This window comes from Triturus cristatus, chromosome 12, assembly GCF_964204655.1.
Source record: "Triturus cristatus chromosome 12, aTriCri1.1, whole genome shotgun sequence".
In the NCBI taxonomy this organism is placed as follows: Eukaryota; Metazoa; Chordata; class Amphibia; order Caudata; family Salamandridae; genus Triturus; species Triturus cristatus.
In genome coordinates, this window is record NC_140595.1 from 857,428,014 (window position 1) to 857,716,371 (window position 288,358).

Sequence of the window (288,358 nt, forward strand, 5' to 3'; positions counted from 1 at the left end):
ATCTGGTGTGTGTGCAGATCCCACACACTGCAGCCTAAAACACACACAGCCTATATGGTATGTGTGCAGATTCCACACCCTGCAGCCTACAACACACACAGCAGATCCCGTGTATGTGCAGTTCCCACACCCTGCAGCCTACAACACACACAGCTGATCCAGTGTGTGTGCAGATTCCATACCCTGCAGCCTACAACACACAAAGTGGATCCCGTCTGTGTGCAGATCCCACACCCTGATGCCTATAATACACAGTGGATCTGGTGGGCGTGCAGATTCCACACCCTGCAGCCTACAACACACACAGCAGATCGGGTCTGCATGCAGATCCCACACCCTGCAGCCTACAATACACTGCAGATCTGGTGTGCATTTTGATCCCACACCCTGCAGCCTACAACCCACACTGCGATTGCGGGGGTGTGTGTAGATTCCACACCCTGTGGCCTACAACACACACAGCAGATCTGGTGTGCATGCAGATCCCACACCCTGCAGCCTACAATACACAGCGGATCTGGTCTGTGTGCAGATTCCACACCCTGCAGCCTACAACACAAACAGCAGATTTGGTGTGCATTTAGATCCCACACCCTGCAGCCTACAACCCACACAACAGATGTGAGTGTGGGTGTAGAGTCCACACCTTGCACCCTACAACACACACAGCAGATCCGGTGTGCATGCAGATTCCATACCCTGCAGCCTACAACACACACAGAGGATCCAGTGTGTGTGCAGATTCCACACCCTGCAGCCTACAACACACACCATGGATATGGTGTGTGTGCAGATTTCACACCCTTTAGCCTACAAAGCAGAGCAAATCTGGTGTGTGTGAAGATTCCACATCCTACAGTCCACAACACACACAGCGGATCCGGTGTGTGTGCAGATTCCACACGCTGCAGCCTACAACACACACAATGGATTTGGTGTGTGTGCAGATCCCACACCCTGCAGCCTACAATACATAGCAAATCTGGTGTGTGTGCAGATCCCACTCACTGCAGCCTACAACACACACAGCCTATATGGTATGTGTGCAGATTCCACACCCTGCAGCCTACAACACACACAGAGGATCTGGTGTGTGTGCAGATTCCACACCCTGCAGCCTAAAATACACACATCGGATCTGGTCTGCATGCAGATCCAACACCCTGCAGCCTACAATACACAGCAGATCCAATGTGTGTAAAGAACCCACACACTGCAGCTTACAACACAATCAGCAGAACCGGTGTGCATGCAGAATCCACACCCTGCAGCCTACAGCACACACAGGGGATCTGGTGTGTGTGCAGATTCCACACCCTGCAGTCTACAAAGCACAGTGTTTCCGGTGTGTGTGCAGATCCCACACCCTGCAGCCTACTCACACACAGCAGATCTGGTGTGTGTGCAGATCCCACACCCTGCAGCCTACAACACACACAGTGGATACGATTTGTGTGCAGATCCCACACCCTTCAGCCTACAAAGCACAGTGGATCTGGAATCTGTGTGCAGATTCCACACCCTGCAGCCAAGAAAGCACAGTGTATCCAGTGTGTGTGCAGATTCCACATCCTGCAGTCTACAACACACACACCGGATACGATTTGTGTGCAGATCCCACACCCTGCAGCCTACAACACACACAGAGGATATGATATGTGTGCAGATCCCACATCCTGCAGCCTACAATACACAGCGAACACAGTGTGTGTGCAGATCCTACACCCTGCAGCATACAACACACACAGCGTATCTGGTGTGTGTGCAGATTCCACACCCTGCAGCCTACAACACACACAGTGGATTGTGCAGATTCTACACTCTGCATTCTACAAAGCACAGTGGATCAGGTGTGTGCAGATCCCAGACCCTGCAGCCTACAACACACACAGCAGATCCGGTCTGCATGCAGATCCCACACCCTGCTGCCTTCCATACAAAGCGCATCTGGAGTGCATGCAGATTACAAACCGTGCATCCTATAACAAACACAGAGGGTCCGGTCTGCATGCAAATCCCACACCCTGCAGCCTACAACACACACACACCGGATTGGGCATGCATGCAGATCCCACACCCTGCAGCCTACAACACACACAGTGCATCTGATGTGTGTGCAGATTCCACAGCCTGCAGCCTAAAATACACACAGCGGATCCGATCTGTGTGGAGAACCAACACCCTGCAGCCTACTGTACACAGTGGATCCGATGTGTGCAGATCCCACACCCTGCAACCTACAACACACATCAGATCTGGTGTGTGTGCAGATCCCACACCCTGCAGCTTACAACAAACTCCAAATCTGGTGTGTGTGCAGTTTCCACACCCTGCAGTCTACAACACACACAGTGGATCTGAAATGTGTGTGCAGATTCCACACCCTGCAGCCTACAAAGCACAGTGGATCCAGTATGTGTGCAGACTCCACATCCTGCAGTCTACAACACACACAGCAGATCCGATATGTGTGCAGATCCCACACCCTGCAGCCTACAACACACACAGAGGATCCAGTGTGTGTGCAGAGCCCACACCCTGTAGCCTACAATACACAGCAAATTGGTGTGTGTGCAGAACCTATACCCTGCATCCTACAACACACACAGTGGATCCAGTGTGGGGGCAGATTCCACACCCTGTAGTCTACAAAACACACAGCGGATCTGGTCTGCATGTAAATCCCACACCCTGCAGCCTACAATACACAGCAGATACGATGTGTGTGCAGATCCCACACCTTGCAGCATACAACACACACAGTGGATCCTGTGAGTGTGCAGATTCCACACCCTGCAGTCTACAAAACACAGTGGATCTGGTGTGTGTGTATCCCACACCCTGCAGCATACAGCACACACAGCGGATCCGGTGTGTGTGCAGATCCTACACCCTGCAGCCTACAACACAAACAGCAGATCTGGTGTGCATGCAGATTCCACACCCTGCAGCCTACAACACACACAGTGGATCCGGTGTGTGTGCAGATCCGGTCTGTACACAGATCCCACACCCTGCTGCCTTCCATACGCAGCGGATCTGGAGTGCGTGCAGATTACAAACCGTGCATCCTACAAGAAACACAGAGGATCTGGTCTGCATGCAAATCCCACACCCTGCAGCCTACAACACACACAGCGGATCCGGCATGCATGCAGATCCCACACCCTGCAGCCTACAACACACAGCAGATCTGGGTGTGTGTGCAGATCCCACACCCTGCAGCCTAAAACACACACAGTGCATCTGGTGTGTGTGCAGATTCCACAGCCTGCAGCCTACTATACACAGTGGATCCCATGTGTGTGCAGATCCCACACACTTCAACCTACATCACACACAGCAGATCTTGTGTGTGTGCAGATTCCACACACTGTATCTGCTCGAGTGGCTCTGATGCCACCCAAGGACATGCTGCAAAATCTGATTGGGAGCCCCCTCCCCTGACTGCCAATCCCAAAGTCCACATAGTTGGGGGAGGTGGCACCCCCACTGAAGATACATCTATGCCTGTGGAGCCCTTCACCAGTCCTTCTCTCTCACATGCAGGTTCCTGTGTTCTGCGTGAGTCAGCTCTTGATGATCCCGCACCCAAGTTAGGCAACTAGTTAGGCGACTAGTAAAGCCAACTAAGATGAAGCGCCTTGAAGCAGCCGCCCAGTATAGAGGAAACAAAAGGTTCTCATTGCCCAGTCCTGCATCTCTACAATCACCAACAACAAGAATTGAAGAATGGTTCTGTGTCAGGTGCAGAGGTGTGATGCCCCTTTGATGCCAGATGTTGTCCGCACCCATGAAATAAGTCCCACATGGGCAGATGTTTTATCCCTCAAGTCACCACCTGTTGTTTACCACAAGACTTGCATCGTTTCATCATTCACGGCCTCAGTGGTTGTCCCTCAACATGACATGACTTTGCCCTGTATTCATATTTTTGGGACTAGCATTATTTGTTTGTGGCATTTCTCCTGAAGAAGAACCCCAAAAGAAAAGGGGTTGAAACGATCATTGACCTATTGTAATTTTATTCAAGTGTCTTCATTAGATAGAGCAGTGAACACAATATGCTCTGTTTATCCGTTCTCTGAAGAAGTTTGATCAATTGTGATGTTTTGAATCACTTACACCCGCATGCTACATCTGTAGTCTTTGTCACCACATAATATCTCTGTAAATGGTAGTCTTATGCTTAGCTTTGGTTGGCTCCCTAAATACTCAGCAATTCTCATTTAGCAAAGAAAAAATGTTGAAACAAATTATTAAAAACCACCTGCTTAAATATGTTCTATCTACTTAAGAGCTGCCTCTGGGACCCCTAGTATACTGACTTGGCACAAGGGCAGCTTAACAACGGTGGCAGTGCAATATTGGTGAAAGGGCACATGCAACAATAACAGGGCAATGCTATATTAGCAGGAAAAAGGCAGAGAGAGTGAGCTTGGATCAGTCTACATATAAAAAATACACATTATATCTCACACTTACTACAATGAACAGCTTCAGCCCTGCTGCCAGTGCACACTTGATGAACCAAGGGAGGAAGAGGCTATAAGGTATCTTTAGCGTCCCCTTGAGGCCAAAGGCTGCTGAATGTCTAGTTAATCAATTCACAAAAGCAACGTTCCCCTTGTCCCCAGAAGACCACAAGGTCTCTCTGGTGCACACACCCAGGTGTGCCTCTGGCCCTCAAATTAAGCAGCCTGATGTTATGCCATTTCTGTCAAGGTAAAAAAAATACAAATAAAAACATAAGTGTGTCTGGTTTAATAATCCAAAGTTAAATAAAACTAGGGAAATGCAAAGCAGGGATGAAAAAGCTAAGATAAAGTATAAAATAAACAAAAAAAGATCAAACGAAACAAAATGTGTTCCACATGTTTAACACATAGCTACACTAAAAAAGGAAAAATAGGCCAATTTAGCAAGTAAATGTAAACAAGATACATATAATAAATTAGAAAATAGAAACCAAAAGGAGCAATAATGTATCTACGAGCAAGCAGCATTAAGGCAGGAAGCTAGCTGAGGCACACTTTCCCTTGACTGGTGTCTGGTGCCCAGAGGGGCAATGCCACTGTGAGACCCACCACAAACGCCACCACTGAACAGGCGCATTCTGCAAAGACAGACTCATGCAGGGATTTCCACCAGCGGGTGGATGAGGGATGTGCTCATTCCCCTATCGACTAAAGCCTGCGAGGCCCAACTCTAAAGAGCAGAGTGAGGTTTGCCAACCATCTTCTCATTTGGAGATCATGGCGAGCTGCTTTTTGGTTATCATGACCTTCGTTTCATGTGCTGAGGTCATAACCTCATTTTTGGGATTGATTTTAGATGCTGCCTCAAGACAGCTTTAGTTGTCTATTGTCAAAGACCAATTGTCTGCAACACTTACATGGTAGGTCATGTTCCTCTGAAACCCACTGCTGTGGTGTCTTTGGGGCAGGACTATTGCTGCTTCTGGGGGGACCCTAAAGACCATTGCATGTGTTGTTTGAGAGCTTAAGGGGTTCCACCTGTGTGCCTGCCTTTTCATCCTATAAATGTCTGGAATTTATAAGGATTGATGAAACTTAAGGTCAATATATTCCCATACACTTCAGAACCTAAAAGTCCTGACATTATATTTTCCCGACCTTCTGACAAAATCATCTTTATACTTATTATGAAAAACACAACTTGGGAACTGGCTTAAGTTCTTAGTTTGACAATGAAGCTTGTTTCATTGTTCAGGGTCCAGTTTTTCTGTTGGCTTCACCACTGCTGCCGTCTGATTTTTCAAAGTATTGGATTTACTTATGCAATCTTTGACAAAAATGTCCTCTCTTTTCACCATACAAACACAAACCGTGTGCACGCCTTCTGTCTCTCTGATGCCTCCCAACTGCAGTGACTTCGAAGAATCTACTGCTCTAATCCCTTCTGTCTTAGCCACACTCCTAATATTTATGTCTTATCTCATTTTGGTTCAGACGAACAATACTGGACCCCTAACACTGCAAACTCATCACAGTTGTTAAGACGATTAACCATCTGGACTAAGACATCCTTCAATTCACTACAAAGGTCTTGAAAAAGAGTAAGACACTCTTTTCACTTCTGCCCCTTAATAAGAGAGCTCATTCTTTTCTACAAGTCATGGTTGCTATATTTAGAGGGTCATTAACAGCGTATGCCTTAGCAGGCTCAGCCAAATCTGGATGTGTATGGACAATGAGTTGCAGGACAAAGTTGATCTGCCTACTCAAGCTAAAACTGTGAAAGAAGACATTCTTGGAATAGATGGCACTGCTTTGACCTCTGGAGCAATGAAGAAGGAGAGTGATGGTCATTCAAACTCTCCACTTGGAGAATTTTTGTTTTTGATTAGTTAGATGCACTCTGCTTTCCAAATTTTCTCAGTACCACTTAACTGAGACTTTATCATCCAGAAAATGATTGGGATTGGGACAAACAAGAAATTCCTTTTGCATCATTTTTTTTTTAAAAACTGCACATCTGAAGACCCAGCCACTGACCTGTTGTGCTCAGCAACAACCCTTATCAGCTGACACCAAAAGGACATAGCTGGAGGGAAATACTATTCCAGCAACTTATAAAGAATTCACAGATGAATTCAGCAAAACAAAAACCTGATTCTCTTCCTCCTCACAGGAAGTGCAACTGTTGAATCAATGTTATTGCTAGAAAAACAACTTCATTTGGTCAAATATATCTCTTACTGAGTGAAGAAGATGAGATTTTGAGACAATACCTGCAAGACAATATTGATAACTGAATCATTTAGCACTCCACTTCACTAGCAGGAGCACCAATCTATGTTGTCTCGGGGGCCAATGGAGAATACAGACCTTGTATCGATTACAGGGAATTCAACGCAACCACAAATCATAACCAATAATTTCTTCTGCTCATCTCTGTAGTCTTTATTAGATGTAATCAGTCCAGATCTTTACCAAACTGGATCTAAGAGGTGTTTACAACCCACTATGAACACAAAGGGGATAAGTGGAAGACTGCCTTTAACACTCACTGTGGCAAATTTGAGTACCTCGTGATGCCCTTCGGTCTTTGCAGTGCCTGTGCTGCTTTCCAAGACTTCATAAATTATATATTCGGAGATCTTCTAGACATATTTAGGGTTGTCGACCGGCATAATAACTTAATATACTCCAAACCATTAGAAGAACGCAGAAAGCAGGTTAGGTAGGTACTCATCTTGTTTTATGTGAAGGTGGGAATATTTTCAATTGAGGTACCTCACATCACATTTCTAGACTTTGCAGTATTAGGATAAGACATCAGTATGGACCCTATAAAGATAAAGCATTTTTGGGGTGGCCCTCTTCACAAATAGTGGCATAAGTTCAGAGATTAATTTCCCTTGTTAATTTCTACAGGCAGTTTTTTCAGAATGTTTCCATCTTCATGTAGGTTGTTGCAGGGATTCTGCACTTACACAGAACTATGCGCAGGAAAATGGGACCTCTCTATATAGGGGATAAGCCTACCCACCACCTTAGTGCCCATGAACCCAGGACCGACTAGATATAGTGTTTCAATCGCTCTCTTACTCACAAATGGAGAAACCAATGATTAGAAACCCCAGAACACAACACTCCCAGGTCTATCATGAATCGCCGTAACAAGACAAACCTTTTCGCTCACACTCTCATACTTGTCTACGATAAGATCTGACAGAAATACGAAAATAGCCACCACCAGCATCAACATGCATAATATCAATACAGTTAGCATTGCAGCAAGGCCATATATCATAAAGGCGGAGGTGATTTTATAAAGACAGTGAATAAAGAACTATAAGGCCTAACCACCCTCCCCTTGGCAACATTTTAAGAATGTTTCCATCTTCATGTAGGCCATAGTTCAGTTGACGTGGTAAGGTAGGAAATTTGTTTCTTAAGAGAAACTAGAGCAGGTGTTCACTTGAATCAAGACCGCTGTCACTTATTCTTCCATTCCAAGACGCCCTGGTAACAGACTTCCTTTTATCATTGAAACTGGTGCCTCACACTTTGCCGTAGGGGCAGTTCTTTCACCACATGCACCAGACACTAATAAACTACACCTGGTCACTTATTACGCTTGAACTCTGACAGACACTGAAAAGAAATATATGATCTACAACTGAGAACTCCTAGCTATTAAGGAAGCCTTCTCTCACTGGAGCCATCACTTAAAGGGTGCACGTCACAAGATAACAGTATAGACTGATTGTAAAACCCTATTATATCTAAGAAGCATGAAGTACACAAATGTGAGAGATGCATGTGGGGAACACTTTATCTTTCAATTTGATTACCATAGAACCTACTGATCAGGAAACGGGCACAGAAAAGCTATCGCATTATTGATAAGACATCCACCCTGTGGTGTTTCACTGCAGATGTGTAGGTGCAGCTTCCAGATTCTAATCCGTCCACCTTCTAAGTCCACATTACTGGAATTCACTACCTCCTTAGATCGGAGTTTGGCATAGAGTCACCTCATAGTGCCACCTGCTATCCTTTCACCAAGGAAAGTCAATCTCTAGGTCAATCCTCAGGGGGTTACATAGGTTTGTGCCCCACACCATTCAGGGTGTGCCTATGATGCCACATTAGTTATTGGTTTACTGACCCAAGGCAGGTGTAGTTCACTTTTGGGTTACAGATCACCACAGAGGGAGGAATCCCCCTACCATAGTGATGGGAGAGAGGTAAAGAACAGTGTCTGTCTTGTGGTATACATACTCTAAGTTGTGTATACTAGAGTGAAGCTGGTAGAGTGTGTTTATTTTCACCAGTGCTCTAAATGCCACAGAATGCCCTCAGTTCAGAGAGTTGTTGCCCTGCTGTGACTGAAGCATGTGTTCATAAACGCCTGGAGTACAGCACCCAGTTTGAGGGGCATGTCTTGCTCTTGAGACAGCAGCACATTCTCTACAAGGGTTTCCTAGACCATAGTGACAAGGTGGAGACTCTAACCCATAGTAATCAGGTAGGGACTCTAGACCACGGTAACCAGGTGGAGAGCCAAGACAATCGTGACCAGTCGGAGACCCTTGATCACAGTAAACAGGTGAAGACCCTAGACCATGGTGACCAGGTGGAGACCCTAGACCATGGTTACTAGGTGGAGACCCTTGACCACAGTGACCAGGTGAGACCCTGGACCACAGTGACCGGGTGGAGACTCTAGACTACAGTGAATAGGTGGAGACCCTAGACCACAGTGACCAGGTGGGGATTCTAGACCACAGTGACCAGGTGGAGACCTCAGACCACAGCGACCAGGTGGAAAATCCAGACCACAGTGACATGGTGAAACCCTAGACTAAAGTAAACAGATGCAGACACTACACCAGTTCAACCAGGTGGAAACCCTAGACCACAGTAGCCAGGTGGAGACTCAAGACCACAGTAACCAGATGGAGACCTTAGACCACAGTGACCAGGTGAGACCCTGGACCACAGTAACAAGGTGGAGACCCAAGACCACGGTAACCAGATGGAAACAAGGTGATTAACTGGTGATCCTAGGCCATGGTCACAAGGTGGAGATCCTAGACAACAGTGACCAGGTGGAGACTCCAGACCATAGTGACCAGTTGGAGACCCTGGACCACAGTAACAAGGTGGAGACCCAAGACCACAGTAACCAGATGGAGACCTTAGACCACAGTGACCAGGTGAGACCCTGGACCACAGTAACAAGGTGGAGACCCAAGACCACGGTAACCAGATGGAAACAAGGTGATTAACTGGTGATCCTAGGCCATGGTCACAAGGTGGAGATCCTAGACAACAGTGACCAGGTGGAGACTCCAGACCATAGTGACCAGGTGGAGACCCTAGACCACAGTGACCCAGTGGAGACCATGGTAACCAGGTGGAGACCCCAGACCAGAATGACCAGGTGGGGATCCTAGACCACAGTGTCTAGGTGGAAACAAGGTGACACAGTGAAGACCCTAGACCACAGTGACCAGGTGGAGACCCTAGAATACTGTGACCAGATGAAGACCCTAGACTGCAATTACCAGGTGGAGACCATGGTAACCAGGTGGATACCCTGGACCGCAGTGACCAGGTGGAGACCATGGTAATCAGGTGGAGACCCTGGACCACAGTGATCAGGTGGAGACCCTAGACCACGGTAACCAGGTGGCGACCCCAGACCATAGTGAGCAGGTGGAGACCATGGTAACCAGGTGGAGACCCTAGACCATAGTGACAGGTGGAGATCATGGTAACCAGGTGGAGACCCTAGACCATGGTGACCAGGTGGAGTCCCTAGACCACAGTGACCAGGTGGAGACCAGGGTAACCAGGTGGAGACCCTGGACCACAGAGAACAGGTGGTGACCCTACACCATGTTAACCAGGAGGAGACCCAAGGCCACAGTGACCAGGTGGAGACCCTGGTAACCAGGTAGATACCCTAGACCACGATGACTAAGTGGAAACAAGGTGACAGTGAAGACCCTAGACCACACTGACCAGGTGGAGACCCTAGACCACAGGGACCAGGTGGAGACCCTAGACCAGGGTGACCAAGTGGAGAACCTAGACCTCGATGACAAGGTCAAGACTTTGGACCACGGTGGCATGGTGGAGATCCTTGATCACGGTCACATGGTGGAGATCCTAGACCACAGTGACCAGGTGGAGACCTCAGACCACAGCGACCAGGTGGAAAATCCAGACCACAGTGACATGGTGAAACCCTAGACCAAAGTAAGCAGATGCAGACACTACACCAGTTCAACCAGATGGAGACCTTAGACCACAGTGACCAGGTGAGACCCTGGATCACAGTAATAAGGTGCAGACCCAAGACAACGGTAACCAGATGGAAACAAGGTGATGAAGTGGTGATCCTAGGCCATGCTCACAAGGTGGAGATCCTAGACAACGGTGACCAGGTGGAGACTCTGGGGATCACGGTTTGATCCCCGGCGCCGGAGGCAGATTAGCCCAGCACCATGTGACTCTGGGCAATAGCTTGCTTAATCTTCCTGACGGCCCCCAGTGCCTAGAGATCCTTACGGGTGATTTTTCGCGCTTTACAAATGTGGATTATTATTATTATTATTATTATTAGACCACAGTGACCCAGTGGAGATCATGGTAACCAGGTGGAGACCCCAGACCAGAATGACCAGGTGGGGATCCTAGACCACAGTGTCTAGGTGGAAACAAGGTGACACAGTGGAGACCCTAGACCACGGTGACCAGGTGGAGACCCTAGACCACTGTGACCAGATGAAGACCCTAGACTGCAGTCACCAGGTGGAGACCATGGTAACCAGGTGGAGACCCTGGACCACAGTGACCAGGTGGAGACCATGGTAATCAGGTGGAGACCCTGGACCACAGTGATCAGGCGGAGACCCTAGACCACGGTAACCAGGTGGAGACCCAAGACCACAGTGACCAGGTGGAGATCATGGTAACCAGGTGGAGACCCTAGACCACAGTGACCAGGTGGAGACCAGGGTAACCAGGTGGAGACCCTGGACCACAGTGAACAGGTGGAGACCCTAGACCATGGTAACCAGGTGGAGACCCAAGACCACAGTGACCAGGTGGAGGCCATGGTAATCAGGTGGAGACCCTAGACCACAGTGTCCAAGTGGAGACCCTGGTAACCAGGAGACCCTGGACCACAGTGACCAGGTGGAGACCCTAGACCACAGTGACCAGGTGGAGACCTTAGACCACGGTGACCAGGTGGAGACCCTAGAACACAGTGACCAGGTGGGACCATGGACCACAGAGACCAGGTGGGGACTCTAGACCACAGTGACCAGGTGGAGACCTCAGACCACAGTGACCAGGTGGAAAATCCAGACCACAGTGACATGGTGAAACCCTAGACCAAAGTAAACAGATTCAGACACTACACCAGTTCAACCAGGCGGAAACCCTAGACCACAGTAGCCAGGTGGAGACTCAAGACCACAGTAACCAGATGGAGACCTTAGACCACGGTGACCAGGTGAGACCCTGGGCCATGGTAACCAGGTGGAGACCCAAGACCACGGTAACCAGATGGAAACAATGTGATGAAGTGGTGATCCTAGGCCATGGTCACAAGGTGGAGATCCTAGACAACGGTGACCAGGTGGAGACTCCAGACCACAGTGACTAGGTGGAGACCCTAGACCACAGTGACCCAGTGGAGACCATGGTAACCAGGTGGAGATCCTAGGCCAGAATGACCAAGTGGGGATCCTAGACCATGATGTCTCGGTGGAAACAAGGTGACACAGTGGAGACCCTAGACCACGGTGACCAGTTGGAAACCCTAGACCACTGTGACCAGATGAAGACCCTAGACTGCAGTGACCAGGTGGAGACCATGGTAACCAGGTGGAGACCCTGAACCACAGTGACCCGGTGGAGACCATGGTAATCAGGTGGAGACCCTAGACCACAATGGCAGGTGGAGATCATGGTAACCAGGTGGAGACCTTAGAACATGGTGACCAGGTGGAGACCCTAGACCACAGTGACCAGGTGGAGACCATGGTAACCAGGTGGAGACCCTGGACCACAGTGAACAGGTGGAGACCCTACACCATGGTAACCAGGAGGATACCCAAGGCCACAGTGACCAGGTGGAGACCATGGTAATCAGGTGGAGACCCTAGACCACAGTGACAGGTGGAGATCCTAGACCACAGTGTCCAAGTGGAGATCCTGGTAGCCAGGTGGAGACCCTGGACCAAGGTGACCAGGTGGAGACCCTAGACCAAGGTGACCAGGGGGAGACCCTGGTAACCAGGTGTTGACCCTAGACCATGATGACCAGGTGGATATCCTAGACCCACGGTGACTAAGTGGAAACAAGGTGACACAGTGGATACCCTAGACCACGGTGACCAGGTGGAGACCCTAGACCACAGTGACCAGGTGAAGACCCTGGACCACAGTGACCAGGTGGAGACTCTAGGCCACAGTGACCAGGTGGAGAACATGGTACCCAGGTGGAGACACTAGACCACAGTGACCAGGTGGAGACAGTAGACCATGATGACCAGGTGGAGATCCTAAACTAACAGTGACTTAGTGGAAATAAGGGGACTCAGTGGAAACCCTAGAGCACGGTGACCAGATGGAGACCCAAGACCATGATGACCAGGTGGAGACCCTAGACCATGGTGACTAAGTGGAAACAAGGTGACAGTGAAGACCCTAGACCACAGTGACCAGGTGGAGACCCTAGTCCAGTGTGACCAGGTGGATACCCTAGACCACGGTGACCAGGTGGAGACCCTAGACCTCGATGACCAAGTAGAGACCCTAGACCACGGTGACTAAGTGGAGACCCTAGACCATGGCGACCAAGTGGAGACCCTAGACCTCGGTGACAAGGTCAAGACCTTGGACCACGGTGGCGTGGTGGAGATCCTTGATCAAGGTCACAAGGTAGAGGTCCTAGGCCACAGTGACTCTGTGGAGACCCAACATTGTAGATATTTGATAATCGTTCATTTTCCCTGAAGAGACTGGCATACTGCATGAGGCCAAACTGATACATGCTTCCCGAGGGAGCAGAGCTCAACAGCAAATAATGTCTTTAAGTTCTTTAACTAACAAATCAAAACACTATTCCCTAAACAAAAAAAAAGGCTTCAGTTCCAGACCTTTCAACCAAACACTCCTGACTGACAATATTTAGCAAAATGATTCACCGGGAATGGTGGGTTTTTAATGGGACATGTAAGATGTGATGTTGCTGTATTTTTCAAGGGGTTCATTGTGAACATTCTCAATTTGCTAAATTAATTCCAGTGAACTGCAAATGATGGAGAATGCAGGCGCCAGTAGCAACCCAGGATTTAGGGGAATTATCATCTATGTTTCTCCAAAGCAGCCTCATGTATCGGCCGAAACTCCTGTTTATATCTTTTATTGGGAGCCCTGACTCTTGCTCTTTACTTCAGACTTGAGTGGAGCAGCACAGACACAATGGAGCATGAAAGGGGGTCAATTAGCCGGCTTTGTTGTAAGAAGCATTGGGGAGTCTGTCATCACACTCAACCAGTGTAGAGGCCAATTCAGTACACAGGGAGCTGAGCAGTGCCAGATCTGGAGGGTTCGATGCTGAAGAGGCTTTTCAAGGAATCACAAGCTGACGAGGGCCAAGAAGCAGGTGTCACAATCGCCACATCACTGAGTCAATATCTTTTCTGTTTAACTTTTTCTCTTCATCCCATTAAATGTTCCTTAGTGTTCAGTTCTGGTCTTAGTAAAATGATGTACATTTTGGGTAAAAAGATGCAGCTCAGAATCCCAGCACTGGAAGCCAAAATGGCAAAGACCTCGACTGCCACCATATGCTTTCCCCTTGTGCTCAGGTACGCTGGGATGAAGGAGAACCACACAGTCACAAACACCAGCATGCTGAAGGTGATCAACTTGGCCTCATTGAAACTGTCCGGCAGTGTACGGGCCAGAAAAGCCACAATCAGGGTGACCGTGGCCAGAAATCCCATGTATCCAAGCATCAACCAGAAGGCCAATGTGGAGCCCTCATTACATTCACTGATGATTCGCCGCGATGAGCTCCTGAAATTGAGTTCATGGAACGGTGGTGCAAGAATGAGCCAGGCAAGGCACAGCACAAGCTGCAGAGAAGAACAGACGATGGTGATGCAAAAGGGAACTTTCAATCCCGTCCACTGCTTCAGCCTTCTACTTGGTCTTGTGGCACCAAACGCAAGCAATACTGTAATAGTCTTTGCTAGAATGCAAGAAACACATAGAGCAAAGACAGTGCCGAATGCGGCCTGGCGCAGCAGACATGTCCACCAGAGCGGTTGTCCAATGAACATGTAAGGACATAGAAAGCAGAGTATGAGAGCGCAGAGAAGCAGGTAGCTCAGGGGTAAGTTGTTCGCCTTCACCACTGGGGTTTGGTTATATTGGATGAAGATGAGGAAAACCAATAATGAAAAAAGGCAGTAGAAGACCGAGATACCAGCCAAGACGGCTCCTAGTGGTTCCTGATAAGAGAGATACTCAACAGGTTTCGACACACATCTGTCCTGTCTCTGATTCGGCATCTGGTCATCTGGGCACTTAAAGCATTCGATGGAATCTTAAAGGAAGCAGAGAATTGATCAATAACAGTCAATAGATGTTCTAAATACTTAATCCCCAAGTTAAGAAATGTGTGTCAAAGTAAAGAACACCATAATGAGACAAGAAACGTACGGTGCATTGTTCATTGAACAATATATTTACTGTAATAAAATACAGATGCAGAACTATACAATGACGAAAACAGCTGTGGCTGTGCTAACCCTAAACTAACCTTAACCTTCATACATAGGGGCATATGTACAACAGAAGTGGCGGAGTGAGGCATTATCCGTCATGACTTAACGCCTCTTTCCCCTACTCCAGAAACGCAAGGCTGCACCATATTTACAACAATATGCTACAGCTTTGCATTTCCCCCTGCGCTGGCGCTACACTTAGTAGTGTACCACCAATGCAGCCGCCCTTGCACCAGAGTGCAAGGGTGTCTGTGTGCAGGGGAAGGATCGTTTAGGTACCCCTTCCTGTACATAAACAATCTTGAAAGGCCATGTTGCCACTTCTATGTGTGCTGCTTAATGCAGCACACATAAAAGTCACAAAATGGAATTTTTTTAAAGATTGTTTATGTACAGGAAGGTCCCCCTAAACAATAAAAGGCATTTTGCTTTTTCCATGTGTGCTTAACAAGGCAGCACACATGGAAAAAGCAAAAATAAGGAGAAATATATAATTTCTCCTCGTTTCGTCAACTTAAGATCAGGTTTTCCCTGGTCTTAATTTTGGCACTGCCTCCTATTTATACTGCCCTTGTAAATAGGGGGCAACACCCACCACAACACCCATTGCCCAGCCCTTTGACGCTAAGCATAGTGTGAAAGGGGGCCACATGCGCAACGCTGCTTAGTAAATAAGGCGAAGCCCGTATCACCACAGAAACGTCACAAAATGTGATGTTCACGTGGGGATAGGGGCTGGTACATATGCCCCATAGTGTCTGAGGGGGACTGCCAAAACCTCATTTTAAGGGTTTAACTTTCAGGAGAAAAGAGGTGAAATAAGCAATGCTTGACCATAGATGTTGATGAGGGGTAGAATAATTATTTAAGACAGCACTTTTATTCCTGACAACAAATAGAATGTCCAAGCAGTGGTATGCTTTTAAAAATCGAGATACAGCGTCTTTCATGTTAAGTTCAACAGGTTAGCAATGGCTAGTGGATAGTCTGGGCAAATTTATTAAGAAATCATGCAACACAGCAAGTCACGTTTCTAGAATGTCCTCTGAGATAGGGAAAGGGCAGGAACGCATTGTATCTAACATTATATGGTGCATTCTTGTTTTGTTACTCTGCACCATGTGCCTTACTCTGTCTCCCCTGTCCATCCTCCACTCTATGCGTGCCAGCTCCATGTGCCTCACTCTGACTCCCCTGTCCATCCTCCGCTCCATGCATGCCCGCTCCATGTGCCTCACTCTGTGCTCATGCCCATCCTCCGCTCCATGCGTGCCCGCTCCATGTGCCTCATTCTGTGCCCATGTCCATCCTCCGCTCCAGGCGTGCCAGCTCCATGTGCCTCACTCTGTGCCCATGTCCATCCTTCGTTGCATGCGTGCCCGCTCCATGTGCCTCACTCTCTGCCCATGTCCATCCTCCGTTGCATGCGTGCCCACTCCATGTGCCTCACTCTGTGCCCATGTCCTTACTCCATTCCATGTGTGCCAGCTCCATGTGCCTCACTCTCTGCCCATGTCCATCCTCCGTTGCATGCGTGCCCGCTCCATGTGCCTCACTCTCTGCCCATGTCCATCCTCCGCTCCATGCGTGCCAGCTCCATGTGCCTCACTCTGTGCCCATGTCCTTACTCCATTCCATGTGTGCCAGCTCCATGTGCCTCACTCTCTGCCCATGTTCATCCTCCATTGCATGCGTGCCCGCTCCATGTGCCTCACTCTGTGCCCATGTCCTTACTCCATTCCATGTGTGCCAGCTCCATGTGCCTCACTCTGTGCCCATGTCCATCCTCCGTTGCATGCGTGCCAGCTCCATGTGCCTCACTCTGTGCCCATGTCCTTACCCCATTCCATGTGTGCCAGCTCCATGTGCCTCACTCTGTCTCCCCTGTCCATCCTCCGCTCCATGCGTGCCAGCTCCATGTGCCTCACTCTGTGCCCATGTCCATCCTCCGTTGGATGCGTGCCCGCTCCATGTGCCTCACTCTGTGCCCATGTCCTTACTCCATTCCATGCGTGCCAGCTCCATGTGCCCATGTCCATCCTCCGTTGCATGCGTGCCCGCTCCATGTGCCTCACTCTGTGCCCATGTCCTTACTCCATTCCATGTGTGCCAGCTCCATGTGCCTCACACTCTGCCCATGTCCATCCTCCGTTGCATGCGTGCCCGCTCCATGTGCCTCACTCTGTGCCCATGTCCTTACTCTATTCCATGTGTGGCAGCTCCATGTGCCTCACTCTGTGCCCATGTCCATCCTCCGTTGCATGCGTGCCCGCTCCATGTGCCTCACTCTGTGCCCATGTCATTACTCCATTCCATGTGTGCCAGCTCCATGTGCCTCACTCTGTCTCCCCTGTCCATCCTCTGCTCCATGCATGCCAGCTCCATGTGCCTCACTCTGTGCCCATGTCCATCCTCTGTTGGATGCGTGCCCGCTCCATGTGCCTCAGTCTGTGCCCATGTCCATCCTCCATTGCATGTGTGCCCTCTCCATGTGCCTCACTCTGTACCCATGTCCATCCTCCGTTACATGAATGCCAGCTCCATGTGCCTCACTCTGTGCCCCTGACCATCCTCCGTTCCATGTGTGCCAGTTCCATGTGCCTCACTCTGTGCCCTCACCCATCCTCCGTTCCATGTGTGCCAGCATGTGCCTCTCTCTATGTCCTCACCTGTCCTCTGTTCCATGCATGCCAGCTCCATGTGCCTCACTCTGTGCCCTCGCCCGTCCTCCATTCCATGTGTGCGAGCTCCATGTGCCTTTGTCTGTGCCCTCACCCAGCCTCTGTTCCATGCGTACCCACTCCATGTGCCTCACTCTGTGCCCTTGTCCATTCTCCGTTCCATGCGTGTCAGCTCCGTGTGCCTCACTCAGTGCCCTCACCCGTCCTCCATTCCATGCGTGCCAGCTCCATGTGCCTCACTCTGTCCCCTCGCTCCTCCACTGTTCCATGCATGCCAGCTCCATGTGCCTCACTCTGTGCCCATGACCATCCTCCATTTCATGATGCCAGCTCCATGTGCCTCCCTCTGGGCCCCGTCCATCCTCCGTTCCATGAATGCCAGCTCCGTGTGCCTCACTCTGTGGCCTCACCCGTCCTCTGTTCCCTATGTGCCAGCTCCGTGTGCCTCACTCCGTGCTCCTGTCCATCCTCCTTTCCTTGAATGCCAGCTCCATGTGCCTCCCTCTGTGCCCCTGTCCATCCTCCATTCCATGCGTGCCAACTCCGTGTGCCTCACTCTGTTCCCCTGTCCATCCTCCGTTCCATGAATGCCAGCTCCATGTGCCTCACTCTGTGCCCTCGTCAATCCTCAGTTTCATGTGTGCCCACTCTATGTGCCTCCCTCTGTGTCCTACCTCATCCTCCGTTCAATGCGTGCCAGCTTCATGTGCCTCACTCTGTGCCCGTCCATCCTCCGTTCCATGAATGCCAGCTCCATGTGCCTCACTCTGTGCCCGTCCATCCTCCATTCCATGAATGCCAGCTCCATGTGCCTCACACTGTGCCCTTGTCCATTCTCTGTTCCATGCGTGCCAGCACCATGTGTCTCACTCTGTGCCCCGTCCATCCTCCGTTCCATGAATGCCAGCTCCATGTGCCTCACTCTGTGCCCTTGTCCATTCTCCGTTCCATGCGTGCTGGCTCCATGTGTCTCACTCTGTGCCCCGTCCATCCTCCGTTCCATGAATGCCAGCTCCATATGCCTCCCTCTGTGCCCGTCCATCCTCCGTTCCATGAATGCCAGCTCCATGTGCCTCCCTCTGTGCCCCTGCCTGCCCTCCATTCCATGCATGCCCGCTCCATGTGCCTCACTCTGTGCCCTCGCCCTTTGTCTGTTCCATGTGTGCCAGCATGTGCCTCTCTCTATGTCCTCACCTGTCCTCTGTTCCATGCATGCCAGCTCCATGTGCCTCACTCTGACCATGGCCATCCTCCGTTCCATGCGTGCCAGTTCCATGCGCCTCACTCTGTGCCCCTGTCCATCCTCCTGACAGTGTCAGCAACAAGCCCCAGAAGTCTAGAAAACACGTGTCCACGATTATGCCCTATGTTATGTCTGGCTGAGCCCTAGTACAGTTCCCTAGGTAGAATAGACTGATGCTTACTGCTCTGAGATGGGTGAGCTAGAGAAGCTTCAGAGCACCACAGGAGGAATTGCATGATTTGGGGAACTTTGCATGCCAGTCCCAATGGGAAATTCCCAAAGCGCACAAAATACGCAGGGATAAATGTACTTTACTGGTGCCTAATTCTTCCCCCTTGCATCCTGGCTGTAATAGGCTATCTTTTTTTAAAACAAATAAACAGAAAAAAATGCATTGGCATAAACTACATATGCATATGCGCATCATGGCCCTCTTGAGGCTTCGCCTCTCGCGAGTCGCGGTCCCTTCCCACCCTCAAGAATGGACATAAATAGATTGATTTGTTTGTCCTGGCTTACAAAACTATACAACAAAGGCCACCACCAGATGCACAATATGCAGATTCAAACAAGAACACATTTCTTTCCTGTCCTCTGAGAAAAGATGCGTGAACTAGTGATTTTGATGAAATCTCGTTTGCGCAGCTGTCTTGCAAAATGTCAACGCATTACTAACTTTTTTACTCATATTTAATCAGCCATCACAGAAAGTGTCTTCTCGAAGAATCTCAGATCATTCTTAATGTGCACTAGAAGACGACCTACCCCACGAGGCATTGTAAATCGCCCAAATATCTAAAGAATCCTGCATCTGTACAGAATAGTGCTTTGATATGGACACTTTCAACAAAATGTAGAGCACAGGCGGTGCAACAGTCATTTCTGTTCTTGGTTTTATTTTTATTTTTATTTAATTGGAAGTTTAATAAACATTAAATAGAAATATGAAGTCATGCTAACTGACTTGCTCACCTCTCTCTCAGCCTCACTGCGCAACAGCATGAATAGTCACTGAGAGATGCAGCCAGGCTTTATGCCAATAGTTGTTGGAGGCATTTCTGCCCCTGTTCCCTGCCACATCAACCTCCTTCAGCCGCCCATACAACAAAAAACAAAAGGTTGCTGGAGCTGCAGCCGAGGTCCTGGGGTGTTTCACACCTCTTAATGGACATGGGCTGCTTGTACTGCTCCAGCAATTATCCCGTGCCTAACAAAAAATGAAGGTGTGTCCTCATATAACATAACTGGTGCTATGTAAAGCGCTCTGATACCTGATTGGATGTGGGTCAAGTTCGCGCTATATAAAACTCTGCAAAAAAATTTAAAAAACCTTGCGTGAACTACCGCTGTGAGGGGTCTCTGCCGGCACAGCGCTCCCGGTTCCCCGTCTCTGGAGCAGTTTCCCGTTTCTTTTGGCTGCCCCTGTGCATCTCTGACTCAGATTTTACAGAGGAGCACAGAGGCAGGAGGAGCATTTGTTTTGTAAGTATTTCCCCGTTTTTATTTATAAATACAGACAAAAAGCAAAAAGTTTTCCGTCTGTATTTATATGTAAGAAATGTGTCTAACCGGAAAACCGTGAGCCTTATTTATAATGTACCATGTGTGTATGATGATTTTGCAGGCCATGGACTGGAAGAATTATTGGATGGGCAATGATTGATTCACTAAGACCAGTTTAACCCCTTCGACGCGCTTGACGGAACGGTTCCGTCATGCACGTCGGTTGGGCTGTGCTTATGACGGAACCGTTCCGTCATGGCCCCGCCCGCGCACGGAATCTTCAGCGTGGCGCGGAAATCCGCGCCGCGCTGAAGGGGTTAAGGGGGTGTTCTGTTTTTGGGACAGTCCAGTAAGGGTTTCAGTAACATAATCCTCAGCTCAACGCCTGGTAGTTATAGCACAGAGCAGGCAGCATGTAGCTAAAGAAAATGTGTGAAGAATATAGCAGCTAAAGAGTTAAAGTATCAAAAACATAACACAATAAAAATCCCACTCCAATTTATAAAAATAGAGATCAATTTAATGAAGAAAATGACATAAAAATGACAAAATTCCAAAAGGGGGACCAAAGATATGATTTTTTTAAACTTCAAAATAAAATTAGCTTCAAAAAGCACTAACAACCAATGCAGTCATCTGGTGAGGTAACTTGGTATGATCTATGGCTTACCACGATGGAGCATGGGTTGGATGCAGAGATCAGGTTCAATCCGGTTTGAAGTTTTACCTTCTGACTTAATCTCTGAAATGGAAGTCAAAATACTCAACAGCTCAAGGTGGCAGGTTGTGGCTGGGAAGGGTTCCACGAGGCAGAACAGTCAGCAGACGAGCAGGCGAGGTTCCAGGGAAGCCTTTGAGTTTTAGTGAGAAAGTGCAGAGCAAGAGATATCCAAAATGTGCTTCCTCACCAGCCGTATACTTTAGGAGCCTTCACCTGATGAAGGTTTCTAAATTCAGATTTAGTCCCATTTTTGATGCTCAGATTCCTCCAGCAGACGAGGCTGCAAGTCGAAGCAGGACGGGCTTCACGAGGCCAGATACTCTCACTGAGATGTTCTGCTAAAAAGGATTTGCTGCTGGGGAGAAACTTCAAGCTGGAGCAACCTGATTCTTTGGTCTATCTGCAAAGCACATTGGTTAGATTGACTTGGCAAGTCCAAGGTTTCTCAGTATATTAGAAGGAGGACACTTTGACACAGCCACGGGTTCCAGAACCTCAGGAATGGCATTTGGAGTTCAAGACTCACTCCAACAGAAGCCACCAGCAGGGTCCAGGTTGGGTCCAGGTCGGGTCCAGGTCGGGTCCAGTCGGAACTAGTGATCTGGGCTCATCAGGAACATGGCTTCTAGCAGCTTAGTGTGGGACTGTGTCTTCACAGGAGGTCAGCGAACTGACCCTTGGAGTTCACCTCTTTCTCTGGGGTACAGGTAGGAACAAGTCTAACCTTTCAGGTCACCTCACATATCTCAACAGAAGGTGCAGTTCTTCTGTCTTCCTCTGGTCTAGTAGTGTTCTGAAGTGGTGCTCAGGGGTGCCACATTTTGCCTGGCACTACCCTGCAAGTGGGGGTGTCTTCTGGCCACTCCCTGTCCACTAACGAAAAGTTACCAGGTATAACCCTGTCTACTTTTGCAGCATTTCCTGCGTGGCCAATTGCAATAAATCTCACTTTGCCCATCGCTAACTAAAATGAAGATGGCAGAATCTTTCTTCCCCTAAACAGAGCTCATATGCCCACCCCAGAGATGAGGCAAGGGAAATGAACACATACCTCCTCAGTGGTCACTTTTAGAAGTTCTGGGGCCAGATCCTCTACCATGCCTGTCTGGCTAGCTGCACAACAGAGCCTAGGTGTCAGCTTATATTTGCTGTGACATGGTAGACCTGTTTGAAGTTAATTAAATGTTCCTGGGTCCAGCTCAAGTTGTCTTCCTGCCAAAGGAACGGAACACCTCACTACGCTCAACCTTTTTCTCAGCTCTGCGAGTAAGTTCATACCTCATCACGGGGCTATCTAGCTCCTAGGTAATAGCTGGAATCTCATGCAAATTGACTTTTAGAGGCGTTAGGCAAGGAAAAGGTAACTTTCTCAAAGTAGCTTTTTCTAAAATATGTATTGCAAACACAATATTAGCAGTGAATTGGGTTAGTAATAGATATTTTTTAAAGTCAGAGAATTAACTTTTTAGCCGTTTCCTACATGAAGATAACTTTATTATATCTAATATTGTATCCCAATGCTTTCCTATGGGAAAGGTAACCATGCACCAGCGAAAGTAGCTTTTGGGGCCTTGTCACTGTAAGGACATGTTTAACATTAAACTTTTACATGTCCTACTTATAAATACCATGGATGGGTAGAAAGACGTTCCTAAGGGTGAGATACTAGTATTTAAAAGGATGATTTAGGCTTGTCAAAAGGGCTTATTTTGGCAGGTTGAATTTGAAATTGCAAAACTGCATAGGCAGGCTACAGTGGTGGAACATTGGCTGCTGCAGGCCAAGAGTGATATTTATAAAAAAGGGCCTGGGTACACTCTGAATCATATACTAGTGACTTACAGGTAAGTTAAATATGCTAATTAAAAGAATAGCAGGTTTCAATATGTTTTAAGGGTTTGAGCGCATGTATTGGGGCTGCTCAGAGGAGTCCCAATGTACAGAGCTAAAAAAAACACCAGCATCAGTCCAAATAAACTGAGGCGATCATGCAAACGAGGCATTTTACGAGCTTCCGCAATAATCTGTTTATAAGTAAAAACACTTTTGCAACTCCCAAAATGTGGTTTTATACTAGTAAAAAGATTTACTCTCTCAGAGGTATTTTTGTAGGTGAATCTACTTCCACAGCCCCAGTATTGCTGGAAGTGCAGTCAGTGGGGGGAACAACCTTTACAACGCAACTTTTACAACGCACTACCTTTACAACGCATTTTTTACAACGCATAATCCATTACAACGCATGACATTACAACGCATACCATTACAACGCATTTTTAAAAACTACCTTTACAACGCATTCCATTACAACGCATACTACCATTACAACGCATACCATTACAACGCATAATATTACACTACACTATCCAACACTTACCCTACTGATGCACCCCCTGGAGTTAGAATAGTAATTTTTACCCCTATACTATCCAACACTTACCCTACTGATGCACCCCCTGGAGTTAGAATAGTAATTTTTACCCCTATACTATCCAACACTTACCCTACTGATGCACCCCCTGGAGTTAGAATAGTAATTTTTACCCCTATACTATCCAACACTTACCCTACTGATGCACCCCCTGGAGTTAGAATAGTAATTTTTACCCCTATACTATCCAACACTTACCCTACTGATGCACCCCCTGGAGTTAGAATAGTAATTTTTACCCCTATACTATCCAACACTTACCCTACTGATGCACCCCCTGGAGTTAGAATAGTAATTTTTACCCCTATACTATCCAACACTTACCCTACTGATGCACCCCCTGGAGTTAGAATAGTAATTTTTACCCCTATTCTATCCAACACTTACCCTACTGATGCACCCCCTGGAGTTAGAATAGTAATTTTTACCCCTATACTATCCAACACTTACCCTACTGATGCACCCCCTGGAGTTAGAATAGTAATTTTTACCCCTATACTATCCAACACTTACCCTACTGATGCACCCCCTGGAGTTAGAATAGTAATTTTTACCCCTATACTATCCAACACTTACCCTACTGTTGCACCCCCTGGAGTTAGAATAGTAATTTTTACCCCTACACTATCCAACACTTACCCTAATGTTGCACCCCCTGGAGTTAGAATAGTAATTTTTACCCCTATACTATCTAATACTTACCTTAAATGTAATTTAATATAATGCGTTGTAATGGTATGCGTTGTAAAGGTAGTATGCGTTGTAATGGCAATGCGTTGTAAAGGTATTTTTTAAAAATGCGTTGTAGTGTCATGCGTTGTAATGTCATGCGTTGTAATGGATTATGCGTTGTAAAAAATGCGTTGTAAGTGCATGCGTTGTAAAAGTGTGCGTTGTAACGTCATACATCCAGTCAGTGGAAGAGGTCGCCCTGAGGGCAAATAATCTCTGAAGAGAGAAAAGTGCCTTGTCCCATGTACAGTTGCACACATCATATGATTAGAAAGGTGGAGGAGAATTCATGTGCTCGTATACCACAAGGCGTGCACAAAGGTTTCTAAAGCCATGCCTGGAAACCTACAACAGTCACCTCTTTCAAGGGGCATCTTGCCAACCTTGGTAAGTTCAAAACATGACAATCAGCACAGATGCAAGGTCTTAAAACTGAAGCTGCAGATTTCAGAATGTGCCTCTGAAGTGGGGCTTCAGCAGGTCAAATGGCACCAAGATCAGATATCAACATCTAAGACTAAACTCCTTCACCATCCACAGCTAATCAACAAAATAGAAACACTGTGCTTGATGCTGCAAATGAAATGAAGCAGAAGTGCACACTCCCTGTGCATACTTAATGCAGCCGTTGATTGCAAGGTTTGGTGCCTGCCAAGCAGGGGAGTCACTCCTTGACTCCAAGGGAGATTCTTCAGTCTTCCAGAGGTAGTGGAACGTCGAAGGTCCAGGATTCTTCTTCAGAGCATCGTCCAGGGATATCTAGTTTGCAATGGCAAGGGTTCCCTAACTTATACTGAAAGGAAGGGAAGGACTAGCTCTATGACCCCACCTATGGGAGGGTCAGGGGAGTGGGTGGCTACACCCACTTCCCTTTGTCCAGTTTCACGCCAGAGCAGGGGCAGGTAGCCCCTGAGCCAGTTTGAACTGGTGTATGCACAGAGGAGCCTACTGCTCCCGCAGTGCAGGACTTCAAAGCACTCTAGGGGTGCACCCACCCAGCCCCAATACACTAAACCCTGTCTGGGAGGTGGTCACACCTCCCTGTGACAGGATGCCTATTGTTGGGCCTCCTCCACTGCGAGTTTCGGTCATCAGCAGGAGGGCGGGCAGCCCAGTGTCTGTGATTGGTGGCATCCATTTTGTGGTGCCAGGGCTCTTCAGGATTCTACCTTGTTTCCACAGTATGTACATGTCTATCCCTCTAGAAGGGTGGGATCATACTCCCACACCAGTTACTGATGTGGGGGTAAGATTCCAAAGCGTTTGACACCAAACACGACATGTTTTGATGCAGCCATCCCAAAGTTATCATTTACCGCGAGGTTATAATGCACTTAGGAGTATATGGTTTGACCGCATTCACAAACAGCCTCAGAGAATAGACTCTGAGAGCTGCAGAGGGGCCCTGCTCAGGCAGAGGCACCCCCTCACATGTAAACCAAGCACCCTGCCCTCAGGATTGATAGGGCCTGCCGTAGGGGTGACTGATAGGTTTAAATGTGTGTGCAGGGAGAGATATAGTGAACATATATCTCAGTGAGGAGTGCTAACACTACCTCACCCAGGCTGCAGTAGCAGGCCTGTGGTGTCAGATTTAGTTCGCTTCCCAGGGGTGGCATAATACATGCTTCAGCCCCTGGTAGGCCTGTGAAGTACCTATGCCCTTGGTACCTAAGGTACCATATACTAGGGGCTCATAAGGTACCATAGTATCCAATCACTAGTGCACATAATATGCACTCCAAGTTGTTTAGAGAGAACAGAGAGGCTGGGGCCCTGATTAGCAGGGTCCCAGCCAGACTATAGCCAGAAACCAGTGTAAACATCAGAAAGAAAGTGGGGGCAACATAAGAGGCAGATCCTACTCTCCTACAGATATCACATATAGCATTTAAATACAGTGCTAATGTTCATAATAACCTATTTTTAAAGCAGTGCTTCTGTCACTGACTGTCCACTCATGCACTGGTAATAGCAGGTGCACAACCCACCACACTTACTCTCCTGAGCCGTGGACAAAGGACGCAGTCCCTTGAAGACTGCACACTTCACTGGCTCTTCCCTACTCCTCTGCTAGGGCCCTTCTGCTTCTTGTTTGTTGCAATAAGGCATCTGGCATGTGTGTATATAATCAGTCCTTTCAACTGTGCTGTTTAAGGGTGGATGTGCGTCACTCCAAGCCTCGGCTTGCTTCTCTTATTGTGTGTGTTTTCTTCTCCTCTTTCTCCTTAGCTTGTCTTTAAGTGCCTCTTTTTTTTCTGGTCACTCATTCTGTCTTCTCTGAGTTTCTCAGTCTTTATATTATTCCATCACCTCCTGCACCCCTCCTTGTGACGGGTGTGCTATTCCATGACCTGCACCCCTCCTTGTGACACATGTGCAATTCCATGACCTCCTGCACCCCTCCATGTGACTTTTGTGCTATTCCATGACTTCCTGCATCGCTCCTGGTGACAGGTGTGTTATTCCATGACCTCCTGCACCCCTCCTTGTGACTTGTGTGCTATTCCATGACTTCCTGCACCCCTCCTTGTGAATTGTGTGGTATTCCATGACACCCTGCACCCCTCCGTGTGACTTTTGTGCTATTCCATGACTTCCTGCATCGATCCTGGTGACATGTGTGGTATTCCATGACATCCAGCACCCCTCCATGTGACTTGTGTGCTATTCCATGACTCCCTGCATCGCTCCTGGTGACATGTGTGTTATTCCATGACCTCCTGCACCCCTCCTTGTGACTTGTGCGGTATTCCATGACATCCTGCACCCCTCCGTGTGACTTGTGTGCTATTCCATGGCTTCCTGCATCACTCCTTGTGACAGGTGTGCTATTCCATGACCTCCTGCACCCCTCCTTGTAACTCCTGTGCTATTCCATGACCTTCTGCACCCCTCCTTGTGACAGGTGTGCTATTCCATGACCTGCACTCCTCCTTGTGACACATGTGCAATTCCATGACCTCCTGCACCCCTCCTTGTGATGGGTGTACTATTCCATGACCTCTTGCACCCCTCTGTGTGACTTGTGTGCTATTCCATGACTTCCTGCATCGCTCCTGGTGACAGGTGTGGTATTCCATGACATCCTTCACCCCTCCGTGTAACTTGTGTGCTATTCCATGACTTCCTGCATCGCTCCTGGTGACAGGTGTGGTATTCCATGACATCCTGCACCCCTCCGAGTGACTTGTGTGCTATTTCGTGACTTCCTGCATCGCTCCTTGTGACAGGTGTGTTATTCCATGACCACCTGCACCCCTCCTTGTGACTTGTGTGGTATTCCATGACATCCTGCACCCCTCCATGTGACTTGTGTGCTATTCCATGACTTCCTGCATCGCTCCTAGTGACAGGTGTGTTATTCCATGACCTTCTGCACCCCTCCTTGTGACTTGTGTGCTATTCCATGACTTCCTGCACCCCTCCTTGTGACTTGTGTGGTATTCCATGACACCCTGCAGCCCTCCGTGTGACTTGTGTGCTATTCCATGGCTTCCTGGATCGATCCTGGTGACAGGTGTGGTATTCCATGACATCCTGCACCCCTCCGTGTGACTTGTGTGCTATTCCATGACTCCCTGCATCGCTCCTGGTGACATGTGTGTTATTCCATGACCTCCTGCCCCCCTCCTTGTGACTTGAATGGTATTCCATGACATCCTGCACCCCTCCGTGTGACTTGTGTGCTATTCCATGACTTCCTGCATCACTCCTTGTGACAGGTGAGCTATTCCATGACTTCCTGCATCGCTCCTTGGGACAGGTGTGCTATTCCATGACCTCCTGCACCCCTCCTTGTAACTCCTGTGCTATTCCATGACCTCCTGCACCCCTCCTTGTGATGGGTGTGCTATTCCATGACCTGCACCCCTCCTTGTGACACATGTGCAATTCCATGACCTCCTGCACCCCTCCTTCTGAGAGGTGTGCTAGTCCATGACCTCCTGCACCCCTCCTTGTGATGGGTGTACTATTCCATGACCTCCTGCACCCCTCTGTGTGACTTGTGTGCTATTCCATGACTGCCTGCATCGCTCCTGGTGACAGGTGTGGTAATCCATGACATCCTTCACCCCTCCGTGTGACTTGTGTGCTATTCCATGACTTCCTGCATCGCTCCTGGTGACAGGTGTGGTATTCCATGACATCCTGCACCCCTCCGTGTGACTTGTGTGCTATTTCGTGACTTCCTGCATCGCACCTTGTGACAGGTGTGTTATTCCATGACCTCCTGCACCCCTCCTTGTGACTTGTGTGGTATTCCATGACATCCTGCACCCCTCCGTGTGACTTGTGTGCTATTCCATGACTTCCTGCATCGCTCCTTGTGACAAGTGTGCTATTCCATGACCTCCTGCACCCCTCCTTGTAACTCCTGTGCTATTCCATGACCTCCTACACCCCTCCTTGTGACGGGTGTGCTATTCCATGACCTGCACCCCTCCTTGTGACACATGTGCAATTCCATGACCTCCTGCAGCCCTCCTTCTGACAGGTGTGCTAGTCCATGACCTCCTGCACCCCTCCTTGTGAAAGGTGTGTTATTCCATGACCTCCTGCACCCCTCCTTATGATGGATGTGATATTCCATGACCTCCTGCACTGCTCCTTGTGACAGGTGTGTTATTCCATGACCTCCTGCACCCCTCCTTATGATGGATGTGCTATTCCATGAACTCCTGCACCCCTCCTTGTGACAGGTGTGCTATTCTATGACCTCCTGCACCCCTCCTTGTGACGGGTGTGCTAGTCCATGACCTCCTGCACCCCTCACTGTGACAGGTGTGCTAGTTCATGACCTCCTGCACCCCTCTTTGTGACAGATGTGTTATTCCATGACCTCCTACACCCCTCCTTGTGACAGGTGTGCTAGTTTATGACCTTGTGCACCCCTCCTGTGACTAATGTGTTATTCCATGACCTCCTGCACTGCTCCTTGTGATGGGTGTGCTATTCCATGAACTCCCTCACCCCTCCTTGTGACGGGTGTGTTATTCCATGACTTCCTGCACCCCTCCTTGTGACAGGTGTGTTATTCCATGACCTCCTGCACCACTCCTTGTGACAGGTGTGTTATTCCATGGTTTCCTGCACCCCTCCTTATGATGGGTGTGTTATTCCATGACCTTCTGCACCCCTCCTTGTTACAGGTGTGTTAGTCCATGACCTCCTGCACCCCTACTTGTGACGGGTGTGTTATTCCATGACTTCCTGCACCCCTCCTTGTGACAGGCATGTTATTTTATGATCTCCTGCAACCCTCCTTGTGACGGGTTGTTATTCAATGACCTCCTGCACCACTCCCTGTGACGGGTGTGTTATTCCATCACTTCCTGCACCCCTCCTTGTGACACGTGTGTTGTTCCATGACCTCCTGCACCGCTCCTTGTGACAGGTGTGTTATTCCATGGCTTCCTGCACCCCTCCTTATGATGGGTGTGTTATTCCATGACCTCCTGCACCCCTCCTTGTTACAGGTGTGTTAGTCCATGACCTCCTGCACCCCTCCTTGTGACGGGTGTGTTATTCCATGACTTCCTGCACCCCTCCTTGTGACAGGCGTGTTATTTCATGATCTCCTGCACCCCTCCTTGTGACGGGTTGTTATTCAGTGACCTCCTGCACCACTCCTTGTGACAGGTGTGATGGTCCATGACCTCTTGCACCCCTCCTTGTAACAGATGTGTTATACCATGACCTCCTGCACCCCTTCTTGTTACGGGTGTGCTAGTCCATGACCTCCTGCACCCCTCCTTGTAATGGGTGTGCTATTCCATGACCTCCAGCACCCCTCGCTGTAGCTCGTGTGCTTTCCATGACATCCTGCACCCATCCTTGTGATTCGTGCGCTATTCCATGATCTCCTGCACCCCTCCTTGTGACTCGTGTGCTATTCCATGACCCCCTGCACTCCCTCCTTGTGACACATGTGCAATTCCTTGAACTCCTGCACCCCTCCTTGTGACAGGGTGTCATTTCATGACCTCCTATACCCCTCCTTGTGACGGGTGTGCTAGTCCATGACCTACTGCACCGCTCCTTGTGACAGGTGTGTTATTCCATGACCTCCTGCACTCCTCCTTGTGACGGTTGTGTTATTCCATCACCTCCTGCACCTCTCCTTGTGACAGGTGTGCTAGTCCATGAACTCCTGCACCCTTCCTTGTGACTTGTGTGCTATTCCATGACCTCCTGCACCCCTTGTTGTGACTCGTGTGCTATTCCATGACCTTCTGCACCCATCCTTATGACTCATGTGCTATTCCATGATGTCCTGCACCCCTCCTTGTGACCCGTGTGCTATTCCATGACCTCCTGCACTCCCTCCCTGTGACACACATGCAAATCCTTTACCTCCTGCACCCCTCCTTGTGACAGGTGTGTTATTCCTTGACCTCCTGCACCCCTCCTTGTAACAGGTGTGCTATTCCATGACATCCTGCACCCCTCCTTCTGACTTGTGTGGTATTCCATGACATCCTGCACCCCTCCTTGTGACAAGTATACTTCTTCATGGCATTCTGCACCCCTCCTTGTGACCCATGTGCAATTTCATGACCTCCTGCACTCCCTTCTTGTTACACATGTACAATTCCATGACCTCCTGCACCCCTCCTTGTGACAGTTGTGTAATTCCATTGACTCCTGCACCCCTCCTTGTGATAGGTGTGCTAATCCATGACCTCCTGCACCCCTCCTTGTGGCAGGTGTGCTAGTCCATGACCTCCTACACCCCTCCTTGAGACTCAAGTGCTACTCCATGACATCCTGCACCCCTCCTTCTTACTTGTGTGCTATTCCATGACATCCTGCATCCCTCCTTGTGACAGGTGTACTTCTCCATCACATTCTGCACCCCTTCTTTTTTGCAGGTATACATACACATTGCACACCTGTGTGGTTGGAGATTTCCTCTTCTGAGCAGGGCACACAGTCATAGCAGCAACTGGCCTGGCCCTCGCGGGCAGCTTTCCTGTACCCCTCCAAGCAGCTTGCACTGCACAGTGAGACTGGGACCTGAGGGAAAGAGTAGAAAGACAAGCTTGGTGAGACAGAGTCATGAGGTAAGCAGTAAGTGAAGGACTGAGCCTGAGTGTGAGAGGAGAGACATTTGCCTACTAGGAAGAAGACATAAGGTGAACAGTGGGAGAAGTGTTGGGTCTCTGCCTAATGCGCCACAAGATTAATTTAAAGCAGTCACTTGCCGGTCAACTTTCCCTCTTGTTACGCCGTTATGTTATTTGAAATTATTTCGTTCAGTGATCTATGACTGGGAGGTCTCTTGGCTCTTCGGTTAAGGAACAGAAAGAGGTCAGTAGCGTGGGCAAAAATATTCAGTTAAAAGGAACGTTTCAGCTTTTCCCGGAATCCAAAGTGTGAATGGATGGATTTGAGATCAAGTGGTGAGCGTTCCAGAGTATCGATGCCAGATGGGAGAAGACGTGACCTCCTTAAATAGATGTACTGGCATGAAGTCCATGAACCTTGTCCTTTTCTGATTAAGACATGAAGAGAGTGTCTCAGTATGAGGTCTATCTATAGATTCATCTCTCAAAAATACATGCAGTTTTAAACCTAATTCTGGCTAGAGTAGGTCATTCTGGGCAGTGATGGCTTTTATCAATTATGAAAATCAAGAGCGCAAGTCCAGCCTCCTGATCTGGAAGCATCACAGCTGAAAAGGAAGTGATTTATTGACACCAAAGGAAAGGGTGATGAAGTAGTCCAGGCACAAGCCAAAGGTGGCTGATGTTACTGCTTGATAACAATTAGAGGCAAGAAGAGGAAAGATGGCTTCCAGGTTGTCCCTGTAGAAGGTATATAACGTAGCCATGGTTGAAACCTGGGCATCCATCTTAAGTTTCCAATATAGCTTTAGAGCCTGACCTAGCAGGCTCTACCGGCCATTAAAGGCCCACTCTAGCATTAAAGACCCGAGCCGAACATGTCAAGAGCATGAGAGAGGCTCAGGTCTATCCTGAGGGCCCAAGACATGGGACCAGAGGTTGGTGTTTCCACGTGAGATGAGCACCCCTGATATGTTCTTATTAATCTTCACATCCAGTCCCTGACCTACAAGATGCAGCCCTCAATTAGAAAGGGTTATTCATGCCGCCCAGACCCCGGGAGTGTAAGTGGCTGATTGAAGTGAGAGATGGCATTCAATGCTGGTCAATTACCTTAATTTAATTTGAAAAGAGCTCATAAAACCTACATAAAAACATTGTAGAAAATAAATCCACACCTTCAGCAATCATTTAACACATATGTGCAGCTGAAACGCAAATGCAGGGAAATTATGAAAATACAATGACACTAGTTGAAAATATTTACCATCAAATATCTCCCTGCACAAGACAAACTGTGATCAAAATGAATGAAAACATTTGATAATCTAATGTCATCCATTCCTCATCAGTCCTCCGTGAGTTCAATAACTATCGGGCTACCACAAACACCAGATGGACAACTTTTGACTTTCTTTCCAGGTCTGCTTTCCCAGAACCACAGTCCTAATGCTCTTTGCCCAACATTTGGGAAATAACCATCAAATCTCAAAGAACTTTAATAGTGGCACAAAAGAAAAAACATATGATTTTCCCCGTAACCGTCACAGAGGGGCAGCATGGGGGGCTGAAATACTCACAATGAGCTGCCCAATGGTAGACTCAATATCCGAAACGTAGAAAACTGAGGGCCTTATTTATGACACTTTTATGCCACTGTTGCGTCATTTTTTGTAACGCACCAGCCGAGTAAAAAATACGTCATGTTGCAACTTATTTACAAAGTGATGCACCCAAGCAGGTGCGTTACTTTGTAAAGCCCTGACACAGGTATACTGTATGCAGGGTGGGCGTCCCCCGTAAAATGCCTCATAGAAGTGGTGCAGTGAAATCTATCAGTTTTAACTGTGCCTATTCTATGATGCCACTGCGTCAAAATCTTAAGCCTGCTTCACAGCATGCGTAAGACTGACGGTGGCACATTTAACATGAGACTTGCCCATATGTAATGACCCATTGTTGGAGTTGCGTCACTTTTGTGACACACACCAGCAATGCGTCATTACTGAACCTACAGATACATCAGAAATACTGACTTATCTGTAACTCCTTGCGACAAGGAGCACAGTACATTAAATACGACGGTGAGGGTTTCCCAGACAAATTTAAACAAAACAAAATGTGTCATTCCAGGTTCCCTGTAGGCACCCAAAGGATCCTCTTTCTATGCCTCAGGGGCCAAATATGGCCAATCTTTAGAGCCAGAAAGAAGGAGCCATGGTAACAACATCATCCCGTGCTCACTACGCCACTGGAGCCTAGCTATTCTGGCTGAAGAGGGGTGAAACCCCGAAACTGGTCCTAGGATGCTTGATTCCGGTCCAGGGAAGACATGGCTTGGCAGTTTGGGCTGGACTGTTCCCATGAGGCACAGGGTCAAGACTGATTTGCATATGGCCATGTCTGAACTGGGGTGGTGTGGTGAGCAAAATAACGATGGATTAAACCCAGATCTGTGACTGGGGGTGAATGTTTTGCCAATGTGCAACATTCCGTCCATCATCTTGTGTGTTTTGCTGTTCGCCCTCTGTGGAAAGGGTATGCCCAGACTTGGGTCCCGTGCTCACTACGCCACTGGAGTCAAGCTATCCTGGCTGAAGAGGGGTGAAACCCCGAAACCGGTCCTCGGATGCTTGATTCCGGTCCAGGGAAGACATGGCTTGGCAGTTCGGGCTGGACTGTTCCCATGAGGCACAGGGTCAACACTGATTTGCATATGGCCATGTCTGAACTGGGGTGCGTGGTGAGCAAAATAACGATGGATTAAACTCAGATCTCTGACTGGGGGTGAATGTTTTGCCAATGTGCAACATTCCGTCCATCATCTTGTGTGTTTTGCTGTTCGCCCTATGTGGGAAGGGTATACCCAGACGTGGGTCCCGTGCCCACTACGCCACTGGAGTCAAGCTATCCTGGCTGAAGAGGGGTGAAACCCCGAAACCGGTCCTAGGAGGCTTGATTCCGGTCCAGGGAAGACATGGCTTGGCAGTTCGGGCTGGACTGTTCCCATGAGGCACAGGGTCAAGACTGATTTGCATATGGCCATGTCTGAGCTGGGCTTGCCGTGGTGAGCAAAATAACGATGGATTAAACCCAGATCTGTGACTGGGGGTGAATGTTTTGCCAATGTGCAACATTCCGTCCATCATCTTGTGTGTTTTGCTGTTCGCCCTATGTGGGAAGGGTATGCCCAGACGTGGGTCCCGTGCTCACTACGCCACTGGAGTCAAGCTATCCTGGCTGAAGAAGGGTGAAACCCCAAAACCAGTCCTAGGATGCTTGATTCCGGTCCAGGGAAGACATGGCTTGGCAGTTCGGGCTGGACTGTTCCCATGAGGCACAGGGTCAAGACTGATTTGCATATGGCCATGTCTGAACTGGGGTGGTGTGGTGAGCAAAATAACGATGGATTAAACCCAGATCTGTGACTGGGGGTGAATGTTTTGCCAATGTGCAACATTCCGTTCATCATCTTGTGCGTTTTGCTGTTCGCCCTATGTGGGAAGGGTATGCCCAGACGTGGGTCCCGTGCTCACTACGCCATTGGAGTCAAGCTATCCTGGCTGAAGAGGGGTGAAACCCCAAAACCGGTCCTAGGATGCTTGATTCCGGACCAGGGAAGACATCTGTGACTGGGGGTGAAAGTTTTGCCAATGTGCAACATTCCGTCCATCATCTTGTGTGTTTTAACAAAATCATCCTGCCCTAGTTCAGCTAGGGCAGGATGATGGACCTGTATGGAGATCTGCTCTGCTTGATCACAGCTGAATCCAGTCTTCCTGGGTGAGGGAATACCGGACCCGAGTTCATCTCTGGCCAGTAAAAGCGCATGAGGCTTTGGCTGCTACAGCGGCGAAGCCTCATCCCACTCCATCCTGGCAAGGGGGAAGCATTCCATGCTCCTCCACCAGAACTAATCTCCCCCTTCCCTCCTTCTCCCTCATCCCACTCCATCCGGGCCAGGGGGAAGCATTCCATGCTCCTCCACCGGAACTAATCTTCCCCTTCCCTCCCCTCCTTCTCCCTCATCCCACCCCATACGGGCAAGGGGGAAGCGTTCCATGCTCCTCCACCGGAACTAATCTTCCCCTTCCCTCCCCTCCTTCTCCCTCATCCCACTCCATCCTGGTAAGAGGGAAGCATTCAATGCTTCTCCACTGGAACTAATCTTCCCCTTCCCTCCCCTCCTTCTTCCTAATCCCACTCCATCCGGGCAAGGGGGAAGCAGTCAATGCTCCTCCACCGGAACTAATCTTCCCCTTCCCTCCCCTCCTTCTCCCTCATCCCACTCCATCCTGGCAAGGGGGAAGCATTCCATGCTCCTCCACCGGAACGAATCTTCCCCTTCCCTCCCCTCCTTCTCGCTCATCCCACTCCATCCTGGCAAGGGGGAAGCATTCCATGCTCCTCCACCGGAACTAATCTTCCCCTTCCCTCCCCTCCTTCTCCCTCATCCCACTCCATCCTGGCAAGGGGGAAGCATTCCATGCTCCTCCACCAGAACGAAACTTCACCTTCCCTCCCCTCCTTCTCCCTCATCCCACTCCCTCCTGGCAAGGGGCAAGCATTCAATGCTCCTTCACCGGAACAAATCTTCCCCTTCCCTCCCTTCCTTTTCCCGCATCCCTCTCCATCCTGGCAAGGGGGAAGCATTCCATGCTCCTCCACCGGAACAAATCTTCCCTTTCCCTCCCCTCCTTCTCCTGCATCCCTCTCCATCCTGGCAAGGGGGAAGCATTCCATGCTCATCCACGGGAACTAATCTTCCCCTTCCCTCCCCTCCTTCTCCCTCATCCCACTCCATCCGGGCAAGGGGGAAGCATTCCATGCTCCTCCACCGGAACTAATCTCCCCCTTCCCTCCCCTCCTTCTCCCTCATCCCACTCCATCCGGGCAAGGGGGAAGCATTCCATGCTCCTCCACCAGAACTAATCTTCCCCTTCCCTCCCCTCCTTCTCCCGCATTGCACGCAGAAGCACCAGCACACATTTACCATCTACTCGGAGCATGCAGTAAATACGCGTGTTACCCTTCCCCCAAAGGCAATAGCACACTGTAATTCCATGTCTGCACACTTACGGACAGATTTATCATAGTGTTGCGTTGCCCTTACATCATGCAAGGCAGCGCAAGAGCAGCGCAACACTCAAGTCAGATTTACCAAGCAACGTAAGGCCACCTTTGTGTATCTGGAGTAACGTAAGGCTTCGCAAATCTCTGCCTTGTGTTTCTGTGTCCCAGGCAGGCGTTCCATGGGTGGAGCGTTGGTGTCTCATGTATCCACCCACAGATTTTGCTGCACCCCCAGATTTATCATAAGTGGTAGACCTGGGAATGCGTAAAAAAGCTACGCCTTCCCAGTGGAGGTGTAACGGGCAGAAATATCTTGATTTCTCCTTGATTTTTCATTCTGCAGCACACATAGGAAAATGAAAATGCCCTTCAGGAATATTTTTGTGCTAGAAGGTTACCCTTCCTGCAAAAAAACAATCCTGCTTATGCAAGCACCCTTGAACATGGCACAAGGGTGCCTGCGTTGGCGGAAAACATCACAAATGTAAGCCAGTGCAAGGAGAGGACAGGAATGTGCTGTTTAATGTTAGATGCGGTGCCTCCCTGCCCAAGGAGTCTTGCTGCGTTGCTTGAAAGTTTGATAAGTCTGGGCCTTAACCCCAACTCTTAATAGAAGTCTGTGAAGTACCAGTTGGAAATGGTAATTCCAGACACCTGGAATCCCAGCACGTGTACTCCTAACCTACAACCAGACCCGAAAAGGGCACTCCACAGGATCTGGTCTATACAACACATTGAGTACATTTTCATTTTTGGCAAGTTAGTTTCATGGTATGGACAGAATGCCCTGGCTCGTAGACTCTGAAGAAAGAAGGAGACTTAATCTGGTCACGTTATTCGGTAGCAAAGCCTTTTATGGCAGCAGTTGAATTGGCCACTGGTAAAACACTTTGCTGGCCCTGAGATTTACATTTTCAATCATCCCAAGATAAGTAAAGGGCATGCACCATGTACGTCATATTTGCAACGAAGCCACAATCTGTACAAAAGTCAGCAAAGCTCACAAGAATGCTGGTCAAGCCATTGCTAAAAAAGTAAAAGAGGGTGGAGGCCGGAGACTGTCCCTGGTGAACCCCAATCATGGCTGGAAAGTGTTCAGTGGCTTCTCCTCCAGAACCCCATCGTACTTCCGCATGGATAGATTCTGCTGACAGCTAGTAGAGCACAATCTTCAAAGTCCCAAAACCCTTTTAGAGGTTTGCTCTTTGGATGCTGTCAAACAGAGATCTTGTACATAGATGAAGGCAAGGTACCTCAAGACCTTCCTCAGATGAACCAGCTTAGTGTCCTACTAGGCAGCATCAGTATAAAGTGGCTGAGATCTATGGCCGTGGTGGCAGCAGCCTTGTGCTTGGGTTGCGGTGTCTCCTGCTATGTGCTCTAGTTCCTTCACCAGCCTTGCATTTTCTCACCTTTCTTCTGTTTGTTCCTTCCACAGCCCCTCACAGCTCCCATTTTTCCCCAGCACCTTCCTGTTCCTTCTCACCTAGTATACTGGCTGGTTGGTTTGTGCAGTCTTTATACAACTCGCTGCTGGTGTCCATCAGCAGTGACTGCAATCCAGGGGGTCTCCAGGAACTCCATGGGGTTTATCATAGTTTGTGTTCAAGAGCACACTGGTAAGATAATCTTTATCCATTTTTTAATTCTTCTGTCTAACCATCTACCCTCACTCGTCTAATCCATGTACCAGACAAGACACAGTTAAGGTCCGCCTCAGACAACTTGACGTCACCCAATACAAAGTCTGATCTCGCCCTCTTCCCTTATTGTGTTACCTCCTTTCTTGTGGACCCTGCACCAGTGAGCCTGACAAACTCTGGGGCATATGTACAAGGAGTTAACGCCGCATTAGCGGCACTTTTCCGACGTTTTGTCAGCAATATTTTTATCGCTATATGTACAAGCTGTCGCTAACCTCTATTAGCAGCAGTTTTCTGGCGAAAATGCCAATAGAAAAGATCGCCACTTCTGTTAGTGATAATGACATGCAAGGGAGGCATTCCCGTAAAAAAAAATGCCCCCTAACCCCACTTTGCGAAATTTACAAGGGAATTCTTGAAGGTAGGAGGACCCAAAAGACTGCCTCTAACTGCAGTTAGAGGCAGTTTTTAAGACCAGAAAATAGCTGGTCTTAAAAATAGAGATGACACTTGGGGCCTCATTTCAGCAGGTTTTGGTGCTAGACAGCGCTGCAAGCAATGTCGCTGCGCTGCCCTGCAACACAACTACAGGGCAGGAATGCGCACCATCAATAAGATAGTGAGCATTCCTGGGCCTCAGTCATGAAAAGTGTTGCAGCGCTGTGACAAGACAGCGTTGCAACACTTTTCACTGCGCCCTTCTTGCGACACCATGGATGCGCTGTATTCACTTGGAGAGCGCTCCATGATGCAAGTAATGACAAATACGTCTGGAACCCTGACGTATCTGTCTGCACTAAAGTCACGCATTGCAGCAGTTGTGTCACAAGCATGATGCAACTCCAGCAATGCATGGGGCCAGCCTATCCATGTGGCACTGCGTCACCCTTACGTCTGCCATCAGGCAGGCGTAAGGTACTGATGCAGTGCCGCCATGCAATTGTTGCAGTGAAATCTGATGGATTTCACTGCGCCACTCCTTGTAGCGTAGGAACGCACACCCTGCATACATCATACCTGATGCAGGTATGATGTGGCACAGACCTTCACAAGGTCATGCATATGCCTACATGCGTCATTTTGCAAATACGGCGCAACGTGGTGCTAGGATTTGCCTGTTTTTTTCTTGAGGAGTCACCAAAAAAGGGGAGAGGGGTCCTCCGATACCAAAGGGACAGGACACCAAAAATGACTTCAAGTCAGAACAACAATTTCCCTTTGGAATGTTTTAAAGAACACACTATCATGCGTTCATATCACTTCCATAAACAAACATACAATATGCCACAGTAAGTATTGCAAAATCACCAACGCTAAATAAAAATGTTTTATTAAATGAATCCCAAGTTCATTAGTAATTATAAAACCTTCCATGGCAGAAGTGCGTTAAAAACATTAAAATCCAAGAAACAATTGTTATACCAGGAATCAATAATCACATCTAACAGGTTACATATACAGCATAATACTCCTAAATTACAAATTGGGAGATTAAACTAGACATGAAGAGCGTTTTCTGTCTTTAGGCGCACTAATCAAACAGTAATGTCATGGTCAACACGTCATTATATACAGTACATATCTTGGTGACCAAACCAGTTCAATTTAGTGCTTTGAAATGCAGCGCAAAAACAACAGATGATGGACGGAATGCTGACCCAATCAATCATTCACCCCCAGTCACAGATCTGGGCTAAATCCATTGTTTTTTTGCACACCACACCATTCCAGTTTAGACCCAGCCATATGCAAATCAGTCTTGACCCTGCTCCCTATGGGAACAGTCCAGCCTGAACTGCCAGGGCAGGTCCTCCCTGGACCAGAAACAAGCATCCTAGGACCGGTTTCGGGGTTACACCCCTCTTCAGCCAGGATAGCCTGAATCTGGTGGTGTGGTGAGCGACGACCCATGTCTGGGTATACCCTTCACACTTGGGGCGACAAATGCAAAAACAACAGATGATGGACGGAATGCTGAGTCAATCAAACATTCACCCCCAGTCAGATCTGAGCTAAATCCATTGTTTTTTTGCACACCACACCTTTCCAGTTTAGACTCAACCATATGCAAATCAGTCTTGACCCTGCTCCCTATGGGAACAGCCCAGCCTGAAATGCCAGGGCAGGTCCTCTCTTGACCAAGATCAAGCATCCTAGGACCGGTTTCGGGATTTCACCCCTCTTCAGCCAGGAGAGCTTGAATCTGGTGGTGTGGTGAGCACGGGACCCATGTCTGGGCATACCCTTCCCACTTGGGGCGACAAAAGCAAAAACAACAGATGATGGACGGAATGCTGAGTCAATCAAACATTCACCCCTAGTCACAGATCTGGGTAAAATCCATCGTTTTTTTGCACACCACACCATTCCAGTTTAGACCCAGCCATATGCAAATCAATTTTGACCCTGCTCCGTATGGGAACAGTCCAGCCCGAACTGCCAGGCCAGGTCCTCCCTGGACCAGAAACAAGTATCCTAGGACCGGTTTAGCCAGGTTAGCTTGAATCTGGTGGTGAATCTGGTGGTGTGGTGAGCACGGGACCCACGTCTGGGCATGAAATGCAGCACAACGCGTTTTTGTTGGTATCAACTGTTCCAATCATCTTCTTCAGGCAAAAATACTTGGGGGCATATTATCAAGGGCAGTATCGCCGCTTTAGTGGCACTTTTTGCCACTAAAGCGGCGATATTCCTATCGCCCTATTAACAAGGCGGCGCTAACATGTATTAGCGCATGTTAGCTGTCGTTTTTGTAACGCTTCTCATGTCAGCGATATACATCGCTAATGAGATGCAAAATAGGCATTCCTACGAAAAACAACATGTAAAAAGTCACAAACAAGACATCGCTGTATCAACAACGCTCCCCCTGAACAGCGAAGCGATAACAAAATGCGCGCTAAGCCCCCATTATCGCATGATTCTAACGCCTGAAAAAAACCTGACTTAGCAGTATTGCCTATGGGAGGTGGATTGTGTGGTTAGGTACACACTACCCTATTAACACGCATTTCATTAGAGCTGGGAACTCATCGCAGGATTTCACACGCTAATGATGATTATCACACTCTATCACTGGGTTGTACAACGCCTGTTAGCAAAGCGTTGCTAATACGCCGCTAACATGGCGATGTAATTCAGCGATAGAGGGCGATAATGAAAAATGCGCTAAGCGTGAGTTGCGATATTTATCGCGTGTTCTTGATAATATGCCCCTTGATGTCTCCCAAGACCTCATCAAAGATGGTGATGAAACGATCAAATCTTCTAAGGGGTTTAGCTTTGCCCCATTTAAAAACATATTATGAGGCCGCATTTATGGATATAGTGGCAGGCCTCATAGGATCTAAATGTAATCGAGATAGCTTCTTTCTGGACAAAATGTTTCAAGAAATTCATTTTCAGAGTCGAGTGTTTTTAAAAACCTCCAAACTTCCTAAAAAAACAAGATAGAAGACTTTAAAGGAATATTCTTTTAGACTTCAGTCCTTTTTTTTAAAAAAACGGGCTCCTCGGGTCTGCAATACTTGAGATTAAGAGAATGTACTAGTCTTGGTCTCCAATTTCCAGAAAGTCATTAAAAAAATTGGGAAGATTGTGGGCTACAGGAACTAAGACATTTCGGCATTCAGAATAGGATGATCACCTGGGAAGAGGTAATGGCAAGGGTAGAAAACCCTAGGAAACCTGTCTTTTTTGAATATTTGCAAATAGTTTATTTAAAAAAATATATAAATAGCATTTTTGATGTGCCCAATGATCTTGTGGTGGCACTCTATGGGGCCAAAATAAAAGGTGTAGGGAACTGGTACCGACTGCTACATCGCCAGGGGCAAGTACCTCTGATAGAGGCCCATTTGGCTAAAATAGGTCTTGAGACACAATGTACTTTTTTTTGTAAGGATTGGGAAGCTATATCCCATCTAGGAAGCAAATCCTTGCACGCGGCCAATTTTAAAAGGATGGCCTTTTTATCACGCTGGCTCTCCTATATGGCCCCGGCAGCTTTGCAAAAAAGGTATCCGGAAGTTGAAAACAAATGCTTCCGCTGTCAGGCCCATGGTTAGAGCCCTTCTGGGTAGCTATATTTGCCGACATAGAATTAGCAATAGGGAAGAGAGTTCAGCCTGAGGCTGAGGCCGTTTTGTTTGGACTATATAAGGGTAGAACAATGTTAATGAAGGCGGAAGAAGTTTTCTTATTTATCTCTTGTACTGTAGCCCGATCCTTAATTCTGCAGAATTGAAAATCCAGTGATGTTCCCTCTCATTTAAAATGGTTTAGTAAAATAAAAAGGACACAGAATTTTGAAGAAGCTTATGCCAGACGGGTGGGAGCTATAACATTTTTTGCAAAGAATTGTACGTTTTTTGATAATCTTGAAAAACTGAAGGAGGGACATTAACACTCGATATGGATGATATGACTTATGTGATTATCGTGGTTAGGTAGACCCGCATTTATTGTTTTTTTATTTTAGAAGCACTAGCACTTTCCTCTGGTTGTTGCACTATAGATGCATAAGCACTTTTTTGTATCGCACTTTATTGGAGGTTTTTGCACATTGTCATTTTGATGGAATGCTACTAGCTGCTATAGTCACATTCTTCTAAAAAAAAACTTACAAAAAAACTTTTGTCATGAAATGTAGAAGTTAATGGATTAATGGTTTTATGTATAATTTTTATGTTTATTATGTACTCAATGCTCTGCTCAATACAAACAGAAATAATTTTTTTTTTTTCTAAGGGGGTCTTGGTCCTCCACAATGTTGTGCCAATCCGCATGTATGTCCCATAATGCTTGGTTTATCAATATGGGCATGCAAACGTATGAAACAAGCAGACTAGTCTGTGATTGTAGGAACGAAACAGTCTTCAGAATGTGGGATTTCCTGATCACACCCACTTCGCCTTGCAATTGAAATCAGGAGCTGGGACTAAAAAGCCTCCTGGCGCACGCCCGTCGTCCTCTGGTTTAATTGCAAGACGAAGTGGGTGTGATAAGGAGAGTGCTTCTGTAGGGGATGGGAATGCCTCGCCCTGGACGGTCGGGGTGGTCCTTGCAGGTGATTTAGTAGCGATGCGATAACGATGTCCGGAGCAGAGGCTGGTCCTGGCAGGCAATGTGGCTTCCAGGGTTGATGGCGAGGAGGGTACTGGCGTCGTAGCTGTGGAGTGTCCAAGAGGAAGCTGCCTTGGTGCTGAGCACGGTCCAGGGGCAGATGGACGCAGATGGGCTTGCCTATGACTTGCCTTTGGCATGGGAGAAGTGCATTACATCGTAATGCTTTTACAACGCAGGTGCCATTACATTGCATTCCATTTCAACGCATTGTGATTTTCAAGTTTTAGGGTGGGCATGGGTTTCGGGGGTCACAGATGAAATTTGGGGTGTTTTTTGTGGTCAAATATGAATTTGAGGGTGTGTTTTGTGTGGTAAAATATGAACTTTAGGGTTCAGTGTGGGTTTTGGGGTGCAAGGGTTAGTTTTAGGGTTGCAGTCACTGCAGTAAGAATAGTAATATTTTAATCTCCACTATCCAGCACTTTCCCTACTGTTGCAATATGCGTAGTATTATAATGCATTGTAATGGAATGCGATATAATGTTATGCGTTGTAACGTCATATATACCTTTGGCACACCAGTGGTACGGCTGCTGCACATGGGGGCACAGCGCCCGCCATATAGAGAAATGCTGCTGAGGGGACTGGACAGCTGGGAGGTGGGTCTGAGCGGGTATTGTAAATATTTAAATGAAAGACATCTTACATCGAGGCTGGGTCCTATGTCTTCGTTGCTCCTGCTCTCCTGGGTCTGCTTGGAAGCAGTGGGGTGATGCGCTTCCGTCATGGCAGATGAGCCGCCACTTGGGGTGCATCACACCAGGTGCTAGACCTCGGCGACTCGACCCCCGGTCCTCCACGTCGCACCTTCTCCTTACCTGGACATTAACACTGTGGTGCAATCAGCTGCACTCTCTCCAAATCTCTGACTCAGCCAGCAGGAGCCTCAGCCAGGTGGAGTTTCAGTAGCCTGGGTACAGCAGTCGACGCCAAGTCCCCTGGTGAAACTCCCGATGCAGGTGATGCAGCAGGGCCCTCTTAGGCGTGAAGTAGCTGCGCTCCCGCCACAAAAGTTCAGCGCAGCTCAGGGGCCTCACCCTCCATGGCATCCGGCCAGCGCAAATGTATCCTGCCTGTGATGCAGAAAGGCGACGCCCACCGTTTGCAATCCCCTCCATGCACCCCTGTGTAGTGGTGGATCGTAGTATGCGATGCAGACCTCCCTACTACGTTGGTGCACATGAGCGCTTCTACCATTCACAGCTCCAAGGGGCTCAAGGCGGTCTTCTCACACAGGTCAACAACATGTCTCCGTGTGCCCTGTCACACTTCACCACCAGCTAAGGGCAATCACTGCACCTCAATGTTCAAAGACATGGCGCATCGACTCCACAGCACCTCCACATCCCACTCCAGGTTCCAGACGCAGGTCCAGCGAGGCATCCATGCTCCAGACGCAGGACCAGCGAGGCATCCAGGCTCCAGACATAGGACCAGCGAGGCATCCAGGCTGCAGACGCAGGACCAGCGAGGTCTCCAGGCTCCAGGGACTGTGCCCGCTTTCAAGGTTTTGGATGCTATGGTGTTGCGAAGAGTGCGCAATGAGAAGTGATGCATCACTGGTGTTGCACCGTGATGCGCCTCTTTTCAGGGATGTAGCCCTGCATTTCCTCTTCCCCTGAGACTCTGGCTGGTTATCCTGGATGTTGGGGACTTGAGGGCGTTGTTGATCTGTGCTGCACTTGGCCATCGCTGCTCCATTCTGCATTCCATTATTTTTGCCTATTTTTCATTGGAGGTCGACTGATAGGCTATTTTTGGCTATAAAGGCAAAAAAACTCACGTTGGGGTGACTAACGTGCATTTTTTTTACCATTAATGGGCCTTTCTTCAATTTACTCCCGCTAACGCTGGAATTCCTATCGCCATAACGCTAAAGATACCGGTAGTTTTCACCGCTGATCCCTGAAGCTATCGCCATGTAGCGACGTCTTGTAAATACGATGCTAACAAGGAGATAGTTTTCAGCGATACATGGCGGTAGTTGACGCCGGTCCTTGTACATATGCCCCTCTGTTTAAACTGACTGTCAGTCGCCTCTCACCTATCCACTGCGCTTGAGAGTCCTGCAGTTGGAAGGACAGGGGAGCTGCCATGAAGCCTTGCAGACGATGCAGCTGGCTTAGAAGGGAGAGAAATGAGATTGCTAAAGTTTACTTGGAAAAAACGTTCTAATCAGGAGTTAAAATCAAAAGATCCGTAGGTCACTGCTTGTCATAAGGGTCTACCATCCTGGCATATGATTTGTTTAGCAGTGGCTCCCAATTTTTCATTTTAAAGTTGTTTTCTCATCACTGGTCACATTTATGAAATATCTTCATCCTAAAGGGTTCCTAAAGAATCTGCATCTGGCCCTTTGATGTTAAACAAGAGATCTGACTTAGCCTTGCGACAAACTTTGTCAAAGTAAGTGAGCACTTCTTTAATCTAGTCATGTTTTGGAGACCAGCTCAGTTAAGGGAGGTTACACAATCTTTATAATTTGAGCAGATCTGGTAACAAAGATGCTTTCTCTAGAAAAGACAACAATGAAATGCTCAAAAAAGGCAGTAGTTGGTTCAACAATGCTGGGGGCATGGTAGTAAGATCAATATATTCAATGCATCTTCTCTTACTGAAGATATACTAATGAGCAATAATTGATGGATAAATGTTATTATTAGTGATTCAAGATGGCTGCCCGAGAAGACAACCTAGATCTAGCTCCTCTGCAACACCAGGCTTATGGCATCCTTGTGACCACCTTCCAGGGAACTTCTCAGCATAACGCAACCAGCTATGCTTAATGTTGCCCATATATAGAACCTATGCTTCTGTTCCTCTCCCAAAAGAAAAAAATGAATGAAACTGAGTGGTAATTTCTACAGGCCGACCCAGGGTGATCTTGAGGCACAAAAGGTGACAGTAGCTGTTCTGAGACCAGTTTTCTGGTCACATGTCAACCTTAAGACCTCCCAAATCAATCATCAAGCACTTAAGAGGAGAAGAACCATATTTAATCCATCGGTGTCACCTCGCTTCACTCTCTGGATCCTCATGAAGAAGCCTCTTCCCAGCTCTCCAGCCTAGCTGATGATGCTTTGATGGACCTCTGCGGGAGTCAAACCGAAGCAGAAGGGACTTCTTTACTCCCACACTTTGCAGCATTGAAGGGCATCCTGTGCCTCTCATGCCGGTCATCAGCAGGTGGTGAAACTTCTATACAATCATTTGTTGTGGGGTAGTATTTTGTTTTTAGTCCTCTTAGCACAGTCTCATGTTTTGCAGAACTTCAGGCATGAGATAGGATACCAGAGATGCCATCCCCAGGTTCCTATTAAGGGTTTCTCTGCATCTTTAAATCTAGCCTTCTTTATTGCTGCTTCGCTCATCGCTGGCTTCTCATCCTTTCACTTCTCATTTTGTTGTTTCTTCTCAGTTCCTGTCCTTGTACAAAAACATGCAGCCATTTAACTTTCCAGCTCCATTGATAAGGCTGACGTCTAACCCTGCTTCAATCGGGCTTTGCAAGAGGTTCAGCACTGAATGTGAAAGACCTAACATCGCTGACGACATTCGTCGTATGATGGATAATGGGGCTTTTAGTGTCGCCATCCTTATGGATCTGTCTGCGGCCACCAGAGGTTCTAGAGTCATGCGTGGGGATGAAAGATGAGGACTCAGCTGGACTTTGTCCTCCCTTACAAACTGCAGCTAGCTGGTCAGGTTAGGCAGTTTCACCCCGAAACCAGCTCTGACAAGTGTTGCGCCCTCAGGCTTCATGCGTGCTCCTTTACTGGTCAACCTACCTGCAGGTTCAGGGCCTTAATAGAAGATGCTGGTGTGACCATCTATCCATACGGGAAAAAGAGGGTCCAGAAAAGCAAGCTGCTGCTGGACTCAGGTGCGCACAACTACAAAAATAATTTTAAAAACTAATTTACTTGTAACCATAAATTCAATCTTTTACAAACAAAGACTAAATGTTGCTGATTATACACATTTTAAGCAACAATTGATCATAAGGCTGAAAAATACTTATAAATGCTGTAAAATTTTTAACAGTCTCTTATTGTAATTTAGCAATGCTAAATCAACATGAATGCGATAACACACAAAGTTTCAAGACATAAGCCCAATGCATTTCAGGACTACTGTTGTCCCTTCTTCAGGGGATGCTCTGTAAAAACAAAATCACATATTCCTGTTGTAAATGTACATTCTAGCCGATCTAAACAACCAACATACTTCATACTATAATATAGTAAAAGCAACCGTGACCTAAAGTGAGAACCAGTCTGTGTTCAAATTCTATATCCCTTACATCCAAATTGTGAGTATGTGCAAAATAATGTGTGTTTAGGAAATCAACACCATAGATACAGACATGACGAGAACAGAAGAAAGAATAATAGTAAAAGAAGAGCAAAACTCAAGCGAAGAGTAAAATAAACCTAAGATCCCTAACGTGATAAAAATATTATTATAAATGTTCTGACAAAATGAAATCAACAACCCCTGATTTCGACAAACCTCTGTCCCGTCCCTCGAAATGTCACATTTTTTTGACCAATGTACCAAAAATGTCACCGAGTTTAATCAAGGAAGACGAGCCTTCCCTGAGTAATAAATGTACCCAGTGGTTGAGACATGTGCGTAAGTGTAGATCAGGGAGGATATATGCTCCGCTGTAAGACACCCATTTAATGGCAATAATACTGATTATGTGTGTCTCACTCTGGCCTCTTCATAACTGCTAGAAAATCTGGTGGCTTTTGATCTAAGAACATCTCACATGATACACACTGACATCAGGCTGAAACTTAACCCCCCCAACTTCGATTCTACCCAAAAGTCCATCGCCCCAGAGCCAAGTCTAAATGGGGGTTCGTCCCTTCAAAACATCGATTGACATTTAATAGATCCATGTCCCACATCCGCTCTTCAGAAGTCACTCAATCTCGAGCGGTCGCAAGCCACTGTCTAGGACTTCTTCCTGGCACTGGCCATGTAGGGACGAGTACTGTAATAGAATTACCCAGGGCTTCAACACCTCTATTGATAGATCTCCCGAGCCCAACAGACAACCATGTCATAGTCCCAGTTATTCCCAACATGGGTAAAGCTGGGGAGGCTAGCCCGGGTAACATATCAGGTAATCAAGAAACATCTCTAATGACAATAGCTTCCTGGAACATAGCAGGTCTGTCTTCCAAGATCTCATCATTGGACTGGTCAGACTACACAGATAAACAGGATATTATTGCTTTTCAAGAGACCTGGGCGCTTACTCCAGTTTACCACCCTGGCTATCTAAATTTATATAAACCAGCAATCGTTGGCCGGAAAGGCAGACCTTCAGGAGGGTTAACAATATGGGTAAGACAGAGTTCCCTTTATAAGATAGTAGAAAAGGAGACTGACAACATCGATATGATGGCTCTACCACCAATTAAAAAATAGACCGAGGCAGTGCTCCAACTTAAAGCACTCAGTCTAGAAAGGGGAGTTAGGGCAGTAAACAGCGCACGCCCTCTGACCGCTTAGGAACCCACACAGACAATAATGGCCTGAGAAGCAGTCGTATCAACTACATTTTTATTAACACTGAAAACTGCCCATCCTTAGTGGACATGGAGGTTTGTGCAAGGAACGAAAGTGACCACAATCCATTACTGTTAAAAATCAAGGTAACAGGCCAAACACCTTTGCCCACGGTTGCTGCGATTGAGACAGCGGATGCCATATTAAGTAATGACAAGGGGAGGGTCAAGTGGTCCCAGATTGTTGAGAATAAAAGCTCTTTCAGTAAAATGAAAGAAGAGGTGTCAAGCACATTAGATAGACTAAAAAAATGTAACAACCATGGAGAAACCAATCTTAATATTACCCGACTCCACAAGATCGTGTTCGAAAATATTAGGCACTTCTTTGTCAAACCCTTTAAGATCCCAAAGAAACCCTTACCAAAGCTTGATCATTGGTATAATAAGGCCTGCAAGGAAGCATACGAGCATCTGTCCCGGGCAATCAAAAACAAAGATATAGACAAGATTAGAATAGCACGTAAAAAGTATAAAACCACGCAAACATTAGCAAAAAAGGAATGGGATGAGCAACGGTGGACGGAACTTTTACAAGCCAGCAAAATGCAATCATTTTGGCAGTTGGTAAAGAAGGGTAGAGGAGGTCAAGATAATATTCCCACAAATTATATTGCGCCCGATCAGTGGGTATCTTTCTTTGAGAACCAATTTGCAGTTGGAGAGAATCTATCCCCCTTTTTAGTTCCAAGCACAGATGTAACTATAACATTTCCATTAAGCAAAGTGGAAAACGCTCTGAATTCAGTACCAAAGGCCTGGGCCCTCGGCCCTGATTGTATCCCGACGGACCTATTCTTATCCAACAAGGATAATTGGCTCCAATATATCGTAATCCTTGCCAATGCGATAGCTAGAGGAGCCCCCATTCCCAACTCCTGGCGAGGAGCCGGAATCTTACCTATTTATAAGAAGGGGGACCGTTCTAGTCCCAGTAACTACAGGCCAATCAACCTAATCGATTTCACTCAAAAGATTATGGCTAGATTGGTCCTGAACAGAATTCAGACGTGGATAGCAGAAAATAATATACTATCCCCTTTTCAAGCAGGTTTTAGGACCCTTGTAAGCACAATTGATCAAGTCTTTTATTTTGTTTTAACTTACTGGCATGTTGTACTACTAGCGGGCGGAACTATCTATGCCGCCTTCATAGATCTTAAAGCAGCATTCGATACGGTCCCGAGAAATAAGCTCTGGGCTCTATTGAAAGATCTAGGGTTACCCCCTGAGTGTTTATAGCTAGTAGACAAGCTGCACGAATCCAACTATGCACAGGTTCACTGGGGATCAGAAGGAAACACCACCCCAGATTTTCCAATTCTAAAAGGGGTGCGACAAGGGTGCATTTTGGCCCCCACATTGTTTTCACTGTTTATAAATGGTGTGGTCAATTACTTTGCAGAGTTTCCTACCGTTGCAGGCAAAAAGGTCCCAATACTTATGTTCGCTGACGACACCCTAATACTATCTAAAACACAAGCTGGGCTGCAGCGAGCACTAACTCACTTCGAGTCATTCTGTAAGGCACTCGAGTTGGTGGTAAATGTGGACAAAACCAAATTCATGGTGTTGCATAAACACAAAGTAATCAAGGCAAGGGTTGTTATGAATAAGGAGCCATTGGAACAAACGGACATATTTACCTACCTAGGAATAACCATAGGCCGTAAATTAGACTGGAAACCCCGGATAGAAATCTTGATGCTTAGGCTTTCCCAACTGGCAGCAGCACTTTTGAAAGAACACAGGCTCTCACAGGCTAAGCCTGTAGGTTCCGCACTTAAGATATATAATACCAAGATTATGGCTTCTATTCTCTATGGTGCGGAACTTTGGGGTTTTGAAAATCCGCACCCGTTAGCCCAAGCCCAAAATAGATTTGTGAGAAGGCTAACCGGCCTCCCCCAAAGCACTCCACTCACACCCTTATACCTGGATCTGGGGTGTAACTTCCTGGCAGAGGTTGCTAGATTTAGACCGCTGACCTATTGGAGAGGACTCTGGTCCACCCCGGAGCTCGCCCACTACGCCCTAGCACTCAAAGCCATCAGAGATGCTGACTCCTCTTACAAGATCAGCTGGTTGCAGCGTGTGAAAAGCTCCCTGGTGAATATGGGCATGAGGCATTTATGGGAAGACCCGGTGAATAACATGTTTCCTCCAAAAAAAGCTTATAATGAAGCATACTGGGCCTCGATCAGAGCTGGCAATCTGTGTTCCCCCAAATCATCATCTTTGACCAGCATTTTCCTGGAACACAAGCTGGATCCTTTGTATGAATACTTTTGGGACTTTATAACAAAACCCGTTGACAGGAAACGTTTTTTCCAGTTCCGGATAGGTACACTACCGACAAAAGCTTTCACCAACACCTTTCCCAAGACTGCGAATGCTCATCTTGTCAGACTGTGGATGAAACGATAACCCACATTCTTTTTGTTTGCCAAGCACATAGCTCTCCACGAAGCAAATGGCTCAAACCAATCTGCATGAATATGGGCACCAGGTCGAGTGCCACTGCGCTGCGAATATTAAAGACTAGCACCCAGGAGGCAATTGTGATCGCCCTAGCGAAGTTTTTAGGATGGGTGTGGAGAATCCGACATAAGATTGAAAGCAAGTAGACTGCGACAGTGATTATATTAAGCACAGTCTTCTACTTAGCATTTCCGCACGGTTATGTATTGTATCTCTCAGTCAGTATTGGGACACATGGGTTTAGATTTTCACATGAATTGTCATTGATTTTTACCAATTTTTAAACTTTTTACACATTTGTGTCGGATGATCCGTCCGCTGGATTACAAGTACATTATAGCCTATGGTAAGCACACGCGTTCTTTAATCGAACTCTGCGCCATATTCATAGTTTGACAGATTGGATAATAAATCACATTTGCGTCGGATGTCCCGTCCGCTGGAGTATAAGTGCATTATATACTAAGGTTAGCGCACTATTTTTTTAATTGAACTCTTATCCCAACTCATAGTTTGGCATATTGGATACTCCGTAACTATCGTGTCAGATGTCCCATTCGCTGAATTACGCTTGTTCTTTAATTGAACTCTTAGCCCTATTTATAGTTTGGCAGATTAGATGTTCAATCACATGTGTCTCGCATGTCCCGTTCACTGGATTACAGGTGCATTATATACTAAGGTTAGCGCACTATTTCTTTAATTGAATTCTTAGCCCAATTTATAGTTTGTCAGATTGGGTACTCCATCACACCTGTGTCAGATGTCCCATCCGCTGTATTACAAGTGCATTATAACCTAAGGTCAGCGCGCTCGTTCTTTATTAGAATGCGGTGATCTTGACCAGCAGCTCGTAAGGAAGGACGCCTGGGTGTGGCTTGTGACTGTAATGATGCTTGCCTCAGTTCCTTGCTAAGAATCATTTCCCAAGTAGATATCAATGGATTAGAAGCTGATCAACATGCAGCATTTGTGGCATTCCACAATAGTTGTATTTACAATATGTATGGATTTGTAAGGCGTTAATCCAATCAAAGGATGTTTCAGAGCACTTGCGGAAAAACCAGGGAGGTGAAAACAGGAACAACAGACAAAACACCTAATCAGACTCAGGTCCAAACGTCCTCAGAAACACTGGACCTTCAGCAGTTTGCTGAATTTTCAGAAGTTCAGAGAACTTTACAGGGACAATGGCAGGGGATTTGAAAGGGATGTTATATGATATGTTACATTTTTTGTTGTCTTATGTTATATGTTATGTGATTTATGTTATGTTATCTCATGTTATGTAATGTTATGTTGTGTCGTGTTATGTTATGTTGAATTGTGTTGTGTTATGTTATGTTATCTCATGTTATGTTATGTTGTGTTGTGTTGTATGCTATGTTATGTTAATGTTATGTTGCGTTGTGTTAATGTTGTTTTGTGTTAATGTTGTGTTGTGTTAATGTTGCGTTGTGTTAATGTTGTGTCATGTCATGTCGTGTCATGTTGTGTTGTGTTATGTTGTGTCATGTTATGTTAATGTTATGTTGTGTTGTCTTGTGTTGTGTTATGTTATGTTATGATATGGTATGTCATGGTATGTTATGCTTTGCTATGCTATGTTATGTTATGCTATTTTATATGCTGTTATGTTGTGCTATGCTATGTTATACTATGCTATGTTATGTTATGTTATGCTAGGCTATATTATGGTATGTTATGGTATGCTATGTTATGTTATGTTCTGTTATGCTAGGCTATATTATGGTATGTCATGCTATGCTATGTTATGTTATGTTCTGTTATGCTAGGCTATATTATGGTATGTTATGCTATGCTATGCTATGTTATGTTATGTTCTGTTATGCTAGGCTATATTATGGTATGTTATGCTATGCTATGTTATGTTATGTTCTGTTATGCTATGCTATATTATGGTATGTTATGCCATGCAATGCTATTTTATCTTATCTTATCCTCTGACAATGCCTACGTGATTTTGTTTTAAGCAACTCACAACTTCACTTGAATTACATTTATTTAGTTTTTGTTTAGTGTATCTTTTTTGTTTTTAATAAGGAGTAGAAAACATAAAAAATGGGAGCTGTGAAGCTGTGTGTGCACCCTTATGCACTGTCCAAACAACAACCATCTGGCAATTTATAGTACATGATTCAGTAGGTGCATTTCATGACCTCCCTGTGCTATGGAGTATCTCATGTACCATTTCCAGCAGGTGAGAGCTGAAACCTATTTTGCTTACCTCTAGTAATGACGTCATGTCATATCATGCTATGTGATCTCTGATGTAATGGCCATGTGTTCTCCTGGGTCTACATTTGGTCTGCACGGGCTGTGGATACACGTGTGTCTAGAGCCCATCTCACCTGCTCTCCCTCTTCATTCCACACGATGGCGCTCTCATTGAAAATAAATAGGGCCCCTTGTGGGGCGCTGTGGTCGAAGGTGCCCACTTTCACATGCTGGATGGACCCGTCTTCTTGGCGCTGCCAGTTCAAGATGTCAAACTTCGGAGGAGGGTCTCCGTTCTCATTGAAGTAGACCTCCTCTCCTTCCGGGTTCTGGAAGCGCACCTTCTTCAGGTAGTGCAGGAGCTGGAGAGGAAAGACAGGATTTCAGAACCTGGCCAGGTGTGTTCTTAATGACACAGCCACGCCTACCTCACACTGACGTCAGTGGAATACCCAATGCTTGTCTCTCAGCCATCAACAAAACATCTCAATCATTTGTGGACAGCGGTGGGGTAACACCAGTGGCTTTGTTAGTTCTCATTAGAAAGTAGTGAAGGGAAATTTCACCCCAACATAAATCTGCTTAAGGAAGGTAATAATGGTCGTGTTTGCATTCCATTGTTATGTCCCCTCTCGCCACCTGTCCCCCCTCCCCACCCTCCGTCATCAGCCGAGCGTTCTGGAATGTTGACAGACGCTCCTCCTGGCCCCTCCCTCTCAGCTCATGCTGTGTTGGAATTCCACTCAATAAACCTGATGAACTGCCATTCGTCCCCCCTCCTTTCTTTACAATAATAGTGATTAGTTCAACTATCTATCCTGCAAGAACAATTATTCCAATCAAATGGAATGAAACAACATTTTACATAAAATGAATTCTCTGAAATAATTATTCAGAGCGATATAAGAATGAACTAAGGGTCTAAAACGCAGCAAATCTCCCACTCGTCTTAACACAGAAGTGAAACACAACAATACAGCAGAATAGAAACCATTAGCAGGGCCACCCTGTCACATGATTTCAGCTCCCTTCACACGGCCACCCGGTCACATCAGCTCCCTTCACACGGCCACCCTGTCACATCAGCTCCCTTCACAGGGCCACCCTGTCACATCAGCTCCCTTCACAGGGCCACCCTGTCACATCAGCTCCCTTCACACGGCCACCCTGTCACATCAGCTCCCTTCACAGGGCCACCCTGTCACATCAGCTCCCTTCACAGGGCCACCCTGTCACATCAGCTCCCTTCACACGGCCACCCTGTCACATCAGCTCCCTTCACAGGGCCACCCTGTCACATCAGCTCCCTTCACAGGGCCACCCTGTCACATCAGCTCCCTTCACACGGCCACCCTGTCACATCAGCTCCCTTCACAGGGCAACCCTGTCACATCAGCTCCCTTCACACGGCCACCCTGTCACATCAGCTCCCTTCACAGGGCCACCCTGTCACATCAGCTCCCTTCACACGGCCACCCTGTCACATCAGCTCCCTTCACAGGGCCACCCTGTCACATGATTTCAGCTCCCTTCACACGGCCACCCGGTGAGGAGCTGATATCACACGGTGGCAGGAAAATGTGCTGAAACCCACTGTAAATACTGGTTTTCCATCTCGTCTCCAGAGGTGAGAACTGCCAACATCCATTAAGGGGTGTGATAACACCCCAGGACATCAGCACCAGCCTCAGCAAGATTTTTTTGTGGAGGAGGAGGTAGGGGGGTCTGGAGGGGGCAAAAGTGCCTCTAAGGTACTTCTGGGCAGAAGGCCCCGCCCCCTCCTCACACAGTTTTAGCTTAGTTAGCAGGTCTGCATTAGGGAAGTTTATTGATGTTTAATCGGAGCTAGGGGTGGACGATAAAGTCCGCTCCGCCGGGGGAGTTTGCAGAGTTTTGCCCTCTCTGTGTTGCACTTACATGACAAAGTTTTGGCCAAACTCCATCCGTGGAGGAGTTTTTTCTCGTGCACGGCTCACCAATGGTAAGTTGGCATGTCAATTACGCTGGCTCGCCGAACTCTGGTGAATTCTTCAAACTGAAACTCTGCTAGTTCTGCCCAACCCTGATCAGAACCAGGAGGTGGGTGAACTTTCTGGGCGCGCAGCTGCAGGTCTTGTTGAGCTGAAGCCAACTCTGGCTCCGGAGGACGGAGATGAGACCCAGGGATACGCGGCGCCTCAGTGGCACTAGCTCTCGCATCGGGCAGGTCCAAAGCTCTGATAAGCAACATTTAATTGTCCTAACATAACTAGGTCTCTTGAAGCTTTGGAGATGTTGAAACCATAGGGTATTAAGTGCTATACAGATGTAATAAGCTGAAGTATTTTTAGTACTAGGAGTGAATGACAGGCTAGGTGGCAATATTTGCCATTCAAGGGGGGTCTCTACATTTTTGAACAGGTGCAGCACCAAACCCTGGATTGCACAGTGCCTGGTGAGAGCACACATTCCAAACCTCTTCGAAGAGGGTGCTGCCTGTGTGCCTGACTAGAGCATAGCTAATCAGGCAGTGGCTGGGCTGCTCCAAATAACACTAACCCACGATCTAACAGCTTCCTCTCAATACCGGAGCACCAGAGAACCAACACAGACAACAGGTCTCCACCTGACAGCAGCAGCTCTGTCGGGATGCTGTCTTTGAATAGCACCTAAGCAGGAACGACACTCACATATTCACTAATTCATCCACCTATGCATTCATCCTAGTGACTTATGCATCCTCACTGGACTGGAAACAAGCATCCTAGGACCGGTTTCGGGCTTTCACCCCTCTTCAGCCAGCATAGCTTGACTCCCGTGGCATGGAGAGCACGGGACTCACGTCTGAGCATACCCGTCCCACTCGGGGTGACAAATGCAAAAAGAACTACTGATGGACAAAATGCAGAACAACGTCATACATTCACCCCAGTACAGAGATCTGGGCCTAAATCCATCGACAACTGACATGCCTCTTGAGTCAAAATGTTGTGGTTCACTATTTCTAATAAAGGCCACCCAGTGCACTCATAGAATCTAAGGTGCTAAAGTGAAACAATCTAAAGTAAACTTTTTTTTATGTAAACATTCAATCTTCAGCTATAACTATGGCGGCCGTCTGTGGTACTTGCAGTAGGTGACGCAGACCAGGTTGAGCTAAGAGCTTCTTTTCTCAGTCCCCACTGCGATGAGTTTCCAGACAGAATGCAACACAGACAGGGCTGCTCCTAATTATTGAACCCGGCCGTCAGCCTCATCACTACTCCCCTAGCAGTACAGATAGCAAGGCAGGAGATGCTTTGGTGTTGGACATGTGGTCCACGGTCTCAAGGGCTATGTACTCCCACTTCCCACACAGAGTCACTTGGGAGTGTGGTTTGGCAGCGTGGGCCTGGCCTGCCTCATACTACAGGCTACAATTAGCTCTCAATGAGCATACCATCCCGAATAGTACAGGTCCAGGCAGGTATTTTTCTTTTCTTTTCTCCACTCAAAGACATAAAGGTCTTCCTTTTCCCATTCACTGATTCAAAGGATTAGAGATCTGGACTTCTTGTGAAGGAACAATATGGCTGATTCAGGATGTGTCAGAGGTCCTGTGTGCCCTCCTTTGCTTGGATGCTGTTTTATATAGGGGAGTGGAGGCACCTACCTCCATTGAACCTATCTCTCAGTGCTGTGATTGGTTGGTGGCAGAATTGGTCCCTTCCCTTTTCTCATCTGCAGTGTATCATTGGTTGTTGAGTTGTCTCTCTGCGGGCCTGTGCCCCTTAATAACCAGAACTCTCCCAGTTTAACAGCAGTCTGTCTCTTCCCATGCTTCTTGAGAGCGCTCATTTATCCCTTTGCCTTTCCTGTAAATCCAGGGAGTTTAGCAGGTGTTCTGCTGCTGTAGATTATCATTTGGAGAAATCACATACCTCACTAAGGGAATCTTGCTGCCTTCTGTCTAGATCCATTCTTCAAGGGCATTGTCTAGAATAGTTGTGGGTTTTTGCCCAAAGTTCAGCTCAAATGAAAGAAAACCAATGGATGCCCAAGGCACTACTCAAAGAGTGAGCAAAACTAGTGGTAAAGCTTTGTCCCAGACTATTACATGTATTTATTTATGTATTTATGTTTATATATAAAGTTTTGTATAGCGCGAACATGACCCCGAAGGGTAACAGAGCGCTTCACATTTTGGAAGGGAAGGACATAGTAAAAGGAACATGGCAAAGGGGGTAACAGAGAAAATAATATTTAGCTAATACCATAATGTACTAGGAGGAGAACAAAGATTACATAATAGGGTATATCAGACAACACAGAGCTTTACAGTTGTTAGACCAAAAGGAATGTAGTTAGAGGGTCATTGAGAAAGCAGCCGAGCCATGACAGATTTAAGGCAAGAACGTGTTAATTAGGATTATTTTTACTTCATGTTTGAAGGGAACCGTGGAGAAGATTCTGCAGAATTCCGGTGGGAGAGAGTTTCAGATCTTCGGGGCCGAGCCAGAGAAAGCGCTATACCTTGTTCTCTTTTTGCGAAAAGTCTGCTGTTTCAAGATGAGCGAATTTGCACTTCTTGATGGTCTCCCCCCCTCCAGATAGTTCTAGCTTTTGAACCAGGGGTTTATTAAACGGAGGGCTTTATGCGTCAAACAGGCAATATTTAGCTCTATTCTTACCCCGTAGAGTAACCAGTCTAGAGATCTTCAGGCTGGAGATATGTGAGCATTTCTTTTTGTACCCGTAATCAATCTGGCAGCGGTATTCAAGAAAGCCCTAAGTGCGGCCAAGGTATATTTGAGGAGGCCACAGAGAGTTGCACTGCCATAATCTAGCCTTGGCAGGACAAGCACTTGAACCAACTGCTTGAAGTCATCTTGTGGAAGGAATGGTTTGAGATTTCTAAAAATCCTCATCTCGTGGTTAGCACCCTTGCACGTTACTAATATGATTCTTCATGTTCAAGTGCGTGCCCAGGGTGATTCCGAGAGATTTAGCTGAGTCAATGATCTGAGAAGAGCAGTTAAAGGCAGTGAGGTCAATCTTAGGGGTGTGATTAGGAGGAGATATGAGAAGGAATTCTGTTTTGGCGGTGTTGAGCATGAGGTGGTTCTCAGTTAGCCAGTTTTGGGTATTCATCAGGGTAGAGTTGAGTGAGGTGAAGTCTTCAGAGGAGGTGATTTTCAGGTAAAGTTGTGTGTCATCCGCATACATATGGAAAAAAATGTTCATAGAGTTTAGTGCATTTGCTAACGGTTCCAAGGAAATATTAAAGAGTATGGAAGAAAGAGCAGACCCTTGTGGGACTCCCATGGAGACTATAGAGGGCTGGGACAGGGATTGATTCACCTTGGATCTTTGGGATCCATTGTGAAGGAAGGACTGCAAATCCAGAACAGAAAGGCCCATCTTGTGTTCCAGAATGGCTAAGAGGTTGTCGTGATTAACCGTATCGAATGCAGAAGAAAGGTCAAGGAGGATTAGGAGGAATAATTTGTTTTGGTCTAGCATTTTTAAAATGTCATCCATATTGTGAGTGAGCACTGATTTGGTGCTGTGGCCACTCCGAAAATCAAAATGATGTTAACCCAAGAGTTGGAAATTCTCAATGTGAGTGCAAAGTTGCAATTGCGAGCATTTTTCTAGGAGCTTAGCCAGAGTGGGGATGTTGGGGATGGGACGAAAGTTATTGAGATCAGTTCTGTCTGCATTAGGTTTTTTAAGAATGGGTGATACCTGAGCTGCATTTAGACATTTGGGGATCTTGCCTTGTGATAATGAAGTGTTGACAATCTTTATCCAAAGAGGGATGAAGGCATCCTTGATTTCTTTGAAAAAGATCGGTGGCAACGGGTCGCTGAAGTGATTAGAAGGGGTGATACTAAGAGGGGTTTCAAGTCCGACAGCTCTTCATAACATCAGTTTTATGGTTGTATTAAAGCATTCAACTGGGCTGTCATTCTGTGGATGGTAGACAGAAGTCTTAATATGATGAATCTTTAACCTTTTACACACTTGATTCATATGATCTAACATAAATTCATACCCAAGCAAAACATGGGACAGGAACATTACATAAATGAGTGGCAGAAAATCCTAATAGACGAAAGGTTTCAGGGTATCACATGGCATAGTTTACTTTCATTAATATATGCTATTGGCCTCTTCTAGATGGTTCGATAGATCAAGAAGGTCAATTTCTATTCTCTGGGTATTTTCTGTGATGGATTATTTATGTGATAACTATCACAGAAATAATTCAGAGGAGAGACATGGACCGCATTAATCTTTAGGAGACTTTGGTGTGAACCCATGATTAACTTAAAGGGAATCAGGATATTGTTTTTAATGTCTAGCTGTTTCAGCATAGACTTGATGCCAAAATCTTCTTATTATGCTGTGCTGAGTCTTATCAGTGCCCAGATGTCTCCTGTGTAATAAGGCTATGAGGTAGTTTGATAACAGCTCCCCTATAATTGGGAACTAAAACCTACCTAATGGTTGGTCCAGTCTGTTGAGGAAACCATCCTATACACCTGATCCTCTTCCAACTGAAAATAGGGACCGTTAAGAAATTTGATGGTATCTACTACTTTCTTTGTTCATTTTGGAGCTAGATCCTGACCTTGTTCCTCTAATATGAATTTGGGATCCTAGATTCCAGTCAACTAAGGGATCAGATTTTCTGTTACATATACACACTTGCCATTTTCTCATTTTTTACGGTTTCTACTTTCTGTCTCTTTGGGGTTACCAATCTCTATGTCTATATGGGTAAACGAAGGCTTCTTGTGACCATATTTTGTTAATGAATTCTGGCAAAAACAAGATTATACATTTTATAAATTGGGACTGTCCATTCTACACACTACTCTTCTAGAGGTTTAGGTAATAGTGCAACCTTAAGGCGCATATGAAGGTTGTCAATTTCAAGAAGCACTTTGGTTTAATATTTTGGTATCCCTAGCTATACAGGTAATAGGCATTTCATCTGTTTGATGTGTTAACTAGGACTTGGCTTGTAACAGTTTAGTGGCTATTGCTATTTATCAAACCCCTCACAGCTTTCCCAATAATACTTACATTCCTACTGTAAGTCCAGCCTCTGGGTATGGAATCCACATAGTTACCTCCAATGCTTAATTTGTAAAAAGAGATAAGTGCCAGGGACAAAGCACAGATGCCCACGTCACCTGAAACTGTAAACATGGCCTGGATATATTAGCTTTATAATTTTTTTTAAATTGTATTAAACAGTTAAACTCTCCACTGATGTGCTCCTCTAAATATATAGAAGCACAGTGCCACCATGTGGCACACTATGAAAAATACCTGCAGGAGATTAGAAATAAATGCTGGTGCTGAGCATTGGAAAACCCCGGCACACATTATGCACTGGGTAACACCCACAAGGCCTAATATCAATGGGTTTGAATACTGTCTTTTTAGGTCGCATACAAGCAATGTGCCCCCCGTCTTTACATTCACAACACTGCGGCTGTGCTTGAAATATGGTACCCCACTCTATTGATTCGGTATGACAGAAGGTGGGACATTGGGGTGTACTCGCGCAGCGCCATATCTGGCCATATAACCAGTTGATTGAGCCATGGGCATGTGTCTGTCTCCTTGGACTTGGACATGGACAGTGTCTCGCATGGTCTGATTCTTGAGTATTTGTTGCTTACTGTTCATGGGCTGGAGAGAAGAACGAGGTGGTTCTGAGGGCGCAATCCTTTGATGAAGTGAGTTGTTATACGATGTGCTCTGCCTTGTGTATACCTTATGAAGCCTGGCAGAGTTTCCCTCTTGGATTATTTATTTTACAGAGTGTGACTACAAAGCGCGCCCCTCTCCGGGACCCTGACGGACAAACAAGCGATCCCGATCATGTATGAACACTAAGCCTGCCTGTGTCTGGGTGGTTGTACTGTGCCCGGGTCTCCCCTACTCTATGGACCATAAATGTTTGACGTCATGGGGCAATAGTAGAGGGAGACCCACTTATTATGAGGACCTAAAATGTTCGTGGAAAGTGTAAAGGATTGAAGGTGGACTAGGGGTCTATTTTGGGTGCCCACCATAGAGATGCATCATCACATAGCCCTGGAGATGTTGCCCAAAATTATGAAAGTCCCAATTAGCACAATTGATGAACATGGATCACATGCAGAGAAGATAAGAATAACAATGATATGGTCCCCAAAGAGAATGTTTTCTTCCTTTATTTCTTCCTACAGAATATGGGGAAGTCCTGCAGGATCAGTTTGTATGAAGGCTTTCAAGTGCTTTTAACTGAAGAAAGTTTTCGTGTTAAAGACAAAGCGGCATATCATCAATAAACGGATTTACAATTATCGCCGCTTTAACGATAATTGTAACGCCGTTTCTTGATAATATGCCCCAAAGTTACTTAAGGATTTGGGAAATGCAGGGACCTGTTTAAGTCCCGATGAAAGGCGCATGACCAGAAACAGGTGGGAAAAGGAGGCTGAAACATGTAAACTGCAATAGATGCGCAAGTAATAAATCCTCGAAGGCATCACCTCTGGTTTTTAAAGTTTTTAATCTTGTCTTGACCTATATTAAATTACAATTCTAAGGTTCCATGTAGACTATTTTATTCTTTCAAGGTCACTTCCAATATACTCAGAGCTCGAGGGTCGATTCACCCCTTATCATGGAGAACTCTACGATGAAGCAGCCACTGTACCGATCAGTGGGTGAGAGTTCTTTTATAAAACAAATAATATCTCCATGTAGGTAGATTTTGGGAGTTCCAGGGGGTTCACTCTCTTCTGATGATTGTGATGTTATTGGAATGCTGGATCAACCCATAGCTTTTTAAGCTAGAGGTTTGAATGATTACAGATTGCAACAGGTGAAACTTGTGTGAATCTGAATTTTGAGAACTATGGGGGTGTAAGATCTATCCTTGGTCTAATGATAATTCAACCAGACCCGGAACATTGTCTCATATTATGGTTTTCTTCATCTGTTCATGCATGTAAGTCTCTGTACCCTCGAAATATGTTAGGGATCCTCTTCTGTGTGCACTTTTCTACAGTTATCGCTCAGTTTGATGCTTGTGGGCCTGCACTTTGCTGCCAACGTAATGACATCTATTACCACTGAACTGTTCATAGACTCTGTGGGGCAGATTTACAAGCCCCATGCACCGCCGGTGCATCACGTTGCGTGACGCACCGCTGGCGCAGCCTGCTGAGTGATATTTACAAGCACAGGTAAAGTCACCCTGCATGACTTAACCTGTGCTTGGAAATATCGCCCCTGTTCACGCAACACTTTGAGTGTTAGGGGCGGGACATGGGTGTTGCTGTGGGTGTTCCCACGCAACACCCATGTCCACTGATGCATTTCCAGATTTACGAGAAATCGTAAACCTGGAAATGTGTAAGAATGCTAAACCACCCTAGGGGTGGCTTAGCGAGGCGCAACGAGGAGAAATGTTTTAATTTCTCCTCGTTTTTTCCTCTTTCAATGCGTGCTGCGTTCTACAGCACGCATTGAAAGAGGAAAATGCCTGCAGTGATTGCTATTGTGCAGGAAGGTGCCCCTTCCTTCACAAAAACAATCTACCCATGACGCAGGCATCCTTGCACCATGGTGCAAGGGTGCCTGCGCCGGCTCATGGCAGCTGTTTCTGCGCCAGCGCAGGGGAGAGCACAGGAATGCGATATATCATTGTAGATATGTCGCATTCCTGTGCTCTGAAAGTGCCACAGCGTGGCGCAGCCAAAGGGCTTGCGGTGCCGCGCTGCGGCACTTTCTTGTAGATCTGCCCCTAAAATGTGCTCTTTCAGCCTCGCACCTTGTAGATTATGAATTAAATAAATGCATTAATAAATAAACCTCGGTGCAGGGTCAGTGTTTGGGTAGTGTTGTTTTTGGTAGAGGACAGGGCCAGGTGGAAGATTTGAGTCAGGCTCAGTGTGAGGGATATGTTTAGTATATTATGGTTATGCTTGAGATCAAGTCATGTTTAGGATGGGGCCGGGCTCAGTCTTTGGGATATGTTTAGGATCAAATGTAATAAGTGGTGTCATGAACAATGGATTCCTTGTGGTTATTCAGGCAGCATCGCACCATTCTTTGGATCTTGGGCAAAATATAAGTGAGCTGCAGTTTGCTGAAGGTCTGGGTAACCCTACAGTTACTGGGCACCTTAATAGCTTCTTTGCTGTATGTACTATGCTCCTAAAAATTAAACTTTCCCATCAGGTGGATCAGTGGCATAACAGACACCCCCACAGCCCCCGCAGTGCGGGCGGGCCCCCACTCTTCAATTTATGAGGGGGCCTCCTTTTACCAGCATGTGTGGCTCTTCTAAAGCAGATGCAGTTTGCAGCCTACTTAGAGCTGCTCTGAGCAGACACAGGCTGGCTCAGAAGTGAAGAGAAACACAATCTTTGCTTCTATTTACTTCAAGCCTGCCAGACCCCTTACAAGAGCAGATAACTCACCCTCCCCAAGGGCCGCTCCTCCATATGGGTGGAGGAGCATTGCCCCTCTGCTTTCTCTCAGTATGAGAAGTAGAAACATAAAATGGTATTACAAATACAATTTTTTGTTTCTGCTTCTCGCACTGTGAGAAAACAGAAGGGTTTGGTTGGGGGTGAGTGGGCGGGTCTGCTTGTGGGCTTGTGTGCATGCAGCCTACATGGAGAAAGTGGCCTCCCCATAGAACCCTGTGTGGTCGGCGTCCCAACCAATCACAATGCTGCCATTGCAGCGTTGTGATTGGCTTAGGAGAGGGGACGGAGGCTGCTTGCTTCCTGTTCCTGGGGAGGCAGGAGAGCAGGATCAGACCGAGCGGTGAAGACACGGGACCCAGGAAAGGTACGTTTTTTAAAAATTATTATTATTTGTAACCCGCCTCCACATGTGACCCCCCTTCCCACACAACCCCTCAACCCGTCCCTCGTGACCACTCACCCCACGCAACCCCAAACCAGCCCCCACCACTTGTGAACCATGCCGGCCGCGACTGCCACCCCCTTCACCCCACCCTCACAGAACGTGTCTTTCATTGAGAACTGCTTGTCTAAGAGGGGACAGAGGGGGAGAGGTAAGGCTGCTATCTTTCATTCCAAGAGAAAAATATAGCCATCTGTTCACAATTTAACATTCTGTAACGGCCCCAACAACTCTGCAATAGAACTTTATAAGAAATTATCGTTATTCACGGCCTATCTGTCTTTCTCAATCAAGGGTCACCAGGGCAGCTCTGGAAAATACTTAAAGTGTTTTCTTCTTACATTACCTGTTTAAAGTATGAACTAATAAGTGGTAAAAATACCATTCAGATTTTTCTAATTGTTGTACTGGCCAAACATTAAAATACAGCTCATGCCCATATAAAACCAGTCTGGTGGCAACCATAGGAGGAGGATGTGTGCACCTCCAGAAACATGACCAGGGCTCTGGTTAGGGGCACTGGAGGGACACAATATGGCTAGAATGTTGAGTGAGTTGTGAAGGATGTGAAAGGGGGATTGCATATGAGTGATTGTGGTAGGTGAGTGCTAAGGGAGTGGACTCCCTCCCCCAAAAGACTCTCCTACAACACCAGTCTTTTTTCAGTTGTGCCTTGCACAGGGATCTTGCTTTATTAATGGTCTGCTGTAAGTTGACAGGGTAAGCATTTTTTTAAATAGTTAAATGCAGGAATGGTGTCCTCTGCATATTCAATAAACCAAGGCGAGGTGTTGTGAGCAGTGCTCAATTTGTAAAATTATTAGTGCCAGGGCCCTGACCAGGAGGCCACTGCAGCTCGCACCACCTATCGTCCCTGTCATCGCTGTCAAAACAACTACTAGCCATGTCTCTCACCAGCAAGTGCCACAGTTCAGATTATTCGGGGTCCTCAAAACTAAAGGAATGACTGTGGGGGCAGATATTAGCAATTTTTAATGTATATTGTATTCATAAACAACCGTTGTTCTGCTCATCTCGAAACTAGATGACCAGTGACACTATGTGGCAGACTACACATTGTCAACACCAGAAGTGCGGTGTTGATAACTAAGTGCTGGTGCCCAGCACTGGAAACCTATTTAGTCTTGGTGCTGAGCACAAGAAACCACTTGCTCAAATTAAGCACTGGTTGTGTAGGGGCGTATTATATTTCAATCCATGCAGGTAAATTGAAAAGGTAATTAAATTAAAAGTATTTTAAATGTATTACCCAAATCAGCAATTGGCCATGCCTGCGTGGACTATAACAGACATCTGCACTATTTTTTATTGAATACATTGTCTAGAATATCACTATGGGAACTATCTGTAGCGTCCTTAGAAGCTAATTGTAGGGGGCATACATTAGGCCATAGTTAAACTGGTGGGGGTACTTAATGGGATAAAGTAGCCCGTGCCATACATTATATGGATATTGCGAGTCACTGAGGAGTTCCATGACCTTATAGCGGAATGAGGCTGAAGGTGGCTTAAAATATCCTTATCATCTCTGTCAGCGGGTACTTTATTCCTTGAAATACAGGGTCCTACCATCACCTTTCCAGCAAACCACTTAAATCCTTTGTGTTTAGCCAGTGGTGTAACAATAGCCCCCGTAGCGCCCGTGGTATGTAGGGCCCGCAAGCTCCAGGGCGCCCCCTTCGGCACTGTGCACAGGCGGTGGAGTCCCTCTCCTTAAAGCTCCTGACTGGGTCCAGAGCATGGGGGGCCCCCCTATGGGAACTTTGCAGGGGTGCCCCCTCAAGTTTCATTAGGCCACTGAGGAGGATCTTTTCCCGTCGGGATTTTGTGAATTCCATCAGGAATCAGATCTGTTAAAGCAGTAAATCAGAGAGCGGGTGAAGGATGGTGGTGGACGAGTCAAGATTTGTTTTAGGATGTAAGTTGCAGTATGTAAAATGCATTTGTGAGTAATTACAAACCAAATCAAATTTTCTATCAATCCTTATCACCAATAGGAATTCCATATTCCTGGCCATATGATACAAAAACTAAAATACCTAATTCAGGACACATATATGGTAAAACACAATTATCAATGGTTTGAAAAGAGCTGTTTACAGCAATTCCCCTTGAAGCAGAAAAGATAATCTTTTAACCCTGGCTGGAAAAATGTGACCACCCTTAACGATAAACAGGGAATATGAATAAGAAAACACAAGTGCGCTGCTTCTATTAAAGACGTGCTTCAAATTCTTAAAACATTGGTCTTAGACAATATCTTCTCTCAGCATGTAGACATGTGCAAAGGGAGTATATATGTGCTACAGTTTGTGCCAACCTGAGCGGAATGTACTTAGTTCATGCTTATTGGCTGCTCTACTTCAGTCTTCCCTCCATTCCCCCAAAGGCAGGATTCTTTCTGTCTCACCTGGGGACAAATTGATGCATCAAAGTAATCCTGCTTCATCCTAGCTTTCATAGGAGGATCTAATGTTGGCATTGATGCATCTAATAATCTTGCTTCATCCTAGCTTTCATAGGAGGATCTAATGTTGGCATTGATGCATCTAATAATCTTGCTTCATCCTAGCTTTCATAGGAGGATCTAATGTTGGCATTGATGCATCAAAGTAATCCTGCTTCATCCTAGTTTTCATAGGAGGATCTAATGTTGGCATTGATGCATCTAATAATCTTGCTTCATCGTAGCTTTCATAGGAGGATCTAATGTTGGCAAGTGGTGTGGCGCCATGGCCAGGGCGACTGGCTCCGGAATCTAGGGATCACGGTTTGATCTCCGGTGCTGGCGGCAGATTAGCCCTGCAGCATGTGACTCTGGGCAGTAGCTTGCTTAATCTTCCCGACGGCCCCCAGTGCCTTGAGACTCTTACGGGTGATTGTTCACGCTTTACAAATGTGGATTATTATCTACGTTATCTTGCTTCATCCTAGTTTTCATTGGAAGATCTAATGTTGGCAAGAATTTCCAGTTACCCAAGTCTCTTGCAGAGTGAATGTCTGTGCCTAGATTCCTGCACCTTCTGGATCTTCAAGGAGTTGTGGAGAAGCAGTGATCACACTGATTGAAATGGAGTTTGACATTGACTGTGCTCGGCTTTGAGACGGTGGTGGCCATGGAATGACACTGCACACGCATCTTTGGATATTGCACAGCGACAGGTTAACACTCCTTCCAGAGCTGCTAACATGGCTGTGCACTTGGGGTTTAGGTGAAGTAAGAATGTGCAGTGTGTCACTATTGGTGCATCCCTTGGATAGATGCAGGCTGAGTGATTGGCTCCTGCTCCTTTGGTTGGGGATTCTGTGTGCTGGGAAGGGAGGCTTAGAATGTTGTATCCTGGGTAGCTGTGTTCAGAGGTCTGTCTCCTGGTGAGAGAAACATGAGGGCTGACTCTTGTGAGATCTGTACTTTTGCAGCACAGTATGCCAAGGGGACAGAGGGTACTTCTGGGCAGAAGCTCGACCCTAAAGGTTGGACCAGAATCAGACTGTTTGTTAGAAAGTGGTTTATTAGTAGGCATAGATAGGGATCTAATCTTCCACTAGTAACAAGGCCGCGATTACATGATAAGGTCCAGTCAAGGTCACAATAAATTATTCCCTTGCTCAACCCTTGGTAACTCTTAACGAGCAGGCAGGCTTAACTTAGCAGATAGGTGTGCAAATTATTTAAAAACACCAATACATTAAATAGGTAAGGAACAAAACACCGTAAAAATCCAATTTTTTAAACAGAGGAAATCATTTTATGATTAAAATGACATCAAAACGACAAAAATAAAAATCAGGGAACCAGAGATATGAATTATTAAAGAATAAACACTTTCTAGTGCCTGAAAACCAAAGGCGCCAGCTTGGGACATCTGGTCATTCTTGACCGGGACAAAGTCAAAGTTTGAGGCAGTTGGAGCGTGGGTCAGAGGCACTGAGCAGGAATCCTGGACTAAGTTTTTACCTTCACACTTCGGGGCTTATTTCTGAGTCCCTTGCTCCAGTTTTGCGCCGCTGTTGCGTCAGTTTAAGTGACACAGCGGTGGCGTAAATAATGCACCAAGTGGTGCCATATATATGAAGTGCCGCATCTAGGCAGATGCGTCACTTCGTAAGCCCCTGCGCTACATTATACCTGCGTCAGGTATAATGTATGCAGGGTGGGTGTTCCCCGCAAGAAAGGGTCGTAGGAGTGGAGCAGCGAAATCCATGAGCTTTTCGCTGCGCCACTTCTAGGACGCCAATGAGTCACAACCTTACGTCTGCCTCATGGCAGGCGTAAGGGTGACGCAGGCCCTTTTACATGGAACATTGCTGGAGTTGCATCAGGCTTCCGACACAACTCCAGCAATGTGCCACTTTTTGCGCTGACAGATATACGTCAGTTATACTGACGTATCTGTCCTTCCTTGCGACATGATGCATCATATTGTAAATATGACGCATCATTGGTGTCGCAAGGAGGGCGCACTGAGAAGTGGGGCATCGCTGCTGTCACTCATCGATGCGCCACTACTCGTAAATGAGGCCTTAAGTAATTAATATGGTGCTTTTTCCCTCGACTTCGAGCGAGGCTCCTTGTCAGGCCCGGTTTTTGAGTCGACAATGGTGGCTTGGCTCAGCACAATGCCTCGCTCAACTCATGGAAGTTTCGTTAATGATGAAACGATCCGGCGCTCCACCGAAGAAAACCTCTTGTCGGTTGAAAGTGTCCAAAACACCAGTACATGGGTCTAGAAGCTCTGAGATGGTCCATGGGATGTTCAGACTATGTTTACCTCAATGCACCTGGCCAAATCCTTAAAAGTCCACTGGAGGCTGTCCATCTGGGTTCTTCTTGGTGGAGATAATGCAGGTGGAGCCCTTTAACCTGTTGATTTCAGGGAGTCTATTCCTTTACTTTTAGAAGTCAGTCAAAATCCTTAGGGCTGTAGTTCCACAGTGTGCAGCAGGTGCAGTCATCCAGAGTGTAATGCTTTGGGGTGCAAGCCAGGACTCAAGCAGGGCAGTCTTTCTTTTTCTCCTTGATCAGGCAGGGAGTGGGACCTCAGTTGCTGGGCAACGCTCCCATATTTATCCACAGTTCCTGGGTGATAAGCAGGGGGCCACCCCTGACTAATGGGGGCAGGTGCCACTCTTGGGTATGACGACTTCCTCCAAAGTGTGGCATATTCTTGACCCAGAAAGCACTATTCTTCCACAATACAAAATGGAGAAACTTTCTCCTCGGAGTTAAGATCTGGCTAAGCCAACCCGCTGGCGTGGCTAGTTCCCCTAACACTCTCCTGTCAGACCCTCTGCTAATGTAATTACAGGGGTGCATGTCTGGATGGGGGCTGCAGGATGTGGGGGTGAACCTGTGCTGCCTAAACTGTCTTGCTTTTTTTCAGGACAAGTTTGGCTACTCCACCCCATCCTGCCTTGTGCTTCTGCAGCTGTCAGTTCTCCTCCCACTGGGTGTCTTTTGTCTCTTCAGGACATTTCACATCTCATCAAGGCAGTTTGGCTGAGCCTGGCAGCGGTTGGCCAATCAGAGAAGGGCTCCTGGAAGGCTGGATTTTGGCTAATTCGAAAAGCAAGTTCTATAACTTAATTTCAGTGAAAGTTATAATAAATCTAACAGTGGTAAGTTGTTGAATTTATTTCAACTAGCCTTTTGATTCTTTGAAGTTACTTTTTAGCTCACTTCTATCAATAGTTATGCTTTAATAAAATATTCCACTGTTAGCCTATGGAGCCATTAGGCTACATTCGGGAGAAACAAAATTGGCAGTTTTTCCCTCACCAGGGCCCAAGAAACATCTTTTATAATGTCTCTGCTTATAGTTAGAGGGCGCTCTCCTCCTCTAGGGGAGACCTTAGGGGTGGCTTATAAGTAAACATAAGGTTGTTTGAGACTTCAGAAGTGCACTCAATTCCAAAGTCGAATTTGCATATAATTTAAGTTTAAAAGCAGCCTGCAAGGCAGGGCTGACTTTTAAAATGACAGCAGGGAACATGTGGTTCACACTTAAATGCATTCAATCTACTGGGCATCCAGACCACATACCCTACTATATATTAGGGGTTACATGTTTTTTCATGCCAATTGTGATTACACCTAATTACCATATGCCTTTTACACAGAGCACTGGCCCTGGGCCTGGTTAGCAAAGCCCAGGGCACAATCCGAGTCAGAAACCACCAGTATCAGTCAAACATTGGATGACTTTCTTACATGGTTCAAAAGGAAACAGTCTTGGAATAATGAAATCACAATACAATACATAACCCACACCAACGCTAATACCATAACATTCAGCAGTCAGACAGTCGATTGTAGTTCCTACAGACCTCCTAATAATTCCCATGACTGCTCGACTCTTACACTCACATAAGACAAATCTGCTAAGGGGCATGTCCATCACACACTCGTGTACTAGTCCACAGCAATCAACCACCCATTACCGTCCGATCGGGTATGGAATAACTAAAGAGATCTTCTGAATGCCGCCGGCCAACAGAGGACTCTAATTTAGTCCACCACTGCAGGCCCCGACTAGCCACTCGTGGGCCTCTCACAATGACAATCAGATTTGGGATGGTATTAAGAAAGTCCAGCCCATCTATCCACCAATGTTCCCTTTTGCCCACGCCTGCTAAGGACTGTACACATTTAAAAAAATCTCAGAATGGTCAACACCGTGCAGTAACCAGCTAAGTGGACCATGAACATGAGAATTACCAATGTGACCTGTAGAGCAGCTCAAAGCTGAAAACCATAAACTGCGCGCCTGTCTTTAACTCTTCTTCATTCATCACACTGCTAAGAACTGTGTTCCATGTCATGTTAACCACCACCTTGGTGGTCCTCACACACAACATGGAAACACATCCCACACAGGATCAAAACAGGGAGAGCACACTTCCGACCAAACACTACCTATGGAAGCAACCGTTTCAACGCCTCACATAGGCGTATTTTGCACTGAATAATTGTTGCAATACATTACCTGCCAAGGTCTGAAGTGGTTTATGTGTGCACATGTCCCATTAAGAAATGGTCCTTTGCCCAGCCGACAAGAAAGAAGATTGTGCAAAGCATGAGCCGTAGCATAGATGGCATTGTACATGTTATTTGTCAGCCTAAAATTGTTGGCGTCTAGGACATGGGGCTTCAGGCCCAGAAGGTCCTCAGACCCCGTACAGTGTGGTTTTCTCTGATGGTCTTCAGACATGGAACTGCTGCTGTTAGTGAAACCCTCTGGCCAGGTGCAGCCGAAGGCTACTTCCCAAAACTCTTTGGTGAAGAGATCCTCTGGATTCCAAAGTGGGTGCAAATTATAAAGAAATTCTTTCAGTCCTGAGATGACTCCCCTGCGGATAGCAAAGCCAATTGTTCCACTGAGCACTATGGAGAAGTCAACAACAGAGAGAAGAGAAGAGCTGGCCCACACGTGAGTAGCAATCCAAATTATTCCTGTCAGATTCTGTCTGGCAACTTCCTCCAGGAAAGGAAGTAGATAAGGCTCTGGGCAGATGGTGACCACAGCTTTAGCAGAAGACGTTCTTATGACCTCCACCAGGTGAAGCAGCTTTGTGGTAGAGTACAGTGTGGGTATCTCTTCCCAAAAAGCAATGCATGCCCCAGTCTTCACAATTTCCTGCTTGACAAGAAGCATTGTTGACTGGGTGGAATCTTTGTCCAATGAAAGAAGTCCAATCCAAGTCCACCCAAAGTGCTTCACTAGCATGGAAACCCCAACACTCACGGTATCTGCGTTGGGCATTGTTCGCATGAAGGAAGGGAATTGTATCTTATCACTCAGCACTTGAAGGTGAGCACCATGGCTGATCTGTGAAAATAGATCATATGTTAATAAGAACACATGCTAAATGTAAACATTGCAGTTTTGTGCTTTATGTAAAGATGTGTTCTATTGAAATACTTAGGGGAATATTTACTCATCTTTCACACAATGCTACGCATCAAGGCAAGAGAACTGAATTGTGTCATATTTACAAACAAATGGAGCTGTTTAGCTCTCTTGTGGCTGCCAAGTGCAAACACAGGCACTCTTGCCCCATGGTGTAAGGGTTCCTTTGTTGTGAGTGTGTTGGGCTCTGATGCAAAATGTTAGTAAATCTGAGCCTGAGTTTCAACCTGCACTTATATTGACTCCACAATATCAAGATTCTAATAGTGATCTTCACGTATATCGATTTCACAGAATTGAGATTGTAATATCAATCTGCACACTTTAAACTCCCAATTTTATGTTGATCTAGATGCGTTTCGATGTACTGTGAAGCTATATTGACTGCACAAAATTGACATTACAAAATCAACCAGCACTTGAATTGACTCCTCAATATCAACTTCCAATATGTTGTCAAAGTAAGAAGATGTGGAGGTAAGAATTATACGTATAAACTTCCCTATGTTTGGGTTCCTTGATGATTTGTAGGTAGTCGAGACGGAGGAGTCTGCATATGTGCAGCCACTATTACTGACCTCAATATTCTGACAAATGACGACTATAAAGTTTGTGAATAGATTGTTGCTTTCAATCTAGCTTCCACATACACGGATTGCAGCATAGGACATCTGAGAAATGTTTCTCACCAACATATCTCCTTTTCCTGTTAATTTTCAGCTTTGATTTTACACTGACTTGGTTAGTGCTATTTCTGTGACTGAGCTGCTGCAGTGCTAGTTTTCATATACCATAGGCAATCAAACCTTATCTGCCATTCAGTTTAAAGGCAGCAGCCAATGTACAATGATGCTCTTTGTGGCATCTCTTTTCCCTGCTCTACCTAAATTGTGTCTTTTTGGAGGTGATTAATGTTGCCCGGATTCACCCACAACACAGTAAACCTTGCATTGGCAAACAAAATCGTCTCACAGCACAGTGGCAAGACTGGTTCTTCATTCCCAAAACTTAGACTTCCTAAATGAAGGATAAGGGAATCCCTAAACTGCAACTGGAGAGCACACTCAGTGAGAGGACAGACTTCAGGGACCATGTGCAGAGTGCCAAAAGAAACATAAACCCTCTTCTTTAGAAACTGCACAATCTGGTAGAACTGGGATTATTGTCAATAGCTTAACTTCACACAGAAAAGCCTCTGATGAGCAGGTGTACATGTCCTTTCAGGATCTGCTTCAGTGCCTCGAGGCTCCCACCTTGCTCCTCTCCTGATCTCTCTCTCTCTCACTCTCTATGGGGCATATCAGCAACTAAAGGCGATAATTATCGCTAAGCGCACTTAGCGCTCGGATAATTATCGCTAGCTAGCGTGGATTTTTATCGCAGAGATAGCGTGCTATTAGCAACGCTTATCTCAAAAGCGATAAAAATCCTAGCGCTAACTGCCATACGTGCGATTATTCCAGCGATAATCCCACGAAGTTTGGTGATAGCTTGCCGATAGGGCCTCACATACTTAGCCATGATATCCACCTTACATAGTGTTAGAAATGAGGGGGCTCTGGTTGGCGCAGGTAAGTACCAGTGACAAGCAGGGATCCCTTACTTCTAGTCAGGGCGAAGGATGGCTCTTTAGAATAACCCCTGCTCACCCTTTAGGTGCGTGGCGCGAGCAGTCAAGGCTAAACCTCAGGGCGTACACGGTTAAGCACTTGCAATTATACACACAGTAGATTCCTTGCATGCACCACAAAAGGACACCAAGCAGGGTGTATACAAAAATAAGACTTTTATATATTTTCAGCAGACTTAGTACAAGACCCAGTAACAGTGAAACGGTGGGGCCACGATCTTTATGAATACGGAAAGTTCTTTTATACGGAAAGTCTTCTTATGCGGGCAACAAGGTGAACTGTGGGCCTTAGCGCACTTCACTCTGAGACGGTAACCGGGAGGCACGCGTCAGATGGCAGGGAAAACAGAACGTTGCGGACCCTGGATCCGATGCGAGCTCGCGGTCGAGTTTGTAAGCACAGTACCTTGTTTCTTTTCATGAAGGCGGGTGCGGGACACTCAGCGGCTCTTTCAGAAGGGCAAGGCGGCGTCCGGGGCTCCCACGCTTTACGAGGGAGGTCTGGTCCTTCAGGCTCACAGCAAGAGCAGGGTGTTTCAGGGTGTGTGTGTGTGAGGTGTGTGTATAAATATGTTTTATACACGCATGCACATTTGTAGATGTATATATACATATATATATTCACTGAAAAAACCATAGGTTTCACACACGTTATAGTTAGGAATTAGCATTTAAAAAACCTTGCAAATTCAGTGAAAAAACCATAGGTTTCACACATGTTATAGTTAGCTGGACATTTTACTGATAAAAAACCAATGAAATTCCCCCGTTATAGTTAGTGCAGGCAACTATAACTCACGCGACCGCAATCCTCTGCTGATGCTAATACTGTATTTAGACACTTATTTGCCCATGTCTTCTTCCATTAAATTTTAGCTATACATATATTACAAATATTTTTTTTTCATAAAGACACATATGTCATCAGCAGAGGATTGCGGTCGCGTGAGTTATAGTTGCCTGCACTAACTATAACGGGGGAATTTCATTGGTTTTTTATCAGTAAAATGTCCAGCTAACTATAACATGTGTGAAACCTATGGTTTTTTCACTGAATTTGCAAGGTTTTTTAAATGCTAATTCCTAACTATAACGTGTGTGAAACCTATGGCTTTTCAGTGAATTTGTACGTTTTTTTAAATGCTAAGTTACTTTACGCCATTCGTGGCGTGCGCGCCCACTTAACGCAGTTCGTTCCGTGCGCGCACGGTGCGCTTCGCGCACCGTGCGCGCACAGTGAGCACGCGGTGCGCTTCGCGCACCGCGCGCCCACTTTACACAGTTAGTGCCGTGCACGCACGGTGGGCACGCGGTGCGCTACGCGCACCGCGTGCCCACGTTACGCTAGATGGGCCATGTACGTGATAGAGATCAGGGTGTGTATAATATAACCACTACCACGAATAGAGTAATCTCACAGTTACACGCACATGCATACATCATACGCTAGGGCCCATTTCACTACACTAACATACGCTCAAATACTCTACCAGCATTAAACCTGTGGAAAGAAAACTCCTAATCACCCTGCATCTATATCGAGGTCGATAAGACCTGGTTTTTGTGACTGTCCTTAAACATAATCTATACAACATATACAGCAATGATCAAAAATGTAAACCCAATAATTGACAAGAAAGAATATCCAACACCATGTTTAAAATTATATTGCTTTATCTAAAATTAGTCAAAGGAAATCAATCAGAGTAAATCATTTTCTCATAGTTACCTATTCTAGCTAAACGTCAGAACGGGTCAGGACAAGTCTCTCGGTAAATGTCTCTCAAGACGAAGTCCCTTCAGCATCAATTCTCAGCAACGTAGATTCGGTACGCGGCAAAGGCAAAATGGCAAGTGGCAAAAAACCCTCTCTAGGCTAACATTTCTTATAGTTTCTAAAACAATGGAAAGATACATTGGAAACATAGAAAAAAGTTGTAATGTCCGCCGGACCTGCTGAGCAGAGCGAGAAGGAAAGGATGTAACATCGCTACATTTGAAAATCTCCGCTCAGGAAAAGTTCACATAATAAAGACTACGGAACAGGAACCAAGAAATAAAAAATGTATCTTGTTAGTTTTACTTCTCCTCGGCAATCGAGCCACAGTTCAGAGTTTCTCTCTAAGGCTCCTTTGTTTCCCAAGGCTGCCAAGGACATTTTCATTTCACTTGGAGATCTCCCAAAACTGCTGCTGTCCTCATGGAAAGTTTTCAAACAAGCAAGCAAGGACCATGGTCAGTTAGCTTCAGGACCATTTCCAGCAGGGGTCTCCCTCGTCACAGTTTTCATATTATAAATCACAGCCAGGCTTACAAATCGGCCATCTTTTCTAGGCCATCATAGGCCTCAATAGACCATCTTAATTAAAGAGACAAAAACAATCGTTACTACAGCATAGTGATTAAACAGTGTTAACCCCACTAATACCCTTATGTGTATGTATTTATCTAGCTCCTGCAACATAGAAAAGCATTAATTCGAAAAGCATTTTGTGCTCAAAAATAAACAGCACATAGCAACGTTTAAACATGAAAACACGCACATTATAATTAATCAGCACGTTTATGCGTACCCTCGTGTAACTCTCTCTCTTGTTAAGACAAACGGATTGATTAATATAAACACACTTGCACAAGACAAATAATTAATTATTAATTATTAATAAATTAGTACAACGAATAGACATGCCAGAGCTTCAAAAGCCACTGAATTTTCAAACTGAAAACTCCGCTCCAGCAATCCCCCCTTTGGTGATTTTATCACCAAATAAACCCCCAAAAAAAACAACATTTAGTGAAAATTTAGTCCCATTTTAGGAGAAATCGGAAATGTCTTTTTCCCCTTACACAACATTACACACCAGTCACTCTTTCATCATCCCTTTTTGTCTCTAAGTAAACACTCTCCCTCAATTCTTCTAATTCAATTTCTTGAGGTTCTCTTTTCAACCTCTTATTTTTCTTTTCTTTATTCAATTTCTTCCTCCCTCCCCTGTTTTTACAACACACACACACCAATCTTATTATCAATAAAGCAACAATTATACAAGTTAAAGGAAACAATATTCTACCTATAATAGTACTACCTATTTTTGCAATAAAATCCTTAACAGCTATCATTTTATTAGCTATTTTAGTCCATAAACTCTCAGCTTCAAGTGGTACTAATTCTTCATGCAAATCAGTAATATTTTTGATATAGACCTTCAGGTCTTTGCTTTCGTCTGGAATGTAAGTGCAACAATGTTGAACTTTCAGCATTCCACAGACTCCACCCTCCTTGGCCAATAGAATATCAAGGGCAAGTCAATTTTGCATAGACATGGCACGTACGGCACTTAATTCCGTATTCACCAAAAGAAACCCTCCAGCGGTATTTGTCGATAAGCGATCAACCACTGTGGACAGTTTCCGAATTCCATAAGCATTCAAAGAAATTCCCACTGCTGGAATCAAAACCCCAAAAATGTCACCCACTATTTCAGACCAAGTTTCTCTCTTAAAACGCATTAGTAAATTAATATGTTCTACATCTGTTATTTTATCTATATGAAAAATCTTTGGAAAAACCAGGCCCACATAACACGTGCCATACCAATGGTCAGGCAACTTGTAATAAGCCTTGTTCCCACAAACATAATATACTCCTGGAAAAATTGTATCTTCTCCACCTCTGAAACCCCAACCTGTTGCAATGAAGTATGTATCATGGCACTCACTAGTCCCAACAAAATATGTATCATATTGGGATTTCCTTCTTGTAATACAATTTACCCTTTTGCGACGCATCTAGAGCTAAAGTTGGACTAGCCCCATTCTTCAACTCTTTTCCCATCTCAATGTCCCAAATTGTCTCACTCACTTTATATTTTCCTGCTTTTTCCTGCATGTTCAATCTCCTTTCTTCTACCATATCCAGGAAAGCTTTCTCCTCTCCTTTCAAACTGCAAGTTAAATTATTCTTAAAAATGTAATCTAATGTTAATCCTTTTTCTTCAATAAAAATCTCACCAAAAGTGTTAGCTTCTTTAGCTGGATTCAGCTCTTTGTTCATTGGCAAGTGCCCAAAAATACTATCTCTGTTAGACATCTTATAATCTACTTTCCCTAACAAATAAAAAACACTACTTAAAATACTACAGGAAATACCATATGTAGCTGGTAAATGATGATAAGTAACACCCTCTGAAACGGATGCAGGTAATTGCATACAGACGTAGCAATCCCTTACTTCCATTGTTTTCACATATTCGTATAACAATTTTGAAAAAACATTACTAGAAAAGTTATTAATTGACCTATCTTTGTGTATGTAAGTATTACTAATTCTAATTGGAACTACTTTTTGCGAATTCTTCTCTACATTTGTCACATTCTCTGTATGCATCTCAAACTCTACTTTAAAAGTAACTAATAAAACTAAAACACCCCATAGAAGCATTAATAATCCAGTACAGCAGCAGCACATTCTACACCACCTTTTAAAGAAGGCACATCTATTTCTATTATCCTCTATGTTAGCCATTTTACTACTTTAGTTTAGCCTCTACTACTCCACTACTGTTGGAACTTCTTCAATTCCTCAGCAATTCTTCAGCTTTCAGTTTTTCCAAATGATCTTTTCGTTCACTTAATCCAAGTGAATCCTTCCTTTATTCAGTTTGGATACTTGTCATTCTTCACTTCAATTTCTTCAACATCAAATTGTATTAGATCTCCGACATCAAAATCCTCAGTACTCGACTCTTCTCCAATGTCAGTCAAGAGTACTTTCAGAATTTCACCAGTATCTTCCTCAACCACTTCTCTCAAGATCTCTTCCGGATTATCTCGAGTCACTGTTTCTTCTTTTCCTCCTTCAGACAGTGCCACATAAGACCATTCCGGTGATCTGTACTTTTGGTTGGGTCTTCTTACTCTTTTTATTTCCACTGGTTCTTTTGACTCCTTTGATTCTTCTCCTTCAGCTTTGGAACTTTGACTCGATACTTCATTCACTTGTTCAGCTTTCGATGTACTTGTTCTTATTATTTTGTATCTCAGCCTCTTAACTCTGTTGTTAGGCCAACGATCTCCTCTCAACACCTTTTTCGGCTTTATTTCTTTATTACTTCTTTCTCCAATCCAAGTTCTCTTTCTCAGAACTCGACCCTCTGTTTGTTCATTCTCATCATCTGTTTCAAGTGCCTCTTGTTTCCGTTTTCCAGCAGCTTTCTTCTTTTCCACAGATTTTTTCACCACTGTTTGAGACTTCCCTACTCCTGTCCCTCCTCGGGTCTCCGACACGCAATCTTCTTGCTGTCTACTTGTCCCTTCACCTGGCTCATCAAGAATGTTCCCTACACCTCCTCGGGGGTCTTCCGCAATCTGTCCCTCTCTATCTTCTTCTGACCCTACTTCTTCAAGTATAATCTCAAGTGGTTCTTCAATTTCCTCCTCTTCTGATTCAGGAGTAGTCTCTGTGTGATTTCTCTTTTCTTTTCTTTTTCCTTCACTGCTGTTTGAAACTTCAGGCTCTCTTACAGAATTTGATCTCTTCTCTGATACTCGCAGTGGTTCATTCAAAGCTTTTCCTACTTCTTTCCCCACTGATTCTGAATCTTCCTCATCACTGGAATCTGACTCTTCAAAATACTCTTTACCAGTCCCTTCTTTTGGGTTTGGAACTCTCAGAGTATGACTTGCATGTACCCAGTGTCTCACTCCAGCACACTTTACTGCAGTCGTCGTAGTCAGAATAACTTGTCTTGGCCTTCCCCACCTTGGAATCAAGCAATTTCTTCTTCTGTGAACTTTTATCCTCACCCAGTCTCCTGGACTCAGATCATGGGCTTGCTTCTTCTCAAGTGTGGAAGCTTCTTCTCCAACCTGGTGAAACACAGAATGAACTGCGTCAGCCAGGCCTTTACAGTAATCCAAAATCATGTCATCAGTTATTGTCACCAATTTATTGACAGGCACGAATGCATGGCGCATTGCACGTCCCATGATTATTTCGTGCGGACTCAAACCAGTAGTTCTATCTGGAGTAGATCTCATAGTCATCAGAACTAGAGGTAAAACGTCTGGCCATTTTTATGCCAGTGGCTAAGCACATTTTTCCAATCCTATTCTTGATTGTGCCATTAATCTGCTCAACCACACCAGAAGCCTCTGGTCGGTATGCACAATGTAGCTTCTGCTGTATTTTCAATGCTTCACAAATCAAACCCATAAGCTCATTTTGAAAGTGTCCACCTCTATCAGACTCAACTGTTACTGGAAACCCGTACCTAGGAATCAACTCCCTTAACAGTAACTTTGCCACTGTTAATCCATCATTTCTTCTAGTCGGGTAAGCTTCCACCCACCTTGAAAACAAACAGACTACCACTAAAACATACCTTAGTCTGTTTACTTGGGGCATTTCAATGAAATCAATCTGCATTCTTGTAAAAGGACCTCCTTCTCTGCCTATTGTCCCCAGACTCACCACTGTTTTTTTTCCAGTGTTAAATTGCTGACAAACTAAACACCTTTGACAGATGCTTTCTGCAATTGTCCTGAACTTTGCATTGTACCAGGTCTGCTTGAACGACCTAACCATCGCATCCCTCCCCAAATGTCCCTGGCCATGATACATCCTTGCCATTGACGACAAGATGGAGTTGGGCATTACTGGTCTGCCATCTCTGTAGACCCAAACATGGTCTGTTTCTCTTGGAGCACATCCTGCCTTAATCCAATCTTTTTTCTCTTCCTCTCCTGCCTCATCTTGCAACTGTTTCACTTCATCCCAGGTTTCTAAGACATTAGTAAACATCACAGAGAGTAAAGACATTTCCCCCTCTCTGTCCCGATTGATGGACTGATTTGTCTTGGCACAGTATTGCGCAACATCGTTGGCATAACGGTTTCCGACCGTTATAAAATCCTCCCCTTGTCCATGGGCAGCACATTTTACAACTGCTAACTCCTTAGGCAGCTGTATCGCCTCAAGCAATTTACCAATCATTTCAGCATTCTTTATCGGAGTTCCACCCGATGTCAAGAAACCTCTTTGTAGCCAAAGCTGGCCAAAATCATGCACCACTCCAAATCCATACTGACTATCAGTCATTACAGTTGTCCTCAAATCTTTCCCAATTTCGCAAGCTTTTGTCAATGCCACCAATTCAGCAACTTGCGCAGATTTCACTCCTTTCAATGGTGATGCTTCCATGACCTCTGAAACTTTGCATACCGCATATGCTGCGCATAGCACACCATTATCATTTCTCAGGCATGAACCATCCACAAACAACACATGATCACTCTCATGCAAGGGTAGATCCCTTATGTCTGGTCTCGGTTTTGTACAGTACTCAAGCACATCCAAACAATCATGATCATCTTCTGTTTTCACACCCACATTTTCAATATCTGGCAAAAGTGTCGCTGGATTCACATTTACACATCTCTCAAGAGTCACATTTGATGCTCCCAGAATCACTTTTTCATATTTAGTCAACCGACTATGTGACATGTACTGAGTTCTGCTTCTTGTCAAAAGAATTGCCACATTGTGAGGTACGAATACCCTTACAGGATATCCCATTATGATTCCCTCACTCTGTTCCAGGCTTCTGCATGTTGCTGCCACAGATTTCAGACAACCTGGTAAACCCACAGCTACAGGGTCAAGTGTCGATGAGAAGTACGCAATAGGCCTTCTTAGTAATCCATGTTTCTGAATTAACACTGAAAGTGCACATCCATTTCTTTCACTGCAGTACAGCTCAAATTCCTTTTCGTAGTCAGGCATACCCAAAGCTGGAGCCTCACACATTTTACTTTTGAGCTCTTCAAATGCTGCCATTTGTTCTGCATCTAGATCCAATGGATCTGTCATCTCACTTTTTGTCAGTTTAATCAGTGGCTTTGCTATCAAGGAAAAATTAATTATCCACTGACGACAATAACCCACCATACCCAGGAACATTCTCACTTCTCTCTGGGTTTTTGGAGCTTTCATTTCTCTGATTATTCTGATCCTGTCATCAGTCACTTTTCTCAGACCCTTTTCAATATTGTGTCCAAGATAATGCACCTCTTTCTTGCAAACTTGCAATTTGGCTGGAGATACCTTTAACCCTTCATCTGCCAGATGATTCAGTAAAGCTATGGTATCTACTTCACAAGCTTCACGTGTCTTTGATGCCACCAGTAGGTCATCAATATACTGCACTAGCACTGAACTCTCGGGCATGATCAAACTTTCCAACGATTTCTTCAATAACTGATTGAATATCGAAGGACTCTCCGTATACCCCTGTGGGATACGACACCATGCTAAGATACGCTGGCCAAACCTAAATGCAAAAATCGGCTGGCTATCATGATGCAATGGAATTGAAAAGAACGCATGACACAAATCAATCACTGTATACCACTCAGCATCATGTGGAATTTGATACAGGATCACTGATGGATTTGGCACAATAGGACAACATGCCACCACAATTTGATTAACTTTTCTCAAATCCTGTACAATCCTAAATTTCCCATTGGGCTTTTTTAGTCCCATTATCGGTGAATTACACGGACTACTCAGTAGTTCTCTCAGGACTCCTTGCTGAATCATTTTCTCAATTATAGGAGTTATTCCTTCAATTATTTCTGGTGTCATTTTGTATTGAGGAATGTTAGGATATGTAATTCCCTCTTTTACTGCAATTTTCACTGGATCTACATTATTCATCAATCCCACATCCTCTCCAGTAAAATCCCAAACTGTCCTTTTCACTGTGTCTCTCAGCTCTCGAGGCAAATCCTCCGGATTAAACACAGCAAATGCACCAATTAACTCACTTTCTCTATTCTCTAGAGTCACTCGGTACAAAACATCTTCATCTGGTGTCTCAAAGGCTATTCCATCCGGTGTACAAAAAATTGTGCAGTTCATCTTGCACAACAAGTCCCTACCTAACAGGTTCACTGGACTAGTGTCACAGACAATGAATCTGTGCATGTCTGAAAATTTCCCTATCTGTACTCTCACTGGTTCAGTAAGACGTGTTCTAATTTGCGTATTGGCTACACCAACTACTTGGATTGCTTCATCCGAGAGAGGAAGATTTCTAACATCTGTTGACCTGACAGTTGATCTTGTCGCACCTGTGTCTACCAAAAAAGTAACACTCTCCTCATTTATTTTCCCATCCACGAATGGTCCTGCCTGGTCTATTTCTAGAGTTGCACCAAGTATGCACTCTTCTTCCTCTCCTCGGCACCGTCAATAATCACCCTCAGATTCACTCCCTTCACTCTTTAAAGTCAAAGTCAAATGGTCTTTATTGGGATAAAAATATCCATAAAAGTACAATTCATCAACACCAAAAGGATATAAATACAGCTTAAAAACAGTGATAAAAACAAGAGCAATTTCAAAATTCTAAGTGCAGGTATGGGCAGAAGTACAGGAGGAGCAAATAAAGTGCAAGTATATTCAATGCATGTAGCATGTAAACATCAACAGTTATATCGTTTTTGGCAAGCAACAGTCAAAAACATGTTCTAAATATATTAGTGCAAGTTGTCCACCCAAATTCGAATAAATCAAAATTATCCAGACATATAATCAGGGTCATGAAAAGATGTACAGACTAACAATATCAATAGGTGTGCCAGGCATGTGGTAATCTAACAATGGCCATAGATGAACAAGGACAGCTGATGGATGCAGTCTTATGTAGTAACCATCGTATTCCGCGAACGTATCGCCGACTGCAAAAATGAGCTTGCTCTGAAAATCATCTCATCGCTTCCTAACTGTAATATTTCAGTATATGCCAGTTTATGGTCAGTGATAGCTTGTGACCTGAAATAGGGGATAAAATACTGTTTTGTGTATCGAATGTAAAAATTACAAAAAAGCAGAAAATGTAAAGTTGTTTGTTTTAAACCATGACCACAGGGACAGGGCAGGTATTCAAGATTTTTATTAAAACCAAGTGGAAAGCAGAGTGAGTATTTTATGCTCCCATCCCTAAGGCGAAAGAGAATGCTCCTGTTCCTTCTACCAATATTCCTTTTCAAATATTCCTGTGGGGAGGTTAAGTTATATCCCGGACAGGACAAAATGGAGATATATCTAATTATTGATGGTTTAAGAAACTCTGAGCGTTCTCGATCCCTTCGCAATGAGTCATATAGTAGCTCTCTCACTGTCTTGATATTCATGCTCTCTGCGTTATGGTGATGGTAGAAGATGTGTTCCAAGTCCACACTAGATAAGCTTTCTTTTACAGCATTCAACCATGGTATAAACCTGCCCCTATCGCACTTAAGGCAATCACTGATTATTTTCTGTGTTAAGGTTGCTGCCGGGTTTTGCCAAATCTTCAGCTAGAAAAGAGCTGGCCGGGATTTGATGAAATCCTCAATATAGTGCAGGTTTAGCTCTTTGTGGCAGATGTAAGTGGGTGAAGATATTTGGGCCCCCAGAACCTTCCTGCAAAATCTGTTTTCTTCAGTTTGGATGCCACTGCTATTGGCGTACCCCCACACTTCGGCACCATAGGTTGCGGTTGGTAAGCATTGAGATTTGTAAATTTGTATTAGGGGCAGCATAACCTCAGCCCTCTTTGGCTGTTGTAGGCTAATAATTGAATTGACTGCCTTGGCAAGTTTGTTTCTGCCATGTGCTGCGTGTGCCAACCAAGAGCCCGTTTCTGAAAAAATCAAGCCCAAATACGGAAAAGTGCTTGTGCTTTTTAAGATGTTATCACCAGAAACTATGTGATTAATACGGTATTTATTAGGCCCGCAAGACATAATATATGACTTCTTAAAGTTGGTACACAAATCCAAACCAGCCATAAAAGAGACAAATCCCGTAATTAAAGTGCGTAGTGCTTTGGGTGTGCGGCCCATCAAGACCGCATCGTCAGCGTATAAAAGTACTGGGAGTAAGTTGCCATTGATATTCGGCACATCACATGAAAGATTGGACAGGGATTTATTTAATTCGTTTATATACAGAATAAAAAGTAGAGGGGCCAAGACACAACCTTGTCTGACCCCTCTGCCAATTAAAATATCCCCGGAGACCTCTCCCTCCTTATTTATCCTAACTCGTGCTTTTAGGTCTCTGTGCAAGTGTGCCAGAAAATGAACTAGTGACTCATCTAATCCATAATTTAAAAGAATATCCCAGAGTTTCGAACGGTTTACGAAATCAAACGCTGACGATAAGTCCATAAAACCCAAATACAGGGGGACTTTTTTAGCAACGGTGTACTTACTTAAGATGAGGTTTAAATTCAGGCATTGTTCAACTGTTCCCACATTGCTTCTAAATCCCAGCTGGCAGGGATGGAGAATGTAATTTTCCTCTGCCCAAAGTCTAATTCTATTAAAAATCACCCTGCCCAAAATCTTCAATGTGTTATCTATTAAAGATATGGGGCGATAACAACTAGGATTTAATCTGTCGTCTTTTTTAAAGATGGGTACAATGACAATTCTTGACCAAGTATCAGGAATTTTGGTATTGGACAAATTGTTGAAGACATTACACAGCAAAGGGGACCAAAAATCTGGATCAGATTTAATCAAATCAATTGATAGTCCATCAGGACCAGGGGCTTTATTCCCTGCGCTTTGATTAATGGCATCTTCCACTTCGGAGATGGAAATAGCAACCTTGATATCTGTACAGAAAGGATCTGTAGTTGTTACTGGGGCTGTGTATATTTTAGCAAAATGCTCCTCCCATGACTTAGTTGGTATATTACAGTTGATGGGGGTTAAGTTGGATCCCATGGACCTCAGAGCTTTTACTTCGCCCCAGAACCTAGTCACATCTTTCAGTGCTGCTGTACGTGCCAGTGAATCCCACCTCTCCTTTAAAATCTGATCTGAACGTGATTTTGTGGCTTGTTTATAGCTTTTTCTCAAGGCCTTAACCAGTGTCATGTTCCGGGGTTTATCGGCAAGTGCCTTACGCAGATCCCGGTTGGCCCGTGAGCAAGCCCCATCAAACCATCTATAGCTCTTATTGTGTTGTCTAATGGGCTTAGAAATTTCCTGCTTGATGGCAGAACATAGGCCAACAAAAGCCTCAACAATCTCTGTGTCCTGGCAATCGCTGGACAAGCATGTTTCCACAGTTGTAGGGTGAGATTTTATAATTCGTTCAAGTAAGATTTTATTGTTAATGCCTTTCCAAATTACTCTGCATTTGTCGGTGGATACGGCCAAATCCCTTGCCCCAATTTCTTTCCTTTTAGTAAATTTATTGACAAATTTAATCGTTGTCAAAATGGGGTTATGGTCACTGTAACAAGTTGATAGGACCTCAGCTTTAACAAGACAATTCTCAAGGGCCGATGATATAAAAACATAATCAATGGTGGAAGAACAGCCACGACCTGTATAGGTGGGCAACTGGTCGGTATCGGAAGATCCACCGGCTTTTACCATTACATCGGTTAGATCCCTGGAGGATAAATAGTTGAACAGTTCTTCCCCTCTTTTACATGAAATAGTCGCGTGGGATGAGGCTGTGGTATTCTCCATTCTATTATATAGGTGTGCATTAAAGTCTCCCCCTAAGCAGATGCCGTCCAATTTCCCAAACTTATTGCCTGCTAGCAAATCATCGATAAAATCAAATAAAATGATAAAATTCTTATTCGGGAGTGATTTAAAATCATTATTATAAAAATGTATAAAACATAACGTAATCCCGTTTGAATATATTGTGTCCTGGAGATGACTATCGTTTGTCCATAAGGATTTAGTGGTGCATCCTGCAGTAATCTTTATCCACGTGGATAAGCCCCCGCTAGGTCGACCAGCTTCAGGGATTGGGGCAGTGCTATTAAGACAAACAAAACCCTCAAGTAGCAAGCTGCTGGTGCACCAGGTCTCCTGGAACATTAGAACGTCAAAATTGCTGACCATATTAGTCCACTCTACTATGTTCATTTTTGATTTTAGGCCAGCAATGTTCCAACTTAATATTTTTAGATGTTGGGCAAAGGGCATGTGAGTACAATTGGAAGTACTTGAGGTGATACGCTCTACCAAGCTAGCCATTTGAGGGTTCTCGGTGGGACTGGGATTGGACATAGCCCGATTAACTGTTGATACCTCCCGAGGCAGTGATGCAGTGTTTAAAAATTTGCACGAGAGTCAATCCTGACCCTCCAAGTCGGTCAGAACATCGAACCGATTATGTACGGGATAAGTTGGTAAAATGAGGTGATGATTACTTTGAGGTGGTCTGTAGAAGAAGCCCAGTGGTAAGGCAGTTATAGCCGTTGCAATATTAGGGAGGATAGTGTTACATTTTAGAATCTTTTTTACCAAGGGGGGGTACCTGAAATTTATGACAATACAGTCACCCACAATATTTTTTATCAGGGGACCAACCCATCCCACCCGTCTCACCATCAAGATTGCATCAGCAGACTCCATGCCCACCCCCTTGAACCTACATAGCCAATCAATACACTTATTCTTGAGTTGATCCCAAAACTCACTTTGGTTCTCTTTTAGAGGTGGTACTCCGGCTAAGATTAAAGCGTAAGGACATGCCTCTGGCGGTAGATTAAGTACCGGGGTGGCATGTTTTATAGGCCGGGTAGGGATGATTGACTCATGGTTAGTAAGTGTAGTTAGATTGGGTGGTACTACCTCGGGGGCGGCTGCTATTGGATGTGGGGGGAGACGGGGGGGATTGGTATTCACAGACATTGATGACAAAGATGGTGTGCTAACCAAATTGCTTGATGCAGAATTGCTGGGCAAGCACGCCCTACTGCCATCACATTTATCACATATATTATCTACTGCAGTTAAGGTGCGTTTGCCACTTCCATCTTGAGTCCCCTTATTGGTGGCCTCCATGTCTTTCAGTAACCGTTCCCCCCTGCATTGATCGATGATAAAAGTTCCTTTCCTTTTTGCATCTTCCTTCTTAACTAGGCTTTCCAGTCTATCCAGACGTTTAAAAATAAGATTAAATTGTTTATCCATTAGACTTTTCAGTTGATTAAAAGTTGAGTCCACAATAGTATCAATTAAATTTTCAATTGGCCGTCCCGGCATGCCATGTACAAGTGTTGGCTCAGTTTGTGTTTGTATACACGATGAGTTAGTGGCTGCGGTAATGGTCGATGAGGCATCAGTACTATTGATTGGGCCCTGTAAGTGTGTGCTTACGTTAACCGATCCCGCATTTGCTATAGATTTCCCACGTGTCCACAAACTCAAAGGGGTGGGTTGGGTTTTATTGTTGCGTGGGGGTTGTTTCCTTTTGGCAATAGGTGCTTTAGTAATGCCACTCTTCCTTTTTCCCCCAGTGGTCTTGGAAGCTGAGGCTGATTTAGCGGTGATGGGAACCGCATCCATTTCCTGCTGTGAGTCAGCTATTTCAATGATGGGGGTAGCAAACTGATTGACCTCTATAAGTCCAGATGAACTTTTATGTTGAGTGGGGTTTGCAACTATTATGTTAGGTGTGAGCGGCACAGGAATCAGAGAGTCAATATTAACCGCACCACGGGACATAGGTAGATCGATTGTTTCGTTAATAAGGGTATTTTGACCCAGTGAGAGTCTCCGTTCGGTGGCCTCAATTTCCGACGTGACCAACAGAAAAGCATCTTCTATCATGCTTTCCAGGGCCGACGTGATGATGGGAGGACTCCTAGGGCCCGGACCAGAGGGGTTTGCAGATGCTTTCCCCATGGAGAATAAATGCACACACTAACCTTTGTTCCAGATGAGGAGAGTGCTTGTCCGAACAGCAAATCAAGGGAGGTGGCCCGGCCCTGCCACTGTCTGCCCCTGACGGCCACAGACGGCCCGCCCTCTGCCCGGGCTCAGCCCGGCAACGCGCGCGCGCGTCCCGCGACGCGGGGGGAACCTCGGCTGAAGTAGCGCCTCCGGGCGCGCTTTCCGGCGGATGTGGGCGGGTCACTGGAGGGCTGCTGGGGGCTGTAGTCCTCCTCCACAGCGGCCTCGGTGCAGTGGGAGGCGGCGAGGGAGACTACCAGCGGCTCTGTCCCCCAGCCCTGGAGCCAGGAAATAACTTCTGCGTGGCGCTGCGTTGGCTGCTCAAGGTACGATCCCCTTCACTCTTTAACAAGTACTGTTGTACTTTGTTAGAACGTCTTGGTTTATTTACCTGCTCATCATTGTAGAATCCTGAATCCTGATTATACTTTTGTAACCCTCTATTCTGCGGCAAGGGCGGTTTTGGCTCTTGACTTTGCTGTCTCACAACTTTCTGTTGTTGCTGCTGTTGATTATTTCCTTCGTTCTGCACCTGTTGATTTAAGGGTTTATTTTCATTACTTACTAATGGTGGATTAGGACATTCCGATCTCCAATGCCCCAATTGGCCACAGTTGTGACAAGGAAACTTTTTTTTCGCTTCCTCAAGACTTCCCTTTCCTTTCCCTGCATATCTAGGTCTATTCCCTGCATTGTTTCCTGGATTATTCGCTTGTTCCACTAACTGTGCTTCCTGTCTTTCCGCAACTTTCACTTGTGCCCACATTGCTTTCTCTTTCAGCTTTCTTTGTTTTGCTTCAATTTCATCACTGAAGTATTTTGCATGCCTCAGGATCTCATCTACTTTCTTACTCTGCCAGTCCACTGTGTGCTCACGAATTCTCTCACCAATTTCAGGTCTAAGGCCATATACAAATCTGTATACAAAATGACTCAAATCTTTGTCACCCAGGTGTTCATCTCCACTGAATTGTTTAAATGCCAGTATCAGCCTCTCGCAAAAAGCATGAACTGATTCTTTCGCCTCCTGTTGTGTTCGATCTATCTTTACCCAGTCTGTCTCTTTTGCAGGAACTTTACTCTTCAGGTATACCATCACCTGATCATACTTTCTCATTACCTCTGGATCTGGTGCCCCTGTTCTTGGGTCTCTTGGATATTCCTCAGTAGGCCAACTCACAACTATTTTACACTCAGTCCACAAGTCTGCTGGAACAATTATATCAAACAGACTATTCAGGTCAACCCACAGCACTTTTGACAATTTCACAAACCTATCTACCTGCCTATACCACTCGACGGGCTTTTCTCTCAATCGAGGGAAATCATTCGTGAATGATAAAATATCCTGTCTGGTCCATGGAACATGTACATATCCTCCTCCAGGTATTTCTCTCATAGGATAATTATCCACTGGTTTCTCCTTTTCTCTCACTGGAAATGCTGAATAAATTGTTCTATCTTCAGCCTCATCTCTTTTCTTGTACCACCTATCCTTCCACTTTTCTACATCACCCCATCTTCGCAATAATGCTACCATTTCCTTAATCTGTCCTGTTCTACCAGTAGCATTCAAATTCTCAATATCCTTCTCTGTAAAATCCATCCTGTAAGTTCTTTGTAAAGCTTTCACTTTATCAATGTCAACTCCCTGCTCATTCGCTATTGCTCTTAGCCTGTCAAGTGTATTTCTTGCTCTCCAGGTAATATTTTTGCACATGAACATTAGTTCACCATCATGATGACTCTTCAGAATCTCTGTTGGAACTGTTCCTGTAACAAGCTCTTCTAGTTCTACACGTAACCTAGCTACATCAATTACTTGTGAATCTTTATCCTTTTTCTGTAGAACCTTCATCCAATCATTCAAATCTTCCACTGTTATTTCAGCAGTTTTTCTCACTGGAACCACTCTCTTTTGCGGTTCTAAAATTGGCATCCCTGAACAACTAGCTTCACTAGCATCCAATATTTCACTACATGTGTCATGTCTTGATTGTCTCAGGTCACTTCTTTCTGCTCTTTTGCCTGAATCTCCTGAAGGACCAACTGAATTTGTCAGATTATTCCCAACATATGGAATCACCAGTCCATTCTCACCTGTCCTCTGTTTGTCAAACACAGGCATAACCGGACCTATTGTTACAGGCACCGTAACAGCTTCTAGATTCTTCGTTAACTCCCTAATTTTCTCAGTCAGCTCTGTTGTAGTTCTGGCTAATTGTCTGGCATTCTCATCAAGGTAATGATCACTTCTTACCTCAGGTGTCTCATTTTCTGTCTCACTAACACAAACTGTATCTCTTATCGGAGAAACAACTGGTGTACTTTTATCCGGTTCTGGTCTATATGGAGGTGGTCTCTTGTAAATCATGTCATTCAAGACCTCATCCTCATACTCATTAACTCCATATTTTCTCATTTCTGACTCAGGAACCCTTTCTGCTCCTCCTTCAACTGTTCTCATCGGATATAATCCCTCCGACATACTAACATCTCGCCACCTTTTCATTCGATCATGATGAGTCTCATGATCATGTCTCCTCCCAAACATGTACCTGTAGTACCCTCCAGATCTCTGTTTTTCTCTCTCATGTACTTCCTCTTCCCATTCCACTAAAGCCTCGAACTGTGTAGGTCTCGGTTTCGGGTCTAGACATAGCATCTTTTCCCGTAAATTTCTCAACACGGCTAAATTAAATGAACCATGTTCTGGAAATGCTAGAACACCATCTTCTTCAGTATACCTAACCCAATTCTCCAACCATATACAGGTATGAAACCCATATTTCGCAGCCATGAAGGATGCAGGTGTTTTCGGTGGAGGTAACAACTCACCCTCTCTTGTTTTAACATCTTTATCCTTGCTAAACCACTTTTTAATTTTACCAAAAAATGTTTTCTTCTTTTTCTCTTCTTGGTAATACATTTTAGCGTTTACCAAAAAAAAAACTCTACTCTTTCCGTATTATAAATATACAATACGAATTTTTCAACCAATTGCAGCGCGATTCACACTAACGCACCAATCCTGGAACGTCTACGTCACTAAATAGCCCTTCCAATCCTTGCGCGGCTCACACTAACGCACCAATCCTAGCGCGAGCACTATTCTGATCTACCATCCAATCAGAGCGCGGTCTTTCTGACGTCAACAGTTGCTGCAGTCGCTTGTCTCCTGTCTTCTGTCACTCGTCTACCCCTCCTTTACAAAATCTCTCAGTAGACTTCGTGTCAAAATTTCTACAAAATCTATTAGTTACAACATAAAAACATCTCCATTGTCTGCTTCGCTAACCACAGAATAGTAAAAAAGAGTCTATTTCATAAGAGACCTTTCATTGACACAGTAGCACTTCCTCTACTCTGCCCTACTAACATACATTCATTAACTGTTTCCTCTAGGACTTGTCCAAAGAGTCTTACAATCAACTAAATGTACAAACATTCACGCACATTCATACAAGAAAATATAGTACATACGCACAGAATCCTGCTTCCCGAGAACAGACAATCTGTCCCACTACAGAATTATAACATACATCAACTAAGCAAGCTTTCTTTGCCCAGTTCTTCAAACAAGCTCAGAGAATACCTATTACTCCTCCCGCGATAAGCTTTAACGGAAATCCTTACGGATCCCTGGGACTTAAGACCAGAGTTTCACAGATAACCTTCACTATCATACACACTCCTTATATACTAGAAATATCTAATAGTAACATACGAGGATGTCACTGATTCCGAACCCAGACAATGTGAATTTTCCTGCATACATACAGGACCAACAATCCCGTCTTTCCCGAGAGCAGCATATACTTCCCTCTGCCCTACTACGGAACTGCTACCAGCTTCCAAGTTCCAGAAGCACTACATATAACTCAACATTACGACTCCAACATATAGTATTAGTACATATACCAACATGAGCCAATAATCAATAATCAATAAACTAATGTACAAGCAATCTTATCAGATCAAGACAATCATCAAAAACCATCAAACTCTGCTACCAGGAAATTGATAGAGATCAGGTTGTGTATAATATACCCACTACCACGAATAGAGTAATCTCACAGTTACACGCACATGCATACATCATACGCTAGGGCCCATTTCACTACACTAACATACGCTCAAATACTCTACCAGCATTAAACCTGTGGAAAGAAAACTCCTAATCACCCTGCATCTATATCGAGGTCGATAAGACCTGGTTTTTGTGACTGTCCTTAAACATAATCTATACAACATATACAGCAATGATCAAAAATGTAAACCCAATAATTGACAAGAAAGAATATCCAACACCATGTTTAAAATTATATTGCTTTATCTAAAATTAGTCAAAGGAAATCAATCAGAGTAAATCATTTTCTCATAGTTACCTATTCTAGCTAAACGTCAGAACGGGTCAGGACAAGTCTCTCGGTAAATGTCTCTCAAGACGAAGTCCCTTCAGCATCAATTCTCAGCAACGTAGATTCGGTACGCGGCAAAGGCAAAATGGCAAGTGGCAAGGTACCCTCTCTAGGCTAACATTTCTTATAGTTTCTAAAACAATGGAAAGATACATTGGAAACATAGAAAAAAGTTGTAATGTCCGCCGGACCTGCTGAGCAGAGCGAGAAGGAAAGGATGTAACATCGCTACATTTGAAAATCTCCGCTCAGGAAAAGTTCACATAATAAAGACTACGGAACAGGAACCAAGAAATAAAAAATGTATCTTGTTAGTTTTACTTCTCCTCGGCAATCGAGCCACAGTTCAGAGTTTCTCTCTAAGGCTCCTTTGTTTCCCAAGGCTGCCAAGGACATTTTCATTTCACTTGGAGATCTCCCAAAACTGCTGCTGTCCTCATGGAAAGTTTTCAAACAAGCAAGCAAGGACCATGGTCAGTTAGCTTCAGGACCATTTCCAGCAGGGGTCTCCCTCGTCACAGTTTTCATATTATAAATCACAGCCAGGCTTACAAATCGGCCATCTTTTCTAGGCCATCATAGGCCTCAATAGACCATCTTAATTAAAGAGACAAAAACAATCGTTACTACAGCATAGTGATTAAACAGTGTTAACCCCACTAATACCCTTATGTGTATGTATTTATCTAGCTCCTGCAACATAGAAAAGCATTAATTCGAAAAGCATTTTGTGCTCAAAAATAAACAGCACATAGCAACGTTTAAACATGAAAACACGCACATTATAATTAATCAGCACGTTTATGCGTACCCTCGTGTAACTCTCTCTCTTGTTAAGACAAATGGATTGATTAATATAAACACACTTGCACAAGACAAATAATTAATTATTAATTATTAATAAATTAGTACAACGAATAGACATGCCAGAGCTTCAAAAGCCACTGAATTTTCAAACTGAAAACTCCGCTCCAGCATACGCACGATGCGCTTCGCGCACCGTGCGCACATGGAGGACATATGATGCGCTTCGTTGTGAAAGGTAATATTTTAATTTTTCACATGTGTCATATGCCTTCCACAAATGGGGAGAGTATGGATATATTTTTTTTTTAAAAAAATTTTACCGTACGCGTACGGTAAGCGTAATCGGCAAAATTATCGAAAAAATTATAATTCCGTTTTTGGCCTTGGGGGATCTTTGGGGACTCCCTCAACATGGCTAGGTGCTTAGGAGCTGTCTAAACAGCCCCTTTACATGTTTTTGGCCTTTGTTTTTTAACCCCCTATCGGAGTGCGAGAGAGATAATGGCGGCCGCCACTTCCTGGTTTCGACCGATTCGAATGTTTACTAAGATCTAACAGCCAATCAGATTCGCGCTCGCGCACGGCACCGTACGGTTACGGTAAGCTTACCGTAAGCGCACCGTAAGCTGCCACAGATATATATATTAATTTAAATGCTATTTTCTCAGGAACTACTGAACAGATTTACACCAGACCTGCAAAAGGCACTTCCTTGACCTGAGGACTACCTCTCTGCCAAATTTCAAGTAACTCTGTTCAGCCGTTCGGGCTGTAGCTGTGTCTAAAGGTCCTATGGAAAAATGCATGGGAAAAACGCATTTTGGGACCCCCCTTTTTTCTCAGCCCCCGCTTGACGAAACACCCCGAGACTTTTAGGGTAGGAGCGGAGCGTAGCGCCCCACATATTTTGAAAATTTCGCGAGGATTCGTTGACCGGCGCCAAAGTTATTCCAAATAGAATGTTGCGGTTTTCCTATGGAAACAGGGTCCTAACTATAACTACCTACTGGCGACCGCCAGTAGGTAATATATATATATATATATATATATTAATTTTAATTTTTTTAACCCCATACCACCTTAACCCTAAAATTGCTCTACCCAGCCAAAAACACAAGGACTTTGATAAACTCCTGGGAAGGCCAATAATTTTGGCCGCAACAGCCTAATAGAGAACGCTTCCCGTTATGTTGACTACTTTCTCCAGGAACACGTTAAAAAACTACCATCGTTCATTCAGGATACAAGTGATTTTTTTAGGAAAGTCAGTGATGTTGTATGGGATTCTGAATGTGTGCTAATCACCTTAGACGTTACTTCCCTATATACTAGCATCCACCATCAGGATGGTATTAAGACAGTAGACTATTATTTGACCACCAAACCTATTTACATGTACAATCATAACAAAATGCTATTCACCATGACATGTTCGGACAACAACATATTTTTGTTCCAGAAACAGATATTCCATTGTAAGACCTGGTACCATTGGTGTGAGTCACCCTTCCATTTTTTCTGATTGCCTCCTCTGTTTTTTATATGTTTTGCTGGTTTTAGATGCTTTGGGCACTGTGCCACTGCTATTCAGTGCCACAGTGCAAGTGCTCCCTATGTTAAATTGATGTATTGATTAGTGACTCCATGATTGGGTAATTTGATTTACTTGTCAGACCCCAGTAGAGTGCACCATGTGTGCCCAGGGCCTGTAAATCAAATGCTGCTAGTGGGCTTGCAGCACTGGTTGTGCCACCCACATAATCAGCTTGTAAAATGTGTCTCAGACCTGCCATTGCAGATCCTGTGTGCAGTCTGACTGCCAGGTCGACTTGGCAAGTGGACCCACTTGCCAGTTCCTAAACATTCCCTTATCTTCATATCAGACACCCCTAAGGTAGGCCCAAGGGTGCATTGTAAGTATAAGGGAGGACATTAGATTGGTCGCACACTGCTACACCTACCAGTCGTGTTCCCCCAATGAAAATGGTCCCTGAAGGTCAGCGTCAGCGGATACACCTATGCTCAAGAGTGCGTGCAAGTATGCGTGGCGTGTGCCATCCCTGGACACGTGTTTCGAGGTAGTTGCCTCTCGTCAGCAGGGAGTAGGAAAATGAGAGTGGGGTTGCTGTGTAAGCTGCTAAAAACATAATCAGGTCTAGTACCTCTCTTAGCGCGCAGGTGCGTAACCATGAGTCCGTCGACTCCACCGGCTCAAGGGAGCCTGAATATAAAGTTACATCAGATTGGTCGCACACTGCTACACCTACCAGTCGTGTTCCCCCAATGAAAATGGTCCCTGAAGGTCAGCGTCGGCGGATACACCTATGCTCAAGAGTGCGTGCAAGTATGCGTGGCGTGTGCCATCCCTGGACACGTGTTTCGAGGTAGTTGCCTCTCGTCAGCAGGGAGTAGGAAAATGAGAGTGGGGTTGCTGTGTAAGCTGCTAAAAACATAATCAGGTCTAGTACCTCTCTTAGCGCGCAGGTGCGTAACCATGAGTCCGTCGACTCCACCGGCTCAAGGGAGCCTGAATATAAAGTTACATCAGATTGGTCGCACACTGCTACACCTACCAGTCGTGTTCCCCCAATGAAAATGGTCCCTGAAGGTCAGCGTCGGCGGATACACCTATGCTCAAGAGTGCGTGCAAGTATGCGTGGCGTGTGCCATCCCTGGACACGTGTTTCGAGGTAGTTGCCTCTCGTCAGCAGGGAGTAGGAAAATGAGAGTGGGGTTGCTGTGTAAGCTGCTAAAAACATAATCAGGTCTAGTACCTCTCTTAGCGCGCAGGTGCGTAACCATGAGTCCGTCGACTCCACCGGCTCAAGGGAGCCTGAATATAAAGTTACATCAGATTGGTCGCACACTGCTACACCTACCAGTCGTGTTCCCCCAATGAAAATGGTCCCTGAAGGTCAGCGTCGGCGGATACACCTATGCTCAAGAGTGCGTGCAAGTATGCGTGGCGTGTGCCATCCCTGGACACGTGTTTCGAGGTAGTTGCCTCTCGTCAGCAGGGAGTAGGAAAATGAGAGTGGGGTTGCTGTGTAAGCTGCTAAAAACATAATCACTGCCACTACAGTATCCAGAGTTCTATGGGGCTATTTGCTGGTATGACGAGCAGTGTGCGACCTACTCTGTTTTTGTATTTAAGCTCCTTTGAGCGCGTTGGGCTGACGAGCCTTGGTACCGCACCTGCGCGCCGTGAGAGGTATTTTACCTTTAATATTTTGGCAGTCTATTGGCACCCCTCACACCTACCTGCTCCCTGCTGACGAGAGGCAATTACCTCGAAACACGTGTCCAGGGATGGCATTATTTTTTACACTCGTGGCATAGGCGTACTCTCCGCTGCCACTACAGTATCCAGAGTTCTATGGGGCTATTTGCTGGTATGACGAGCAGTGTGCGACCTACTCTGTTTTTGTATTTAAGCTCCTTTGAGCGCGTTGGGCTGACGAGCCTTGGTACCGCACCTGCGCGCCGTGAGAGGTATTTTACCTTTAATATTTTGGCAGTCTATTGGCACCCCTCACACCTACCTGCTCCCTGCTGACGAGAGGCAATTACCTCGAAACACGTGTCCAGGGATGGCATTATTTTTTACACTCGTGGCATAGGCGTACTCTCCGCTGCCACTACAGTATCCAGAGTTCTATGGGGCTATTTGCTGGTATGACGAGCAGTGTGCGACCTACTCTGTTTTTGTATTTAAGCTCCTTTGAGCGCGTTGGGCTGACGAGCCTTGGTACCGCACCTGCGCGCCGTGAGAGGTATTTTACCTTTAATATTTTGGCAGTCTATTGGCACCCCTCACACCTACCTGCTCCCTGCTGACGAGAGGCAATTACCTCGAAACACGTGTCCAGGGATGGCATTATTTTTTACACTCGTGGCATAGGCGTACTCTCCGCTGCCACTACAGTATCCAGAGTTCTATGGGGCTATTTGCTGGTATGACGAGCAGTGTGCGACCTACTCTGTTTTTGTATTTAAGCTCCTTTGAGCGCGTTGGGCTGACGAGCCTTGGTACCGCACCTGCGCGCCGTGAGAGGTATTTTACCTTTAATATTTTGGCAGTCTATTGGCACCCCTCACACCTACCTGCTCCCTGCTGACGAGAGGCAATTACCTCGAAACACGTGTCCAGGGATGGCATTATTTTTTACACTCGTGGCATAGGCGTACTCTCCGCTGCCACTACAGTATCCAGAGTTCTATGGGGCTATTTGCTGGTATGACGAGCAGTGTGCGACCTACTCTGTTTTTATAAGGGAGGACATTCCCTGGTGTGTGTGGCATGTCCTAATTGTGAAATATGGCCATTTTCGTGTTTCACTATTGCAAGGCTACCTGTTCCCCATAGGCCAGACTGGGCAGTTTGATTATAACATCCCATAATCCTAACTGCCCAGGGAACATGGTATAAATTCAAGTTTAGTATGCCTGAACTCAGAATGATAAAATACATCTTTTAATGAAGTTGGTTTTAACATTCTCTGTTTGAAAATGCCACTTTTAGAAAGTAGGTATTTTCTTGCCTAACTGTCCGAGCCTCCCTCTGCTAGGTTGTGTATTGTGTGTCTGGTTTTGTGAGTGACAGGTGTGAGAAGTTGGTCTGGTATATGCTGTCCACTAATTATAGGGGGCACCTTGTACCAATCCAAACAACCCCTTATTGATGATAGGTTAAAGACAACCTTTATTGAAAACTATCCTAGTGGTAGCTATGGAGAGCAGCCTTCAGGCTAAGTCTTGAAGGAATGTAAAACAGCTTGTTTTATATATGACCACTAGAGATCTCAGGTAAAGGCCTGAGGAAGGAACCAGAGGCAGTAGGGCACTAGAAGACGGCCAGCCTCCAAACTAACATGAATAACACAGTGAAGACCGCTTCTAGAGTATGACCGAGTAAATGTGTCAGAGCCCTAGAACTGATAACAGTTTAACTGCACAGGAACAGAAGGCGATAGGTCCCAATGCCTCTCTCAGAACCCCACCTGTTAGGTTCTTTGGTCTGTCACAGGTAAGTTCCAAGGGGGGAAAGGGGAAGGGACAGAGAAGAGACTGCTCCAAGATCTGCCTGATAACTTCGTTAACTTCTCTTTTTCTTCTTACAGGTCTGCCAATTAATTACATCAAGGTTAGAACTTACTTTAAACTTGTCTACAGTTCTTTTCTTCTTTTATTACATAAATTCCTTATCTTACCAGAATGTCTTGGGAGCTCGCTACTCTTCTTACTTCTCTAATTCCATCTATGCCAGAATGAGAAGTCTTCACTCTACGCTCTTCCCTTCGTTTTCTGGGTGGTGCTGTTCTGGACCATTCTTAACCCCTTACATGAGAAAGAGAATACAGTAAGCTCTTAACATGCCTAGGGTTATTACAGTGCAAGAGTGTGTCTTCCCCTTATCCCTGTTACGTACTGGGTCGAGGCGTGAGTGAGGAATTATACAGGGGGTTCTGGTTGTGCCTTTATAAGGCCAGGAATCCTCCTCCTAGGAGATGTCGTGGCCACCGTGATTTTCGTTGGTTCTACTGAAACGTGCTGCTTGACTTCTCCTGCTTGCTTCTATGTTTTATCTGGAATCATTTATCTGCATATTGGGTATTTAATCGATTTTACAGAGTCTTTTTTTATTCTTAGCTTCTTGGGGTTTCAGTATGCTTTTAAACTTGTGAAGAAATAGATTTACTCTCTCGCGCGCAGCCCTTCTAATACTGTCAAGAGGAATGCTCGTTTCTTGACTAGACACGAAGGAACATCCAGCGCTCTAAGGTGGGCCACATTGTATTTCAAGAGAAAACTCTGTCTGACCTCTTAACACCTCACGGAAAGAGTTGGAAGCGTTAGTCTCTGTTCGCTTCTATCCGTGCCTCGGAAGGTAATATTTAGTCTCGGATGGAAGGCGCGGCGCTAGAGCGAACGCGCTCGCGTCAGCCCAAAACTCCGGAGTTTACGAGGCTCGAGGGTATGTCTCGTATTGTTATTTTAACCACGCGGCGCTGGGATGACGCGCCCGCGTTAACCGTGAATTCAGAATTTATTTTAACTCTGGGGAATGTTCAGTTTGTATTTTACTGACGTGGCGCTTGAGTGAATGCGCCCGCTTCGGAATTCCCACTTAAATTCTGTCAAGTTGAATTGAACATTTCCTACAGCTCACTCTGATTTATATTAATTTGTTCTGTCACAGATTTATTCCTGTCAGTTCTATTTATAGAAAGGTAAGACAAGATATTGAAACCCTGACTGACTTTTAACACACTATGAAAATTTATACTTAAAAGTCTTAAATTTCACCAACCTGGATCTGAAGGAGTACTTTAGTATACCGGCGAAACTAACCCCGCATTTTCCGCAAACTACCCTGACTGACTAACTCGACGCAGGAAATTCAGATGCTCTTCTCTCAGCACCTTTGGTGAAGTGCGCAGTAGAATGTTGGTGCACACCTCACCAGGTGTCAGAAGCCTAAAAGACTGGACTGCTAACAGCAGAGTGCTGTGGCAGCATGTGCATGTTGGCAGCCATCTTGGAATTCCATCGATGCCAACATGCACCCCAGCTTAATGGATTAGATGACTTTTGATAGTCTTGTGAAAGGGAGATAGTAGCCAGAAATGCGTTACAGGGAGGAAACCTCTTGTGGGTCCTGACAATATGTGACGTGAAACGTGCTAAAGTGGGCACATTACAAAAAGTGATGGACTGGCATCACACACCACCTGGTGTCATGCTTCATCATCTGCCAGTCCTCGCCCTCCAAAAACCGTGTTTGGTGGAGGGCGGGCATACATCTAAAGATAGGGATGCACTTCTAAACGAAGTGGGGGCCCGGAGGGTAATGTGAGTTTAAAAAGCCATAATAGTGCACCTGACAACTTTTTATTCTAATGTGGTGACTAGATGGAAATAAAAACGTAAGTGCGGTGAATAGGGACCTTAATTATCCCATCGCCTCTGTGTTAGAGGTCGACATGTTTCTGCCAGTTGTCCAAAAAGGTACGTGGCATTCATCAGGACCAAATAGAAAAAGGGAGGGCTCCTAGTCTGATCAAAGACTATACACTGGGTGTGGTGACCTATGGTCACTCAACACTAAGGGGGTACATTAACCTGTGAAGAGAGAAAAACACACAAACAAACAATAATGAAAATGTGTAGATTTTACAAAAAACATAAACTCGGTCAAAACAATCATGAGCCATACGCATACGTAAAACTGTAGTGTGTGGTTATAAGGTGAGCTATACAGTGTCAGACATCTGTGTTCATTCTGACAAAGATAGCATAATAAGACATTATCTATGGTCTTACCCTGCTCTTTCAACCTACTTGCCCCATGGGAGTTGGAATAAGGAGAGCCCCTGTAGTCAAACTCTAGGGGATACAACTTGTGTTTGCCTCCTGCTGAAGTCTCAGGGACAAAAGACTTCACCACCAGCTCTCCTGTGAATTTCCTTGCTGGGAATTCTGTCTGCAGAAGCCTGTGTGTCGCTGGGAGCTGGAAGCGTGACTCAACGAGAAGAAGCGTGTCGCAGCTGTTGCCGTCGCATCGCCAGAGAAGTGTGTCGCCGCCACAGAGGTCGCCTCCGCATCACCAGAGAAGTGTGCCTTTGTCAAAGCTGTTACCCGACGCATCACCGGAGAAGCGTATCGCCACCGCAAGGGTCACAGTCGCATCACCGGAGAAGCGTGTCGCAGGGCCTGTCACGGCTCCAAAGTTACAGAGATCGCCGCATGGCCGCCGGGCGTGCACGCATTGTCTACACGTCGTCGCATCAAGGGCGCCATCTTATCGCATCGCACCGGATTAGCGCATTGCTTCGAGGGGCCATCTTGCCACATCCCAACTGGGCCGCAGTACGAGAATCTACACATCACCTCCTCTCCGGTAAGGATCAAGATGCATCCCCTACTCTATGCAAGCATTGAGGCGCGATGCATCGTCTCGCCCGAAGCAAGGAACCAACGCATCTCCAACGCTGCAAGCCTTTCATTTATTTTGCGTTACGCATCCAGGTACTTTTGTGAGAACTGTGTTGCATTTACCATCAACTTGAACTAAGTTACTTCTACCATCTTTAAGTCAATTTTGAGTACAGTATTGTGGGTTTTTGTTGTTTGTGGTCTTGTGTTAAGTCTATATAAAGAAGTCTTATTTTTATAAAACCTGTGTGGTGTCCATCATGTAGTGTTTTCACGGTATTACTGTATGTGTTCACAAATGCTTAACACACTGCCCCTGAGATAAGCATGTCTGCTCGTGCTAAGCTACCAAGCGGGTGAGCAGGGGTTATCCAGTACTGTAATTCCCTTTCCCTGACTTAGAAGTAAGGGTCCCTATTTGGTCAAAGGTACCTACCTCTGCCAACTAGAGACCCCCAGTTCTAACATCCATCAAGTCAGAAGCCTGCTTCTCCCCCAGCTATGCCTGTCTCCAAATAGGACTGTGGGAGGAGCAGGTCCTCAGGGTACATTTTGCTGATGTCTTGTTTAATCATGTGTCACACTGGTATCAATACATTGATGGTCTGTTCTTGATCTGGAGAGACACGGAACAACAGGTACTCAATTTCATTGAACAGATCAATAGCAATAGTCTTAACCTACACTTAACAGCCCACATGAGTAAGGAAGCTGTGTGTTTCTTGGATGTAGAGGTGTTTATCAACAATGGCAGACTTGAGATTAGGCTACACAGGAAGCCCACGGCGGGCTAACACAGTGCTCCACGTGACCAGTCACCACCCAGGACACCTTATTCGCAGCATTCCCTTTGGGGAAATGCTGCAGATCAGGTGTATTTGTAGTATGGACGAAGATTGCACAATGGCACAGAATGACAGTGGGGTCATATTCCTGGCTAGGGGTTACTCTACTAACATGATTGACAAAGCTATCAAGAAGACTGACCTGATCTCAAGATCCAATGCTCTGACTAGTAAAACTAGAGACATTGACTCTACCCTTGTACAGTCTGTCGAACCGGCCAGACTGATTATGACTTATAATCAACAGCATCAGTCATTGCACAAGATAATGAACCAAAACTGGGTCCTGGTCCGCAATGATCCAGTAATCGGGATTCACCTGCCAAAAACTCCAAATATAACCTTCAGAAAAGCACTTTCTATGTGCAATGCCTTGGTTAAGTGTAGCCCAGAATTAACCACGACTAAAACCTGTCTAAATTCCAGAAAGGGTTTTGTTAGGTGTACCTCTTGCAAAGCATGCAAATATGGTACTAGCAAAACTTCTTTTAAAAATGATCCTGTGCCCATCACTAAGATGCTCACGTGCAAAACCGAGTATGCTGTGTATGTGCTGGAGTGTTCATGTGGCATGCAATATGTAGGCAGTACTAAGTTGCAGGTTCACAAGAGGATACTCCAGCACATCAGGGCGATGAGCAATAGGGATGAATCCTACCCGGTTGCCAGGCACTTCAAGGACGTTCACTGCAATGGTCTGGAACATCTTAGCTACTTTGTAGTGGACACTGTCCTACCTCTTAGACGGGGTGGCAATCGGGAAGCTTCTCCTTCGCAACTTGGAAACTAGTTGCATCCTGGATTTAGATATCAAGATGCCCCAGGGCCTTGACTCCAGTGAGGACTTTTTTACCTGTCTTTAACTTTCCATACTTTTTGTGCACTGAAATTCTATTATATATTTTACTGCTCTGCCCCTGAAACTTTTTTTAGTTTTATTAGCACTTTGTACTTTTTTAGAACCTTCATTGGTGCATTATGGTGGAACCCTTTATGCACTCGCACTTTGTCAATCAAACATAGGGGGACGTTCAATGGCCCACTTGGGCAGGACAGCTTTGCACCAGCACTTTATATAAAGCCAAATCCATGTGTCAAGGAAATGCCTTGATCTAATAGGGATGTACAGAAAGGTAGTGACTGACATAGTACATGACAAATCATCAATGTGTAAATGTTTAGGAAACAACTATCAATTGTTTACATCATTTCACAGTTGTCACGTACTATTCCTACTTTGCACTGCAAATTTGAATAGAGACTTTTAATGTATGGTTAATTTATGGTTTTTATTTGTAATTTTTTTTGGGACTGCTTTCTTTTAAATATTTATGAATTAATGAATATGTAATTACTTATTTGCTTCTATCCATTGAAAAGCAGCTAAAATCATTCTTTTGTGATGCAATTCTCGATATTTGAACCCACTTGGGCTGAATTATGTTTTTTATTCTTAAATTTTCTATTGTATTGCTGTTTTTAATGCAATCATTCTAAATATTAATGAATTAATGAATATTTAAGAATTTATGTGCTTTTACATATTTGTATTCAATTCAATTCAATATTTTATTAAAGATTTGGAACTCCTAAGAAGTCTACATAAAAGTACATGCATATTATTACAAGTAATAAAAACATAACTGAACTCAATCCACGGGCCATAATAAAACTTTCAGACACCTGCGTTAGCAAGGCTAAAATTCCTTTAAATAACATCAGTCAATATTTTCAGTTATCTGAGTACGCAAAATACATAAGATGTTCAACAATAAAGCCATTTATCACATAAGGATTGAAGTAATAGAGCATATCCTAGGATGTACAGAGGACGTTTAGTGGCTGCCAGTTCATATACAAAATAGGGCTCAAAATTTAGCTTCAGCTGAAAGATCAATTTAGAATTGGCAGCAAGAAGAAAGGAATAACAGAGAGTATCTTAAAAATGTGCAAAGGGCAGTAAGTAGAAGCCAGTTCATATGCAAAAAGAAGGCCAGAATTCAATTTCGGCTAAAAAGATCAATTTGGAATTAGCAACAAGAAAAAGGAACAACAAAACATATCCAAACCTGTGCAAAAAAAGCAAATTAGTAGCAGCTAGTTCATGTGGAAAATAGATCCAAAATCCCACTTCAAGTAAGTACACGGTGGGTAACGAACGCAACATATCCCTATTGTGCAACATAGCAGTAAATGGCATTCGATCGATGTGCAAAATAAAATTTGACTAAGGACGAAATACTAGTACTTCGTAAGAAGATGACAAACAGGGGGGTTAACCACCCAATTAAAAGAATATGTAAAAGATTTAAAATATAAGCATAAACTCATTAAAATAATTAAGAGGTTTTACACACACTGCTTCATTTTTTGGACATAGAGATAGTCTCGGGCTGATGCTACATTTTTTACACAGTATTGTAAAAACATTGGCCTAAGCCAACGATAAGTGCAGGACAGACAAACAAGACATGGTCCAAGGTCTGAATGCCCAGCTTACCAAATTACAAGTTTTTCCATTTTTCAAATTCTGGAACCAGTTCGCTGTTAAGTCGTTTAGAGGTAAAAGATTCATACGACATAAAGTGATCAAACGTCGAGTTCCGTGTTCTAAATTCTAAAATAAGTATTTTTGAGCAATTCTCGGTGAGTTTGTCCTGGCTATTAGTTTTAATCTCTCTTTAGAATTGCAAAATTTAGTATCTCTATCAAAGCTGATTTTGCCACTTAAGGTCTTGAAGAGAGATTTAAATCCTGATGGTGGGAGTGTGGACACTGATTCTTCTTGTTTACCAAAGATTTTGCCAATGAGAAATCACGATAAAAAGAGTAATTACCTCCCCTAACATTGAAGATTTCATAACACATGAGACCTGTGAATGAATCTGGCTCGCTATTTTTTAGCTGATATCCCCAGTGTAAAACCCTGGATAAACCTTGGACAGAGGAGCTTATCAAGCCAAATTCCAGTCTAATTGCTGCCGTTGGGACTAACGTGTTAAAATGACATATTTCACGAAGTATCTGACCTTCAATCCTATCCAAAAAACTCCAGTCCTTAACAGGGATTGATTCAATCGCACAGAGCAGGATTGGAAGAATCTTTGCCTTAAAAACCATCAGTAGATGTAAAAAATGTCTTCTGCCCATAGCACTGTAAAAAATACGCGAACCATTGGTGTGAGATGTAGCTTTTCAAGTGCTGTGTTCAATATGAGGTTTGTTCTTCGTACTACCTGTTAAAAGTTTCCCTAAATAAAGGTATGAGTCTACCACCTCCAGCTTTTTAAGACCAATTTGCCACTTAAAGTTACATGATTTTCTACTTTTGTTACTTTTCATAATTAAGATTTTACTTTTAGAGACATTTATTTTCAAAAAGTGGCCAACTGTATATTTTTGTAGTGATACCAGCTTTCTATTCAACCCAATAGGGGTTAGGTCCATTACTACTATGTAATCTGCATACAAAAGGCATGCAAAAGGCCGGCCACTTATCTTTGGTGCATCTCCATCAGCTTGAGCAAAGCAATGGGGTAAATGTGCTATATATAAAGAAAATAGAAATGGTGCTAACAAGTTTCAAATCATTTTCTGTAGAGATTACATCTGATAAACCTTGATTTCCACCCATTAGTATCTGGCACCAAGTTTGTGAATGTAGTGCAATAATTAAGGATAGCAAGGGTGAGGTCAGTCTAATTTTTTGCAATTTTCTCCATAATAGAGATCGATCTACTTTATCGAAGGCTGTTGAAAAGTCTATGGAAAGCCATGTATACATTTGTGTTTGTGTTACGAGAAATTTGTGTATTTCTCTTCAATTAGTTTCAGCATAGAGTGGAATGATTTTTTCTATAACCTGCTTGTTCTCTGGGGAGGACTTTCTTATTCGTCACCCATTCCGTAAGGTGATCGAGGATACTACGTGCAAATATTTTCCCCGTCACGTCCAATAAGGCTATTTGCCGATAATTACCTGGGTGTGTTCTAGGGCCCTTTTTGTATAGAGGGATTAAAATACTTCCAGATCAAGATGGTGGTGTCTTCCCCTGGGAGTAGCAGAGATTAAACAGTTGAGCTAGATAAGTATCCCACAAAAGTGACTCCTTCTTAATTACCGTCATGGGAATTTCATCAGGACCCATTGCTCCTGAGGATCTCATTTGTGTAATAGCTCGGGCCACTTCATTGACTGAATGTACATAATTGGATACTGAAGTTTTAGACTGATCGGGTGCCGCAGTAGTTAATCTAAAGGAATTAAAATTTGCAGAATACAGTTCTAGCAAGTGAAGTTTCCATTCCCCTTCTTTTATGGGTTTTGGGAGGGATTTCACTGTAGTGCCACAGCAGTCGGCAATTATTTCCCAATACCTTTTGGAATTATTTTTTGAGGCTGCCTCTTTTAGCTGTATCCATGCACCGTCTTCCTTTATTTGTCTTAGGGAGCGTTTTTTCCTCTGTCTTTTGCTCTTTAAAAGGTTTATTAAAGAACTTCACTCGCTCGAAAAGTTCAAGAACTGGGCCTTCACTAATTTATTTATTTCCCTATTTATAGTAAGCAATGGGTTAAAATATGATCTCCGTTTACCAGGAGCTTGCGTTAATTTACAGGATTTAGCCAGGAGACCTATATTATGGGAAAAGGCTTCGAGTAAATCTGGTTGGGTAGAATCACACTCGACCGTTAATAAATACTGCTGATCTCTTATTAGAGTCGATAAGTACACTTTTAATTTAGCGGTCGCTTGAGTGTTCCAGTGAATTCTACCATTTGTTACATTGAACCCTGCTGTGTCAGCTTTGAAGTTCCAGGGGCCTACCTTAGCGCAAGCAAAATCCAATTTAAAAGAGATAAGCATATGGTCACTGAAAACATTTCCTAGGACTTCCATATTTGTAAGTTTACTGAAAAAATCTACAGAAGCAATAAAATAATCTATAATAGATCTCCCAGTTGGCGCCTTATGAGTGTAATTTGCTGGAATATCTTTTTCTAGCCTCCCATTAGCAATTATGAGATCAAAAGTTCTCCAACCTTTGAGTATGAGACACCTCTTTTGTCTGTCCTGCAGTTATTCGGAAATTGGGCAATGTGAATGTTTAGGGCTTTGTTTTTTTCGGTGTTAGAAAATACCCTTATACAATGAGATGAGACTTTAGAGTTCAAATCTCCAACTAATAATAGGGACCTGCAGTCTTCACTTTCCAGGGTAGATGAGATAAAAAGTAATAGATCTTTTAATAGATAAGAATAAGATGTGTCGGGTGGTAAATATGCATTTATGATCAACAAGGAGTCTAAGATGACCTGGCAATCCTTGTGATCTAACTTAATTGCCTGAATTAGAATAGAGGCTTGAAAAATGTCTTTATATGACCAACTAAGGCTTGTGTTTAACAAAATAGCAATACCTCCTTTAGCGTGACCTCTATTCACAGGGAGCGCAGGCCGGCTCAGCACAATATAATCTTCGGTGGACGAGTTCTGTGTGATCCAAGTCTCTTGTAGACAAATTATATCGGCATTTTGCTCTTTCAAGAATAAGAGTTTATTTTTATTAGTGCTTAAGCCGGCTGCGTTCCAAGATATCACATTAATATCCTTGCCAGGAAGAGTTCCCACATTTTAGGCCTAAGGGTCAATTTGAATTAAGAACGACTGCAACCCAACTCCATTTCTTATCTTCCTCATCTGCAGGAGCACGTGTTGAGTGTTTTTCTTTGTATGGAGCGAAACCCTCCTACCTTCTTTTCCGAGGAAAACCTGCAAAATACTCTCTTTCTCCGAGAAAGGCATGCCTCTTGCGAAGGTTTCTAGATCGATGTTAGGCAGCTTGTTTTGGGCCACTTTTTATAATTGTAACTCCACTTCAGGTAATAAAACATCAATGCCACTACAGTGTAGATTATCGCTCTGTGCCATTATCAGGTGGGAGATAGCTTTGGATGTAAAATGTTACTCTTGCACCCCTAAGATTGTAAAATGTTTATACCTCAACCAGAGCGATGCCATTGCTTTTGGTTGATCATCTGTAGGCCCGACATTTCAGCAAAGCACGCCAACAAAAAGGTCCTATTCATATATAATTCATGGTAAAAAATAAACAAAAAATCCAGGCTATGAGGGGCAGGATGGGAGTTGTTACCTAGGTTAGAAACCTCAGAAATATTATCATTGGAATTATAAATGACATTATTACCTAGAGAAGAAGCAAATAGAGAAGCATTAGGGTTCAAAATACTCTGAACAATAGAGGAAACACGTATATCTAATGTCACTGCATCTTTGGTAGATCATTGGTACACTTGAGATCAGAGAAGAGGAACAAGGACCCGATTGAATGTACTCTGTTTGTCCATCTTCTTTCTTCAAAACATTTGAATCCAGCTTTGGTGATATATTATGGATAAGGTTAGGGTTGAAACATAACTGTTTTCTCCTTTTTTTATTTATCCTTCGACGTTTTTCCCTTTATTCCTTCTTCTTTTTCTTACAGGCATTGTTACCTTTGTTCTTGATATCATTTTCCTTAATGGCAGAGCATCCATCTTTAAGACCTTCCTCTAAAGGCTGCTTTGAGGAATTTACACCAGTTTTTAGGAAGATAGGGAAAACCTTTCGAATTGTACTTAAATTTGTATTTTCTGTCTTAGATTGCAGGCAGGACAGAGGTACAACCACTGTAGCTCAAGGCTCAGAACCGAAAAGCTGCTATTGAGTAGAAGAATTTGACTTATCAAATATATCTTTGTTTTCTTTCATTTTAGTTTTATTATTTCTACTACGGAAAGGCTTACCAGCCTGGATGCCAAAGTCTCTGCCTTTAACGAGTGGAAAGGAATCTGTTTGAGTAGAATATAGCTTGTCGGAACCTTCCCTCAAAAGAAGGGGTGTGGAAGATCCCTTCCCTGGATTAGACATACTGAGAGGAAGTACGGAAGCTTTGTCTGGCAATAGTTTTTGTTCAGAGGCTATAAACTTTGTCAGGGCCAAAACAGAGTCCAGAATAGAGTCAGAATTACTTACTGATTTCTCCATTAGGGCTAGGATGGAAGCCAGCACTCTTCCCAGGCAAAGTAACGATTCCAACACAAGCATTTTTGACTCTAGATTATAAATTAAAGGAAGAAAGTTCGGGAATAGTTCGGAAGTTATTGAACCCCGTGAATTTAATAAGCGTGTTCCTCTGGGTGTACTACTAAACAGTTGCAGTTTAACAGGATGATCCTTGGAGGAAAATGAAGTGGCAGGAATAAGAATCCTGGACGATTCTAGATTATGAACGTGAGATATCTTATGAGACTGATCTAAATTAATGTCAGGTTTTGGGACTGGTTGAGAAACTCCTTCGGGATCAAAGACTCCATTTACAAGGGAGTGAGTGGTTAAATTTGCCAGCAAAGAGTTAGCCACCTTAGATTACGAGTGTTGATGATCTGTAGGCCATGATCTCCCAATTTTAGACGGTAGTATGGAGGGTACTTCTGGCAATGTATTTCCAGGGATTACTTTAGCCTCTACAAGATCTTCATATTCTTTTTGAGACGACTCCGGCATCCCTACTGATTTGAAATTTGTTTCCTTTTTAGGGAAGAAGGAAGGGATGGAATTGAAACTCTTCAAAAAGTTTATTTGCAGTGAGTTATCCCTTAGAGGATTGGCTCTATTGTTTTTTGCGAGCTCTTGTGTACACCAATCTGCCAGAGCATAATAGTTTTGCAGTCATATCTTAGTTCTTATATTACAAGCCCCTTTGCCAGGCCGACCAGCACAGCCGGAGAGGTATAGCTCCAATACGCTACTGTGCCGATGCGCTGCTTATGCTACACCGAGCACCAAGCGTCGAGTTTCCGCTCTCCAACGCACCGCACAGTTTCACGGTCTCACAAACTCATGAGCTCAGGCAGAGGATTGAGTTACTGGCTGCCAACACGGGGCTCTGGGGCTCAAAAAGGCACAGGAAGGCGAGCCGCACTTAACTCCAGTCGTCAGCGCGCTCATCTTCAAGGGTCTTCAAGGGGTCTTCAAAGGGTCTTCAATGGTCAATAGTCACTACCGTTATACACTACAGGCACCCTCTAACTCCTGCGTATCTCCAGTTAATCTTGTCACCAAGGACAGATTGCAATTTGTAGTTTTGGAAATACCAAAGTCTGATGAAATCTTAGCGAGGTTGTGGCAGAATGGTAGTGGGAATAGACACAATTCTAAATCCTTAATTGATTAATTGCTTGAGTACTTGGAAGTTTGGAAGCTTGATGGCCTGGATATTTGGGATCTTAGTGGCCTTGAAATGCTTACAATGCTTAGAGTGTTTAATAAAAACGAAAAAACAATAAGGCAAAAACAGGGCAAAAACCAAGGCTAATCCATAAGGGAGGGGTTGGGACAGGAGGCTTTACAATATCTACTAAGCCCCAAGCCCGTCAACCCCCCTCTACCGCTCCACCTAACCGCTCTGCTTCAGGCCAACCTTCAGTCCACCTTCAGTCCACTGTCGCCGTCACTCTGCAGATCTACGCGGCTCCGCCATCAGACTGCACTCCTCTGCACTCCTCATTATTTCACTTGTGGGAGACTTGAGTGTTTTCCTCTCCACGCCGTGCTGCCTCTTGCACCTACCGCACTTCACACTCCGAACTCCGAACACCGGCACTGTCAGGGATCGAAACTGCCTCCACCGGGAACAACAATGGCAGTGGTGGTGGCCCTCCGCCCTCAGTCATCAGCGGGACTCAGCGAACAACAAGCGAGTCTCCGTGGGCTGTTTTCGAGCTGTTTTCGTGCAAATATCGGGCCGTTTCTGATGAGTTTCGGACGGATTCTCTGAGGCAGCGGCGGCTGTGGATCCTCCTCCTCGTTGCGTCCCAGACGTCAGTGTCAGCGTATTTGTAAGTCCATGATCATGATTTTGCTGGTTACAACTTGACAGTTTCCTCTATGTCTATAACTTATTACTGTGGATTGTTACGTGCTAATGCACTTGCACTTGCACTTTAAATGTGGGGACACTCCTCATGCACGTCATATGATCAAGGCCTCCTGAAGGCCGAAACGCCTCATGGCGGTAGTGCTGGGTGTTTAAAAATAGAAAACCATGCACTAATACCTGGGTTCGCATTAGTCTGTTCCTGTTTGCATGGCGAAGTATGCAGCATATCTATATATATGTGTGTGTGTGTATGTGTGGTTGTGTGTGTGTGTGTGTGTGTGTGTGAGGGTGTATATATATGTTTTTATACAAGCATGCACATTTATATATATATAAATATATATATATATATATATATTATTTTTAAATATAAATTTTTAACCCCATACCACCTTAAACCCTAAAATTGCTCTACCCAGCCAAAAACCCAATCCCATGCTAAACCCTAAAATATCCCTTCCCACCCAAAAACCCAAACCCACCCTAAACCCTAAAATTACCCTTTCCACCCAAAAACCAAAACTCACACGAAACCCTAAAATCACCTTTTCCACCCAAAACCCCAAACCCAACCTAAACCCTAAAATTACTGTTCCCACCCAAAAACCCAAACCTACCCTTAACCCTAAAATTACCCTTCCCTCCCAAAAACCCAACCCCACCCTAAACCATAAAATTACCCTTCCCACTCAAAAGCCCAAACCTACCCTAAACTCTAAAATTGCCCTACCCACCAAATATCCAAACCCACCCTAAACCCTAAAATTACCCTTCCAACCTAAAAAACCCAAACCCACTCTACTGTATAGTTACATGTAAAACACATATGCCTTTACCATTCATGCCTTTACAATGAAACTTGTTGTAAAGGCATGTGTGGTAAAGGCATATGCATAGTAATGATATGCATTGTAATGGCATTACGTTGTGATCGCACTTGCGTTGTGATGGCATGCGGTGTAATGGCATGTGTTAAAAATGTTTCGTTGTAATGGCTGTTTCCCCCTCCCGCAACATAACCCCCTCATAAAACCAAGATCACCCACATATGCTGCAACTTCACTCTACTGGACTCTGTCTCCGTCACGACTGGACTTTTCATCACACTAAAACAAAAGACCCTTACCTCATGGCCTACCATAACTATGAATGAGAATGCCATCAACATGAAGACCTTTCACTCCTGAGTCCCGTCAGACCCCTGACCCCACCACGCCTTCACCAAAAGATCCCTACCTATCAGTGAAGCTCTAACACTCATCCTCAACACCTCCATTGACTTAGCCACCTCCCCGGATGCATGGAAATATGCCTTGGTCATGCCCCTGCTCAAGAAACACTCAGTGGACCCAGCCACATTTGCCCAATACAGATCGATCTCCCTCCTATGCTACTTAACTAAGATCTTTGAGAAGATCATCAATAGATGCCTCTTCAACCACTTCATCAACAACCAGGTTCTCAACATCACAGAGTCAGGCTTTAGGCCCAACTACAACACTGAAACAGCACCCATCATCACATCAGATGGCATCCGCATTATCCTGGACAGAGGACACACCGCAGTCCCCATCCACCTGGAACACTTGACATGGTCTCAAACTCCACTCTCATCAGCTGCCTCCACAATATTGGCATGAAAGGAGCTGCTCTCTTCTGGATCCGCTCCTTGTTGACAAATACAACTCAAGTTGTCAGCCTGGCACCATACTCAGTGCTACTCCAGCTCCAGAAGGATGATAACCTGGAGTATCGAATGTATTATCTCTCCCATGTCCTGAAGTCATGTCGGTAAGAGTATCCAGTTGAGCTCTTACCGTTCAAACATACTTGTGTTAAGTGGCGGCATCTTTTAATTGGAGTAGTTGAATCTTTTGAGGTTCAGACAAACCATAAAAAACTCCAGTTTCTGAAGAGCACTCAATAAAGAAACAGCAGACACATTTTCTGGGCCTATTGCTTTTATCAATATGATTTCAATATTACTCACATCCCAGGCATAAAGATCGTTCTTGAATCTTTCCAAAACCTTGTCTAGATGCACCATTTTGGTTGAAGACACTGAGACTCCTGTCCTTTTGAATTCTGACAAAGTTCTCTGTCCGGAAAAGTCAGTTTTACAGTGTATGAAGGAGAAGCTCATGATGAGATCTCTCCAGAAGACCTTGATGTCCTTCAAAGTCAAGTGCACATGGCCTACCGTCAGAATTTTGATTTCTCTAGCAGGTGTTGTTGATCCCTACAGTTGTCCTTCAAACAGAGGTTCTGGGAATGTTTCATGGCACAACAGTAGCAGCTCCTCTTGAGGTTACATAAACATTAGAGTCTTTTGGTGGGCTACTGTTCACAAGGTTGGCGAGCTTCATGTTAAATCATGTCCTCTTTGTGCACAATCCAAGGCAGCCCATGATAACCCTTTTGGATTGCTCCAGTCTTTGGCTGGTCCTCCTCATCCATGGCACACATTTTCACCCATTTAATGTAGGCGTAACCCTGATGGTTGGCGTGCTAATGGCCATAGTAGAGCACTTTCTAAGATGGCTCACTTTTCTTTGTTATGGAGTCTTCTATCTGCCAGCATTATGGCAAGGATATGTCTGGCTGACATATTCAACTTGCATGGGATCCCCAACACTATGATCTCAGACAGGGCTCTCAGTACATTTCTAGATCCTCGTGATCAATTTTCACTCCCATGGGTATCCATGACCCTGGGTATCCATCAAGCTCTGTCCTCGGGTTACCAATGCAACCCAATAGACAGACTGACAGGGTGAACCAGAATCTTGAACAGTATCTGAGATGTTTTTGCTATGCCACTCAAAACAATTGGGAAGAATTCTAACCCTTAGCAGAGATTTTGCTTAGCACATTTGTTCACTCTGCTACCAAGGTCTCTTTATGCTATTGTACCCAGAGTTTCCATCCTTTTTCCTTTCCATCTTCTCCATTGTACACTCCTCTTGTGCTTGCTGCTTCTGATTTCCTAGAGGGACTCTGAAAGAGAAGTGATTGCCATATAGTATCCCGAAAGAAAGAAGAGAGACGGACTGCTGGTAGAGTTAAGAGTTGAATATATAGAGTTCAGTGATTATTTAACCTGGGCCACTATAACTGAGCCTGATGGCAATACCAAAAAGCAAGGTGACAGTTTGTCAATACCGAAAATTGCCAGGGAGGGCCATTTACTGAAGAGAACATTGGCAACCCGAATGCAGGCAATATTACATCAATAAAGTTGTCCCTGCAATTTGCTTATTTAAGACATACTCTACGCTCTTCCATACACCTCTAAATCAGTGGAAATGTATCTACGACATCAAAATTATTCCTATGCTCAGTGGATTTTGGGAGAAGTATACAGTTCCACTCCACTTACTACTGCCATTTAAGCAAGAAAAGACTTCTTTCTGAATTGCATCTGATAACATTGAAAAAATGTCTGCCCTGAAGAAGGCAAAGAAACTTTGTGCCGAAATTCAGCGTCATTTTTATTTTATTTTAATGGAAACATTTTAATTTGTATTTGATATTTGTTTCTGTAATAATGAAGCGAATATAAATGATATTCATGCAATCAAAACATTTTTTGTCTATAAACACACTGATAGACACATGAATTTGCATTTCACAAATGTATATTTGGAAAAAAATGTAATCAAGCTATTTAGGTTTTTGTATGGATGTATCATGGTTTTAAATAAATAACTTGTTTGTGAGTAAATGATTGTTTTTTGTAGTGATTGTAATTTAAGCCATTATTGCGACATATTTCAGCAACGTGTCGGTTAATTTTGGTGCATTTCACCTCTATCTCTTTTTTATTGCTATGTCACTGGGAGTTTTTCGTTTGTGTCTTTAAGAGTACTTATATCACATGGTCCAAGTTGGAGGAAGGTTTTAATAACCACTTGTATTTTCATTACGTTTATAATCTGATCTCTTTGAAAGGTCACTCTCTGTTTTTGTGTGCCATATATTTACAACATTTTACAGCTGCTATGAAGGCGAGAACCAACTGGTACCAGACTTTAAGATAGAAGAGATGGTTTAGTTCTCATCCAGGTTCTTGCCCACTTGAAAAATTGCCAGTCCTGTTTTGTTCTCAATTTGTTGGTCTCTTTATATTGACTGAACAAATCAATCCTGTTGCCTTTAGGCTCCGCCTTTTTAACACTTTGCATACTCACTCTACTTTTATGTCTCTCAGAAGAAGCCTTTTGTACCTGATCCTTTTTGTTGGCGCTCCCCTCCCCTCCTTTTAGTGTGATCTGGGATTCCCGGATTTTCAGAGGCTGCTCACAGTTGTTTGGGATGGGCTATCCTGGTTTTCTTCAATTCTTTGAAGTCTTTGTCAAACAAGGAGATTTTTAACGCTGTTGACTTTTTCCTCATGAGAATGTGACAGCTTCTTGAGGGCACTTTCCCACCACATATTCCAGTACCTGGTGATATTGTGACTTCCAAAAACAATTGCCAGAGTGGACAAGGCTCTTAGCTATATATTTCAATCACTTTACATGAGCACACCGAGCTTCATATCCTGTCACATCTGAAACTAGAGCTTACTTGAGGTGCGATGTGGCAAGTGGAAGACGTCCCCTTCCTGCACTTGATGCTCATATCCTGGTGAGGTGTTGCATCCCCAGTTTCCGACACTCAGACCTCATCAGCATTTCACAGTTGCTGTCACCCAACGGCCTGCAGGAAACACCAGCAGTGAAGGGCAATGGTTCAGGCATGAAGGCTTGTTCAGGAAGGTAGATGTCAAACTTTAGATAATTCTTCTGATATCTGACAGACGCTTTACTCCATCCCGAAGCTGAGGTTGTGACATATATGTGCTCTTTCCATGATGGTGATATCTTCAGAGATTGTGCCCTGAAGTTCCCAAAGAAGGAGCTAGCTCTCTTCCTGTAATTCACTTCCTGTTTAGAACATATGAAGAGGGACTTTAAGATGAGATAGATGTGCCACATTGCATTGGCTCCCATATCTTTCTTTGTGTTCATTGCCCGGGTAGTATCATTTTTGTTCCTGTTTTTGATGCATTCTTCAGTGGCAAGTTTTTTGTTGGATTCCCTATTTCTGGCTCTTCTCTCTGCTATGAATCATGAAGTGCTTGGTGACTTGCTCCCTACATCTGCACATCTGCACCGTACACACATTCAATCAGGAGCCACAAGATAGCCTAGGGTTTTTTTTCTCCTTTTGTACCATTTTCCTCCTAAATGTGAATATCTTAAGGAGACCCCCTAACACTTTGTGTGGCTACTGGGAGGAATGAGGTAGGCAACTTCGAAGACCTTCACGGAACCTAGTCCTAGTCCTTTATATGTTGATATGTTGACTCACAAACAGGAAGTGTGTGATGTACCTCTATGTACACCCTCAAGCACTGCTGACACTGGAGACAGTAGGGTCATATTGAATGTGGTCATTTGTCAGTACTTTGCATTAATAAGTTTTCAAAGGGCTGTTTGAACAGACCAGGGCGAGTCCCAAAGGATGAGGGCCCAAGGCAAATAGAGGAAACCAACACAAGGCAACATTCAAAGTGTAAACCATGAAGGTTTATTTAAAGTGAATTTTCCTTACAGAAAGCAAAAGGCTATCGGTTAGTCAATTCAAATCAGCATAAATATATCACGAGTAAAGAGAAACGTCGAAGTATGAAGTGAAAAAAATGACTTACGTGAAATGTGTCTCTATAGAAAGCGAGGTAAAGTCTGGCCAGCAAAAATGATTCTAATTACAGAATTAAATAGCAAACTGACATGAAGTCTGCTTCATATGAAGGCAAGGAAAGGTCTGGCACACATCCCAAAAGTAGCACATTGTATAAGATCAGAGGAAAACATCACCATGCTCTTCACATGGTGTGAAGTGACACCATGGGCTGTACTGATAAAGTTTTTATGACCAAAACCAATCAACGTGAAAAAAATTGTTTTACATAAAACAGGCTTACTCTAAGAACCTGCCTGAAATTAATAAATTGTTATTCCCTTTAATCTATATTCAAGGGGCAATAAATTTGCACTACTAAACCTGATCTATTAAATAAGGAATAGGAGCACAGTTTAACCAGCAGGCAGTATTAGCCGTGAAAATTTGCAACATTATGATAACATCCCCCGCATGGCTTCCTTTGAAGCACAATATTTTTACATCATGAAAAAGCTTCACCTCAAAACCAGTTCCATTTAAACTATTTAATGAAAAGAAAGATAATGTGGAGAGAACACATGCAAACATAAAACTTTCCATTGTACTTTTAAAAAGCCAAGTTATCTTCAGCTGTCAAATGATTTGTTTTATTTTTGCAGTCTGGTTATACTAACTTAAACCCACATAACGCATGTTGAACTTTTAATTAACAAATTTGCTCTTACAAGAGCAAAGACACTGGGCCCGATTCACAGAACTAACTTAAGACAAAATCCTAAACTTACTACCATTTTGGTATTCACAGAAGGCACTTACTCATTTTGGTATTCACTGAAGGCACTTACTCATTTTGGTATTCACAGAAGGCACTTACTCATTTTGGTATTCACTGAAGGCACTTACTCATTTTGGTATTCATAGAAGGCACTTACTCATTTCGGTATTCACAGAAGTTAGGAGTCCTAACTTTAGGACTCCTAAATTCCTTCTGTGAATACCGAATGTCTTAAAATTAGGATTTTTCTCAGTTTAGGAGTCCTAAAGTTAGGACTCCTAACTTTACTACTACTAAACTGAGAAAAATCCTAATTTTAAGGCTTTCGGTATTCACAAAAGGCATTTAGGAGTCCTAAAGTTAGGAGTCCTAACTTTACTACTACTAAATTGAGAAAAATCCTAATTTTAAGACTTTCGGTATTCACAGAAGGCATTTAGAAGTCCTAAAGTTAGGACTCTTAACTTCTGTAAATACCGAAATGAGTAAGTGCCTTCTGTGAATACCAAAATGAGTAAGTGCCTTCTGTGAATACCAAAATGGTAGTAAGTTTAGGATTTTGTCTTAAGTTAGTTCTGTGAATCGGGCCCACTGTTTTCCTATTTTGTGGTGTCTGGATATGCATTACTAACCTAGCGACTTACCACACTCTGTCAACCAAAAAACCCACAAGATGCCACAGCCAACAATGCTCACACCTGCAGTGAATGGTCTTCATGTTGGGGGTGGTCTCATTTGTAGTTATGTTGGGCAGATGGAAGCTGTCATATAATAACAGACAGTTCTTAGCCGTAGGCTTGAAGTGCGTGGTGGTTTTAAGTGGACCCCCTTCCGGGTATATGTTTAGATCTAGGAACACTAGATTGTCACGTGATGTGGTGCTGGTAAACTTCAGAAAGGTATTCTGTTGGTGGAGCCATCTCATGAACTCCTCGGTCGATGGGACGTCTCCCTCCCAGATGACCAACACATCGTCAATATACCTCTTCCATGTCTTGATGTTACGTCTGAAAGGGTTATTATTATGTAGGATCCTACAGGTCTCCAGATGGTGTACGTAGAGACCTGCCAGGCTGGGAGCAAAAGTGCTCCCCCTGCTGGTCTCGTGTTTCTGCAGGTATAGAGTATCCTCATACAGGAAAAAAATATTGGTCAGGGCCAGGCTGATGCACTCCATTACGAGATTACGTGGTGTTTGGTATTCTCAAGTGTTGCTGAAGAGAATCTCTTCCATGATGTTAAGTGTCTCGTCGTGGGGTAAACTTGTGTACAAACTCTCCACGTCGAGCCCCTGTAGTAGCTGTTTGTCAGGGTCAAAGGTCAAATTTTGAAGTAGCTTGTTGAAAATTGAAACAGCGATATGATTAAGCATTCACTAAAGACATGAATCTCCTTCTCCTAGACAAAAGTTTCTCTTCCTATGTTGCCTAATGTCCGGACTCCATTTTGTATTGTCATGTCTCCATGTGCTCTGCACGAGAAGAGTCCTATCTTCGTGTTAGTTGCTCTTGTAATCTGCCCAGTAACAGTCTATAAATAGCTCCTTTGTCCGTCTGGCGCATGCCCAGACTTGACCACATCTGTTATCAGTTAGTCCTTGCTTGACCATGTTTTCGCGGGTTCAGGATATTATTAACTCCGCCCACATATTGGTTCTGTATCGAAAATGTCCATAAAAGGTAATGCTCTTTGCTTCATGTTGTATCCACCCACTTATGAGCCCCTCTGTTGTGTATAAAAGGGGACCACGTACGCAAGTTCTTTGTGCTACTCTATGCAATACTGAAGAGTGTTGTATAGGTTGTAGGACCACCCTTCAGGGTTAATAAACTTTGTCTTTGTATTTGCAGCTTCCGTGCCAACTTCCTTCTAGCTTTTGTTACAGGAGAGCGAACCCTTGTATTCTGCGGGCCTAGCTGGGGCCTGTATTCATCAATTGGCGCCCGTCACGTGGGGCTCATCGGCGACTCGGATGCTCGAAGGATTGGTTGTGACGAAGGTGAGGAATTTGGCCGGGGATGTGATCACTGCCAGAGGCATGTTAGTCCTGGCATCCCGAGGTTTTCTTCCTTCCCTTCCGAACTGACCTTCTGGGTGGTGCCGGTCCTCGACTGAGACCTCTTCTGTCGGTTTGCCGCGACAGCCGTTTTGGCGAATTTTGGAACTTGGCAGTTGGAATCTGGACACTCTTGATTGGTAAGAACCGTTGTACGGTACTTGCTCCGAGTTTTGAAGCCTGGGTTGGCTATTTGAGTTTGATTTGTGATGACAGGTCATATTTTGTATTGATCACTGTGAGAATATATGCGTTGCAACACATATAGGCAGGTAATGTGGAGATATTTCTCCGGAGCTGTGTAAATTTGAACGGCGCAAAGTTTAAGTGCCATTTTTATAATACTGCATATTTTGCATTATTTTTGAGCATGCCTGCTTTTAGCGCACTCCGTAAGTGGTGCTGCTGTTTTGGAAACCGGTTAAACCTCGAGGAATCTGCTCCAGCCCCGCCAGAGGGGACTCCTAATAGGGATATGTATGTGAAGCATGGTCTTTCTTCTATAATGTACAGCACAGTGTGGAGGAAATACACCAAAAAGGATCCTGAGTTACGATGGCCTTTGTATGGATCGTTTGATATGCGAAAGATTGAGTATGTGGAACAGTGTATGTGTAAACGGCGTGCTCGTCAAGACATGTTTGAATGTGTACGGTTATGGGTGAAGGAAGTGCGTGAGCGAGAGAAACGTGAGAAAGCGCTGTTGGATAAAGAGCAACGGAAAAATGATCATGTGAGAGCGCAGGAAACGAAGCGTCGGGAAGAAAGAGAACTGGCAGAGAGACAAGATAAAGAGCGTAGGTTGCAAGTCTCGGGTCAATATGCTGTCCGCCAGCCTCTTTATCCTGTCCTTACTAATCATTCTTGACGATGATTTTTATTTATTAGATCGCTCTCCGCCCGCTTATGTTGGCGCGTCTGCCCCGAGATCACAGGATTCTGGATTGGGTTCGGATAAGGTAGACACGCGGTCCATGTTATCAGTTGAGCGTATGGGTGAGCTTCGGAAAATTTCTCTTCGTGCACTTAAGGGCAAGTTATCCCTTGCTGAATTGTTGGACTCTTTGGAAAAGTGGCGGGATAGAGAGAAGTTGTATTTTCTTGAAACCTTTTCTGATGAAGTGATTACTGCCTTTCGGAAATATTCAGAAGTTTTTGAGCCTGATGATGTAGTATTAGATGCTAAAGCATTGCGTAACGGTGTTTTTTCTCCCTCTAAGGCACCTGATGCGGTCCGGCGGCTGTTTGCATTGCGGGACGCGGCGAGTGAACTTAAAGAGAGAGCGCGCCTAAAGACGGGGGTGGAGGAGCAATCAGATTCGCGTATCGGCGGCGACCAATCATCTACCTCCTACTCAGATAAGAGCGAACTAGTGCATGCTAAACCGATGCGAGAGGCGGCACCTTTGTATGTTCCTCCTAAAGGGGCGGGAAATAGTTCAGATATTTCTTCCCCCGATGCTAAGGGTTATTTTGTGTATAATTGGGTTTATACTCCCTGGCATAGGGCTGATGTTATGGCACTAAAGAATGCATTGCCTGACCCCCGCAAGAATCCAGCGGCCTTTTACGAAGAAGTCGAAGGGGCCTTGAATTCTTGTACTATGACTTTAGCAGATATAGATTTGTTCTTTGGGCTTATCTTACCACCGGATATGTGGCGATCTGTGCGGAAGGTGGATGATCAAGCCGCTTTCAGGGCTAAGTGGTCTGAGATTGAGGATGAGGATAGGGAGAGAAAACCCGCGCAAAAAACCGCCTCAGATTATTTTAGATCTCCCCGCTGCTATATTGACTAAGTTGAAAACGATTATTCCCCCTAAAAAGATTGACTGGAATATGTTAGCCTTATGTAAACAGAAGGTAGATGAATCCGTTTCAGATTTCTTTACGCGCTTTGAGGAGACATTTCATGATTTTAGTGGTCAGTCACTTACGGATGATACGGGTCGACACCTTTTTGTTGATAAATATGTGGCGAATTTATTACCGGGAATAGCAGCTCGATTGAAAGCGAGTGAAAGTTCTTGGTCCACCTCGTCTCCGGCATCCCTCCTGACTATGGCTCAGTATTATGAGCGTCAGGAACAAGAAGCGAAGGGAAATGAGGAGAAGAAATCGAAAGATTTGAAAACTAAGGTGATGTTAGCACAAGTATATGGTCCGCCTCGTCGGGGTGTAGACAGAGGTAGAGGAGGATTCTATGGTCCCCCTTCCGGTCGGTCAGATGTTAATAGAAATCAATGCGCGTATTGTAAACAGTCGGGTCATTGGGCTAGAGATTGTCCGGTATTATATGCATCTCGTCAGGGGCGTGGTCAGGGACCACCGAGAGGGAGAGGGGGTTTTTCGAATTTCAGAGGGAATTCTAATGATCGTGCTCGCTTTGAACCTAACGTGCAGCAACGAGATAGACCTAATGCATTTGATCGGCAAAATCAGTACCAGATGTCTGGGAATGACCGTTCTGGGTACCATGACTCGCAGCATGCATAGGATTGCGATGGATGGGGGTTGGAATCAGTTGAAGTACCGGTTGATCAGAAGGGTCCTTATGTTTCAGCAAATGTTTTGGGTTCTACTGATCGGTTTCTAGTTGATACAGGAGCCACTCGCAGTGCATTGTCCAAACAACTGGTTCCGAGGGCTCCCCCATCTGGCTTAATGGTTACATCGGTAGGGTTTGATGGTACACTCTCTCAAAGCCCTCTTTCCCGACCCCTTGCATTCCATGTTGACCACTTTTCTGCACCCTGTCCGTTTTTGCTTGCCCCGAACACGCCCGACAACATTATGGGTCTTGATATGCTCAAGTACTTCAGAGCAACGATCCGCTGCTCCCCTACTGGAGTGCGTGTGATCTTGAACGAGAATCACCCTATGACAGAACGCATGTGTGTGGTTGCAGAGGATACTGTCTTAGCTTCCCTCCCTCGTACTTTGTGGGCTACTTCGGATACTGATGTGGGACAGATGGTGATTCCGCCTGTCCACATTAGTGTCCAGGAGGGTGCGGTGTTACCGCGCCTCCCTCAGTATCGTATTTCCCAGGAGGGGGAGCAGGCACTCATACAGATTGTGCAGGATTTGATTAAGGTGGGAGTAGTGGAAGAAGTTCCCTATAATGTTTGCAACAGTCCTATTTTACCCATTTTGAAGAAAGATACCGATACCAGGGTTTATCGTTTTATCATTGACTTAAGGGAAGTGAACAAGATTGTGATACCCCAGTATCCAGTGGTTTCTGATATCACGACGTTACTTACTCTGGTCCCGCCAACGGCGACCACTTTTTCAGTTATCGATTTGAAAAATGCTTTCTTTTCCATTCCTATTCACCCTGATAGCCGATATCTTTTCGGTTTCACTTTGAATAATAGGTCTTATAGATTCTGTAGAGTCCCTCAGGGTTATACAGAGAGCCCTAGTATTTACAGTCAAGCCTTGAAGAGACAATTGGATTCCTTTGTTCTGCCTGAGGGTGTCGCCCTATACAATATGTCGATGACATCTTGTTGGCGGCCGATACTCCTGAGCTGTGTGAGAAGTGTACGTTATCCTTGCTTTCCTTTTTGGCATCTCACAATCACAAAGTGTCGAGGAAGAAATTGCAATTCTGTAGACCAAAGGTGACTTATTTGGGTCACCTTTTGTCTAAGGAGGGGCGTGCACTCACACCAGATCGTATTCAAGCAATTTTGGACACGCCGGTACCTTCTACACAGAAGGATGTGCGTGCATTTTTGGGTCTTGCTTCTTTCTGTAGGCAATGGATATTGGGTTTTTCACACATAGCTAAGCCATTGTTAGCACCCTTGACAAAAGACACTCCGATTCCTCTTCCCTGGTCCAATGAGTGTGACATTGCCTTTCAGCAATTGCGACAAGCCCTTTGTTCAGCACCAGTGTTAGGGACCCCTGATTATACGAAGCCCTTTTCACTGTATGTGCATGAGAAAGATTGATGTGCATTATCAGTGTTAGTGCAGATGCACGGCGACAAGCAGAGCCCTTGTGCATATTTTTCGGCTGTACTTGATCCTGTTGCCCGAGCATTACCAGGGTGTTTTCGCTCGGTTGCGGCGACAGCTGTGTCAATACGCCTAAGCGAGGGAATTGTGTTATCTCACAAACTGTTGGTATTAGTCCCCCATGCTGTTAAAGCCCTGCTTAATCAGACAAAGACACAGCATTTGACCAGTGCTAGTTTAACGGGATATGAGTTGACGCTCTTGGCTCCTCATATTACGTTAAAGAGGTGTGCAACGTTAAATCCAGCCACATTGTTGCCGTTCCCGGAAACTCAGACAGAAGTACGAAAAGCACATGACTGTATTCTTGTGACTGAGGAACAGACAAAGGGTCGTATTGATCTCCAGGATATGGCCTTTACAGATGTAGATGGAGAACTGTGGGTGGACGGATCATGCCTGAAGCTACCAGATGGTACGACTTCAGCAGCGTATGCAATTACCACATTACAAACAATAGTGGAGACAGCACGCATACCGCAGAAATCAGCTCAAGCAGCGGAACTGATAGCATTAACACGAGCATGTGAGCTCAGTGCAGGATTGTGTGTGAATGTTTATACAGATAGCCGCTATGCCTTCGGAGTAGCGCATGACTTCGGCCTACTCTGGAAGGAGAGAGGGTTTCTAACATCACATGGAGCACAGATAATGTATGGAGAGTTAGTTCACAACCTTTTGACTGCATTAACATATCCAAAGAAGATTGCTATAGTCAAATGTAGTGCCCATAAGAAGGTGGTTGATAGAATTGGAGAAGGGAATGCTTTGGCAGACCGAGTGGCACGAGAGACTGCGATGCAGCCTGGGGCTACTGCAATGTATGTTGTAAAATCGTAGGCAGAAAGATGGCACGATGCAAGGAGAGAAGTGCTGGAAATACAGAGGACCGCTTCCGATAAGGAACGGGAGCAATGGTCCAATGATGGAGAATTAGATGATGAAGGGTGTTGGAGAAGTAAGCAGATGGATAAATGGAAGTTACCCACAGCCTTCGTACAACCTATGGTTCAGATGGCACATGGACTAGCGCATGTCGGAGCTTCCGCAATTGTAAAATTACTCACACGAGTTTGGGAGCATCCGGAGATCGCTAGTACGGCAAAGAGGGTAGCGCAGACCTGCATGATTTGCCTGAGGTACATCCCAGGAAAGGGTACACGAACTCCAGCAGGAGGATTTGCAACACCTACTGCACCCTTTGAGGTTTTGCAGATGGATTACATTCAGCTTGAACGCTGTAACAATCTGAAGTATGTTCTAGTAGTGGTTTGTGCCTTCAGCAAATGGGTTGAGGCATACCCTACGAAAGACAATACTGCAATGACTACAGCCAAGATGCTATTGAAGGAGTTTTTCCCTCGATATGGTGTTTGCAGATTGTTGTGGAGTGATAACGGACCTCATTTTATAGCAGACGTTATCAAGTATGTCCTGAAAAGCCTAGGCATTACTCAACAGTTCCATGCAGTATTCCACCCTCAGTCTGCGGGATTGGTTGAGAAATATAACGGTACTTTGAAGCTTAAGATCGCGAAGATCCAAGCTTCAACTTCTTTGACTTGGCCAGACGCTTTACCGCTGGCATTATTGTCAATTAGATCGATACCGCATTCTCGGACCGGTCTCACACCCTACGAGATTGTATTCGGACGCCCAATGAATATTTGGGGTCCACCAAAACCGAGGTCAGTGTATGATGTACCTTGTGTAATGATGAATGATTATCTGGCACAGTTAACGGATAATTTGGTTTCTATTCATCAACAGGTTCGAGAGGCGCTCCCTGATCGGTCCACAGGTGAAGGTCATAATCTCCGACCTGGCGATCAGGTCATGATAAAGGTCTTCGAAAGAACGAACAGTTTGGAGCCGAGATGGGTTGGTCCTGAGCAGGTCTTGCTTGTAACGAGGACAGCTGTGCGAGTTTCCAATCGGAAGAATTGGATCCACTCTTTGCACTGTCGCAAAGTGCCGCCTGGATTGGTGGAGCCTGCTGTGTTGACCGACCATCGAGAAATCCTGACTACAGAGAAAGGCCGTGCTGTGGAACCGAACGACACTGAGGAGCTCTTCCCGGACCAAGTGATTCCTGGAGGAGGAAGATATCATCTTCGACCGAGGAAGTGATTTTTTTTTTGTTCTGTATCCAGAGATGTTGTCAGAACGGCCCTTAGGTTAGTGAAACGGAGAGCCAATGAGGCAAGGGGGGGGGGATCAGCCCTGCATTAGTGTAGTGACACCCGTCTTGGCCCGCTGGTGAAGAAATCAACGGCTGCCTAAGGGGAAGAGTTCTGACAACCTTTTAGTTTCAGGAAGATATTGACTCTTTATTACAAGATGGAAAAGAAGAAGATTCTTTGTGCGACGAGTTTCATTATCATTGTAGCTATTGTTGGTATAACCACATGGTTTGTTGAAGACGTGACTCCTGCCCGTGAGTTGCTTGTTTTAACCACTCCAGTGCCTGAGGAGCACTACTTTTATACCCTTCCGTATCAAGAATTGAAGCATCGTCAGTCTTATTTGAATAACACTTTCATCCAGATGTTGCATCATACCCATGTTGCTACAAATGCTACGAACTGTTGGATATGTGGTATGATGCCAGCTCATCAGCAGAAAGGAGGAACGCCGTTCATACCTCTTCCGTTTTCTCATAATGGCTCTTGTAGAGCATGGTACACTTTGCTTTTTGCCACACGGAAACCTACAGTGGGACGATTACTTTTCAGACTTAATAGGGAATGTCATCAAGATAAAGATGGCTACCCACAAGCGAATGGGACAATTTGGGAATGGGAAGAATATCGACCAGACAATGAATCGATCCCCTATATTTTCACGAACACTAGAGATACTGCGGGGAAGGAACACTTTGTGATCCAAGTGGCACAAGCTCAAGCGGACCTGTGTGTTCAGAGTGTGGGTTATATTCCTGTTGGTGTTAGTGACTGTATTATTGTTCTAAACATTGATGGGTTAAACAATAGTACTTTCTTAGCCTCCCATAATACATACTTTGTATGTGGGAATAAGGGTTATTATAGCTTACCAGCCGGCTGGTCCGGAGTATGCTATGTAGCATTTTTATTACCCCCTGTATTCTTAGCACCTGCATCCTATCATAAAGATTTGAAATTGTTGAATAATGTAACTGTAAATAGATATAAACGCACTCTATCTATTGATGATGTTGATCAAACTGATACTAGCTTACAGCAGTATGTTGATTTTAACTTAGGATTGTTTTTCTTTGTTGGAGCTGCCCTAAATAGTAGAAAGGTTTGAAGATTAACGAGAGTTGTAGAGGCTGTGACGAATCAAACCGCTGCTGCTCTTGGGTATCTTACAGAAGAATTACAAATTACTAGAATTGTTGCATTACAGAATCGTATGGTATTAGATGTTATGTTAGCTGACCGAGGTGGAGCATGTAAGATTATCGAAAGTAGTTGTTGTGTGTTTATTCTTGACCATACGCCATCAGTTTATAATGCTATTAATAAATTGCATAAAATCGCAGCTGAGATTCATACAGAAAATGGCACTTGGACCTTTTCTGGATGGTTTTGGGCATTGATCACTGCGTGGGGATGGAAGATTTTAACTGGTCTCTGCATTTTTGTGGCAGTTCTGTTTTCCTGTTGCATCTGTGTCCAATGTGGTCCTTTACTCTGTTCTCTATGTGTGTCATTCTGTATTCCTGATAAGAAAGCTATTGCCAATGTCACCTATCAGAAACATTTAACCAAAGAAGTGGAAGAAATGATGAAAATTGACATATATGATGATTATCCTAATCAGCCGAATGTCTTCAGTAAATGCTGAAAGGGTCGTCTGTTGAAAATTGAAACAGCGATATGATTAAGCATTCACTAAAGACATGAATCTCCTTCTCCTAGACAAAAGTTTCTCTTCCTATGTTGCCTAATGTCCGGACTCCATTTTGTATTGTCATGTCTCCATGTGCTCTGCACGAGAAGAGTCCTATCTTCGTGTTAGTTGCTCTTGTAATCTGCCCAGTAACAGTCTATAAATAGCTCCTTTGTCCGTCTGGCGCATGCCCAGACTTGACCACATCTGTTATCAGTTAGTCCTTGCTTGACCATGTTTTCGCGGGTTCAGGATATTATTAACTCTGCCCACATATTGGTTCTGTATCGAAAATGTCCATAAAAGGTAATGCTCTTTGCTTCATGTTGTATCCACCCACTTATGAGCCCCTCTGTTGTGTATAAAAGGGGACTGTGTATGCAAGTTCTTTGTGCTACTCTATGCAATACTGAAGAGTGTTGTATAGGTTGTAGGACCACCCTTAAGGGTTAATAAACTTTGTCTTTGTATTTGCAGCTTCCGTGCCAACTTCCTTCTAGCTTTTGTTACAGGAGAGCGAACCCTTGTATTCTGCGGGCCTAGCTGGGGCCTGTATTCATCAAGCTGGAGTACCGCTTTTGTGTCTTTTAAGTAGGTGTCCGTATGTTGAATTAGTGGACGAAGGAAGGCATCCGCAAATTTAGATAAAGGCTCTAGTATGGAGCCAATGCCTGAAACTATCGGGCGCCCTGGAGGTTGTACCAGGTTCTTGTGTATCTTGGGGATATGTAGAAACATGGGGTCCTTGGCGATTTTTGGATTAGAAAATCTGCCTCTTTTTTGGTCACCCAGTTGTGCGCTAAAGCTTCCTCCACCATTCCAGTGATCTGGATACTTAAGAATTCTGTGGAGGTCTTCTCGTAAAATTGCATAGTTTCTTTTGTCTCCCAGTAGTCTTCTACATTCGTTGTCATATGCCATTGTAGTTTGAAATACTATCGCCCCACCTTTGTCAGCTGGTTTGATAGTGAAATCCTTGTTGGTTGATAGTTGTCTTATGGCTTCTTTTTCCAATCTGGTCGTGTTCTGGGAAACGGTTTGGGCGTCTGTAGTCATCTCCCCTAGGTCTCTCATCACTGCCTTCTCGAATGTTAGTAATTCGACGGGTAGTGTAGTGTCTGGTGGAGTGAATATTGATTTTAACCGTAAGCCAGTGTCCGATTGTTCAGCCGTGGTGGTGTCCTTCTACTTGAAGAAGGACCGTAGTTTCAATTTCGCATGAATTCTTGCATCTCCGCATGGATTCTGAATTTGTCCATCCTATTTGTTGGCACAAAACCCAATCCTTTCCCTAGGACTCTCTTCTGGGTGTCAGTGAGTTCATGTTCCGTTAGGTTCACCACTAGCAATTACAATCTGAAAGTGGCCTGTTGGAAAAAGAACAACTGTGGGTGTTCCGTCTGGGCACCAACATAACAGGCCTCAACGATAATATACCAAGAAGTCATTTCTCTTGAGTTGAGAACAGATTTAGTTGGCCTTTTTATATACTCATCCACCCAGTATCAGTATAAGGATCAAACTACCCTTGGGAGATCCAACTACCTTTGGGATGTCCATATTTCTCAGACCAGGAAGGCTGGATTTACAAACGAGTCAATTTATTTTGGACCTGCTGAATAAGAAGCGTTTACAGGTTAATATGTTATTACCTTGCTACATATCCGGCCTTTCATACACAGAGAATGGTTTCACAATCCTGATTTATCATTTAATATGTAATATTTCTATGTGTCTCTGCCGCTACCAATAAGGGTCTCTGACAATAATTTTCCATGGCGCATGAAGGAACGATATTATTAGCTTCTTTCCTACAATAATGTGTATAAACATTTATATTAGTCATCCTTGTTTCTCTAACCAGGTTTAATGCACCAGAGTAATAATCTCTATTTTCCAACACGGACACTGACTATGACAACGCTGTTCTATCTAATCCCAATTGAGTGTTCTAGTTCAACAACGCTCCGTGCCCTTCACCACCTATTGAAGGAACGCGGTACACCTTTCGGGCGATGGCAGTCCCCGCAACGCTACCAGTAGCGCAGGGATGAAAGCGCTCACTGATCATTACTGCCATCCTAGACGAGAACTCTAGTTCTAAACACACGACGTCCCACCACTTCCGGGTGTAGGAACGCGAAACAACTTCCGGGCCGTAGGCAGTCCCCGCAACCCTCACAGCAGCGCAGGAATGGAAGCGGTCCCTGGGCACACGTACAATCCGTCTTTGTCGGGAACGAAATGGGCAATTAAGCACAGTATAAATAACCCCTCCGGTCGGCACAACCACATTGACGGAGCTGCAAGGGAGACGTTCTTGCAAGGCAGTTACCTGGTATATGTGAGTACGGCATAGCCGCTTCAGAGAGGCCAGTTCTGTTCCCGTAGACCTTGGTCACAAAGGTGATGAAGCAATTCTGGATTTTACTTCATTTCATTTTATTTTATTTTATGTTTATTTTCAGAGAGTGCAATGTGCACAGGGTCCCTTTCGTTCTAAGGCTCATGATACCATTGGCTTCTAAAACAAGTATGTGATCTTTCTTCTTCTAGGCTGTTTTTCTTAGATTTCTGATTTAAAAAACTCGCTAGTCACTGCAGAAATGTTCCTGGGACATAATTCTTTTTAGTGTGTGTGTTTTCTGTTACATGTGTGTACGTCTTGTATTTGTCCCTCTTTTTTACAGGACACTGCACTGGCACCAATAGTTTGTAGTTTGCTTCTGTTATAGACATTGCATTTACCACTTATACAGGTCACGAATGCTACGTCTGGAATATAACTTACACATCTGATTTTTCATATATTGTGTTTCTTTACAGATTGAAACTAAGGAATTTCCTTTGTACTAATATTACTGAGACCATTGCGTCCCATTTTTTGTAACTTTTTTTCACCAGTCTACACATAATACTGGTACTGTTGACATTGTCACTTCATACATGTGAGTAGGGTAGGGATCTGTGTACCCGTCCTGAAGAAGAAGCAGCACGCTTCGAAACATGTTGACACGCGCAGGAGGTTTTATTAATACCCAAAAAAAGAAGGGAGGTACCCCTTTTATGTTTATAGGGACGAGGTATTATTAATGAACACAAAAGACAAAAGTTCCCAAGTTTAAGCGTATATGCTGGGACAAAAAGCTTCTAACTGGGCCTATTGAGTCCTAAGAATAGTAGATCTCATTAGATAAATCTCTTTTGCCAAAGAGACCCACTATCTATAATAAACTATTAAATGACTCTTGTTTGCGATGACACAGTACAATCTACGGTTTCAAAAACATACTATAAAAACGATCACGGTTAAAACATCAATTTATTATATGACATATTCAGTAAGAACTATACGTGATCTTCCTCCCGCTATAGGTTACAATCTAATGAATTTATTAAACACATTTTTTTTAAAAACAACAGTCGACGCGGCATTTCGGTGTTTGGTTCTATGTTTTCACCTTCTTCAGGACAAAGATTTCTTAAAATCTTAATAATGCAACAGATTATGATTGTTCAATTGCATAATCATGTAGAGGCACCTTTTGCAACACCTTTATGGTCTCAATGTAGGGTGCTATAATGATGTGGTCGCTTAACTTGATATCCGTTGAGGCCACCGTATTTTAATTTTAGGCGAAATATGGTACCAATCTCAAATCCCTAGTATAGAGGATTCTATTCGAGTGGCAGAGCAGGCACTTTATTCTTTTCAAATTAACTGATGTGAGTATATACTCTTCATCGTACCGTATTTGAGCTCTGTGCAGATAGATGCGGCCTCCCTGCAGCAACGGATAGCCGCAGGGAGGCCGCATCTATCTGCACAGAGCTCAAATACGGTACGATGAAGAGTATATACTCACATCAGTTAATTTGAAAAGAATAAAGTGCCTGCTCTGCCACTCGAATAGAATCCTCTATACTAAGGATTTGAGATTGGTAAAAAATTTTCGCCTAAAATTAAAATACGGTGGCGTCAACGGATATCAAGTTAAGCGACCACATCATTATAGCACCCTACATTGAGACCATAAAGGTGTTGCAAAAGGTGCATCTACATGATTATGCAATTGAACAATCATAATCTGTTGCATTATTAAGATTTTAAGAAATTTTGTCCTGAAGAAGGTGAAAACATAGAACCAAACACCGAAACACCACGTCGACTGTTGTTTTAAAAAAAAATGTTTTTAATAAATTCATTAGATTGTAACCTATAGCGGGAGGAAGATCACGTATAGTTCTTACTGAATATGTCATATAATAAATTGATGTTTTAACCGTGATTGTTTTTATGATATGTTTTTGAAACCGTAGATTGTACTGTGTCATCGCAAACAAGAGTCATTTAATAGTTCATTATAGACAGTGGGTCTCTTTGGCAAAAGAGATTTATCTAATGAGAGCTACTATTCTTAGGACTCAATAGGCCCAGTTAGAAGCTTTTTGTCCCAGCATATACGCTTAAACTTGGGAACTTTTGTCTTTTGTGGTTTTATTAATACAACACACCTCCAACTCACACCCTTTTAATAATACCGGCACCAAGGCTTATTTCATTTTTTTTACTCCTATGGTGCTAGATATTTTTTAACATTCACTTACCATTCACTCCTGACTCTACCTCTCACCACCCCTCACACACCACACATAGCGATTACATCAGTGCTCCCACGTATTCATTGGTAGTAGCACGCCGCGTTCCGTAGAGGGATGCGAAGACCCCTACGATGAAGCATGACACCAAGGGCCCTTTTGGTATGTGAGGGGTATTTAAGAAACACAATGTGCTTCCCACCAAAGTAGTACAAAAGGGGGTGGTGATGGACGGAGCATCAGAACCAATCAAACACTCACACCCAGTCAACAGATCTGGGTTTGATCCATCACCGTTCTTTAGCCCACTCTGCCACCCCAGTTCAGACAAGGCCATATGCAAATCAGTCTGACCCTGTGCCTCATGGGAACAGTGCAGCCCGAACTGCCAAGCCATGCCTTCCCTGGACCGGAAACAAGCTTCCTAGGACCGGTTTCTGGCATTTCAGCTGTCTTCAGCCAGGCTTGCTTGAATCCAGTGGCAAGGTGAGCAAGGGACTCACGTCTGAGCATACCCTGCCAACTTATGGCGAACAAAGCGGTATAAAAGGGGGTGGTGATGGACGGAGCATCAGAACCAATCAAACACTCACACCCAGTCAACAGATCTGGGTTTGATCCATCACCGTTCTTTAGCCCACTCTGCCACCCCAGTTCAGACATGGCCATATGCAAATCAGTCTGACCCTGTGCCTCATGGGAACAGTCCAGCCCGAACTGCCAAGCCATGCCTTCCCTGGACCGGAAACAAGCTTCCTAGGACCGGTTTCTGGCATTTCAGCCGTCTTCAGCCAGGCTTGCTTGAATCCAGTGGCAAAGTGAGCAAGGGACTCACGTCTGAGCATACCCTGCCAACTTATGGCGAACAAAGCGGTACAAAAGGGGGTGGTGATGGACGGAGCATCAGAACCAATCAAACACTCACACCCAGTCAACAGATCTGGGTTTGATCCTTCACCGTTCTTTAGCCCTCTCTGCCAGCCCAGTTCAGACATGGCCATATGCAAATCAGTCTGACCCTGTGCCTCATGGGAACAGTCCAGCCCGAACTGCCAAGCCATGCCTTCCCTGGACCGAAAACAAGCTTCCTATGATCGGTTTATGGCATTTCAGCCGTCTTCAGCCAGGCTTGCTTGAATCCAGTGGCAAAGTGAGCAAGGGACTCACGTCTGAGCATACCCTGCCAACTTATGGCGAACAAAGTGGTACAAAAGGGGGTGGTGATGGACGGAGCATCAGAACCAATCAAACACTCACACCCAGTCAACAGATCTGGGTTTGACCCATCACCGTTCTTTAGCCCACTCTGCCACCCCAGTTCAGACATGGCCATATGCAAATCAGTCTGACCCTGTGCCTCATGGGAACAGTCCAGCCCTAATGCCAAGCCATGCCTTCCCTGGACCGGAAACAAGCTTCCTAGGACTGGTTTCTGGCATTTCAGCCGTCTTCAGCCAGGTTTGCTTGAATCCAGTGGCAAAGTGAGCAAGGGACTCACGTCTGAGCATACCCTGCCAACTTATGGCGAACAAAGCGGTACAAAAGGGGGTGGTGATGGACGGAGCATCAGAACCAATCAAACACTCACACCCAGTCAACAGATCTGGGTTTGATCCATCACCGTTCTTTAGCCCAGACGTGAGTCCCATGCTCTCCATGCCACTGGAATCAAGCTATCGTGGCTGAAGAGGGGTGATACCCCGAAACCGGTCCTAGGATGCTTGTTTCCAGTCCAGGGAGGACCTGGCTTGGCAGTTTGGGCTGGGCTGTACCCATGAGGCACAGGGTCAAGACTGATTTGCATATGGCTGGGTTCAAGCTGGAACAGCATGGTGAGCAAAAAAATGATGGATTAAGGCCCAGATCTCTGTACTGGGGTGAATGTATGACATTGTTCTGCATTCTGTCCATCGCTGTTTTTTTGCATTTGTCACCCGAGTGGGAAGGGTATGCCCAGACGTGGGTCCCATGCTCTCCATGCCACTGGAATCAAGCTATCCTGGCTGAAGAGGGGTGATACCCTAAAACCGGTCCTAGGATGCTTGTTTCCAGTCCAGGGAAGACCTGGCTTGGCAGTTCGAGCTGGACTGTACCCATGAGGCACAGGGTCAAGACTGATTTGCATATGGCTGGGTTCAAGCTGGAACGGAATGGTGAGCAAAAAAACGGTGGCTTTAGGCGCAGATCTCTGTACTGGGGTGAATGTATGACATTGTTCTGCATTCTGTCCATCACTGTTTTTTTTGCATTTGTCACCCCGAGTGGGAAGGGTATGCCCAGACGTGGGTCCCATGCTCTCCATGCCACTGGAATCAAGCTATCCTGGCTGAAGAGGGAACAACATTAATGACGAATGGTTGAAATTACTCAACCTCAAAAAGAAGACTAGAAGAACTGAATCCCATGCAGAATTCATGTTGGAGTGCTTAAGAGCGGGAGTCATCCCTAATGGACTCCGCGTCAGGAATATACCGGGCTTATTTGTGGAGGTGAAGAAATTTCTAGAAAAATGGTCTCTCATAGCCAACAGATGCTCAAGAGACCTAATGATACTCATCATTGAAACGGCAAGAGAGGTAGTCGAAAATTTACTCAAAGAAATAGCCGAAATGGAGGAAAATCTAAAGAAAAACAACCCAGTAGAAGAGGCCAAAAAGAAACTAGAAGAAATTAATGGTGAGATGAACTCCTTTTGTGAATATCTCATAAAGAAAAAAACGGAGAAACTTAAAAAAGACATTAGATACTTCAGTGAGGAAAGAGTTTATCCTTATTTGGCCCCTGGATACTATAGAAACCAAATGGATCAACCTTACTCTAATGATCGACAATATTGGTCCAATAAAAGAGTAACTAGATTCTCAGACACTTCAGGATCGGACACTGATAGTGGATCCAACTCTTTTGATAACTATGGACAAAGAAGGGCTAACTATCAAGGCCCCAGAAGAAATGCCCATTTTTTAGGCAACAGACGAGGCCAAATGAGAACACGCTATCGAAACTCAGAAAGGGGGTCCTATCAACAATCAGAGAACACCCCACAATTCCTTCAGACCCGAAGGAACCAATATTGGAGAGAATAGATACTACTTTTGATAGTAACATCATTTTTGATGTATCCTCTAACTACAATTTAGCTCCATCTCCCAGCACCTCTAAAGACTATTTACCTATAGGAACAGAAACTGTCCTTGAGAATAAAACCTCTAGGGACATTCAAACCATACCGGTATTTAACCTCTCCAAAATGAATCTAGACACGTCTGCCATCAAACTTCTATCTCGAGGGCTCACGTTTATCCCCACCACCTACCTTGATCGGTTCAAAATGATGACTGACATTCAATCTTTTTTTCGTAAGATCCGCCTCAAAAGATTCTTTGAAGATAGTCCATTTCAGACCAACGACAATTCCACAGGACTTAGACCAAAATCTATTTTCTTACCCACCTTAGACCAAGCAGGTGCAGAAGTGGGTGTTTTCGAAAAGGTGGTTACTGCCAAAGTCCAAAAACTTCTCTCCTTTGTTCCCAAACCGGATTATAATTTGAACTATCCGGAATATCAAGCCTTTAAACAACTGGCCAATAACTCTGAGGTGACCATTAAACCTGCTGACAAGGGGGGAGGGATCGTGGTAATGGATAGTTCAGCCTATATACAGCAAATTGAGGCCATGCTTAACATTCCCGAACACTATGCTAGATCCAGGACATATCCAGAACAAAGAATTAAAGCTGACATTCTGGAGATCCCCCAAAGAGCACTTGATAGAGGTTCATTGTGCACTCAAGAATTTAACTACCTTAATGTAGAATTCCATTGAATACCCATTTTATATGGAGTACCTAAAATACACAAGAACCTTTCCAGCCCTCCGTTTAGACCCATAGTCTCTACTGTTGGGTCACTAACTGAGCCCTTGTCCAAATATGTGGACAAGTTTCTTCAACCGTTGGCATCTAACCTCCGAGGATACATAAAAGACACGGGACACCTCATTAGTGAAATCGAAGGCATTCAGTTTAACACCTATACAGACTTCCTAGTGTCCATGGACATCGAAGCTTTATATACCAACATCCCTCAACTAGGGGCATTGGAAGCAGTTAAACATACCCTCGCAAATAGTAACAACGCTGTTGACCGGCTATTCCTGCTGGAATGTCTAGCAATTGTTCTAAAAGAAAATTACTTTGAATTTAACGGACAAATCTTTAAACAGATACTTGGAGTTAGTATGGGCGCAGCATGTGCACCAAATGTAGCCAACATCTACATGGGAGAATTTGAAAATAAGTTTATTTTTAATGAAATAGCTCCATTCAGTGAAATCATCAAAAGCTGGTATCGATTTATTGACGACATCTTTTTTATTTGGAGAGGCCCGGAAGAACAACTCCATGAATTTATGGCGTGGATCAACCTCTGTGATGTCCACCTTAAATTTAGTCCCAATATAAGTAAGTCCAAAATTGAATTTCTAGATATCTGGATACAAATTGTTGATGCAAAAATTGAGGTCAGTCTGTATACCAAGCCCACAGCCAAAAATACCCTACTCCAGTACTCCAGCTTCCATCCTCGAAGCCAAAAGGACAACATCCCTTTTAGCCAATTTTTACGGTTGCGTAGGAACTGTACTACTATATCAAATTATGATACACATGCAGAAGAACTCAAACAAAAATTTGCCATTAGAGGGTATCCCCCTAAACTGATTAAAGATGCCTACAAAAGAGCAAAATATTATGATAGAACAATACTACTGCAACCCAAAGAAATTAAAACTGATGAGAAATTGGTCTGTGTTACCACCCATTCCAATATTGACCATAAAATTAGACAAATCATCAACAAAGATTGGCATATTTTAAATACAGATCATTCAAGAAAGAGTCTCCCTAAGCCCATCTTTGCATTTAGACGCAACAAAAATTTAAGGAACTCTTTGGTTAAGTCCAGAGTACCTATTACCAATCCCTTTGTCCAGAAATCTATCACTGGCACCAAACCCATTAGTGGCACTCACAAATGCGGTTGCTGCCACGCATGCCAGTTTGCCATTGTCACAAACGAATTGATCTGGGACAAACGGACATTCACATTCAAGGACATGACCAATTGCCGTACTCGACATGTTGTTTACCTTATCCTTTGTCCTTGTGACAAAGGATATGTTGGAGAAACCAGCAGAGAATTTCGTGTACGTTTTAGCGAACACAAGTCAGCCATACTCAACAAACGCGAAGGGGCCCCCCTGGTGGCCCATTGGACTGAGAAGCATCACAGTATTTCTGACCTCAGGTGGCTAATCTTGGAACATGTACATCCTCCCAATAATCTCAATGTGGATGCCATTAGACGTAAAAGGGAAGTCTTTTGGATATATGTCCTTCAGACACAGGAAAAAGGCCTTAATGAACATCTCCCTTGGGAAAACGCGATTACATAGATGTACTTCTGGTCCTACCCTGTGGAAATTTCATGAGGAAAATATATTCCTTCTCTTTATCCTGATAATGGAACCATATATTGAGAACTGTCTATTCTGCCCAATATTTTAAATACTCTATTGGGACTTTGGTCGCGATGTTGACTATACTTTTAATAGTTGGCAATATACACACTCTTATATTTGCGTTACATACAGTATCTCCCGGACCACTAATAAGTTTCGCTCCATAATTCTAAATTTAGCAACTCGGGATTATTTATTAATTTCGTGTGATTGTTGAGCGCTTCCTTCGGTAAACTTTTTGAATTCACGTTAGAGAGTTCTACTCTCCCTCCAAGATGTCCGCTACTACTTTGATTACAAAGCCTGTATATGAATCGGGACCTCACCTTAAGCTTGCTTTCCCGTTGATTTTTTAGTCCCATCTCAGTATTCATGATTAGCTCTCACCATTTCCCGGTTCTCCTTATAAGGAAAACGCCAGTCTCTATATCGCCCTACGCAGAGAGCGATAGCCATGGAACACGTGACATGTATCTGCTGAAATGCCTGGTAAGGACTGTATTTACGCTAGTTACAGCCTCTTTTTTTCTTTAAAAACTCGCCCACGTTGTTATCCTTTTAGCAGTAATCCTAAACTATGCGTATTTTTCCTGTAGACTGCTTTAATGAGTGTTACCATTTACGCTGAGTACCCGACTTACTTCCCAAAGATACCAGCCTTTCTAATGACTGAATAGAAACGGGAACAGGTAAACAATATGCCATTTGTCATAAAACTTGAGGTTAGCAATTCGCACACATACTTCTTTCCCCCCCCCCCCTTAAATTCTGACAAAGTCTATAACTTGTATACTTTCAGGTTTCATTTAAACCCAGTGTTTACCTACATCTTTTGACAATTATACCATCACGGGTCTGCACATCGTACTAAGATAACTTCCTGACTGGCCCCCAAATTTCAGGCCCGGATACTACTGGCACGCTCTTTGTTGTCGCACCTGGGTAAGTAAGTAGGCCTGGCTTTATATACATTGAGTCCTCCTAAACACATCTAGGTACTGTAATATAGCCTGTCTTTTGTACACTTTCAGGCTAATCTTAACTGCGTGATTATCCTTACTGATGTTTCTGGATTTCACTACATGCCCGTCCATTTATACTGAACAAACTCTGACGGCATACCATCGGCTTTGATACTGTCTTCACGCCCAGTGACATTTTAGTAAGTAGTTGGGTATAATCCTTTACCTTTAAGTCCCTTCAAAACTCTAAGCCACTTTTTATAATCCTCGTCTCACTGAATACATTATAATAGCCTATCGTGAGGCATGTTACAGCACTATACTGACTTCTAAATTGTTCGTCTTCTATTCATCGTAGACGCTCCGCTGATACAGATCCCCCTTACCACCCTATGAACGGATATAATTTGGGATTCCCTTTCGCATATAAGAAAAATCCCAATTTTTGCTTTCCAGCAATTCAGTTTAGTCCCGTGGGTTTTACCTATTTCCATATAGTTGTCCAACTATGTTCACAGATCTTGCAAGGGTCATTGTGTGTTCTTTTCTTTTCATTGTAGCTTTTTAAACGCTAAATTAAAGATTGAAGTAGCTGCCCCACGGGTATCCTCTTGTATAAGAGTTCTTCCTGACAAGTATGTTTAAACTAAAAATATTTTTCTTACAAATCTTCTCTTCCCGACATTTCTCATCTTCCGTACTCAGGTGATTGGAACTGTATCGGTATTTCCTCACAAAAAATTCTTTTTCTTGGGTGGTTGCTGTATCACGGGTGTATAAGAGGTCCTTACTCCTTTTCTCTTCCTATAGCTCCTGCTCCTCCCTTTTTTTAAAAAATAAACTGAAAAACTAAAATAGTATTCACAATTACTTATTGTGGCTTTTTTACACCCACAGACCAACGGCTGTCAATATTTAATGTTTAACTTTATTGTATGAGGTTGGACATCAAACTAGGCCCCGAAGCCTTGTTTTTCTGAAAGACCACTCTAATACGCCCTGAAGAAGGAGCCTGCAAAAAGCATTTTTAAGCTCCGAAACGCACGTTGGCGCTGGTCCTATGTTCAAACTCCACAACCTATGATTTTAATCATCAATATATTGTTGTTTCTTTGAGTTTTCAGGTTTATTGTCTTTAACTGTTTGTAATATATGTTGTATATATGTTTCTTATTTATGTCATGGTTGTACAGTGTTTATGATTAGTCACAATTGTGCTTCAACATTTCGATGTCAACTGTATTACATGTATCATTATACAGTCTGAAAAATATATATGTATATGTTCTTTGAAAAAATGATAAAAAATGAAAAAATGAGTTAATAAATGAAATAACATAGTTTTATACACCGTTGACTGTGGGTTCTACTTTATTTCATGGACATATTGCCTTCCACTTAAATAGATTAGTGTAGGAAGTTTTGTTTTTTGAATAATCCCATGCTCTCCATGCCACTGGAATCAAGCTATCCTGGCTGAAGAGGGGTGATACCCCGAAACCGGTCCTAGGATGCTTGTTTCCAGTCAAGGGAGGACCTGGCTTGGCAGTTCGGGCTGGACTGTACCCATGAGGCACAGGGTCAAGACTGATGTGCATATGGCTGGGTTCAAGCTGGAACGGCATGGTGAGCAAAAAAACGATGGATTTAGGCCCAGATCTCTGTACTGGGGTGAATGTATGACATTGTTCTGCATTCTAGTCACTGGTTTTTTTGCATTTGTCACCCCGAGTGGGAAGGGTATGCCCAGACGTGGGTCCCATGCTCTCCATGCCACTGGAATCAAGCTATACTGGCTGAAGAGGGGTGATACCCCGAAATCGGTCCTAAGATGCTTGTTTCCTGTCCAGGGAGGACCTGGCATGGCAGTTCGGGCTGGACTGTACCCATGAGGCACAGGGTCAAGACTGATTTGCATATGGCTGGGTTCAAGCTGGAACGGCACGGTGAGCAAGAAATCGATGGATTTAGGCCCAGATCTCTGTCCTGGGGTGAAGGTATGACATTGTTCTGCATTCTGTCCATCACAGTTTTTTTTGCATTTGTCACCCCGAGTGGGAAGGGTTTGCCCAGACGTGGGTCCCATGCTCTCCATGCCACTGGAATCAAGCTATCCTGGCTGAAGAGGGGTGATACCCTGAAACTGGTCCTAGGATGCTTGTTTCCAGTCCAGGGAGGACCTGGCTTGGCAGTTCGGGCTGGACTGTACCCATGAGGCACAGGGTCAAGACTGATTTGCATATGGCTGGGTTCAAGCTGGAACGGCATGGTGAGCAAAAAAACAATGGATTTAGGCCCTGATCTCTGTACTGGGGTGTATGACATTGTTCTGCATTCTGTCCATCACTGTTTTTTTTGCATTTGTCACCCCGAGTGGGAAGGGTATGCCCAGACATGGGTCCCATGCTCTCCATGCCACTGGAATCAAGCTATCCTGGCTGGAGAGGGGTTATACCCCGAAACCGGTCCTAGGATGCTTGTTTCCAGTCAAGGGAGGACCTGGCTTGGCAGTTCGGGATGGACTGTACCCATGAGGCACAGGGTCAAGACTGATTTGCATATGGCTGGGTTGAAGCTGGAACGGCATGGTGAGCAAAAACACGATGGATTTATGCCCAGATCTCTGTACTGGGGTGAATGTATGACATTGTTATGCATTCTGTCCATCACTGTTTTTTTTGCATTTGTCACCCCGAGTGGGAAGGGTATGCCCAGATGTGGTTTCCATGCTCTCCATGCCAATGGAATCAAGCTATCCTGGCTGAAGAGGGGTGATACCCCGAAACCGGTCCTAGGATGCTTGTTTCCAGTCCAGGGAGGCCTGGCTTGGCAGTTCGGGCTGGACTGTACCCATGAGGCACAGGGTCAAGACTGATTTGCATATGGCTGGGTTCAAGCTGGAACGCCATGGTGAGCAAAAAAACGATGGATTTAGGCCCAGATCTCTGTACTGGGGTGAATGTATGACATTGTTCTGCATTCTGTCCATCACAGTTTTTTTTGCATTTGTCACCCCGAGTGGGAAGGGTATGCCCAGACGTGGGTCCCATGCTCTCCATGCCACTGGAATCAAGCTATACTGGCTGAAGAGGGGTGATACCCCGAAATCGGTCCTAAGATGCTTGTTTCCTGTCCAGGGAGGACCTGGCATGGCAGTTCGGGCTGGACTGTACCCATGAGGCACAGGGTCAAGACTGATTTGCATATGGCTGGGTTCAAGCTGGAACGGCACGGTGAGCAAGAAATCGATGGATTTAGGCCCAGATCTCTGTCCTGGGGTGAAGGTATGACATTGTTCTGCATTCTGTCCATCACAGTTTTTTTTGCATTTGTCACCCCGAGTGGGAAGGGTTTGCCCAGACGTGGGTCCCATGCTCTCCATGCCACTGGAATCAAGCTATCCTGGCTGAAGAGGGGTGATACCCCGAAACTGGTCCTAGGATGCTTGTTTCCAGTCCAGGGAGGACCTGGCTTGGCAGTTTGGGCTGGACTGTACCCATGAGGCACAGGGTCAAGACTGATTTGCATATGGCTGGGTTCAAGCTGGAACGGCATGGTGAGCAAAAAAACGATGGATTTAGGCCCAGATCTCTGTACTGGGGTGTATGACATTGTTCTGCATTCTGTCCATCACTGTTTTTTTTGCATTTGTCACCCCGAGTGGGAAGGGTATGCCCAGACATGGGTCCCATGCTCTCCATGCCACTGGAATCAAGCTATCCTGGCTGGAGAGGGGTTATACCCCGAAACCGGTCCTAGGATGCTTGTTTCCAGTCAAGGGAGGACCTGGCTTGGCAGTTCGGGATGGACTGTACCCATGAGGCACAGGGTCAAGACTGATTTGCATATGGCTGGGTTCAAGCTGGAACGGCATGGTGAGCAAAAACACGATGGATTTATGCCCAGATCTCTGTACTGGGGTGAATGTATGACATTGTTATGCATTCTGTTTGTTATGCATTCTGTCCATCACTGTTTTTTTTGCATTTGTCACCCCGAGTGGGAAGGGTATGCCCAGATGTGGTTCCCATGCTCTCCATGCCACTGGAATCAAGCTATCCTGGCTGAAGAGGGGTGATACCCCGAAACCGGTCCTAGGATGCTTGTTTCCAGTCCAGGGAGGCCTGGCTTGGCAGTTCGGGCTGGACTGTACCCATGAGGCACAGGGTCAAGACTGATTTGCATATGGCTGGGTTCAAGCTGGAACGGCATGGTGAGCAAAAAAACGATGGATTTAGGCCCAGATCTCTGTACTGGGGTGAATGTATGACATTGTTCTGCATTCTGTCCATCACAGTTTTTTTTGCATTTGTCACCCCGAGTGGGAAGGGTATGCCCAGACGTGGGTCTCATGCTCTCCATGCCACTGGAATCAAGCTATCCTGGCTGAAGAGGGGTGATACCCCGAAACCGGTCCTAGGATGCTTGTTTCCAGTCCAGGGAGGACCTGGCTTGGCAGTTCGGGCTGGACTGTACCCATGAGGCACAGGGTCAAGACTGATTTGCATATGGTTGGGTTCAAGCTGGAACGGCATGGTGAGGATAAAAACGATGGATTTAGGCCCAGATCTCTGTACTGGGGTGAATGTATGACATTGTTCTGCATTCTGTCTATCATTTGTTTTTTGCATTTCCCACCAAAGTAGGGCACACACTTGACCCATTATCTAACTTAATTGATTGCAATCTTCCTTGGGTGGATCTTTTTGTTTATTAATAAATGTAAGGGGAGGCTGAATCCACCCCAGGTGTTCGTGTAGAACACCGACTCTCCACTCCCTCCTTTGTTTTCTTCTGTTACTTCACATAACCTCATGTGTTGTCAGACTTCTGTTTGGGCTGGTATAACCTAGTGATGTCCAGAACATGGCCTTGGTATTGTTGTCATCACCCTTAATAGCACCAAGTTCAAGGCCGGACTTTGAACAGAAACCAGCCCTGGCAATTCCACTCGACCCGCCCTGGGGGGAGGGTGGGACCTACTGAGAAGCTCTGGCCCCGGGGGGGGGTGCTAGTGTGAAACACCGCCGCCACTTTAGTTACTGGGGGCTGATATGCCTGCTGCAAAAACAACCCCTAGTAACAAAACCGGCCCCCACGGTTTAAAAACTGGCTCCCTCCTTTCCAGCCCACCATGAAAATGCCCGGTGCCCTCTACGGCCCTGTCCAAGCCTCTGACTTTGTGTTCCGTGCAATATGCAAAATATCATGCGTATTTGTAGAGGCTGTTACTATGTGTGTTTCAGTACATTAGGGGTAAACTATAACATAACATGTATGTGTAAAGCGCACATTCACCCAGAAGGGTATCTTGGTGCTAATAGCAGATGTTTATTGTTACCTAAGTTAATGGTACTCATTTTATTGTCCTCAGAAGGATGAAAGGCTGAGTGAACTCGCCAGGATTTTAACCTGTGTCCATGAGGTCGAACACAGGCCCCTACAGTGAATGCATTAGTCCACTAAGCCACCAGACCCAGTATGAGCGATGAGGCTACAGTGTTGTACTCCGCTTATATGTCTCAATCAGCTCTGCTGGACTCTGCAGCCTGGAAGGCTCACTTGGCATATCTTTCAAGCCCTGGACTCCCAATAGTCGCTAGGGGGCACAAACAAGGATTCCCGATTCTAATTGAGAGTCGATGTGGGATGTCTTAGAGGTTTGTGGTTGTGGTCGTGATTGTGGTTGTAGTTTGGGGTTGAGGTTGCAGTTGTGGTTGGTGGCTGCGGGTGTGGATTGTAGTTTGTGGTTGTGATTGTATCACTGTACTCAGAACCCATGGATCAGATGCCGACACCTGGGCTGTGTTGGTATCTGTTTCAGACAAGGTCAATCAAGTCAGATTGCATCCAGGGGGCAGGTGTGGCTTGGGTTGCACTGTGCGTTCCCGCTGAGATCTCCTCGAACAGGAAACATTTTTTTTTAACTTTTTTAGAATACTGACCTTAGGCTGCAGGTCTCCTGTCCCTTGCAGGCCACCATCCATACATGCCTAGCCAATTGCAAGGGGTAGCAAAGAGTGAACTGGCTAAATATTATTTACAAAGCAGATTGTTTTTCAATCACCTCAAATGGGAAATTGGCGATGTGGCCTCTCAGTGCATAATTTGCATCATAAATTGCATCCCTGTTCGCAAATCAGTCTACGAGGGCTGCATTGACTGAAAGCTGACACTCTTCTCAACCGTGAATAGGGCGGTCAGACTGAGAGTGTGATGGACATGGTACTCCTGCCGACTGAAACCTGACAAGAGAAATTACTAACACCTGCTGCATTTAAATGTGCCCATTGTGACAGAAGGATAATACTTTATACTTCCTCTAATGAGACAGACCTCTTCCATATCCTGCTTTCAGGAAGATGTGTTTCACCCAATCAGTGTGTCAGACACCATCCTGTACCCTGGATGTAATAAGGAATGTGAAAAGCCACTGAAATTCACAAACCCGTTGTATTACGGAACCCTGCATGAATTTACCCATCATGCCTTTACAACGCAATGCCTTTTGGGGGGAGGGGGCTGGACTTTGAAATAGTACAAATTACTTTTCCAATTCAAGTCTACGCAACAGTAGGGAGGGTGCTGGATTTAAAAGCAAGTACCAGTCCAACAACGCGCTCCCTAAAGCAAGTCGTTGTAATGACTTGCAGGTTAAAGGAACATGTGGTAACGTCATGGAAGTGATTGTGTTGTAAAGGCAGGTTGAAGTTCTGACTGCGGAGTAAAGGATGTTTCCCTTGCCAACCTGTTCCCAAAATGGACTGTTCACACTGCACCATGCCCATCCAGCACCTCATTTTATGAAAGTACAGACACCTGTCCCACTTGTTCTACACTTCGTTCCTTACCTGTGGGTACTGGTGAAGGCCCAGGATTCTTGCGACTGCCAGCGTTACAGAGGAATACACATCTCCAATGACAGCGGCGAGAGGTGAGTGTGACCTGCACTGGAAGTTGGGCACTGGTTCTTCGCGCCCCGGCAGGAGGCACATTGCCAACATAGTGGCCTTGGTCTCATCGTAGCAGGAGTCGTGAACCCTGAAGCCCAGGGTGATGTTGGGAAGGATGGAAGGGCTTTGGTTGATCTCGTTAACCGCAAAAGCCACAGCTTGCACATAGCGGAAAGCCCTGGTCACAAATCTGAAAGACACGAGAGAACAGGGCATTGCACAGACTCTTGCAGTCTATGACTGGTTTCAAACACAACTGAGCGGTACTCAAGCAGAGTTCAAGGTGAGTTGTCGATTTGCAATGGCACTCTGACAAGTGTGTATTACACGGTTGCCCTATGTTGGGCCAAAAAGGCCAGGAGAGCCTTTGGGATAACCACAGATGCTCAAAATGATTGACATAAAGACTGGATCTACATCAATTCATCACACGTATTTACATTCTGGGTTGGAACCGGCCCCCAGGGACCAACGATGGTCACCAGTGACGATCCTCAAGACAGTGGGATTGCACTTTGATAGCTCTGGGATAGTAATGGAATAGTAATGATATTGTGCTGGGATTTTACTGGAATTGTATACTGGGATTGTACTGGGATTGTACTGCTGACTATCGCCACCTAGAATATTGTGGTACAATCGGGGAGAGAATATTGATGGACAAAATATTGAAAGGTAAGTTCATTGAGGGAAGCGCAGATTTACTATTCCTAACTACTTCTCTATTTGCCTAGAACAGAAATGTATATATATATATACACACATCACAGTAAATATATGAGTGGAGTAATATATACATATATATATATATATTCACTGAAAAAACCATAGGTTTCAGGTACGTTATAGTTAGGAATTAGCATTTAAAAAACCTTAGAAATTCACTGAAAAAACCATAGGTTTCAGGGGTGTTATAGTTAGCTGGACTTTTCACTCGTACAAAACCATAGAAATTCCCCCGTTATAGTTAGTTCAGCTAACTATAACTCGCGCGCCCGCAATGCACTGCTGATGACGTCACATATTACATCACTCATGACATGGTCAGTGACATCACTCATGACATCACTGATGACATCTCAAATGACATCACTGATGACATCATCCAGTAAATTTCTGTTTTTCTGTAAATTAAATATGTTTTATATATGTATATCTCAAGGTCGATGGAAGAATAAATGGGTATATAAGTGTCTAAATGGATGATTTGTTTTTGAAAAATTGATTGTATAACTGACTGATTAAGTGTATCTTAGTGAATTCATGGCTTAGTGAGTAATGTTTAAATGTGTAAATATCTGTATCAGTCTCTCACTTTGTGTATAAGTGGCTGCATGGGTTGGTGAGTAGCTACATGAGTGTTTATATAGGTTATTAGTTGGTTTTTTGAGTATCAGTATGAGTGTCTAAGTGTCTGTATGGTTCGGTGGGGGGTATTACTTAGTGCATAGGTGAATGAATGAGTGACTCACTGTTTGTATTTGTTGAAGATAGCATGTGTGCAGGACTGTATGGGTGGATGAGTGTGTGCATGGGTGTGTTAGTGAGAGATAGACTGTCTCATTGGTGTATATAAGTGAGTATATGTGAGAGTGAGAGATTGAAAGAGTTCCTGTATGAATAAGTTGTGTTTCTATAAGTGATTGTTTAAAATACTAAGTATGTGTAAGTTTCTGTAGAAGTAAGTGTGGTGGTGTGTGTATAACTGTATATGCAAGTAAATGGGTGTTTGATTCTTTATTAGCATGAGTGACTGTGTGTGTGAGTAACTCTATGGATGAGTGGCGTTGTGTAACAGGATGTATAGGTGTGTGAGTACATATGACGAGTGATTACATGTACGAGTGACTGTATAGGACTGTTGGTGAATGAGTGGATGTGTATGTGGATCTTAGAATTACTGAATAGGTTGTTGTAACTGGTATTGGTATGTCCATTGTTTTAAACATTGTAGTTTCTATTTTTTAATGTGTGTATCAAAGGTTATATTAGGGGAAGAGGAGGTCTGCCACTCTATCACAAGGGTGATGTCATCAGTGATGTCATTAGTGATGTCATTTGAGATGTCATCAGTGATGTCATCAGTGATGTCACTGACCATGTCATCATGAGTGATATAATATGTGACGTCATCAGCAGTGCATTGCGGGCGCACGAGTTATAGTTAGCTGAACTAACTATAACGGGGGAATTTCAATGGTTTTGTAAGAGTGAAAAGTCCAGATAACTAGAACGCCCCTGAAACCTATGGTTTTTTCAGTGAATTTCTAAGGTTTTTTAATTGCTAATTCCTAACTATAACGTGCCTGAAACCTATGGTTTTTTCAGTGAATTTCAAAGGTTTTTTAAATGCTAATTTCTATCTATGCCTACAGAGATAGGACATGTGAAGAAAGAAGAAAAAACGCACAGAAAGAAAAAAAAGAAATGCAGAACGAAGCAACAGAAGTCCTCAAAGACGAAGAAAAGTCCATGAAGAAGGATAACGTGCAGAAAGAACAAATAGAAGAGCAAAAAGAAGCCTTGTTGCAAAATCATCCTGTACCCTCAACTTTTTCAGACGGATACTGGTGGTAACTGAGTCTGACTAACCAGTCCTAGAGCCAGTGCTATGTTAAAAGACACTCAGAATACAGTGAAAACACCTACATACACTAGGGAACACTATGCGTTGGGGTCCCCCTGTGATCAGCATGACCTCCTCTGTAAGCCCCTAGTATATAATAGGGCAGGGGATTAAAACTACCTCTTAAAACGCGCCACAGGGCGTGTTTGCACACGTCACCTCAGGCCCCGTCCCCTCACTTCCCCACTGTGTAAACACGCCCTGTGGCCGTTTTAAGTTGGGAGATTAAGTCCCCTTGAATCCTGAGGGTCCCTAGGGTCCAACTATACCACTAGGTACCTCCAGTAAGCGCCACAGAGCTGCGTTGCAGAGAGATGTAGAAAGGGGCACGGCCTAGACCACCTCTCTGCAACGCAGCGGAGTGGTGCTTACTGGAAGCACCTGGTGGGCTAGTTGGCCCCCAGGGTCCCTCAGGATTGAAGGGGAATTATTTCCCCAACTTAAAACGCGCCACAGGGCTTGTTTGCAGACGTTAACTCGGGCACCGTCCCCTCCCTTCACCACTGTGTAAACACGCCTTGTGGGCGTTTTTAGTTGGGAGATTAAGTTCATTTGAATCCTGAGGGTCCCTAGGGTCCAACTAGCCCACTAGGTACCTCCAGTATGCGCCACAGAGCTGCGTTGCAGTGAGATGTAAAAAGGGGCATGGCCTAGACCACCTCTCTGCAACGCAGCACAGTGGCGCTTACTGGAAGCACCTGGTGGGCTAGTTGGCCCCCAGGGTCCCTCAGGATTGAAGGGGAATTATTTCCCCAACTTAAAACGCGCCACAGGGCGTGTTTGCACACGTTAACTCAGGCCCCGTCCCCTCCCTTCACCACTGTGTAAACACGCCCTGTGGACGTTTTTAGTTGGGAGATTAAGTTCATTTGAATCCTGAGGCTCCCTAGGGTCCAACTAGCCCACTAGGTACCTCCAGTAAGCGCCACAGAGCTGGGTTGCAGAGAGGTGTAAAAAGTGGTACGGCCTGGACCACCTCTCTGCTACGCAGCTCAGTGGCGCTTACTGGAAGCACCTGGTGGGCTAGTTAGCCCCCAGGGGCCCTCAGGATTGAAGGGGAATTATTTCCCCAACTTAAAACACGCCATAGGGCATGTTTGCACACGTCACCTCAGGCCCCGTCCCCTTCCTTCCCCACTGTGTAAACATGCCCTGTGGCCGTTTTTTAAGTTGGGAGATTAAGTCCCCTTGAATCCTGAGGATCCCTAGGGGCAAAATAGCCCAATAGGTACGTCCAGTAAGCGCTATTGCAGAGAGGTATAAAAAGGGGCACGCCTGCACCACCTCTCTGCAACGCAGAGCAGTGGCACTTACTGGAAGCACCTGGTGGGCTAGTTGGCCCCCAGGGTCCCTCAGGATTGAAAGGGAATTATTTCCCCAACTTAAAACGCACCACAGGGCGTGTTTGCACACGTCACCTCAGGCCACGTCCCCTCCCTTCACCACTGCTTAAACGCGCCCTGTGGCCGTTCTAAGTTGAGAGATTAAGTCCCCTTGAATCCTAAGGGTCCCTAGGGTCAAACTAGCCCACTAGGTACCTCCAGTAAGCCCCACAGAGCTGCGTTGCATAGAGGTGTAAAAATGGGCGTGGCCTCAGAACACCTGTTTGCAACGCAGCTCCCTGGCACACACTGGAGATGCCTGTTGGGCTAGTTGGCCCTCAGGGACCCTCAGTATTGAAGGGGAATTAATTCCCCAACTTACAACTGGCCAGGGGGCGTGTTTGCAGAGTGCTGCAAGGAGGGGGCGTGGCCTCCAGTGCGATGCCGGTCTTTAATTTATTTTATTTTTTTAAGAAGGAGGGCTGTGTGGCCCCCCTTCTTTTTCTAATTTACTGGCCCTGGGGACCCCAGAGCCTGCACCCTACTTTTTTTTTGTTGAAAAAAATAAATTTGGCTCTCCCAAGGCCTTAATCGGCCCCAGGGACCCCAACCCCCGGGTCATGGACTTTTTTTAATTTAAATTCTTTAGGAGGGGGCTGCGTTGCCCCCCTCCTCAGGCCACTTATGGCTCCGGGGACCCCATCCCCCGGGGCCGGCCTTTGTTTTTTTATTATTTTAACAAAATATATATTTATAGAAACACCTAGGACATGCTGGACAAACCGTATGTACCTATCACCATGACGATTTGCATGATATTCATTAAAAGGCGACTATGCATAGAATGAATCCACATGGAATGTATTTACACCGCTAGTGAAGCTCTGACGTGTCTGACGCCCTACCGTGCCTAATCCCGGCGCCCCCGCCGGTGGGTACTCTCCAAGTAGACACCCTTGTCGTTTATTTATACAAACTTGGGTAGCTATTGACGGGCACATTTAATATACACGCACACCAAGCCATTCAAAGGGGATTCGACAAAAATTCGACCAAACTATGCAAGAAACCCCACTCACGGTTAATAAAACACACATCCACCACCGGATGTGTAATACTTTTTATTTTACTCTCTGGAAAGGAGATGAACCTCACTTGAGAGTCACAGCGTGCTCCTGGCTGAGCCCAATGCTGTGTTACACCCACCAGTGCCCGCCAAGTGCCACACACCTCTGTGTTGTATTCCACCAACTAGGGCGTATGCTATGACACTCTCTAGCCCATGTGCACTCTAACATCACCCCGTGAATATGTCAGGTCACACTTGCCTTCGCATGGGTTATATTGCCCCATCTAACGTGCCTTCCTCGATGTGTATGTTATAACGCACAGCGCTATGCTATACATATTACAATCTGGGATCCATATCTTTGTCACAGTGCATATGCAACGTTACACTCCCCAGCACATATTTTATATTACAACTTTAGAGACTAGTTATGTTACACACCACTGCCCTGTGCATATTACACTCCAAGGCGCATATCGCATAGCACGCGCTAGTGCCTGTGCTATCTCGCACTCTCCAATGAATCTGTCATTGCGCACAATGTATTGCATATTATATTTCACGCCCCGGTTCATCTTATATCACACTTTTTGGTGCATAGTTTATACCATATACTACATCTAGTTTTCATTTTCAATCGTGCTCTCAGGACTATGTTCTATATAACACTGCGTCCACCTACCCTTTTCACGGGCATTACATTTTGCGATGGGGTGGAGGGTCAGGGGGTGTTTCTGCCAAGTAAGCCCGGAGTCACAGTCACAAACGTCCTCTTCTACCTGAATAAAAGTGAGATTATGCTGCATACTTGTTCATATTTTAAGTAGGTCGCACAGACACACATTTTAAAAACAATAAAGTTCCTAATACCCACCTTCTCTGAACAGTTAGCTTGCTGCCCCATCCACCTCCTCATTATCCTCTGTTGTCTGAATCCATGGACAAGCCTCCTGCCACCTCCACCCTGCCTGTCCACATGCCATGCCCCTACCCCCTTCCTCCTGTCCTCCATGGTCCATTTTACTGCCACACCCCTCTGCCCTCCCTGGTCTGTTGTGCTGCAACTGCTCCTCCTGCCTGCCCCGCGTGGTCTGTTGTGAGGCCCCTTCCCCTGAACTTTCTTGTCTGTGCACAGGTCCTGACCCTCCCTTCTATCCTCCATGGTCCTTTGTGCATGCCCCTGCACCCTCCTTCTTGCCCATCATAGCCATTGTGCTGCCACTAACCCTTCCGCTTGCCATGCATGGTCTTCTGTGCTGCCATGGCCCCTCCCACCTCCCCTGTGTGGTCAGCTAGCTGCCCCTGACCCCCTCCCACCTTCCCTCCATGGTGTGTGTGTATGCCATCATAGTCTCACTGTTGCTCTCCATGGTGTGTCTTGTTTCTAGTACCCATCCTGCCTGGCCTCCATGGTCATCTTGCTGCTCCTGCCGTGCCCCCTTGCCCCCAGCCCTCTGTTTCCATGTGCAGATCCCTATTCCCTCCCTCCTGGCTTGTCTGTTCCATTGCAATGCCCCTGATCCGTCCCTCCTGCCCTTTATGGTCTGTTATGCTGCAGCTTTCTCTCCTGTCTGTCCATTATGGTCAGCTAGCTACCATTGCCTCTTTCCCATCTGTTCTCTGTTGTCCATGTGCATGGTCCTGTCCCCTCCCTATTGCTTTCTATGGATTGTTATGCTGCACTCCCGTCCCGCATGCGCTGTGTGGTGTATTGTCCTGCTGCAAACCCTGATGCCTGCCCTGTAGGGTCAGTTTGGTGCACCGCTCCATGTCCCTCCTGTCCTCTGTTATCCGAGTCCATGTCCCTACCCCAATTCCTCCTGCCTACCATGATTCAATGTACCATACTTACGAACATTTTGAACTTGGTAAGAGGGAGATTTTGAAAAAAAACTGGGGTATTGATTTTCCCCTTTGAGTTACATTGAAAAAGAGGAGATTGTAGACAGGAGACAGATCAAATAAAGCCCATTTGAGCTTAAAAACATTGGACGTTTCCTGGCTGAAATGGGTCTGTTGGCATGTATGGTTGTACTACCACTGCCTCTTCCTTCTGCCCACAATGGTCTATTATATTGCCACAGCCTCTATTGCCAGTCCTGTATTGTTGGTTTGTTGCCCCTGCCACCCTTTCCACTGCCCTCCATAGTCTGTTGTGCTGCCACTGCCCTTCCTGCCTGCCCAGTGTGGTCAAATTGTTGCCTCTGCACTCTCCTACCTGCCTTCAATTTTCAGAGTCCGTGCCCCTGGCCTCTGCCTCTCAACAGTATTCCAATGAACAACTAGATTGCTAACATTCTATATTTATTACAAAAGTGTGGAACGCCTGACGTCATCTTGATGTAATCAAAACTGTAATACCTACAGCATTTCCTTTAGAAATTAAATATATGAGAGGGTCTTATTTGCATAAAAATTATGGTTAGTGCTCTAAAAAACTAAAATGAGGACATATTTTCTGAATTTTCAAATAGCGACAAAGAACTTTTAAATTATTTGTAATCTTTATGTTTTTTGATCCAGTTGACCACTTGATTAAATGTTGCACCTTGGCGAGAGGATGTGGTGTTACTTCCAGAGCTGCAGACTTTGCAACTGGGGAACCAGGTTGGAGTTTCTGCTTCAGCTCAACATTCTGTGATTGTGGTCAAATCACTTAATCTCCTCATGTCTACAACCAAAATGAATTTGATCTTGTGTGATGCTCATGCAAAGTATTCCAATACCTCACAAGTCTGCACTATATAAAACTGCAAATACACAAAAAATAAGTGTTTTGCACACTTCTGTCATTGGGCTACATATGGGCTACATCTGGGTGATATTTGTGCTGCATTTAGGCTCTTTTGTGTCTGGTGGCCATCTTGGGAGATTTATTTGTTATGAAGTTTCCTAATTTCCTCATTTACTGCAGTCTCCTCACTAGGAAATACTTTCAGTTTTTTACTTTGATTCCATCAAGAAGGCATTCAGATGTGTCACACATTTGCTATAAATTCTGAATGTTAGCACTCTAGTTGCTCATTAGATCACTGTAGTAAAACTACTACTCACCAGGGAAGTCTGCTGCTGGTATTCAAAGTGCATGTTTCAGTTTGCATGTCAGAATTTGTTTATGAAATAGAAGAGGATTTGAGAAGTCAAAAAGTGCCCTTTCTTTCTGCAGAACGAATCATAATTTCTATGGCAAAATGAATTCCCTCATTGTGTTCCTTTGTAAATTAAATGTTTTAAGTGTTACCACTTTATTCCAATCAAGATGGCTTCAGTTGTGCCATACTTTTGTCATAAGTAAGACTGTTAGCGCTCTAGTTGTTCGTTAGAACACTCTGGGACATTCTGTCATTGGGCTATACTTGGGCTACATCTGGGTGATATTTGGGCTACATTTGGGCTCTTTAGTCTCTTGTGGCCATCTTGGGAGATTTATTTGTTATGAAGTTTCCTAATTTCCTCATTTACTGCAGTCTCCTCAGTAGGAAATACTTTCAGTTTTTTACTTGGTTCCATCAAGAAGGCATTCAGATGTGTCACACATTTGCCATAAATTCTGAATGTTAGCACTCTAGTTGCTCATTAGATCACTGTAGTTAAGCTACTGCTCACCAGGGAAGTCTGCTGCTGGTATTCAAAGTGCATGTTTCAGTCTGCATGTGAGACATTTTTTTATGACATAGAAGAGGATTTGAGAAGTCAAAATGTGCCCTAATTTTTCTTTCTGCAGCACTAATCATAATTTCTATGGCAAAATGAATCCCCCCATTGTGTTCCTTTGTAAATTAAATATTTTAAGTGTTACCACTTTATTCCATTCAAGATGGCTTCAGGTGTGCCATACTTTTGTCATAAGTAAGACTGTTAGCGCTCTAGTTGTTCGTTAGAACACTCTGGGACATTCTGTCATTGGGCTATACTTGGGCTACATCTGGGCTCTTTTGTCTCTGGTGGCCATTTTGGGAGACTTATTTGTTATGATGTTTCCTAATTTCCTCATTTACCACAGTCTCCTCAGTAGGAAATACTTTCAGTTTTTTACTTTGATTCCATCAAGAAGGCATTCAGATGTGTCACAAATTTGCCATAAATTCAGAATGTTAGCACTCTAGTTGCTTATTAGATCACTGTAGTAAAGCTACTGCTCACCAGGGAAGTCTGCTGCTGGTATTGAAAGTGCATGTTTCAGTCTGCATGTCAGAACTTTTTAATGAAATAGAAGAGGATTTGAGAAGTCACTCAAAATGTGCCTTAATTTTTCTTTCTGCAGCACTAATCATACTTTCTATGGCAAAATGAACCCCCTCATTTTGTTCCTTTTTGAATTAAATGTTTTAAGAATTACCACTTTATTCCAACCAAGATGGCTTCAGGTGTGCCATACGTTTGTCATAAGTTGCACTGTTAGCGCTCTTGTTGTTCTTTAGAACACTCTGGGAAGCTGCAGTAGAACACAAAGGAATCAACTGACAGTCTCTGCCCTTGTTGGATGTACATGTTTTACTGAGAATGTCAGACTTTATTCTCACACGACTGAGAAAGATAATGTGAATTTACAGAAAATATGCTCTCAGTTAGCTTATAGATCACCTTCCAAACCTCTGTGGGAAAAGCATGAGAAAATTGTTTTCTCTCAAACATGATTCATGATATCCCAGCAGAAGGCTTTTTCACATGGTAAAATCACCTTAGAACACACCACAATTCCTAAAATGAGTATGGTACCATCAACAAATGATTTATAATGTAACTAAAGTCTTAAAACCTTCTATTAACTGCAATGCTTTTGAATGAGGTGCTATCATGTATATTGGTCCCAAGATGGCTGCCAACACTTCTTGGATGAAGTACTGGCAGCCAATCAGATCTCACGATGAGATGTGTGGTTAGGCTCGGCCCAGATATATCTATCTTTTTTAATCTAATTTTCTCAGGAACTACTGAACGGATTTACACCATTTAAGCAAAAGGCACGAGTCTGAACTGAGGACTACCTCTTTTCCAAATTTGGTGTACTTCCGTTCAGCAGTTCGGGCTGTAGCTGCGTCAACAGGTCCTATGGGAAAATGCATGGGGAAAATGCGTTTTGGGGCCCCCCTTTTTTCTCGGCTCCCGCTTGACGAATCACTGTGAAATTTTCAGGATAGGAGCAGACCTGAGCTGACCAAATGTTTGCAAAATTGCGCAAAGATTCGTCAAGCGGTGCCAACGTTATTCCTAATCTAATTTTGCGGATTTCCTATGGAAAATGGGTCCTAACTATAACTACCTACTGGCGACTAACAGTAGGTAATATATATATATATATATATATATATATATATATATATATATATATATATATATATATATATATATATTCACATAAAAAAAACATAGGTTTCAGGGGTGTTATAGTTAGCTGCCCATTTCACTTATACAAAACCATAGAAATTCCTCCTTTATAGTTAGTTCTGCTAACTATAACTTACACGCCCGCAATGCACTGCTGATGATGTCACATATTGAATCATTCATGACATGGTCAGTGACATCACTGATGACATCTCAAATGACATCACTGATGACATCATCCACTGAATGTAGTTTAGTTTGAAATGTAAATATGTATTATATATATACCAATCTGTATTGAAGATTGAGTGGATATATAACTATCTGGATGGAGGATTTAGTAGCTGTCTGACTGTCTTTTTAAGTGAGTAATTAAAAGTGTCTCACTTAATACATGGATTAGTAACTAAACTATGTGAATGTGTGCAGCACTGTCTCTGTTGTTGTATAACATGCTGCATCAGTTGGTCACTAACTACATGAGTGTGTATATTAGTTATTGATTAGTTGGGTGAGTATTTGTATGAGCCACTGAGTTTGTGTGTGGTTGGATGGGGTGCGTGTAACTCTATGCATAGATGTGTGAATGGTTGATTGACTAGGTGTATGGGTTTAAGAGTGCATGTGGAAACAGGTGTTTGGGTGACTGAGTGTATTTGTTTGTGTGTTGGTGAGTGAATATATGTTTTAGTTGTACATCTTCAACAAAGTAAAAAAATAAAAGGCATTGTATGTGAGAGTTGGTGTATATAAATAAGTATGTGTAAGAGTCAGTGATTGTGAGAGTAACTATATGAATGAGTGTATAATTGTGATGGTGCTTTTCTTAACATATTAACGATGAGTTACTATGTGTTTGAATAAATGAGGTGTTGTTGGATAATTGTGTAAGTGAGTAAATTTAAGTGTGAATTTTTCATGAGTGAGTAGGATGACTGCATAACCGACTAAGATGTCTGCTGATGTGTCAATGTCTATATATGTGTATAAGTGCATTGGATAGTGTTCTATTAATTAATGACTGCATGTATAGATGATTCTGTTGTTGAATGGGTAGTTGTGTGTGTAGACTTAGGAATCAGTGAGTGGGTATGTAGTAACTGGTGTTGGTGTGTCAATGGTTTCAAATATGGTACTCTGTATTTTACAGTGAGTGATGAAAGGTTATACTAGTGTATGATGAGGTGTATCAGAATGTCAAGTGGATGATGTCATCAGTGATGTCATTTGAGATGTCATCAGTGATGTCACTGACCATGTCATGAATGATGCAATATGTGACATCATCAGCAGTGCATTGCGGGCATGTGAGTTATAGTTAGCAGAACTAACTATAACGGAGGAATTTCTATGGTTTTGTGAGTGAAATGGGCAGCTAACTATAACACCCCTGAAACCTATGTTTTTTTTCAGTGAATTTCAAAGGTTTTTTAAATGCTAACTTTTAAGTGTTAAATAACATTATATATTTTTCTGAAAATTGCACCAAAAAAATATTTTGGTTATTAAAACTGAAATATTGATTAAATTTCGCGCACTCAAAGTGTACACATCACGGTGGGTGCACGCATTCTAGCCGCCATTTTAGAAAAGTCATGAAGGATCCGCGTATGGTGTGCGATGGCTGCTTGTTTTTCAGTTACATCATATACATTTAATATCACGTGATATGCGCGATTGGTATGCGACCAGTCTGCGACACCTGCTCCCGCGCATTTGCGAGAAATGCGCATTACGGTACGAGATGTTTGCGCGGTTGCGGGTCCCGCGTGACATCATATACGTGCTGGGGCGCGCTGGGTGCGCGACTCCCGCAAAAAAAATGTATGTTCCAAAATGATATGTATGTGTCTTTAATATACATATTAAGGCAAGAGATTATGTAAGATGTTCATCAAAATAATATATTTGTACTTATAATAAACTTATATTATTTTTAAATATATTTTCGCGAAGTCGGGTGCGTGCATCATGAGTGCAGAAAACCAGGTCAGCAGAGCTGCTGTATAGCCAGAGAACCAGGTCAGCAGAGCTGGTCTAGAGCCTAAGAACTAGGTCAGCAGAGCAGCTCTAGAGCCAGAGAACCAGGGCAGCAGAGCTGCTGTAGAGCCAGAGAAACCAGGTCAGCAGAGCTGCTTTAGAGGGAGAGAACCAGGCCAGCAGAGCTGCTTTAGAGCCAGAGAACCAGGTTAGCAGAGCTGCTTTAGAGCCATAGAACCAGGTCAGCAGAGCTGATTTAGAGCCAGAGAACCAGGTCAGTAGAGCTGCTCTAGAGCCTAAGAACCAGGTCAACAGAGCTGCTCTAGAGCCAGAGAACCAGGTCTGCAGAGCTGTTGCAGAGCCAGAGGAACCAGGTCAGTAGAGCTGCTTTAGAGGGAGAGAACCAGGTCAGCAGAGCTGCTCTAGAGCCAGAGAACCATGTCAGCAGAACTGCTTCAGAGCCATAGAACTGGGTCAGCGGAGCTGCTTTAGAGCCAGAGAACCAGGTCAACAGAGCTGTTGTAGAGCCAGAGAACTAGATCAGCAGAGCTTCTCTGTAGCATATGAACTAGGTCAGCAGAGCTGCTCTAGAGCCAGAGAACCAGGTCAGCAGACCTGCTGTAGAGCCAGAGAAACCAGGTCAGCAGAGCTGCTTTAGAGAGAGAGAACCAGTTCAGCAGAGCTGCTTTAGAGTCAGAGAACCAGGTCAGCAGAGCTGCTCTAGCTGACACTGACTGACTGACACTGACTGATTGACACTGACTGACACAGATTGACTGACACTGACACTGACTGACACTGATTGACTGACACTAACTGACTGACACTGACTGACTGACTGACACTGATTGACACTGACTGACACTGATTGACTGACACTGACTGAATGACACTGATTGACTGACACTGACTGACACTGATTGACTGACACTGACTGACTGACACTGACTGACACTGACTGACTACTCTCTACTACTCTACTACTGACTCTCTACTACTCTCTACTACTCTCCCTCTACTACTCACTCTCTACTACTCACTCTCTACTACTCTCTACTACTCACTCTCTACTACTCTACTACTCTCTACTACTCACTCTCTACTACTCACTCTCAACTACTCACTCTCTACAACTCTACTACTCACTCTCTACTACTCACTTGCTACTACTCTCTACTACTCACTCTCTACTACTCACTATCTACTACTCACGCTCTACTACTCTCTACTACTCACTGTCTACTACTACTCTCTCTACTACTCACTCTCTACTACTCTCTACTATTCACTCTCTACTATTCACTCTCTACTACTCACTCTACTACTTTCTACTACTCTACCACTCACTCTCTACTACTCTACTACTCACTCTCTACTACTCTCTACTACTCACTCGCTACTACTCTCTACTACTCACTCTCTACTATTCACTCTCTACTACTCACTCTCTACTACTCTCTACTACTCACTCTACTACTCTCTACCACTCACTCTCTACTACTCTACTACTCTCTCTCTACTACTCACTCTCTACTACTCTCTCTCTACTACTCTCTATTACTCACTCTCTACTACTCACTCTACTGCTCTCTACTACTCACTCTCTACTACTCTCTCTCTACTACTCACTCTCTACTATTCACTCTCTACTACTCACTCTCTACTACTCGCTCTCTACTACTCACTCTCCACTACTCACTCTCTACTACTTGCTCTCTACTACTCTCTACTACTCACTCTCTACTACTCACTCTCTACTACTCTCTACTACTCACTCTGCTACTCACTCTCTACTACTCACTCTCTACTACTCTACTACTCTCTACTACTCACTCTCTACTACTCTCTACTACTCACTCTCTACTACTCTCTACTACTCACTCTACTACTCACTCTCTACTACTCTCTGCTACTCACTCTCTAATACTCACTCTCTACTACTCACTCTCTACTACTCACTCTACTACTCTCTACTACTCACTATCTGATACTTTCTCTACTACTCTCTACTACTCTCCACTACTCACTCTCTACTCTATTACTCGCTCTCTACTCTCTACCTCTCTCTACCTCTCTCTCTACTACTCTCTACCTCTCCACCTCTACCTCTCTACCTCTACACCTCTACCTATACACCTCTACCTCTCTACCTCTCTGTACATGCACACATATGCACATATATAAATGCATATACGTGCATATGCATTTATATATATGTATGTGCATATATATATTCAGTGAAAAAACCATGGGTTTCACACACGTTATAGTTAGGAATTAGCATTTAAAAAACCTTAGAAATTCAGTGAAAAAACCATAGGTTTCACACATGTTATAGTTAGCTGGACATTTTACTCGTAAAAAACCAATGAAATTGCCCCGTTATAGTTAGTTCAGCTAACTATAACTCGCGCGCCCGCAATGCACTGCTGATGACGTCACATATTACATCACTCATGACATGGTCAGTGACATCACTCATGACATCACTGATGACATCTCAAATGACATCACTGATGACCTCACTGATGACATCATCCAGTGAATGTGTGTTTTTCTGAAAATTAAATATGTTTTATATATGTATATCTCAAGGTCAATGGAAGAATAAATGGGTATATAAGTGTCTAAATGGATGCTTTGTTTTTGAAAAATTTATTGTGTAACTGACTGATTAAGTGTATCATAGTGAATACATGGCTTACTGTGTAATGTTTAAATATGAAAATATCTGTATCAGTCTCTCACTTTGTGTATAAGTGGTTGCATGGGTTGGTGAGTAGCTACATGGGTGTCTATATAGGTTATTAGTTGTTTTTTTGAGTATCAGTCTGAGTGTCTGTATGGTTCGGTGGGGGGTATTATGTAGTGCATAGGTGCATGAATGAATGATTCACTCTTTGTGTGTGTTGAACACAGCATGTGTGCAGGACTGTATGGGTGGATGAGTGTGTGTATGGGTGTGTTAGTGAGTGAATGACTGTCTCAATAGTGTCTTTATGAGTAACTACATATGTTTAAAACTAGTATATGTGACTATTGGTGTATATATGTGAGTATATGTGAGAGATTGAAAGAGTTCCTGTATGAATAAGTATGTGTTTCTATAAGTGATTGTTTAAAAGACTAAGTATGTGTAAGTTTCTGTAGAAGTAAGTGTGGTGGTGTGTGTATAACTGTATATGCTAGTAAATGTATGTTTGATTCTTTATTAGCATGAGTGACTATGTGTGTGAGTAACTCTGTGGATGAGTGGCATTGTGTAACAGGATGTATAGGTGTATGAGTACATGTGTTGAGTGAGTACATGTATGAGTGACTGTATTGGACTGTTGGTGAATGAGTGGATGTTTATGTGGATCTTAGAATTACTGAATAGGTTGTTGTAACTGGTATTGGTATGTCCATTGTTTTGAAAATTTTAGTCTCTATTTTTGAATGTGTGTATCAAAGGTTATATTAGGGTGAGAGGAGGTCTGCCACTCTATCACAAGGATGATGTCATCAGTGAGGTCATCAGTGATGTCATTTGAGATGTCATCAGTGATGTCATGAGTGATGTCACTGACCATGTCATGAGTGATGTAATATGTGACGTCATCAGCAGTGCATTGCGGGCGCGCGAGTTATAGTTAGCTGAACTAACTATAACGGGGCAATTTCATTGGTTTTTTACGAGTAAAATGTCCAGCTAACTATAACATGTGTGAAACCTATGGTTTTTTCACTGAATTTCTAAGGTTTTTTAAATGCTAATTCCTAACTATAACGTGTGTGAAACCCATGTTTTTTTCAGTGAATTTCTAAGGTTTTTTAAATGCTAATTCCTAACTATAACGTGTTTGAAACCCATGGTTTTTTCAGTGAATTTGCAAGGTTTTTTAAATGCTAATTTTTTTTTTATTCTTCAATTTTTTCTAACATATTTTTAATTTAATTTTCTTACCTTTTATAAAGACTATGCTTAAATTTTTAAAATTCTTTAATATGTTTTTTTTATATATTTTTTAAAATAAACATGTAAAATTTATTTCCAGTTTTTTTTTTTTTTTTTTAATTTTTTTTAGTACGCGTACCGTAAGCTCACGGTAAGCGTACGGTTTACGCAACGTCCGTAATCTTTCTACGCTGCTTGTGTATAGTTACGCACTTTGCGTAGCCGCGCGTACTGCGCGTGGGACGCGTGCGCGCTTACGCCACGCGCGCACGTTACGCGGAAGTGTCGGGGAGTGACTGTTATGCGCATGCGCGCAAGCGCGTGTCTTTTTTACGCGCATGCGCACTTTTGCCGTAAGCGTACCGAAAGCGTACCGTAAGCGTACGGTTGGTCATGTGATCATGAAACACAACTTTTGATTGGTTGAAACTACTTTCAGTTCTAGAACTCTCCTACACCACACCCATTCCCCTCATTTCTGCTTGTGATCCCTTAGGAGAAGGAGCTGGTTTGTCTTTGGGATACGATGGCAGAACAGCAGAGCCCTTCTGAGAGTGAGGCTAGCACCAGCAGCACTGTCTTGAGGCAGAGAGCGAGGAAACAAAAGCCTTCTTATGTTTGGGATTATTTTACTTTTCCTGAAGGCCAGCAAAAGGTGAATGCACCCTTAGTTACTTGCAGGCTGTGTCAGCGTGTACTTTCTAGAGGTAATCCTGACAGGAAGTATTCCTTTGGGAATCACACCATGAAGAGACACCTCCAGGATGTACACAGAAGGACACATGGTCATCTTTTTGGAGGTAACTCTTCAGAAAGACGAGCCAGTACATCCACAGCAGCTCAGCCTGGACCATCATCTGCAGGGCTGACTCCTTCTTCTGCAGGTCAGGTGAGCCCTTCATCTGTGGGGGGAGAATCTCCTTTTGCTGGCCCTCTGGAAATTAACCCTCGGTTTGTGAGGGTTGAAGTACGGTGCGCCCATTGTCATGATCTAATTACTTATAGGGAGACCAGTGTTTCCCTGGTGAACAGTAAAATAGATCAGCACACTTGTCGTACCGTCTAATATTCCCAATCTTTCTTTCCTCTGTCCCTGCATGAACACAACGGTTCTTTTAAGAGCCAACCTTATCTTTCATCTTTTTTTTACATATGTTTTTAAAAACTTTTTTTTATTTTTTTTTACCGTACGCGTACGGTGCGCGTACTTTTTTTTTTTTTTTTTTTAAAAACACTAAAAATCATTTATGACATTACATTGACCTTGAGAGACTACAATTATTATTATTGACTTACCATACTCACTGAAAAAATATTTATTCATTTCTTTTTTAAAAAAATAGTTTTAAAAATGTTTGTAGTTTTCGTAAATTTTCTATATCTATCTGGAAAAAAAGTAAAAAGTATTAATATTTTTAAAACTTTTTATAATACAGTACACATATTTACATTTTTTCCCAAAAAATATTTTTGCCTTATTTTTGCTGTTTTCAGAATATATTGCATTTCACTATAAATTGTGAAAGCAATTGCATTCATCATTTTACAGCGGGCAAAAAAAAATACCAATCACAAAGATTGTATTAAAAAAGCCCTGATTCTTTTTTTACTTAAACTTAACATTATAGAAATGCATAAAGTACCCTTCCCCCAACTTGACTTCTGCCTAGTACCCTTCCCCCAACTTGACTTCTGCCTGCTACCATAGCAACAGCTCATGGAACACTGCTGTGTGCAGTTAGGTCAGAAGTTTGCCAAACAATGTTTCAATTCCACAGAGCAAGAGTGCTTGACTTTTCAAACCTTACAGCAAATCCATAGTACTGTTCTTTGGTTACACATTTTTTTGTACCAATACAAAACATGCTTCTATTAATTTACACATACAGCCTAGTTTTTTTTCTAGAATGGTATGAAATAGCCAATCAGTTCTTTTTGTTTTGAAAAAAATATGTATGCCTCCATTTCCAAACTGTCTTTCTTTTCATATTGCCATTCTACTGAAAGACACCTCCTGAGTGCATCCAGTTCTCCTTTGAAGATGTTCACAGTGTGGATTGTAGGGCACAGCTATGTCTTCTGGAGTGAAAAGTTTGCAGAGAAAACAGGTATGGTGAGAGACCTTGCTTTGCCAAATGTAGACATTAAATGGATTGGTCAGAGAGGGTTAAAGTGGCACCAATTGATGCCATTGGTGAAATCCTTCATTCAAATCCAACACCCTGACCTCATAATAGTGCACTGTGGTGGCAATGACCTAGGCACTTTGACTGGGGTAGGTCTGGAAATGCTTATGAAGGACACCTTTGCACAACTGTTTACACTTTTCACTAAAACTGCCTTTGTGTTTTCCAACATATGCCAAAGGCAAAAATGGAACTGGTCCAATCATTTCTGTCCGCAGATTGACAAAGCAAGAAAGCACGTCAACAAATCTGTTTCTGCTTTCCTCCGTGACTATGGTATGGGTGCCATTTACCACAACAACTTGCGTTATGACATGCAAGACATTTATAGAGGAGATGGTGTGCACTTCAATGATGAAGGGAACAGAGTCTTCCTCTTGAACCTTAGACTCTGCATCGGTACTTACTTGTAGGTACCACTAAAAAAATGACTTCATAAACACAACAGCTCTTTTTAGAGCTCCCTAATTTCTAAACTCTTAATTCGTCATTTCACCAGTAGGTAGTTATAGTTAGGACCACGTTTCCATAGGAAAACCTCAACATTCTATTTTGAATAACTTTGGCGCCGGTCGACGAATCCTCGCGAATTTCTCAAAATAGGTGGGGCGCTACGCTCCGCTCCTACCCTGAAAGTCTCGGGGGGATCCGTCAAGCGGGGGCTGAGATAAAAGGGGGGTCCCAAAACGCGTTTTTCCCATGCATTTTTCCATAGGACCTTTAGAACGAGCTACAGCCCGAACGGCTGAACAGAATTACTCAACATTTGGCAGAGAGGTAGTCCCTAGGTCAAGGAAGTGCCTTTTGTAGGTTTGGTGTAAATCTGTTCAGTAGATTCTGAGAAAATAGCCTTTAAATCAATATATATATCTGAGCCCGCTTACGGTACGCTTACCGTACGCTTACCGTAAGCGTACGGTGGCGTGCGCGAGCGCGATTCTGATTGGCTCTTAGATCTTAGTAAACATTCGAATCGGCCGAAACCAGGAAGCGGCGGCCGCCATTTTCTGTGTTTCACTCTGAAAAAAAAAGAGTGAAAACAAGAAAAGGGGGCAAGGAGGAGAGTTACAGACCCCCTAACATTTGTAAGGGGGTCAAAGAAGGACAGAAAAGTACAAAAAAAACATTTATTGATTTTTTTAAAAATCACGGGGTACGCGTACGGTAAGCTTACGGTAAGCGTACGGTTAAAAAAAATAAAAATGAATAAATGAAATGACGAATTAAGAGTTTAGAAATTAGGGAGCTCTAAAAAGAGCTGTTGTGTTTATGAAGTCATTTTTTTAGTGGTACCTACAAGTAAGTACCGATGCAGAGTCTAAGGTTCAAGAGGAAGACTCTGTTCCCTTCATCATTGAAGTGCACACCATCTCCTCTATAAATGTCTTGCATGTCATAACGCAAGTTGTTGTGGTAAATGGCACCCATACCATAGTCACGGAGGAAAGCAGAAACAGATTTGTTGACGTGCTTTCTTGCTTTGTCAATCTGCGGACAGAAATGATTGGACCAGTTCCATTTTTGCCTTTGGCATATGTTGGAAAACACAAAGGCAGTTTTAGTGAAAAGTGTAAACAGTTGTGCAAAGGTGTCCTTCATAAGCATTTCCAGACCTACCCCAGTCAAAGTGCCTAGGTCATTGCCACCACAGTGCACTATTATGAGGTCAGGGTGTTGGATTTGAATGAAGGATTTCACCAATGGCATCAATTGGTGCCACTTTAACCCTCTCTGACCAATCCATTTAATGTCTACATTTGGCAAAGCAAGGTCTCTCACCATACCTGTTTTCTCTGCAAACTTTTCACTCCAGAAGACATAGCTGTGCCCTACAATCCACACTGTGAACATCTTCAAAGGAGAACTGGATGCACTCAGGAGGTGTCTTTCAGTAGAATGGCAATATGAAAAGAAAGACAGTTTGGAAATGGAGGCATACATATTTTTTTCAAAACAAAAAGAACTGATTGGCTGTTTCATACCATTCTAGAAAAAAAACTAGGCTGTATGTGTAAATTAATAGAAGCATGTTTTGTATTGGTACAAAAAAATGTGTAACCAAAGAACAGTACTATGGATTTGCTGTAAGGTTTGAAAAGTCAAGCACTCTTGCTCTGTGGAATTGAAACATTGTTTGGCAAACTTCTGACCTAACTGCACACAGCAGTGTTCCATGAGCTGTTGCTATGGTAGCAGGCAGAAGTCAAGTTGGGGGAAGGGTACTAGGCAGAAGTCAAGTTGGGGGAAGGGTACTTTATGCATTTCTATAATGTTAAGTTTAAGTAAAAAAAGAATCAGGGCTTTTTTAATACAATCTTTGTGATTGGTATTTTTTTTTGCCCGCTGTAAAATGATGAATGCAATTGCTTTCACAATTTATAGTGAAATGCAATATATTCTGAAAACAGCAAAAATAAGGCAAAAATATTTTTGGGGAAAAAATGTAAATATGTGTACTGTATTATAAAAAGTTTTAAAAATATTAATACTTTTTACTTTTTTTCCAGATAGATATAGAAAATTTACGAAAACTACAAACATTTTTAAAACTATTTTTAAAAAAAAGAAATGAATAAATATTTTTTCAGTGAGTATGGTAAGTCAATAATAATAATTGTAGTCTCTCAAGGTCAATGTAATGTCATAAATGATTTTTAGTGTTTTTTAAAAAAAAAAAAAAAAAAAGTACGCGCACCGTACGCGTACGGTAAAAAAAAATAAAAAAAAGTTTTTAAAAACATATGTAAAAAAAAGATGAAAGATAAGGTTGGCTCTTAAAAGAACCGTTGTGTTCATGCAGGGACAGAGGAAAGAAAGATTGGGAATATTAGACGGTACGACAAGTGTGCTGATCTATTTTACTGTTCACCAGGGAAACACTGGTCTCCCTATAAGTAATTAGATCATGACAATGGGCGCACCGTACTTCAACCCTCGCAAACCGAGGGTTAATTTCCAGAGGGCCAGCAAAAGGAGATTCTCCCCCCACAGATGAAGGGCTCACCTGACCTGCAAATTTTCTATATCTATCTGGAAAAAAAGTAAAAAGTATTAATATTTTTAAAACTTTTTATAATACAGTACACATATTTACATTTTTTCCCCAAAAATATTTTTGCCTTATTTTTGCTGTTTTCAGAATATATTGCATTTCACTATAAATTGTGAAAGCAATTGCATTCATCATTTTACAGCGGGCAAAAAAAAATACCAATCACAAAGATTGTATTAAAAAAGCCCTGATTCTTTTTTTACTTAAACTTAACATTATAGAAATGCATAAAGTACCCTTCCCCCAACTTGACTTCTGCCTAGTACCCTTCCCCCAACTTGACTTCTGCCTGCTACCATAGCAACAGCTCATGGAACACTGCTGTGTGCAGTTAGGTCAGAAGTTTGCCAAACAATGTTTCAATTCCACAGAGCAAGAGTGCTTGACTTTTCAAACCTTACAGCAAATCCATAGTACTGTTCTTTGGTTACACATTTTTTTGTACCAATACAAAACATGCTTCTATTAATTTACACATACAGCCTAGTTTTTTTTCTAGAATGGTATGAAATAGCCAATCAGTTCTTTTTGTTTTGAAAAAAATATGTATGCCTCCATTTCCAAACTGTCTTTCTTTTCATATTGCCATTCTACTGAAAGACACCTCCTGAGTGCATCCAGTTCTCCTTTGAAGATGTTCACAGTGTGGATTGTAGGGCACAGCTATGTCTTCTGGAGTGAAAAGTTTGCAGAGAAAACAGGTATGGTGAGAGACCTTGCTTTGCCAAATGTAGACATTAAATGGATTGGTCAGAGAGGGTTAAAGTGGCACCAATTGATGCCATTGGTGAAATCCTTCATTCAAATCCAACACCCTGACCTCATAATAGTGCACTGTGGTGGCAATGACCTAGGCACTTTGACTGGGGTAGGTCTGGAAATGCTTATGAAGGACACCTTTGCACAACTGTTTACACTTTTCACTAAAACTGCCTTTGTGTTTTCCAACATATGCCAAAGGCAAAAATGGAACTGGTCCAATCATTTCTGTCCGCAGATTGACAAAGCAAGAAAGCACGTCAACAAATCTGTTTCTGCTTTCCTCCGTGACTATGGTATGGGTGCCATTTACCACAACAACTTGCGTTATGACATGCAAGACATTTATAGAGGAGATGGTGTGCACTTCAATGATGAAGGGAACAGAGTCTTCCTCTTGAACCTTAGACTCTGCATCGGTACTTACTTGTAGGTACCACTAAAAAAATGACTTCATAAACACAACAGCTCTTTTTAGAGCTCCCTAATTTCTAAACTCTTAATTCGTCATTTCACCAGTAGGTAGTTATAGTTAGGACCACGTTTCCATAGGAAAACCTCAACATTCTATTTTGAATAACTTTGGCGCCGGTCGACGAATCCTCGCGAATTTCTCAAAATAGGTGGGGCGCTACGCTCCGGCCCTACCCTGAAAGTCTCGGGGGGATCCGTCAAGCGGGGGCTGAGATAAAAGGGGGGTCCCAAAACGCGTTTTTCCCATGCATTTTTCCATAGGACCTTTAGAACGAGCTACAGCCCGAACGGCTGAACAGAATTACTCAAAATTTGGCAGAGAGGTAGTCCCTAGGTCAAGGAAGTGCCTTTTGTAGGTTTGGTGTAAATCTGTTCAGTAGATTCTGAGAAAATAGCCTTTAAATCAATATATATATCTGAGCCCGCTTACGGTACGCTTACCGTACGCTTACCGTAAGCGTACGGTGGCGTGCGCGAGCGCGATTCTGATTGGCTCTTAGATCTTAGTAAACATTCGAATTGGCCGAAACCAGGAAGCGGCGGCCGCCATTTTCTGTGTTTCACTCTGAAAAAAAAAGAGTGAAAACAAGAAAAGGGGGCAAGGAGGAGAGTTACAGACCCCCTAACATTTGTAAGGGGGTCAAAGAAGGACAGAAAAGTACAAAAAAAACATTTATTGATTTTTTTAAAAATCACGGGGTACGCGTACGGTAAGCTTACGGTAAGCGTACGGTTAAAAAAAATAAAAATGAATAAATGAAATGACGAATTAAGAGTTTAGAAATTAGGGAGCTCTAAAAGAGCTGTTGTGTTTATGAAGTCATTTTTTTAGTGGTACCTACAAGTAAGTACCGATGCAGAGTCTAAGGTTCAAGAGGAAGACTCTGTTCCCTTCATCATTGAAGTGCACACCATCTCCTCTATAAATGTCTTGCATGTCATAACGCAAGTTGTTGTGGTAAATGGCACCCATACCATAGTCACGGAGGAAAGCAGAAACAGATTTGTTGACGTGCTTTCTTGCTTTGTCAATCTGCGGACAGAAATGATTGGACCAGTTCCATTTTTGCCTTTGGCATATGTTGGAAAACACAAAGGCAGTTTTAGTGAAAAGTGTAAACAGTTGTGCAAAGGTGTCCTTCATAAGCATTTCCAGACCTACCCCAGTCAAAGTGCCTAGGTCATTGCCACCACAGTGCACTATTATGAGGTCAGGGTGTTGGATTTGAATGAAGGATTTCACCAATGGCATCAATTGGTGCCACTTTAACCCTCTCTGACCAATCCATTTAATGTCTACATTTGGCAAAGCAAGGTCTCTCACCATACCTGTTTTCTCTGCAAACTTTTCACTCCAGAAGACATAGCTGTGCCCTACAATCCACACTGTGAACATCTTCAAAGGAGAACTGGATGCACTCAGGAGGTGTCTTTCAGTAGAATGGCAATATGAAAAGAAAGACAGTTTGGAAATGGAGGCATACATATTTTTTTCAAAACAAAAAGAACTGATTGGCTGTTTCATACCATTCTAGAAAAAAAACTAGGCTGTATGTGTAAATTAATAGAAGCATGTTTTGTATTGGTACAAAAAAATGTGTAACCAAAGAACAGTACTATGGATTTGCTGTAAGGTTTGAAAAGTCAAGCACTCTTGCTCTGTGGAATTGAAACATTGTTTGGCAAACTTCTGACCTAACTGCACACAGCAGTGTTCCATGAGCTGTTGCTATGGTAGCAGGCAGAAGTCAAGTTGGGGGAAGGGTACTAGGCAGAAGTCAAGTTGGGGGAAGGGTACTTTATGCATTTCTATAATGTTAAGTTTAAGTAAAAAAAGAATCAGGGCTTTTTTAATACAATCTTTGTGATTGGTATTTTTTTTTGCCCGCTGTAAAATGATGAATGCAATTGCTTTCACAATTTATAGTGAAATGCAATATATTCTGAAAACAGCAAAAATAAGGCAAAAATATTTTTGGGGAAAAAATGTAAATATGTGTACTGTATTATAAAAAGTTTTAAAAATATTAATACTTTTTACTTTTTTTCCAGATAGATATAGAAAATTTACGAAAACTACAAACATTTTTAAAACTATTTTTAAAAAAAAGAAATGAATAAATATTTTTTCAGTGAGTATGGTAAGTCAATAATATTAATTGTAGTCTCTCAAGGTCAATGTAATGTCATAAATGATTTTTAGTGTTTTTAAAAAAAAAAAAAAAAAAAGTACGCGCACCGTACGCGTACGGTAAAAAAAAATAAAAAAAAGTTTTTAAAAACATATGTAAAAAAAAGATGAAAGATAAGGTTGGCTCTTAAAAGAACCGTTGTGTTCATGCAGGGACAGAGGAAAGAAAGATTGGGAATATTAGACGGTACGACAAGTGTGCTGATCTATTTTACTGTTCACCAGGGAAACACTGGTCTCCCTATAAGTAATTAGATCATGACAATGGGCGCACCGTACTTCAACCCTCGCAAACCGAGGGTTAATTTCCAGAGGGCCAGCAAAAGGAGATTCTCCCCCCACAGATGAAGGGCTCACCTGACCTGCAGAAGAAGGAGTCAGCCCTGCAGATGATGGTCCAGGCTGAGCTGCTGTGGATGTACTGGCTCGTCTTTCTGAAGAGTTACCTCCAAAAAGATGACCATGTGTCCTTCTGTGTACATCCTGGAGGTGTCTCTTCATGGTGTGATTCCCAAAGGAATACTTCCTGTCAGGATTACCTCTAGAAAGTACACGCTGACACAGCCTGCAAGTAACTAAGGGTGCATTCACCTTTTGCTGGCCTTCAGGAAAAGTAAAATAATCCCAAACATAAGAAGGCTTTTGTTTCCTCGCTCTCTGCCTCAAGACAGTGCTGCTGGTGCTAGCCTCACTCTCAGAAGGGCTCTGCTGTTCTGCCATCGTATCCCAAAGACAAACCAGCTCCTTCTCCTAAGGGATCACAAGCAGAAATGAGGGGAATGGGTGTGGTGTAGGAGAGTTCTAGAACTGAAAGTAGTTTCAACCAATCAAAAGTTGTGTTTCATGATCACATGACCAACCGTACGCTTACGGTACGCTTACGGTACGCTTACGGCAAAAGTGCGCATGCGCGTAAAAAAGACACGCGCTTGCGCGCATGCGCATAACAGTCACTCCCCGACACTTCCGCGTAACGTGCGCGCGTGGCGTAAGCGCGCACGCGTCCCACGCGCAGTACGCGCGGCTACGCAAAGTGCGTAACTATACGCAAGCAGCGTAGAAAGATTACGGACGTTGCGTAAACTGTACGCTTACCGTGAGCTTACGGTACGCATACTAAAAAAAATTAAAAAAAAAAAAAAAAACTGGAAATAAATTTTACATGTTTATTTTAAAAAATATATAAAAAAACATATTAAAGAATTTTAAAAATTTAAGCATAGTCTTTATAAAAGGTAAGAAAATTAAATTGAAAATATGTTAGAAAAAATTGAAGAATAAAAAAAAAATTAGCATTTAAAAAACCTTGCAAATTCACTGAAAAAACCATGGGTTTCAAACACGTTATAGTTAGGAATTAGCATTTAAAAAACCTTAGAAATTCACTGAAAAAACCATGGGTTTCACACACGTTATAGTTAGGAATTAGCATTTAAAAAACCTTAGAAATTCAGTGAAAAAACCATAGGTTTCACACATGTTATAGTTAGCTGGACATTTTACTCGTAAAAAACCAATGAAATTGCCCCGTTATAGTTAGTTCAGCTAACTATAACTCGCGCGCCCGCAATGCACTGCTGATGACGTCACATATTACATCACTCATGACATGGTCAGTGACATCACTCATGACATCACTGATGACATCTCAAATGACATCACTGATGACCTCACTGATGACATCATCCTTGTGATAGAGTGGCAGACCTCCTCTCACCCTAATATAACCTTTGATACACACATTCAAAAATAGAGACTAAAATTTTCAAAACAATGGACATACCAATACCAGTTACAACAACCTATTCGGTAATTCTAAGATCCACATAAACATCCACTCATTCACCAACAGTCCAATACAGTCACTCATACATGTACTCACTCAACACATGTACTCATACACCTATACATCCTGTTACACAATGCCACTCATCCACAGAGTTACTCACACACATAGTCACTCATGCTAATAAAGAATCAAACATACATTTACTAGCATATACAGTTATACACACACCACCACACTTACTTCTACAGAAACTTACACATACTTAGTCTTTTAAACAATCACTTATAGAAACACATACTTATTCATACAGGAACTCTTTCAATCTCTCACATATACTCACATATATACACCAATAGTCACATATACTAGTTTTAAACATATGTAGTTACTCATAAAGACACTATTGAGACAGTCATTCACTCACTAACACACCCATACACACACTCATCCACCCATACAGTCCTGCACACATGCTGTGTTCAACACACACAAAGAGTGAATCATTCATTCATGCACCTATGCACTACATAATACCCCCCACCGAACCATACAGACACTCAGACTGATACTCAAAAAAACAACTAATAACCTATATAGACACCCATGTAGCTACTCACCAACCCATGCAACCACTTATACACAAAGTGAGAGAGTGATACAGATATTTTCATATTTAAACATTACACAGTAAGCCATGTATTCACTATGATACACTTAATCAGTCAGTTACACAATAAATTTTTCAAAAACAAAGCATCCATTTAGACACTTATATACCCATTTATTCTTCCATTGACCTTGAGATATACATATATAAAACATATTTAATTTTCAGAAAAACACACATTCACTGGATGATGTCATCAGTGAGGTCATCAGTGATGTCATTTGAGATGTCATCAGTGATGTCATGAGTGATGTCACTGACCATGTCATGAGTGATGTAATATGTGACGTCATCAGCAGTGCATTGCGGGCGCGCGAGTTATAGTTAGCTGAACTAACTATAACGGGGCAATTTCATTGGTTTTTTACGAGTAAAATGTCCAGCTAACTATAACATGTGTGAAACCTATGGTTTTTTCACTGAATTTCTAAGGTTTTTTAAATGCTAATTCCTAACTATAACGTGTGTGAAACCCATGGTTTTTTCAGTGAATATATATATAAATATCATCTGCATATATATTTAAATATAAATGCATGCAAACATATACATATACATATATGCATACATATGCATGGTGTGTACATGAAAGTTTGAAAAACTCTAATACAAGCAAAGCTAAAAAGCCACCTAATTACAAACAGAATTGCTTTAACTTAAACGAGGGTGAGACCTATTGCATTTTCATTGCTTGTTTACTTTGATTCCATCAAGAAGGCATTCAGATGTGTCACACATTTTCCATAAATTCTGAATGCTAGCACTCTAGTTACTCATTTGATCACTGTAGTAAAGCTACTGCTCACCAGGGAAATCTGCTGCTGGTATTCAAAGTGCATGTTTCAGTCTTCATGTCAGAATTTTTTAATGAAATGGAAGAGGATTTGAGAAGTCAAAATGTGCCCTAATCTTTCTTTCTGCAGCACTAATCATAATTTCTATGGCAAAATGAACCTCCTCATTGTGTTCCTTTTAAATTAAACTACTCACTCTCTACTACTCACTCGCTACTACTTTCCACTACTCACTCTTTACTACTCTCTCTCTACTACTCTCTACTACTCTCTACTACTACTCTCTACTACGCACTCTCTACTACTCACTCTCTACTACTCTCTACTACTCACTCTACTGCTCTCTCCTACTCTCTACCACTCACTCTCTACTACTCTACTACTCACTCTCTACTACTCTCTACTACTCTCTCTACTACTCCCTCTCTACTACTCACTCTACTACTCTCTACTACTCACTCTCTACTACTCACTCTCTACTACTCTACTACTCTCTACTACTTTCTACTTTCTACTACTCACTCTCTACTACTCACTCTCAACTACTCACTCTCTACTACTCTCTCTACTACTCACTCTCCACTACTCACTCTGCTACTCTCTCTACTACTCTCTACCACTCACTCTCTACTACTCTACTACTCACTCTCTATTACTCTCTACTACTCTCGCTCTACTACTCACTCTCTACTACTCACTCTACTACTCACTACTACTCTCTCTCTACTACTCACTCTCTACTACTCACTCTCTACTACTCTACTACTCACTTTCCACTACTCACTCTCTACTACTCGCTCTCTACTACTCTCTACTACTCACTCTACTACTCACTCTCTACTACTCTACTACTCTCTACTACTCTCTCTGCTTCTCACTCTCTACTACTCTCTACTACTCACTCTCTACTACTCTACTACTCTCTACTACTCTCTCTGCTTCTCACTCTCTACTACTCTCTACTACTCACTCTCTACTACTCACTCTCTACTACTCTACTACTCTCTACTACTCTCTCTACTACTCACTCTCTACTACTCACTCTCTACTACTCTTTACTACTCTCTCTCTACTACACACTCTATACTACTTGCTATCTACTACTCACTCTACTACTCACTCTCTACTACTCCCTACTACTCACTCTACTACTCACTCTCTACTACTCTCTACTACTCACTCTCTACTACTCCACTACTCTACTAATCACTCTCTACTACTCACTCTGTACTACTCTCTACTACTCGCTCTCTATTACTCTCTACTACTCACTCTCTACTACTCTCTCTCTACTACTCACTCTCTACTACTCACTCTCTACTACTCTCTACTACTCACTCTCTACTACTCTCTCACTACTACTCTCTACTAATCTCCACTACTCACTCTCTACTACTCTCTACTACTCACTCTCTACTACTCTCTCTCTACTACTCTCTACTACTCACTCTACTGCTCATTCTCTACTACTCTCTCTCTGCTACTCGGAGGGAAACCTGCTCTCACTTCAATGAAGCAAAGCAGATTGCGTTTCCACATGGGGAGCAGCATGTTAGCTGCTCCACATGTGGAAAAGCAATGCCGGCTCCCGCAGGAAGCGGGAGACGGCTGGGACTGTGGGGGGATTGGGGAGCCCCCAACGGAGGCCAGGCCCCGGGGAATGGGTCCCCGGGGCCACAAGTGGCCCGGGAGGGGGGCCAAATGGCCCCCCTCCCCATTAAAAAAATAAAGCAATGGCCGGTCCGGGGCCTTAAGTGGCCACAGGAGGGGGGCTACGCAGCCCCCCTCCATAATAATATTTTTTTTTGTTTTTAAAGGGCCATGCCCCGGGGGATGGGGTCCCCGGGGCAAATTATGGTGATTTGGTTTTTTTTATAACTAAAAATTGCAGGCAGGCCCTGGGGGATGGGGTCCCCAGGGCCAAAAAAATAGAAAAAGAAGGGGGACTACACAGCCCCCCTTCTTAAAAAACAAACAAAAAAAAAAGATGAGCATGCCCCGGAGGCCACGCCCCCTCCTTTCATCACTCTGCAAACGCACCCCCTGGCGCGTTTGCAGAGGGGGAACAAATTCCCCTTCAATACTGGGGGTCCCTGGGGGCCAACTAGCCCACCAGGAACCTCCAGTATGCGCCAGGGGGCTGCATTGCAGAGAGGTGTTCTGAGGCCACTCCCCTTTTTACACCTCTCTGCAACGCAGCTCTGCGGTGCTTAATGGAGGTACCTGGTGGGCTAGTTGGACTCCAGGGACCCTCAGGATTCAAAGGGACTTAATCCCCCAACTTAAATCGCGCCACACGGAGCGTTTGCACACTGGTGAAGGTAGGGGGCGGGGCCTGAGGTGATATGTGTGCAAACACGCCCTGTGGTGCATTTTAAGTTGGGGAATTAATTCCTCTTCAATCCTGAGGTCCCCTGGGGGCCAACTAGCCCACCAGGTACCTCCAGTAAGCGCCACGGAGCTGGGTTGCAGAGTTTTGTAAAAAGGGGCGTGGCCTCTGAACACCTCTCTTCAATGCCGCTCCCTGGCACATACTGGAGGTACCTGGTGGGCTAGTTGGCCCACAGGGGACCTCAGGATTGAAGAGGAATTAATTCCCCAACTTAAAACACGCCACAGGGCGTGTTTGCAGACATGTCACCTCAGGCCCCGCCCCCTTCCTTTAGCATTGTGCAAACGCGCCCTGTGGCGCATTTTAAGTTGAGGAATTAATTCCCCTTCAATCTTGAGGGTCCCTGGGGGCCAACTAGCCCACCAGGTACCTCCAGTATGCGCCAGGGAGCTGCATTGCAGAGAGGTGTTCAGAAGCCATGCCCCTTTTTACACCTCTCTGCAACACAGCTCTGTGGCGCTTACTGGAGTTACCTAGTGGGCTAGTTTGACCCTAGGGACCCTCAGGATTCAAGGGGACTTAATCCCCCAACTTAAAATGCGCCATGGGGTGCGTTTACACACTGGTGAAGGGAGGGGACGGGGCATGGGGTGACATGTGCAAACACGCCATGTGGTGCGTTTTAAGTTGGGGAAAAAATTCCTCTTCAATCCTGAGGAAGCCTGGGAGCCAAGTAGCCCACTAGGTGCGTCCAGGAAGTGCCACTGCGCTGCGTTGCAGAGAGGTGGTGCAGGTCGGGCACCTTTTTACATCTCTCTGCTACGAAGCTCTGTGGTGCTTACTGGATGTACCTAGTGGGCTAGTTGGACTCTACGGACTCTCAAGATTGAATGGGAAATTTTTCCCCAACTTAAAATGCACCACAGGGCGTGTTTGCACAGTGGTGAAGGGAGGGGATGGTGTAGGAAAGTGGCTCTATATTTCCGATTTACTCACATGTAATCAGGAGAGACATCAGTGCTGCATCTTTGAGCCCAGTACTGATCCTGAAAAGTAATTCTAACCGTACTTACCAGTAACTTCAATTTCCTTCCATAGGATATCATTGACTGGTTTCACTTGGAAATTTTTCGAAGTGTTTTGGAACTTACAAATATTCCTCTAAAATCAGCCGAACTACGAATTCCGATTTAGTCACCTGTTATCAGGAGAGACCTCAGTGCTGCATGTTTAAGCACAGTACTGTTTCTGAAAAGTAATTCTAACAGCACTTACCAGTAACTTGAATATCCTTCCATAGGATATCATTGCCTCCCACCCCTGTTCCTGTTTAATAGTACTTCTGTGAGTCGTTGAGCTGACGAGCTCGTGGATGAAGCACCCGCATGCCTGTGAGAGGTACCTGACCTGAGAAAGATGCTGGCAGCCTACTCAGCAAACCCCAAATTTCAAAGACTGTAATGTCTAATGATGACTGTTAAAGAACCACAAACACATGTCTAGAGATCAGCACTATCTGCGCTAACTGTGGCGAAACACTCGAACACTCTTGAAGCAAGAAAGTAACCGAAACTGCATTTACCACAATGCCAGGGGCGAACCTTGCTGGGAGGTGAAGCGGTGTGCTCCTACCCCTCTTCCTGTTTAATAGTACTCTTGTGAGTCATTGAGCTGACGAGCTCGTGGATGAAGCACCCGCATGCCTGTGAGAGGTACCTGACCTGAGAAAGATGTTGACAGCATACTCAGCAAACCCCACATTTGAAAGACTGTAATTTCTACTGATGAGGGTTAAAGAACCAGAACCACGTATCTAAAGATCAGCACTATCTGCGCCAACTGTGACGAAACACTCAAACACTCTTGAAGAAAGCAAGTAACTGAAACTGCATTTACCACAATGTCAGGGGCGAACCTTGCTGGGAGGTGAAGCGGTGTGCTCCCACCCCTGTTCCTGTTTAATAGTACTCCCATGAGTCATTGAGCTGATGAGCTGGTGGATGAAGCACCCGCATGCCTGTGAGAGGTAACTGACCTGAGAAAGATGTTGACAGCCTACTCAGCAAACCCCAGATTTCAAGGACTGTAATCTCTACTGATGACGGTTAGAGAAACAGAAACACGTGTCAAGAGATCAGCACTATCTGCGCCAACTGTGGCGAAACACTCAAAAACTCTTGAAGCAAGCAAGTAACCAAAACTGCATTTACCACAATGCCAGGGGCGAACCTTGCTGGGAGGTGAAGCGGCGTGCTACCACCCCTCTTCCTGTTTAATAGTACTCCCGTGAGTCATTGAACTGACGAGCTTGTGCATGAAGCACCCGCATGCCTGTGAGAGGTACCTGACCTGAGAAAGATTTTAGCAGTCTACTCAGCAAACTCCAAATTTGAAAGACTGTACTCTTTACTGATGACGGTTAAAGAACCAGAACCATATGTCTAAAGATCAGCACTATCTGCGCCAACTCTGGCGAAACACTCAAACAGTCTTGAAGCAAGCAAGTAACTGAAACTGCATTTACTACAATGCCAGAGGCGAACCTTGCTGGGATTTGAAGCGGTGTGCTCCCACCCTTGTTCCTGTTTAATAGTACTCCCGTGAACATGGAGAGACCTCAGTGCTGCATCTTTGAGCCCAGTAGTGATCCTGAAAAGTAATTCTAACCGTACTTACCAGTAACTTGAATTTCCTTCCATAGGCTAACATTGACTGGTTTAACTTGGAAATTTTTCTAAGTGTCCAGTTTTGGAACTTTAAAATATTCATCTAAAATCAGCCGCACTACAAATTCCGATTTACTCACCTGTTATTAGGAGAGATCTCAGTGCTGCATCTTTCAGCCCAGTACTGATTCTGAAAAATAGTTCTAACGCTTATAAATTCACCCAGGCACTCTACTTGCAGTACTCTAATCACTCAGTCAGTATCCAAGTACTCATGCAGCGAGCCAGGTATTAGCACGTGGACTGCCTTAAACCCCTATCCACTATGCATGCAGTATCCTAACTAACCAACACACTTATAGTTCTGCACTTATACATTCAACAAAAAAAACAATATTTCAGTTTCAATATTTTAAAAAACATTTTTATTTCCATTTATATTAAAAATATATAATGTAATTTAAAAAATAAAATATGTAAAAATAAACAGTTAAAAAACTGTAAAAATCAGTATATAAAAATACATATCATTATTATTACATTTAAAAATTATCATTTAAAAAACCTTAGAAATTCACTGAAAAATCCATAGGTTTCAGACATGTTATAGTTAGGAATTAGCATTTAAAAAACCTTAGAAATTCATTGAAAAAACCATAGGTTTCAGGGCTGTTATAGTTAGCTGGACATTTCACTCGTACAAAACCATTGAAATTCCTCCGTTATAGTTAGTTGTACTCACTAAAACTCGCGCGCCCGCAATCTACTGCTGATGATGTCACATATTACATCATTCATGACATGGTCAGTGACATCACTTATGACATCACTGATGACATCTCAAATGACATTGCGCGCGCGCGAGTTATAGTGAGTACAACTAACTATAACGGAGGAATTTCAATGGTTTTGTACGAGTGAAATGTCCAGCTAACTATAACACCCCTGAAACCTATGTTTTTTTCCGTGAAAATATATATCTATATATATATATCATCTACTGGCGGTCGCCAGTAGGTAGTTATAGTTAGGACCGTGTTTCCATAGGAAATCCACAACATTCGATTTGGAATAACTTTGGCGCCGGATGACGAATCCTCGCGAAATTTTCAAAATAGGTGGGGCGCTCCGCTCCGCTCCTACCCTGAAAGTCTCGGGGGGATTCGTCAAGTGGGGGCTGAGAAAAAAGTGGGGTCCCAAAACGCGTTTTCCCCATGCAATTTTCCATAGGGACCTTTAGTCCAAGGTACAGCCCGAACGGCTGAACAGAATTACTTGAAATTTGGCAGAGAGGTAGTCCTCAGCTCAGGGATGTGCCTTTTGCATATATGGAGTCAATCTGTTCAGTAGTTCCTGAGAAAATTGCAGTTAAAAGCACATACATATCTATAGCCGCGCACCGTGCGCGCACCGTGCGAGCACCGTGCGCGCCCCGTGTGAGCACCCTAACGTGCGTGAGCGTAATTCTGATTGGTGGTTACATGTTAGTCAACGTTCGAATCGGTCGAAATCAGGAAGTGTCGGCCGCCATTTTGTTTGTTTTCAGTGCGAGAGTGAAAAAGGAAGGTGGCGAACGTGAAAAGGGGGCAGGGTAGAGAGTTCCTGACCCCCTAGCCTTTGTTAGGGGGTCCCTGAAGGACCCCGAAGGCAGAAAAAAACATTTACATTTTATTTTTTAAATCGCGGGGGAGCGCGCACCGTGCGCGCACGGTGAAAAACCCAAAAAAATGTTTTATTTTTTTTTAATAGGTAGTTTATTGTAAAATAAATATATTAAAAAAATAATAATACATAGATAACTTAGCATTTAAAAAAACGTACAAATTCACTGAAAAAACCATAGGTTTCACACACGTTATAGTTAGGAATTAGCATTTAAAAAACCTTGCAAATTCACTTAAAAAACCATAGGTTTCACACATGTTATAGTTAGGTGGATATTTCACTCGTAAAAAACCAATGAAATTCCCCCGTTATAGTTCGTTCAGATAACTATAACTCGCGCGACCGCCACTCTATCACAAGGATGATGTCATCAGTGATGTCATGAGTGATGCCACTGACCATGTCATGAGTGATGTAATGTGTGACGTCATGAGCAGTGGATTGCGGGCGCACGAGTTATAGTTATCTGAACTAACTATAACGGGGGAATTTCATTGGATTTTGGTTGATGGTACCATACTCATTTTAGGAATTGTGGTATGTTCTAAGGTGATTTCACCATGTGAAAAAGCCTTCTGCTGGGATATCATGATTGAGAGAAAAATATTTTCTCATGCTTTTACCACAGAGGTTTGGAAGGTGATCTATAAGCTAAACTGAGAGCTTATTTTCTGTAAATTCACATTATCTTTCTCAGTCATGTGAGAATGAAGTCTGACATTCTCAGTAAAACATGTACATCCAACAAGGGCAGAGACTGTCAGTTGATTCCTTTGTGTTCTACTGCAGCTTCCCAGAGTGTTCCAAAGAACTACTAGAGCGCTAACAGTCCTACTTATGATAAACATATGGCACACCTGAAGCCATCTTGCTTGGATTAAAGTGGTAACTCTTAAAACATTTAATTTAAAAAGGAACAAAATGAGGGGGTTCATTTTTCCATAAAAAGTATGATTAGTGCTGCAGAAAGAAAAATTAGGGCACATTTTGAGTGACTTCTCAAATCCTCTTCTATTTCATTAAAAAATTCTGACATGCAGACTGAAACATGCACTTTCAATACCAGCAGCAGTTTTCCCTGGTGTGCAGTAGCTTTACTACAGTGATCTAATGAGCAAAAAGTGTGCTAACATTCTGAATTTATGGCAAATGTGTGACACATCTGAATGCCTTCTTGATGGAATCAAAGTAAAAAACTGAAAGTATTTCCTACTGAGGAGACTGCAGTAAATGAGAAAATTAGGAAACTTCATAACAAATAAGTCTCCCAAGATGGCCACCAGAGACAAAAGAGCCCAAATGTAGCCCAAATATCACCCAGATGTAGCCCAAGTATAGCCCAATGACAGAATGTCCCAGAATGTTCTTAAAAACAACTAGAGCGATTACTGTCTTCATTATGACAAAAGTATGGCACACCTGAAGCCATCTTGATTGGAATAAACTGGTAACACTTAAAACATTTAATTTAAAAAGGAACACAATGAGGGGGTTCATTTTGCCATAGAAATTATGATTAATGCTGAAGAAAGAAAATGAGGGCACATTTTGAGTGACTTCTCAAATCCTCTTCTATTTCATTAACATTTTTTGACATGCAGACTGAAACATGCACTTTTAATACCAGGAGCAGACTTCCATGGTGAACAGTAGTTTTACTTCAGTGATCTAAAGAGCAACTAGAGTGCTAACATTCAGAATTTATGGCAAATGTGTGACATATCTGAATACCTTCATGATGGAATCAAAGTAAAAAACTGAAAGCATTTCCTACTGAGGAGACTGCAGTACATGAGGAAATTAGGAAACTTCATAACAAATAAATCTCCCAAGATGGCCACCGGAGACAAAAGAGCCCAAATGTAGCCCAAAATCACCCAGATGTTGCCCAAATATAGCCCAATGACAGAAGTGTGCAAAACACTTATTATTTTGTGTTTTTGCAGTGTTATATAGTGCAGACTTGTCAGGTATTGGAGTGCTTTACATGAGCATTGGTTACATCACACAAGAACAAATTCATTTTGGTTGTAGACATGGGGAGACTAAGTGATTTGACCAGAATCACAGAATGTGGAGCTGAAGCAGAAACTTCAACCTGGCTCCCCAGTTGCAAAGTCTGCAGTTCTGGAAGTAACACCACATCCTCTCCCCTAAGTGCAACATTTAATCAAGTGGTCAACTGGATAAAAAAACATAAAGATAACAAATAATTTAAAAGTGCTTTGTCGTTATTTGAAAACTCAGAAAATATGTCCTTATTTTAGTCTTTTAGAGCACTAACCATAATTTTGATGCCAATAAGACCCTCTCATATATGTAATTTCTAAAGGAAATGCTCTAGGTATTACAGTTTTGATTACATCAAGATGATGTCAGGTGTTCCACACTTTTGTAATAAATATAGAATGTTAGCAATCTAGTTGTTCATTAGGATACTGTTGAGCGGCAGAGGCCAGGGGCACGGACTCTGAAAATTGAAGGCAGGTAGGCGGGTGCAAAGGCAACAATTTAACCACACTGAGCAGGCAGGAAGGGCCGTGGAAGCACAACAGACTATGGAGGGCAGTGGAAAGGGGGCAGGGGCAACAAACCAACAATACAGGACTTGCAAGAGAGGCTGTGGCAATGTAATAGACCATTGTGGGCAGAAGGAAGAGGCAATGGTTGTACAACCATACATGCCAACAGACCCGATTCAGCCAGGAAACGTCCAATGTTTTTAAGCTCAAATGGGCTTTATTTGATCTGTCTCCTGTCTACAATCTCCTCTTTTTCAATGTAACTCAAAGGGGAAAATCAATACCCCAGTTTTTTTTCAAAATCTCCCTCTTACCAAGTTCAAAATGTTCGCAAGTATGGTACATTGGATCATGGAAGGAAATGGGATAGGGACATGGACTTGGATAACAGAGGACAGGAGGGACACGGAGAGGTGCACCAAACTGACCCTGCAGGGCAGGCATCAGGGTTTGCAGCAGCACAATACACCACACAGGGTATGTAGGACAGGAGTGCAGCACAACAATCCATAGAAAGCAAGAGGGATGGGACAGGACCATGCACATGGACAACAGAGAACAGAGGGGCAAGAGGCAATGGTAGCTAGCTGACCATAATGGACAGACAGGATAGAAAGCTGCAGCATAACAGACCATAAAGGGCAGGAGGGACGGATCAGGGGCATTACAATGGAACAGACAAGCCAGGAGGGAGGGAGTAGGGGTCTGCACATGTAAACAGAGGGCTGGGGGCAAGGGGGCAGGGCAGGAGCAGCAAGATAGCCATGGAGGTCAGGCAGGATGGGCACTAGAAGCAAGACACACCATGAAGAGCAACAGTGAGACTGTGATGGCATACACACAGACCATGGAGGGAAGGTGGGAGGGGGTCAGGGGCAGCTAACTGACCACACAGGGAAGGTGGGAGGGGCCATGGCAGCACAGAAGACCATGCATGGCAAGTGGGAGGGTTAGTGGCAGCACAATGGCTATGATGGGCAAGAAGGAGGGTGCAGGGGCATGCACAAAGGACGATGGAGGATAGAAGGGAGGGTCAGGACCTGTGCACAGACAAGAAGGTTCAGGGGAAGGGGCCTCACAACAGACAACACGGGGCAGGCAGGAGGAGCAGTTGCAGCACAACAGACCAGGGAGGGCAGAAGGGTGTGGCAGTACAATGGACCATGTAGGACAAGAGGATAGGGGCATGGCATGTGGACAGGCAGGGTGGAGGTGGCAGGGACAGGTTACAGTCATCTGACAATGCTAGGCAGGTGGGAGGGGAGTGGCAGCTCAACAGAACACTCAGAGTAGATAGGAGTGGCAGGTCCATGGGACATGGTGGGCAAAAAGGATGGAGCAGGGGCATGCACAAAGACATCGGAGGGCAGGGGGAAGGAGAATAGGGGCAGCAAGCTTAGCACAGAGTTTAAGCAGGAGGTCAATGATGGGGCATAGAATTGGGCAATGGAGGGCAGGAGGAGTGGACTGGTACATCATACTAAATTGAGGGCAGTGGCAGCACATCAGACCATGCATGGCAGGAGGGAGGAGGCTAGTCCATGGATTCACACAACAGAGGATAGGGAGGAGAGGGATGGGGCAGCAAGCTAACTGTTCAGAGAAGGCGGGTATTAGGAACTTTATTGTTTTTAAAACATTGTGTCTGTGCGAACTACTTAAAATATGAACAAGTATGCAGCATAATCTCACTTTTATTCAGGAAGAAGAGGACGTTTGTGACTGTGACTCCGGGCTCACTTGGCAGAAACACCCCCTGACCCTCCACCCCCTATCGCAAAATGTAATGCCCGTGAAAAGGGTAGGTGAACACAGTGTTATATAGAACATAGTCCTGAGAGCACGATTGAAAATGAAAACTAGTTATAGTGTATGGTATAAACTATGCACCAAAAAGTGTGATATAAGATGAACCGGGCGTGAAATATAATATGCAATACATTGTGCGCAATGACAGATTCATTGGAGAGCGCGAGATAGCACAGGCACTAGCGCGTGCTATGCGATATGCGCCTTGGAGTGTAATCTGCACAGGGCAGTGTTGTGTAACCTAACTAGTCTCTAAAGTTGTAATATAAAATATGTGCTGGGGAGTGTAACGTTGCATATGCACTGTGACAAAGATATGGATCCCAGATTGTAATATGTATGGCATAGCACTGTGCGTTATAACATAGGCATCGAGGAATTCACGTTAGATGGGGCAATATAACCCGTGCGAAGACAAGTGTGGCATGACATATTCACGGGGTGGTGTTACAGTGCACATGGGCTAGAGAGTGTCATAGCATATGCACTAGCTAGTGGAATACAACACAGAGGTGTGTGGCACTCGGCAGGCAATGGTGGGTGTAACACAGCATTGGGCTCTGTCAGGAGTGCGCTGTGACTCTCAAGTGATGTTCGTCCCCTTTCCAGAGAGTAAAATAAAAAGTATTACACATCCGGCAGTGGATGTGTGTTTTATTAACCGTGAGGGGGGTTTCTTGCATAGTTTTGGTCGAATTTTTGTCGAATCCCCTTTGAATGGCTTGGTGTGCATGTGTATTAAATGTGCCCGTCAATAGCTACCCATGTTTGTATAAATAAACGACAAGGGTGTCTACCGGGATTAGGCACGGTAGGGCATCAGACATGTCAGAGCTTCACTAGTGGTGTAAATACATTCCACGTGGATTCATTGCATGCATAGTCGCCTTTTAATGAATATCACGCAAATCGTCATGGTGATAGGTACGTACGGTTTGTCCAGCATGTCCTAGGTGTGGCTATAAATATATATTTTTAAAAAATAATAAAAAACAGTGGCCGGCCCTGGGGATTGGGGTCAAAAAAATATAATTAGGAGACAGGCCCTTGGGGATGGGGTCATCAGGGCCAATAAATTAGAATACGAAGGGGAACCACACAGCCCCCCTTCTTAAAAAATTAAAATAAATAAAAGACTGGCATCGTGCCGGAGGCCATGCCCCCTCCGTGCAGCACTCTGCAAACGCGCCCCCAACAGGCATCTCCAGTATGCGCCAGGGAGCTGCGCTGCAGACAGGTGTTCTGAGGCCAAGCCCCTTTTTACACCTCTCTGCAACGCAACTCTGTGACGCTTACTGGAGGTACCTAGTGGTCTAGTTTGACCCTAGGGACCCTGAGGATTCAAGGGGACTTAATCTCTCAACTTAGAACAGCCACAGGGCGCGTTTACACAGTGGTGAAGGGAGGGGACGGGGCCTGAGGTGACGTGTGCAAACACGCACTATGGCATGTTTTAAATTGGGGATATAATTTCCCTTCAATACTGAGGGCCCCTGGGGGCTAACTAGCCCACCAAGTGCTTCCAGTAAGCGCCACTGAGCTGCATTGCAGAGAGGTGGTCCAGGCCGTGCCACTTTTTACACCTCTCTGCAACGCAGCTCTCTGGCACTTACTGGAGGTACCTAGTGGGCTAGTTGGACCCTAGGGACCCTCAGGATTCAAATGAACTTAATCTCCCAACTAAAAACGGACACAGGGCGTGTTTACACAGTGGTCAAGGGAGGGGACGGGGCCTGAGTTAACGTGTGCAAAAACGCCCTGTGGCCTGTTTTAAGAGGTAGTTTTAATCCCCATGCCCTATTATATACTAGGGGCTTACAGAGGAGGTCATGCTAATCACAGGGGGACCCCAACGCATAATATTCCCTAGTGTAACACCCCTGAAACCTATGGTTTTTTCAGTGAATTTCTGAGGTTTTTTAAATGCTAATTCCTAACTATAACGTGCCTGACACCTATGGTTTTTTCTGTGAATATATATATATATATATATATATTCACTGAAAAAACCATAGGTTTCAGGGGTGTTATAGTTAGCCATGTATTCACTATGATACACTTAATCAGTCAGTTACACAATCAATTTTTCAAAAACAAATCATCCATTTAGACACTTATATACCCATTTATTCTTCCATCGACCTTGAGATATACATATATGAAACATATATATAAAACATATTTAATTTTCAGAAAAACACACATTCACTGGATGATGTCATCAGTGATGTCATCAGTGATGTCATTTGAGATGTTATCAGTGATGTCATGAGTGATGTCACTGACCATGTCATGAGTGATGTAATATGTGACGTCATCAGCAGTGCATTGTGGGCGCGCGAGTTATAGTTAGCTGAACTAACTATAACGGGGGAATTTCAATGGTTTTGTACAAGTGAAAAGTCCAGCTAACTATAACGCCCCTGAAACCTATGGTTTTTTCAGTGATATTCTGAGGTTTTTTAAATGCTAATTCCTAACTATAACGTGCCTGAAACCTATGGTTTTTTCTGTGAATATATATATATCTTCCAAAAATGCCCTGCATTAGAGACGCACGCCTCCAGCCAGCGAATTTTCACAATTCATTTATTTCAGGAACAGGCATTTTCATTCTGCATTTTCACGTTTTATAGGCCTCCGGTGTGCCTTAATTGAATGCTTTAATCCTGGTGTATGCTGGAACTTGTGGTTAGGCGCCCTTAATTAATATCCTCCAGTGCAGGGAACTGTGGGAGCCAAAACATTGTGTGCAGTTGAATTTGCCCCTGAAGAAAGAGCGTGAATGCTCTGAAACGCGTCAAGCAGGAGGATGTATAGAAGCAGAATGAAAATGCCTGTTCCTGAAATAAATGAATTGTGAAAATTTGCTGGCTGGAGGAGTGCGTCTCTAATGCAGGGCATTTTTGGAATATATATATATATATATATATATATATATATATATATTCACTAAAAAAACCTGGTTTCAGGGAAGTTAGAGGTGGAAATTAGCATTTAAAAAACCTTAGATATTCACTGAAAAAACCACTTGTTTCAGGGACCTTATAGTTAGGCTGACATTTCACTCAACCAGAGAAATTCAGCTGTTATAATTAGCTGGGCTAACAATAACTCACACCCTCGCAATATACTGCTGATGACATCACATATTACATCACTCATGACATGGTCAATGACAATACTGATGACATCTCAAATTACTTCATAAAATAAGTAAAGGCGTGGGTCCATTGTAGACCCACGGCCCTGGGGACCACCACCTCCTGAGGCTACAAAGGAGATGGTAGGGGGGCCAGGCGGCCCCCCTCCAGGAGCCCTCCATTGCCCTGGGGACCGCCACTCCCCAGGTACGGTTTCATCAATGTACAAAGATGCCAACCCCTGGGACATTTCAGTTTGCTATTGCTTGGAGGGAGCACCACTCCTGCCAAGCCAAAGCAAACTCTGTTCCATTTCATGGAATCGAGAGCATGAAAAATGTTGATTTAAAGCTCGGCTTGTGGCTCTAAAAATGGGCAAATGGAATTGCTTTTGGGCAGGAGTCGGGGAGCCGGCAGGGACCCAGGGGCCTTGAGGCTACCACCACGGTCCCCAACAATCTAGCCATGACCCATGGAATGGGGTCCACGGGGCAATATCGGCCAGGGTAGAGGGGCACAGAGGCCTCCCTACCCGATAAAAGACTAAAGTTTAGGACAGGCCCTTAGGGATGGGGACCCCAGTGCCGAAACTGGCCTCAGGAGGGGGGCACATGGCCCCCCTCCAATATTAAAACAAATATTAAATACAGGCCAGGCACTGGGGTATGGGGTCCCTGGTGCCGGAATAGGGCTTGGTAGGGGGGCCACATGGCCCCCCTCCCTTTAGAAAACAACAACAAAAACAAAAACTAGCCCCGGGGATGGGTCCACGGGACCGAATATATATATATATAATCACCATGGTACATATATGAGTGGAGTAATGTAATGTATAAAAAATCTGTACTTATTTACGTGCCGGTATTTTGACTTGAATATTTTAAAAACATTAATATTATTATTAACATAGATATTAAGAGACGGAAACGCTTGTTGATAAATTAGACTAGTGGACACTTCTGTACAATGACCTTTACTGGTCAAGGACTTGTCAGAGCCACCGTTGTCTGCTACATATAGACACCATCCCTGGGACATGCCCCACCCACAGCACACGCACTGCTGGCCAATCACAGCAGCTGCAGAAATCATTCTAAAGTTGTAAGAAACAGATAGAAAGTTGGAAGAAGCCAAGCTCCTGTGGTATGCCCTCCAGGACACGTGTCCCTATCTTCTAAAAGTGTCATCCCTGCAGGGACTCGAGAGTCTCATAAACTCTTAGTCCCGGTGGTGAAAAGGTTGTTTCCAGGCAGCAGACACTGCAGTAATGGGGGCTATCACAGCAGTCACTGCAGAGGCCTCAGTGCATGTGAAACACTCTGCTCTGGGGACAGACACTCACTAGGAGGTCAGATACCTGGGGATGTCATCTGAGTCCAACACTCTGGGGTACAAAGAAACAGAAAGAGGCACCACCATTGAGGTGCACCAGGAGTGAACCAGGAAGAGCTGTTAGGACAGCCTATCAGATCTGTCCATAGAGGTGACTAGAAGCAAGCTCCGGGGGGCCTCACTCGCCACAAGGCTAGTGCTGGGGGGGTCACCTGCAGGAGGCGTAGGGTGTTAATAGTGAACATTCCACATGCACGGCTGCGATGGCCCAAAGACTCCTTACCATGGCCTAGTGCACTGGGGGTACAAATAGCTTACCCTCTCCAGCAATCTGGGGACAGCAAATGGGGACGTAGCAATGATGTATTCAAAGGCATCTGTGGGGTGGGTGGCAGTGCATTGTATGGGGCACTGAAGGGCTAAGGGTGTGACAGAGTGCCGGGGGCAGTGCATTGTATACGGGACACTAAAGGGCTAGGGGTGTGACAGAGTGCCGGGGGGGCAGTGCATTGTATAGGGGGCACTGAAGGGCTAGGGATGTGAGAGTGTGCGGTGGGGCAGTGCATTGTATAGGGGGGACTGAAGGGCTAGGAATGTGACAGAGTGCCGGGGGCAGTGCATTGTATAGGGGGCACTGAAGGGCTAGGGATGTGACAGAGTGCCGGGGGGCAGTGCATTGTATACGGGACACTGAAGGGATAGGGGTGTGACAGAGTGCCGGGGGGGCAGTGCATTGTATAGGGGGCACTGAAGGGCTAAGGATGTGACAGAGTGTGGGGGGGCAGGGCATTGTATGGGGGCACTGAAGGGATAGGGATGTGACAGAGTGCCGGGGGAGTGCATTGTATGGGGGGCACTGAAGGGCTAGGGATGTGACAGAGTGTGGGGGCAGTGCATTGTATAGGGGGCCCTGAAGCGCTAGGGGTGTGACAGAGTGCGGGGGCAGTGCATTGTATTGGGCACTGAAGGGCTAGGGATGTGACAGAGTGTGGGGGGCAGTGCATTGTATAGGGGACACTGAAGGGCTAGGGGTGTGACAGGGTGTGGGGAGCAATGCATTTTGTAGTGGGGGCACTGAAGGGCTAGGGGTGTGACAGAGTGCAGGGGGGGCAGTGCATTGTATGGGGGGCACTGAAGGGCTAAGGGTGTGACAGAGTGCCGGGGGGCACTTAAGCGCTAGGGGTGTGACAGAGTGCATGGGCAGTGCATTGTATGGGGACACTGAAGGGCTAGGGGTGTGACAGAGAGCCAGGGGGCAGTGCATTGTATGGGGGCACTGAAGGGCTAGGGATGTGACAGAGTGTGGGGTCAGTGCATTGTATGGGGGCACTGAAGGGCTAGGGATGTGACAGAATGCGGGGGCAGTGCATTGTATAGGGGACACTGAAGGGCTAGGGGTGTGACAGGGTGTGGGGAGCAATGCATTGTGTAGTGGGGGCACTGAAGGGCTAGGGGTGTGACAGAGTGCCGGGGGGTCAGTGCATTGTATAGGGGGGCACTGAAGGGCTAGGGGTGTGACAGAGTGCCGGGGGAGCAGTACATTGTATAGGGGGCACTGAAGGGCTAAGGGTGTGACAGAGTGCCGGGAGGCAGTACTCTGAAATAATAACACTATATCTGGAGCCCCTCACACCTCGCTGTGCCCTGTATAGACAGACCCAAAAACAACAATTGATGGACAGAATGCAGAACAATGTCATACATTCACCCCAGTACAGAGATCTGGGCCTAAATACATCATTTTTTTGCTCACCATGCCATTCCAGTTTGAACCCAGCCATATGCAAATCAGTCTTGACCCTGTGCCTCATGGGAACAGTCCAGCCCGAACTGCCAAGCCAGGTCCTCCCTGGACTCGAAACAAGCATCCTAGGACCGGTTTCGGGGTTTCACCCCTCTTCAGCCAGGATAGATTGATTCCAATGGCATGGAGAGCACGGGATTCACGTCTGAGCATACCCGTTCCACTCGGGGTGACAAATGCAAAAACAACAATTGATAGACAGAATGCAGAACAATGTCATACATTCACCCAAGTACAGAGATATGGGCCTCAATCCATCGTTTTTTTGCTCACCATGCCATTCCAGTTTGAACCCAGCCATATGCAAATCAGTCTTGACCCTGTGCCTCATGGGAACAGTCCAGCCCGAACTGCCAAGCCAGGTCCTCCCTGGACTGGAAACAAGCATCCTAGGACCGGTTTCGGGGTTTCACCCCTCTTCAGCCAGGATAGCTTGATTCCAATGGCATGGAGAGCACGTGACTCACGTCTGAGCATACCCATCCCACTCGGGGTGACAAATGCAAAAACAACAATTGATGGACAGAATGCAGAACAATGTCATACATTCACCCCAGTACAGAGATCTGGGCCTAAATCCATCGTTTGTTTGCTCACCATGCCATTCCAGTTTGAACCCAGCCATATGCAAATCAGTCTTGACCCTGTGCCTCATGGGAACAGTCCAGCCCGAACTGCCAAGCCAGGTCCTCCCTGGACTGGAAACAAGCATCCTAGGACCGGTTTCGGGGTTTCACCCCTCTTCAGCCAGGATAGCTTGATTCCAATGGCATGGAGAGCACGCGATTCACGTCTGAGCATACCCGTCCCACTCGGGGTGACAAATGCAAAAACAACAATTGATGGACAGAATGCAGAACAATGTCATACATTCACCCCAGTACAGAGATCTGGGCCTAAATCCATCGTTTTTTTGCTCACCATGCCATTCCAGTTTGAACCCAGCCATATGCAAATCAGTCTTGACCCTGTGCCTCATGGGAACAGTCCAGCCCAAACTGCCAAGCCAGGTCCTCCATGGACTGGAAACAAGCATCCTAGGACCGGTTTCGGGGTTTCACCCCTCTTCAGCCAGGATAGCTTAATTCCAATGGCATGGAGAGCACGGGACTCACGTCTGAGCATACACGTCCCACTCGGGGTGACAAATGCAAAAACAACAATTGATGGACAGAATGCAGAACAATGTCATACATTCACCCCAGTACAGAGATCTGGGCCTAAATCCATTGTTTTTTTGCTCACCATGCCATTCCAGTTTGAACCCAGCCATATGCAAATCAGTCTTGACCCTGTGCCTCATGGGAACAGTCCAGCCCGAACTGCCAAGCCAGATCCTCCCTGGACTGGAAACAAGCATCCTAGGACCGGTTTCGGGGTTTCACCCCTCTTCAGCCAGGATAGCTTGATTCCAATGGCATGGAGAGCACGGGACTCACGTCTGAGCATACCCGTCCCACTCGGGGTGACAAATGCAAAGATAACAATTGATGGACAGAATGCAGAACAATGTCATACATTCACCCCAGTACACAGATCTGGGCCTAAATCCATCGTTTTTTGCTCACCATGCCATTCCAGTTTGAACCCAGCCATATGCAAATCAGTCTTGACCCTGTGCCTCATGGGAACAGTCCAGCCCGAACTGCCAAGCCAGGTCCTCCCTGAACTGGAAACAAGCATCCTAGGACCGGTTTCGGGGTTTCAACCCTCTTCAGCCAGGATAGCTTGATTCCAATGGCATGGAGAGCATGGGACTCACGTCTGAGCATACCCGTCCCACTCGGGGTGACAAATGCAAAAACAACAATTGATGGACTGAATGCAGAACAATGTCATACATTCACCCCAGTACAGAGATATGGGCCTAAATCCATCGTTTTTTTGCTCACCATGCCATTCCAGTTTGAACCCAGCCATATGCAAATCAGTCTTGACCCTGTGCCTCATGGGAACAGTCCAGCCCGAACTGCCAAGCCAGGTCCTCCCTGGACTGGAAACAAGCATCCTAGGACCGGTTTCGGGGCTTCACCCCTCTTCAGCCAGGATAGCTTGATTCCAATGGCATGGAGAGCACGGGATTCACGTCTGAGCATACCCGTTCCACTCGGGGTGACAAATGCAAAAACAACAATTGATAGACAGAATGCAGAACAATGTCATACATTCACCCAAGTACAGAGATATGGGCCTCAATCCATCAGTTTTTTGCTCACCATGCCATTCCAGTTTGAACCCAGCCATATGCAAATCAGTCTTGACCCTGTGCCTCATGGGAACAGTCCAGCCCGAACTGCCAAGCCAGGTCCTCCCTGGACTGGAAACAAGCATCCTAGGACCGGTTTCGGGGTTTCACCCCTCTTCAGCCAGGATAGCTTGATTCCAATGGCATGGAGAGCACGGGACTCGTGTCTGAGCATACCCATCCCACTCGGGGTGACAAATGCAAAAACAACAATTGATGGACAGAATGCAGAACAATGTCATACATTCACCCCAGTACAGAGATCTGGGCCTAAATCCATCGTTTTTTGCTCACCATGCCATTCCAGTTTGAACCCAGCCATATGCAAATCAGTCTTGACCCTGTGCCTCATGGGAGCAGTCCAGCCCGAACTGCCAAGCCAGGTCCTCCCTGGACTGGAAACAAGCATCCTAGGACCGGTTTCGGGGTTTCACCCCTCTTCAGCCAGGATAGCTTGATTCCAATGGCATGGAGAGCATGTGATTCACGTCTGAGCATACCCGTCCCACTTGGGGTGATAAATGCAAAAACAACAATTGATGGACAGAATGCAGAACAATGTCATACATTCACCCCAGTACAGAGATCTGGGCCTAAATCCATCGTTTTTTTGCTCACCGTGCCATTTCAGTTTGAACCCAGCCATATGCAAATCAGTCTTGACCCTGTGTCTCATGGGAACTGTCCAGCCCGAACTGCCAAGCCAGGTCCTCCCTGGACTGGAAACAAGCATCCTAGGATCGGTTTCGGGGTTCCACCCCTCTTCAGCCAGGATAGCTTGATTCCAATGGAATGGAGAGCACGGGACTCACGTCTGAGCATACCCGTCCTATTTGGGGTGACAAATGCAAAAACAACAATTGATGGACAGAATGCAGAACAATGTCATACATTCACCCCAGTACAGAGATCTGGGCCTAAATCCATCGTTTTTTTGCTCACCATGCCATTCGAGTTTGAACCCAGCCATATGCAAATCAGTCTTGACCCTGTGCCTCATGGGAACAGTCCAGCCCGAACTGCCAAGCCAGGTCCTCCCTGGACTGGAAACTAGCATCCTAGGACCGGTTTCGGGGTTTCACCCCTCTTCAGCCAGGATAGCTTGATTCCAATGGAATGGAGAGCACGGGACTCACGTCTGAGCATACTCCTCCCACTCGGGGTGACAAATGCAAAAACAACAATTGATGGAAAGAATGCAGAACAATGTCATACATTCACCCCAGTACAGAGATCTGGGCCTAAATCTATAGTTTTTTTGCTCACCATGCCATTCCAGTTTGATCCCAGCCATATGCAAATCAGTCTTGACCCTGTGCCTCATGGGAACAGTCCAGCCCAAACTGCCAAGCCAGGTCCTCCCTGGACTGGAAACAAGCATCCTAGGACCGGTTTCGGGGTTTCACCCCTCTTCAGCCAGGATAGCTTGATTCCAATGGCATGGAGAGCACGGGACTCACGTCTGAGCATACCAGTCCCACTCAGGGTGACAAATGCAAAAACAACAATTGATGGACAGAATGCAGAACAATGTCATACATTCACCCCAGTACAGAGATCTGGGCCTAAATCCATCGTTTTTTTGCTCACCGTGCCATTCCAGTTTGAACCCAGCCATATGCAAATCAGTCTTGACCCTGTGCCTCATGGGAACAGTCCAGCCCGAACTGCCAAGCCAGATCCTCCCTGGACTGGAAACAAGCATCCTAGGACCGGTTTCGGGGTTTCACCCCTCTTCAGCCAGGATAGCTTGATTCCAATGGCATGGAGAGCACGGGACTCACGTCTGAGCATACCCGTCCCACTCGGGGTGACAAATGCAAAGACAACAATTGATGGACAGAATGCAGAACAATGTCATACATTCACCCCAGTACACAGATCTGGGCCTAAATCCATCGTTTTTTGCTCACCATGCCATTCCAGTTTAAACCCAGCCATATGCAAATCAGTCTTGACCCTTTGCCTCATGGGAACAGTCCAGCCCGAACTGCCAAGCCAGGTCCTCCCTGAACTGGAAACAAGAATCCTAGGACCAGTTTCGGGGTTTCAAATCTCTTCAGCCAGGATAGCTTGATTCCAATGGCATGGAGAGCATGGGACTCACGTCTGAGCATACCCGTCCCACTCGGGGTGACAAATGCAAAAACAACAATTGATGGACTGAATGCAGAACAATATCATACATTCACCCCAGTACAGAGATCTGGGCCTAAATCCATTGTTTTTTTGCTCACCATGCCATTCCAGTTTGAACCCAGCCATATGCAAATCAGTCTTGACCCTGTGCCTCATGGGAACAGTCCAGCCCGGACTGCCAAGCCGGGTCCTCCCTGGGCTGGAAACAAGCATCCTAGGACCGGTTTCAGAGTTTCACCCCTCTTCAGCCAGGATAGCTTGATTCCAATGGCATGGAGAGCACGGGACTCACGTCTGAGCATACCCGTCCCACTCGGGGTGACAAATGCTAAAACAACAATTGATGGACAGAATGCAGAACAATGTCATACATTCACCCCAGTACAGAGATCTGGGCCTAAATCCATCGTTTTTTTGCTCACCATGCCATTCCAGTTTGAACCCAGCCATATGCAAATCAGTCTTGACCCTGTGCCTCATGGGAACAGTCCAGCCTGAACTGCCAAGCCAGATCCTCCCTGGACTGGAAACAAGCATCCTAGGACCGGTTTCGGGGTTTCACCCCTCTTCAGCCAGGATAGCTTGATTCCAATGGCATGGAGAGCACGGGACTCACGTCTGAGCATACCCGTCCCACTCGGGGTGACAAATGCAAAAACAACAATTGATGGACAGAATGCAGAACAATGTCATACATTCACCCCAGTACAGAGATCTGGGCCTAAATCCATCGTTTTTTTGCTCACCATGCCATTCCAGTTTGAACCCAGCCATATGCAAATCAGTCTTGACCCTGTGCCTCATGGGAACAGTCCAGCCCGAACTGCCAAGCCAGGTCCTCCCTGGACTGGAAAAAAGCATCCTAGGACCGGTTTCGGGGTTTCACCCCTCTTCAGCCAGGATAGCTTGATTCCAATGGCATGGAGAGCACGGGATTCACGTCTGAGCATACCCGTTCCACTCGGGGTGACAAATGCAAAAACAACAATTGATAGACAGAATGCAGAACAATGTCATACATTCACCCAAGTACAGAGATATGGGCCTCAATCCATCGGTTTTTTGCTCACCATGCCATTCCAGTTTGAACCCAGCCATATGCAAATCAGTCTTGACCCTGTGCCTCATGGGAACAGTCCAGCCCGAACTGCCAAGCCAGGTCCTCCCTGGACTGGAAACAAGCATTCTAGGACCGGTTTCCAGGTTTCACCCCTCTTCAGCCAGGATAGCTTGATTCCAATGGCATGGAGAGCACGGGACTCACGTCTGAGCATACCCATCCCACTCGGGGTGACAAATGCAAAAACAACAATTGATGGACAGAATGCAGAACAATGTCATACATTCACCCCATTACAGAGATCTGGGCCTAAATCCATCGTTTTATGCTCACCATGCCATTCCAGTTTGAACCCAGCCATATGCAAATCAGTCTTGACCCTGTGCCTCATGGGAACAGTCCAGCCCGAACTGCCAAGCCAGGTCCTCCCTGGACTGGAAACAAGCATCCTAGGACCGGTTTCGGGGTTTCACCCCTCTTCAGCCAGGATAGCTTGATTCCAATGGCATGGAGAGCATGGGATTCACGTCTGAGCATACCCGTCCCACTTGGGGTGACAAATGCAAAAACAACAATTGATGGACAGAATGCAGAACAATGTCATACATTCACCCCAGTACAGAGATCTGGGCCTAAATCCATCGTTTTTTTGCTCACCGTGCCATTCCAGTTTGAACCCAGCCATATGCAAATCAGTCTTGACCCTGTGCCTCATGGGAACTGTCCAGCCCGAACTGCCAAGCCAGGTCCTCCCTGGACTGGAAACAAGCATCCTAGGATCGGTTTCGGGGTTCCACCCCTCTTCAGCCAGGATAGCTTGATTCCAATGGAATGGAGAGCACGGGACTCACGTCTGAGCATACCCGTCCCACTCGGGGTGACAAATGCAAAAACAACAATTGATGGACAGAATGCAGAACAATGTCATACATTCACCCCAGTACAGAGATCTGGGCCTAAATCCATCGTTTTTTTGCTCACCATGCCATTCCAGTTTGAACCCAGCCATATGCAAATCAGTCTTGACCCTGTGCCTCATGGGAACAGTCCAGCCCAAACTGCCAAGCCAGGTCCTCCCTGGACTGGAAACAAGCATCCTAGGACCGGTTTCGGGGTTTCACCCCTCTTCAGCCACCATAGCTTGATTCCAATGTCATGGAGAGCACGGGACTCACGTCTGAGCATACCCGTCCTATTCGGGGTGACAAATGCAAAAACAACAATTGATGGACAGAATGCAGAACAATGTCATACATTCACCCCAGTACAGAGATCTGGGCCTAAATCCATCGTTTTTTTGCTCACCATGCCATTCCAGTTTGAACCCAGCCATATGCAAATCAGTCTTGACCCTGTACCTCATGGGAACAGTCCAGCCTGAACTGCCAAGCCAGGTCCTCCCTGGACTGGAAACTAGCATCCTAGGACCGGTTTCGGGGTTTCACCCCTCTTCAGCCAGGATAGCTTGATTCCAATGGAATGGAGAGCACGGGACTCACGTCTGAGCATACTCCTCCCACTCGGGGTGACAAATGCAAAAACAACAATTGATGGAAAGAATGCTGAACAATGTCATACATTCACCCCAGTACAGAGATCTGGGCCTAAATCCATTGTTTTTTTGCTCACCATGCCATTCCAGTTTGAACCCAGCCATATGCAAATCAGTCTTGACCCTGTGCCTCATGGGAACAGTCCAGCCCAAACTGCCAAGCCAGGTCCTCCCTGGACTGGAAACAAGCATCCTAGGACCGGTTTCGGGGTTTCACCCCTCTTCAGCCAGGATAGCTTGATTCCAATGGCATGGAGAGCACGGGACTCACGTCTGAGCATACCCGTCCCACTCGGGGTGACAAATGCAAAAACAACAATTGATGGACAGAATGCAGAACAATGTCATACATTCACCCCAGTACAGAGATCTGGGCCTAAATCCATCGTTTTTTTGCTCACCATGCCATTCCAGTTTGAACCCAGCCATATGCAAATCAGTCTTGACCCTGTGCCTCATGGGAACAGTCCAGCCCAAACTGCCAAGCCAGATCCTCCCTGGACTGGAAACAAGCATCCTAGGACCGGTTTCGGGGTTTCACCCCTCTTCAGCCAGATAGCTTGATTCCAATGGCATGGAGAGCACGGGACTCACGTCTGAGCATACCCGTCCCACTCGGGGTGACAAATGCAAAGACAACAATTGATGGACAGAATGCAGAACAATGTCATACATTCACCCCAGTACACAGATCTGGGCCTAAATCCATCGTTTTTTGCTCACCATGCCATTCCAGTTTAAACCCAGCCATATGCAAATCAGTCTTGACCCTGTGCCTCATGGGAACAGTCCAGCCCGAACTGCCAAGCCAGGTCCTCCCTGAACTGGAAACAAGCATCCTAGGACCAGTTTCGGGGTTTCAAACCTCTTCAGCCAGGATAGCTTGATTCCAATGGCATGGAGAGCATGGGACTCACGTCTGAGCATACCCGTCCCACTCGGGGTGACAAATGCAAAAACAACAATTGATGGACTGAATGCAGAACAATGTCATACATTCACCCCAGTACAGAGATCTGGGCCTAAATCCATCGTTTTTTTGCTCACCATGCCATTCCAGTTTGAACCCAGCCATATGCAAATCAGTCTTGACCCTGTGCCTCATGGGAACAGTCCAGCCCGAACTGCCAAGCCAGGTCCTCCCTGGACTGGAAACTAGCATCCTAGGACCGGTTTCGGGGTTTCACCCCTCTTCAGCCAGGATAGCTTGATTCCAATGGAATGGAGAGCACGGGACTCACGTCTGAGCATACTCCTCCCACTCGGGGTGACAAATGCAAAAACAACAATTGATGGAAACAATGCTGAACAATGTCATACATTCACCCCAGTACAGAGATCTGGGCCTAAATCCATTGTTTTTTTGCTCACCATGCCATTTCAGTTTGAACCCAGCCATATGCAAATCAGTCTTGACCCTGTGCCTCATGGGAACAGTCCAGCCCAAACTGCCAAGCCAGGTCCTCCCTGGACTGGAAACAAGCATCCTAGGACCGGTTTCGGGGTTTCACCCCTCTTCAGCCAGGATAGCTTGATTCCAATGGCATGGAGAGCACGGGACTCACGTCTGAGCATACCCGTCCCACTCGGGGTGACAAATGCAAAAACAACAATTGATGGACAGAATGCAGAACAATGTCATACATTCACCCCAGTACAGAGATCTGGGCATAAATCCATCGTTTTTTTGATCACCATGCCATTCCAGTTTGAACCCAGCCATATGCAAATCAGTCTTGACCCTGTGCCTCATGGGAACAATCCAGCCCGAACTGCCAAGCCAGATCCTCCCTGGACTGGAAACAAGCATCCTAGGACCAGTTTCGGGGTTTCACCCCTCTTCAGCCAGGATAGCTTGATTCCAATGGCATGGAGAGCACGGGACTCACGTCTGAGCATACCCGTCCCACTCGGGGTGACAAATGCAAAGACAACAATTGATGGACAGAATGCAGAACAATGTCATACATTCACCCCAGTACACAGATCTGGGCCTAAATCCATCGTTTTTTGCTCACCATGCCATTCCAGTTTAAACCCAGCCATATGCAAATCAGTCTTGACCCTGTGCCTCATGGGAACAGTCCAGCCCGAACTGCCAAGCCAGGTCCTCCCTGAACTGGAAACAAGCATCCTAGGACCGGTTTCGGGGTTTCAAACCTCTTCAGCCAGGATAGCTTGATTCCAATGGCATGGAGAGCATGGGACTCACGTCTGAGCATACCCGTCCCACTCGGGGTGACAAATGCAAAAACAACAATTGATGGACTGAATGCAGAACAATGTCATACATTCACCCCAGTACAGAGATCTGGGCCTAAATCCATCGTTTTTTTGCTCACCATGCCATTCCAGTTTGAACCCAGCCATATGCAAATCAGTCTTGACCCTGTGCCTCATGGGAACAGTCCAGCCTGAACTGCCAAGCCAGATCCTCCCTGGACTGGAAACAAGCATCCTAGGACCGGTTTCGGGGTTTCACCCCTCTTCAGCCAGGATAGCTTGATTCCAATGGCATGGAGAGCACGGGACTCACGTCTGAGCATACCCGTCCCACTCGGGGTGACAAATGCAAAAACAACAATTGATGGACAGAATGCAGAACAATGTCATACATTCACCCCAGTACAGAGATCTGGGCCTAAATCCATCGTTTTTTTGCTCACCATGCCATTCCAGTTTGAACCCAGCCATATGCAAATCAGTCTTGACCCTGTGCCTCATGGGAACAGACCAGCCCGAACTGCCAAGCCAGGTCCTCCCTGGACTGGAAACAAGCATCCTAGGACCGGTTTCGGGGTTTCACCCCTCTTCCGCCAGGATAGCTTGATTCCATTGGCATGGAGAGCACGGGACTCACGTCTGAGCATACCCGTCCCACTCGGATCTGTTGACTGGGTGTGAGTGTTTGATTGGTTCAGATGCTCCGTCCATCACCACCCCCTTTTGTACCGCTTTGTTCGCCATAAGTTGGCATGGTATGCTCAGATGTGAGTCCCTTGCTCACTTTGCCACTGGATTCAAGCAAGTCTGGCTGAAGATGGCTGAAATGCCAGAAACTGGTCCTAGGAAGCTTGTTTCTGGTCCAGGGAAGGCATGGCTTGGCAGTTCGGGCTGGACTGTTCCCATGAGGCACAGGGTCAGACTGATTTGTATATGGCCTTGTCTGAACTGGGGTGGGCTAAAGAACGGTGATGGATCAAACCCAGATCTGTTGACTGGGTGTGAGTGTTTGATTGGTTCAGATGCTCCGTCCATCACCACCCCCTTTTGTACCGCTGTATGGACAGACCTGCAGGACAGTCACTGGACCTAACACCTGCAGGTCTCAGGATCCGATTCTAAACAAGCATCGGCAAAGCCAATGGGTCTCGCTTTTCTTACTGATGCGATGGCAAAGCCAAGAGGCCGGTTCCCTTTCTCTCAGAATGATTCACCCTTTTGGCTGCAAGAGTATGAGACGTTGGAGTAGGTGGGGCTCCTGCGAGAATAGAGAGCATGCATAGAGCTACCCTGCGCCCTTAAAGAGAAGGTTAGAAAGAAGAGTCCGGAGATGAATGTACAAGGCCTGAACCACAACACACTGACATTGGAGGCGTTGACAGTGTCAGTGTCTTCTGCTGCTAGGGAGCTTGTGACTGCTTGTGTTTACTTTGTGAGCCAAAGCCTGGAAATGCAACAACGTGTTATTGTTACAGTAAAGTAACACAAACACACGTTTCCACCCACTCTCTTTTTTATTACATGGAAAATTTACAACACTCGGGGCATATTTACAACCAAGAGGTGGAGTGCAGGTTTGCTCTAAAATTGCTAATGCCGCACTCCATCACGTCAGAAACACAGGCATGCACCGTATTTACAAGCATACGGTGCAGCCCTTCACTAAATGTAGCTGCCTAGCACCAACACAGGCACCCTTGCACCATCTGAAGGGAAGGAGCGCAGTATTAGCAATTTTGGGACAAATCCGTACCCCCCCCCACTTGCTTGTAAATATGCCCCATAAAAGCGGCAAATCGTCTTTTTTTTATTATTATGTGCAGAAAGGGACACTTTCATGCACATAAACAATTATTCACTGTGTGTTGCTGTTTCTATGTGTGCTGCACAACATTGAAACCGCACAAATGAGGAGAAACAAAGCATTTCTCCTCATTTCGCCTGCTTAAGACCAGGTTTTCCCGGGTCTTAATATTGGCGCTGCATCCTATTTACGTTACCCTTGTAAATATGGGGCGCGTCAAAATCAATGGCTGTTGTTGCGAAACACCCACCACAACACCCATTGCACACCATTGCAGGCCAAGGGTTTATCACCACGGGAACATTCCTGTGGCAATAGGGGCGTGCGAATATGCCCACCGGTGTTGGTGGCTTTACCGCACCCATTAAGGCCGCTTCACTCCAGGCCCAGGTGGAGGCACTCGGGAACCTGGGGAGATGTTCAGTAAAGGAAATGCATGAAAGAAACCTCACTGGCTCTGGATTACAAGCTGCACACCACGTGACTCCGCAGCACAACAGAAGCACTACCACCAAAACCCAAGGAAGCACAAATCACACAATGCGACAACACACCAAACGCCAAGGCTGTGATTGACAGCCCAGTAAAGCAACAGCAAACCATGAAAATCCCCTGGAAGCGGTGAAAGCCACGGCAGGCGTGGTCCGGCTGAACGCCCGCTCTCTTTACGCCATCTCTTACACTAGGGGGGCCCCCTCAATCCAGGTCATTGTAGACTGAGCCTTCAGTCCTCAAACTTTCACCGATAAATCACTGAAGTCAGGTGTGTTAGTCTAACTAGTTCAATGCAAGCAAAACTAGACTACAACACCCAGAATGCTTTAGGCTATCGCACAGTGTCCATAATAACCTGAATTAAAGGTGGCTCCCCTATTGTACATGCACCTTTTTACATCAAGTACACCGGACATTGGAAGCTGTCTGGTTTCAGAAGACATTCTGGGGACTCACCAAAAACATACAAGCGCTTACACCCCGCCCATTGCTTACCAGTGCTTGGCTTCACTGTCACGTGTATGTGCTTGCTTTCTCTTGGATAGCTTTCCTTGCTCAAGCCTGTCTGTCTTTGGTTTGCCCCTTTCCTGGGGTGTGTACTCTTTACCTTATTGATGATTGGCTGGCTTCTATGCTTCCTCTGGTTGTTTTAAGGAAGCGACTTTTTTCTTTTTGTTTAAGCACGTAATGAGAGTCCATGTGTTTTCCATCTGTCTCCCCCATGGGCTTTTCTTAACCCCCAGGTGCTCTCTCACACCCGTGTGCTGCTCCCCCACCCTTCATTTTGCTCTTTCCCCTGCGTTCTTCCCCACCTGCTGTGTTCCTCCCCTTCCTGCCATCCATTTACACACAAAAAAAGCATTTCCTTAGTGTTTGGATTTAATCAAACAAGCATTTGCAATGCTGTAGGTCTCGCATTTGCGAGAGTTTGAGCTAATGGCATTGTAAATGAGAATGCCTTTTATTAACGAGTTATAAAAACCTGCAATCAGTGCGCAAACATGCACTTTGTATTTATAGGCGTTGCTTACAAGAAGCAAGGCTGGCAGTAAAAGAGGCACAGTTGCTGCCAGCCTTGCTTCTAGTAAGCAACGACTATAAGTATAAACTGCGTATTTACGCACTGTTTCCAGGTTTGCGAAACACATAAAATGCATTGTTATTTACAACGCCAATAGCTCAATCTATCACAAATGCAAGACCTATTGCATTGCTAATGCTTGTTTGATTAAATCCCGACACTAAGGAAGGGCCAAGAGCTTCGTCCCTTGTACTCTACGTGATCTGCTCCCCTGCATCGTCTTATGAACTATGGCTGGCAGATGGTTTGCACATTGATTGACCAGAGACCTATGAATTGATGGAACATATTGAGAGGCCAGCATTTCCATGGACCATATGGTAGAGTGCTGTGAGTCAATAAAGGAATTGTAATGCATTATTTCAAGTTCAGGGACACATTTGCTGGCTACTTGTGTGTATGTTGCAGTGGGACAATGAGCTTACTCATGCTGTAGGGGGCGCTGGAGTTTGGAATAGTATAATTTACTATTCTAACTCCAGTGTGTGCAACAGAAGGGAAGGTGTTGGATTGCAAATACAGCACCTAAAGCCCCCTACAGCAAGTCGCTGTAATGACTTGCGTTGTAATTGTATGCTTGGTAACAATGGAGTCATATTATTGACCGCGTTGTAATGGTACCGCGCTGTCCCGACAGCGTTGTAAACGTTGTTTCCCGTGCAACAGTATTGGGTGTTGTCTTGAGTTCTAACCACCCCCGGCACCTCCTTCACTGACAAAAACTAAATAAATAAATTACTTGCAAATGCCGTGCTGGAAAAAGACTACAGTGTGCGTGAATCTTCATATGACCAAAGTGATAATAACACCCTCCCTTTATTGACACGGCACAGGCAGGAGATATTTATAGCGGCTTGAACCAAAAGAGAGAGGTTCTGTGGTGACAGCGTCTCTTTTCAAAGGCAACACACGTGTAAACACAAATTAATTTAGAAATTCTGCAGATTTACAATAATAAAGTAATAAAGTGATTTTCTCAGGGGCAGACGGCAGTTATAGAAAACTGACATTAGTTGAGACTGTGGTTAGGGAGGTGTGATAGTTAGTGTAGAACACTGTAAAAAGTTTTAGAATACCACCCACGGTATTCAGCTGCACCCCGGGATCACCCGGCCAAGCACACGACCAATGCAAACAGTTCAAGTCCACCCAGCGTCCTCGAACCAGCTCCCAGGCCCCCGATCCTCCTTGCCGCCCTGTAGCCGAGCCGGACAGCCGCTTGAAGATGCGGTCGTTCTGCTCGATGACCGAGGGCCCGCTGTGTGAGGAGTGGTCTTCACAGCCGTGGGGTTTGTGTGAGTTTAGCTGTTTATCTAACTTTTTACTAGTACAGTTGGGATTGGTCCTCACAGCTGTGATGCTTATCTGGCTTTGTCTGTGTTTATCAGTAGAATGAGGAGTACTCTTCACAGTTGTGTGTGTGTGGCTTTGTCTGTGTTTGCTTGTTTATCTGGCTTTGTCAGGGTTTACCAGTCCAGTGAGGAGTGATTCTCACAGCTTGGGTTAAAAAGACCCACACACAGGTATATGGTAAGTTCAACATTTACATTGTTATGTTATGTTATGTTATGTTAAAGTAGATTTATAGAGCGCACAGCTACTCAGAAGAGTGTCCCGGGGCTAAGACAGAAAAGCTAACAAGAAGAGCCAGAGGAAGGGAAAATGAAAGGAGAAAAAAGGAAAAAAAATATTTAAATTGTTTTTTGGACCAGCCAGGTTTTCCGTTGTTTCCTGAAAGCAAGCAAGTTGGTAGCTTGCCTAAGTGGAAGAGGTAGCTTATTCCAAAGTCCAGACACTAGCACTTGAAAAGAGCGACCGCCTTTGCGAGCTCTGAGGTACTTAGGGGTGGCCATAAGATGTAAATGAGCAGATCTGAGAGATCTGCGGGGAACATAAAAGGAAACTCTTCTGCTTATGCACTTTGCTCCCACACCATTCAGGGCCTTAAAGGCCAAAACCAAAGCTTTGAAGCAAATTCTACTGTGGACCGGTGACCAATGCAGATTATTAAGATGGTGGGAGATCCGCTCTCTAAGCCCAAGACTCAGAACATCCGCGGTTGCCGCGTTCTGCACCACCTGCAATCTGTTGAGTAAGGACTCCGGGAGGCCTAGATAGAGGACGTTGGCATAGTCCAATCTAGAGATGATAAGGGCCTGAATGACTATTTTTCTGTGCGGGTCTGAAATAGAAATAAAAACCTCCGAAGCACCTTCAGGAGACCAAAGCAGGTCCCGTTTGCTGACTGCACCTGGGCTACCATAGAAAGGGTGTCATCCATTTTGACTCCCAGGTTCTTCACAGTCCTAACAGCAGCCTGCGGAGGAGACAGATCTTGTGGCCACCATTGTTTCCAGGTGTCCAGCGGGGGGCAGCCAAAGAAAATGATCTGGGACTTATCTGTGTTACATTTCAGATAGTTATGGTTAAACCAAGCAAGAATTTCCTTAAGGCACTTGTTGATCTTCTCCCCATTGAACTCTTCTCCCTTCCTACAGGTGAACAGCAGTTGAGTGTCATCGGCGTACGATATTATTGTGACCTCACCTTGCACACTTACCTGGACATTAACACATTTTTCTAGGTAGCCAACCGCAAGCCAGCGGGTTGTACCTATCGGACACTGATGTCACTCTTCATGTCCTTGTCACTTATGTTATAAGCTCATGAGCCTGAGGTCAGAGATACATGAAAACACATCTGAAGTCCTGTATGAGAACCCCTTTTCTGCATCTCTGATGTGAAGACAGAACGCTGGGTTCTTTGCAGATGTCTGACCTCACAGACATGACCTGAAGAGGTCCCGTAGGAAGCTACAGTGGTCTACTCGATATGCACAATCAGGAACAACCACACCTCTTCTGTCACACATTGTCAGGTAATATCCAACCTTACCACAATATGATACAACAAAAGTATCCAGAGTCACAGAGGAAACTCACGTTTTGCAGGTCGCCTGGCGGGGGGTTATGGTGTAATTGGCTTGCGGATAGTCGTTGTCAAAATGGACGGCAAAGATGGCCCCAATGCTGATGTCCCCATCCCTGGTGAAAGCATCCTCAGTGGGGGTCCGAAGGGAGCAGGATGCGCCCTGCGCCGCAATGTGGACAAGCACTGGCTGCAACAAGAGGTGAAGAAATCCCACAACAAGACCTCTCATGATGACTTGGCCATCAGTCTAAGAGAGAAAGGTTTATAAGCCCCATCATTCCTTGAGACTTCCCTGTCTTCTCTGTGGGATCCGGATTCAACCAGACCCGCCTTCCAACCATACATTATATCCCAGCTGTCACACTGGGGACAGCAGGACACTCTTTCCAATCTCTGCTCTCTAGTGACCCAAACTCCTGCATGGATGTCTCTTTCTTCTCTATATGTACTAATGTTCTCTTGTCAGGATCCACAGATGTGTAAAAATTAAATTTCCTCTCAGTTTGGTGCTGAACAGATGTGAGCTCCCATTTATAGGTCCATATAGGATTAAGATAGGAAGAGCTTTACCCAGAAGGGAGGAATAAATGTATATATTTGACAAATTGCAGAGCAGCATTTCTGTGCCAGCTGAGCACAGGGCAACCGAGATGGGATAATAATAGACAATCACAGGAGGCAGAACCTTGATAAAAAACTATACATTACTGTCCAATGACATGTCATTATCAGAGCACCTTCCACTGGGAGGCAGTAAGATGAAAGATGTGTCTGAGAATAGTCTGCACTCTCTGGCTTCAAGGATTGTATCTAGAGACATGCCTCATGAGATTTCTGCGATGCACCACGTCCCATACAGACATTACAAGGCTCACTCCATGTTCGCACTCTGGGTAAAGATGACCAGAACATATCTGGAGAGTAATGGGTTAATCACCCTCATGAACATCAGTAAACATCTCCAGAAAGTGAGGAAAGCACATTGACAAACAGTAACCGGGTAGTGGCACTCACAGCCATTCCGAGAGATCAGGTGGGCACCAAAGAGCAGCCATTGTACCCTTGTACAAGGGCATTTACTTCCAGGAGCAAATGTAACCCACATCGACAGTCTCCTAAAGCATGGAAACCTTTCCAAGAACTATAACATACCAGGTACCAGCCTGAAAAGATCACGGTGCAGCTAAACCCTGCAGCAGCCTGCATGTAATGTCCCTTTACACATCTGAACTTCCCCAGCCCACAGCCCCAGGGACCACCATCTCCCCATGGCATGTCCCTTGGACAGAGGGCATGCATATCTTAAAGAATAAAGGTGATATGCCAAACCTACCATGTGCCCAGACTCTGGGAGATTTATATAAGGCAAAATAGGCACATATCTTGGATCCTATTGCTCATTTTCTGGAGAAGGTGTTTAATTTAACAGTACTTTCTGGGATGTGTCCTACTGCCTGGAAGGAAGCGGTTGTCACCCCACTTCTTAAGAAGCCTTGCTCAGACCAGATGACATAAAAAATCTCCACCCCCATTTCTCTGCTGGCTGCCCCTGCTGAACCGAGAATTAGTTACATTTATTGATACCCAGGGTGTCCTTGACCCTTCTCAGGATTAGGTTTGGGCTGGTCATAGCACTGAGATGGCCCTCGTTGTGGCGACTGATAGGGCGGGGAGGCTGTCTTGGTAATGCTCGATCTGTCTGCAGCATTTGACACGTCTCACCTGTACGGTTGGTGCAACGTCTGCAGCAAGCCGGGGTAAGCAGGACTGCCTTGCAGCTTTTCCACTCTCTTTTGACCAACAGGGTACATGCTGTCCACTGTGGTGACCTTAAGGCAGAGGTATTTAGCCTTCCATGTGGGGTACCTCAGGGCTTGTCCTTGAGCCCCACTGTATTCGACCTCTATGTGACCCCTCTGTCTGAATTGGTGCGGTCATTTGGGTTTCAAGCACTGTCGTACGCTGGCGATACTCAAAGTATCATCTCCATCTCTAACAACCTGACTTCAGTGGCTGAGAGGTTCAACCAGTGTATGTCTCGCATGAGCATATATAATGAAGTGTCCCCCAAATCTAACAAAATAGCAGCCAAGAGCTTAAAATATAGACTTCTCAAATCCTACCCAGAAACCCTGGTTTCTGACCCCTACTTCTCCATGAACAAAGGAGTCATAACAAGAGACCTCGTCCTTTACACAAAGAGAAGGGCTCAATGGAGGAAAGCCCTGCTCTCATGGCTCTCGATCTCCACATCCAGGAAAACTCCTCATGGTCTAAGAGTCTCGTTTGCCCCCCATTGGTTTACAGAACAGAAGCAACAATCACCATTTACAACAATGGGATCATCCTTATACAATCATCCGGCCGCAACCTAGAAATATTTGATGACATTTTCCCCCTCATCAAGAAAGCTGCAGCGAAGACTGAATCCTTCCCCGTCCACGGCCTTCCTAACTCCGTATGCAACAGTCTAGGTCAGTCTGTAGAGTGCTCAGTGCAGGTCAGTCTGCAGGGTGCTCAGTCCAGGTCAGCCTGCAGGGTGCTCAGTCCAGGTCTGTCTGCAGAGTGCTCAGTCCAGGTCAGTCTGCAGAGTGCTCAGTCCAGGTCTGTCTGCAGAGTGCTCAGTCCAGGTCAGTATGCAGAGTGCTCAGTCCAGGTCAGTCTGGGGGGAGTGCTCAGTCCAGGTCAGTCTGCAGAGTGCTCAGTCCAGGTCAGTATGCAGAGCGCTCAGTCCAGGTCAGCCTGCAGAGCACTCAGTCCGGGTCAGTCTGGGGGGAGTGCTCAGTGCAGGTCAGTCTGCAGAGTACTCAGTCCAGGTCATTCCGCAGAGTGCTCAGTGCAGGTCAGTCTGCAGAGCACTCAGTCCAGGTCTGTCTGCAGAGTGCTCAGTCCAGGTCAGTATGCAGAGTGGTCAGTCCAGGTCAGTCTGCAGAGTGCTCAGTCCAGGTCAGTCTGCAGAGTGCTCAGTCCAGGTCAGTATGCAGAGTGCTCAGTCCAGGTCAGCATGCAGAGCACTCAGTCCAGGTCAGTCAGCAGAGTGCTCAGTCCAGGTCAGTCTGCAGAGTGCTCAGTCCAGGTCAGTATGCAGAGTGCTCAGTCCAGGTTAGCCTGCAGAGCACTCAGTCCAGGACAGTCTGGGGCCCATGGGCGGTGCAATTAAATGTTGGTGCCCGAATACCATAGCCGTCCACCTCATGCATCTTTAATCCACCACCAGACACTCCCTGCCACGTTATCTCACTCTTGCAGGTCTTAACTCCACCTCATGCCTCTTTAATCCACCACCAGCCACTCCCTGCCACTTTATCTCACTCTTGCAGGTCTTAAATCCACCTCATGCGTCTTTAATCCCCCACCAGCCACTCCCTGACACTTTATCTCACTCTTGCAGGTCTTAACTCCACCTCATGCCTCTTTAATCCACCACCGGACACTCCCTGCCCCTTTATCTCACTATTGCAGGTCTTAAATCCACCTCATGCCTCTTTAATCCGCCACTGGACACTCCCTGCCCTTTTATCTCATTCTTGCAGGTCTTAACTCCACCTCATGCCTCTTTAATCCACCACCGGACACTCCCTGCCCTTTTATCTCACTCTTGCTCGTCTTAACTCCACCTCATGCCTCTTTAATCCGCCACTGGACACTCCCTGCCCTTTTATCTCATTCTTGCAGGTCTTAACTCCACCTCATGCCTCTTTAATCCACTACCGGACACTCCCTGCCCTTTTATCTCACTCTTGCTCGTCTTAACTCAACCTCATGCCTTTTTAATCCACCACTGGACACTCCGTGTCCTTTTATCTCACTCTTGCTGGTCTTAACTCCACCTCATGCCTCTTTAATCCACCACTGGACACTCCCTGCCCCTTTATCTCACTCTTGCTGGTCTTAAATCCACCTTATGCATCTTTAATCCACCACTGGACACTCCCTGCCACTTTATCTCACTCTTGCTAGTATTAAACCAACCTCTTGCTTCTTTAATCCACCACCGGACACTCCCTGCCCCTTTATCTCACTGTTGCTGGTCTTAACTCTACCTCATGCCTCTTTAATCCACCACTGGACACTCCCTGCCCTTTTATATCACTCGTGCTGGTCTTAAATCCACCTCATGCCTCTTTAATCCGCCACCAGACACTCCCTGCAACTTTAGATCACTCTTGCTATTATTAAACCTACCTCCTGCTTCTTGAATCCACCACCGGACACTCCCTGCCCTTTTATCTCACTCTTGCAGGTCTTAAATCCACCTCATGCCTCTTTAATCCACCACCGGACACTCCCTGCCCCTTTATCTCACTTCCGAAGGTCTTAAATCCACCTCATGCCTTTTTAATCCACCACTGGACACTCCCTGCCCCGCTATCTCACTCATGCAGGTCTTAAATCTACCTCATGCCTCTTTAATCCACCACCATACACTCCCTCCTCCTTCATCTCACTCTTGCTGTTAGCAAACCAACCTCCTACCTCTTTAATCCACCACCAGACACTCCTACCCCTTTATCTCACTCTTGCAGGTTCCTGCTTTCTCCATTTGTGATGGGTTTTCCTTCTTTCTCTTCCTCCTTCTTTCCCCTTTGTGTGTTTTACCCTCTCTTGCTCTCAGTAAATGTCTGTGGAGGAAAAATATGTGCTGGTGTCTGACAGTGAGTGGGTCCCACTGACAGACACCAGCTCAAAATAAGCACTGCCTTTAATTAATTGTCACGTAAAACATGTAGAGGGCAATAAGATAACTACAAAACTAAATAAATCTAGGAAACCAATTCCAACAAAATATCAAACCACCCCATCATAGTGTGGCAAAATATAGATGGTGTATTGAAATAATAAAATGCACTTTGAAATGGCTTCAGAAAAGACAAGCAAATCAATTTGGTTATGTTTGAAAAAAAATAAAAAGAAGAATTTGCAAAAACAGTGGGCAGCAGCTAAAAATAAAATAAACAGTGGTACAAGAACAGTGTTAGGTAATGCTCATTAAACAGCCTTTAGAGAATATACAAAAACCTAACATGACAAATCCACTGCATTAAAATCAGAGTTAAATGGAAAATGAAAGAGCACATGAAGATTGACATGAAGTGGCAGAGGAGGCCTCTTCCCTTACAAACAACATTCCCAGGGCCACAGGGCTGTCTTGCTTTTGCCTCTCAGATAATACAGAATCTTCCACACGGTCTCAACACTCGGCGAAGCAGGAGACATGACACAGCACCTTTAGAAAAGGGTTTTATTTTACAAAATGCAAGGACTCTCTCCTTTAGAATAAGGCTTGGGGTTTTATTTTACACAATGCTCTCCTACAGAAGGGCTTTCCCAGATGCCAAATGCAGAACATTCAAATATATGTAGAGATATATATGTTTATTTATATGCAAGCAATGATAACACACTTGGTAAGTGCAGCAGTTAAGTAATACGATGAATAAACAAGCAGCAAATAATATGAGATAAGACTCAAGCACATATACTGGGACGTCCTGCAAGAGATCAGAAAGATATATATACAATGAATACACCAAATGATTACTTTGGATGTGCACCTCAACTCACTCATATATCACAAAGAAAACACCTCAAATGATCAGAGCCACTGGAACCACGCATCACAATGCACTAGTCAAAACTCAGTACTTCACCTGGTGCAAACACTGCATCTTAGCCCACTCCTGACCAGGGGAATTTAACAGCCGGGGTTCAGAGTCTCAGCAACCAGGGTTCCACGCTGGAGAGTAGACGCGTCGGTCCCCGTTCGGATTCCATACTCCCGGTTTCTAAGTCAACAACCCTCAGCTTTATAATCTCAAAACACACTAGAAGGTTTGAGAGAGAAGCCTCCCCCTGCGCCACAGGAATCTTGCCAGAACTTGGCCAGCTTCCAAGTAACCATTCCCATGGCAGGAAGGAGTTCCCACGTCTCCTTCTGCAATCTCGCATGTTCCAGCCTTTATCTTGACGAAGCTCACAAAGCCACTGGGTACATTAAACAATCTCTCACAAAACAATCCTTGAACGTGATTAACCCAAACAACTTGCAAGCGCTGCTGTGCACTCAGAAAAGCTCAAGCAAGGCAAAGTCAGAATTCAGGATGACATGAGGCCATGAAAAAGCCAATAGTAAGAACTTCATAATTCTCATCAATGTACAACACGATGCACAATGGTGCACAATTGCTTATAGATTCACATACTTCATCTCTCAATGTACAACACCGAGCACATTTGTGCATCACTGCACTTTGAGACCAAAGAGTACATTCCACACCTCTGTCTCCCTCTCATGCTTTCAAATGCACATCCCACACATTCTGTTCTTGGCAAGGCTGTCCTACTCCGTGACAGCTCCCTCTGAAAGACTGCAAGAGTACAAGAAAGAAACCTGTAAGAGAATCAAGGCATATGCAGGACCTCGTACATTCAGGCTAGGGTAAAATAACACACCAAAGTCAATTAAAATAATGGTAGTCAAAGGTCATCACAGGGTGTCAGACCACAAGAGTGCCTCTAGCCCTACAAGGGCCAGCAGCCGCTACTGGCCCCCAACCATGGCGGATGAAGTCATTTGCCACTGGTGTCCCGAGGGCCATACTAGTGCATCTCTGTAACTCACCGTGGGTAATGAACTCCGCTCCACTAGCGGAGGTTGCGGAGATTTGGTAACTACGCATTTCATTGAAAACACGGAATTCATGCAATAATTCTAATTCCCTAACATAGCGAAGTTAACTACTGCACCCACAACCCTTTGATAAAACAACTTTACCTTTATATGCTAAAAAGCATGCAACCAATTCATAAAAGTGAACTTTGAAAAATACCAGGCAATGAGAGAGGTGATGATTTTGGAGTCATCCCTAACCTAGGGGAGGGCAAGCAGATGCCTTGAACACAAAGAGCATATCATTCTGAACGATTCAGTTGTGGTCCCATCCTCCTAAGACCACCCCAAGCAAAGTTATGGGCAAAAATACAATTCCAACCAAAGGCCCAGCAAAGCATTATGGGACAAGATTCTAGAGTTTAGTGAATATTATTACCCCTATACTATCCAACACTTAACTTAAATGCAATGTCAACTCAACAGTCAACCAACAAACGCAAAAAGTATTGTCCAAATCAGTGCTTATTTGTTTTGAATTAAAAAAGTACTTTAATCATAGAGCCTAACCTAAAAATACACAGCACAATTAGGGGAATTAGACACATAGGTATGATTGTGACCTTGATGCGTAACACCTTCGGTACCTTTTCCACTAATGGAGTACCTCAGTGTCTGTAATCTCTGGCATACAGCCTGGAATAGAGCTCTGACTAAACAAGGGTGCAGTTCTCTCGATCACCCCATGTAGATGCATCTAACCACTTGTTTTCACCTCTTTGCTGTTACTTGTAAAAAGTCTAAGTTCATTCTGCACACCTCAGTATGCTCCCCATTCTCTTGTTCTCTCACAATTGTCAAGCCCCACTGTAACTTGCATCTTGGTACTTGCTGTTTGGGTGGATATGGGACGCAATGGTCCTACTCCTGTAGTGGCAGTTTTGAGCTGTCAGTTCCACCGCTGTATCCTCGCTTGGACCTTGACGACTTTTAGTTTAGCGGCTTCTGCGCAGGTAGTTCTCATCTTCAGCAGTTGCAGCCTCCCAAGGATGAGTGCAGACGGGATGCTGATATGGCAGGTGCAGCCTGTGTTCCTATCTGGACCTTACAGATGGCTTCAGCAGTTGTAAGCACTGGACTGATGAGGACAGCCACATCGGCATTGACAGAGCATTCTGTCATTTGTAGAAGTGGGCCTCAGCTAGGCCTACCAGTGAAAGGGGTTCGCCCTTCTCTGCACAGAGTCCTCAGACCAATAGGAAGAAGTTGGCACAGAAACTGGAATAGAAAATACAAAGTTTAATAAACCTCATGCGATGGAACTACATTCACACAGCACCCTTCGGTATTGAATGAAGTAGCACACCAAACAGAAGGAGCATGGTCCTTTTATACCCACACATGGGCTTAAAAGAGGGCGGTACAAGTACAGGAGAAGGTTTTATGTACATATAAGGTCATATAGAAATGCACAGTTGACAAGTAGGAGGAGTTAACAGTTTGCCAATGCTAGTAAACACATCCTGACAGTTACATACTACTAACAGCTGCAAGGACAGCTTAAAACTCACTGGGCATGTGCAAAGGTGGAAGGTGCTAAATATAGTTAGTTTCTGGGCAGATTACAAGAGCAGTCAACACTGAGGGAGGACAAAGCACATGGTGAGCACGTGGCAGCACATGGCAAACAAAATATCTGCCAGAAATACAAAATGGATTCCACAAAATGGACAAGATAGCCTCTAAATACAAGATGGATTCCGCTAATGCTAATCCAATCGCTGCCAATTTACAACAGATGACCCTTTTAGCATTAGCTGAAGAAATTCGTTCCTCTGGGGTAATCTAAATATGCATCCCGTACATCTATTAGCATTATTTCGGCCACCTCTTTATTCAACATTTGTTGGGGCTTTGTTTCTGCAACATTCCTTTTGACAGGTATACAGACAAAGATGCAAATGGAGCAAAGCATTGGACCACATTGGATACATACACAGCATGTAAAAAGTATCGTAACCATTACACACAGGATAGTCAGGAGCTTCCAGCCCCAAGCAGAAACAAGAGTCCAAAACCATCCAGCAAAAGTCCAAGTACCAGTCTCTGGATGAATTTCTGCAGCAATTTTATGCAGTTTTGATATTGCGTCATATACTGAACGTGAGTGATCCGGTATGAAAACGCAACAGCTGCTACCGATGATGCGACATGCACCACCTCGATCAGCTAGAACCACATCTAGAACCATTCGGTTCTGGAGAGCTACAATCCTTGCAATTTGCAGCTCCTCCGTAATGTTCCCAAGTGCCATAGCTGTCTGATTGGTAACAGATTCCACAACTCTAGTCAATCGTCTTATTTTCCTACTGTTTAATGCAGCACCCACAAAGAAGAACAAACCTAAATTAAAATAGACATATTGTTGCAGAGTGGTATCAGTTTGGTCTACTTTGTCAGTACTTATTGTCCTTTTGTATCTATTTCTAGAGATATCGTTGAATAATTTAAGGTCCCGGTGGCATGATGCAGGTGCCAGAAACACAGGGGGCAATAGAAAGGACACATAGCACACACCTGACCACCCAGCAGGTAGTTGATAATATCCGTGGCTACCACAGATAAAGTAAGTATTATGTGAGGTTATAAAACTACTGTTGTTTACACCTTCAATAGTCAGAATTACAGTACATTCGCTTTTCCCCACTGGAATCCTTCCAATACTGCTTACACATAGATCTGCTTTAGCTCTAGTAACAGAAATCACAAATTGTTCATTACTGGTAAAAGTTCTCATATTTGTGAAGAGATATGGTGTTGAAATATTGTCCAGTTGATACTCTTCCCATTCCCATTTGGTCCCTTTGGCTTGAGGATAACCATCTTTATCTTGGTAGCATACTTTATTTCGACGAAAAAGAACCCCGCCTACTGTACGTCTTCCAGGTGCAAACAAAAGCGCATACCAAGCTTGACAAGAACCATTATGAGAAAAGGGGATGTGGAAATGTGGATTTTCCTGATCAATTATGTCCCCTATCTTGGACCCCAACGGTTCTATGTGCATGTCACAAGTACATGTATGTTCCCTCCAGTTCCAGTTTCCAAGACGCAAACATATGTGCGTCCACCGTCAACATGTTCTCTGTCAGATCCGCCATCAATGGGCTGGATATTCGATTCCTAAGTATAAAAGGCCACCGACTTTATATGGCTAAGTTACTCCATTTTTACAGTTCAGGCAAGTAGGCCCGATTCTGTCCTCGAAGCCTTTTCCCTGCTCTCTGCCTCTGACAGCTTCAGCTTGAGCTCGCATCTGTATCCATGAACTTTGTCCTACTCCCTGTGCAGCTAACGGTGCCTGCCTCGGCCAGTTTCGCCTGCCTGCCAAGAAGCTGTATTTCACCTTCGAATTATCTACTTTGCTCTTCAGCCGATGCATTCCTGTCTAGTGATTTAGGTAAACATCTCCTTTAGCTCACAAGCAAAGGACTCGGCCTTTCCGTCCTCCTGCAAGTAATTCATAGCCCTGTTGCCATGGAAAGTTTTCTGCCCCTCGCATCTCATATAGGCACTTAGACGCTTGTACACGCACACACAGTCAGTATAGAATAGATTCTGTCCGAGAGTCCTTCCTTGTGGATAACATAGTTCTCTAAACATAGGATGTTAGATATGATTTGGGATTAGGTTGACTTGACCCCCCAGACTTCTCGTCTCCACATGTAGAGCTAAATGTCAAGTCCCCTTCACCCCCTAGTTGCACGTCAATCACACGTCATGCTGCTGCGCGCGCATCTATGTTAAGTATTATCTTATAGATCCACCTATGTATGATAATCAGAGCCAATCATGTTTCTTTTTTTGCTCCTTATTACGCCTAGTTTCGATTACATACTTACTATGTCATTTCTCTTATCAATTGTTACGCCTTCTACATTCGTTTCATTGTAATGTATGACCTATAAAAGTTACTTCTTGTCAATAAAGTATTGTACTTCACTTCCTGAACCCTCGTGGTGACGGAACCTGAAGGCCGCCACTCGAGTCGGCCATTTTGGAATAAAGCCCATTCAGAAAACCTCTTATACCACGGATTCTGCCTCTTATTATTCTGAGCTATTTTACTTTATTTTAGATTCCGTATGAAATTCAGTCTAGGTAAAAGAATATTTACCACATAATGGCGCCCGAACAGGGACACTTTCTCATCTCACGCGCCGGCGGTGCGTTGCAGGCCCGGTCTCCTGCCACAGCTGGACGGACCATAACGCGTACCAGCAGGATTTCCTGTAGCTCCCTCCGGTCAAGCGGGGGCGACTGAGGCTGCGATCAACCCAGACGAGGCGGTGAGAAGTGCGAAGTATCCCGACCAGAGCCTAGCTGAGAGAGCAAGATCCGAGGTATACAGAGGCCCACCAGGTTTTCGAAGTCCCGTCCATTCTCTGAGGCCTTCCGTTTCAAGGAGCTACTCGGTGAGTACCATCGCCGGGGAGGCGTGTTGACGCGCACATAGGTTGTGCCGGTCAAGACGGATTTGGGTACACAAATCCGGTCTGCACTGTTTAGCAGTGTATATGTACTGTTTAGCAGTATATCAAGTATTCCGAAGTATTCAGTTATTGTCAAGAATTCAGCTTGGTGATTAGTTATACAGACTGTCATCATTGTCGGTCATTTTTTAAAATGGTTAATGTTTAAATGTTTAAAGTGTTCAAATGTCTTGCATATTGTGGTATGAATGATTGTTCATTGTTCACTGTTCATTATTGTGTTTTTTTTCGTATTAAGTGAGTTCAAGAGTAAGTATCAGATCAGTTGTCAATATGCCGCTCTTCTCGAAGTTAAGACAGATTACTACCAGAAAAGGGGTGCTTGAAGAAGCAGTTCCTATTCCTCCTAGGGACACTCCAGGGCATTTTATGTATCACAAGCATGGCTTAGATGCCATATTATTTCTTGATTTATGGGTAGATTATACCAAGGGATTGCCGGAAAGTCAAAGGTGGCCCGCAGCGGGAACCTGGGATGCAGAGTGCATCATGAAAGTGGAGGAAGAGTTATGGAAAAGAAAAGTCAGACAGTCACAGAAAGACGCTGTTGAGTTATGGCGTAAAGAATCTCATAGACGTACAGAAAAAGCACGTAGACAAGAAGAGAGGAGTAAAGAAAGTTCAAAGGAAGTTCAAGAAAATCTATTAATTGAGGAAGGTATCCGAGTGAAATCAGAACAAATAGATAGACAAAGAAATGCTCTTATGAATGGTATGTATCCTCTTCTAGCCGAAGGATTACCTAAGGCTACTCCAGAGATACCAAAAGACTTGCCACCCCCATTATTTCCAATTAAGGTACATCCTAAAGGGCATCCCAGAACCGCAGAAGATGTTTTTCTTTCCTCATATCTAGATGATGCAGCTCCCGAGTATGCTAACCCCGCACCACATAGACCGTCTGGCGGAGGGGTTCAACGTCAGGATCAGGTATCTGTTCCTGTGCAACAGCAAGTCCCGACACAAGCTCCGGCAAGCACATCTGTTTCCGCAATCGATTCTACAGTGGTATCGACACCTATAGTTGCTGTGTCACGTTCGACGAATCCATTCACACCCGACGCCCCAGATGGGGCCACGAGAGGTGCTAGCAATACTTTTACGCCACCTAGAATAAATAAACTTGTTTTTCAAGAGTCAGCGCATTCACGTACACCCAAATTCGTAAGTGAACGTGCGCTTAAGGAGCTCCTTATAGATTGTAGATATGACCCGGTGGTCGGTAAAGAGGACGAAATGGTCCTGGCATCATTACGTATTAGACGAGCCGCAGAGTATTTAGCGAGGTTACCAGGAATGACTACGCATCTAGATAAAATATATCATTTTGTCCAAACAGGGCGAGACCCAGAATGTATTAACAGAGCTATGGAATTCCAGAAAGTAGAGATACAGGGGGAACTGTTACGTTTCCTCATAAACTGTGTGATCAGAAATCAAGACCGTCCGGGGGTAGACCCGAATGCAATGCTTATTCTTACAAGATGGAGCCAGAATATATCAGAAGGGAGACACGATAAGAAAAACTGTATAATAGCCATGTGCCGAAAAATCCGTAAAGAAATAGAACGTATTCATGAAGAAAGATTGGAAACAGACGAGTTCGAGCGAGATGAAGTGTCCGAATCAGGGAATTCCGCAAGACAGTCAGAGACCATAGCCTACGTAGGCAGAGGAAGATCCTGTAATAATACTAGATGTTTTTCTGATCCCATACACTCTGTATGTCCAAATAATAGCAGAACGTATCCGACGCCTGTAATAAATCTGAAGTCTCCTGAACATTTGTTTCAAGCCGCAGATAAAATACTACGAGAACGAAGGGGTTACCACCTCCTCGACTCCATGGATGAGCAAGAATTAGCCAGATCAGCCGTTCACTGGATTGACAGTCCTGAAAAATACGGTGATGAGACCGTAGCACACACGTTTTTTAACCTCAGTGCAGATGAACAACGTTTAGCTGGAATCTATATGATTCAGCAACTCCTTATATTATATAAGAGCCAACATGCTGACCCTGGTCCTTTACCTGATATATTAACGGAACTACTCGCGAACAGATGGAGAGGTTCTAGTAACAAGTTAATTAAAGAAATATTAGTGTCACGTAAACAGTATGTCCTTTTTGTAAGTCCAGATTCTTTCTCGCTGCCCCGCAAAGAAAGAACGCCGTATTATATGGATAGACAAAACCCCTTACGAGAAGTGCACCCAATAAAAGGCGAAGACAATCAGTTTCACCGTGTATTTGTATACACACCCATATCAAAAATTGAATTGTTAGAAATGAAGAAAGTAGTACCCAGTCATGACAAAGACCCAGCGGGTTTCCACCGAGAAATTAAGGACATGTTACTGATGGGAGAGTATACCTATCCTGATATTATGACGATATTAAAGGTGCTCTTACCTGCTGGCATTTATGAAAAACTGAAAGAAAAAGAGTGGGAAGTGGGAGACCAAAAGATAGATTGGACAGCATTAGAAACGGAAGAAAAGGCCCGAACTGCAGGTTCAGGGCTCGGGGATAAAGTCAAAGCATTACCAGGTTTACTAGTACAAGTACTGCCACGTTTATTAACTACGAAAAAGGAAGATTGGGGTGCAATCACGGCCTGTAAACAAAAGCATGATGAAGACACAAGTGATTATTATGCCCGATTTGAAAAATGTTTTGGAATAAATAGTGGTATAAAAACAAGTAGTGAGTCGTATCCACATTTATTTGTGACAAAATTAGTAGAAAATGCATTACCTCCAGTAAAGAATAGAATATTGAAATTCGAGAGTACCTGGCAAAGTAACACTCCGTCACAAATGCTACAAATGTTACAGTATCATCACAATAGAATTAGAGATGAACAAGAGCACGAACAAAGACGCATGAAAGATACAAAAATGAAAATGCTAGTGTCTCAGACAGTACCAGCTGAAGGACATAAAAAGGGTATGACACATTCCGATTCAGTAGGACCGGTAAAAGGGACGTGCAATTATTGCAAAAAGCCAGGTCATTACGTACACGATTGTCCAGTTTTAAAACATAATATCGCCATAGGTAAAACACAAGAAAGATCACGGCCACTCAGACAAGATCAGAATGAACAAGGAGCTATGCCACATTCCCAGGCCATGCCAGCCGCACAACAGCCAATACAGTTTGTGCCAGCTGCACCACCGTTGCCTGCTGCTGCCACACAGACCACCACACGACAAATGTATCAGACTGCACAGTATGAATATCCTGAGTATCAGCGTTACGCATGAACCAGCCTAGAGAGGGAAGTTGACTTACCCCTTATCGAGATTCCTGTAGATCAAGAAGGACCTTATGTACATAGTGAATTATTAGGTCAAGATAGAAAATTCTTACTCGATACAGGGGCAAGTCGAACAACTATAAAACATAGTGAAGTTCCAGGGGCACCCCTCTCAGGCTCTCAGAATATCTCCCTTGGTTTTTCAGGAAAACCTATTGTTAATGAAGTATCACAGCCTCTTCCACTTACGATAGGACCTTTGACACGAACTACAGATTTATTGCTTACTAAATCATGCCCAGAAAATCTGTTAGGAATTAAAACTCTGAAAGCCCTAGGAGCCATAATATGTTGTTCTCCGGAAGGAGTAAGGTTGTTTTTACGTGATTTTAAAGGTCACTATGTGTCTAGAGACATGGATCCCCGACTACAGACTTTACCAGCGCATCTATGGGCACAAGGCCCTACTGATGTTGGTTGCATGAACATTACACCATACCGAGTCACATTGAAAGCAGGAGTGGTACTACCACGAATGCGACAATACAAGTTACCGCAAGATGCTGTAGTGGCTTTGCTGAAAATCATTGATGAGCTAATTGTCCAAGGAGTAGTTGTAGAAACAGACTCCAATGTATGTAATTCACCGATAATTCCGATTCTTAAATGAACTGATCCTACTGCTCCGCCAGTATACCGATTGGTTATTGATTTGCGTGAACTAAACAAGTGCATTGTGCCACAATTTCCTGTGGTCCCCGATATATCATCATTATTGACAGCAATTGATTCCGAAGCAACATTTTTTACTGTAATTGATCTCAAGAATGCCTTTTTCAGCGTCCCAATAGATCCGGAAAGCCAATATTTGTTCGGATTCAGTTTAAATGGGCGCAGCTTTAAATTCTCACGTGCTCCCCAAGGATTCACAGAAAGCCCCAGCATCTACAGCCAAGCACTGAAACGAGAACTTGACAGTATCCACATGCCAGTCAATACTGCACTGCTTCAATATGTCGATGATCTGCTGATCACCGCGAGAAGCGAACGCGAATGTGAAAAGGCTTCTCTGACAGTTTTACATTTTCTAGCCGACAAGGGGCACAAGGTGTCTCCTTCTAAGCTGCAATTCTGTGTCCAGCGAGTTATTTATCTTGGTCACTCGCTGTCCAAGGAGGGAAGGCAGCTTACACCAGATCGCATCCAGTTAATTGCTAACATGTCAATACCCCAGACACAAAAGGAGGTGCGGGCTTTCATAGGCCTCACTTCATATTGTAGGCAGTGGATCCCTCAGTACGCATTTCTAGCAAAACCACTCATTCAGTTAACCACACAGGAGGCAGCCACATCGACTGTCCTCCCTTGGACTCAGGAACATACACAAGCTTTTGAAAGCTTAAAGAAAGCTTTATGTCAAGCACCTGTTTTAGCAACACCATGTTATAGCAAACATTTTACACTCTTTGTTACAGAACGCGAAGGTACTGCCTTGTCAGTACTCACTCAGGAACAAGCAGGATCGCGCAAGCCATGTGCTTATTTTTCCAGTACATTAGATCCCGTAGCTCAGGCTTTGCCCGCGTGCCTGAAATCAGTGGCAGCAACAGCTTTAGCAATCAGACAAAGCGATGCCATAGTGTTAGGACATCCATTGACAGTACAAGTACCACATGCAGTAGAAGTTCTTGTGAACCGAACGCAAACACAACACTTGACCATAGCAAGACTTACCGGTTATGAACTGACATTGTTTCAGCCACACATAGAGATCCGACGTTGTAATACATTGAATCCTGCTACATTGTTACCTGTAATTGGAACAGACCCACTAGCTCATGATTGTGTTGAAATTATTGAAATAAAGACGAAACCTAGACAAGACTTGACAGACGTTCCATTGTTAGATCCAGACCTGACGTTGTATGTAGATGGATCGTGCATGAGAACAAGTACAGGAGATTTAGTGGCCGCGTATGCAGTCACAACAGACACTGAAGTTATTGAGACAAACTGTATAGATACTTTGTCAGCCCAAGCAGCAGAACTTATTGCTCTAACACAAGCCTGTATTCAAGCCACAAATAAGAAAGTTAATGTATACACTGACTCACGTTATGCATTCGGAGTTGTACACGACTTCGGCGTGCTGTGGCGAGAGAGAGGTTATTTAACCTCCCATGGTGCCCACATTCAGCACGGATCCCTCATTCATGCCTTATTAGATGCAATACATCTACCCACTGCTATATCGATTATGAAATGTAAAGCACACACGAAGGTTACTGATATCATTTCTCAAGGCAATGATTTAGCTGACAGAACAGCTAAACAGACTGCTCAGACTCGCACATTAGACATGACAAAGCCAATAGTTCAGACACCAACACAGTGTATGACAATTAAGGATCCCGCACTTGACGTAATTGACATACAGACACATGCTACTGCAGAAGAATTAAAGAAATGGACTGAACTAGGAGGGATCCAGACAGATCAGGGATGGATGACGAAGGAGAAATCTGTATGGTTTCTTCCTGACTCTATGGTCCAAGCCATTATAGCTACAATTCACAGCCCGGCGCATTTAGGAGAGAAAGCTATGCTAGATAGCATTCAACACATTTGGTTCAATAAACATTTACGAGCAGCAGCTAAACAAAAAGTCCGTACCTGTATGATATGTTGTCAGTTCAACCCAGGAAAAAGTGTTCCCGTAGAACAGGGTGGATTTCAGACTCCTGATCATCCTTTTGAAGTGCTCCAAATGGATTATATCCAGATGGAACGATGTCGAGGATTCAAATATGTTCTTGTAGTTGTCTGCGCTCTCTCCCGATGGACTGAGGCGTACCCAGTATCAGATTACACGGCCCCGACTACTGCCAAACAGTTAGTTCGAGAATTCTTCCCACGGTACGGTTTACCACGTGTTGTATATTCAGATAACGGCCAGCCTTTCTCATCCGAATTAATGAAACATGTCTCACTTTTGTTGGGATATCAGTGGAAATTCCACTGTGTCCGACACCCCGAGGCAGCAGGTCTCGTGGAACGACATAATCAAATTTTGAAAATCAGATTGTCTAAAATATGTAAGGAGAAAGGTGTTGACTGGATAGTAGCCTTACCAGTTGCACTATTCTACATAAGAATGGTAGCACACTCTCGAACAGGGCTATCCCCGTATGAGGTGATCTTCGGAAGACCACCAAATATGTGGGGGACGCCTATACCACGTAAAATAACTGATGTTAATTGTAATATGCTAACAGATTACTTGGCTTCCTTGATGTCTGCACTACAATCTTGTCGTTCACAGGTAGCTGCAGCCTTTCCTGACAACACTGAGGTGAAACCCCATGACGTTGTTCCGGGTGATCTGGTGTTTGTGAGGAATTTCGATCGAAAGACCCAGTTGGAGCCCAGGTGGAAAGCACCGAAGCTAGTCCTGCTGACCACAAGAACAGCCGTGAAAGTTGAGGGCCGCAAGGGCTGGATACATTCCAGCCACATCAAGAAATTTCATGGACTATCCTCGGATATAGACACTGTGCCCTGCACTCCCTCACAGACTGATTCAAAACTTCCCTTTGTTGAGCAGAATGACTCTCAGAACTATAAATTAAAGCTTAGGCCCAAACAGTCGAGCAATTTGATTGTTTAAGTCCTCTCCAAGGTGAAGCGGTTGAATTGTCTCTGACATGTATCCCTTGGACCTGAGTAGAGAAAATACCCGAGAAATGTTGAAACGACAGGCGTATTGTAAATCACTGCGTAGCTACTGTATGAGGACATTATTAATTCTGTTTTTATTGAGTCTTTTAATAATTATTACGAGTGTGATTTTGCACATATATCATCCTATTTCTAGACATGTTTATAATGTTGCTGCTGAACATTCTTTTAGTGACCTACCGCCACATGAATTATCTTATAGACTTGCGCTGCGCAATAACACTTTCATTAGTATGTTACATCATTCCCATCAGACTAGTAATGCCACCAATTGTTGGGTGTGTGGCCGACTCCCTCCCTATCAGAATAACAAAGGAGTTCTGCCTTTCTTTCCACATCCGTTCACACATAATGGCTCCTGTGGAGCATGGTTTAGTTTACTAAATTCCATAGACCCAGACACAGCAGTTTATCAACAACATTGGATATGGGGAAATCTGAATCTAGTTTTATTCAAAGTCTGTCACCCTAATAAGGAGGGTCACCCCAGTAGAACAGGAACTGATCTAGAAAATGAAGTGTATAAATTAGGTAATTTTACACCTAATCTTATGATTCTGAATGTCAAATCCGAAGTTGAACTAATTCTGCCCACTATGTCAGTATTTCCAGTTAAGGGTGAATTATGTGTAAGAAAAGTTGGTTCCATACATATGGGCCATAGCCAATGCGTTACTACAGTAGAATATAGTGATCAAGGTAAATCCTCATTTAGAGCTTTCCGCCATTCTTACTTTATATGTGGTCAGACGGCATATATGCGTCTGCCTCTAGATTGGGATGGTACCTGTTACATAGCATTCCTTTTGCCACCTGTTTTCCTAGCCCCTCCTGATTATTATCGAAATGTTCATTTAGTACACAATAGAGAGCGAAGGGATCTCCCAGTTGTCGATTATACTGAGACGGCATGGGACAAGTATGTAGATTTCAATAAAGGTATCTTTCCCTATATAGGTACAATATCGAATAGTAAGCTGATACGTAGACTAACCAAGACTCTTGAAGCTGTAGTAAACGAGACTATAGCCGCCCTAGGCAATCTGACGGAGGAACAATCAGTGATGAGAATTGTTGTTCTCCAGAATCGTCTTGTCCTTGACGTCATCCTGGCCGATAGGGGCGGAGCTTGCAGGGTCATCGGATCCAGCTGCTGCATATTCATACCAGAAAATTCGCCATCTGTATATAAAGCTATAACACGCCTTCATAAGATTGTGAGCCAGATACACGAGAATCCAGGCACTTGGACGTGGTCCGGGTGGTTTTGGAGTGTGATATCAGCCTGGGGATGGAGAGTTCTATCATTCCTAGGTATTGGCCTTCTTATGCTTTTCAGTTGCTGTTTATGCCTGCAATGTGGACCAGCAATTTGTGGTCTGTGTGCCACATCGTGCATTCCATATCAAGGTTTTCGTTCAAAATGCCGGAAGAAGAAGGAAGAAGAAATGATGCTCCATGAGCAAATCAATGGAATAATGAAGATTGATATCTCTTGAAGGGCAAGTAGGGGACAAGGAGGGAATGTGGAAATGTGGATTTTCCTGATCAATTATGTCCCCTATCTTGGACCCCAACGGTTCTATGTGCATGTCACAAGTACATGTATGTTCCCTCCAGTTCCAGTTTCCAAGACGCAAACATATGTGCGTCCACCGTCAACATGTTCTCTGTCAGATCCGCCATCAATGGGCTGGATATTCGATTCCTAAGTATAAAAGGCCACCGACTTTATATGGCTAAGTTACTCCATTTTTACAGTTCAGGCAAGTAGGCCCGATTCTGTCCTCGAAGCCTTTTCCCTGCTCTCTGCCTCTGACAGCTTCAGCTTGAGCTCGCATCTGTATCCATGAACTTTGTCCTACTCCCTGTGCAGCTAACGGTGCCTGCCTCGGCCAGTTTCGCCTGCCTGCCAAGAAGCTGTATTTCACCTTCGAATTATCTACTTTGCTCTTCAGCCGATGCATTCCTGTCTAGTGATTTAGGTAAACATCTCCTTTAGCTCACAAGCAAAGGACTCGGCCTTTCCGTCCTCCTGCAAGTAATTCATAGCCCTGTTGCCATGGAAAGTTTTCTGCCCCTCGCATCTCATATAGGCACTTAGACGCTTGTACACGCACACACAGTCAGTATAGAATAGATTCTGTCCGAGAGTCCTTCCTTGTGGATAACATAGTTCTCTAAACATAGGATGTTAGATATGATTTGGGATTAGGTTGACTTGACCCCCCAGACTTCTCGTCTCCACATGTAGAGCTAAATGTCAAGTCCCCTTCACCCCCTAGTTGCACGTCAATCACACGTCATGCTGCTGCGCGCGCATCTATGTTAAGTATTATCTTATAGATCCACCTATGTATGATAATCAGAGCCAATCATGTTTCTTTTTTTGCTCCTTATTACGCCTAGTTTCGATTACATACTTACTATGTCATTTCTCTTATCAATTGTTACGCCTTCTACATTCGTTTCATTGTAATGTATGACCTATAAAAGTTACTTCTTGTCAATAAAGTATTGTACTTCACTTCCTGAACCCTCGTGGTGACGGAACCTGAAGGCCGCCACTCGAGTCGGCCATTTTGGAATAAAGCCCATTCAGAAAACCTCTTATACCACGGATTCTGCCTCTTATTATTCTGAGCTATTTTACTTTATTTTAGATTCCGTATGAAATTCAGTCTAGGTAAAAGAATATTTACCACAGGGAGAGGAATAAAAAGGTGTTCCTCCCTTCTTTTGATGTGCAGGTATCATCCCACACACCCAACAGTTGGTAGTTTTTGTGGCATTATGAGTATGATGCAACATCTGGATAAAGGTATTATTTAAATAAGATTGTCGATGCTTCTGCTCATGGTAGGGAAGCGTAAAGTATTGGTGTTCAACTGATACTGGAGTAGTGGCGATCAAAAGCTCTCGAGCAGGAGCCACTTTCTCAACGAACCAAGTCATTACTGCTACAGCCACCATAGCAACAACAAACCCTATAGCACAAATAATCTTTCTCTTAGCAACAGTTGATCTCATTGTGGACATGATCAGCTTGTCATTGGAAACAATCGTTGGAGCTCTTATCCCTGGGCAGCCATTGGTTTCTTCACCGAGGGTCAAGACGGGTGTCGCTACACTATACAGGACTGATCCCCCCCCTTGCCACATCGGCATTCCGTTTCACTAACCCAGGGCGGTTGCTCAACCACTCTATTTTGACGATGCAGGCTCTTTCCGTTGTCTCAGTTGGTATCAGGATACTCCAGGAATCGTGTGGTCCGGGAAGACTCCCTTAGGTTCGTCAGGTGATATGGCTTGGCCTTTCTCTGTATCCAGGATGTCCCGATGGTCGATTAAGGCAGCAGGATCCACCAAGGTAGACGGCACTTTCTTGCAGTGGGTGGAGTGCACCCAGTTCCTCCTGTTCGTCACTCGGACCGCAGTTCTCGTTGAAAGGAGCACCTGCTCTGGGACGCGCCACCTTGGTTCCAAGCTGCTCGACCTCTGGAATGATCGGATCATCACCTGGTCTCCAGGTCGAAGTCCATGGCCTTCACCTGACGACCTATCAGGAAGAGCTTCTCGAACCTGTTGATGAATAGAAACCAAACTGTCAGTCAATTGTGATAGGTAGTCACTCATCAACACACATGGTACATCATGTATGGGACGTGGTTTAGGAATTCCCCAAATGTTCATAGGCCTTCCAAACACCACCTCATATGGTGTAAGACCAGATCATGAATGTGGCACTGATCTAATGGACAACAGTGCCAAAGGTAATACGCCTGGCCAACTCAAGGATGTGGAAGCCAGTATGTTTGCTAGTTTTAGTTTAATGGTGGCATGATACCTTTCCACTAGCCCTGCTGATTGTGGATGGAAAGCAGCGTGAAATTTCTGCTTAATTCCTAGTCCCTTCAGAACATATCCGACAACTTGCCCAATAAAATGGGGTCCGTTATCACTCCATAAACGTTTACAGACACCAAATCTAGGGAAGAATTCCTTCAAAAGTATCTTTGCTGTAGTGAGAGCTGTATTGTCCTTCGTAGGGTATGCCTCTATCCATTTACTGAAGGCACATACCACTACCAAAACATACTTTAAGTTATTACAGCACTCAAGCTGGATGTAATACATTTGCAAAACTTCAAAAGGTGCGGTTGGCGTAGCAAACCCTCCTGTAGGAGTTTGTGTCCCTTTACCAGGATTATGCTGAAGACAAATCAGACAAGACTGCACCATCTTTTTAGCTGGATGCTCCCAAACTTGCGTGAGCAATTTCGTTATAGAGGAGGCTCCAACATGTGCCGGCCCATGTGCCATATGAATCATAGGTTGTAAATAGGCTGTAGGCAATCTCCACTTGCTCATCTCTTTATTCCTCCAACAGCCCTCATCGTCCAATGTTCCCTCCTTAGACCATTGCTCAATTTCTTCTGCAGAAGCAGATCTCTGCATATCTAGCACTTCCTGTCTGGTATCATGCCAGCCTTCAGCCTGTGACTTCACTACGTACATAGACGTCGTGCTTCGCTGCATGGCAGTTTCACGGGCTGTTTGGTCTGCAAAAGCATTGCCTTGTCCTATCTTATCAGTTACTTACTTATGTGCGCTACATTTAAAAATTGTTATTCTCTTCGGGTATGTTAAAGCAGTCAAGAGATTATGTACTAATTCTCCATGCATTATTTGCATCCCGTGGGATGTAAGAAAGCCCCTCTCCTTCCAGAGTAGCCCAAAATCATGAGCCACTCCGAAAGCATAGCGGCTATCTGTATAAATGTTCACAGATAAGTCAGCACTAAGTTCACATGCTCGTGTTAAAGCTATTAGCTCAGCTGCCTGAGCTGACTTCTGTGGAATACGAGCTGTCTCATCTACCGTCTGAAGTGTTGTAATTGCATATGCAGCTGACGTTGTACCATCTGGTAACTTCAAACAGGACCCATCAACCCATAGTTCCCCATCAACACTTGAAAGGGACGTGTCTTGCAAATCGACATGACCCTTTGTCTGTTCCTCAGTAAGGAATTTACAATCATAAGACTCCTGTGACTGAGACTGAGTTACCGGGTATGGCAACAAAGTGGCTGGGTTTAGTGTCGCACATCTCTTTAGTGTAATGTGAGGGGCCAACAATGTCAATTCGTATCCTGTCAGACGAGCACTAGTTAAATGCTGCGTCTTCGTCTGATTTAAAAGGGCATCAACCGCATGGGGTACTAGCACCAACAGCTTATGTGACAAAACTATCCCTTCACTCTGACGTATTGACACAGCTGTTGCTGCAACTGAACGGAAGCATCCAGGTAACGCACGAGCAACAGGATCAAGTACTGCTGAAAAATATGCACAGGGACGCTGTTTGTCACCGTGTGTCTGCACTAAAACTGACAATGCGCATCCATCTTTCTCATGTACATAGAGTGTAAAAGGCTTCGTATAATCTGGAGTACCTAACACTGGTGCTGAACAAAGAGCTTGTCGTAACTGTCGGAAAGCAGTCTCACATTCATCTGTCCATGGGAGGGGCATTGGAGTATCTTTAGTCAAAAGTGTTACAAACATTGTAAGGAACTTCCTCAACAACCCCCACTTCAATGAGATCATGGACAATACGTATGAGTGCTTCTTCACCTTCCTGTGAAATTTTGTATTGAGGCAAACGTGGCAGCACAGCGCTCTCCTTGACACTAATATGTACTGGTGGAATAACCATTTGCCCTACATCAGTGTCTGAATTAGCCCACAAAGTACTAGGGAGTGAAGCTAATGCAATATCCTCTTTAACAAGACAAGCTCTCTCCTTTACAGGATGGTTGTCATTCAAGATAACACGTACACCTTCTGGAGAACATCGTATCGTAGCCCTGAAATATTTGAGCACATCAAGACCCACAATATTGTCTGGTGTATTTGGGGAAAGCAAAAATGGACATGGAGTAGTAAATTTATCCACATGGAATGCAAGTGGTTGTGACAGTGGGCTGAGGGAAGGGGTTCCATCGAAACCTATCGATGTAATGGTTAAGCCAGACAGGGGAGCCCTTGGAACCAATTGTTTAGACAAGGCGCTACGAGTAGCTCCTGTATCAACCAGAAACTGATCAGTAGAACCCAAAACATTTGCTGTAACATAGGGACCTCTCTGATCTACTGGAACTTCAACTGATTCCTTACCCCATCCTTGGCAATCCGATGCATAAGCAGAATCTTGAGAATCAGACGGCACATTGTCGGACATTTGATATTGATTCCTTCTATCAAAAGTGTTAAACCCATCCTGCCCACGTATATTAGCATCAAACCTAGCACGATCACCTGTGCTTCCTCTAGTCCCTGAATATCCTGAACGATTTCTCATTTGTCCCCGACCACGTGGACACTGCTGAGCACGCAGTGCTGGACAATTGGAAGCCAAATGCCCAAATTTCTTACTGTACGCGCACTGGTCAACAGATAGATTCGAACGAGTATAAGAAGGGAAAGACGAACCATAAGATCCTCGTCCCCACGGAAACGGAATCCCGGATCTCCACGGCGGAGGACGACATTCGCCAGCTGCAGGACCAGGTCCGGGAGCTCACAACCCACTCCAAAAAACTGCACAGACGGGCAGAGGATGCTGAAAACCGCGCCCGCCGCAACAACCTCCGCCTGGTGGGCTTTCCGGAGGGGGTCGAGTCTGGCCAAGCCGACGACTTCCTAGAAGCCTGGTTTAAGTCTTGGATGCCGGCGGCCAGTCTGTCAACTTGGTTCGTGGTGGAGAGGGCGCATCGGTCGCTCGCGGCCAAACCTCCTGTGGGAGCCCCCCCGCGCCCCTTTATTCTTAGGATCCTCAACTTTAGGGACAGAGACGCTATGACTTTCAACAACCACACCATTATGATCTTCCCAGACTACACCCGGGAGGTCCAGGAACAACGCCGCTCCTACACAGAGGTAAAGCAGAAGCTGCGCTCCCTGGGCTTCCAATACCAGCTCCAATTCCCGGCCCGCCTGCGCGTCGTTTTCCAGGGCAAGACACTGTTCTTCGACACTCCCAGAGCAGCTTGGACCTGGCTCACCGAGGAGAGACCTCTGCGCCAGCCCGGAGGGGTGTCGCCCACTACTGTGCCCCTGGGCCAAGACGCAGCTGGGCCCCAATGACCGCGGCGCAGGAAGCGCACGCACTCCCGGAAGCGACGGGCCGCGGCGGTGGCCCGGACCCGGTCTGCGAGCATCTCTGGCAGAACAGTGAGAGACTCCTCTGCCTCGTCTGGAACATCATCTCATGCGGCTGGGGGGTCCTCACCCCCCTCAACGTGCAGATTGACCTGTCAGACCTCTCCCGCAGCCCTGCTATATGACTTAATGTTTGTTTCCAGCATCTACAGGGGGAGGCGCCGAGCCTGCCCGATGGCGGGGGTGGGGGGCTCTACAGTCTCTCACGCTTTCCCGTAGTAACCTAGGACGAATCACTGGAATCCGTGCTTCAGGAGGGGTCCACCACGCTCTTTACACCCGAGCACCCACGCTTGGGGTTCTGTAATTGTTGGTTCAGTTAGGGCGACAGATGCTTCCGTTCTTGAAGTGTAGGGTGGGGGGTGGGGGGTCGGGGTTGGGTACTCGTTGGTTGTTCCTCCTTGGGGGAATGTTTTGTTTGGTTTGGGTTTGTTCTCCATTGAGCCTCTTATGCAGCACCACGCATTGCGTGTCACCACACTATCCCATGCAGCCTCTCACACGCGCTCCGCCGCCACTCGCTTCCCTGCGCCATCCGCTGGCCTCCCCTAGCGTGGGACCCGTAGTCCCCTGGCCGCTTCCCTCCCGGCGCGCTCCGTTCCCGTCGCTACCATGGATGACATAGCTTCCAAGGCCCAGGTGCGCATCTTGTCCTGGAACGTGAACGGCTTACTGGACAGGCTCAAGCGCACTGCCGTCCTTAAATATGCCCAGCGCGCGGAGGCAGATGTGCTCATGATTCAGGAAACCCACCTGCTTGGCGAGAAATGTCCCTTTCTGGCGCGCTATGGGTATGACCGGGTGTGGCACTCCGGGTTCTCGCGCGGATCACGGGGGGTCGCCGTCCTGCTGCGCCGCTCCCTCCCTTTTGTGCTTACCCGGGTGATCCATGACCCCCTTGGTATGGGGATTGCCGTTTGCGGCACGCTTGAGGGTCGGCCGCTAAGTCTCATATAACTCTACGCGCCGCCTTCCGGGCTGTCTCAGGCTTTATCGCAGGCCTCATCTTTGCTGGCAACTCTCCCGCCGGGCACTGTTGTTCTTGGGGGAGATTTCAATGCCGTCTCGGCCCCGCAACTCGACTCATCGGATCCGGTATCGGCGCCCCGCGCCGCGCGGGCGAAGCAGCTGGCGGGCTGGGCGGAGGCTCAGGGCTTGTGCGATGCATGGCGGACCTGGCACCCGCGTGCACGGCAGTACACTCATACTTCGGCCGCCCACCACACCCATGCACGCATTGATGCGATCTTTGTCCCCCCGCCGATTGTATAGGCATCCAAGACATCCGCATCCTCCCCAGGGGGATATCTGATCACTCTCCGGTCCTCCTCGGTCTGGGCCCCCCGCCCCATGTGGCCCGCCAGATGTGGCGCTTCAACGCCTGGTTCCTCCAGGATAAGACGCTCCGTGGGGAGGTGGGGTCCGCATAGGCGCATTATTTCGGTGACAACGAAGGGTCGGTTTCCTCTGCGGGCACCCTTTGGGAAGCCTGTAAGGCCACCATTAGGGGGACGGCCAAAACACATGTGGTACGGCATCGTCAGAAGCAACTCCAGTGGCTCACTGCCTGTGAAGCCCGCGCGCTGCGACTGGAGCAATCTCTCTCTGAGTCCGGTGATCCGGCTGGGACCCGGCAACTGCGACTTCTGCGTGAGGAGATTCAGCAATGGTCGCTTGATGCGGCAAAGCTCCTCTGGCAATCCTCGCTGGCGAGGGTATACGGGTGGGGCCATAAGAACGGGGCACTCCTGCATCGGCTGGCTACTTACCCCGGGGCATCGCGCATAATCCCGGCGGTAGCCGACTGTGACGGCGTGCCCCAATCTTCCTCCGTGGCAATAGCGGAAGCTTTCGCTCAGTATTATTTGCAGCTCTATCGGGCCCGGGCGTCGGACCTTTCCCTGGCTTCTCTGCTCGCCACTAGTAACCTGCGGCTTCCCCAACTTCGGTCGGACGACTGGGAGAGCCTGGAGGTACCCATTTCTCCTGAGGAGATTGGGGACGCGATAGGGCGCACGTCCGCGGGGAAGACCCCGCGGCTTTCCCCAGGAGTTTTATGCCACCTACAGGGAGCACCTGGTCCCGCGGTTGGGTGCCCTCTATGCTGAAGCGGTCACCAAAGGCTTCTTCCCTCCGGAAGCCGACATAGCCACGATTGTGGTTCTGCCCAAGTCTACGCCGCCTCCTTGTGATAGGTCGGCCTATCGGCCGATCTCTCTTATCAACACTGATGTCAAGCTTTACGCAGCAGTCCTGGCCCAGAGGCTCCGGCCCTTTTTGTCGTCCTTGGTGCATCCGGACCAATGCGGCTTCATGCCGGATCGGGGCACTCGCCACTGCCTTCGTCACCTTCACGTGGCCTTGGCTCACCGCCATCGGATATCTCCATATCTCACCCTCCTGCTTGCTGATTTCGAGAAAGCTTTTGACTCGGTTGGGTGGCCCTACTTGTTTGATGTCCTGACCCACATGGGTTTCGGCCCCAAGTTTGTTGGAATGGTACGGGTCCTTTACGCGCACCCCCGTGCCAGAGTGTTGGTTAATGGGGCACTGTCGAGACCGTTTCGGATCGGCCGAGGAACGCGGCAGGGAAGTCCGCTATCACCCCTCCTCTTTGCGCTTGCAATGGAGCCTCTTGCTGCCCTGATCCGAACGGATCCTCTCCTTCGGGGCTGGGAATGGCCGGGCCTCGAGCCGGACAGAATAGCCCTCTACACGGATGACGTCCTGCTGTACCTTAGCGATCTGGCGTGCTCGGGACTGCGCGCACTCCATATCTTGGGCCGCTTTGGTCGCGCGTCTGGCCTCTACTTAAACCCGTGAAAATCGGTCCTTGTGCCTCTGCACCCCTCCCGGGAGTGTTTTGACTGGCAGGACACTATTCCCCTCCGCCGGTTGTCCTTCAGGTACCTGGGCATCTGGGTCTCTCTTCTTCCGGAATTGAGCTGGGCTCTTAATGTGACCCCCCTGGTCAAGAAAGCCAAGGTAGATCTGGTGCGGTGGCAATCGCTCCCACTCAATCCGCTGGGGCGGGTGGCGCTATACAAAATGATGATTCTCCCCCGGTTCCTTTATGTATTGCAAAACATCCCCGTGTCCTTCCCACGGCCTTGGTTTCACGAGCTGGATGGGTTTGTCGACCAGATTTCTCTGGGGTGGCGGGAGACCGCGGTTGGCCCTGTCGGTCTGTCGCCTGCCCACCTTTGATGGAGGGCTAGACATGACCAATCTTTACCTCTACTACCTGGCCACCCGCCTCCTGGTCATCTATGACTGGTTTGGGGGGGGAAGGTCTGACCCGGCCTACAGAGTGGAATTAGAAGACCTAGGTTTCTCCCGTATACAGGACCGCCTGTATGGCGCCCCCATCCCCACCTCCTGCCCCGACATCACCAAAGCGATCTTCCTGGCTTGGCGAGTGGCGCTCCGCCACACCCGGTGGACCGGGAGGCTGACACGCGCCACCCTCCTCTGGCATGGGACATGGCTGCGGGAGGTTGCGGAACTGGAGGGCTTTAAATCTTGGGACCTACTCGGCATCTCCCAGCTGGGAGATGTCTGGCGGGGGGATGCATGTGCTCATTCTCGGAACTGCAGGCGCGCTTCTCCCTCCACTCATCTCAATTTTATAGATACCTCCAACTGTGACACGCCATACGCACCTACACCCCACTGGACATTAGACTGCCGGACCACAGCCCCCCGGAGGCTCAGGTCCTGCTGGGCAACCTGGGGAGGGGGGGTATCTCCAGGATACATCGTTCTCTTATCAACAATACCCCCATGCCTCGGGAAGGCCTGAATGAACGATGGGAGGTGTGGGTGGGTCCCCTGGACGAGGTCGACTGGCGGGATGCCCTTATGGCCCCCAGGCTGGTGACGGCCTGCGCCAAACTGAGGCTTATTTAAATTTATTACCTTCACACTGCCTATCTCACACCGGCTCGTCTGCACGTGCGGGCCTCTCCGTTGACGCAGCTTGCCCCCGCTTCGGCTTTGCTCCGGCCGACTTCATCCACATGGTGTGGTCTTGTCCGGACTTGGGGGGATACTGGAGTGGCATAGAAGCCGACCTCACTGAGGTTTTGGGGTGGGTGGTGCCACATAACCCTAGACACACCCTACAGGGTATCACTGACGGCCTAGATGGCACACGCGCAGAGAAGCTATTCCTTATGACGGCGCTAATGGTGGTGAAACAAGACATTGCAGCAGCCTGGAAGCACCCACAGCCGCCTAGCTTGGCCAAATGGAGTACTGGAGTGGACTGGTGTGCGGCACAGGAACGGACTCTCTACCAGGCGAGGGGCTGTCTTAAGAAGTACCGTAGGGTCTGGGGGAAATGGTTGGGCAATTTATTGTGAACATGCTGTTTGGGGGGGAGGGGCGGGGGGAGAGTTTCGGGGGGGTGGGGGGGGGGTGGAGTGGTCCTGTGCTGTGCGGTTGTACGCTGGTGGTTCGACAGGCTCAATGTTTTTCTGTTGTGTCACTTGTTTATCAAAAAAAAGATCCTCGTCCACCTCTATCACTACCTCTAAAAGGCGGACCATTAGCCTGAGCCAACATAACCTTCGTTTTTAATTCTTTATAGTCTTTTTATCCTCATTACCCTTTGCTTCTAATTCCTGCCGTTCATAATACTGACAGGCAGCGTTCGAGTACCGCACACGTCTGTGGCGGCTTGGTGTACCTTCGTTGAATCTACGGACCCTGACTCCCCTGACCTGCTTATCCACACTCCCTGAATTTTGCGACCCTGGTCCTGAGGATGATCCTAATTCAATAGGATCGAAACGTCGTCGACCAGTGCCCATCAGCCTTAAACTCTTTCCGGCGCCCTCTATTGCTTGGTTCTCCGAATAATTTCGAAAAATACCAAATGAACAATTGACAAACATTGGATGTTTTCTGAACCTTTCATCTTGTATATATTTTGTAAATACTGTTCTGCGCCATTTGGCTATGGTTTCTTTCACGTTGTCACTTGCGCCGTCACTCCATTATCACGAGCACATTGTGCACTTCTTTTTTTAGGGTTGTGTTGGTATTCATACCAAGTAGTGCTGTTACAATCTGTATATATTTTTCACTTAATCTTCTCCAAATACATGACGCCTACGGGCGCGTTAATCAAATTATTTGAAGCCTCTTTTTTACTTGCTTTGTGGTTTGTAATGTTTTGTACATACAATTGCAAAGAATTCAATAATTCCTGCTGAGATATTGTTGAAAATATTTTGCATTTACCCTGATCTCAGTTGGGTCTATGGGTTACACTCCTGTGGTTTTCCTATAGTTCATAATACTGAGCCATAGTCAAGAGAGAAACCGGAGAAGAGGTAGTCCATGAACTCTCACTGGCTTTTAGGCGACTAGCTATTCCTGGCAACAGGTTTGCGACATATTTATTGACAAACAGATGTCTGCCTGTGTCATCTGTCAATGACTGGCCACTAAAATCGTGGAATGCTTCTTCAAAACGTGTAAAGACATCAGAGACCGATTCATCTGCCTTTTGCTTACAAGACGCTAAAACAGTCCAATCCTATCTTTTTAGGGGGAATAATCGTTTTTAACTTAACTAATATAGCTGCAGGAAGATCTAAAATTAACTGACATGGCTTCTGTGCGGGTTCCCTTTCTACATCCAATTGTTCTAAGTCTTTCCATAACGCCCCAAAAGCTGCACGATCATCAATTTTACAAACAGTTCTCCACATATCAGGTGGTAATATCAATCCGAAAAATAAATCAATATCAGGCAAAGTCATAGTACGAGAGCTAATAGCACCCTCAACTGCCACATAAAAAGCAGCTGGATTTTTCCGCGGATCAGGCAATGCAGTTTTAAGTTAGCACACAAAAAGTCTCCACTGGATCTGTGGAGGAGGGAACTAGAGGCACAGGGGTTCTAGGAGCTGGCAGCCTCCACTATAACTGTTTACCACAAGAAGCCGCTCCTAGTGTGATAACCCAAAACGAGTTACAGGAACGTCGTAAGTGTGGGCATCTCACAAAAAGTTGCGGACTGGTCTCACACACCACCTGGTGTCATGCTTCATCATTGACCAGTCCTCGCCCTCTAAAACCTTCGTTTGATAGAGGGCGGGCATACACTTGACGACAAGGATGCACTTTCTAAATGGTTAAGTGGGGGCCCGTGAGATTGTGAGTGAGGTTAAAAATCATTATAGTGGTCAAAAGTGATTTTAATGTGATTGACAACTATATGATATTAAAAATTATGTGTGACGGTGTATAGGGTTTTAATGTCCCCTAACCGTCCTATGTGTGGTCAACATGTTTCTGCCATAATGGCCCTATCGGGTCCGCGGCATTCATCAGGACCAAGGTATAGGTGAGGGCTCCGTTCTTACCAGGTGTCGGTAAGATACTACCACTGCGTGAGTGTAGCATAGGCCACACTTCACTTCCTATGGTGCTTCCAAAGGTGAAGCCTATGGGACAAGGTAAAAAACAGAATTTATTTAGAACTTGTTGATGCGAACGTACCTGTAAACGAAAAAGAGAAAGAAAGAGAATACAATGCATGCATTGAACTCTAAGAGTGAATAAAGTGTTTGTGACTCTGTGACACTCTATTTGTGTGCACTTTTTGTGAGCAATTGCAGCCTGGGAGCAGTGTGTACTGCTACCAAACTTACCCTAATCGGTCAGACAACTTGTCCCAAGGGGGGAAGAGGGACTGTGGAAATCCACCGTTAAGTTACTTCTGTGGGAAGAAGAACACATAGCCTAGTCCTTAATCAATGCTTCAAGATAAATGCTTCAAGAAAAATCGACACACAGACAGAATGGTGGTCTATCATTGCAAGCGAATCCCCAACCGAGTTGAAAGGGACACTGAAGGTAGCCAGAATATATAGTGCAAGGTAATCAATAATACACACGCATGCTGCTTAGTCATTCACGTCATCCACACTCTTACTGTAACACGTAGCGGAATATGCCTGTGTCCTATGCGTCCGCTCGAGCCTCCCGAATACGAAGACTGGAGAGAGCGGGCGCCGTCTTATATATGCTGTTTAATGATATTAATTGAGCCGGGACCTGAAAACAGGTGATGGGTTCCCGGTGTCTGTGGGACACAGAGCCTGTAGTCAAGATGGCGGAGTACGCGTGGGAGAGAGACGAGGAAGCTCATTGGTGGAGAGCCTGGGGGTGTGAGTGTGTCGTCCAATGGGATGCGGGGGATCGAAAAAAGCGCCGTTCATAGTGCGCGCTGTAGCCTGTCTGACTCTGTGCCAGAGATAGACGCAATGTCATTGGGGATGACGTTGGCTTGGTGAAGAGCCTGGGGGTGTGAATATATCGTCCAATAAGTGACGAGGGAACGGAAAGGTCGCCGTTGATTGGGCGCACTACAGCCTGACTTGTGAAGTGCACGGGATAGGGACAGATTCGTTGGAAATGAGGCTTGCTCGGCGAGGGATAGCGTAACCTTGTGTTAATAAAACAAAGATACTTGAGTTATAAGGAAATTGCGTAATATTTTGACATTCCCACGCCATAAATGTGATCTTAATAACTTGGTAGCCCTTATATCAAGTACCGCTTGATAAAACGAGTGCATTCATAAGTGCCCCAAATCCCATAAAAGGGAGGGGGGAAGGGGGGGAAGGATGGCAAAGACGGTAAAAAGGGGCCCGTTCTTTCTCAGCATGCAGTAGAGATATGCATGATGGCTGTTGATTGTTGGATCGCTCGTGTATTAAATCGTTTAGAGAGTGTTAATGTTACAAAGAAAGGAAATTGGGGGAGGGAAACATTGTGTATAGTAATTCTACTGACAGAATTATATCTCCTTTCGTCAATTAGTTAACTGCAGCCATGGAATGTCATCATTGAGACCTTTCTCATGAGAGCGTAGGCGGTACACCCAACGTTGTTCCCTCACATGGAGAGCCTTTGTGAGATCAAATTTCGTTTTCTTCATGACCTCCAGGATAGTCCACTGTAGGTCTGTGTCTGTATGGTTTTTCTCAGTAAAGTGTCGGGTTAACTTGGTGTTCGTTTTTTTGCACCTGATTGTGCTGCGGTGCTCATTGATACGAATTCTCACTTTCCTTGTAGTCATCCCCACGTATTGAAGTTGGCAAGGACATGTTAGTAGATATATCACATTATCCGTGTTACAGTTGCTGAACGATTTTAGTTGCCACGGTCTGTTAGTTCCAATGTCCACTGATTTAGTGTTCTTTGTGAGATTACACGATTGGCATCCGCCGCAAGAAAAATGGCCAACCACGGGTGGTTGATCCCAGAGTCTGAGTTGGTCTGTGTTCTCATTTGTGGTCATCTGGGCATGTACTAGTTCATCTCTGAGATTTTTATTCCGTTTGTATGCGAACAGTGGTGGTTCCCAATGTTTGCCAGCGCTGTTTAAGTATGTGCCATCTTTTTTGAATAATTTTCTGAACTGAGTTTGAGATTGGAGTGAAAGTGGTGACGCAGACCGGTCTGTTGGTTTTCTCTTTTTCCACGTTTTCCAGAAGTGCCTCACTTGGGTTGTTTCTGGCTCTTTTGTTAGCCTTCTTCACCAGTTTCCTCGGATAATGGCGTTCAACCAGTTTTTTCTCGAGTTGTTCTGCCTGCTCAGTATAAGTCTTTTTCTCGGAACAGTTTCTCCTGATACGGAGGAACTGACCAACTGGTAAGTTCTGTTTTAGGGCCTTAGGATGATAGCTCTCATACAGGAGTAGGCTATTTTTGTCGGTGGGTTTGTTATGAACCTTAGTTGTGATCCCCTCACTTGTGAGTGTTATATCCAAGTCCAGGAAGATTGCGTGGTTTTTATTGATGGTGTGTGTGAAGTTTAGATGGCTATCTTGAAGATTCACCCACTGGACGAAGGCTGTGGCGTTCTCTTCTGTTCCATTCCATACAATCAAGACGTCATCTATGTAACGTTTCCAGATCTTTATGTGGTTTTGAAATGGGTTCACTGCATTATTGATGAAATCATCTTCAAACTGTTGGACATACAGACAGGCCAGGCTGGGAGCAAATGTGCTCCCCATCGAAGTGCCTGTTATTTGGTGATAGATGACCTGTTCGAATTCGAAGAAGTTTTCTGTAAGTGCCAACTCCGCGCATTCCATGATAAAATGTTGGGGGGTAACAAAATCCCGCTCCCTGCGCAAGATGATGTTTTCTACCACCTCCAAAGTTCGTCGTTGCGGAATGCTGGTGTACAGGGCTTCAATGTCCATAGTTATAAGCCAGTCACTTGTGGTATCAATCTCCAGGTCTCTTAGGAGGCATAGGACGTCTTTCGTGTCCTTAAGGTATGATTGTGTTTCTTTGACAATGGGCCGTAGGAACCAATCGCAAAATTGGGACAAAGGTTCTAACACTGATCCGATGCCTGAGACGATTGGTCTGCCCGGCGGTGGCATGCGTCCCTTGTGGATCTTGGGTAGGATGTAGAAGCGCGGCATCCTAGGTTCGTCGTTAATTAAGAACTCCGCTTCTTGCTTCGTGATCCAATCGTTACCTAGAGCTTCTTCCACCATGTTCTTGATTTTGATCTTAATTGGGCCCGTGGGGTCCCTTTGGTGTATTGCATAGCTGTTCGTGTCTGCTAGCAGTCTCATGCACTCATCTCGGTACATCGCGAGGTCCATCAGGACAGTCGCGCCCCCCTTATCCGCTGGTTTGATAACGATATCCTGGTTGTTTTTGAGTGCCAGTAGGGCCATCCGTTCCTTCCCTGAGAGGTTATTAAACCCTTTGGTGTTAAGGTAATCAATATTTTCTATGTCATTCAGCACTGCTCGTTCGAATGTTAGTATTTGGCATGAGATGTTCTGGTTTGGTGGTTGGAAGGTAGACTTTTTGCGCAACCCTGTAGATTTCCTCTTATCTTCCTCAGTTTCTGGCGTGTCTCCGAAGAAATCTCGGAGCTTAAGTTTACGAAAAAACTGGGCCAATTCCACATTAAGAGTGAAAGGGTCATTTTTAGGAGTAGGAACGAAACCTAAACCTTTGTTAAGAATGGTTTCTTCGCAGAACTGGAGGGTGACCTGGGGAGCGGGGTAACAGACGCCAAGTTGCATGTTTTGCATTTAAAGCAGGCGGCCTATCGGGCCCTCGTTACGGAGGCGGCCAGGGGCCTCAGTAGAGAGCAGCAGGGGCGATTGTATGATGTGGGTGACAAGGCTGGCAAATTGATTGCGTGGTTGGACAAGAGGGAGAGAGCGAGCCGCGTGGTGCCTTTGATTGAGAGCGTGGATGGTGTGTGCGTCACTGAGCCGGAAGCCATTGTCTCCTGCTTCGCGGATTATTTCCGCGAAGTCTACTCCCCGGTTTCTCCCTGCTCGGAGGAAGATTCCCATGCCTTGCTTCGGGACATCGCACTGCCCTCCCTTACGGTGGAGGACAGGGATTCGCTGGACGCCCCTCCCACCTCGGACGAAATTGCCTCGGCTATTCGTTCGGTTGCATCCGGCAAGGCCATGGGCCCCAATGGTATTCCCATTGAGCTATACAAGTTGCGCCCGGATGTGTTGGCGCCCCACCTGCGCGCGATGTTCCTTGCGGCCCACTCGCGGGGCTCCCTCCCGCCGGACCAGCGTCTGGCTACAATTGTGGTGATCCACAAGGAGGGGAAGCCCCGTGAGCGGGTCACATCCTATAGGCCGATTTCGCTTTTGAACGCGGAGCCCAAAATCCTCGCCAAGGTGTTGGCCAACCGGTTGGTTGGCGTGGTGAGCGATTTGGTCCACCAAGACCAATCGGGCTTTATACCGCACCGCAACACGGCGCTTAATCTGCGGCGCTTGCACGGGGTGCTCGCGCGTGTCCCATTCGTGCGGGAGCCGGCCATCTTGGCGTCCTTGGACGCCACCATGGCGTTTGATACGCTCGAATGGCCATATATTTGGGCGATGCTGGCGAAGTTTGGGTTCGGCCCGGGTTTCGTCAGCTGGGTCAAATTGTTATATTCGGGCCCGTTGGCGCAGGTGGTGGTGAATGGGCGAGTATCTGCCCCGTTCGCGCTGGGGCGGGGCACGCGACAGGGTTGTCCCCTGTCCCCTCTCCTGTTCGCCCTGGCCATGGAGCCCCTGGCGGAGTGGCTGCGGTGGCACCCTTCTATCCGTGGTCTCCGCTGGACCCCAGAGCATGAGGACCGCGTGTCTCTCTACGCTGACGATATCCTTTTGTATCTCGCCTCCCCGCGCAAGTCATTGATCGTCCTGGTTGATGTTCTGCGCTCCTTCGGTCGCAACTCAGGCCTGGTCATCAACTGGGCGAAATCCTGTGTCTATGTGCTCTCCGGGAAGGCCCCGGTCCTGCCACGGGACTGTCCGATTCAGATTGCCTCCCAGGGTTTCCGGTACCTGGGTATATATATCACTCTTGACCCGGAGGCCCGCTATGAGCGGAACTTGCTGCCCCCCCTCCAGCGTCTGAGGGAGGACGTGGTGTGCTGGCGGCGTCTGCCGCTCTCGCCGCTCGGCCGAGCGGCCTTATTTAAAATGATGTCCCTGCCGCGCTTCCTCTACGCCCTCCAGAATACCATGGACTTGGTCCCGGCACGCTATTTCCGCGAGGTGGAGGGCCTCCAGCGGCGCCTGTTCTGGGACGGGAGGCCGCGTATTGCTCTGGCTAAATTGACGCTCCCGTGGTACGACGGAGGGGTCGCCCTCCCGGACATCAAACGGTATTACTGGGCCTCCCAACTAGCTGCGATTAATCATGGCCTTTACGGGCCCGCCTTGAACCCGGCATTCGAGATGGACAGGACGCTTCTGCCCGGTGGCGATTATAATCGAGCGCTCTACTCTGGCGCGCCCGACTCCCGTTTGACGGGACCGACGCGTGTCATGGTGCGTGTCTGGCGCGCGGCTAATGCAGCTATGGGGTGGAAGGACCGTTTGACCCGAGCGTCTCCGCTGTATGCATCTGAGAGGTTGGGCTCCCTGTGGACGTCGAAGGGCTTCGAGAAGTGGGACACGATCGGAATCAGCACGGTGGGAGATCTCTGGACGAGGGGGGGATTCAAAACTTTTGAGACGCTGCAGGCGGAGTTTCAGCTGCAGGGCAGTGAGTACTTTCGGTACCTGCAGGTTCGCCATGCGCTGGGCTCCGTCTTCCCGGATGTTGCATCCATTCCGGAGTCTTCCCCCCTGGAGGACAGAGTGCTAGATGGCCATGTCCCGGACAGCACGATCTCCCTCATATACAAAAAATTGATTAACGATAGATCGTGTCTGCTGACCAGTCTCCGCGAGGCTTGGGTTGCCGACGGGCTGGAGCTGGACGACGAGGATTGGATTTCCGCGGTGGCCTCTCCGAAAGAGGTGGCCATCCCGGCTCGCCTTCGTTTCGTCCAGCTCAAGATCCTTCACCGGGTCTACGTGACAGGGCCGAGGCTTTTACGTATGGGTTTTGCCGGTGATGGAATGTGTAAGCGTGGCTGTGGTGCGTTGGCGACTTTCATGCATATACTGTGGGAGTGCCCGAAGGTGGAGCGATTCTGGCGTGGTGTGCATGAGATTCTACGAATGGTTACGCGTGTCACGCTGCTGCCTGAAGCGAGGAGATGCTTGCTGAATGTCTGGGAACCAAATGACTACTCAGTCCCGCAGGCGCGGTGGGTGACTCTGGGATACATGATAGCCAAGCGTGATATTGCCCAATTGTGGGGATCCCAGAGGCCCCCTGCGGTGTCGGCCTGGAAAGAGCATATGGATTGGTGTATGTTTCGTGAAAAGGTGGTGTATGTGGCGAGGGGTAAGCCTGGGGCGTGGATGAAACTCTGGGGCCCCTGGAACGCCTATCGCGGGGGTATTTGTGAGCCGCCGCTGCTACCGGCGGCCTCGCCGGCTCCGTCTCCCTAGATGGCGCCCCTCCCTTGGCCGCTGGCGCGCGGTCCCCCAGTCCCTGATCTACTCCCGTCCCCCTTTTCAGAATTTTGCTGCTGGTGTGGATCCCCCACTTATGGAGCACGTGTTGTCACTTGGATCGAGGGTTGCCTTGCGGTTGTGGTTTGTTTATGTTGTTTTGTATTAAGAAAATGGAACCGTACTGTGGGCATGGAGCTTGGAGACCTGCACCATTGATCACTCCTGTTTTCCTACTGTGCACCGCTGAAAAAATTTTTGCTGTATGTATGTACCATGCTTTTGATGCTCTAGCGGCCGGCCGGGTGGTTGTAGGCCCATACCTGTAACTTCTATAAACTGCAATAAACGGTTTCAAAAAAAAAAAAAAGAATGGTTTCTTCATCAGGAGTTAGGGTGTGTGTGCTGATATTAACGATATTGGTTAATCCCTGCTTGTTGAGGGCATCTCCGTTCTCCCTCTGCTCCTGGTTGTTACTCCTTGCGGTGGTTGTTGGTCTTCCCACTGGACTCTTGTATTTCTTCTTTTTTGTCTGCCCCGCCCTCTGCCTCTGCCCTGGAATAAAAAAGGCGGTGGGCCTGGATGATAACCAAAGCCTGGTGGAAAATAAGGTTGTTGCCAAAAGCCGAAGGGGGGAGGTTGGGGTGGTTGTTGTTGAGGAGCCTGCATCAGGGGTTGGTACCCGGACGATTTACCATAGTGTGATCCCGAGCCTTCATCACTGCTGGTGTCACTTCTATCTTCTCCAGAGCTGAATGTCCAGTTCTGGGGCGTCGGTCGGAAGCGTTGTTTTCTCCCCGATTGTTGTGGGATTGGTTTGTTATAATGTTCATCCGTCACGTATGGGTAGACTGTTTCCTTGCTGAATTTTTGCACATCTTTTTTCAGTTTAGTCAGCTTGGATTGTGTCAGATATTCCTTATACTCTGAGTGATCTTTGTTAATTTCTTCTAGCTTCTTTTTGAAAAGTGAAAGTTGCACTGTGGTTTTCAGTTTGCTTTCACTCTGTTGGATCTCGACTAGGAGAGCATCTGCTAGTTGTCTCGCAGTGTTGATGATGAGAATTAACCAATCTTTTGTGCATTTCCACGCGATGCTGGACCAATTGGTTCTAAATTCTTTATTATTAAGGAATAATCTAGGTTCGTTAGTGACAATCAATCCCCTGGGTGCCGTATTTTTCCGGAGGTATTCAGTCATAAACGCCCCATGTAGGGCTGTGCGGATTTGTTCTTTTTTCTTTGAGGATAGTGCTTCCCACTCGTCTGAATTCTGCACTGTTTGTGTCACTATAGTCTCTGCTAACAGGGATGGTGTGTTCAAGATCTCCGCCAAGACTTCTTCCCCAAATGAAAGTTCGGTATCCATGTTTGATAATTAGGGTGATGTTGAGGATAATCCTTAAATCTATCCTTATTTTTGAAAGGACAGTGTCTAGAGCCAAACGTGGCTATAGTAGTTTTTCTGTTTACAAAAATTTGTATAACAGAATAGATCCCTTGCACTGGGACATTTACCCCTTAATGTGTTCCCACAGCCATCAGCTGTACGAAAGTTAGCACACAAAAAGTCTCCACTGGATCTGTGGAGGAGGGAACTAGAGGCACAGGGGTTCTAGGAGCTGGCAGCCTCCACTATAACTGTTTACCACAAGAAGCCGCTCCTAGTGTGATAACCCAAAACGAGTTACAGGAACGTCGTAAGTGTGGGCATCTCACAAAAAGTTGCGGACTGGTCTCACACACCACCTGGTGTCATGCTTCATCATTGACCAGTCCTCGCCCTCTAAAACCTTCGTTTGATAGAGGGCGGGCATACACTTGACGACAAGGATGCACTTTCTAAATGGTTAAGTGGGGGCCCGTGAGATTGTGAGTGAGGTTAAAAATCATTATAGTGGTCAAAAGTGATTTTAATGTGATTGACAACTATATGATATTAAAAATTATGTGTGACGGTGTATAGGGTTTTAATGTCCCCTAACCGTCCTATGTGTGGTCAACATGTTTCTGCCATAATGGCCCTATCGGGTCCGCGGCATTCATCAGGACCAAGGTATAGGTGAGGGCTCCGTTCTTACCAGGTGTCGGTAAGATACTACCACTGCGTGAGTGTAGCATAGGCCACACTTCACTTCCTATGGTGCTTCCAAAGGTGAAGCCTATGGGACAAGGTAAAAAACAGAATTTATTTAGAACTTGTTGATGCGAACGTACCTGTAAACGAAAAAGAGAAAGAAAGAGAATACAATGCATGCATTGAACTCTAAGAGTGAATAAAGTGTTTGTGACTCTGTGACACTCTATTTGTGTGCACTTTTTGTGAGCAATTGCAGCCTGGGAGCAGTGTGTACTGCTACCAAACTTACCCTAATCGGTCGGACAACTTGTCCCAAGGGGGGAAGAGGGACTGTGGAAATCCACCGTTAAGTTACTTCTGTGGGAAGAAGAACACATAGCCTAGTCCTTAATCAATGCTTCAAGATAAATGCTTCAAGAAAAATCGACACACAGACAGAATGGTGGTCTATCATTGCAAGCGAATCCCCAACCGAGTTGAAAGGGACACTGAAGGTAGCCAGAATATATAGTGCAAGGTAATCAATAATACACACGCATGCAATGATAGACCACCATTCTGTCTGTGTGTCGATTTTTCTTGAAGCATTTATCTTCACCTTTGGAAGCACCATAGGAAGTGAAGTGTGGCCTATGCTACACTCACGCAGTGGTAGTATCTTACCGACACCTGGTAAGAACGGAGCCCTCACCTATACCTTGGTCCTGATGAATGCCGCGGACCCGATAGGGCCATTATGGCAGAAACATGTTGACCACACATAGGACGGTTAGGGGACATTAAAACCCTATACACCGTCACACATAATTTTTAATATCATATAGTTGTCAATCACATTAAAATCACTTTTGACCACTATAATGATTTTTAACCTCACTCACAATCTCACGGGCCCCCACTTAACCATTTAGAAAGTGCATCCTTGTCGTCAAGTGTATCCCCGCCCTCTATCAAACGAAGGTTTTAGAGGGCGAGGACTGGTCAATGATGAAGCATGACACCAGGTGGTGTGTGAGACCAGTCCGCAACTTTTTGTGAGATGCCCACACTTACGACGTTCCTGTAACTCGTTTTGGGTTATCACACTAGGAGCGGCTTCTTGTGGTAAACAATGCAGTTTTAAGTGCCATGACATCCGTCCTATTCCAAGGAGTGTAAACCCAATTATAAATAAAATAACCCTTTGCATCGAGAGAAGCCTTATCATCACTTGTACCCTGTCCTTTAGGAGGAACATACAAAGGCGCGGCCTCCCGCATAGGTTTCGCATGAACTATCATAGTCTTATCTGTTCCGAAGATAGAAGCTTGTGCCATGCTGGTCTGAGATGTCTGTGCAGCTACATCTGCAGCCTTTTTCTCCTCTCGCAAACAGACTGCATCAACACGCAGTTTAACCAAACGCCTGATTGTATCAGTCACCTGCGAGAAAACAAAAAGACCATCACGCATTTGCTTACAATTAACTGCTACATCGTCTGGCTCTAACTCCTCAGAATATTTCCTAAACAGCTCAAGGACCTCAGCGGCAAACACCTCAGTAAAATACAGCTGCTCCCTTTCCTGCCACCCGTTCATACTATCTCGAAGTTCAGAGGCGGGGGCAGTGCTACGAACTGCTTTACGAGCAGCAGATCTAAGCTGGGACGCACGCTCAGCGGTGCGGAGGGGTGATAGCGGACTTCCCTGCCGCGTTCCTCGGCCGATCCGAAACGGTCTCGACAGTGCCCCATTAACCAACACTCTGGCACGGGGGTGCGCGTAAAGGACCCGTACCATTCCAACAAACTTGGGGCCGAAACCCATGTGGGTCAGGACATCAAACAAGTAGGGCCACCCAACCGAGTCAAAAGCTTTCTCGAAATCAGCCTTGTGTTCCTCCGAACCGGAGTCCTCATCTGACTCATGAGGGGCAGAAGGAACAGTATACGGAGGTGGAGGACGATCTAATAATCATAAATCATCTTGTGGTTTATTAAGTATAGGATAAAGGGGCCGCCGAACAGCGTATTGGCCAGTTACCTGTAAATTGCGCTCCCTATCTTCTCTCTCTTTTAACTCTTTTATTTCTTTGTTTTTCAACTCTAATGCTTTCGCATAAATGTTCTTTCGCTGTTCTTTTTCAATCAAGGCTTGCTCACGCTTCATTCGTTCACGCACTTCTTTCTCCCAAATTCGTACACAGTCAAACATATCTTGCCTAGTCTTTCGCTTAAACATACATTGTTCCACATACTCAATCTTTCGTAAATCAAATGACCCATGCATAGGCCAACGCAACTCAGAATCCTTACGAGTGTATTTATTCCATAATGTGCTGTACATTATAGAAGAAAGGCCATACTTAATATACATATCCCTATTAGGTGTCCCCTCCGGGGGCCGGTTGTGCTTCATCGAGTCTCAAATTGGTACCACTACAAAAGCAACACATCCTACGAAGTGTGCTGAAAACAGGCATGCCAAAAAATAGTGCAGAATATGCAGTATTATAATCAAAGTAGCACTTAAGGTACCTTGAGTACGATGTGCCGTTCAAATCAATTCAGATAGAGAAAATTCTCCTCATTACCTGCCTATATAAATTGCAATTTATATTACCAATCCCAGGCATAAAAACCAACAGCAAGCGCCGCAGAATGACACTTACCAATCACTTGGTGTCCAGGTTCCAACTGCCAAGTTCTAAAATCGACCAAATGGTCACTGCACGGCGAATCAACTGAAGAGATCTCAGTCGAGGACTGGCACCACCTGGATCGTCAGATCAGAAAGAAAGGAAAAACGCCGTAGTTGCCAAGACTCGGGTCTCATCGGGCAGCGATCGCGTCCAGAGCGAGATTACAATCCTTCGTCGCGACCAATCCTTTGGGCATCCGAGTCGCCGATGAGCCCCACTGGTTGGGCGCCAATTTGTAGAAGTGGGCCTCAGCTAGGCCTACCAGTGCAAGGGTTTCACCCTTCTCTGCACAGAGTCCTCAGACCAATAGGAAGAAGTTGGCACAGAAAATGGAATAGAAAATACAAAGTTTAATAAACCTCATGAGGTGGAACTACATTCACACAGCACCCTTCGGTATTGAATGAAGTAGCACACCAAACAGAAGGAGCATGGTCCTTTTATACCCACACAGGGGCTTAAAAGAGGGCAGTACAAGTACAGGAGAAGGTTTTATGTACATATAAGGTCATATAGAAATGCACAGTCGACAAGTAGGAGGAGTTAACAGTTTGCCAATGCTTTCCTCGCAGCAAAAAAGCAGAATTCTAGTCTCTGGGTAGACCCTCAGCTCCTCCAGCAGAAAATTCCGACTTCACGTAATGTCTCCTCACTTCTGGGAGACTGGCTGTCATGCAAACACCAGGCCCAGTCGCACAGCAGACCTGTGAGTACTCTGCAGAGCATCCCCTTGCTTGGTCATGAAGAACTTGGAACTGGAACAAAGTATGAGGGTCGGCGACATAATATCGAGCCAACAAATATCAAGAAACACAAATATCGGAAATTAAATAGCGAGAACAAAAATATTGACTCTATATACATAGCTAAAAAGATCACTGATATTGAGCACACAAATATTGTTAACAATAATACTGATTTTTACAAATATCAATAACAAAAATATCAGAAACACAAACATCGTTGCCTATAAATAAACACATACCATTTCACAAATATCGATTACCACAATATTGACTACAAAATTAAATTCAATACTTCTAATAAACATCTATACCGTGATGTGTGAGAGCGTGAGCGAGGACACCCGTGTCTGGGGATGTGTGAGTGGGTGAGAGAGGACACCCCTGTCTAGTGGGGAAACAACCTTTAATACACAGTCATTACATCACAACATCCTTTACATTGCATGTCATTACAACACAGCCATTACATTGCATGTCACTACAACGCATGTCATTACAACGCATGTCACTACAACGCAGGCATTACATCACAAGTCATTACAACGCACAGTACCCTTACACTATCCAACACTTACCCAACTGTTGCACTCACTGGAGATAGAATAGTAATTTTTACCCCTATACTATCCAACACTTACCTTAAATGCGATGTAATGGTATGCATTGTAATGGTATGCGTTGTAAAGGTATAATGCGATGTAATGGAATGTGTTGTAAAAGTAGTTTCTGAAAATGCGATGTAATGGCATGCGATGTAAAAGAATGAGTTATAAAGGTTGTTGCGATGTAAAAACTGCGTTGTAAAGGCATGCGTTGTAAATGTATGCATTGTAACGTCATACATTCGTCTAGTGATGTGTGATAGGTGTGAGAGGACACCCCTGTCTAGTGATGTGTGAATGGGTGAAAGGATAACCCTGTCTGGTGATGTATGAGACAATGAGAGATGACTACACCCCTTTCTGGTGATGTGTGAGAGGGTGAGAAAGGACAACCCTGCCTGATAATGTGTGAGAGGAGACACCCCGGTCTAGTTATGTGTGAGAGGGTGAGAGAGGACACCCCTGTCTAGTGATGTGTGAGAGGGTGAAAGAGGACACCCCTGTCTAGTGATGTGTGAGATGGTCACTTGAGGGGACCGTAGGCAATTTATTCCAAGATGACCCATTGGGTTAGGGTACTATATCTCAATCCCCTTCATAAACATCAGCCCTATGAGCCCTGAATATAAATCACCAGTCTGTGGTACTTTTACAGCATCCAACATCACTGCGGCAGCTGCACCTCAGGGTTATATGTAGAGTGGGCACAGTCCATCTGCAGGGATGAAGCCAAAATGTTCAGGGAGAGTGATGCCCCGCAGACGTGGGCGCAATCAGGCCACCAGCAGCTGAGAGCTGAGCACGTATTTTACTGTCCGTATTAAGAAGTGACAGTGGCCGGTAAGAACCACAAGTGGGATCCATGTCCAGCTGTAAAAAGGGGATGTATGACGTTACAACGCACACTTTTACAACGCATGCACTTACAACGCATTTTTTACAACGCATAATCCATTACAACGCATGACATTACAACGCATGACACTACAACGCATTTTTAAAAAATACCTTTACAACGCACTACCATTACAACGCATACTACCTTTACAACGCATACCATTACAACGCATAATATTAAATTACATTTAAGGTAAGTATTAGATAGTATAGGGGTAAAAATTACTATTCTAACTCCAGGGGGTGCAACAGTAGGGTAAGTGTTGGATAGTGTAGGGGTAAAAATTACTATTCTAACTCCAGGGGGTGCAACAGTAGGGTAAGTGTTGGATAGTGTAGGGGTAAAAATTACTATTCTAACTCCAGGGGGTGCAACAGTAGGGTAAGTGTTGGATAGTGTAGGGGTAAAAATTACTATTCTAACTCCAGGGGGTGCAACAGTAGGGAAAGTGTTGGATAGTATAGGGGTAAAAATTACTATTCTAACTCCAGGGGGTGCAACAGTAGGGTAAGTGTTGGATAGTATAGGGGTAAAAATTACTATTCTAACTCCAGGGGGTGCATCAGTAGGGTAAGTGTTGGATAGTATAGGGGTAAAAATTACTATTCTAACTCCAGGGAGTGCATCAGTAGGGTAAGTGTTGGATAGTATAGGGGTAAAAATTACTATTCTAACTCCAGGGGGTGCATCAGTAGGGTAAGTGTTGGATAGTATAGGGGTAAAAATTACTATTCTAACTCCAGGGGGTGCATCAGTAGGGTAAGTGTTGGATAGTATAGGGGTAAAAATTACTATTCTAACTCCAGGGGGTGCATCAGTAGGGTAAGTGTTGGATAGTATAGTGTAATATTATGCGTTGTAATGGTATGCGTTGTAATGGTAGTATGCGTTGTAATGGAATGCGTTGTAAAGGTAGTTTTTAAAAATGCGTTGTAGTGTCATGCGTTGTAATATCATGCGTTGTAATGGATTATGCGTTGTAAAAAATGCGTTGTAATGGTAGTGCGTTGTAAAAGTTGCGTTGTAAAGGTTGTTCCCCGTAAAAAGGTGATGAGCAGTGCTCATACTTTTTCAAAAGGCAAACTATCATAGAAACCAATACAGGCTCAATTGAGGGTGCAGGGGCCCTATGGGAAGCATTCAAAGTATACATCAGCAGAATCAGAATTACAATGCATGCGGGTCTCCTCAGGGCAATTCGGGCCAAACTAACACAATCAGGCTCAGATTTTCACAAATGTCCTTCTCACCCAGGCAGGAGAACAGCAGGCGGCAGAGAAGCTCTGCGTGGCAAGAGCACAGCAAGGCAGAGTTTAGCAAAGCAGCAGTCCAGCAGCACAACAGCTCTTCCTGGCAGAGTAGTCACAGGACCAGAAGTGTACTGATTTGATAATGCCAGAGGTCCAGTGCTTATACCCAGTGGGTTCTTCGAAGTGGGGGAGACTTCAAAGAAAGCTTTGAAGGCCACAGAGGTTCTCCCTTCCTGCCCTGGCTCCAGACACTCTACAAGGGGAGTAATCAGTCCTTTGTGTGGGGACAGAACACAACCCTTCCAGGTGCAAGTGTCAGCTCCTCCCTCCCATCCTGCACAGGAGGGCCCATCTGCATGCAGATGAGCCCTCAGGCACACCCACCCCTCCTTTATGTGTTAATGTCTAGAGGGAATGCAGGAAACCAGCTGTCACCTACCCCAGATGTGAATTCCAGAAGCAAGCAAAAGGCACTAAGGGCTTGATTATGCCCTAAATGGCTAAAGTAAGTAAATGCCAACTTTCTAAAAGTGGGAGAAGAAACAGATTTTTTTTTTTTTGTTTTTTTTTTTTTGTTGTAACTTTCTAAAAGTGCCATTTTGTAAACTGGCCTTTTAAATCCAATTTTACCATAAGGTGTGATTTTATTATTATGAGTTCAGTGACACCAAACTTTGAAAGTCTGTATCTTGACAATTAGGAATTACACTTAAGAGGTAATAAGATGATCTCAATGTTAAGCTATGGGAGAGCTATTGCAGTAGTGAAAGACTAAATTAGGAGTTTTTCACTAACAGGACAAGTAAAGCTTAAAAGTGCATGTCTTATTTTTAAGTACATTGCACCCTGCCCTCTGGGCTGTCCAAGGCCTAACTTAGAGATTACTTATATGTATTAAAAAAGGAAGGTTTAGGCCTGGCAAGAGGCTTCAATTGCCAGGTTGACATAGCAGTTTAAAACTTCACACACAGGCTCTGCAGAGACAGCCCTGGGACATGGTTAAGGGGCTACTTATGTGGGTGGCAAAATCAGTGCTGCAGGCCCACTAGTAGCCTATAATTTACTAGGGACCTATGAGTAAATTAAATATGCCAATGAGGTATGATCCAATGTTACTATGTCTAGAGGAGAGAGCACATGCACTTTAGCACAGGTTAGCAGTGCGAAAGTGCCCAAAGTCCTAAAGTCAACAGGGATGAGGTCAGAAAAAGAAGAGGAGGAAGGCAAAAAGTTTGGGGTGACTCTTTAGAGAGGACCAATTTTCAACACATACCCTTCAACAATCCATGTATCCAATGAAAGTGGCGGCCCTATATGTCATTTTTTAAAAGGTCCTTGGTAGGAATGGGGCACCTTTTTTATGATTAGAACTACTCCTTTAGCATATGTCCAACAAGAGGGTAAATAATGAAAGGCACTTTATTGCAAGCTCATGTTTTTCGGTCGGGAAGATGAGTTTCCTGGAGTGGGGCTATGTGTATGTTGTGTGGATCTAGATATGCTTGGACCTGGGTGGCTTTGCTGGTCTTGGTGAGGCCTTTGACATTCCACATAATGCAGCTCAGCTTCACTGATGGGGAAGGTGTGCATGGTGGGGGGCACTGGGGTGTTCTACGCTCTCTGTTAGTGGTAGCAGTGTGAGGCTGTGCTGCTCTCAGTGTGTCCCATGGATCTCCCATGATGAATATTGATGAGATTTTGTCTCTATCGTCTTGCGATGAATGAACAACCTTGGTACCCTTCCCATCCCTCCCTCGCCAATCCCCAGTGGAATGGCAAGAGCACCCATCCCCAGAACAAGTTCTCCATTAGTTTAACAAGCTCTGGGCACAGTGGGCGAGTAGCCCCAGCCCGTTCATGCCCGTAGGCAGGTGCAGCCATAGCCTTGTAGGTGTCAGCAGGATTCTTGAAATAAAAGGCACCCAAGCACAGCAGCTGTATAATAAATGTAACATAGCAGTAAGAACAATACTACATCATGGAAGTACGGGTGTTAGTGGGTCAGTAATGGGTCCCCATAGGGTGCACTAAGTGGCCAATTCAAACATCACAGTGATAAGCTTACCACCCCCTCCAGCACTCATTCCAACCATCACGTCACAGGTCTGTTTCTTCTGAACCGTGTGTGGACTACTTCGGTGCAACCAGCAGTGCTGGTCCACTGATCGCCCTTCATCTTTTTGAGGAGTGAGTTCCTTGCGCAGCCTCTGGCTAAACGTGTGGTTTGCCATTGAATGCTCCTCAGAGCTGAGCAGGGTGGAGGGCACTAAGGGTCACAGGAGCTTGCTGGAGTTTTATTGTAACCAACACGAATGAGCGCCTTGACTGGTGTGAGTCTGAGATCACCAGAGTGTCCCCGGCTAACAACGATGGTGCAAAGAAGGAACAGGCGCAGGGTGTGGCTTGGCTGGGGTCCCACCAGAGTGTCGAAGAAGGGTGTTGTGTGGCAGCGAAGCCAGAGGGAGATGGGTGAGTATACCAAAAATAGAGTGTGCTCATCATTCACCAAGTCCTTCACATTCAAACACTGAGGGCCCTTATATAAACAAGCATTGGCATAGCCAATAGGTCTCGCCTTTGGGACCTTATAAGTGTTTAGCCATGCAACAGTTGATGTTGTTGCAGGAAGGATATTGTGCTGCATAACTAAATACTTATAAGGCCCCAGAGGCGAGACCTATTGGCTATGCCAATGCTTGTTCTGGAAAGATGCTATGTGTGATGTGTTCCCATTACAAACCAAAGATTAATTGGCCTACCGCGCTGGGAGCTCCGCCGACACCCACAAACCACGCACGTAATGTGGGGTTCATCCTGGACTCAAAGCTCACCATGTCACAGCAAGTCAACGCCGTCTCCTTGTCCTGCTTCAACACCCTCCGACTGCTCCAGAAAATCTACAGATGGATCCCCACCGAAACCAAAAGAACGGTCACCCAGGTGTTCGTCAGCAGCAGGCTAGACTACGGCAATGCACTCTTCGCAGGAACAACGGCTACACTCCAGAAGAGACTCCAGCGCATACAGAACGCCTCTGCACACCTCGTCCTCGGACTCCCCCGCCACAGCCACATCACAGCCCACCTATGAGACCTGCATTGGCTCCCGGTAAACAAGAGGATCACCTTCAAACTCCTCACCCACGCACACAAAGCTCTCCACAGCGCAGGACCAGCGTACCTCAACGAACAACTCACCTTCTACAGTCCGAACCGCCAACTGCGCTCGGCCGACCTCACCCTTGCCACCGTCCCACGCATCCATCAAATGACCACCGGTGGCAGATCCTTCTCCTACCTCGCCGCAATGACATGGAATACCCTCCACGCCCATCTACGCAAGACCCAGGACCTGCTGACCTTCAGGAGATGCCTCAAGACATGGCTGTTCGACCAGTAGCTGCCGTCCCTCTCACGGGTGAGTAGCACGCTCTACAAATGTATTGATTGATTGATTGATTGGTTAATAAAACCAGGCATACAAAAGTCACAATTGAAACGATAATGCAATTATAACTTTAAATGCGAGCAAAGTTTTTCAGAATCATGTCATTTTCATTTTGAAGAAATGTGGCCTTATATGTAGCAATTTGTTTGTCTAGCATACCTCAACAATATAAGGTATAACCCCGTTTTGAGTCCTAATGAGGCACTATCTGAGACGTCTGAGTATGAAAGGGCGGTGGCACAAAAAATGCCACATGAGTGGAAAAGCAGGAGGCAACAGTTACTTACCGGTAATTAAATGACTCCTAGTCCGCCTCTCGCTTTGATGAATTGCATTATGAGGCTGTCTCCAAACGTAACTAAGCAAAGCGCGAGGAGCGAGGTGCTAAGACACCATTCAACTGTCCCGTCGGGAACTTTGCCTCCCTCAACAGGCTGCAGTCTACACGGTGCCTTACTAGCTCATTGCTGCTTCCTGGGCTCCGCCAAGGGGGGGTTAAAAATATGGGGGCATATTATCAAGCACGGCGTTAACATTCTCGCCGCTTTAGCGTCAGAAAACTGCCGCTAAAGCGGCGATAATGGGCTTGATAATATGCCGCAGAGAATTCCAATAGAAGCCCATGTTGACAACAGAACAACCCTCTTCGAGCCCTCACTTATAATCAAAGCTTCGTGTTTTACCGTCAGGTGCATTGCCCCTGTCGAGACAACAAGTTGTGGGACCTGCCGGTAATGCCCCTGTAGTCGGAGCCTCGCATCGGTTGGTGGCTGCCTCGCTGCTGGCTTCATTGGGTTTCTTTCACTCATAGAGTGGCATACCCTAAATATGATATCAGTGACAAGCAGGGGCGAACACGGGCCTCTGCGGCGCGGGGGGAGGGGAGAGGGCGACCCTAGCCTGGCCCCATTGCAGCCCTGGTCACATTCCGCAGGGGGCCTCGTCAATGTTCGTGACGCCACTGATGGCGAGGCTGCATTTAAGAGCTGAGAGCAGTCCAAGGCCTCCACCGTCCCTCAAGGAGCAGATCATGTTCTGCAGGGCCCTCAGAGGGAGGCGTGTGGCTGCGGCTTGGCTGCCTCCTGTCAGCCATGGTGTCATAAAATAAATACCCACCGGTCCATGCGTCTGTAAAGGTCAGCCTCACAGGCAACTGCGAGGATGAATAAAAAACACACAGACCGTGAGAGCCGAGCCGAGGTGTCGGGTGACCGAGCCTGAGATGACAGCCAGCGCTTGCACGCTGTTACAGCCTTGTTGGCGCTTTGACAACGCTCAGGGTGTAGCGGTCTAGTTGTCGGCATGCAACCTAGGGTTGCAGGAAGCACCTACACACTTTGTATCACTCTCTGGCCAGGCGTGGCCAGAGAGACTATAAATAAACGGGCGGAGGTCACACGGGACTTCTGGCCCAGACCCTAACAGTGTGTGTGTGCGTCTCGCTTATTTCACCTAGGCCATCATGCCACGAGGCCCTTAGTACGCAGGGCCCCACACAATATTACACTGGCGACGAGGGTGGGCACTGTCTGTCCTGCGCTCGAACGCGCGTGTGCCCCGGGAGCAGAAGCGACGAGCTGCGGCGGCGATCCTGGATCTATCCAGTATGACCGGGCCTCCGGACTGTTTGCCTGATGTGCTGCTGGGCCCGTGTGCCGCTGAAGCGCCCCCGCGCCCCTCCCTCTGAAACCAGCGGCGCGAGTTGCGCGCCATGTGGGGACCGCCCGTTCCACAGTGAGGTGAGCCAGTGACACACGCACGGAGGCCTGCCCCTGCGCACCTGCCCCTCCTGGATGAGCTGCTCTGCACACGGTGCGTGTGGATGCCCTGGGTGTCGGTGTGCCCCCCCCCCTGAGCGCTGAAGCGGCAGGCCTGGGAACTCCGTGTGAGGCAGCAGCTGCTACGCCTCACTCATCAAGCATTGGCAGGGGCAATTCATAGACTGAGGATGATTGTGGGAAAGTGCCCAATCTACATCAAGCACTGGCTCAAGCAAATTGTGGTGGCATGTACTTTGTGTCTGTCAAGCTCCCGACTCTGGCAGTCTACCAGGAACAGTGGTTTTTCGCACTGGTGATCGCAGTTTGGGGCTGAACGTGGTCTCTCTCGCCGCAGCGCAGCGCGTGTGACTACGCCTGGTTCTTCTCTACGTCCCACCTGTGAGAGTATCTCCACGACGGTTGGTCTTCAGTGTGTCTCCAATACTCAGCCACGATGGTGGACCAAGCAGCAGGCACGAGTAGACAGACGGTGACCCCTGCACCCGTGGCGACACCGACGCACACGCAAGTAAGCGCCCTACCTCCCTTCAGTGAATTGATCGACCCTGCAACAGCGTCCCCAAGATGGAAGGTTTGGTTGGGTCGCCTCGACAACTATTTCATCGCCACAAGGGAAACGGATGACAAGGTGAAACGCTCGTTGCTGCTACATTTTGCGGGAGACAAAATTTATAAACTGTTCGCGCACTTACCGAATACTGGCCCAGCAACCGACTATGACGCAGCGGTCAGGGCCTTAAATGCTCATTTTGATCCACAGCTAAACCCCGACTACGAGAGGTTCAAGTTGCGTCAAGCAAAGCAGCGGGAAGGGGAATCAATGGACGCCTTTCACGCCTGAGGGAGCTAGCTAGCACATGCACTGAGGATGACCCCGTAAAGGAAGCCCGGGCCCAGTTAATTCAAGGGTGTCACAACAAAACGCTAAGGACACTCATCCTACGACAACCGCGCATTGCGCTAGAGGACATACTTATCCTTGCCAGGTCACATGAGCTGTCAGATGTGCGTGCGTCCGCGATGGAGGCGGCTCTCCACACCGCCGCAGAACCGACGATCTCGGTGAAGACGGAGAGGGCTGACGCACTTCGCACGGTAGCTCGGGGCAATCGAGGGAGGTGGCCCTCCCAAACATCCCGGAAACCCCAATGTGGCTACTGCGGAAAAGAAGAGCATCCTCCAGAGAGCTGCCCAGCGAGGGGGAAGTCGTGCACAAAGTGTGGCATCTTCAACCATTTTGCAAGCGTGTGCAGAGGAGGCCCACGTCTGAGAGGATCGACTGGAAGGAAGGCGCCATACAAGCAAGTAAAACAGTTACACCTGGATGATGTGCCACAGACAATGACTCGACGAGCCGGATCAGGGCACCCTCGCTATGTCGAAGCATCCTCGTCCGAGGAGGAAGAAGAAGAGTGCCATTTCGTGTCGTTTGTGTGCGACCTGAAGAGACAACGCCGTCCTCAACCGACTTGCGGAGTCGTGATCGCAGGGACACGTGTCACCGCACTAATAGACACTGGGGCCTCCGTGAACGTTATGGGTTCTCAGCACTACAGGGCGCTCAAGACAAAACCTCCACTAATGCCCTCCAAAGTACGGATCCTCACGTATGGGAGCCAAGTACCTCTACTGCTGAAGGGAAAAATAACAGTGACCGTGCAGTCAGAAGACCAAGAGGTCACCACCACGTTCCACGTGGTGGACAAGGAGGCAGACATTCTAATTGGAAGCCACACGGCAGAAGACCTGTCACTGGTCACGTTCGCCAATGCAGTCAAGACCACACAAATGGAGGATGTCCTGACACAATTCCCACAGTTGTTTCAAGGTCTGGGTACGATCAAAAGGCCTCCAGTCAAGTTACACATCGACACTGCGGTAAAGCCTATAGCTCTACGACACAGAAGAATACCGTTTCACCTGCGCCCACTGGTTGAGCAAGAATTGGCAAAGCTAGAACAGGAAGGGGTGATTGAGAAAGTGTCCGGTCCGACTCCGTGGGTGTCCCCAATGGTGATTGCGGAGAAACCTCGCCAGCCAGGGAAGATCCGCATATGCATTTATATGAGAATGCCGAATCGAGCAATCAAAAGAGAAAGACATTTGACACCCACCGTTGATGACATTCTAGCTGATCTCAACGGTGCACAGTGGTTTTCTAAATTAGACCTAAATGCTGGGTACCACCAGCTAAAGCTGGACAAGGACAGTAGGTACATAACCACATTCTCAACCCATCTAGGACTACGACGGTACCGCAGGTTGAACTTTGGAATATCATCCGCTGCGGAAATATTTCAGAATGCAGTGAAAGAAGTGCTAACGGGCTTCAAGGGGTCATGAACGTAAGTGATGACATTCTGATACATTCTACCACACTCGAAGAGCACCACCGCCGACTAAGAGCAACGTTGAAGCGGCTAGTGGAACATGGAGTGACGCTACACAAAGAAAAATGCCAGTTCTTCCAGCGGTCCATTGAGTTCTTCGGGTACGTGTTTGGTCCTGAGGGAGTGAAAGTCGACCCTAAGAAGTCGGAAGCGATACAGATGGCACCAGCGCCAAACACTGCATCAGAGGTACGGAGTTTCATGGGCATGGCGACGTACTGCGGACAGTTCATTCCGAACCTGGCGACCATAGCTGAACCGCTGAGCCAACTGACGAAGAAAGACGCAGGGTGGCAATGGGCCAAGAGAGAAGAAGACGCCTTCCAGAAGATTAAGACAGCGCTGCTGGCCAGCACAACGATGGCATATTTTGACACCAATCGGCAGACAGAGCTGATTGTGGATGAAAGTCCGGTAGGACTAGGAGCAGTCCTGACCCAAGAGACCGAACCAGGCACATGGGTGCCGCTAGCCTTCGCCAGCAAGGCCTTAACTGCAACAGAGACTAGATACTCACAAATTGAGAGGGAAGCCCTCGCTATCAAGTGGGCGTGCAACCATTTTCATTTGTACGTCAGCGGGCACCCGTTCCGAGTAGTTACCGACCACCAACCACTACTCCCATTGTTTCGAGGGACGGCCCCGCACCCACCGCCGAGGATTGAGAGATGGGCCATACAACTTCAGCAATATCAGATGGAGCTGGTGTACAGGCCAGGTGCTAAAAATCCGGCGGATTTTCTGTCGCGCCACCCGAATCAGCAGGAAAGGGTGGACACATGTCAAGAGAGGAAGAGTGAAGCCTTTGTGAACATGGTGTCTCAGTGGGCGTGCCCTCCAGCAGTGTCATGTGAAGAGGTGAGCGCAAGCATGGCTTCGGACATGGTTCTCAAGAGAACGGTAGACACCATAAGAACAGGGGCATGGAACGGTTTTCTCACCAACGTGCAAGGCTGGAGTGAGGCAGAAAGGACGCGCCTTGGGAAGATATGGAGAGTGCGAGACGAGCTAAGTACAACGGAGAGCGGCATCCTGCTGCGAGGGTCAAAAATCGTCATCCCGACAAGCCTGCAGGAGAGAATCACCAGTTTGGCACACGAGGGCCATCAAGGGGTGAACAGAATGAAGTCCCGTCTAAGGGAGAAGTTGTGGTTCCCCGGGCTAGAGGAAGCCGTGGAGCAAGTAGTCAGGAACTGCCGAGCGTGCCAACTGACTGGGACTGCCGAAGCACCGGCCCCTGTAATCACGGAGGATCCCGCACCTACCCCATGGGCAAATGTGAGCCTGGACTTCGGAAGCTTCCCAGATGGAAGAGTCACCGCGGTGCTAGTGGATAGTTACTCGAAGTACCCCTGTGTGGAAGTACTACCATCCACGGCGTTCACTTATCTCGCCCCTGCACTTCTGAAAATTTTTGCACTGTTTGGACTGCCGGAATCACTCAAGACTGACAATGGACCTCCTTTTCAAGGGGGTGAGTTCAAGGAATTCCTGACACGGCTTGGGATAAAACATCGTCGCATAACACCTCAATGGCCGCAAGCAAATGGCACAGCAGAGCGGTTCATGAGGACCCTGAACAAAATCCTGCGCATCGCTATGGCAGAGCAAGACGACCCAGAGGTAGTACTACAGAAGTTCCTACGGGAGTATCGTAGCACCCCACACTGCACGACCCAGAGGACCCCATGGTCGCTAATGTTAGCCAGGCCTCGGCGAGACAGTTTTCCGGTAGCTGACACGTGGGAACCAGAACCCTATGATGCGGCTGCGACTCAGCGCCGGAGGACCATGACCAACATCAGAGCCAGTCAACGGAGAAGAGCGAAGGGCCGAGCTCTGAGGCCAGGGTGCCGGGTGCTGATAAAAAACCGTAGACCTGGAGGAAAGTTTCAAACGCCGTATGAAGCAGGGTCCTGGCTAGTACAAGAGGTCCGAGGCACTGCTGTGACGGTGGAAAGGAACGGCGAGGTCGTCACCCGAAATATATCATGGTTTAAAGAAGTTCCGGAATTGGAGGAAGATCGTCTAGGTGCTGAAGGAACTCAGTGTACCGACATGGCTGACATGGATCCGAGCATCGACCACTTTGTCAGTCCGCGACCGAGATCCCCGACTTTGGCAAGAACAGAAGAGAACACCCCAACAGGAGCACCATGTGAGCCCAGAACTGGCAGCCCGACCAGGGGCACCGAGACTGTGAGACACAAATATAATCTACGCCCTAATCCACAGCCGAATAGCCAACTATCTGAGTTTGCATGGAGCACGCAGTTGGGGCAGAAAGAAAAGAACTGATTTGGGATGGGATGTAGCGGTCTAGTTGTCGGCATGCAACCTAGGGTTGCAGGAAGCACCTACACACTTTGTATCACTCTCTGGCCAGGCGTGGCCAGAGAGACTATAAATAAACGGGCGGAGGTCGCACGGGACTTCCGGCCCAGACCCTAACAGTATGTGTGTGCGTCTCGCTTATTTCACCTAGGCCATCATGCCACGAGGCCCTTAGTACGCAGGGCCCCACACAATATTACACAGGGGTTTGCGCGCAGGGCCGGCCGATAAAAGAATACGGCTCAGATTCCATCAGGAAACCGCCCGGCACCGGCTGCGACGACAGAACCTGCGGTGGGACGTGCACGTCTCCTACACAGACCGCCCCGCTCTGCTGGCATCAAGGTTAGCCATCATTGGTGCAGCAGGTGCAGTGGCGCCAGACTTGGGGCGCAAGTGTCCCGTTGCACCTCAATTAAGGCTGCCCTTTGCTGACCAACTGGGAGGCAGAAGTCTTGCTTTACGGCCCGTGGTCCCTGCTGGGCCACGGTCTGTCACATGTCCACCCAGAGACGGCCCTGGTCAGACAGACATATGGTGCCCTCGCTGCTGCTGAATAAATGAGGTGTGGGGTGTGTCCTAATTACAGTAGTAATGGCCTCGGAACACAAACACCTTCACTCCCGCGCCCCCAGCTCACCTGGAACACCCATTAGCTCTTTCATGCTAATTCCAAGTTGTTTGCTAGGGGGTATAGACTGTCAGTGTGTGGGGGCAGAAGGTGAGAGGGAAATGGGAGGGCAATTAAGGAGGCTGACAGGAGGTGAAGCACACACACGGTAAAAATGATTATCTGGCACATGCATCAAAGCTTTTTGCAATCGCAAACGGTGCGATATCGCAAAAATTGGCCATTTGCGATCGCAAAATTAGCTTTTGAGATGCATCAAGGGTCAAGGCCCTCGCAATTTGAGAATTCGCCATTAATTGTGAGTTCTCAAATTGCGATTGCATTTAAGGAATCGCATTTTGCGACTCCTTAACTGCAATGCAAGAACCACTTTGAAGTAGCGATTTCGGTAGTAGGGGGCGCAAATTACCATGAAGTTGAACTTCAAGGTAATTTGCAAAAACTTTGAAAAATGCACTAAAGTGCATTTTTCAAAGTTGTAGGTTACACACACACATGTCCTTGGGACATGTGTGTGCGCAACATTTTTGCACAGATCAATTTCAGGGGGGCCACAGGGTGTCCTTTTGACACCCTTGCACCCTTAAAATTGCATGCGCAATTTGCAAGTACCTATTGGTACTCGCAAATTGAGCTTGCAATTTCCCATTCATTCCTATGGGCCTGCAGGCCCATAGGAGTGAATGGGAATCTATTCCTTATTTGCGACTCGCGATTTGCGAGTCGCAAATAAGGAATGTGTAGGAATCGCTATTATTATAGCGATTCCTACATGCATAGGATTTTGCGAGTCCTTAATAACGAATCATTAATATTCGCAATTAAGGACTTGCAAAATCCTAGCTTGATGCATGTGCCTGTAAAAGTGGTTCATACTGAATCACGGGAGCCATGTGAGGGGGCACTGCTGTTTGCAGAATACTAATGCAAACAGTTCTGTGCAGACCTCCCTGTGACTGCAGGATGTACCCTATCTTGGGGGCAGCTGAGGTGTCTCACACAGCGCCAGGCTGTAACATTCCTGTCAGACACCTGATATGAGCTATGCGGACCACTCATGCTTGCACAGCAGAGTCTGAGCTGCACAGATCCTGTATGGATTTCCACCCTTTTACACTTAACATGACTTTATAATGGGCAGGAAAGCAATTTAGAGATTGAGAAATGCCGTCAGAAAGATTTTTGCGTGGATTCCGTTTACACCGAAACGTATGTGCACCTTAATTCGGCCTCATGCCTTACCCTGGACTGAGCCCCACCCACATCAGGTCTCAGATGAGGCTGATCCGTTGCACTCCCTGCAGGCATGTTGGCTATAGTGCCAGAGTCCTACAGCACAGCCGTCACCCCTCTCTCCTGCTGCACTCCTCCTGTGTATCGCTCAGGGCAGTCAGAAGTCCGGTGTCAGGTGATGAAACAAACAAGCGCACGCGCCTCGCGCTCAATGTGAAAAAAAAAACAGTTTAACGAGAGGTAGCAGGGGGAGGGGAGAGAGGAGGAGGCCTGCGCCTGTTTCCCTTGAGGGAGCGAGCAGGAACCATCAGTTAATTACAAACAGATGGTTCTGATTGCTCGCTCCCGCAAGGGAATCGCCAAATGTGCATGCATTACCACTCAAAGCAATGCAATGCGTGCACGTTTTTGACTGCAAAACTGAATCGATTTCAAAAGGTCTTTTTCCTATGCAGCGCATGCGTGCTGCGTAGGATGAGACATAAAAAGAGCTGGAGTGGAACAAACTGACAATAAACTGATTGGTGACTTGGGCACGAGTCCTCAAATATCCATAATCACAACCCTGCCCCCCACACTTTGGGTGTTCTTCCTGGAGGCTGCATTGAATGTCAGCACAGTGTGCCTCACAGCCTGTGAAGCTTGCACTCTCTCACTCACACAGTGTGCCTTTACAGTCTGTGAAGCTTGCACTCTCTCACTCACACAGTGTGCCTTTACAGCCTGTGAAGCTTGCACTCCCTCACTCACACAGTGTGCCTTTACAGCGTGTGAAGCTTGCACTCCCTCACTCACACAGTGCGCCTCACAGCCTGTGAAGCTTGCACTCTCTCACGTACAGTGTTTCTTGGGGTGCACTGGGGGCTGACAGTGGTCCATGGAGCAGAGCAGCAGCTACGCTTTTGGGCTGAAGGTTTGTTTTGTTCAGTGGACATGTTGCTTGAAGTTAATTGTGGTTACTTGTGCTTGGCTGGTATGGTGCACGGATCTTGAGTGCATGGGGCACTGAGTGGAGGATGGATTGAAATGAATAATAAATGAAGGTAAGGCCTGGTGAAAGGATGGGTGGTATGGTGCATGGATCACGGGTGGATGGAACATTGAGAGGAGGTCGGCATGAGATGATGAAAGGAGGTAAGGCCTGGTGAAAGGATGGGTGGTATGGTGCATGGATCACGGGTGGATGGAACATTGAGAGGAGGTCGGCATGAGATGATGAAAGGAGGTAAGGCCTGGTGAAAGGATGGGTGGTATGGTGCATGGATCACGGGTGGATTAAACATTGAGAGGGGGTCGGCATGAGATGATGAAGGGAGGTAAGGCCTGGTGAAAGGATGGGTGGTATGGTGCATGGATCACGGGTGGATGGAACATTGAGAGGAGGTCGGCATGAGATGATGAAAGGAGGTAAGGCTTGGTGAAAGGATGGGTGGTATGGTGCATGGATCACGGGTGGATGGAACATTGAGAGGAGGTCGGCATGAGATGATGAAAGGAGGTAAGGCCTGGTGAAAGGATGGGAGGTATGGTGCATGGATCTCGAGTGGATGGAACATTGAGTGGAGGTTGGCATGAGATGATGAAAGGAGGTAAGGCTTGGTGAAAGGATGGGTGGTATGGTGCATGGATCACGGGTGGATGGAACATTGAGAGGAGGTCGGCATGAGATGATGAAAGGAGGTAAGGCCTGGTGGAAGGATGGGTGGTATGGTGCATGGATCTCGAGTGGATGGAACATTGAGAGGAGGTCGGCATGAGATGATGAAAGGAGGTAAGGCTTGGTGAAAGGATGGGTGGTATGGTGCATGGATCACGGGTGGATGGAACATTGAGAGGAGGTCAGCATGAGATGATGAAAGGAGGTAAGGCTTGGTGAAAGGATGGGTGGTATGGTGCATGGATCACGGGTGGATGGAACATTGAGAGGAGGTCGGCATGAGATGATGAAAGGAGGTAAGGCCTGGTGAAAGGATGGGTGGTATGGTGCATGGATCTCGAGTGGATGGAACATTGAGAGGAGGTCGGCATGAGATGATGAAAGGAGGTAAGGCTTGGTGAAAGGATGGGTGGTATGGTGCATGGATCACGGGTGGATGGAACATTGAGAGGAGGTCGGCATGAGATGATGAAAGGAGGTAAGGCCTGGTGAAAGGATGGGTGGTATGGTGCATGGATCACGGGTGGATGGAACATTGAGAGGAGGTCGGCATGAGATGATGAAAGGAGGTAAGGCTTGGTGAAAGGATGGGTGGTATGGTGCATGGATCTCGAGTGGATGAAACATTGAGTGGAGGTTGGCATGAGATGATGAAAGGAGGTAAGGCTTGGTGAAAGGATGGGTGGTACGGTGCATGGATCTCGAGTGGATGGAACATTGAGAGGAGGTCGGCATGAGATGATGAAAGGAGGTAAGGCCTGGTGAAAGGATGGGTGGTATGGTGCATGGATCACGGGTGGATGGAACATTGAGAGGAGGTCGGCATGAGATGATGAAAGGAGGTAAGGCCTGGTGAAAGGATGGGTGGTTTGGTGCATGGATCTCGAGTGGATGGAACATTGAGAGGAGGTCGGCATGAGATGATGAAAGGAGGTAAGGCTTGGTGAAACGATGGGTGGTATGGTATATGGATCTTGAGTGAGACTGGTCTGAATATTATATTTAGTGATGAACTGAAAGGTAGATGAACTATAAGCTGGTATATGCACTTTTTTCTTCAAAGTAATTTATTTGTACGTTTATACAAAGCAGGCAGGAGGAATTGCTAGATTTATTTTTGCCACATTGTGCATGTTTGGGTCAAATCAAAGTGATTTTTCTTCATCCAGTAGGGATGATATGTACTCGTCTGCACCCCAGGAAAGAGCCCTCATGTGTACAAGCCAAACTCCCCTTAATCAAGTAACCCTCATCACAATTTGGACGATTCTGTGTCCCTAAAGCAGTTTAAGAGCTTTGCTTTATAAATATCCTACGAAATCACAGTCTTATATTTTTTTAAGAGAAGTACTAGGCTCGTGCCATGCCCTAAAAGCCCTTATATGTATCCAGTCAAACAGATATCACCTCACACAACTCAGTTTAGGACACAACTCCAGTACATGGCTGGCAAATAAATAAACATTCCCATCTTAAGCACTCACAATGAACACAAGGACTCAGGGATGAGATGTGGCCCAAGGAAGAGCAACAAACTGCAGTTTTTCTTGAGGTGACTTTTCCCCAGTTTGGAAAACCCACACTGGCCCGTGGCACACACCTGACTACAGAGGTGCACCTGGGTAACCAATCAGAGAGCGCTTGGAGCACAACCTATGGAAGGAACTTCAATATATTCCAACTTCTGGAGGAGTGCGGGTCTGCCGCCTGTAGAGATACTCCACCCACGCGCTGCTTCTCAGCCTACAACACACACAGTGGATCTGGTGTGTGCGCAGATGCCACACACTGCAGCCTACAATACACACAGCAGATCTGGTGTGTGTGCAGATCCCACACCCTGCAGCCTACAACACACAGTGGATCTGGTGTGTGTGCAGATCCCACACCCTGCAGCCTACAAAACACAGTGGATCTGGTGTGTGTGCAGATCCTGCACACTGCAGCCTACAACACACACAGTGGATCTGGTGTGTGTGCAGATCCCGCACACTGCAGCCTCCAACACACAGTGGATCTGGTGTGTGTGCAGATCCTGCACACTGCAGCCTACAACACACACAGTGGATCTGGTGTGTGTGCAGATCCCGCACACTGCAGCGTTCAACACACAGTGGATCTGGTGTGTGTGCAGATCCCACACCCTGCAGCCTACAACACACAGTGGATCTGGTGTGTGTGCAGATCCTGCACACTGCAGCCTACAACACACACAGTGGATCTGGTGTGTGTGCAGATCCCACACACTGCAGCCTCCAACACACAGTGGATCTGGTGTGTGTGCAGATCCTGCACACTGCAGCCTACAACACACACAGTGGATCTGGTGTGTGTGCAGATCCCGCACACTGCAGCGTACAACACACAGTGGATCTGGTGTGTGCAGATCCCGCACACTGCAGCGTACAACACACAGTGGATCTGGTGTGTGCAGATCCCACACACTGCAGCCTACAACACACAGTGGATCTGGTGTGTGTGCAGATACCAACCACTGCAGCCTACAACACACACAGTGCATCTGGTGTGTGTGTGTAGATCCCACACACTGCAGACTACAACACACAGTGGATCTGGTGTGTGTGTGCAGATCCCGCACACTGCAGCCTACAACACACAGTGGATCAGGTGTGTGTGCAGATCCCGCACACTGCAGCCTACAACACACAGTGGATCTGGTGTGTGTGCAGATACCAACCACTGCAGCCTACAACACACAGTGGATCTGGTGTGTGTGCAGATCCCGCACACTGCAGCCTACAACACACAGTGGATCTGGTGTGTGTGCAGATCCCGCACACTGCAGCCTACAACACACAGTGGATCTGGTGTGTGTGCAGATTCCACACCCTGCAGCCTACAACACACACAGTGGATCTGGTGTGGGTGCAGATCCCGCACACTGCAGCCTACAACACACACAGTGGATCTGGTGTGTGTGCAGATCCTGCACACTGCAGCCTACAACACCCAGTGGATCTGGTGTGTGTGCAGATACCAACCACTGCAGCCTACAACACACACAGTGGATCTGGGGTGTGTGCAGATCCCACACACTGCAGCCTACAACACACACAGTGGATCTGGTGTGTGTGCACATCCCACACTGCAGCCTACAACGTACACAGAGTATCTGGATTGTGTGCAGATCCCACACACTGCAGCCTACAACACACACAGTGGATCTGGTGTGTGTGCAGACTCCACACCCTGCAGCCTACAATACACACAGTGGATCCGGTGTGTGTGCAGATTCATTGGAAGCAGCCCAGAGCCAAATGACACACTTGGGACTCCCACCTGTGTCTACCACATTGCCTTATTATATTTAATATTTTAATATTTTATATATACCCACAGGGTGTTGGACCTGGACATCCAGATAAAAAAGCTCACGGGCATCCTTGTGTGTTGCCTTCTCTCTTTTGCCCTGTTAGAAATGAAGGCCAGAATCCCTGCCTGTTGCACACACTGTCTGTTCCTCTTCTCCCACCCCCTTGGCATGCCTCTCATCCTTTTATGTCAAACTAGTACTCCCATCCACAGGACTGCTATGTATTACTTACTCCCATCAATTTCCTAGCAGCACTCCTCCTGTACCTTTCACCATTGATTCCCAGGGATGACCCCATAAACCACACATCCATTACCATGTTCTCATGACTTCCATTGGCTGCATCTTTGCCACTCCTGCATGATCCTCTGAAACCCACTGCTGTGGTGTCTTTGGGGCAGCACTATTGCTGCTTCTGGGGGGACCCTATAGACCATTGCATGTGTTGTTTGAGAGCTTAAGGGTTTCCACCTGTGTGCCTGCCTTTTCATTCTATAAATCTTTTTCCCAATATCTGGAATTTATAAGGATTGATGAAACTTAAGGTCCATATAATTCCCAGATGCTTCAGAACCTAAAAGCCCTGACATTATATTTTCCCGACCTTCTGACAAAATCATCTTTATACTTATTATTAAATACACAATTTCGGAACTGGCTTAAGTTCTTAGTTTAACAATGAAGCTCCTTTCATTGTTGAGGGTCCAGTTTTTCTGTTGGCTTGACCATTGCTGCCGTCTGATTTTTCAAAGTCTTGGATTTACTTATGCAATCTTTGACAAAATGTCCTCTCTTTTCACCATACAAACACACACCATATGCACGCCTTCTGTCTCTCTGATGCCTCCCAACTGCATTGACTTCGAAGAATCTACTGCTCTAATCCCTTCTGTCTTAGCCACACTCCTAATATTTATGTCTTATCTCATTTTGGTTCAGACAAACAATACTGGACCCCTAACACTACAAAATCATCACAGTTGTTAAGACAATTAACCATCTGGACTAAGACATCCTTCAATTCACTACAAAGGTCTTGAAAAAAACTAAGACACTCTTTTCACTTCTGCCCATTAATAAGAGAGCTCATTCTTTTCTAGAAGTCATGGTTGCTATATTTAGAGGGTCATTAACAGCGTATGCCTTAGTAGGCTCAGCCAAATCTGGATTTGTATGGACAATGAGTTGCAGGACAAATTTGATCTGCCTACTCAAGCTAAAACTGTGAAAGAAGACAGTCTTGGAATGGATGGCACTGCTTTGACCTCTGGAGCAATGAAGAAGGAGAGTGATGGTCATGCAAACCCTCCACTTGGAGAAAGTCTGTACCTTACATTCGTGGATCTCAAATCGGCGTTTGATATGGTGGATCGTGACCAGCTGTGGGAAATCTTGCTGGATATGGGAGTACCACCATATCTCTGCCACCAGTTTAAACGCCTCCACGAGGGAACATTCGCTAGGGTAAGGTTTGGCAAGAATGGGAAATTAACGGCTCCTTTCCCTGTAGGAAAGGGGGTGAGGCAGGATTGTGTGCTTGCACCAACCCTTTTCTCACTCTTTCTCAATGGGCAAATAGGAGACCTTCTTGCCGTTAAGGACATTAACTCCCCAAAACTAGCCAACCGCAAATTCCCTGCCCTAATGTTTGCGGACGACACCCTGTTCCTCTCGAAATCACCAATGGGGATGCAGCGTGTATTAGAGGAATTTAGTCGGTTTTGTAAAAGGAGGAATTTGGTAGTAAATATTAAGAAAACAAAATATATGGTCTTTCACGCTGACTCCACAAACTGTCCGCACCCAAGAATGGATGATGGACCTTTAGAAAGGGTTCCCATCTTCGATTATTTGGGCCTCACACTAAATGACAAATTGGGGTGGGGACCCCAAATCAACAAAGCTAATTTAAAGCTAATTCAGGCAGTCAGGGGGATTCTAAAGGTTTATAAGAGATGCACCCTAAAGGTTATAAGCCCGCCTGTAGAAATCTACAAGATTCAAGCTAGGGGGGCAACTATGTATGGGGCCGAACTTTGGGGACATAGCTTAGTTAATTCCCTCACTATAACAGAAAATAATTTTATGAGACAAATTCTGTGTTTGCCCAAAAGTACTCCTTTAACGCCACTAAGGATGGATTTGGGCATCCTTCCCATTGCAGACCTAATTGCTTCACGCCCACTGCTTTATTGGCGACGGCTGTGGAGTACGCCAGAGCTAGGACATTATAGAGAGGAATTAAAGGCTGTAATGTCCACTCTGGGGGCGGGTAGTATCCCGTGGTTCTCCTTTATCAGAGACTCATTCCGTGCGATAGGAAGGGAGGACCTATGGTCAGCACCGGAGGAGTCATGCTCAGCCATTTCAAAAAAATCCTTGGTTTGTGTACTGAAGGAGTATAAATTGTCACGCATTTTACAGACCGCTAACTCTTCTAGTTTAACCTATGGGTTCCTGGACATAACACAGCAATATAAATTGGAGCAGGTGTTGGATTTTATTCAACCGCCAACAGCAAAAAAACTGTTCTTGCAATTCAGATAAGGGACGCTGCCACTCATGCACTTACCAACAAATGGGCAGGCGCTACCAGCCACCTTTGCCCGGGGTGCCTAGTAGAGGAGGAAACTGTAATTCTGCTTGGCATATAAGTGGGAAAGGTTAAAGTGGGTTACTCAACTGTGTAGGAACCTAGGTATTAGAAATTATAAGGAATCCTACAGGGTTTTAAAATCTGATACTAACCCGGTTTTTGTTGTTGCAATTTCTAAGTTTCTTTTTGCAATGTGGTATAAGCGAAGGTATCTATTGAAAAATCGATGTGAGAATTAGTAATACCCGCTCCCACTTGACAACTATTGTGACCCTAGTTTTGGCAAAAACCTAGCCTGTAAGCGTAGGTACTTTATCAAACAACTGATGCTAGATCTATTAAGACCTGCTTTTAATTGGCTGCTACTGTGACTTAGGTTTTATATAAAAACATAGGCTGTGAATTTCCTTTTAACTTTTTTAATTTAATTTATATTTTTAATGATTGGGTTGAACTGATTATATTTCCCATAGTGTTGATTATCATTTTATTCCCCTGTTTCCCAATGAGTGATTATTACTGCTATCTATTATTTTATAATAACTGGTTCCTACGACATCGTATTCTTTCTTGATATTAATTTCAAGTGGTTGTGCATATGTATGTACTTTTATGGCCATAATAGCCGAAATAAAGTTTTATGAATGAATGAATGAAAAACTGTTTTGATTAGTTAGATGCACTCTGCTTTCCAAATGTACTCAGTACCACTTAACTGAGACGTTATCATCCAGAAAATGAATGGGTTTCGGACAATCAAGAAATTCCTTTTGCATCATTTTGGAAGAAAAACTGTATTTTCAGATGACAGCACATCAGAAGGCTCAGCCACTGACCTGTTGTGCTCAGCAACAACCCTTATCAGCTGACACCAACAGGACATAACTGGAAGGAAATACTATTCCAGCAACTTATAAAGAATTCACAGATGAATTCAGAAAAACTAAAACCTGATTCTCTTCCTCCTCACAGGAAGTGCAACTGTTGAAGCAATGGTATTCCTAGAAAAACAACCCCATGTGGTCAAATATATCTCTTACTGATTAAAGAAGATGAGATTTTGAGACAATACCTGCAAGAAAATCTTGATAACGGAATCATTTAGCACTCCACTTCACTAGCAGGAGCACCAATCTATGTTGTCACTGGGGCCAATGGAGAATACAGACCGTGTATCGATTACAGGGAATTCAATGCAACCACAAATCATAACCAATAATTTCTTCTGCTCATTTCTACAGTCTTTATTACGTGTAATCAGCCCAGATCTTTACCAAAGTGGATCTAAGAGGTGTTTACAGCCCACTATGAACACAAAGGGGATAAGTGGAAGACTGCCTTTAACACTCACTATGGCAAATGTGAGTACCTCGTGATGCCCTTCGGTCTTTGCAGTGCCAGTGCTGCTTTCCAAGACTTCATAAATTATATATTCTGAGATCTTCTAGACATATTTAGGGTTTTCCATCTGCATAATAACTTAATATACTCCAAATCACTAGAAGAACACTGAAAGCAGGTTAGGTAGGTACTCACCAGACTCAGAAAGATCTTGTTTTATGCAAAGATGGGAACATTTTCAATTGTGGTACCTCCCATCACATTTCTAGGCTTTGCGCTGTTAGGATAAGACATTAGTATCTACCCTATAAAGTTAAAAGCAGTGTTGTGGTGGCCCTCTCCACAAACAGTGGAATAAGTTCTGCGATTAATTTCGCTTTTTAATTTCTACAGGCACATGTTTCTGAATGTTTACATCTTCATGTAGGCCAAAGTTCAGTTGACCAGCAAAGGTAGGAAATGTGTTTCTGAAGAGAAACTAGAGTAAGCATTCACTTGACTCAAGACCGCTGTCACTTATGCTTCCATTCTAAGACACCCTGGTGACAGACTTCCTTTTATCATTGAAACTGATGCCTCATCCTTTGCTGTAGGGGCAGTTCTTTCACCACATGCACCAGACACTAATAAACTACATCTGGTCACTTATTACACTTTAACTCTGACACGTACTGAAAAAAAGTATACGATCTACAACTCCTAGCTATTAAGGAAGCCTTCTCTCACTGGAGACATCAAATAGAGGGTGCACGTCACAAGATAACAGTATGGACTGATTGTAAAACCCTATTACATCTAAGAAGCATGAAGTACACAAATGTGAGAGATGCATGCGGGGAACGCTTTATCTTTCAATTTGATTACCATTGAACCTACTGATCAGAAAAGGGGTACAGAAAAGTTTGCACATTATTGATAAGGCAACCACCCTGTGGTGTTTCACTGCAGATGTGTAGGTGCAGCTTCCAGATTCCAATCCCGCCACCTTCGAAGTCCACATTACTGGAATTCACCACCTCCTTGGATCGAAGTTTGGCATAGAGTCACCTCATAGTGGCAACTGCTTTCCACTAAGGAAAGCCAATCTCTAGGTCAATCCTCAGGGGGTTACGGAGGTTTGTGCCCCACATCACTCAGGGTGTGCCTATGATGCCACACTAGTTATTGGTTTACTGACCCAAGGCAGGTGTAATACACTTTTGTGTTACTGATCACCCTACCATAGTGATGGGAGAGAGGTAAGGAACCGTCTGTCTTGTGGTAGACAAACTCTAAGCTGTGTATAATAGAGTGAAGCTGGTAGAGTGTGTTTTTTTCCCCAGTGCTCTAGAAGGCCACAGAATGCCCTCAGTTCAGAGAGTTGTTTCCCTGCTGTGACTGAAGCATGTGTACATAAATAACTGGAGTACAGCACCCAGTTTGCTGGGCATGTTTTGTTCTTGAGACAGCAGCACATTGTGTACAAGGGTTTCCTAGACCACAGTAACCAGGTGGCGAGCTAAGACAATGGTGACCAGTCAGAGACCCTTGACCACAGTGACCAAGTGGAGAACCTGGACCACAGTGACCAGGTGGAGATAATAGACCACAGTGACCAGGTGAGACCCTGGACCAAAGTAAACAGGTGAAGACCCTAAACCAGGTGGAGACCCTGGACCACAGTAACCAAGTGGAGACCCAAGACCATGGCAACCAGATGGAAACAAGGTGATAAGGTGGTGATCCTAGGTCATGGTCACAAGGTGGCAATCCTGGACCATGGTGACCAGGTGGAGAGCTTAGACCACAGTGACCAAGTGGAGAACCTAGATCACAGTGACCAGGTGGAGATCCTAGACCACAATAACCAGGTGAGACCCTGGACCACCGTAAACAGATGAAGACCCCTACACCAGTTAAACCAGGAGGAGACCCTAGACCACAGTAACCAGGTGGAGACCCAGACCATGGTAACCAGGTGGCGACCTTAGACCAAAGTGATCAGGTGAAGACCCTAGACCACAGTGACCAGGTGAGACCCTGGACCACAGTAAACAGGTGAAGACCATACACCAGTTTAACCAGGTGGAGACCCTAGACAACAGTAACCAGGTGGAAACAAGGTGATGAGGTGGCGATCCTAGGTCATGGGCACAAGGTGGCAATCCTAGACCAAGGTGGCCAGGTGGAGAGCCTAGACCATGATGACGGGGTGGAGATCCTAGACCACAGTTTCTAGGTGAAAACAAGGTGACACAGTGGAGACCCTAGACCATGGTGACCAGGTTGAGACCCTAGACTACAGTGGCCAAGTGGATAAACTTGACCTCGGTGACAAGGTCGAGACCTTGGACCACAGTGGCATGGTGGAGATCCCTGATCACGGTCACAAGGTAGAGATCCTAGGCCACAGTGACCAGGTGGAGACCCTAGACCACAGTGACCAGGTGTAGACCCTAGACCTCAGTAACAGAGTGGATAAGCTATATCTCGGTGACAAAGTCAAGACCCTAGACCACAGTGACTAAGTGGAGACCCTAGACCACGGTGACCATGTGGAGAACCTAGACAATGGTGACAAGGTCGAGACCTTGGACCACAGTGGCGTGGTGGAGATACTTGATCACATTCACAAGGTGGAGATCCTAGACCACGGTGACCAGGTTGAGACCCCTGATTGTAGATGTTTGATAATCGTTCATTTCCCCTGGATGGACCGGCATGCTGCATTAGGCCAAACTGATGCATGCTTCCCGAGGGAGCAGAACATAACAGCAAATAATGTCTTTAAGTATCTTTAACTAACACATTAAAACATTATTCCCTAAAAAAAGGCTTAAGTTCCAGACCTTCCAACTAAACACTTCTGTTTAACAGCATTTAGCAAAATGTTTCATCGGGAATGGTGTGTTTTTAATGAGTCATGTAGGATGTGTTGTTGCTGTGCATTTCAAGGTGTTCTAGAAAAACTGCAAATTATGGAAAATGTAGGTAGCAGTAGCAACCTAAGAATTAGGAGAATTATCATCTATGTTTCTCCAAAGCAACCTCATGTAACAGCCGAAACTTATATTTATAACTTTTATTGAGAGCACTTGACTGTTTCTCTTTACTTAAGACTTAAGTGGAGTAGCACAGATAAAATGGAACATGAAAGTGGGTCCATTAGCCGGCTATGTTGTAAGAAGCATTGGGGAGTCTGTCATCATACTCAACCAGCGTAGAGGCCAATTCAGTACACAGGGAGCTGAGCAGTGCCAGATCTGGAGGGTTCAATGCTGAAGAGGGTTTTCAAGGAATCACAAGCTGACGAGGGCCAAGAAGCAGGTGTCACAATCGCCATATCACTGAGTCAATATCTTTTCTGTTTAACTTTTTCTCTTCGTCCCATTAAATGTTCCTTAGTGTTCATTTCTGGTCTTAGTAAAATTATGTAAATTTTGGGTAAAAATATGCAGCTCAGCATCCCAGCACTGGAAGCCAAAATGGCAAAGACCTCGACTGCCACCATATGCTTTCCCCTTGTGCTCAGGTACGCTGGGATGAAGGAGAACCACACAGTCACAAACACCAGCATGCTGAAGGTGATCAACTTGGCCTCATTGAAATTGTCCGGCAGTGTACGGGCCAGAAAAGCCACAATCAGGGTGACCGTGGCCAGAAACCCCATGTATCCAAGCATCAACCAGAAGGCCAATGTGGAGCCCTCATTACATTCACTGATGATTCGCCGGGATGAGCTCCTGAAATTGAGTTCATGGAATGGTGGTGCAAGAATGAGCCAGGCAAGGCACAGCACAAGCTGCAGAGAAGAACAGACGATGGTGATGCAAAAGGGAACTTTCAGTCCCGTCCACTGCCTTAGCTTGCTACTTGGTCTTGTGGCACCAAATGCAAGCAAAACTGTGATAGTCTTTGCTAGAATGCAAGAAACGCATAGAGCAAAGACAGTGCCGAATGCGGCCTGGCGCAGCAGACACGTCCACCAGAGCGGTTGTCCAATGAACATGTAAGGACATAGAAAGCAGAGTATGAGAGCGCAGAGAAGCAGGTAGCTCAGGGGTAAGTTGTTCGCCTTCACCACTGGGGTTTGGTTATATTGGATGAAGATGAGGAAAACCAATAATGAAAAAAGGCAGTAGAAGACCGAGATACCAGCCAAGACGGCTCCGAGTGGTTCCTGATAAGAGAGATACTCAACAGGTTTCGACACACATCTGTCCTGTCCCGGATTCGGCATCTGGTCATCTGGGCACTTAAAGCATTCGATAGAATCTTAAAGGAAGCAGAGAATTGATCAAGAACAGTCAATAGAAGATGTTCTAAATACTAAATCCCCCACTTAAGAAATGTATGTCAAAGTAAAGAACTCCATAATGAGACAAGAAACATACCGTGAATTGTTCTTTGAACATTATATTAACTGTAATAAAATGCACAATACTGAACTATATAATGATGAAAAAACCTGTGGCTGTGCTAACCCTTAACTAACCTTTGAGTGAGTATAAACTTGGGGTCAAAATTATCAAAGACTTGTGTCACTCTTGCATCATGCAATAGGGCGCCAGGGGGATTCAACTTTCAAGCTAGATTTTTCCTTCCCTGGCCTTGTGTCGCTCGGTAAATCAAGAGTGACGCAACGCAGCACAAATCGCTGCCTTGTGTTACTCTGGTGGAGTGTGGGTGTCCCACTCATCCACCCGTGCATTTTGACACATTCCTACTGGAACACAGGATGGGTTTTATCTGGTCCGTACTACAATGGTTCACTTCTTTCCTACACAACAGGACCTAAAGAATCAAGATGAAGCAATCTCTCTCTCAACCCTCCAGGGTCACCCTAGGAGTTCCACAGGGCTCCGCACTATCACCCACCCTCTTCAATCTACTCATGGAACCTCTGGCAAACGCGCTGACCTCTGCGAACATTCTATACCACATGTATGCAGACGACACACAACTGTAAATGAACATCTCCTCCCCTGAGGACTTCATCTTCCTCAATGCCATTCTGCATAACACTCAAAAGTGGCTCACTGGCAACCACCTCATGCTCAACACCAACAACCTAGCACAACCAACATTCCTCCTAACACACCAAAGATAGACCTCTGGCTGAAGCATCTAACAACCTTTCACTGCTCTCCCCACATCATTGACTCCGTAAAATCATTGGGAATCACCATTGACAAACACTTGAACATGCAGGCCCATATCAGTAACACCACCGAAGGGGCTAATCATCAGATGAGTATCCTAGGAAAACTTAAACCCTTCCTACCGCAAGTCGACTTAAAAATGGAGGTACCAGCCCTAGTGTGGCCAAGTTGGACTACAGAAGCACCACTTTATGCAGACTTCCCAAATACAAGCTGGCCCCCTGAGGGCCTCACTTAACCCTGCGGCCAGGCTGGTCTCTAGAACAAAAAGAAACAACCACATTTCTCCGACCTTGAAAGCATTGAACTAGCTACCGTATGAGGCAAGAAGACAACTAAAGATCGCCTGCATGAGCCATAAAGCCCTTCACACCAGAACCCCCAGCTACTTAGCACAAAAGCTAGAGCTGTCTGGGGGTTGCAGACATTCGCGAAGCGCGAGCTCAGTACTACTGAAAACACAATCCTTCCACAAAAAGAGAACAGCCTGCAGAGCCTTCTCAGGTATCGCACCGCGGATTTGGAACTCATTACCACCAGATGTTCGCAGGAAACCTTCCTCCTCCTCCTTCAAACAAGAATTGAAAATGCTTCTAATGAACAAATTTACATCCAGAGACTTCAATTCTTACGCTACTGTTTTTCAACATATGTTATCTCACCTCCCACTGTCTACCTGTGAATTGAATGTATGCAATTACCCTATCCCTTCTAATGAATCTGAACAGGGTTATGTAAAGCGCTCTGATACCCTCTAGGGTCATGTTCGCACCATTTAAAACTTTACAAATGAATAAATAAATACCCAGATTTACCATTACTGGTAGACGTGGGAACACGTCTAAGCCTGGGCGAAGCACTACGCTACGCTCGCGTAGTTTGCGAAGTTCGCGCTACTTCGCACTACGCGAACTGCACGTAGCACAGTGCGAACACGCGTAGCGTAGTGTTGCGTAGTGCTGCGGTCATTTTTTGCTTGCTCGCGGTCCTCAACGTCAAGTTGGCGACCGCGAGCAAGCAAAATGACATCCCGGCGAGACTTTTTCCTTGTTTGCGATCAGCAACATCAAGTTGGCGATCGCGAGCATGGAAAATAAACCTCCCGGCGAGATTCCCAATGTGAGGAGGTCAGGTTTCTCATTGCGAGGGGTCGCGTATGCTCGCGACCGCTCGCGATGAGAAACTACCAGTTCGCGTTGAGAAAGCTGCCGCTCGAGTAAAAATCTACTCGAGCAGCAGAAAACTACAGCTCGCACTGTGCAAGATGCCATTTTCAATGATTGCACAGTGCCGGTTGCTTGTCCGCACTGTGCAATCATTGAAAACAACATCTTGCACAGTGCGAACATGTTACTATGCAGTTCGCGAAGTGCTACACGTAGCTCGCGTAGTGCGAACTTCACTTTGCGTACGCCCACCCTTAAACACGTCACAACGCTATGCCTCCCCAGGTGAGGTGTAACATGGAGAAATATTTTCATTCCTCCTTAATACTTCCTCTTTCAATGCATTCTGCAGCACACATAGAAAGAGTAAAATACCTCTCAGGATTGTTTTTGTGCAGGAAGGAGCTCCTTTCTAAACAACAACGATCCTGCTACCAACCCAGACACCTTTGCCCAATGGCGTAAGGGCGCCTGCATTGGCGCTAGGCTCCATATTGTGCGCCAGTGCAGGGAAAATACAGGAATGCGCGTCTAATGTTAGATACTGTGCATTCCTGCCCGTTCCCTATCACGCAGCACAGCAAGGGGACTTGCTGCGCAGCGTGTTTTTTTAATAAGTATTTCTTCTTACTTAGTTCTTGTTAGTGGGGAGGAGAGCGGACGGGTCATTCTGCTGATCTTACAGTGGAGAATACGCTGAAGTGTTTCAGTCTGTATGGTTCAGAGTGCTATCTCTTCCTTGCAATTGGTTGAGGGTGCAGCTCTGGGTCCGCACTTAGGGCCTCATTTTGGGGTTTTGACGTAGGGTAGCATAGCAAGTCACCGTGCTGCACTGCCGTACGTCAAAGTGAAAGGGCAGGAATGCACTGTATTTATCCAATACGGTGCTTTCCGGTCCTTTCCCCCAGGGCTGGTGCCTTTTCAGTAGCCTAGCGCCAATGCAGGGACCCTTGCACCGCGGTGCAAGCGTGACTGTGTTGTCACCTTCCTGCACAAAAACAATCCTGAGAGGCATTTTCCTCTTTCTATGTGTGCTGAAGAATAGAAAGAGGAATCATTAGGGAGAATTAAAGATATTACTCCTCGTTACGCCTCGCCTCGGGTGGGGTAAGGTTTTGGCGCATTCCCAGTTTTCCATGGTTTCGTAAATCTGGGAAAGTGTCAAAGTCCATGGGTGTTGCGTGAGTACACCCACAGCATCTCCCATGGAACGCCTTCTGAGCGTAGAGTAAGGCAGCGCAGTGATTTGCACTGCCCTTGCCTTTCTGCATATCTATGAGGCCATTCAAAGCCGCACAAAGGGGCTTGGTATGGCCTCATAGATATGATTTCAAGGTTTGTGCCACTGGAGCATCACACAAAGTGACGCTCGGGCTGCGCAAGGGGCTCATAAATATCTCCCTCAGTGTTGAGAGTTCGGTCCATCAGAGTTTAAGTGTACACAGAGGGTGTTGTGTCTCCAGACACAGATTCGGGTCGCAGCTAGAACTGGACAGGTGTAGGTGGGGTCTGGGCACAGAATCTGATGGGTCCTCATGCACTGGTGAGGACCACCACCCAGAGAGGGAGGCAGCAGCAGGTATTGTGATCAGGGTGCCTCACACACAGATTGCTACAAGCAGATGAGAGAAACAATATGGTATGAGCAAGTACAGAGGCCTAGAGACCTCCACACATAGATCAATATCACCACCAAATGCATGTTGTGATCGGGCAGGATGCTGGTGGGCTGGAGGCGCCGCAGCAATCTACACTCCTCTTGCAGTTTGCCTCACGGGCATCTACACTTTTAACTCATAAATTGTTTTGAGCTCATTGTGGCAAAGCTTTAGATGGCTGAATTTGGGTCATTGGTTAAATAAAGCAGCTTCTATACTTGTATCTATGTACGTATGTATTTATGTATGTCCATATGTTTGTATGTATGTAGGTATGTATGTATGCATGCAGTCTGTTACCTCTGTGTGCCTGGTTGGAGCAGCAGCAAAGCCTTTTCCTTAGCCCCGGGGTAGGTCGTTACTCCTTCAGGAGGGACAGCCATGGTACATGTGGTTTTATCCTAGTGAAAAGACTTACTCTCTCAAAGGTATTTGTGTAGGTGAATCTTCTTCCACAGCGAGGAGGGGACATTCCATAAGGGATTGGGTTTAAGGTTGCGCACGTGGATGATTGTTAGCATGTCAGGCCCTTTCCACTCTACTTTCATCCTCACAATAGGCAGATGCTCTCTGGTCATGGGCAGGCGTCAATCTCTTTCCAGGGTAGGATGGGAATGGTAACAGCCCCAGTACTGCTGGAAGTGCAGTCAGTGGAAGAGGTCGCTCTGAGGGCAAATAATCTCTGAAGAGAGAAAAGTGCCTTGTCCCATGTACAGTTGCACACATCATATGATTACAAAGTTGGAGGAGTCTTTGTGTGCTTGGATACCACAAGGCGTTCACAAAGATTTCTAAAGCCATGCCTGGAAACCTACAACAGTCGCCTCTTTCAAGAGCCATCTTGCCAACCTTGGTAAGTTCAAAACATGACAATCAGCACAGATGCAAGATCTTAAAACTGAAGCTGCAGATTTCAGAATGTGCCTCTGCAGTGGGGCTTCAGCAGGTCAAATGGCACCAAGATCAGATATCAACATCTAAGACTAAACTCTAAGACTAAACTCCTTCACCATCCACAGCTAATCAACAAAATAGAAACACTGTGTTTGATGCTGCAAATGAAATCAAGCAGAAGTGCACACTCCCTGTGCACACTTAATGCAGTACTAATGAGCATCTCACGGTGAATGTGCACAGACTGCGGTAAAGGGCCACTGTGCCAAGCAGCTTGTGTACACCTACCCCTGTAGACCAGGGACTGGTCAGTCCTTGTAAGCTGCCCAAGTAGGGACTCACAGAATGGGCCAGAAAATGACGGATCTCCTACATTCTGGGTGTCTGACTTCACAGCATTTAACAGTGGATATCACGTATAACACAATACAGTGCTAATGTTCACAATAACCATCTCTAAAGCAGTGCTTCTGTCACTGACTGTCCACTCATGCACTGGTAATGGCAGATGCACAAGGTGTCTTATTCCATGACCTCCTGCACCCGACAGGTGTGCTAGTCCATGATCCCTTGCATCTCTCCCAGGGACATGTGTGCTATTCCATGACCTCTTGAACCCCTCCTTGTGACAGGTGTGCTAGTCGACATCCTGCACCCCTCCTTGTGGCATGTGTGCTAGTCCATGACCTCCTGCACCCATCCTTGTGACAGGTGTGTTACTCCATGACCTCCTGGCCCCCTCCATGTGATGGGTGTGTTATTCCATGACATCCTGCACCCCTCCTTGTGATGGGTGTGTTATTCCATGACCCCCTGCACCCCTCCTTGTGACGGGTCTGTTATTCCATGACCTCTTGCACCCCTCCTTGTGACAGGTGTGTTATTCCATGACCTCCTGGCTCCCTCCTTGTGATGGGTGTGCTAGTCAAGGACCTCCTGCACCCCTCCTTGTGACAGGTGAGCTAGTCAAGGACCTCCTGCACCCCTCCTTGTGACAGGTGAGCTATTCCATGACCTCCTGCCCCCCTCCTTGTCACAGGTGTGTTATTCCATGACCTCTTGCACCCCTCCTTGTGACAGGTGTGTTATTCCATGACCTCCTGGCCCCCTCCTTGTGACGGGTCTGTTATTCCATGACCTCTTGCACCCATCCTTGTGACAGGTGTGCTATTCCATGACCTCCTGCACCCCTCCTTGTGACAGGTGTGCTAGTCCATGACCTCCTGAACACCTCCTTGTGAAATGTGTGTTACTCCATGACCTCCTGCACCCCTCCTTATGATGGGTGTGCTATTCCATGACCTCCTGCACCCCTCCTTGTGACAGGTGTGTTATGTCATAACCTTCTGCACCCCTCCTTGTGACAGGTGTGCTAGTCGATGACATCCTGCACCCCTCCTTGTGGCATGTGTGCTTGTCCATGACCTCCTGCACCCATCCTTGTGACAGGTGTGTTACTCCATGACCTCCTGCACCCCTCCTTATGATGGGTGTGTTGTTCCATGACGTCTTGCACCCCTCCTTGTGACAGGTGAGTTATTCCATGACCTCCTGGCACCCTCCTTGTGACGGGTCTGTTATTCCATGACCTCTTGCACCCATCCTTGTGACAGGTGTGTTATTCCATAACCTTCTGCACCCCTCCTTGTGACAGGTGTGCTATTCCATGACCTTCTGCACTTCTCCTCGCGATGGGTGTGCTATTCCATGATCTCCTGCACCCCTCCAAGTGACAGGTGTGCTAGTCGATGACATCCTGCACCCCTCCTTGTGACAGGTGTGTTACTCCATGACCCCCTGCACGCCTCCTTATAATGGGTGAGCTATTCCATGAACCCCTGCACCCCTTCTTGTGACAGGTGTGTTATTCTATGATGTCTTGCACCCCTCCTTGTGACAGGTGAGTTATTCCATGACCTCCTGGCCCCCTCCTTGTGACGGGTGTGTTATTCCATGATGTCTTGCACCCCTCCTTGTGACAGGTGAGTTATTCCATGACCTCCTGGCCCCCTCCTTGTGACGGGTCTGGTATTCCATGACCTCTTGCACCCCTCCTTGTGACAGGTGAGCTATTCCATGACCTCCTGCACCCCTCCTTGTGATGGGTGTGCTAGTCCATGACCTCATGAACACCTCCTTGTGAAATGTGTGTTACTCCATGACCTCCTGCACCCCTCCTTATGATGGGTGTGCTATTCCATGATCTCCTGCACCCATCCTTGTGATAGGTGTGTTATTCCATGACCTCTTGCACCCTTACTTGTGACAAGTGTGTTATTCCGTGACCTCCTGCACCCCTCCTTGTGACAGGTGAGCTGGTCAAGGACCTCCTGCACCCCTCCTTGTGACAGGTGAGCTATTCCATGACCTCCTGCCCCCCTCCTTGTGACAGATGGTGTAGACCATGATCTCCTGCACCCCTCCTTGTGACAGGTGAGCTAGTCCATGATCCCATGCATCCCTCCCTGTGACATGTGTGCTAGTCTATGACCTCCTGCACCCCTCCTTGTGACAGGTGTGTTATTCCATGACCTCCTGCACCCCTCCTTGTGACAGGTGTTTTATTCCATGACGTCCTGGCCCCTTCCTTGTGATGGGTGTTTTACTCCATGACCTCCTGCACCCCTCCTTATGATGGGTGAGCTATTCCATGAACTCCTGCACCCCTCCTTGTGATAGGTGTGTTATTCCATGACCTCCTGGCTCCCTCTTTGTGATGGGTGTGCTATTCCATGACCTCTTGCACCCTTACCTGTGACAAGTGTGTTATTCCATGACCTCCTGCACCCCTCCTTGTGACAGGTGAGCTATTCCATGACCTCCTGCCCCCCTCCTTGTGACAGGTGTGTTATTCCATGACCTCCTGGCCCCCTCCTTGTGATGGGTGTGTTATTCCATGACCTCTTGCACCCCTCCTTGTGACAGGTGTGTTATTCCATGACCTCCTGGCCCCCTCCTTGTGACGGGTCTGTTATTCCATGACCTCTTGCACCCCTCCTTGTGACAGGTGTGCTATTCCATGACCTCCTGGCCCCCTCCTTGTGATGGGTGTGTTATTCCATGACCTCTTGCACCCCTCCTTGTGACAGGTGTGTTATTCCATGACCTCCTGGCCCCCTCCTTGTGACGGGTCTGTTATTCCATGACCTCCTGCACCCCTCCTTATGATGGGTGTGCTATTCCATGATCTCCTGCACCCCTCCTTGTGATGGTTGTGTTATTCCATGACCTCTTGCACCCTTACTTGTGACAAGTGTGTTATTCCGTGACCTCCTGCCCCCCTCCTTGTGACAGGTGAGCTGGTCAAGGACCTCCTGCACCCCTCCTTGTGACAGGTGAGCTATTCCATGACCTCCTGCACCCCTCCTTGTGACAGGTGAGCTAGTCCATGATCCCCTGCATCCCTCCCTGTGACATGTGTGCTAGTCTATGACCTCCTGCACCCCTCCTTGTGACAGGTGTGTTATTCCATGACCTCCTGCACCCCTCCTTGTGACAGGTGTTTAATTCCATGACCTCCTGGCCCCTTCCTTGTGACGGGTGTGTTATTCCATGACCTCCTGCACCCCTCCTTGTGACGGGTGTGTTATTCCATGACCTCCTGCACCCCTCCTTGTGACAGGTGTGTTATTCCATGACCTCCTGCACCCCTCCTTGTGACAGGTGTGCTAGTCCATGACCTCCTGCACCCATCCTTATGACAGGTGTGTTACTCCATGACCTCCTGCACCCCTCCTTATAATGGGTGAGCTATTCCATGAACCCCTGCACCCCTTCTTGTGACAGGTGTGTTATTCTATGATGTCTTGCACCCCTCCTTGTGACAGGTGAGTTATTCCATGACCTCCTGGCCCCCTCCTTGTGACGGGTGTGTTATTCCATGATGTCTTGCACCCCTCCTTGTGACAGGTGAGTTATTCCATGACCTCCTGGCCCCCTCCTTGTGACGGGTCTGTTATTCCATGACCTCTTGCACCCATCCTTGTGACAGGTGTGCTATTCCATGACCTCCTGCACCCCTCCTTGTGATGGTTGTGCTAGTCCATGACCTCATGAACACCTCCTTGTGAAATGTGTGTTACTCCATGACCTCCTGCACCCCTCCTTATGATGGGTGTGTTGTTCCATGACGTCTTGCACCCCTCCTTGTGACAGGTGAGTTATTCCATGACCTCCTGGCACCCTCCTTGTGACGGGTCTGTAATTCCATGACCTCCTGCACCCCTCCTTATGATGGGTGTGTTGTTCCATGACGTCTTGCACCCCTCCTTGTGATGGGTGTGTTATTCCATGACCTCCTGGCACCCTCCTTGTGACGGGTCTGTTATTCCATGACCTCTTGCACCCATCCTTGTGACAGGTGTGTTATTCCATAACCTTCTGCACCCCTCCTTGTGACAGGTTTGCTATTCCATGACCTTCTGCACTTCTCCTCGCGATGGGTGTGCTATTCCATGATCTCCTATTTTAAAGAACAAAGGTCCTTGGCATAAGAGGAGATAGTTTAAATGTTTCAACATAGACTACAATGAGCACTATGGAGGTTCTTCCAATGTCCAGCCGGACAGAGGAATATTTATTCAAGTAAGATAACAGGATGGACAAAATACAAGGCACAACAGAGATGGCGAACGGCACAGTCCTGTACCGAGCGTTTGAAAAGAAGGTATAGGGAGTATAGACACAAGAAGGAAACAGCAGGCAAAAAAAGGGGGGAAGAGCAAAAGGCGGCTTACATTTACATAATAATACTGTGTAAGCTCAAACCAACAAACAACGCACTCATTTTGTCACAATGGTTGAATAGTGGTGTTTGCTACA

General features: G+C 45.6%; 1 protein-coding gene across 1 annotated transcript; it reads right to left on the minus strand.

Annotated features, from left to right (window-relative positions):
• Nucleotides 1–13,859: 13,859 nt before the first annotated feature.
• On the minus strand, nucleotides 13,860–209,233 carry LOC146783109 (extracellular calcium-sensing receptor-like). The gene is made up of 6 exons (XM_085637300.1): nucleotides 209,145–209,233; nucleotides 146,344–146,635; nucleotides 71,733–72,575; nucleotides 53,952–54,179; nucleotides 31,500–31,623; nucleotides 13,860–15,111 (listed from the first exon to the last, which is right to left on the minus strand). The coding sequence occupies exons 1-6, from the start codon at nucleotides 209,231–209,233 to the stop codon at nucleotides 14,219–14,221; spliced, it is 2,469 nt and encodes an 822-aa protein (XP_085493426.1). The 3' UTR covers nucleotides 13,860–14,218.
• Between the last annotated feature and the right edge of the window lie 79,125 nt (nucleotides 209,234–288,358).

Coding starts and splice junctions, on each gene's coding strand:
- LOC146783109 (XM_085637300.1), bottom strand. CDS start 209,233: ATGTACCCTGTTGGTCAAAAGAGAGTGGAAAAGCTGCAAGGCAGTCCT. Junction 146,636..209,144: donor ACGTTGCACCAACCGTACAG/GTGAGACGTGTC, acceptor CGTGTCTTTCAG/ATTTGTGACCAGGGCTTTCC. Junction 54,180..71,732: donor ACCACTTCAGACCTTGGCAG/GTAATGTATTGC, acceptor TTTCCTCTCCAG/CTCCTGCACTACCTGAAGAA.